A 288,358-nucleotide genomic window follows, 5' to 3' on the forward strand; every position below is an offset into this window, starting at 1 on the left:
TGTTCTGAAATGATAACAATGAACATATCCCAGTTTTTTTCCACCATAACACATCAACATGTTATCTGACAGGCACACGAGATCATTATTAGTAAGATTGTCCATTCTGATATCAACTGCAAGACACTTTTATTAACATGTTTTTTCTACAAACCATTTACAAGTTTAACCAAAGGTTTAACTTTTTCCTCAAGAGTGACACAATAACAATATTCTTTAAAAAACTGCAGTCGAGGCAAGTGAGTTGTATGGACATTCAAGTGAAAACATGATTTTATTGTTATCATCAGGGGTTTTCGTACTACAACCTTGTCCACAGTATACTACCTATGTTACACGGACAGTATGTCTTCGTAACATAGGTACACTACGACATATCAACTGATTTCCTTTGTTGTGGTGTCAGATGTTAAAACCTACACACATAGACTTTATGTATGTTCCCATGAATAACACTAATGTAACAGTTCTTTGGAATTATACCTGCTGTATACCTTTGGAACAACACCTATGTTACACAGACTTCAATTCTTTGTAACTCTGGTATGAAAGAAGGTAGACTTAATAATAATAAGAAGAATGATGTCAAGCCTTACACAATTTGACCTTATATACTCTAACACCTTCATCAACTGTCAACTCAACTATGAAAACTAATAAAGAGAAATCATACAAGTTTTCTTGTCTTCTCCATGTTCTTTGTTTGAAGTTAATTTCTGCTCTTTTCTACAATGTCCATTTTCCCTCCGTGCAGTTTTCTTTTTGTCTAGTTTGTTATGTTCGCTCTTCTTTAGTGTTGCTTTGTCAGCTTCCTCTCTCTGTTTGTGGAGTGCTGTGGCTGTGCCCTTTTCACTCTTTCACGTAGTTTAATCACGTAGCGGCGGCAGAGGAGGATCCATGGCAGATTCATCGACAAACTGGACAAAAGGTGTGAAGAGAAATAAAATGAAAGAATTAACAGAAAATGTGTGTCTGTGTACTCTTTATATTCCTGTTGATGTATCTGTGTATATGAATGGAATTAAATAATTTGGACAATTTTGCTTACCTTTCTACCTCTTGTCATACCAGTTGGCTACAGTTCCATGTGTACCATCCACCAAAAAAAAAAAAAAAAAAAAAAAAAAAAAAATGGGTTACCGGGTACGCTTAAAATGATGTACAGCAGTAATGTTAATTTTTTTTAATATTAATAATAATATAGCATGTAAAAAATCATTTTCATATTCTACGCTAATTTTTTTTCACATCTATGTAAGCTAGCAAGGCCAAGGGCAGGGCGCTGCCCCCAGTGTCATGGCTAGGGTTAGGGATAGGGTTAGGTTTACGGTTACGGTCCTATTCCAAATAGACCTCAAACAAAATACTAGGCCCCCCCCCCCCTTTTTTTTTTACGGTACTCAATCCCCATCAAATTCAAAATTTTTGCCCTCTTTTTAGGATAGGATAGACCAATATTATGCCAATTTTGATTGCGGTACACATGGAACTATTTCCTACCAATTACCTACCCAAAATGAATACGAAACTGGCATTTTAGCTTTGAGACTTTACAGTGGGTGAACGTGGAATGGAAACAGTGAACCCATGTACTGCTTCATCAGAGCACCGTAAAGCCATCTAACACTATTAACAGGTCAGTGAAATCTTGAAAGGAAAACAGTGACATTGTAAATCTGTTCAAGAGAAAGAATCTAACAGCTCTTAATTTCCAAAATATCAACAACAAAATTGGGCAAACTCTTTCTTTAGCTCAGACGCAGTCTGGACGTTTACGTATTCCAACTTCATAGTACCGTACTAACGTTCAGCACATCTACTTGGTAGATACGAATGACATAAGTAAGGTCCAAAATTCACAAGAATCGGGAGGTAAAATAATGTTATATTGCCGTGAAGATACACTGGACATACTTTTGTACGGTTTTCTAAGAGAGGAACACATGCTTCTTTTGCAGAGACGGGCATAAAAGGGGAAATTTGGCGATCACAATTACGAACATGAACAAGTAACAAATATCTCAGTATGTGGGACTACAGCGTGTTAACAGCATCATCGTCCACCGTATATTTGGCCAGTTTAGTGGTTTTAATATCGTTTTTTTCCTCCAATACAGTTTACAAAATGTGACAAAAGTTATTTACTTCGTAAAATAGCGTACAAGCTTACTGATTGACATCGGAAACATTGAAATTCCCGATCGGAAACATCGAAATTCACGTACCGATGTAACACGGACTACAGCAGAAAAACGGGTCTTGCGCCGTCCAGGTAGGTGTGAACGGGCTGTAAGTGGTCTTCCCGCCGTTGGGGAAGTACTGCCAGTGACGTAAATACGATTGCTGAAGTTAGTAGCTCTTCTTTTTGTCGCGAGCGCGACTTTCTTATCCGATGTTACACGAAGAGGCCGGACTTCGGACGGAAGTACGGTAATATGTTCTGTGTTTTCTCTTTTATTTGGAGCTTTTTGATGCTAATTTTTGGACAATAATACTCCTAAAATATGAGTCTATTTATAGAAATCAAGTTTCTGATCATATTATGATTATAAGTGTATGTAAAACCATGCAATACCGATGTTACAACAAAAATCGCCGCGGACTTCGTTTGTAACATCGGTATGAGGTTGCTTCAAGATGCTCTGGTGTTCTTATTTTGTGACACATGTTTATGTGCCTTATAGTCTTTGTAGAAGTCGCCTTGCCTCTCTTAATTATGATAGGCATAATGCTGAAAGGTTGTGTATTTCTGTATTACATTGCCATGAAAATGGCATATATTTTTGTCACAACTGGTACCACAAAAAAACCATGAGACATCAACAATGAAACAGTCACAGACAAAATAAATTTGTACACAGGCTTGTTTTTTATTCATCAAATAATTCTTCACACATCTCTCTCCAAGAATAACCACAAACCACAAGCAATTATTTGATAAAATTTTCAGAATATGACTTTTATTCCCTGCACAACATGAAAATCTAGAGCAGGCCCAACCCCATGGAATGACCCATCTATCGGTGAAATCTTCCAACTCTTCCCAGAAACTTTAAACTTAGAATTTTACAACTTAATTTTCTTTATGTATCTAAGTAATCACAATACACCCAGCATACCAACCAACCTATAATAGGCCTATGAGGAAACTTAACAAAGAAACTGAAAACAAAACTTAATAAAATAATAGTGAATACATGACATTTGACATTACAGTGAGAGCTGACAAGTATCTTTACCCTACTGTATGACAAAAAAAAAAAAATGTCGATTGTACTCAAGTGTCTTGTTTATGTGCAGCAAACTTTCATTACACTTTACAGAAATGCTTCATCCAATTCAGATTTATGATATGACAAAAGAGTCACTTTCACAAAAATATGCACATGCCATTTCAGAATTCCAAGGAATGTATCATGTTACTATTTGTCCCTGTATATTATCCTTGATACATCTCACACTACTGCACACAATGTGCCTATGAACTTTGACAAGTACCCTTAGGTGAATAATTATCATGATCATTAAGTAATTCTCATAAATTTTTACATAATGGACTGACATCAAGTATAATGTAAATTATGTCCAACATTACTACTGTTATCTAAAGGTCTATACTTTCTAATACCAAAGAATTAAGAGCTATTACACTCTTTAATTTCAATGAAACTGTTCATGCTTCCTCAGTTCATTTTATCTTATTTAACCAAGCATTGTCAAACATCAGATTTTGGGCCTTGAATTTTGACCTTCCCTTGCAACTCACACTCATTTCAGTACATCTGTATTATATGGTTAAATTGCTCCACAAAGTATGGTTGTACATTTCTGCTGCTATTACAAAGATGGCAGCACTGCTATAATTGAAAGTCAGAACAAGGATTCAATCATGCTTCTTTAACTCCTTCTTTTGTAAACCTCAAGACAGCATCCAGTCATATGGTTATGATGTCATCCCAGTAAGTTCTTCAGTCTGAGCTAGCCTTTAACATTCACATCAGAGGTTCTTTCTGCCACTATATCAAATATGCTACTCATCATCATCGTGCTATTACTTAATATATGTCTGAATTTCTGAAACTTCTACAGATGTGTAGTTTTATTTCACTTTTTTTTTTTTGGTTGCCTAAAATGACTGGCTTTTGAATAGAAGCAGCATTCCCTGATGACATGGCACTCTACCCCTGATAAAAGGTCCAAAAGAATGAGAGTACTGTGAGTACAATGCTACCATTAACATAAAAAGGGTTGATAGACAACAATTTGAGGACAATAGAGGAGAGAGCCATCTGTTGGGTGACTCACTCTATGGGGAAAGAGCAGCATGAGTGTTTGGCAGCAACATTAAAGGGTACTAGCAGTTCATCTCCCCACTTTCAGTATGAACCACAAGATCTGCTAGAGGGTCAGTACTCCTCTGACAATTCACCATCAGGAATTTTGAGAGAATGAATGTAAAATGCTACAAAATTCAATTTTACAAAATTTCGAACCTGCCCTTGCAGTAAGCTTCAGACCATTTGCTGGGGATATCAATAGACTGAAGAGCACTAACTCTCCCCCACCCCCCCCCAAAAAAAAAAAAAAAAAAATCAGAATCGATGTAATTCCCTCTTTGCTTTGTAAATGCAAAGAATTTCACAAAGGCCTGAATGTTCTGACACATGATTTACATCCTCCTCCACCTGATCCCACTGATTGTACTAAATAACCAAACCAATTGCACTGATAATTCATTCACAAATCAGTTGCTGTACCTCAGTTTGAGGCAATGGGGTAATCATTGTACAGAGTCAGTGAGAGTGGTAGCGGCCAATCCCAATTAATTCATTTCTGATCTGGCAACAGCTTATCAGAGATATCAACAGTTTCCACAGGGATTAATTGCTACATCCCAAAATCGTTCCCCTGAAACCTAACACATGGCCGTTACCCACACTCCTGTACAAACTGGGTGAAGTGTATGTACGTAACAGACATATGGAAGCTAAGGTTTCCCCTTCAACCTGCTAGTAGCTGATATACATCTTGCCAAGCCACACATTTTACACTACATGGATACTTTGGCAAAACATTTTTTCCCTTCTTTTTTCTCTTGGGCCACTGATTTCTGCTCACGAACAGTTTCGGTGAAAGGATTTCCTGCTGACTGATACTGAAAAACATCTCACTGCCATTTAAAACCAATCTATTCCAACACAATGCAACAAAATACATTGAAATTTCTCAGTCTCAAGCAGCACTAACATGAAAGCATCCCATGTTAGTTGTAATATTTCAATAGATAAATGTGAAACAGGAGTGTTATGGCCAGTAGGATTATGGTTGATTGTGATCAATCAAAAGGCATGGGATTTGGCCAAATGACAACCATTGCTCTGAACTGCAATCATAATTTCAATTACTCATTGTGTATACATACTTTCCACATTATCTTAGATTTTAAATATAATTTAGCTGGTTGAGATTTATTTAACACTTCTGTCAAAAAAAAAAGAAAGAAAATCTGCACAAATAATGATGTAGTCAAAATAAACAAATATATTAATCATCCGCATTGGCTAAAGGCCGCCACACACTATACGACTTTCTGTCGCACAACTGACCAACTTTGGAGCTGAAATAAACAAGCGTGTTTATTCTGAGGCTATTGTGGTTTATTTCAGATCCAAAGTCTGTCAGTCATGTGACTAAAGTCGCATAGTGTGCTGCGGGCTTAGGAGTCAAATGCATCGAACTCTTTACATAATAGGTTACAACTTTTAAAGGGCTGAAAATTTGCATCAAGGTTTCCTTGATCTCCAACACAACTTCAGCACCATGGATCAAAATTACGTGTGAGAACGTGTCTGTTGTGCTCTGACTTACGTAGCAGCTTGTGTAATAAATATATTCTGGTGACATAAAAATAGTTCTTCATTTAGTAGACCAGTAAACTATAATGCTTCTGGCAACAGTATCTGGCAGGGAGACATCAAAATGCTGACACACTCTGAGAGCTAAGCTAATGCTGATATGGCATGTATGTCAACTAAAGAGTTTTTGTGTTTCTATTTTAAGGGGTGTGGCTGGGTTGTTGTGTCTGACACACAAACATCCTTTTAACTGATAAAAAGAACCTGGCAATATTTGCTGGTACCATTTAAAACAGCTTATACCCAATTGATACACAAAGTCGGGCCCAGGAGTGCTCCTGAAGCACTTTGACTTTGATGCCCCTCTGAGTTGGTTAATACAGAGTTTACAGGGCTTAAGAGTGCTCCTGGAGAACTCTCAATGCCCTGTATAAGTGGGGTTCTATATTTTCATTTAAAAACTGACTGTTGTAAAAAAAAAATAATAATACATAACTAAAAAAAAAAAATCATATGCACATAGATATTTAACTTGGGCATGGTCAGTGGTAAGAATGTTTATAATATGAATAACAAACAGTCAAACAACTTATCATTCCATGGCTAAAAAAAAAAAGACAGAAAGAGGAGAAACTTCATACATCAAACTCTGTTTGCTGACTTGCTAATTTTGCAGCCCGAAGCAAGTGATTTGCTTTGATGAAGCACTTCACAAGATTACACATGTTTTGCCCTCTTCACTCCCCTTCTGTTTTAAAGGCAGCGGTAATACAGCATCCTGCTTTTGACTATGATGCCCTGAAAACTGATATTCTGTACAGGCTGAAAAGGGGTGCACAGTATTATGAAAACTGAACAGGTAACTTACAGGCCTTATGAATGCTGATACAATTTGACAAACTGCTCAGTTACATCCCAGTAAAGGTGTTTATTTGATTAACTCTCATTGAATGAGTAGGTGGCTAAAATTTCCTTAAAGCATGACCCATGTATTATAAGGTACTTATTCAATCACCTATCACTGAATGCTCGACCATAAACATGCATTTGGTACAAACATTTAAAAATGTATGTCTATTTAATTCTTACAGTAAAAACTAAGTTCACTTTGAACTGAAGATAACAAATACATATCTTCTGTGAAAGTGAAAATTTTATGATTTTGCATGAAAGACTGACAATATGTTGGGTGAATTCAACAAGTTGACATTTACACTTCCACATCCAAGTCCATTCACACATTAAGAAGAATAGACTTAGTCTGACTGGAAGAGTAGAGGGTAGAAAATCTGTGGTACCTGATCAATGTAGACCCCTTTGTGCACATCTCCAAACTGGCCTTCGCCAATTGTCTGCACAAGAGACACCAGCTCCCGTGCTATCTCGTAATCCTTAGCTGCTGGCATGGCGTAATCATCTTCATCAACGATCTCTGCATAGTCATCTGACAATCCACCTAGAGATATGGTTGACATGGCACAGATATCTTGTCATATTCCCAAATGGTTGCAGTTATAAACACAGCAGTATGTGACTGGAATGCTCACAGATTATTTAACAATGCTTACATGCTTCCAGGTTCCTGCCATTGTGACTGCAATTAGTGCAACTTTAATTGCAAATATCTTTAGGATAGGGCCTCAGTACTGACAGCATCATCAATATTTTTTCTGTAGTGCATTGTCAACATGCATATGTGAAGCCTTCGTGTCCCATAAAGAGCCAAATACCTGAAGACATACATGTACATGTATACATCCATAACTTATCCAACTTTACATTAAATGCCACTTTTAAGATTTTGCTCAGTAATGTCAATATGTGCTCAAATGATTTTGAAGGGTGTTGAAGGAATAAAGACTGCTGTTGGAAGAACCAAACTTCTCCAATAAACTATTAACATGCATGCCAACCCTAACATTCCGGAAATAGGAATAACTGGGAGATATAATGCAAACTAGACATTCTCACCTATCTCCCATACTATTATTATTAGCAGATGTTGATAAAATTAGGAACACAAGGTTGAATGAAGCCTTCTCTTTCCTAAGAAATAGGAATGTTCCTTAGCTATTAAATGGGAAAAATTGGCAGGTATCACTTTTTCCACTTTTTATCTCAAAAATATATCCTGTGTTCCACTCCCTGTAGGAAATTATGGCAAGACAAGACAAATATAACAAGAATTTCATTGGACACCTACATAAAAGTTACCTCTGACTCAGATCTCATTTCATAGGACATAAACAAATTAATGTTTTATTACTCAAACTACTTTCAGACCTCAGATTTGCAATAAGGAAATGATTCAGTAAAAAGTGGCAGGTCATTTATTTTCTCTAATTCATCCTAGACAGGAACTTATCTTCACTTAAAACCCATTTATGACTATATATATGCAAGGCTAGCTGGGTGATAACAAGAAAGGTGTCTTAGCTCTAACAAGCGATGAACACTTTTGGACTCATCATCTCAACCTGACTCCATTTTTCACAGAGGAACAAGGAAATTTCCATTTTTCTTCACAGAAAACCATTACACTGCCCCTTGTAAAAAACATGTACTATGTTTTGACAAAGAAAAAAGCATAGGAAGTTATGAATCATTTGTTGATTTTGTTATCTTTTGTTTTCATAAATATATCCCAACAAGCAAAATGCCATGCTAATGGCCAAATACAAAAATCTCTGAAGCCACAGGATCAATTCAAGTGAAAAAACATAAAACATGTACACAATGTTCCTACACTCCTCCAACCCTTTCCTCAGTTCCCGACTTACAACCAATGGCTATTCACAGCCATACAAGATTTGGCTGCCATGATAAAGTATATTAACTGACAGGGAGAAGGACAAGCAAGCCATCACAACATCAAATCATTGTATGTGGGTGTCATGATGTGCCAGGTTTACTATCAATTTACATTACATCGAAGGATGACACTACCTTTCTTACACAATGTTAAATAGAACATGAAAATGGAGAAATAAACTTTCCTATCCCATTCTTAACATATCCCTGTAATTTTTCTGACATTGCCCAGATGTGCTACATGCAATGTAGATGCTCTTATTATTTTTTTTGGCAAAATTCCCCAGGTCAAACATTAAAGGTCAAGGGTTTGCAGCTAAAATAATTTTTAGCTACAATTTTATGTATGAATGTCAAGTTGTTACATAATTTGGTAGGCAGGGTACGAATAAGTAGACATTCATTTCCATGAAATGAGTGGTAAAATGTCAAAGGTCAAGGGTCAAGGTCTAAGGTCAGGCGGAGATGTATGTCCAGTCAATACTTTAGCTGGGAATGTCTAGTGGTAATGTAAGTCGGCTCACAGGGTAGAAGCAAACTGACATTCAATAGCAATGAAGTATTATTTCTACCCCCTTAAAGAGGGTAGAAGGACAAAAGTCACTGTACTTGATTAAAATGTAATTCTCTCCCCATAACTTTAGCTGAATGTGGTAATATACCTGGTATTAAGATGGATAGAAATGAATAAACAATTAGTTACCTGAAATTAAAGGGGTGAAAAGTCATGGGTCAAGGTCAAAGATCACCTAACTATACCTTCCAGGAATCATTTTCTTTTATTCTGGCCACAAATTTCACAAGGTATATGTCACAATTACATTGATGCAAATTGGTGCAATAGAAAAAAATAATAGATTGGAAAGTACCAGGTACTTCCTTTGTGACAGAGGGCTAAAGGTCAATCCTTGGTCAGTAGTCAAGATCAATGAGCCTAGTCATGACGTAAATGAAGAGTCTAGTACTTATGGCACTTACAATTGTGTGAAAAGCCAGCATCCCAGTTGACTGTGTTGTTTTGTGGATTTTTTTTTCCTTTAGGGCCATAAAATAATAATTCTACCTAATTCAGTTGCATTCAAGGTATACAGAGTAGTTCCTATTTCACAATATTATGAAATATTCATACTACTTGTCACATTATACAGCTCAATCCCAACATGTTGTTACACTACACTTAAAGATTGGACGAAAATGGGGATTTACAAAAAGTGCAAGAAATTCAAACAAGATAAACAATTATAAATAAGGCATAATATTCTTCCATTCCTCCTTTTTAGACCTGAAAGAAATATTCATGGCACTTTCAACAAAAGTGAGATAGACTGACCTGGTTTAATGGTGGGAGTCTTCTTACGTCCACTGACTGTGACCTCATTGTTGGCTTCAGAGGAGGGCAGTCGGCTGTAGGTGAGACATTTCAAGAAGCACTCAATAAAATAATGCCACTTGTGAGGTAAACGCCCTTTCTTTTTCTTTATCCCCATGTTGTCAGCAGATGAAAGAAGTGATTACAAATCTTGTTGACAACGGACACTTTGTTTTCAATACTATGCTGGCAACAGCTCAAACCAAGCATCATGGTCCAAGAAAGTCACACATGTTGGTTACTAATGGATCACATACAATTCAAATTCAGCGGCTGTAATGTGGTAAATATCCTTCTACTTTTATGCTAGGTGTGATAAAAACAGTTCAGGTGGTTTCTCATGGAAGACTGTGCTGGGTGACAGTGAGATGAAGACCTGTGGTTATCTGGACTATGCACTCCTCACACATCCTGAAGAGAGTTCATACTTCAGTGGAGTAAATCTTGATCTCATGAAAAGAAAAAAGTTAGTAGAAATGAAGGGTTGTGGTTCACTCTCATGATCATGTGTGCAGTATCCTGGCCATATCATAATCTAGAGAGACTAACAGTCCTCAGAGTTCAGCCCTAATCCACTTTTAGCCACAGTCACTGTACAGGATCTCAGGCTAAATCAAAAAGTTGGCAGCAAGCACAGCATTATTGTCATTCATAGTGATAGAAAAAAAGAAAAAAGAAGCTACAATCTAGATTCCAATGAATTCGAACACAATAGGCACGAATGATCACCGTTTGTTCATTAGCCAGAAGTGAGAACAGAGTGAGTAAAATAAATGGACTAATTGTGCAGCTGCAACAAAAGTCCTTAGATCTCAGAACATCTTGAGTTACAGGTCCAATGACAATGGCGTCATTTGTGCAGCAGCCAGGCTGCTTACGTTGTTGACAAATTGCCTAGCTCCTGTGGGCATAGACACACTTCAGCCGCTGCCAGTGTCACTGCTCTCTTGGTTTGGCACTATCTCTCATCCAAAATGACAACCTTGGCACTGATGACGGGAATTATTGATGATTTCCACCACTATGATGGAGCAATTATTCACAAACATGGTCTTCCAAATGGAACGCTCTCATAACTATCAATTTTTAGGGCTACTGCAATTATCTGGCACAAGGATGCACACTGTGAAATGATGCCAAATTCAGATTTTAACCTGGTGCAGGTGTGGTTTGCAGCACTGGCCTTGCACAGTGATATTAATAAAACGGAAATGCCCTGTAAACCTGCAAACCTGAAAGCTCTAGAAATTCTTTACTATATCATCATCTGAAAAGTCAGTCGGTCAAAACAGCAGTCTTGTGAAAAAGGAGTTAAATTCTATACAAGGCTCCTAGTGATGGCAGATTACAGGTTATGAAATGGTTCAGAACATGCTGATTGTTGGTTCCACATGACAATCCACACTTTGTGAGCTCCTTCAAGACAACGATGTTGTCATCCCACCAGGACTACACAGAGAAGTCAAGACTCTGTGGAAAAAGATTCCCTCCTGGTCCTGAAAGGGATAGTGCTCACTGCACCTTGAGCATTGACTAGGAAGAGTGCGATGAGACGACCGAGATCACATCTGTGATAACTTGTAGTGAATAGTATACAGATGAGCAATATCACCCGCTTCCCCAAGGTGAGTCAACTAGCGGTCCAACACTTGAGACTCTGTGGGTATAGTCAAGATCATGACGTGACAGGATTTTCTTTCTGTCTTTCCTGGCCTGGGTGTTTGGCTGACACACGGTACACCATGCACAGGTCTGACTGACTTGCAGTCAAACAGGAGTCAAAGAGAGTCTGAGTCAGTTGAGAGAAGGGGGAGGGGGTGGGGGTAGTCACTGACATGAGCAAGACAAGAACACACTCTGATCTATCCTCTTTCTCTCTTATTTTTTTTTATTTTTTGTGTGTGTGGGGACTTTGAGCAGAAAACAGGAAATGTTGGAACCCTCACCGAAGTAGTGCAGTAACAGGCTGTGTGTTAAAGGGAGAGCATTCTAATCATTCATAGTGGAACTTATCGATGGGCCTGAAAAGCAATGTCATTTTGATCTGATATCTTTCCCATTAATTAACTCTATTACAAAGACAAAATTTGACTTTATTTTTGTATTTCTCCATGTACAGAATTAATTTTTAACAAACGTCCAAGAAAACTAAAATTTCTTTAGTATTTTCTCTTTGGGTACAAATATGAGGACAAGCTAGTTGAATGTAACATTATGGACATGTGACCATGGCAGCTACTCATGTATTGGTCCATCAATTGACAATCAATGTAAAGCATGTGGTGTGTTTATAAATGTCTTTCAACATATTTGCAAAATTACCAATAGTCCAAATTTACATAATAGATTGCAAAGTTCACTGACTGACTTTGGAGTTTTTTTGTTAAAAATAAAGTTAGCTCTTTTGGTCATGGGTGAATCAGTATGAAGTGTACACAAGTTTAAGTAGATACAGAATGTGGGTTTCAAATACATTCAAACCATCCTCACTGGGTTTAGACAGAGCTGTTGATTGTGTTATACCATGTCTGCAATCAATACATCTCAAAGAGCATGGCTACTTGCATGTAGTAATGAATGAATGAGATGGCATTTTTGTTCTTTTATGAGATATCCATGTTTTGTTTTTGTTTTTTGAAGTTCATGTGACATTCAGTCACAGTCTGATAGGGCCAAGATTAAAATGATTTCATGGACACACCATACACAATGCTCTTTGTGGACAGCTTCTCATCTTGCACTGCCTCCTGAAGTCTTGTGATATTTCCATTGGATACATCTCATGTGATAACACCCGATGAGGTTATCAGCTTCCTATCAACACACTACCCATGAGGGTGAAATTTCACACAAACATTGCTACTCAGCATGTGAGCACAGAGAAAGCACTGATGTGTTGTGACTATGAGAGGAATGATCATCAGGGTAGGCCCAATAACTGGCATCAGGAATGTGACATCATGTTTCACCTCAAGAAAGACAGGAAATTCCAGCAACACTAATTTAAAAAAGAGCAAAGACTTGAAAGGCTAAGTATCATATGATGGCATTTTTCTTAACACCAATAATAATAAACCTTTATGAATGCATACTTGTACAAGTACCTGTATTTTGGTGCAGGTATTTATTGTATATGTAACTACACCACTATTACCCAATTTTGTTTGCAAGCAACAGCCATTAGATGAAGACAGTGCAGATGTCAAGCCAGCTATAGGTTAATCAGCCACATTATTTCTGAAAGGTGTCAAAAATCCCATTGCCATACATAAGGCACATGTGTTTGTGGCTGATACACACAGTCAGCAACCCATGGATATCAGAAACTTCCAGCCTATCAGCATATTGTACTTCAAATCAGAGTCATGCAAAGTACATGACATGAAGTAACATACATCGCAGGACTGAGACTGCTCAGAAATGCTGGGCTACGGTCATGTGACACAGTATATAAGATACAGCCATTCATTTCAAACATGAATAAACTGGCAATACAACACAGTACAATGTTATATATACAAAATTAGATATCTGCAAAATATACTCATCCAAAAAATGATGATGGGGTCTGCATCATTACATAACAAACCTGGCCTTTAGGTGAATTAAACATGATTGATAAGAGAATGCCAAGAACAGCAAAGCCCTCAGGTCTTGTGCACACATACATGTACATGTACTGGGCATGTATGCAATTAGATACAAAGAAATATAAAGGATGTTTAACACTGAAGATCGTGACAATCGTTTGTTTTGTTTGTTTGTTTGTTCATTTTCCATCTGAGAAGATGGCTGGATAGCCCATATTCAGCTACGTGTTCTCAACATCACAATAAAAATTCCAGCATTACAATAGATATTCCAGCCTTATGAAGAATTAAGCAGGAAATATGGCAGAAATGACAAACATAGCAAAATACAAATGAGATCATACCCCAGGTCCAAACCATAAACAGTCTATACATATCCATGACATTCAAAAAGAAGACATTAACATATATATATATATAAGCAGACCTCGTAACCTCTGGAATTCAAAAACTGCATTCTTTAAATCCAAAAGTTGTATTTCACCAAAAAAAATTGTATTTTAAGAAAAGCAAATGTGAACTAATATGCAGATCAAATGAATGCTTTTCCAATCAGGCAATGCTGAAAGAGGACCATATACAATTGTAATGTACATCTGGTAATACAAACATAATCACTCTGCTTTCCTCTTTTCCAGTTGGCATATAGTTTACACACTAAGTAGAGCATCAGAAGCTGAGATCTGCATGTTGTCAGGCTGTCTTTCACAATATTGATATTCAGTCCACAAAGTTTTTGCTCTTATGTTACAACATCATAATTGTCACTGGATGGCTTTGCAAAGCAATGAAAAATTGATTCTTGCTTTTTCAAATCCTCGGAAGAACTTACAAGTGAAGTTCTTCTCTGTCTTGATATGGTGCTCTAGACAGTTGTACGCAAAGGTGTGTGTTATTTACTTTTAATATCTAGACTCTATTCACCAGACACAGCCTTGCTGCTGCCATGTTTTGCCTGGCATCTGGTTGGGCTATTGTGAAGCCTATAATGAAATCTAACCAAAACACGGTAGTACATCGCACAAAATGTTCTCCTTTAAATGATTGAATGATAAAATCCCACTTGGTTGAGTACTCTTCTTTGTAGGACTGCTTTCAAGGTTGCTTTTTGGGACTCATACTTGAACTTGCATACGGGGTATGTGTGTGCACTGCATAAACTGCCATCATGTGCTTACACTGCATATTGGTTTGTTTTGTTTTTGTTTCTCTGCCAAATCATATTCTTTTAGAGAGAAACCGTACAGTTGTATTTTCCCAAAATCATCGTACAAAATACAAACAAATCATACTAGTTTGTAGGTCTGCAGAGATGTACAACATGAACGTGTGTAGGGTAAATGCACGAAACAATGTACTATATGTTCTTCCACTAAGATAGTCCCCCCTCATCCAGCCACATGCACTGTCACACAATTCAAAGTAGAGTGCAAAGCAAACAGAACCCACAAATAAAGACATCCTTTGCCTTTGCTTGCCTTCTTATTTCAGGTAAGTATAATACATTTGCCAATTAAACATCACTTGATATAACAAAGCAAGTAAACATCCTAGATGACATTATGAGTGACATGTTTTCATTTTGACAATTTCTCCACTGAAGCACTGTAACAAACATATCATTTCCTTGATGAACAAAAATGACTTCTGTGACTTACACACTGTAGTAGGCCCGGTTGTGATCAATTAATGCATAAGGTCGATCAAACATGGCAAATCCTGACAGATAACACAGCTGAGTCTATCTGAGAAAGGCTGGTATGCTGCCCAAGATGTACTAACAAAATAAGGCTTTCCAGTTATCAAGACATGGAGACGAAGAAAGAGAGCTCATCTCACTCTAGGTACACGTCCCATCTGACAGGAATCCAGAGTGAACTTTGAAAATGATAATACTTCTCAAGTGCAGCTTGGTCATAGGAGACATTGAGCATGGTTTATTTACAGCCTCCACATGACAGGATGCCAGTGTGTTGTTATTGTTTATAGTCTGGGAATATGATTCAACCAGGAGCAGTCTAAGCCCCCCTTGCTCCTCATCAGGCTACAGTCATGTGTGCACTGCCCTCTGTACATCACAACCTCATCAAGTCCTGACAGATTCACGTGGCCAACTATACCAGGCTGGTTGGTAGTGGTCTGGTGAAACAAAATCCTGTCTTCCCATGCACTGGATCAGGAATGACTCTGGTGTAGAGCATCAGCTGCATCCCTCACTGTATATCAAGAACTTCCTTGCCCGCTGATTTAAAATGTCATGGCTCATAATCTCTGGCCCAAGCCCAATCTGAGTAGCTTGAGCTGGTAGGGAGGAAATTGCGTCTTTAGCGTGATTAGTTCAAACAGTCATCATAACAATTACCTTTGTGTCTACAGGAAGACCATTTCTCGTTGCCCATCAAAAAAACAGTAATTGCACAAGACAAGGAAAAGCAGTTTGTGTGATTATGGAATAAAGATACATACATCAGCACACTATGCTCTATGGCTCACTGTGTGGGTGTAAGTGCAAGCCACATTTATAGTGTGTGTACACTTTATTTTGACCATGCAAGTGTAAACACTTCATGACCACACATCAAACTGTTGTCTCATACATGAAGTATTTTGCTTTTTTTTTTCTCAAACCATAAACAACACAAATGCATATTAGCCTGACCAAGCATTACACCAGAGCTTTACACACTGCTGATTATCCTAATCACACCCTATACTCATTATATGGAGTATGTATATACAAAAAGATAATTGTTGAATTTCCTCACTGAATGTTCTTTGTGGTGAAACAGAACAATTTCACAGTGCTGTCTGTATACCGGTACATCAAAAAGTTTACAAGATGTAGAAGTTTCTACATGGAAGGGGAACAATACTGTCAAGGAGAAAGGACTACATGAACAGCACAAATTTGCAATAATGTGATTATAACTGGCTGAATTTCTCACAAGGGTTTAAAAGTCATATGGACACAAAGCAATTTGCACAGGTCTGGTATACAACTTCGCTACCAGATAGCTAGCCAATTACATCATAAGAGTTCAACAGAGGTAGTACTGAGATGAATTTGAGTGAATAGAAATTGCAACATCTTAAAAGAATACAAATGTGACTACAACATTTATGTAACAAGTAATTCATCTATTGTGATATCAATCAATTAATTTATGGGGTTTTTTTTCAAATATCATTCAGGTATATCAAAGTCAACCAAAGTTGTCACACTAGCATGAAGAGTTTTATAATCTAATTTACATTTTCAACCTATCATACTGTAACATAAACCTGAAAGGTTACTTTTTTTTTTCAGACATGTGAAAGATCTCTGTGATGCACGCCTTCCAAAGAAACACATATACACTTGAGGGAAAGGAAATAGAAAGTTAAAAATTCAAAAGTGAAAATGTCGCTGCTAAAATGGTAGATTTAAGAATTAGTATTTGACACCAAGGTGCCAATTTTGATTTTCTTCAGAAGGTAGGGGAGATGGCCCCTCACTTTCCAAGAAAAGTAAAAACACTCAATCATACTATTACCATGGCCTAGCCTTCAAGGAGTCTGATTGAAAATTTGACATACCAAATGTCATCACTGGATATGGAAAAATTACAGAATACTTATTAAAGGGCTACAATATATACTCAAATTGAAGCTCTTATTTGCAAAGTAATAGCAATGCAGCTCAATAGTGCAAATGAGCCTAAACTGCCATTCAAACTGACATCTAATGTGGCATACCCACAACACTTTCACTTCCTGATTAAAATGCAACATTTACTCGTTAAACAAGATTTCTATGTGGTATCAAATGGAAACTTAAAGAATATTGAATTCTACTTGTGATCTCTACACCAATGGAGAGTATGATACATAATTTTTCTCCCACAAGACAGTGATCTTTAGCAGAAATTAATTACAAACTTGGAAGATTTTTTTTTCCTCTCTCTTCTCTTTCAAATTGAGCTAGGAGCAGGGAATTTGGGTGGGTTTGTTTGTGGGGTGGGTCTGACTTATTTTTCTTCTTCTTCCTCCTCTTCTTTTTTGGCAACTGGACAGCTGAAAGTTGGCTGAAACATAGGTTGGCCAAGTTTCACTAGTTTTCAAGGATTTCCACTGTAGCCAGAGTGGTCATCCACACGGAGGCCCTCAACAAAACTCTGCCAAGCCGGCTCACTTTTTTTCATGTGATGAGTCATCATGTAAACATGTCATTTCAATTAATCACCACATCAACCTCCCACACAGCCAGTATAATGGTAGTTTACCAATCAAATATTGTTAAAGATCTCAAATTCCCATTAGTGTGCTGCTCCCTCTGATAATGCATTTCCTAACTCCCATTACATTATTCACATTTCCATGAGCGGAAGTCCTAACATTCCTTCTGACCACGAGGATCTCCCTACAAGGAAAATAAAGGTCATAATGGTTGAATAACAATACTCAAGTAATTGAGGTACAAATGGCTCCATTTTGTGACTGGAAAGAAATGGGAAATGTCAGCCAGTACACATCACCAAAACTTGGTACCTGTGAATAAAGCTACAAAAGTACAACAGCAAGTAATACTATGACATAACATTAAGCAAATGAAAACTGTGCAAGTAAAACCTTCACATGATTATTTAGATTGATGATAAGATATATACAGTTTTGAATGTAAATTGATTTGCATCAATTATTTACATGATGATTTACATTACAACTTAACATGAAACCAGGAGTTGTCGTACTGTTATGTTCAATGAAGTTTCCTGGGACCTTTTTTTTTTCATCAAAGTGGAGTAAAGGGGGTACAGATTCTTTCCAATTCATGTGTGCTAATTGCACACAGAAAGCTTAGCATAGACATAGATTGTATCTTGCTATTCAAAATTCGCTGAAGATTCTGCAAGTTATAATGAACAAATTCATTTGAAAATAATTGGCAGCAAGGAATCCATAATATTCCTGCAATCACACAGAAATATTCATAAAATCCTATCAGTACATGTACACATGTATGTGCATACAACAAATCTCATGCATACCCTCTCCCAGAGATGTGTTCATCATTTCAAAAAAAAAAAGTTCAATCCTATAATGGCCAGAGAATGACACTCTTTACCACTATCATAAACAGTTCAAGAAAATAGAAAGGAATTTCCACTAGGCAATGCATAAGATATAAAACATTGCACATACAAGAGTATGTGCTGTATTGTAATGAAGTTTGAACAATAAAAAACAAAAGACCAATCAACACACACATACTCTCACATTTCAACCTATGTTTAGTTGTGATAAAAATCATCAAATTACCACACATCTCCATTCTAATTTCATGCTTGCCCTTATATAAGACATAACACTAACAGAAATGTATGCTCATATGATAAAGGGTTTATTAAGATCCACATTAAATCTAAAGTATAGCACCTTTAACACTAATTTGCCTATTGCCAACTTCAGGTTAAAGCTAAAGCATAGTTCTCAGAAGGGCTCAAAATTTATCTTCCACCATTTGGAATTTGATTACAATTTATCAAAAGGGTCTACCAAGAAACTTGCTTGGTTGAAGAGATTTGCCAGAATAATGAGTTGCTATAAAGTATTTTGAGATCAGAGGTGTACCAAGCAATACATAGTAAACGTTAATATCAGTGTGCCTGAGTTTTCTTCATGAAGAGCCCTCCCTGTTCAGTGGTGGGAAGGGAGAACTTAAATTGATGATCAATCATGTCCTAGCACTCGTATTTCACAAACTGCACAAGATTCACTCTTGCACGGAAGATTGATGGACACTTGCTATGGCTCGATTTGATGATTATCAATAATCAATTATAAAACATTATGTAGCAAACGGTTTCTACAAGCATATGAAAACTACACTTTACCTTTAGTTTGCGACATACATCTTCAGATGAATGTTTTTTGATACACGTTTTGCAGCCTTGTAATCCAATAAATTACATATTTTAAGATCACATACATGTCCCTGCATAATCTCATTAGAGGCAGATCTCAAAGAGTATATCTAAGAGCATGTACATTCCACTCATACAAATCTGCATTGGGAATGGATATTCGTTATGCTACGTACACCTTCGATAATAATCAAGCATTTAATCACAAATATATATTTGCCCAGAATGACTGACTATGAATGACGCAGATATGTCAACAAACCTGACAGGTTTGGTAGCCAAGTCGCAGGTTTATATAGGGAGAAAAACTCAGTGAAGAACACAAATCCTAAAGGCTGGTCAGGAGGGGAGAATGAGGGATGCTAATATGCAAAAAATTCCTTGGTTTACCACTTGCAAGTTTCTTGCTGCCAAGATTTTGGTCAGAAGTTTTTTGACATTTAATCTAATTACAAATATCATGTTTGAAATATAGCTAGAGTGAACAACAAGTGGAACATGGCTATATCACAATCTTTGTACTTGTGGACAGGGAGTCGTGAGGTTACTCTAATATAGAGAAAGGGCAAGAGCAAAAAAAGAAATAAAAAAGATAAAGATAGGACATACCTGTCACCCGGCAATGACGGCAAAGCACGGTCTCCCTCTGTGCAGAGAGAAGCAGAGAGAAAGAAGAAGATTCTTGGTCAAAGGGACTGTATCACTGACAGGGGGAAAGTGGGTAACTCGTTTACATCCTGATATCAACAACATGCTTTGCAAGACAATGGTGAAATCACTGTGCAAGCAACATGCTACATACACAGAGATGTGAACATATATCAAACCACTTACCAGTTAACAGTTGAGAGCCCAAAGTGTGTGTAATAGCTCCATAAGCATTGTACAGCAGTAATGTCTTTTCAGCTTTCAGCTGACATGCTAATGAGCATTGGCACAATGGATATGCATAGAACAGTCTTGTAACATGTGAAGGAGAGCATTACTGTTATGTCAAAACCCTGATATAAAATCAAGGAAGAGTCAGATTTTCTTTCACTCTGATTTGCAATTCTGACATTTTCACAGAGCATGACCCACAGTACACTTGACACCAAGTGTTGATACCTAGTTACAAGTTATTTGCAAAGTATAAAGCATAAGTATGTGTACATGTGATGAGCATTTCACACACCACTACTACATACCATCCTTCTTGTTTGCCACATTGAATGAACATTAAATTGTAAAAATGAAGTACACATGTAGCTGAGTTACGAATGGATTAACCATAACAGTTCATCAGGATACACATTACAGATATATACATGTGCATCTGTGTGTGTGTATGCTTTCAGTCATGGCATGACTGTGTATGCATGTAACTAGAAGAGTATAAAGAAATGCAAAGTGAAGATCATTATCACAACATTGAACGGGCATTCAGTCTGTTTGAGTACAAGTGATAAAACAGGTGTATGCATCAAAACCAAAACCAAAACAAACAAATGAACAGAGAAATAATAACAGTCACGAGGTAAGGAAGAGTATACTTTATACAGATATATTTCACACGTATACTGAAAATTCATTCCATTGACAATTCATTTGAAAGAGACTGTGGAAACATGCTTCTCACAGTCTCTGCTCATCCTTCATTATAGATTAAGTAAAAATGTATTTCCAGTAATACAGCAGCATGCTATTACATAGTCTCCCATTCAAAACAAAACAAAACAAAACAAAACAAAAAAGCACTGTACACCTTTGTATGTGTATTCCAGATGCCTTCTGTCTATATTCAGAATACTAGTAACTTCGATGTTGAAAAATGAAATCTGAAAAAGCTTTGTGACTTATTTTTTCTTGAGAAAAAAAGAGTCCCTCGTTTCCCTACTGTCAAATCATGTAGTCATTCTTGTTTGAACTTTTTACACCCTGACAACGATTTCGAGTTCAGTCCTTCACAATTCTACCCAAACTAATAACTCAAACTAATTACTGTGTTTAAAAATCATTTTTGCAACATGACATGAAAAACATAAAATCTTGGGGATTTTTGAGAAATCCTCAGAATAATTTGCCCTCAGAGGCATGCGTAAATGGCACTTGATGAAAACCAAAATTTTAATCCCATAATGCAACTCGCCACAATAGGTGCACACACTTGGGTGCCTAGGGCCACATTCTTATCTTTACTGTATTTAGGTGTGCACAGTCTGGAGATTCAAAAAGTGCTTTATTTTCAGCTACATGATTTTTTTTTTCATTTTGCCATGTGTTGTGAATGAGGGCAAATTAGATTGATTTTCATATCATGATGCAAATATCTGTATTTCCTGTGTGTGAATGCAGCTACCATTTGTCATTTTACCATAAAATCTGCACAGTGCAGAGAGAGGCAAAGCTGTGAGTGCTAAGAAGATGATTGACAGAAGCTACTGCAGTGAAACTTGTTGCAAATTCGGGCATGTCAATACGCTTAGTGCTTCATGTTAAGGACAGGTGTGTTAAGCATCAGGGCTACATCACAATGAAGCCCTCAACAAGTGTCTCTACATCTCAATCATGGCAAGATATATTGCCAGCTAAAGGCAGCTGGATGATTCGGGGACAGAATGTTGAAAATATGCAATCTGTTATCTTCATGAATACAATGCCAGATTAGGAAATCCCCTGATATAGCCAGAAATGATTTCTTATCGTAGCCCTACAAAGTACTCGCACATCATACAGGGAAATGCCGTTACAGTAAGGTCGCCAGGAATGCTGAGTTTTCCTCATTACAACCAATACCTTGTTAAAGTACTAAAAAAGAGATCGGCTAAAAATATGAATGGTACAGATCTGCATATATTTTGTACATGCTATTAACAGTTTTGCCAATGATGTGGGGTACAACATGTGCCAAAATGTGAACAAATAAACAAATCAAAACTCCTAAAATTTGAAGTAGCAATAGCCCACAAACTGAAATAACACCAGAAGGCTCTAATGTGTCCTGTTTATTTTCTGTCAATATCTGGCTTCACTGTATATTATTACGTTCTGGAACTTGATTTAAAAAACTAACAAGTATAAAAATTGTGTGGAACATTTATGATTGCACACTCATGCATTTCACCTCAGCTTTGACCATGTCTTTTTCACATTTTTTTTAAAAAAGTAAATGAAAGATTGTTTTGACATTTTGATAATAAAATGACTATGATCTTTACACATGATGCCTGCAGGTGCTGCTTTTTTTGTTGTTGTTCAAAATAACAAAGGTTATAACTAAATTTATGAATTCTAAAGAAATTGTGAGTGTTGTAATGAGAGGGTAACAGTTACTGTTAGGTGGCTCTTTTGTTTTCTCATGCCATGGCCACAACCCCTAAATCAGTCTGATCAGCAGCCGGGTGATGAGTTTTTAGCCCAGTTCGCTCAAGCGATGCTTGCTCACTTTTCACTCACCACCCAGAATACCCTAGGTACCTGGGCAGTAACTGTCGAGGCATGACCTAATCAAGTGGTCGCTGTCAAGCAAATTGGGTAAAAAAAAATGAAACTGCTAAATAGATGGCTGCTGAGCAGTCGCCCCCTGGTCGCCACTTGGAGATCAGTCGGTCACCAGTCAGCAAGTTCAAAACACACCGCTGTTCGGGCAGCACCTCTCCAGCCAGAAGACATTGCTGAGCATGCCCTACAAGAGAAAACAGCTAGATTTCTGAACAAATTTACCATGAAGGTTCTATTTTTTCCAATAGTTTTCACTGAATAAAAAAGATAAAGCACAGAAGAAAACAAAGGGACAGAGAGGAGCCAAGGCCGTCTGAAAGAAGCAGGGGGACGGACAGAGGCAAGGAAACCTCCATCAGAAACAGGCAGCAGCAGCCAAGATAGCCCTCACAGAAGAGGATTTGGCTAGCAATATGGGGGACAGGGAAGACAGGGACAGCCACTTTTGGGCAGATGAGGTTACAAATGAAAATTTAGGTAACTATGTTGACATAATGTGGTTTTGCTATTTATCTATTAGATAAAGACATAATATATGAAAAGAAACAGGGATGATGAAAATATAAAATCAAACAGGAAATAGAAAATGAAATAAAAGTATATTTCACAGCAAATATATTTTGGAACATTTTATCAAAACCAAGGAGTAATCAAAGAAATTGTTCATCTTTGGTTTCTACTTCCCTTCTATTTAATTTCTTATTTTCCATTAATCATTTATCTTTGGTTTCTTTCACAACTAAGGTTGATAGTTTGAACTTTAATTCTTGAAATATTTTACTTTCAAGTTTTGTCTTTACTGTGAAACTGTATACTGCAAAGAATAAGGTACAAGGAACGTTCTGTAATAATTTGCATTATACTATCAGGCTTTATTCACTTGGCACATCATTCATGTCCTTCTCATGTGACAAATTATACAAATACAATACAGATATTCATCTCAGTTTATCTTCACAAAAGTGCTTGCTTTTAGATCTTGCTGTTGTAGTTATTGAGGTGGACTCAAGGGCATCATAGACCTGATTGACCTCTCAGATGCAAAGCTGAAACATTGTTGTTGATGGCCAAAGGGTAGTCATATACTAAAGGGAAAGCCCACATGTGGATTGAGAGACTGCAGAAATATTAGCAGAACATATTGGTGAAAGTTTGAGTAAGATCAGACAATCCATTCAAAAGTTACCGGTATTAATTTTTGAAGTTTTAGTTCCTTGATCACTGGATGTGAAGACTACAACAGCTTGTGATGTCATATGTGTAGAACAATATAAAGAAATTATAAAGAAAAATCAACATATTTTCACTTTTCTCGCATAATGACAGAGCACATGACTTGCCCCTTTCAGAAGGCAGAGAGAGTACCGGTAATGTCAGTTACAAGCTGAGGGAATGTGTACTTTTTTCATGATATGAAATTTAGTGTAATTCTCGTCATATTTTCCTTATACATGTATTGTTCTATGCTTGGGACATCATTAACTGTAGTAGTCTTCTCATTCAGCAGTGACTACACAGAGTTCATAACTTTTTCACGGATTGTCCGATTTTCCTCACACTTTCAATGTGTTCTACTTACATGGCTGCATGATCTCAATCCACATGTATATGAAGGAATATGTGTATAGGTGGGCAATTCCACGGTAACTAGGACACAGGTGCCAAAAATTCAAAATATTTGTTTCAAACACCATACATTTTCAGACAGTACTTGAGTTGAAGTTTTAAGAATCATTATGTTTTTCAATAAAAGTGGCCATTTTGATTTTCAAAATGGCTGCCAAAATATGCCTATAACTCAATGGTGAAAAGAGTGGATTGTGGCATAACTTACTCTCTGTATATCCACTTTATTAGTACTCTAAACAACAATCTTTTACGTGTATGCCGTTACCAGAGAAGTCTTTTACCACACGATAGAAAAAAAAGCTGGTTGCTTTAAAGAAATTGATAAAAACTTTTAATTACTTTGACAATGATGGATGTAACGTCAGTTACCAAAAACAAGGAATTTTTAACTTTATTCATCAAAGAAAGTGAGCTTTATGATGTAACTTGGGATTTCTAATGTATGCCCATATGCCTTCATTTCAATATCAGAAATAAGGATACTTGGCATACTGGAGAGTCAAAATGATCACTACAAAATGTGTAACGTCAGTTACCGAAACGTCATACACGAGTATGTAACGTCAGTTACCATGACAGTAATTATAACTGAGGCAAAATTTTTGACTCTTGGCCATTTCAATACATCTGGGAAGTCAACTTACAACAAAGAGCAGCAATCCCTTTCATAGGGAATGACGTCATTACCATGGTATGTCCATGAATATATTTTTTTCATTTTATTTTATTTCTAAATTTATTTATTCATTCATTTACCATGATTATCTTTTTTTTTGGGGGGGGGGGGAAGGGGTCTTGAGCTTTCGATTTTTGATTCAGCACAAGTTTAAGGCTAAATCATCTGGAAGTTTAGTTTGCCACATGCAGTATATGCACTCAAATTAGTACATTCCCAGTCCTATGGGATGATAAAGCTACCAAAGTTTGTAGGCCTAATCAGTGACATGATTGTTTTTTATAGAAAAGGTGGTTAACGTGCAAACTTGTGCACAGCTTTATACCAACAGCTACAATCTTCACCAATGTTTGCTTTTGCCAGCATTTTTCTTTTTTTTTCTGGAAACTTAGTGAAGTTTCTACCTCAAAGCAAATGCACAAACAGATATTTCTTCTCTTGCACTTAAATGTCTGGTGTAGTTAACATGGCGCATCTTGTATTATGGTACAAAGTGTACGTAAGGCATGTACTCATTACTGTTTGAAACTTGACACTGATGTTGCTCAAAGTGAGAGGGGATTCTAGGGTTTTAAAAAAAAATTGTTCATACAGTGTGTATTTGTTGATTACTTTATTCTATTCATGCAGGGATATTTTGTAATACAATACATGATAATTATGAACAGGAAGATTTTTTTTTTTTTATATTGATCTTAGAATTCTTTCGTTGCAAAGTCTGATTTCTTGGTATCTGGAATGTATTTGCAAGCCGTGATATATCAGTGTAAAGGAAAAGAAAACCAGTTCAATTACTTCAAGCAAGGAATAGTGTAAACCAATAATGCTCTTTTGACCAAAAAAGCATTTATTTTTCTTCTTCACAGAGAAATATTAAAAGTGCTACACTTTTCATTTAGATTGATGATGGAGACCTTTTTTTTTATTTATGGCCCTAACAATGCCTTGAAGGAGAAGGAGTAAAATAAAGAAAAGGAGAAGAAATATATCACAATAGATTTCATACATATTTATGCATATTTATGAGTTGATAAGTGTGTTTTCCCCATGACCTGAAATATATTTTGATTTTTTGATTTTTTTTTCAAGCAAAAAAATATCCATGTTTTGTGTAAAGGTATTATGGGTGGAGCACTCTAGATATAGAAAATTTCCTGTTCATTAAATAAATAATAAAAAAAAAACCCTTAGTCATGTCAATTATGCATGTACATTTATACTTGGAACTGCTTAATCTATTAATGGCTCTGTGTAATCATAAATGTTGAATTAGAATTCAATCTTAAGACAAATGTCAAGAAATATCCTCTTGTGCATTTACTTTATTTTTGCCCAACTGTGTTATGGCATGGGGGGGGGGGGGGGTTGCCCCCTAAGGACCCAACCCATTTGTGTCTTTAGATTTTGTTTTAATTTGTTGCTAAGTAGTTGCATGGGATTGATACTGGTATATTGCAGCAGTATAATAACCTGTTAAAGAAATTAGTTCTCTGTAAACCCCATGGCAAAGTATGTGTAACGTCAGTTGCGTAACGTCAGTTACTGACATGTTTACCTTTAAGTTTTCATAGAACACAAAGAAAATGGACTAATGTTTCATCTCATTTGTGTATTTATGACTGATGAACCAAGGTATGACTCCATATCAAACAAATCATTCTGAATGGTCAGAATTATGAAAAATCACAAAGCTATTCCCAATCATGATTTTGCATGTGTAAACCCTATGGCAAATGTAAGCGTAACGTCAGTTACGTAACGTCAGTTACCGTCATGCCTTCACTGAAACTTGCATGGTGCTAAAAGGAGACAACTAAAGTGCACATTATTTTGCACACCTGTTCCTAAGAACCTAAGTGTATTGCCATATTAAACACATAAAGGTTAAAAGTCAGGGACATGAGATATTTCCATTTAAATCTACACCATAAATTCCCATGTCCTTTTTCCGTAACGTCAGTTACCGACACATTTTCACTTGCTATGTGATAAGAAATGCAGTTTGAGAGAAAAACTTTCCACCTATTTCTTCATTCTCATGAACTCATTCATCAATGCTAATTGCAAGCCCCAGGTGCTTTCATTCACAAAACTACAAGGTAAACAATTTCATGAAAATCCTTACGCGTAACGTCAGTTACCGTGGAATTGCCCAGGTGTGAGTCAATTTTATCAGCAATTCGGAATGGGAGCAAACAAATCAGATCTGGAAATATCACACTGTTATACCTGAGCAAAAAAGTTAAAATATGCTTTCTTTTATTATCACTCATTTAAATCAACTTTGCTGTAACCAAAATCTTGTATAATCAGTCATAATAAATAAAAGGAGGGCGTTTTGCCATAAAATAATATACATAAAAAACAATGACCACCAAATTCACCTCGTTAAAAGTGGTGCCTCGTAAGCAGGATCGATCGAAATGCAGTTTCACAATACAAAACATTACAGTTGAAGGAAAAGTGGACTGTTTTCATATTGCAGCTTACAGTATTTCAGATAAAAGCAGGAAAGTCAACATTTGGCAATCCACATATGAATCTCTTCAGATACAAAAGCCAATTCTAACTGGGCCATGGTAAAAGGCTATGTGAAAAATGTTGACAATGCCAAGACTGAAACTTGTCTCCGTAACTTCAGAGTGTGTGTGTGAGTGTGTGTGTGTGTGTGTGTGTTGAGTCTAGACTAAAAAAAAAAAAAGGGATCAAGAGGAAGAGACATCCTGTGTGGTGAGTGCTGGGATGTCAGACTGGGACTGCAAGCCAGGGATTGGAACATTTTGACAGTCAACATCAAAACCTTGCTGCCAGGCCAACCCACAGGACACAGCAAAACTTCACATCATGTTCAAGTTTTCTTTCACAGCCACATAAAAGTTAAACTAACAGAATGGTGCAGGTTTCATTGAAAAAAACTTAAATATTTGAGAAAGTGATGAAATTTTTAAGTTTAACACATTTTCATGAAACAGTGGTATAAGTGCAACCACATAATTATTCAGCTTCAATGAGGTGATGATGTCATCGCCATACAAATTTTCACTTGATCTCTCTTTTTGACATGACATTAGCTGCATCAACACCTACTAACAGCGGGATTTTTAAAAACGCGATATTTTGGTTCCATCGTTTACACTTGCGCAAAAGCATGTGAAGTTTGAGCTTCACGAAACATCACAATTTTTTGGTCAGTTGTGCCTATGTGTAATTTACCGCGGTAGACGAGTGGAAGCACGGGCTATTCGTATTCTCTGCAGTGCAGTCTATTTTGCTCACAGCTAGCTAGCTGGTTGGAACATTGAGCCAGGGCTTTTTGTCAGTCCAATGCACACATAAATTTGTGTTTCTCGATAGTGTCAACTTACGGTAAAACTATATATCTTGCTATATTAGATCACATACGTAGCAGGTGTGTAAAACTTCAGCTTACCGACACTTGCTATGTACTCCTGTATTCCACAGAGTCAACGTATACCGAGAGCAGTATGGGCACTCCAAAAATAAATGCATTTCTAGGAGAACATTATTTTGTTAAGTCGTTATGGGGTGATGATACATGGTTGGAGAACTTCAGGTTTGTCACTAGTTTTCATATACAATATAGGCCTAGTTTCATTAGGGAGGAAGCAACCACGAGCCGAGGATCGGCCGTTTACCTGTACAGCATGTACCCTATACTCTGGCCAGCGGCCGACGTACTCTCTACATGTTCCACAGAGGGATTGGGAGCCCGCGTAAACGCCCGGTGCGAGACCGAAAGTGACGTGATGAAAAATCGCGATATTTCTGCAGCTTGGGTTTATGCTCGCCAAACTTCGCCTCAAACATCGTGATGTTTCAAAAAATCTCACTCCAGCTGGCAATTTTTCTGGCGATGTTTCGAGGGCGTTTGGGTATAGTTGCTTAGCAACTTGAACCAAAATGTCGCGATTTTAGAAAAATCATGATTTTTCCAAGCAAGTGTAAATGGGCCTATTGTTGAGAAAAACTTATCCTCTGCATCAAATTTCTGCTATAATGAAAGAAAGAAACAGCTTGCTATACGAAATTGTGCGAGTGAAGACATTTTGGGAGGGGGTTGTAGTTGATAAAGTAACAAACAAAAACACAATTTCGTATTCTTGGGAACAGCCAACAGGAGAGTTGTGAGTTGATGGAATTATTACCTTTTTAGCCAATTTGCATACATGGTAGTGAATACTACTGTAAAGTAGAAATTTCCGTATGACCAGAAACTATCGTAAAAACAGATGCACACAAATATTTTTGCTTATTATATGTTCCACTAATTAATGTTTTGATTCCACGGACTTCAAAATAAGCAACATTTATCTTAGCCAGCCAAACACGAAAAACTACTCGCATAAAAATATCCCACTTTCACAGTATCACTTTGGCAAAAGCATGCCAAACTTTAAAATGCCTTAACCTTATGTTACGTCTGATTTTGAAGAAACTCTAACCTAACCATTCTGACTGTGCATTTGATGGCATCCTATTTCTCAAAGCTATCAAACATAGCATGAAACACACTTTATACGTACCAATTATATACAGAGTAAAACAAAGTTGTCAAGCATAAAAATTGCATTAAAAGTTTCAAAGTCACTGAAAAGACATTAAAAAAAGTTTGAGAGAATGATAGGAGCTACAATGGGTGATTTAAAGTTTGGTACAAGAATTGGTAGTGGTATTAGCTCCCAAACAACAGCCTCAGAATGAACTTCAACACAATGGTCAGACTAATGCAAGCAATTCCAGTCATGCAAAGTGTAATTACCAATACCCAATACTCGTACTATCTTCAAACAACCACAAATTAAAGATAATATTAAGTTTTGGTACCTCAAAAGTTTCCCTGAGTTTCCTTGTGTTAGTTTGTGTTTTAGATTAAAGTACCTTTCATATAACTAACACTGTGAGACTTACTCGCCCCAAAGTGCTCTCATGTCTTAGTAATCACGCAATAATGGTTTCTTACAATACGTGTATATTGTCGCGGTACCGCGTCGAGTCAAACTAATGGCTCATTCTAATTTTTCAGAGCGCGCTCTGCTCTGGTACGAAACCATTATTGCATGATTACTAAGACATTATGAGAGCACTTTAGGGCGAGTGAGTCTCACAGTGTTAGTTATATGAAAGGTACTTTAACCTGAAACACAAACTAAGACAAGGAAACACAGCGAAACTTTTGAGGTACCAAAACTTTATATTTATCTTTAATGCAGAAATTGTGTGATGAAGAAATGATTGATGGGGGGGGGGGGGGGGGGGGGGGGAATAAGTGCATTCATGGCCATGAATATGGGTCTTGCAAAGCAAACACTAACATTGCACTCGAAATGACAAATTTGATATCTGCCTTATTCGCCAGTAATAAAGCCGCAGCGCTGTTATATAGATCTCGATTTTGGCGAAAAAAACAAAAAAACAAAAATGGTACAATTTTATTCCTAATATGACTTTCATTATATTACTTTGCTGAATTTTGATAACAAACTTCCACTGCATTTTGGCATGTTTTTGCATGTTCAAAATTGTTGCTGTTGTTGCATGAACCAAAATAACGCAAGTTCCATGCCAGAATTTTGAAAAATAGTTAAGCATATAACATGAAGAATAAATGAATGCATGTGCATGAAATGTAGATGCTTTCATTCACACATGCCATATACACGTACAATAGCTTATTCAATAGTGGATGTATTGCCCGAGATAGCACTATTGTGTGATGCATGCATGTATCCAAGACAGGTTATTGCCTTGCAGTCACTGCTATGGCTATGCAGACTTGATAGCAGAATGTAGCTTTGTTATGTAAGATTGCTAAGTTCATTGGATGTTACAGAATTGCTCATCTTGGCACATTGCATGATCCCATACGGTACATGATTATGTGTGTTGGTTAAGCAGGAGATTCACTGATGGCTTGGTTGTAGTGGCGTAATGGCTGCACACCAAATCTACTGCTTTGTTTCTGTTAAAGATAGTGTAGTCTTAATCCCAGCGAATATGGTGATCCACCGGAGCTGGTGATAGCAGTGGAGACAAATTTGTTATTCTGAAGGTTCGCTAATCCGAAAATGAAATAAGGTTCACTATTCCGAAGGTTTGTCAATCCGAAAATGAAATATGGTTTGCAATTCCGAAGGTTTGTTAAGTATGGTAACTGTTTTTCATTTTCAGATTAATGAACCTTTGGAAGAATTAACCCTATTTCATTTTCGAATTCACAAACCTTCAGAATGATAACATTATCTTATTTCATTTTCAGATGAACAAACATTTAGAATTAATGACCCTTATTTCATTTTTGGATTAATGAAACTTCAAAATCATGCCACAAATTTCAGATTAAAAAATCCATTTTATTTTTGGATTAAGGAAAATCTAGGCATATGGAGTACATGTGTTTCTGAATAATCAACACTTAAAATAACAAACCTGAATAAGTTTTTGGAACAAACCTTCAGAACAAACATCACCTGATAGTAATTACAGTAAAAGCATGTAAATCGATCGCCAACAAAAATAGTGAAGCTTGGTTCAGCTAATGACACTAAACACGCTGGGCCCAACACTAGCTACCATAACTACATCATACCTTTGAGGTAAACCTGCTCACATTGATTTGTTAACACTAGCACCAAACTTGAAATCAAACATTGTGGTCTAAGTCAACAGTACACAAAATCTATATTTCTATGTCAAAATTGGAAGTCTGAAATGTTTAAAAAAAATGATAATGATAATTGATTTAATTACATTCTCTGTTTTCCACATTTAATTTTAGCTTCCTAGTATTGTTGGCCATTTTATTCATTTCAATAAAGGTACATTGCATTTTGGATGTGTTCTTCCCACTAGAAAGGATGCACAATTCCCCACATACAATTGTATATACAATGTATTTTTGTCACATACAGTGTACGTTAGGACCCCAAATCAATAGACTGGTCAAATTCCCTTCATCTCTATCTAAATCTCTATCTCTCTCTCTGGTGGAAAGTGGTTCAAATACATCATTTTCACATACTCAACAGAGATTTCAAGTCTGCATTCTCATTGACATTAAATAAAAGTGATTATCAGTATCGTTATTACTGCAGCTATAATGTCTCAAGAATGGCATTAGATGTCTTCAAAAAGGCCAGCAATCATAAGAAAGATAATACGTACTTGAAGTTTCCATAATGTCCACACTGCCTCCCATGGATTTAGGCCCTGCTATATGCAAAACTCCACACCGGAGGCAATAATTGGGACCACAGTGCTGGAAGTAGATACATATTTCCTCATTGGCTAAATGGAGCTTCACATCCACTACAAGATCTTATGGTGAATCCACTTGAAATCTGACAACTTGTAATATAATCATGTCCATCCACTCAGCAAATTAGTCCAGTCCACATTATGGATTGATTGTATTCTAAACCACAGCACAACTCCAGAGCCCACTCTGGGGAGGATGATGAGTTTACTACACACAGTCTTGTCACATGGATCAACCATTTCCCCATATATGAGCTTGGTGAAAATTTCCAGATACCATAGATAGTATGGAAGACCATGACCTTAGGTAGGCCTACTCCAGTACTCAAAACATATAATTTGTCTTTAGCAAGGGCTAGGTGGTTTGCCATACGTAACACACTGTACACCTCAAAGCATATCCAACATCCGCCCAAAAGTCAGTGGATTTCCTTTTAATGGTCTGACAACATAACACAAGAGTATAGTATGACATCCTCTTAAGAGAACAATGATACTACCAGTACAAGTCTTTGTGGTCATTAAAACACAGTGTCAGAGTACGGTAGTCTTATAAACAGCCAATTTGGTACATGTAGATAAAAATACCTCCTGGTACCTTTCCAGGATTTAAATCATTGGTTAATAAAATATCAGAAATTGGGGAGAAATATTTTAAAATTTGCGCAGAATCCTTCCTCTCCAGATTTCATATAATTATTTTAACAGTTCAGAAAGCAATAAAAATATTGAGAATAATACACTCAAAATCAGAGATGACACTTCAAGCAGTGGTTTTGGCATATTGGTAATAAGACAGACATTCTAATGTGCATGTAACTATTACTCTATGGATAATTGTTTTAGAATTCAAAAGAGAATGAAATGACATAAATCAACAAAATTAAGGTCACAGAGTGTTCAATAAAATCACTAATCTGTCAAAATACTCTTCCTTTCATTCATAATCACAAGAAAAGGAATTTGTTACAAATCTTTGTGAACAGATGATTCTTTTGAAAAAATAACACTCTCTGAATTAAGTGGTTTTCCACAAGCCACCTCAAATGTGATAGGTAGTATAACATGCCGGCATATCTACTGCATGACACTATTAATGACAATTCCTTTCTTTTTCATTAGGCCCATTGGAAAAGTACTTAGTACTCAAACAATATCATAGCAGGAAACTGCCAGTAAATTACAATGCCTCTCCAATAGCTCTAGGCAAAGCCTCAAAGAGTCAAGCATGGCTTATGATAACAGCCAAATGTATCATAGCTCATGAAGCTCCTGCTAACAAGGATACATGTATGATACAATTGTTTTTGTTTTGTTTTGTTTGTTTGTAGTTTTGTTTTGTTTTGTTTTTCTTTTTTGTACACCAATCAAAGGCTTTAAGAGAAACATCCATAGCAACTTCATGCTTTGGATTAATTTCCAATAAGAAACACTGTCTAGGAAAAGATTCTTCCAGCAGTATATTGACAAGAGTCTTTGCAAAAAGATGACATTTTCTGCTGGTTGGAGTGCTAGCAGAATGGCTACACTTTTGGACCTTTTGCTCTTTAAAAGAGAAAAATGTACCAGTACAATAAAACAGGGTACAGCACAATTCTCAGTAAAGCTAGAAAGTGTGCATGTATGTTGTTTAATAATAATCACGTGTCACTGCTCTCAATTCATTGAAGTGATTTGCAAAATTTGGACTACTAGACTAGAATGCTTATACGCGGAGCCAAACGTGGGCAATGAAAAACATGCATCAACAGTGTGATAAGATTAAAATTCTCAAGCACAACATTCTTTAAGATGTTGCATTGGTTCTGCACAAGTCATTGTAAATTTCTATTACCATGTGAGTTTACAAGATATCTCCATATTTTGCAATTTTTATGATGCAAAAATAATATAAAATATGAGTAAAAATATGGGGGTTTTCACCATGGCACATAAAGATCTAATCCCCATATTGGGTGGTATGAATACGACAAAGCAGGGAGAGTCAGAGAGGAGAGAGAGAGAGAGAGAGAGAGAGAGAGAGAGAGAGAGTGAGAAAGACAGAGAGGGAGGCAGGAGAGAGAATGCAAGAGGGTATTCTGCCTTGTTCAGTTACTTGTCCAGGATGAGTCATGTATCTAGGCCCTCCTTCATCAGAAGTTCTGTTGCACATAAAATTTGCCAGTTGCACACCAATAATTTGGTATAATTCTTTGTTTTTTAGTACTCCATGAGATATCACACGGTTGTAGTCATCTTTGTCATCCTCTCCCATTCTTACCTCTCTTTTTTTAAAGTCTAACCTGCCATAACATTTTTATTCATGATTCTCCATACATGCTGACTGGCATGATGTTTATTCTCTAATATATCAAGTGGTAACTTTTATAGCTCATCACACCAAAGTCTATTGCATCGATCTAGGGATAGGGCAGTTTTGCTGCCAGCACTTTTGATGTATCTTGCCATATCATTGACTTAATAAGGTTGCATTGTAGTAGCCTATTTCGTGATGAAATATCAGTGGGATGTTAAATGATGATGATGATCCACAGCATTTGTATGGCCCCACATATCTGTTATAGAAGCTATTCAAAATATCTAACTCACATCAATCTGCCATCTAATTTAAGTCAAACTGGACATGCCACTTGAATCATTAGGTTTTGTTTTTCAGACCTCTGGGTTTAATATTCAATGGCTTGAAGAATATAACAAAATGTGTAAATCCTCTCATGCAAATGTCTAACTCTGCATCTAAAAGTAAGTTTTCCTCGTACATTCAGTAACAACTACAAATATTTCAACTCTTTCGCTTCTGTTGGAAAAATTGTTGAGCCAAGAACTATTCTAAATATCTAACTCACATCAATCTACCACCTAATTTAAGTCAAACTGGACATATCACTTAAATCATTACATTTTGTTTTTCAGACCTCTGGGTTTAATATTCAAGTCCCCTCAACAATAAGCTAATTTCGGGTTTCGCTTTATACATGAGCAGTTTGTGATGACCCCAATACGAAAGGCACTGTATTTATATTTGGGAGGTTGACCTGGAAGCTAAAGGGAATGGGGGCTACTGGAGAGGTCACGCTTACCTTCGAATTATGTCCACACACAGGTGGGGACCCCCGCAACTCCTGAATAAAGCGCTAACCCTGAGATAGATATCTTGTGGCTCTTATCATCGAGTTAACTTCAAGATAGCTTTAATACCTTAGGGTCTACATAGTTCTTATTTCAAGAATACCTGGTAGACACAGTCACACTACACAAAACAAACACCAACCGGTACTTATGCTTCTCAATAACTTCGAGCAGTTTGAGCACGTGGTCACACCACAAACAAAACTACACTTACAAGTTGTAGATTCACTGATGTGAAAGTACCTGTAGTTTCCGTTTCTAACACATAAGCTCAACACAGGCAAGAAACGTGTGCCCTCCTTGAAAATTAAGAATGCAAATGTGCAACAATGTGCAAAAGAATGCCCCATGATACACATGTGCCTATAAAACATGAAATGGATCTCGTCACGCGACACACTTTTCAAAATTCCAGCCATGCATGGTCAAACTATTAAAAAAAAAAAAAAATCTATGCATAGTTTCATGAGAAGTGAGAAACTTCCCAGGCAAGTGCATGCAGGAAGTTTCACCTGTAACTTCAAGAAGTTTGTGGTCACACTGCCAAAACTACATGAAGCAAAAGAATAGGTAGTGAACAATGCATAGCTTCACGTAGTGTGACTGCAGTTTTAATATAGATATTAATTACATCAATGGATAAAATGGACTAGACCTCTTAGTACTGTGAATCCATGAATATTGATACATCAGTTAACAATGGGAAAAACAAAACAAATCTTGCAAATCACATCTGATATTAGGTAAATTAGAGTAGCAATTGACAAGCTTTGATTAAGAAAGAAAAGGAAATGAAAAACAAATTGTTGCAGTACTGAAAAGAAAATAGTGAAAAGTGTGAGAAAGTGAAATGTATAAATTTAATAATGCAGACTAGGGAGATGCACTATGTTCAGTTTGAAAGGCATGGAAATGATAGTGAAGTGTTTTGTCTGTTAAAAAATATTCCTTGGAGAGTTACTTACGAATGACCTCATTAGCGTCTTTCCTCTTTTTCGATGACCGTCGTGTGACAGCATTGAAAGCTAACAAAAGAGTATGAATCAACATTGTTTACATTCGATGGCAGGTGAACGGCTGAATAATGAGGTTGTGATGATCACAAAGTACTCTGGTTATATCTCCACACACATGGACGATGTGCTGAGGTTTTTCTATTGACTACTCTCACTGGACAGACTGTGTTCCAGCAAGTGCCACATGACATATTCCCTTAGAGCCATTGTCATGGGCATCCAGAGGGTGTGCATGAAGACCGAGATGAAACACATCAACATCTACAGCAGCCAGATCATGAAGAGATGACATCCTTAAGATATCCAAAGTCGATGCGTTATAATCCCAAATTCACTGTCATCAATAACTTGCATATATTCTGCTCCAAAATGCCTTCAATCAAAACAAATAGCTGTGTCATATATGTGCTATGCTCACAAAAACATACTTCACCACCAGGAAAGTTTGTTTTTTCACAAAATCACATATAAAAAAAAAACAACCTATGACAATATGTCAGGCAGTGCCCTTGCCTAAAGCAAAGCTGCTCACCTCTAGACGTCTCTCCCTACTAATGGTGGGAAGTTAGTACCCTAGATCTGGCTGGGATCGCCCAAACTCCTTGCTTTTGGCCTTCCCTGCCCCATCCCTCTTTTTTTTGCACTCTTCCTCTTTTCTCCCCCCCTCCCTCCCTCTCTCTCTCTCTCTCTCTCTCTCTCTCCCTCTCTCTCATGTCACTCTCCAGAGCACATACAGGAAAGAAATTGGGGTGATAATAACCAGTGTGGGAGGGGCCAGGGGCAGGGAAGTGTGATAGACAAATGTACTCAATTTAATGGGTAATGGATAGTATGCACAACTACGATTGGCCAGATCCAATCACTGTCCATTTCTAACAAAATGCTAGACAAGGCTCTTGTCCTTTTTTTGTGTGTGTCCTATCCTTTTTATGTCGCCCTTTTCATGTCGTGTTTAATAACCGCATAAGCCCATCGCACCGCATGGCTTACGAATCATTGGCAAAGGTATCGCGACACCCCTCAAATTGCTACCCCACGTATTGTGGGGTTGCCTACGATCTACGAGCCCTTTCTGATATTGAGCTACAGAGGGCGGTTTACTGTTAATAATAATTGGAGAAAAAATACCGCCCGGGCAGCGGGCTAACAAAATGCCAGGTCTTAATCATAACACACTTGTTATAGCTGACTCTTTGAACAGCAATTTTGGCAGAGAACACTTGTCTCCATGACTGAATAAAAGCATAGCTATCATTACATGATTAATTTTAGGGCAGCCAATGAGGGAAAACTGCCTGACAGGAAGAAAAATATGATTATTTCCGTCATTACAGACTTATGTTTGGCAGCTGGATGGAGAATCATCCTCTGGGAATAGAAATGTGTTCTGTAAATACAGCACTAGAGTTCCATCCATTGATTGTGTGTATTATATGAAGTCCTTAAAATATTATCACACTTGAATATCAAGGTTATGAAATACTACTTTTTCTGGGGGAACAGCATGAAATTAATCATCTTTAAAACCTCAATAAGACACTGCCAAGATTAAATTATTTAAGTGCATGTAGCATAAGTACTGCTGCAGAGCAAATTCTATGTTACAATTTCTCCTACTGATCCCACTGATTATCTAATTCTGATACATGAGCTATCAGAGAGTAAAGTGTAATTAAACCACTTTTCTGGCATCTAAGATGTGTGAGGATCAGTCTCTTTCTATTTATACAAAACCTAATCTTGTAAAACCACCTTTGCTTCTGCCTTCAATTCAGAAATTGAAGCAGAAAATATGAAAAAGAACAGAAGGTGATTATGAAAAGTTGCTATACTTTGGAGACATGTTCAACAGCCTGAAGATGAAGACTAAACAATGGAGACAGGGGAAGTCCCAATCTGGAACCTTATTGGGTAATATAATAATCTCATAAACACAAAATGATTGGATAATAGGGTTCCTAGTATCACTAATTAACACATAAGTAGGCTGCAGAAGACAAGCTCTAACAAGGAAAATGAGGTGTCAGATTGATTATGAATGGAAACACATTTAGGATGCACCCAAGCAACTTGCTAAAGTGGTGTGACAATTTTCACTTCCAGTACAATAACACAACAGGAACATCATTACAGACAGTGCCATGCTCCTGCTGAATATCCAAGAGGTCTTCTTTCTTATTTTGCATACAATATAAACTTCAGTTTGCAAATGCAAGACTGAAAGTGCAAAAATCTAAATTGACTGAAAATGCCAACTACCATCAATATCGTGACTAAACTGCAAGAATTCAACTCAATGAGAGGGGAGGGGGGATATAGATGGGAGGAGAGGAAAGGAAGAGAGATAGAAAGACAGAGATTTATTCAGCTACAGGTAGGCCTACATTAATGAAAACAGATCATAAAGGGGCCTGAAACTGAAACTGCTTCTCTGTCTGTTAAAGGTCTGCTCTGTATGATTCATGTGACAGGTAGTAGTGATCACCATCCAGCGATGCGTGAGAGGAGTTTGAGATGACCTCTGTCATGGAACCATTCGTGACTCACTCATTAACGGCAATCCCAAGATTCATTCAAACAAAGTACCCTGGATGTTCACCACCACCAAGAAGGACACAGTCAGAGCAGAAATCTTGTGTCATCTATATACATCAATCAATTCAGTAAATTGGTTGAACCGAGTCAAGGAGTAAGCCATCACAGACTCAAATGCTCTGGTGCACAGTATAACAAGCATCTATCCACATAATCAGCTTACAACATGATGTTTGTTTGTTCACACAAGTGCAATGGATGGTATGACTTTTTATCTTATTCCAAGAGCCATATTTGTTGCAATGATTTCCAGCATCAAACCTCCATGACATTGAGAGATTTTGGCTTGAGAGTACAAGCCTAGATACAATGTGTACAGTGAGTATGTACCAGAGAGGGTTCATATGCATTTAGAGTGTAAGTCTTTGTGACAAAGCAGGTGAGCAATAAAAAGAAAAAAGGTCAAGCAGACTTTAAATGAGATCAGCATAATGTTGCCACAATATTTCAAGATATTCTGATCAACACAGAAAAATAACAAAATCATGTTTGAATAATTAATTCTTTATCATTCTCATCACCCATCGCCATGACAGTGTAATCATGCTTTGTCCTTATTCACACATTACTTGATTAGATTTCATATGATCGTACTGCAGATAGCCAAAATCTTTCCTGAAATGCACAAAAAAAAGGGAAAAGGGAACATGCTGGACACCAGTCTGCACTCAGGTATGGATAGGTTTCAACAGCTTGGCTAAACAGAAAAAAAAAAAAAACATTTAAAAAAAGGGGGGGCAAAGAAAAGTATTTACAACAAAGGTGATAAACTGAAATAGAATTGCACAAAATATATCAGGTAACTCACACTTGATGCAATACTCTATTCGATCCATAATTCAAAAGGGGGTTGTCATGGTTATAATTGGTGTTATCAATCAAAATCAAATAAAACTGAAGAATTATGAAGAATAAAATCAAAATTGATGTCACGCAAAGTACTTGAGGAAAGTCTGAACTGGTATCAATCACTATCAACCATGTGGTTACAAACCTGGCTGACACATCATCAGTTCAGGCACATACATTGTACATGGTATATGACACACATAGGGATTAATTACCACCTAATCGTGAAGTTGACTTTATCACATCTTGTGACTGTGAGCAGTTTATACAGAGGATAAACACATCTATACCTTTCTAGGGCTGCTGTGTAGCAATAGACAAACAAATAATCAAAGCACACCACGACATGACCACTGCACATGTACATGGAGCATGACATACACTGAATACTCCAAAATGACATGTAATGGTTTGTTGTTTTGGTTTTTCCTACAGTATCATACATTTGAAGCTGGTTTTGGTCAAAACAAGAAAGTATGATGCATGGCTGTATAATGTCCTTTCAGTTCTCACTGTATCACTTACTATAAAGCAATTTCAAATCTGTGGCCCAAAAGCCATGAGGTAAAATAAACTTGTGTCATGATCGATTTCATTCACTTCTACCCATGAATAGTCTTTGAGGTATAATAAAGTTTTGCTGTGTCAAACAAACTTCTACTACATTTTCTATTGCTATCACTGGCTATTGGAGATATACATTGTAACTCTATGAACTTGAAAAGATTACTAGTTCAATGCATGAGATAGTGGGTGAATCCTCTGAGCACACTATGGACAATTCACATCATACAATGCATATTCTCTTGAACAAGACAGTACCCAAGAATTAACCATGTGATTGTAGTGCACAAAAAGCAGTAAATTTATAGAAGAAAATGAGCAAGTGGATTGGCAAAATTCTGCAAAATTAGGTGTCTTTGAATGTTTTGAAGTCTCAGTCGGGTACCTTGAAACCATAGTCTGAATTGAGTTGGTGTCACAGTGCTTATATTTTAGTTCGTTTTGGGATAATATCACACTTTTATGAATTATGAACTGATATAATGATTTCCTCCAAGATTCAGGTATGTGTACAATTGTATATCACAAAAAGATTGTTAAACATCTTGAAACCAGGCAGGTAAACTGATTTCTCCATACAAATTAAAAATAAAAATGGCTCTATTTGCTTATCAAAAACGGAGAATTGTACACAAATGGTGTCATATTGGCCATATGGTGTGTCAATGGTCTCTACAGTACTGCATGTTAAATGACTTGACATATTTATTACAAACCCTCTTTACCAAAGAGCAAGAAAAATACACTCTGTGCAATAGTGATTTTGAAAAAATAATGCCTCCAGCAACACTTTGCAGCCCAGGCATATGTACACAACTGCTCTTACAATGTAAATGGAAACTGTATTGCTATTTTTCTCTTAAGTATGTTGTTCTAATTATAATTGGCCAAGCTGAGCAAATAATGTAAGAACAGAATCTCATATTAACAATATAGTCTATAATTTCATGTAAAAAATTCGCCTTTTTTGTGAAATGTATGCTGATGAACTGCTGAGCCTACATGTCATGATGACATCGCAGCAGAACGGAATATGTGCTCAATACAGTATGCGTGCATTTGTACGAGTAGCAAACAACAGGTACTCTCTAGTGTACTACCCAATATCATGAAGGTATGTGTAGCTAATTCACCACAAAGATGTCTACATTATGCTAATCGATATTCTGTAGCAATCATAAAAAATATCTAGAAAAATCGTTTTCTCTTGCTACTCCCAATCCACAGAAAGAAGAGAAAAGATAAGCAATATGGCTTAAAAACCTTGGAACGAAGGTATGTGTATACTGTATTATGTACCTGGTAGGCCTAGTTTGTGATGACCACTTCAATGCTAATTATACACAGGGCTGTCATGAAGGAGCAGCTGTCCTCAAACCTACTGCATTCACAGAAGACCGCCAAGTAATTTGCCTTGGCTACAAACCTCAGGAACTCCTAAAACCTGATGCTGTACTAACAATTTAAAGGGAAAATAATAAGAAGCCTAAATGTATGTACTTTTCTTTACTTTATTTGATCTTCACATGTATACATTTGTGCAGTCTTGACTAGATGCCCTGCGTAGCACGGCTGTCAATGCAAGGGACAGTGTGACTGCATTCACGATAGAATGAAAATCAGTATAGCAGCATTGACACTGCATTGCCCTGATATGAAGATCTGATCGGTAACATTATTGTTTGTGTAACTGAAATTAAAATTCAAAAAAAAAGAAAAAAGAAATAAGAATCTAAATGTGAAGTCTTAAAATGTTAGACTGCTCTATACTAATTCAAATTTCTACTCCATGGTTTATAGAATACTAGTAGCAGCAGGTCTCAGAGACTTGGATAACTGGCCTAGTATGAACGGGACCATCACTGGTATTATTGCCACTGACACTGCTGTTCCCATGGTGTATACCTGTTGGCAGATTGCCACTGGGTATAGTGCAAAATCTTATGGGATAAGGCCATTTTGCTTCCTGACAGATGGCATCCTTTTAGAAGTGCCAATCGACAAACAGAAGATTCAGATTACAATTTTTAATTTTGATTTTTTTTTTTCCTCCAGGAACTTTCGACTTAATTAAGACTTTCTGAGATTCATTGCTCTAAGAATGTAGAAACAACTCGGCTATAGCTATCAATGAAGTGTACGAGTTATATTGCATTAACTTACTCACCAGTATACAGCTTTGTACGAGAGCCAATACAGATGATCGTGCCAACTTTATTTCACAAGTAGTACAAATTTGCCTCTGATTTTCACAAAATAAATAAATTTTGAAGTGATTCATGCTTAAAATTTCTAAAACAGACAACTTCTTTATTTTTATTTTATATAAGAATTTTAGCTATGACTATTTTATTACATAACTTAATGTTAAGATTTCTTCTGTATTTGACATAATATGCTGGTTGTCTTGCTAAAGTTGGAGATGTGCTGCCTTTACGTGTACAAATTTTGTGGATTTATTCCATGGCTCGCTCATTATCAAAGTTTTCAAAATCTGTTACAAGCTTATCTTGGGTTTTACAATATTTTCTTTCAACAGGTCTTTCATAATGTAAGAATTAAAAGACTTTCTAGAAAATACCACCCATTACAGATACTATTTTCTTTTATGGAACAAATAAATCTAGTCATCATAAGGTGACACACCAAATGTGAAATGCAGTACCAAAATGCCAAATGATTGCAACACATAATAGCAAGAAAATGAAAATGCACAAATAATGCAAAAGTAATCAATGCTACTAACTGCTCATTTCTCAACTGACAATGATAACATCAAACCTCAAAAAAAAGAACAAAACACACACTATAGATGACATTTCAGTAAAAACACATTTGACACTCTCACAAAGCATAGAAGGAAAATGAAATAAGTTTCAGAAAAATCAGCACCATCAGACAGAAAAAGATATGAGTCCAAATCACCACTGCCACAAGCACTAGTTTGAAAAAGAACCCAGATAACAATAAGAAGCTGAAAATAACACTCCAACTTAAATGAAACATCTGAAGGTTCACAAGAGCAATGGTTGGCCCAGTTCAACACTTTGAAAGTAGAATGCACCAATCCTTCACTGTCATGGTACGAAGGCACTAGACTTGACTCACAATGGAAGAATTGAATGTAAAGTCCTATCAACAGTTGTAGCTTTGCCTATCTCAGACCTCTGTCAGATGTATATGTATATGTATGAAAAGAAAAATATGTTTTAACCAGAGAATTTACCTCTGGATATTGATATGATTTTCAGCTCACAGGGTCCTTGAAGTGCTGAATATTAATAGATAGGTATAGAAGAATAGATGCATGGAGAACTTCAAATTTCAGTGTGCTGCTGCGAAAGTATGATAAATCTAACTTGATTTTCATACAGTGATTTCTATATTTCTGTAAACACTCCAGGGGCCTTCACCATCACAATCATCAACCTTTTTTTGAAGTTAAACAAACTGAAGGCACACAAGCACAAATACATAACACAAGACACTGGGACCATGTTGGCTTCAAGACAGTCCCATACTCACTGGCACTGTGAGATACACAGCCTGCTTTTTCTCTTGGAACATGGACCTCTGAATATCCTTCACAGGATAGTGGATGCATGGAAGGAAAAAGTGGCGAGTGAAGGTGTACAGAAATGAATGAAAATAGGAAAAAAAGTTCTGTGTTGAATCGTTTACTTCATTATGTCATATCATCTTGCAATTATATCATTAAATAAAAAATGCATCTTTATACTATGATACTGTATGTAAAAGTTCAAGAAGTCAGTGATCTTCTACCTTTACACTGGAAAGACAAGGAGATTTCCTCCAAAGCTTCATGCGTACCCATGAAAGGTAGTTTATGACCAGCCTCTTAAAGCTGGTTCATAGTCGGAAAGAAGATGTTTAAAAAACAATTACCCATAAAATCTGAAATATAGCACTGACTCAAACCTCATCACTACCTTCAAAAGCTCTTTTTGCACTATTATTTACTGGAGTATTCTGTATTAAAGTCAGCAAAACATTTGCATACAAAAGCTCTTTAATCTGACTCCATGTCTCTCTTGAAGCTGCAGTCAGGGCATGCTGTCTTTATCATTTTGTGAGTATAATTGTCAAATAACTGATTCCTTTTCATACCCTCTGCTATGCTAGAGATGCATGTTTTCAGTGGGAATTTGGCAAGATAACTGATGTAACATAAAATCCCTCATTCAATGGGAAAGACACTCAAAGTAAGTATTATATGAATAGAGGGTATGTTAATGTATAGACAACAGGAGGTAATCCTGAAGTAGCACATTTTTGTTTCTTTGTGTTAACTTTTGGCTAGATGGTTGGACATAAAGGTGCTTTAAGAGTGCCCTCAGTCTTGTTCCACAGCAAATTGTGAGGCAGCTGTATCTTCAGTCTAACATCATTTTCTATGTACTGGTATTTGCTCTCTTATTTATAAATCTATCATTTATATTATATATATATATACATATATAACAAAGATCTTCACTTTCCCACATCCTACAGCATTACAACAGTGTTTACAGCCACAACATCAACTGAGAGTGGTCATTATGCAATTATTAAATGTAATCCATTCATTTTGAATCTATTTGCAGCAGTTAATGATTACTTCCCATGTTGTTGTTTTTTTGAGAATTAAACTGTGATTTCTAAATCAATTTTTTATGTTTATAGAAAAATCATCAGAAATGTTATATAAATACAACAGCAAATATTAGGTTTAAAGATGTATAATGTCAAATATAATCTGGACCACAATCTGATCCACAAAACATCTAGGCCTAATGTTCCTTGATGGATCTTTGCAAAGCAAAAAAAAAAAGATGAACATGATAACAAAATCTGAGAGATCCATCTTTTTTATATATAGCTTGAAATGGAAGAACGTATAGGGAGTGACAGACTGACTCGTTGCTTCTTTTTTTTTGGGGGGGGGGGGGGGGGAGGAGGGGGGTAATGAACAGAAGTGGTTCATGTTGAAGAAACCTGTCATTGAAGGATTGTAGCTATGGAGATAAATTAATGTTACAGCCAGTGCAATGAAATTTCATGCCAAAATACAGAATGTACACAGCTGATACTAGCTTGCACAGCCTCTGTCATTGATTTACACACACACTGTCGGCAATCAATAGATGGTCTCGCCTTGTTTGAGATTACAATGCATCACATTGGTCTATGACTCAGGCACGATCACCAAGAGTAGTTCCATTCTCAGATTTATGATGCAGACCATGTAACACAAATAAACATGGAAGAGTTGCACCTGCACTCAGAATATTCATGTATTCATGTATGAATCACTGTAGCAGGAAATGTCACAGCATGACAATAATCGGCAAAATATCTCCAGGATGCTTACATCTATCACATACATTCTGAAAAACATGCGTAAATTATGTTCATACTGCAGTTATTACATACAATGGAATTCACTGCATATGACAGGAGCTAGTTGGCTTCCATATGTGTGATGCCACAACACAGTACTAAACATGTTATCTGCCTGTGCACAGCTCAAAACAATGATTGAGAGATGACAACAATAAACATCCGTATAATTTATATTCCACCCCAACCTAGTGCAAAACACATTTAGTGAGAAGCAAGTTTTGTTCCGATTTTGCAGGACAATAGTATACAAAATGCTTTGGATAAAATGTAGCTTTCTAAAACAGCCACAGAACTGTTTACATCATGGGCACGTTTGTCCAGGAGAGATTGGGAAGCCTTTCTAGTCTTGGAGCTGCATAGACAAATGATTGATCTCTACTAGCTACATGTACCTTTGTATTCCAGTAGTGATGTCTCCACTTGCCTGATAACTTTGTTGGAGTACTTCATATTTTAACACTATAAAAAGGAATGCTTTAAACTGATTTTATTGGTAAGCTTCTATTACCTTAATCTTTCTGAGTGCAACTGAAGGAGTTGAATCAAATTACTTTACAGTTTTCATTAGGTTACCTTCACTGCATTATTGTAATGAAACAACTGCTGCAACTTTAATTTGCACCATGCAGGTGTGGGTTCACATCAGAAACCTGTAGGTTTGTGGTAATGTGATGTGGTCACCATCACTTCAACAAATCACCACATTTTTTTCAACTGTGAGACTTACCTGGAAGGTGAAGGTTTTTTTTTCTTCTGCCTTTTCCCTTGCTTCGTTTTCTTTTTGGACATGACAAGATGCCTCACCAGTAATAAGCCAACTTGGCAAATCATTATTGAAATCTTACACAGGAAATATAATGGAAATATGTGATAAGAGTTCAATCCCTAAGCAAAAATGACGGTAACTCTAGATTTATGGAAAACATAAACTTGGACAGTAAATTAACATACCTCTCCACTGGATAACTGAGTGATACAACTACATGTAAATTTTTCTCTACATCATTGAGTATGATTGACTTATAATTTGCTTTCTGAATGTTAGATAGGAACAACGTTCGGTACACAGCTTGACAGTTGATTTCCTAATGTCTAAAGGACATACTGCACAAGAACAATAACCTGTTCTTACAGGTACAAAGCTTTTTACCAACAGAATTATCACACTGAACACATGCAGTGTAAAGAGAAAGAACAGATCACTGAAAATACCTGAGGTAAAAATAGATAAATCATTTCACAGCATGGATTATGCAATACCAGTTCAGCAAATCGTCTCATAGTAACATCCTATTTTAATGCTGAAATTCAGCCTGTGTTGGGTGTAACAAGAAATTTTCATAATGTATTCAAATTTTATGCACAATCACAGAACAAAAGATTTTCCTTGGCAAACTGGAAAGCATGTCCTACACTGTCCTTTTTAGTAACAACTAATGAATGCAAAATGGCCTTACTTGCTTAGACACAGGTTTTCACACGCACACGCACACACAAACACAAAGTTGCAACAGGTACAAGACATGTGTATGAATTTCACATGACTTTATCCTGAAGGAAGCACTTACTTTTTGTTTAAACATTACAGAAGTCTCTTACTTCACTTTGCATAAAAGTGTTTTGTCACCAAAAATATTAACTTCTACTGAAGCCATGATGATACATGTAGGCTGAGATGTTTGATTTTATATTTTCATTTGTCATGCAATCTGACATGGTCATAAACTGTACAAAGCAGGTGATGCATACCTTGTTGGGCTCGAATGATGAGTGACTGTTCTGTATTAAGTACCAATCGGCAGTAGCCATCTATCAGGGCTGCCATGTCCTCTGCTATGGCTGGTGAGGGTGTGGTGATGTAAACTGCCTACATTGAAATGAGAATGATACATTCATCTTCATACAGCAAATACCAGGTGGAGGAAATACACATAAAACACTAAAAAACAAATACGATACAAATTTTGAATTTACCTCTCTTGCCAAGTAAAGTGTACAAAACACTCTTCATTATGATTTGAGTAATAGTCTCCATTTCACTTGAATACAGGTAACTCCCGTCATGACAAATTTCTCAGGACCAGTGGTTTTCTTTCATTATATTGAAATTCCCATATAGCCAAACTTTATACAGTAAAGTACATAAAGATATATAAATTATAATTTTGGGACCTGAATTTTTACTTGATTGTAACAAAAATTTCCTTAAAACTGTGTTTGTTATAATGGAGGTGCACTGTATCAAAGTCATTGTCACTAGGCAAGCAAACAGCACAATGTCTACTAATCTTTAATCCCAATTCACCTCAAATGCACAAACATGTTTATTACAGCACTTAAACTAGCAAAGTATTTGTTAAATTTCAGAAGTTTTATGCACAGGTTACTTTGCTTGCCTTCTATTTGTGACATAATTTGATCATCAGCTGACCGCATAACATCATCTGTATCCACAATGGCATCACATTACAGCCTATTCTATTAGAACAGGGAGGTGGTCCCACCTCCATGAATAGAACCAACAAAAAGAGTGAATTGATGAATCTTTGTTTTTTCTGTTTTCAAGAATTTTCTAATCATTATAGAAATGACTGCAATAAAACGGAATTGTGATATTTTGACCTTGAGTTTAGTGTACTTGGTTGCTTTGGCAAGTCACCACAGATCTCCTATGTTTTGCAAATGAAAGCTACCATTACTGAGGATGTACCCAAAACAGAAAATATGGAATAGAGCAAATAAATCTGTGAAGAATCATGCAAAGTTATCAAAGTTATTAGGAATAGTCATTTGCATGACACTGAGTCATCTACTCATCTAGGAATTGTCATTAATGTCCTTTACACATTCTTCAATAAACTGTAGACTCCATAATATGATTCTTTTCCAGATGAAAGTAGGACACAACATTTTACACATCAGTCAAGACAGAAGAAGCCATTTTTTTCTACTAGGACTGAAGAAAATTATTCAGTCTCATTTCTATTTCTTCTTCTTGAACTTCAGGAAAATGGTAAGTTATTGTTATATGACTCACATAGCTTTCTTCAAATAAGTACATGGTAACAATAACATGATTTTTCAACCATAAAATTTTCATCTGCTACTTTTGGGGGGATTTTCATCTGGCTACTTTTTTTCTCTTTTTTTTTTGTGGGGGATGATTCTTTACGTTGCATTTGTATCATCACCAGCAATTATACTTTTTCTTGGGGATGAAAATACATTCCCTATATAGGTGTAACATAAATATGACAGATGGTATGTGCAGAGCCAGAATTATAGGCTACAAACAAATGTAATTGTAATATATTACTCAAAACGTTAGAGATGAGGAGAAACTTGTGCAAGTGAAAACAAAAGTAGCCCCTGAGATAATTTACAATATAAGCGCGCAACAAAGGATGTTACACTGATATAAAGCACTAGGATTTACAAGCACCCTGTCATGACAGTTGTATCACATATGTTGATGGATATAATTGTTGCAAAAAAGCAGAAGCAGGATAGATTATTATTAGTTTTGCCCTCTCTTCCCTCTTAACCCTAGATGCTCTGAACCATCCCAGTCAGCCTCTTTTAAAATCACTTAGATGCACAAAGCCACCCTTGCATGTGTGCTGTGTGTGTGTGTGTGTGTGTGTGTGTGTGTGTGTGTGTGTGTGTGTGTGTGTGTGTGTGTGTGTGTGTGTGTGTGTGTGTGTGTGCAAGTATGGGTAGGGGAGTGAAGAAAAGAAAATATGTTACTTTGTTTGGTTCACATAATCCACATGTTAAACTATACTCTGCATGTTAACCTCTATCAATACACAATCAAATGGTTTAAATTCATGCAACAATGTAAATATCACTGCTTTCTTCTGTCAGTATAAGTTGACATCACAAAAAATCAAACAAGCAAATTTAGGTGCTATAAAAAGGTTAATGTGTGAGCAGTGACACCAACACTAGATACATGAAGTGCAGTAAACATACCTAGACATCATATCTACATGCAAGCTAACAAGTAGAACCATTTCAAGATCTAACTATGGCTATTCCACTCTCAGATGTTTAGTACTCCAGTACCTGTCATGTATCTCATTAGCCCTCAAAAGCAGAAGCAATCTTCTGCTGTCAAAATAACAAATAAATGAATAAATAAAAGATAGTAATGATAATACTTTCCCATAAGAGAAAAAAAAAGCTTAAATGACAGTTGCTCTCATAACCCACTTATTGCTACACCGCATGAGATTCACTAATGGTAAATGATGTGTTTTAACTACATCCTACAGTAAACTGGTAGTCCTGCAATCATTATGTCTCCTGCCAATGCTTTGTGTGTTTGGGGTATTTTTATGAAATATACTCTCAAATTTAGACGTAAGTTATCTGAACATACATGTAGATGTCCAAACAAATCTTAATTTATTGAGGTTTTCTTCTTTTGCCATGTTTTCTCTTTCTTCTTCCATCTCTCCTCCTTGTCTTGGTTTTGTTTTGTTGGACATTTTTAATTTCGTCCATGCCTGGGTGTGGTGTGTGATCTATTGAGATCACGACAGCTATGACCAAAATCAGAGCAAAACAGCAAATGTATACCATGGTCGTATACTTTTGTGTGTACATTTCATGTCTGTATCAACATATATTTTCCTAAGGCAAACATGATGATGTCACAGACTGGTATTTTCCTTATTCCCCATATAGATTTAAGTTGTGATTTGCATACACATAAACACACACACACACATACACAGTTTGAACCATGGGAACAAAGTGTACAATCTAATCCCTTGTTCCTTTTACCCATGACTAACAGATTTCTTCACTATGACAAGCCAAACATGTCTGGATTTCCCACCTCCCTGGTACAATGATATAAGGAAAGTAAAAAGAACATTTCACAAAACTTTACTTTTTGAATAAATTGCACACTTCTTCAACTTGTTACTGACATATGTTAAGGGTAATATTATTCCCCCTGCCTTCTAAAAGAGAGAAGTGGAGTGACCTTTTGTTATGCGAGAAAAGTAAAAATATGTTGAATTTTCTTTATACTTTCTTTATACTTTCTTTATATCGTTGTACACATGTGACATCACAAGCTATGTAGTCTTCTCATCCAGCCGTGACTAAGCACAGACTTTTAAAAATTCATCACTTTTGAACAGATTGTCCGATTTTCCTCAAACTCTCACTGATGTGTTCTACTAATATTGCTGCATTCACTCAACCCACATGTCTATGAAGGTGAACTTGTCCTTTGATATCATCAGCACTAACCACCTATTAAGGGCATAAACACTGTCTTCCCAAAGGCTACCATTGACGCACGCCTGTAGCTGTACCACATCTTCACAATTATTCTATATGATGCAGAATATTACAGGTAGGCCTACATTCCTGTTTCTGATGCTTTATCAGGATGCATTTCAGTATGCATGGTGCAAATATTGACTCTGAGCAATACACACAATCATACGATATACACATTACAACATGGACTATGGGCTTAAACAATCAAAGGTCCATAATATTGCATCCATGCAACAAATCCATGCATTTTTGTCTCTAGTTTGTTCTGGATGATTCTCATGGATTATGCATTGTTTGAATAGCATTCATATATGTCAAATAATATTCATTCTGAAATGCTTCAAGGCATAATGAAGACAAGGAAGAGAAAAATTATGGTGTTTAGTTTAAAGTATTAATATACTACTTTTGATGGATATTCTTTTCATTGCTGGAATTTTTTTCTTCCCATTTTGAGTGGTGTTTTCGTTATTTTACTTTTCTTGAGTTTATTCAGGGCGTTTATACCACTTGGACTTGACAGAAAAAAAAAACTTTGTTTCCAAAGTTTGTTGCTAAATATGAAAATAGTTCAATACACACAGCATCATCAGCTTTTGATTTTGCTGCAATCAGGTAATGAGACCCTGGAAAAAAAAATTGATGCATGGGTAGAGATACAAAAACATACACACCCTATGCACTGTAACACAATGTCATCAAAAGTGAGTTGGCAGGAACACCATATTTAGTTAGTATCTACCATGGTATTTACCCCACATGCGGAAATTTATAACTGAAAGAGATGCATACTCCAAACACTTAAGGAGTAGGTCACGATATATGATGTGATTTATACATGACGTCGTGCAACTGCTTCTGTGCCAACCTAAAACACCTCACTGTGTTCTTAACATCTAGATTGATTTTGTCACTTAGCCATTATATGTGAATGAAACGTTACTAGAGTATACCAGTAAACATCTTTAGTGTTATAAAATGTAAAATCATGTGTGCAACCAGTGCAGTTTATAATGAATAATAAATATGCAACAACAAAAACAAGTCTTCTTTTTTAAATACTAAAAGTACTTTAACATTCCATGATTTTAATATACTAGCAGGAATAACCCATATCACCACAGGGGGCTTCTCCTATGTTCAACTTGAGTACCCATTCATACTGAAAGCTATACAGTTTATTGATGAAATATATTTGAACAATTGATTCACAGCAAACTTCTCTTTAAACATAGACAGCAGTTTCAACTTATTAGCATCACAGTTTAAACTTGGCAATGAACTTGACTATCATTATTGAGTGAAATCAAAATTTAAATACAAAATAAAAAAAAACAAGGAAAAGTAGAAATTACGCGGTGCGTAATATATGTCCCCGCCGGAAGTAGCATTTAGTAGCAAAATGTACAATATAGGTAAAAAATCAAGGTCAAAGGTCAAAGAAGTCAAAGGTCAAAATTCTGTGTAGAAGTTTTGAAGCCCTCACCTAGTGCCATCACATAAAGCAAACAGAATCGAAATCGGGTTAGAAATGGCGAAGGAGTAGCATTTTGTAGCCAATGTACAATATAGGTAAAAAATCAAGGTCAGAGGTCAAAGAAGTCAAAGGTCAAAATTCTGTGTAGAAGTTTTGAAGCCCTCACCTAGTGCCATCACATAAAGCAAACGGAAGTGAAATTGGGTTAGAAATGGCGAAGGAGTAGCATTTTGTAGCAAAATGTACAATATAGGTCAAAAATCAAGGTCAAAGGTCAAAGAAGTCAAAGGTCAAAATTCTGTGTAGAAGTTTTGAAGCCCTCACCTAGTGCCATCACATAAAGCAAACGGAATCGAAATCGGGTTAGAAATGGCGAAGGAGTAGCATTTTGTAGCAAAATGTACAATATAGGTCAAAGGTCAAGGTCAAAGGTCACAACTGAAATTCTGTGTAGAAGTTTCAAAGCTCCCATGTAGTGCTATCATATAAAGCAAACAGAATCAAAATTGGCTCATAAATGACAGAGAAGTAGCAAATTGAACATTTTGATCACACACGGACGCACAGACGGACGGACGCACAGACGGACGCACAGACGGACGCACACACACACGTACGGAGCCTGTTTCATAGTCCCCTGCTCGAACTCGATCGGCAGGGACAAAAAGAGATATCCGTACACAGAACCTCAGCTGCTCACTGGAGTTCTTGCATAGAATTGTCTACATTAGCCATTTAAATATTAATAACTTCATCCCATTTAATAGATTTGATCTGAGCCTCAAAAGAAAAAAAGATACAAATTGTGGGGGAAAAAACTCTAATGTGATCAAAATGACACAAACAACCCCAACATCAAAATCTGTAAACTAAATCTGTTGCACCGCAATATTGCACGAGTGTGTGTTTGTGTGTTTGTCTTACATATGAAACATACAAACTTTTCCTGAACATAAGCATTCCTAACTTAATACCACAGGCTTCTACACCAGCACAAAATTGTGTTAATCAACCTAACACTGAAACTTTCATAACGTTTGCTTAAATGTTTAGTGCCAATGACAGACTTGTTCAGAAATGGCTGCAAGTAGAAGTTGTTTATATGTACAGATCTGAGAACAAACTAAAAGCAGGAGGAAAATCACCTCTAAAAAGAAAGGCCGCACACATGATTGCAAGGACTAGTGTAGCACCAGGCGCTGATAGTGAAAGACAACAGCGCCCTCTGGGATCAAATCATAGTAATGTAGTCTGGATGAGTATCTCACAGGCTCATTCATGCTGTACAAACAAGTGAAGTCACCGTGCTGCCATCTTACCAGGCACACTTTATGGGGAATAGCACACATTTTCCAGCAGAGACTGTCACAAAGATCACATGATGTCATGAGCTCCGTAAACAAATGTATGGGCAATGTGTGTGGTAAGATGGCTGTGCAGTGGCTTCAAAGCAATTGGCCGATGAGATATCCAGATACCTCCTATAAAGATCAGTGACAGCTACCAATGCTAGAAGTCATGAAGCAAGACTAGCCTTCAATATCGGCCTATCACTTAAATAATGTTAATGCAATCACCATGGTATGGGGGAAAAAAAAGGACACCGTGAATTGCAATACACAAAATTAGATGTCCCTAAAATTGTGTTACAGCTATATGACTGCAGTTTACTTTCCCAACTGCAAAGTCAAAATATATTTGGGAGGAAAATATCTATTCATAAAAAGATGCAGCATTTTAGGTCCGAGAGTCCAGTGGGACAAATATCCATATTTGTATAATGCACGTTGTACCTGGGCTTTATTAGTCATCTGAATAGAGGATTCATAGAAATCTACTTTGTATACTTTATGCGCTTCCATGTGAGTACTCAAATCAATTGAGTGGTTACTGTATGGTATAAGAACCACAGCCACAGGCATATGAAGATGATGATGATGATGATCCAAAGCACTAACATCTTGTACAGTGCCATATACAATATGTATCTGTTATACAAAACATTAAAAGGGGCAGCTCCTCCAAGAGAGTTAGCAATTGAATGCCTAGTGCAATTGAATACCGGTGCATATACAGGAGAATCCTGCTACAATGAGATTACCTGGTACAGAGAGTGGTTATCTAAAAGCAGTACTGTAAAAGTGGACATTTTCACGGTGTTGAAATTTTCGTGCATTTCGCGCAACCCAAAACTAGGGCGAAAATAAAAGCATGCAAATATTTTTGCTTGCAATATGTTCTAGGAGTTGGTGTCTTGATTCCGCGGAATTAAAAACACGCGAAACTCCTCTCCTACCGCCGAGCGCGAAAAATTAGTCGCGCGAAAAATATCCACTTTTACAGTATACTGGTTTTGACATGGTGCATGACTTTGCCGGCTGTTTGGTTTGGGACCAGAAATTTTCCTTGCTATATCCAAACAATTTTCTGTTTTTCTTTGTTTTCAGGGCCCTTACATTTATCTCACAATACAGAAAGTTTGAAATCCCATAGGTTAATAGCTAAAGCTTTAATACTTTAATTGGGACCCAACAGTTTTTGTTGTATCCAACCTCACTATAAGGGGACTCCCAGTAAGCATACCTGGTAATCAACAATGTTCACACTCACAAACCCTGCACACTAATCATAATCTAGATTCATAAACCTATAAACAAGAAACCATGAACAGAAGTATTATTACAGTGTGTATATGAAATTGGTGACTTCTGTAGGTGAATATCTGCTGGTGATCTAAAACATATGAAATGTTCTAATAGGATTGGGCTTAACACTACAAGAAAGCATAAAACAAAACGAGATATGAAACTCGTCACTGAAGACGAGTTAGGTGATATACGCTGGGGGGTCATCAGATATCGGTCATGGGTGATCGATAACGAAAATGATGTAAAATAGCGACTTGATGTTATATTGAGAAACATTCGTGAAGTCCAGTTCTTTATACAGTCCTGCATAATTCAGATCAAATTGTTTCTTGTCATGCAACCAAATGGAAATTTCATGCATGTGTCAGCGTGTGCAAGTAAGTCGATTTGACAGGCTTTGTATCTGAATATTTACCAATAGGTCTTCAAAATGAAAAAAACAAACAAACAGAAATCAAACATGGCGATAAAGTCTTTACAGAGTCACCTTCACTTTAACATTTTCATTTTAAAATATGAACTTCGACCATTATTTGCATAACCAGGAGGGCTGTCTCATCTCGTCGTCATTATATAATATGATCAGTTTAATAAACTCTATAAGCCTGCAAGATTTTGCAGCAGTCAAAGAAATGTAGCCTCTAACACAAAACAAAGGGATATTGTGAGTGTGTGTGTGTGTGTGTGTACGTATGGGTGCGTTTACATGAGAATGTGATTTCTACATGGATGAAAGTGGAATTACTCCATTGAAAAAAAAAAGTATTTAAAAAGAGGAGGTATTTTGTTTCATCATCTTGTGGGGTTCGAACCCGCACGTGTGCAACTTTACGTCTCTGGCGCCAGAGACGGTACCTTTAAAGGACAAGTTCACCTTCATATACATGTGGATTAAGTGAATGCAGCAAAATAAGTAGAACACATCAGTGAGAGTTTGGGGAAAATCGGACAATTCGTTCAATATGAAAAAGTCAAGATCGGCTTGGTTGACCCATTTCACTTATTTTCAGTCCTCGCGCAAAATCAGTGTGTGCGACTTTATGTTCGTTTTGTGGAGCACGGTCACATATGCATTATCATTTTCCTTTTCTCCTAACCTGGTCCCTACCCAACCCTTGCCCTGCAAGTCAAAAGTCAAAGGCTTTAGCTGGAAAATGTGTCCATCACATGCATTTTGCAAATTTGCAATTAGTCAGGTTGATTATTTATTACTACATCAAAGCTCAACATAAGCAGTGACCTAGTGGCCTGAGGCCACCAGAAATAGATGTTGGGCCACCATTATTCAACAAATGATAAGTTATGGTGGCCCCACCAAAAATTTGTGAGTGTGTACAGTGTTTTTAAGTGTTTTTCTCACCCAGAAAAGGGAAGAATAACTTAACCCGTTCCTTCCGCAATTCTCTGAGTGCTTTTAATGCCCCCAAACGAGATTATTTTTGCCCGTCTACAGAGAGGCAGACAGGTTGGTAATCCACCTGTGTGAAGGCAGTCAAGTGGTATATTGTATCCCCCTTTCCACGGTCAACTACATGTGCCAGTGAACAATGGAAATAACGATCGGGTGCGAGGTATGAATAGAGCGTGCACTGATGAGCTCACAGAATATTTTGTTCTACACAAAACCAGGTACTTGAATGGGGTGACTGGGGTCAGCGAACGCAGATATCTAACTGATCTCAGCCTTGATCGCTATGTACATGTTCGTACAAGTTTACATAACAAGCGAAAACTAAATCAGGGAAAAGGTACATAATACTGTGAAATACGCATTCTTCAAACGGAAGGAGAACAAATGCTGATAGAATAAACTTTGATCTTTTTATCAAACCCACTTTTCTGGGCATTTTAACACAAAGAAACATGCATTTAGGCCACTAAAGCAGGCACTCTTGTCTTCATTTTGGGAACCTGGTATACCAGGTTCCCGTAAGGAACGGGTTAATAACTGCAAGCATTTCAGCTGTAAACTGCAGCCGCCAAGGTTACCTGATTACCATTAGTCTTCACGACCAACTTAGTCTATTTTACACCCTAATTCAGCCAAACCTTTTTTTTTTTCGCAGTCAAATATAAAGGCTAAATCTTATCTACCAGGTATCTAAAAACAGATGTATGTAAACTCCTACATCAAATGTAATTTCATGAATATATGGTGTCATGGAAAAATCATGTTTACGCCTCAATTCAATAATGAATATGTTAGACTTAGTGAACTTTGTCACAACATGGTAATTGAAGCACTTAAATCATTTCATTTTATATGTTTTTCTTTACTTTTTCTTGATATCACACTTCTTTGTCGGGCCACCAAAAAATGCAATTTGATCACTTTGTGGGCCTAAATGGGCCACAAAAACAAACATATGGAGGAGAAAAAAAGAGTCTGGTGCCTTGACTACAATGTTGAATCTATATCTACATGTACATTGTAGTTATTAATCTTAGTTTTAGCTCATCAGAATTACCCAATGCTGAAGCTTGATGAAGTGTGTGTCAATCTTTTATTGTCCCAGATTAGTAGGATAGGGTCACATGTTACAGCTCAGTATCATAAACCCTTGCGACAGGGGCAGTCTCAAGCTGGTAACAAAAGGTGCAAAGCAAGATACTACGACTGGAGTTGGAAAAGAGCTCTTAACAAAACAAAACACAATAACTTCTTGCCAATTATGTCATATGTGGAAACTCCCTGAATAAGTTATGACACATTTCTGATGGAGCAGTACACACTTGAGTTCATGTATCAAAACAGAAAAGAGCACTATCGCACAAATAAACAAACAGGGAAGTGACAAGCAAATGTGTGCAGTATCCCAAATCCTCTGCAGCACAATTTCACACTCAAATCCTAACATTTCAATACACAAAGAAGAGTATAAAGCATGTTTCTCTATGTCACTGGAAGTGCAGAAAAGAGTGGTACAGTTGTACACAACTTTATACGGAATACTTATGTCATTATGGAAGCTGCTTGACTATACCTCATAATCCTTGCACTGCAAGACCCAACACCACAGACTCAGAGTTTAGATAAGTTCTTAACAAGACTGTGGAATACCAAAAGCAAAATGTACTTTCACCAAACTAACCCCCCCCCCCCAAAAAAAAAGCAACAAACAAACAAACAAACACAAAAAACACACAAAAAAATACCCATGGAAACCCATTCTAGAGCATTCAATGTTTGAAGTTTGAAGAAGTTGCAAAAATCAAAAGATAAAAAGACATGAATTGCATGACTTCAATGCATCTGAAACAGGGCTGGACTACATATTGGTAGTACCCAAAATTGCCCTGTGCAGTGGCTATGGACTAAGTAAAATTTGAGTTGATTTTATTTTGTATATAAACAAATATGGACTGCTTTTATTTCAGGTAATATCAATATCATTGCTCTTTGGATTTCAACTACATGCTTTCACTTTCGGAGCAAGATCCTCAGGTAAGAGCATGGAGGTAATATCCCTCTGGGCAATAATATGAACAATATAACAAAATAATGACTGTTTATATGAAGATAGAAATAAGATATTTTTGGAATCAAAGTATAGCTTTAAAAATATAGATGGATAGAGAGTAAATAACTACTGTACAGTGTATGAGAAAGGGATATGAGAGCAAGAGCCAAAGTGCAAAAGTGGTTGTATTGAAGAAACAAGAAACACCCAGCCACAGCAGCATTGAAAAGAAACAAAAAAATAAATGAATAAATGATTCCATAACTGAATGACTACATACTTTTCTCACAGAGTAATGATAGACAACAAAATACATGAAATACACAAGCATGTAAGGAGAGGCTTCATATGAATGCAGACAGAAATTGAAATAATACTGCAAAACAAAGTAAACTTACATCCATATCAACAGCTGTATGGCCATACACATGAAATGCATCGTCACACTGATACAACAGAATGGGAATGTTCATGGAAAAAAAAAAGTTATGCTTGGTTAAAAATCATGTTTAGCAGATTACATTCAGTAACCCTTGATTTAAAGATTTATTTTCTCACACAGCAAAGATTGCAACTGCAGTGCAAACACATGAAAACAAAGAAGCTAAAGTCCACAGTAATTCATACTTTAACCAGGGAGGTGTTAGAAAAGGAGAGACAACTCCTGCTCTCCTTTGAAGTCATGCGCGGCACCGCCGAGAAGTTATGCACTTCACTACAGGTGGAAATCAGGTGCTTTGACAAAAGAGAGCATCAATAATCGGGACTAGCGCTCCCACATCTAGAAATACCTGCCCCTACTGCATTTCGCTCTCTCTCTTTCAATGTGATGGCAACAATGAATTTATGTACCTTGAAGTGGAGCAGCGAATCAGAATGAAGTGTAAAACTGACAATTTTAACAGCAAATAGTTTAAAAGCATGCTGGTGCATGCTTTAGCGGAGTACTTTATTTGAAAGATCAAAATATCCCAGATTAAAGGATAGAAAACTAACATGCGGAAATGTGCGCATTATAGAAAAATATTAGGTTTTTAAGATGGCCTAATTTTCATTTCATTTCAATTTGCGCATTACGAAGAAACTAGAAATACATGTTTATAATATTGAATTCTTTCCTAAACTACTCTTAATCAATTTGAGTATTTCATTTAAAATTTTACTGGGAAATAAAGCTTGTAATTCAACGAAAGGTGAGATGCGTTCTTCGTCTCCGAACTTCGCCTTGCAACTAGAGCGGTGCAGTGCATGACTTCAAAGCGTATAGTGGAATGCTAGACATCCCATTGTAACGCTTTGAACCAAAACATGTGTTTGCATGAATTACAAAGAGTTGTCTCTCCTTTTCTAACACCTCCCTGCTTTAACAGTACAAAAGAAAGAGCAGAAGTATTTGTAGAAGGATAGGTAGCAGAAGTAGGTAGTAATAATAGTAGCAGGAAAAGAAGTCATTCTTGTAAAGTAGTAGTGGCAGCAGCAGAACAGCAAGGTATCAGGAAATGACATGCAACATACAACTGGCATCAGAAATATGTGAAACATCTTCTTTCTCAAATGGCAAAATTGTTCACAATGAAACATGCATAATATTTGAAATTCGATGAGAACCATTTGCTTTGGCTTTGTCATGCAGTGACATATGTAACTTAACAAATTTTGCATAAAGAGTGCACAGTATTTTTTTTTTTTTTTGTCAACGTAGTCATTCATTTTAATTCAAAAAAAGTAAAGATATGCCTAGCAGGCAAAGTTTGCAATTGTGCCATGAGTAAACAAACATCACAAAGAAATACTTGTCCCAAACCCTCTCAGCACGATACAATGAAATTGAGATTTCAAAGAAAAAGAATGGCTTGTAAAATGCAAATACCATGGTATCACGTACAGCCAGACTTTATCTAATATTATTTTTGAAAGGAAATAAGTAAACCTAAAAATGCCACCAGATAGAATTGTTTTGTCATTCTTGTTTTAGACTTTAATCAGTGACAGAAGAAACTAGAATTATCACTGAAGGTGATTAATACCCCCACCCCTAGTGTCGCTTTATTGCATGTGATGTCATGAGGGCAATGACGTTAATACCAAATTTGTGCACTTAGTTTTACATGCCATTCACACAATTAGATTGATTTACTGTGTTCAAGAATCGCGGACAATGGTTCCTTACAATGTAAAACAATTCAGATATCAACAAAACCTTACTGCTACCTTTGAAGTAAGCCACATGATATTCCTCTCTTAAATAGTTTAGCGTTAAGACTTATGAGGGAGTTATGATGACTTCTGCTTCAGAAACAAGTTTGTATTTATTTGTGCCTTTTCCCTTTTGGTGTGTGTGATAGTTGGTCTGTAAAGTGTTGTTATTCAATATAAATTCAGGATAATTTCTATCATTTGCCATATTTAATTTCCTTCTTACATGTAATCTTTCACTTAGCAGCAAACCTCTAGCCTACCCAATAAATAATGAAAGAAAGAAGCTTGCTACAGTTATCACTTTCATCCTTGCACATACCTCATTGGCGCCAGCAATCTTGAGTTGCAGCAAACCCTTCTTCTCATTGTCTGTACTGAGAGACTGTACTGATTGGACTTGCTCAAAGTCTGCCATTTTCGTGGGCTAAATGAACAGAGAATATAATACAGAAGACATATCAAAACAGTGTTTAAAAACAAAATACCCTATTTATCTACACCTGATGAGATGCTATCAGTGAAACCAGTCATCCAAACTCTGAGCAGTTCACAGTCTAGTACAAATCAAATCAGGATCTAAATGTTAAGAAGACTATGCATTCACATGTATGCAGACTGTCAACAGTCCATTCTATGTTCCCGGGTATGTACATGCACCAGGTATTCATCAGTACCAATAACATCCTAAGCATCTCATCATACCAGTGATTACATTGTCTGCAGCAGAAAAAAAAAAAAAAAAATAGAGGTACAGAAATCGCATTATGTAGAACTTGAATTATCAAAGTTACGGTTTCCACTGATGAATTGATACAAACAAGATGACACTTGCATATTTCATGGAAATGTGTTTACCATTTCTCTGTCCAATAAACACAACCACTATTTAGTTAGCAACAAAGTCACTGAAATAGATGCCCACTTGACTCAACCAATCAGAAAAGATATTACACATCCAAGAGAATGACAGAGGGGCATTCTCTCATTGGTCTCTAATCTATTGGACTTGGAGTGTTTGATGACATCTGTGTCAACTCCCCCATCTCCATGTATGTACATGACTGTTCTGGAGAACTGAATTTAACAAAATGCCCTCGACTGTTTCATGGGATGGACCTGGTTCTAAAATCTTCCCTAGTCTTACTGTGGAGGCTTTGTCTGTGAGACAGGATATGCCGTCTTCTGGACCAATGACCAGCTCTACCGATATGCTCCACCCTGTCTGCAAAGACAAAAAAAAAAACATAACACAGTCCAGCTTCATGTACAAGGTATCATGACTTCGCACCGCTAGGCCTTCTTAGGGTATGTTATCATTGACAATAAGTCTGCAAAATAGAAATAATGTGAAGAATAAAGGTCAGTCAATAACTACCATCCTAACACAATGTATTTTATCTTCGATGGGATTTATAAGTAGCAACAGAACTATAATTATCACACATGTAGGTCTGTGAAATAAAAACAAACCAGAACACCTGAAACATTTTGTCATTGAACATTTCACAGTCACACACACACTTCAAAATTTCTAAACTTGAAACCAATATTTCAACACTGCATCAGAGCCCTAGAAGAATTGAAAAATGTTTGATCACAGTCTTCAGTTCGATTGGATTGAAGATCTCTAAATTTTTTCAAGTGTTGCTGGCAGGTGCAACAAAATGAAATGAAATAAAAACAGAGTCTGGTTCAGCAGGTGGTCAGTTACTTCGCAGTCATATTCTTTGAGTGCAGTTTGATAAGTGCTGAATAGTGATGTATATCAAGTCATTTGTTTTACCAACAAGAACTTTTTATTTTGGTGCTCAAAAACAGTTCTCCCAGTTACGAAAAGCCTTAAACCTCAAAATGCATTGAGGATTTAGCGAGTTGTAGCAATATAGTTCATCCCTTGTGTTGGCTTCATTGTGAAACACAGACAAGTACCATGCAATGACCAGCATGGCAATTCTTCCATTGTAGCATCTGGCAAATAAAGAAGAGGAAAACTAAGAAAGCTATGGGCCTACATGTAGTGACATCTGCAGTTCAGTATCAAAGGCTTACAAAAACTATTTGATGTGATGAGTGTAAGGCTTTCTTTCATATGCAATTTAACATGAGCTTTGCAGGTACCTGGTATACTCTGGGAGTATTCAGTTATCCTTTCCATTTTCTAATTAGCATGCAATGTTTGCTCTGTCATAGTGTAAAATATTGTTATTAATTAGATCACATATCTACAAATCTATATGCTGAATGACAAAACTCATAGGCTATTTCGTTTGCTTTGATAGGAGCCCAGACTGCCAACTGCAGACAATAGTACACTTACTCCCAGCGCACACTTGAACTTCTCATGATCAAAGCGATGTACTGATGACAGGACTTCAAAGAATTTGAACACACACTGCTCTTCATTAAAGTTGGCAAACTGCTTGAAGTACTGTAAAATGAGTTTGCGTAGATTCTTGGGCTACAAAACATCAGAAACAGGAAGGGCAATTACAATCAATGTTTGAGGCCATGACACTACAGTAAATACAACTGGCATCCAATGACAATTTTGGCATTCACCACCTATCTTCTAAACCTCAATGATATATTCATATATGCAAAAGATTTGAGCAGTAGTAGAGCAAAGCGAAAGGAAATATATACATTTTCACTTCTATGAGATGGTCTCAAGCAAGATGTATTTTCACATTGTAGAGTATGACCACAATATAAAGATAATCACTCATGAAGGGCATTTGCAATAAGGCCATTACAAGACATTTACACCACTCATGAATGTCTATGAACCAGTAATAGGCAGCAGGGAAGGATTAGTATGGGAAAGAAATGGGTTCATTGTGGCTTTAACATATAGCGAATGTGGTGGATAGTTCAAAAAGTTATTTTTCTATGCACTGTTTTTTTCATGAATCTGAAGTTCTGCAGTTAGGCAGTTGCATAGAAAATATTAGCAATAAATATCTGAAGGGTACTTTCATTTCTCAAATGGTAGGCATTTGGTCCAATTTGAGCTACAATTTGTAACATGGCTACATACAGATTGATATCAAATGTCACCAATGAGGAAAGAGCTTCAAGACATACAAATTTAAGACTTCAACATGATACAACCACAAATTGTAGTAAACTTATAGACAAAAGTTCTCAAAGAGGAAAGCTGAGATTATGTTTCTTGTGAACATTCATGTCAACTTGAATAGTCTGTACAGTCTACCCATACATATCATATGTTTGAAAAAATACAATAAGCAGACTTTCTGCATAGATAATCCTAAAAGTACTAGTTAATCAATCAAAATGCAATTCCAGGGTATGAAGCTATAACTCATTACCTATATCCTGCAGGAAACCCCCATTTGATTTGCTTCAGTGGTCAGAGAGAAACAGGAATATTTGTAAAACATGTCAGAAGTCTCTTCCCTCCAAGTTATTGTGTTGTCCATTGTGTTCAAGCCTAACAAATACCAAGTTCACACATTCTCTCACAAAGATATCTTTTGAAAAAGTGACCGATTGTTTCTTTTCATTTTCAATTAAACAAATGGAAAAATGAAAGACATAAAAAAAGGATGTAGATTTTGAGTTTTGCAAACATTATAATAGCACGGTGTGAAAATGAATGATTAAAAAAAAAAATGAAATTATTAAGTCATTGAAAACTTGATTGAGGCCCTCCTTTTCGGCTTTTTGTTTTTTGTTTTCTTTTCCCTTTTTTCATGAAGATGATCATGACAGCAATATTTACAAATTTATTTACACACAAATTGATGTAATGGTAATACCAAAAATTGTTATGAACAAAATTTTAATTTATTTGACGGTAGCCCTGTCAGTTGTGAGCAAAATATGTGACCCGCTACAACAAAAGGGTTCTAAAGTCGCGCACGGTCGAAGCCGTGAAAATCGAGTTTGAAGTCAGAGCATCAAAATTGGTCAAAACTTACGATTTTCTGATTTTGACATATTATTGTAGTCTGACATATCTTCTATCATCTGTTGAAATTTTGAAGCAAAATGGTGAAAGGAAAGACCAAAAAATAGCGTTTTTCTGGGCCACGTTTTTTGGCTTTTCAACGAAGCAGAAACTGGTTCCATAATTTGGATTGAGCGCCACAGATAGGCTCCGCCCCTAACACCGACCAGAGTGATCTCATTGGGCAGTTTGCTGCTTGCCGCTAACTGAAGCGTGAAGCTCACACACTGCCCAGTCGACTGGTGCGTGCAGGCGGGGTGCGCTATGCCCAGCCGCTTCTCCTGGCATCCTGGTCACTGATTGGTCGGTGAGGAGACCGCCGACGCTGTGCTTGAATGAGCATTTTGGGAGTTGCTAGGGCTTGCCTTCTATTGTCCGGAGGTGAAAACTGACTTGCGTGTCCCTTGATCACGACGGCGTCGCAAGGAAAACTTTTAGGGTGCTTTTCTCGAAACAGTGATTTCCCAGACGTCTCGACATGCTCTCTTTTAAACATCGATATCTCCGCAGGCGATTATTTTTATAAGATGTGTTATATATCAATTTAAAGCAGAAAGATTAGGAAATTATGCCATGCGATTTTCAAATAATTGAACTCGCCCGACTTTAGGATCATTTTGTTGTAGCGGGTCACATATTTTCATTCATATGGATGCTCAGAGCATCCCAGAGCCAAACTTGTGAGAAATGGACAAACGACATACATTACAAAGATCCACACCACTGAACCAAGTTGACTAAGCTATTCTGCAAAATGTAAGTTAGAAGTTATAGTTTCATACCCTGAAATGGTATTTGGCTTGTTTAATTAGGCCAAAAAAAAAAAAGGGTTGTATTGGCGTAACATGAGATTTTCAAATAGGGTCGGTCAGGCGGATTTTTTTTTTTTTTTTTTTTTTGCTACCTGCATTTTACGTGTAAAACTCGTGCTCAGCTCAGTGAACAGTTACAACTACTGGGGCACACCGAATGTGCTGTGTTCATCTATTCTACAAATCATTTATGAGGCCGATATTACTGGAATTATACCCCTTCACAGAATTTAAAGATGTTGAAATCCCTATCCTGAATGTTTTCACTTCATATTCTACTATTTTGACTTAGATATTCTACTATTTTGATTTAGATAAGATAGATGCAAATTGACCCATATGTACGATCTTTTCATCGCACACGGCGATCTCTATTACAGTCCCACATATACAGATTCGTGTAAGTTCTCCACACAAGAAACCTACGGCAAAACTGTGCACAATACATCGCAGGCTGAATGCTAAGTATACACTGAATAAATCTTGTTGAGTACACGTCCGTGTTGGAAACAGATGACGTACTGATCAAGCCAGGCTTATGCACGTATGATGCGAGGCGCTAGATCTCTCCCTCGTACATCCGATATTCCCAGAGCCGTTCCCACTTCCAGGTTTGTGCGATCACGATCACAATCAACAAGATATTTGATATCGATAGCGAAAAAACTAATTAAAAAACATGGGGTCGGCGGAATTTTTAGGGTCGGGCGGGTTACGCCAATGCAACAATTTTTTTTTTTTTGCCTTATTTTGAAAGTTATCGATGTGGAATGTCCAACTGTATTTTTTTTTTTTGACATAGTGTACACACATCTAAATTTAAAAAGATGTTGCAGAACATGCCAGCAAAGTTCTCTAATGTACAAGAGAAGAATAGTGCCACACCCACCTTGGTATTATCAATGACATTCTTTGGTATGAATCTCTTTAGGCCAATCTCCTTCCTGTAAGACAAATATATAAGCAGAGTGAGAAAAAAAAAATCACAAAGAAAATAACCATTGTGAGGTGAGAGAAAAGAGGGATTCATCAATGGAAAGAGAGCAAAATATAACTAGAAATGTCCCAATGGCAATTGGTATGCCTCTGCCATAATACATGGTTCTCCTAATAGGTCTATAGTACAATGTCTTAACAATGTGCTATCATCATCCAATTTGGTCTAAATATTCTTATCCATTCTTCTTGTTTCACAACTACAGAGAATTAGGGACTCACAATTCAACAAGCATACTGCAGGTCTCATCATACTTCTCTAATATTTATACAACCTTAACCATGATTTATACATTGACCAATTACCATCTAATATGAATATCACATTTATATACATACATTTTGTTTGTTTGCAATTGACAAAGTATGATAATATGTGCTACGAGAATATGAAAATAATGTGAATTAAAAACTGAATTAAACTAAGATGAAAATGACCTTGCACAACACATACATTGTACATGACTATAAATATTTACACAAGACTAAAACTTTCTGAACATACTAATAGAGAGCTACATGTATTTGGTCACATCAAAGCAAAAATCTATCACAACACACTATATCAGGTATAAGTACAGTATATCCATGTGGTTGAAGCAGTGTATTAATGGTATGTCATCCTCTAGTTTTATCGACTTTTGTTTCTTCACACTATGGCCTAAATTCACAAAGGTGGTTTAAACCTGGTTTAAAACCCCTAGATCTACTATGAATAACCTTGAAAGTGAACTCACTAATGCATTTACTTAACAGTATTTCCAGTTTTAAACAAAAAATGAAGTACATAAATTGTCACATTTGGAAAAAAGCAATGGGCAGAGCGACAAATTCGAGAATGGTTTTCAAGAAGAAGAAGAAAATGTGTTGGTCCTTCCTGCCCATCCTTGCCATGAACAAAGTAGAAACTACAGTCAAAGATTTACTTACATTCAGCACTAACTGATCCTAGACAGAAGATTCATTCAGATTTCTTAAATTTAAGGGTGCCTTCCTACCCCCGTACACCCTTGGGACATTGTGCCCCTTGGAGCCCCCAGGTGGGGCATGGTGCCCATTTGCACAGATACATATTCTTTTACCCTGGAGATAAGCCTTGCCAAATTTGGTAAAAAAAAGCTTGACCATGTATTTTCAAGCACAGTGTAGGAGATGAAAATGTGAAGATTGGTCCCACTTTGGTCTCCCTCCAACACCCCTGGCTCATTCCCCTCGATCTGCCACAAATTTGAAACTACAGTCACTGATCTAAATTACACATACATGAGAGAAGATTTGTAAAGATTACTTAATTTGGGGTTTCATCTGTCTCCCCCCACCTTATGTACTCCAAGCCCCCAGTTGGGAATGGTGCCCATTTGTACAAATATATTCTATCACATTTTGGTCTCCCTAGAACCCCCCCCCCCCCCCCAATAATGGGATTTTCAAGAAGAAAATGAAGATGTACAATTTAGGCCTGTTGCATAAAATGATGGTAACTTTACAATTAATGGTAACTCTGTAATCAATGGTTACCATCAGTGATTTCTTGGCTTTGATTGTCTTGGAAATAGTGCGTTGCTATGGTAGTTAATGTACCACTGACTGCAAATTTACCATCGTATGGTTTTATGGAACAGCCCCTAGGTCTACACATATCCTTCAAGTTCACACACATCAAGCATTTTGTACTATCATACAAGGCAGATAATGAAGATTTAAAATTTCTATGAGATTTGAAAATGCTTTGCCTCCCATTACATCACATGTTTTCACACAGCCTCCATCTTTGAAGTCAATCATAACTTAAGTGGTATAATTTTTGTTTGAAAGCAAAAAGGGGGGGGGGGGGGGATAAGTTGATTCCAAAGACCGCTTTGGTTGTTGAGTCTGGACTCACTCCAGGTAGTCAAAGTTAGCCTTCTTGTCCAGGGCAATCTGAGGCATGTCCTTGAAGAAACGCCTCATCTCCAGACAGCCAAGCTGGAGGGAAATGTCCTGTTCTACCAGTTCTGCCACATCATTCATGTAGTCACTTCGCACCTGCACAACATCCAACAAAATTAATGTTGTTAGCTCATTTTATACTAAACTGACAGTCATATTGTGTCTTTAATAACACAATTATCTTTACACAGCACTGCATCAGGCTGTAATAACATAACAAATCTGATAAACAACCATTGCTGAGCGAATATTCCATTTCAGAATTGTATATTTCCTGACCTTGAATACAATGGTCCCATGACAAGAACCTGAGTGTTGTCTGGTCACATGAAGAGTGAAATTTTAGATTTCGACTAGGGATATAATATCCTGACTTGCATCAAATTTTGTGCACACTTGAATGAGTGACTTGCTCCAGGAGATAGTAGATTGAATTTATCCACCAGGTTTAACAAAACAATATACAAATAAACTTTGCATTGAGAATTTCTGGTTAAACTATGAGCAGACATAACTCCAATATGGCACTATTTACTGATGGATGAGGGGTGCATCCTCAAAGTGAATAGTACTTTGAGAGGCACAGAGATTCATAGTTTTAACCAGAAACTTGAAATAAGGCAGAGTATATTTGCTTTATACTTTGGGTCAAAAATGTAAATAGAAAAAGAGAAAAATAGGAAAGAAGTAATGTGGTAGATGCTATGTTGTGGAGGGATCCTGCACTGACTGTGCAAAGCAAGGCACAATGTCATATTTGCTGTATGACATTTCACATAGTAAAGTTTTAAATCCACAAAATATTTTTAGAGTTCACAGTACATATCAAGTCACTATGCGTATTCCTGAGTCTCATTGACGAATGTTATGTGTCAGCATTCCGTTCCCTCTAATAAGAGGCAAAAACACTCTGTCCCTCGGACAGGACATTAAATGGAGGTCCCGTGTGCAAGATACCCATGACTCACACACGTAAAAGATCCCACTTCATTCATTCATCGCAATGAGCAGGGTGCCAATCTGGTGAAATGGTCCCCCTACCTGGGAGGTGAGATGAAAACGTTCTTCTCACCTCCCTGCCCCTGCCCATCTAAACAAGAAAACAGGCGAATGATGCTGACCCTCAAGGTTCGCCCTAGGTGACTAGCAATAGTCAGCAAACGATATCAACCAGCCACATTGTGCCACACGCTAGAAGAAGACTATATTGTATGCTACATTGTATGCCTATGAACCTATCAATGCAGATAAAGAGGCAGCACTGCTAACCTTAACATTCTAACAACATGCACATTACGACAACACTGACTGTGACTAACACATTTTCCAGTAATCAGTAATTTGCACCTTTTTGGAGTGAAAATCAATAATCCTTAACAGTGTATTTAAATAGAATATATTACAGACAATGATTTCTAAAATCAGTAATTTGCTTGCAACCTTCAGTATTCTTCTCCAATTTCAGTAGAAATTACTGAAAATCAGTACTAGTTGGCAGCTCTGATTTTTCTCATACATAATCCATGCCTCCTTTTTCCACTGTCTGTCACACACATAAACACATACTACAGTACATGCATACTATGCACAAACAGGGAGAGAATGGGCCATAAGTGGGGAAGGTGACGTACTCTCCATATAGCACTGAAGGACTGGTATTAAAGTGTGTGAATTAGAAGCTGGTGGCACTAGATAAAGACTGCCTGCACTACATCCTACTGTGTAGCAGCAAATGTACCAGTAATAGACTGTACAATTGGCATACTAAGTAATCTATCTGGAAGTGGTTAGAAAATAACCCTTCTGGAAAGGAAAGGAAATCCCTGCAATTATTTCTTGGGATTTACTTATCATTTTTAGACATTAATGACAGACAGAGGAAGTGTTCAGGCAGAATTTGTCCCGATGAATTGAACCTGGGTTTGATAAACGGTTACGTGTAACATGTGTCTGTCTGTCTGTCTGTGTGTATACATGTGTGTAGTACAATGTACCTTGTGAGTTTGACTGCATGCTTAACAATTGTGAAAGTAGTTCACTCCACAAGATTTGAAGAAAGTATGCAGTTACCATGGCAACACATCAGGTACAAACACAAAAAGCCTCTTTCATATTACATCTACAGTGTAGATCATTATAGACCCTACATACTGAATTTGAAATAAATTGCATTAATACTGTGGTAGTAGTTCGCGACACAAGGTTTTGGGGAAATTGTGGTTACCATGGCAACGCTTTCCTCCGACAAGCACATAAAAAAACATGTCATACACATTTACACCTCAATGTCATTATGTACACCGAATTTGAATTCAATTGCTTCAAAATTGTGGAAGTAATTCAAACCAGAAGATTTTCAAGAAAATATGCCATTACCATGGCAGCGCCTTGACGGGTACAAACACAAAGTGAGTCGTGCATTTACACCTATAGGTCATTATACACACATGTACCAAATTTGAAATAAATTGCTCAAATACTGTGGAAATAGTTCCCTCCACAAGGTTTTGAGAAAATTGTAGTTACAATGGCAATGCTTTCTCCAACAAACACAAAAAACATGTCTTGCACATCTACACCTCAATGTCATCATGTAACACAAGTTTCATAAAAATTGCTTCAAAATTGTAGGAGTTCGCGACGCAAGATTTGCAATGGACTGCCCGACTGCCCGACCACCCGATTGACCACACGCTGATTCCTATATATACCCCCTTACACACGTCATGTATGCGAGGGTATAAACATGTCAACATTCAAGAATAGTTGATAATTAATCACATGAGGCTCTCTGAACCAATCAATTGAGGATAACTTTTGGATCCAAAATATTTTAGCAAACATTTCTTTAATTACTAAATTAGATGAAACATGGACATCTGGGTGCTTATCCTTAAAGGGAAGATAAACCCCAAGAACAATGTGGATTGAGTGAAAGCAGCAACATTAGTAGAACACATCAGTGAAAGTTTGAAGAAAATCGGACAATCGATGCAAAAGTTATGAATTTTTAAAGTTTTGGTGTTTGAACCGCTGGATGAGGAGACTACTAGAGGTTATGATTATGACGTATGAGTGGACAACAATACCAAGAAAATATAAAGAAAATACTACAAAAATCCATTTTTCATGAAAATTACAAATTCCATCAACTTGATATTGACATATGTTAAGGGTAGCAATTATTTCCCCTGCTTTCTGAAAGCGGTTGGCCCACTGCTCTTTCATAATTCTAGAAAAGTGAATTTTTGTTGAATTTCCTTTATATTTTCTTTGTATCGTTGTCCACTCATACGTCATTTCCTCTAGTAGTCTCCTCATCCAGCGGTTCCATCACCAAAACTTTAAAAAAGTCATAACTTTTGCATCGATTGTCCGATTTTCCTCAAACTTTCACTGATGTGTTCTACTAATGTTGCTGCTTTCACTCAATCCACATTGCTCTTTGGGTTTACCTTCCCTTTAACCTCTGGCTATGAAATTCAATGCAGTTCACCCTAACTGATGTTGGTAAATTGCAACATTTGCCATGCTAGAACCATGGGCCCTGTCTAATAAAACAAGTACATATTCTTACATTTTTAACCAAAATGACAATTTATGATTTGAGCTTGATATACAGCACCCTGAAAATATACAAAATTTTGAAGAAAAAAAAAATGTTACCACATCAAGGTAGAATCATACAGTACAGATGTATATTAAACATAATGACACAAAATATTCTTCACATAAACAGTAAGATAAAGAAAACCAAGACTGCTGACCTGTGACTCGTATTCATGCTATCTTAAAACTGAAACTTATTACCAGGTAACTAGTACATAACTTGTCATTTTTAACTTGAATACATTGTAGATAGGTCTGCCAGCTGCAGTGAGACTCAAGCATTCAAAACCAGGAAAACATATATTTATGATGCAAATTTGTCAAATGCCATTGTATATCAATTCAGTTAAACAAATCATTACGTGGCATGCGCATGTCAGTTAAAGGTTCTAGTCCCATTGTTATAATAAGCACTGCATGTTGTTGACTTGCATAGTACAAACAGTACAGCTGTCCCATACCATATGAAACTTGGAATCAAGATACCATACTACAGGAACTACATTCTATATTGTAATAGGCTGTACAATTTATAGCCTTTGGATGCTGAAATCAAAACAAACCATGTGATAACTTTAATGATTTATTAACAGACTATTGTGTGCAAAAACAAAAGAATGCCATGTGACTTCAGTACATGACAATGAAGGCCGTGTCACACTACAGCATGTCAAGCCACCAAATGCTAACATTTTCAAAATTTGGAGATACAAACTTTGTACATTTGCATTTGTTGCTAATCGCTTGTAGCACATGTGATGTACATTGTATTCATTGGCTATTTGTACAAGTTGGCTCAGTTCCAAAATTAAATACAAACTCAAATTTAGGAATTGTTTGTTTCAATTAAATCCTACTGATAGATGATTCTTTTGCCACTTTAGAAGCTTGAATGACAAATTACCTGTACTTAAAAATAGGGTGATACGTAAGTGTGCCCAGAAGTGAAAGAACCTGTGAAAATTGTTCATTAAAGTCGGTCGATCGTCATCCCTAATGGTATGTAAACTCCCAAACGACCGAAGTTTGTGCATGCAATTGTGCAATGCCAGACTCGGTGCTATATCCATAAACGTGTGGGACAATGCTACCACTGAGACATGTGTGTGTGTGTGTGTGTGTACGCATCATACACAAACATTCAGAGCTACCAAGTCTCACACATTCTGCGTGAGACTCAAGCATCTAGGGGCAATCTCACGATCTCACGCATGACACCCATTTTTCTCACGCATCGGGCCAAGTCTGCAACTTGGGCCTATAATAATTAGTATAGCTCAAAAGATTAAAGTGATAGTTGCAAATGAAGGTATATTTCCCTTTTGTCTTTAAAAATAAGTAAAAAATAGTCACTTAAGTATGCACCTGATCGCACCATTAAGAGCTAAAAATTGAAAAAGCTCCCTACCGTGGGAGGCCACAGGGGAGAAAAACCCCTCCCACACCTTCGCTCGCGCGCACATTCGCATGCCGAGATGCCGAGTCATGAAAATCTCACTCATAAAATTTTTTTGAACTTGGCATCCCTCAAACATTGTGACCGCCAGCTGCGGTGATTGGAGGAGAGAGGCCAGAAGACGTGTGGCTCTCTTGGCCTCTCTTCATGCGCATGTGCACTGAGAGTGTGCGTCCATTCGGAAGTTCTTGTGGCTCGCTTGGACAGCCATTTTGGGTCAGGAGATTTGTAGCACAGAACTCTTGTAGTCTAGAGTGTTGTTCGCCGACCCATTGAGCCAGCGCTATTCTCATTCGGGGTCACTACATTTGATACAGAATGGGGGAGGCAGCGTGTTGCGTTCGTCTCCGTACCACACAAACCACTCGCCACGATTGTAAGGCTTCAAGTCAAATTGGTGTTAAATTTCATTAATTGTTTCAGTGTCCTCTCTCTGAAATTGTCGCTTTATGAAATACTTTTGGAGACATCCAAATGTATTGAAAATCAATCCCCTTTTAATAATGCTACAAGAGAGACTTTGGTAAAGATAGGAAAATTATACGATGGAAATTGTTGAATATTTTGATTTGCAGCATAACATAGACAAGAATGTTATCGTCAAATGACTGTATTATGCTATGTATACGCTGGGTATTCACTGGTCATTCATTTCATACGCTCAGCATCTATTTAGATGGATGCTACATAAGCACTACCCTTTGTTACTTTGTATGCTTGTAATATGGTTAGCATACCCTCATCATTCATCAGGCGAACATCAGAAAACCAGATTTTGCCTGAGAATTCAAGCATACATTGTATTTGAGCATATCTGGACTTTGCCAAATTTTGCCCCCAAAATGATGTATATATGCCAGTGTAAAAGGGTTTTAAAGGTGGAAGAGAAAAGGAATATAAAATTTGGTAAATGGACTGGATGACATTGTTGTAATCTCTGCACAATAATTCATCCATTTGTACAGACAATCATCCATTTCATAACTTTTGGATAAAAATCATTTTATTTCTATCCACATGATATTTAGTGGATTTTGTGAGTTTTTATCCCCTGTACATCTCCTAAATCTTAACTTGAAACAAAAATGAGAAAACTGCCAGGGTTTGTGGAAGACAAGCCCAAGCCTAAAAATACGATGCCACTGCTGATCGATCAGTCTTCCTTGTGGGGCTATAAAGTTGCAACTCTGTCAAGATTATCAGCTCACACCCACGAGACAGACTGCATCAGCACTTTCTGGTTGTCACAGACAGACCAAGGGCAATGACATTTTCAATCCCCAGTTGAACACTCATGAGTATTTCTGCTATGATAATGGGTACAAACTGGGGAAGTACAGTGTAGAACTTCCCCTGATATCCTGTACTTTATAGAGTACATGCATTGCCTGTGAGACAAGAGGATAGATTTTTGCCTGAAGAACAAATCCCCAGGTGTACAATGACATGTAACACAGCAAAGAAGATCATGCTCTCACTTTAGGCTCATAAAATATCTTTAACAGTACACTAGGAATTATAAGGCACTATAGTACAATGCATGATCATGTTCCATAGGTATACCGGTAAATACTGAATACAGATCATATCTTCTGCAGCCACTTCAACAGTTATACAGACACAATTGCTTTGCAATACATGATTAGTCAAGCTAGTCGTCAAATGATACTCCACTCTGAATGTACTTTTATGGGTGCTCAGCCAGTGGTAGCCAATGGTTTCTATATCTTGGTCTTGCTGGTTGAATTCCTGGTTCAATTCCTGATGTTCCCACAGGTCTCATTCAGAAAGACTTGTACAATGTAGTCATGGAATTGTGCAAACACACACACACACACACACACACACACACACGAGTACAGTGGGTTAAATTGACGGCTTCACCCAGTACCTACTTTAACCTGAGTGACAGGCTTAGTTAGAAGAGAGAAATCAATTTCTGCCAGGATTGATCCTTACAGTGAAAAAAAAAAATAAACAAATAAATAAATCTCACGTCATAATGATGCATCTGCAAATAACACATACATTTTCACCCAGAGCAAAATAGCACTGTTTATAATTTTTGTTCTTTTTCTCTCATTTCCTTCTTCCCTTTCTTCTATCCTATCTCTATGACAGTCATTCTTTACCTCTATTTTTTTTTCTATGTATATATACTTACATGATGCATCAGGGCTGCAAGCAAATCAAGCTATACGCTAAGCTGTAGCCCTTCTGTATTATCTATTGTCCCACATATACACTTCTGTTATTAAACATTGTAAATCAAATGAAGACAAAATTCAACATCTGTATATATACTGTATACGCTGTTATTTTCGCACAGATATTTTCGCAAATGAGAACATAGACATTTTCGCAAGATGTTGTTTTTCGTGAATTGACGCCGATGCTAATGTACAACTTTGTAAATGCATTGCTACCCTAGCACATGGACACATTTTTGTGTGTTGTTAAATTCACAATCCAACTGTAAGTTCCAAATTTGCAAAAATTAAACCCTCCAAAAAATAAAAGCTTATACACTTCATATATAAGTGTGTGTTTGTGAGAAATATGACAAAAGAGAAAATGGTGCGTAGCTTGGAATTTCTTTTTTCTTGCTGTTCCTCCTTTTTTGGAAAAAGAGCAGGAGTTGAAAAATTGGTCTCCACAGAGAATCGAACCCGGGTTCTTCGGCATGAAACGCTCGGCCACGGACACTTCATAGCGGTTCAGGCAGACCCAAGCTCGATTACCCAGCGGACCAATTCTTCAGCCCTTTTTGTGCGTATTCCTTTTTTAGGCAGAGCCATGCCTCAGCTGGATCTACTACAGATATTCAAGTATCAGTGAACTGATTAGGGTAAAGTTTTGTGGGATAGGTCACCGGTGCATACAGCTTTCAGCTTTCTCCTGAAAATAATTGAGATATGTGAGATATGGCGAAAGAGGAAATGGTACGTAGCTTGGAATCATTATTCCTCTTACTGTTCCTCCTTTTTTGGAAAAAAACATGAGTTGAAAAAATATATATACTATCAACTATGTGTGCACGTGTACAATGACAATGCAGAAACAAATACAGTTGTATATATATCAAATCAAAATCCAATTTTGGGAAAAGGGTCATTGTGACAGGAACATCATTACATTGTGCAGTGTTTATCCCTTTCCCCAAAATGAATCATACATTCCTGATAATGCATACTTGATTACAATTAACTTTAGATTACCGGTACTACATGCAACACAAAAGACACACAATTTCATTCTCACTTGCAAATTGGGTAACCACAACACTAATATGATGTCGATAATTTACACATTCATTGAATGACAATATCTTGTAGTGTAGACCATATTGCAATGGTTCAGTAGCATCGCTTCATCACATGGATTAAAAAGAACAAAATTTGACAGCATATGTGAGCCTGCATGATTTTGTCTTTGTTCATTCAGCATACACTAAAGTTCAGCTTTAGGAATGGCTATTGGCTGAAATGTAGCCATTTGATTTAACAGGGTTGGTTTTGACTGAATAGAAATTGACCAAGAATGAAACAATTTGAAATACTGTTCTATGTGAATGGGTATCTGAATGTCCAAATGTCCACAGAACAATTCCAAAACAAACTATGATACAGAAGATAAGACATATAATTGCAGTTAACCTCTGTGTCACATTTCTGATAACTCTGATAAACTACAAGCACAAAATTGTACAAAATGAGCAGATAACTCTGCAATGGTTAACTCTTGTCAAATATATTAGGCTTTGTTTAGTGCACCAACATTCAAATGTTTACATGACAAAATCTTTGCCTAAAGCATCATACCAATGATTCCACACATTTGACTTTATACCCTCTGAATATATCATCATATCTGAATAAGGCTCGAGCAAAACCTCAAGTTGAGATCATGACACTGCAAAAATGCTGTGGACAATCCTGCATTCTGCTCAAATGCACCAAGCATGTCATAAGGGTCTTGTTACAACAAAATTTCAGAACAAGACTCCAAACAAGCAACAAACATGACCACGCTGGCTATTTTGATGTTCCTGCTGTCCCCTGCTTTCTCACTATTAAAGATCTCAGATTACACTGACATTCAAACAGTCATCATTTCATATCACTGTCAGATTTGCTACATTGCATATCTTCCCCTCTTACCTATTTCTACTTTTCAAGAATTAAACAAAATTTTTCTGACAAGACACTGCCCCTTTAAACTGCCACTAATCTTGCCTCCAGCAGTCAGGTTACACGGAAGTGTGGCTTAATATCACCTTGTTATGAAGGTATAAATTACACAAAGCAAGAGAAACACACGTAAAAGACTCTAGCTATACCTGACAGATCTGGCCTTGGAGTACATGGACCCTCAGATTCCATACAAAGCGAGCGATAAGATGTTTGACTTGATCAAACAAACAAACAAACAAAAAACAAGTTTGCTTGTTTGTTTCAATTACAACAAAATATGCAACCACCACAGCCAGAGGAAATTCACTTAAAGTTTCCATCTGCAGAATCTTGAAACAAAAATAAGGTTCAATATTTTATATAATTGATTTGTTGGGGGGGGGGGGGAGGGTCCCATAAAAGTAAGGCATATGTTTGATACACACAGAACATACCAAAAAGATGTGATAAATTGAATTTATGGAACACAACCTAAAGCTTTTTTTACATGCATACCTGCTTCTACAATAACTTGCAATAACTTGAACTACACAGGATAACTTCTGACCACATGCAAAAGGTTTAACAACTTACCTGATCATAGAAGTAGAAAAAAGAAACTTTATCTTTTTCCAGCAGCTCAGCATAGCTCTTGGGCAAGTATCGCACACGCAGCTCATATCTTGGAAAAGAAACATTTACAAGCATTTTACATTAAGAATGCTTCACATAGCTCATGATGTAATAAAGTGACTGCTTAGAATGTAGACATTACGTAATCATTCTTTCAAAATAAAATACAATATTGGATGTTATACTTTGTTGTTTGAACTATCCTTTCATACTTTTGTGGCTTTGGAGAACAAATGGATGAAAAACATAGTTGGCACACCAATTTGGTATAGTTGCTATATTGACATGATCACCTGTGGCTTGCAGCACCAGTGATCAATTAAAGTATGTATTTTAATGATAGCGTGCATACATTGTATGTCCTCCACATATCTTTACATACACAGTGGTACATCTAATATACCCTAAACTTAACAGAGTTTAAAGGACAAGTTCACCTTCATAAACATAAGGATTGAGAGAATGCAACAATATTAGTAGAACACATCAGTGAAAGTTTGAGGAAAATTGGACAATCGATGCAAAAGTTATGAATTTTTAAAATTTTTGTGTTGGAACCGCTGGATGAGGAGACTACTACAGCTTGTGAGTCATATACGTACAACAGTATAAAGAAAATGTAAAGAAAATTCAACATATTTTCACTTTTTTCGCATAATAAAAGAGCACTTGACTTGACTCTTTCTAAAGGCAGGGGGAATAATATTACCCATAACATTTGTCGGTGACGAGTCGGGGGAATGTGTACTTTTTGCAAAAGATTAAATTTTGTGAAATTCTCTTTATATTTTCCTTATATTGTTGTACGCATGTGACATCTAAGTTATTCACTCACTGCAGTAGTCTTCTCATCCAGCGGTTACTGCACAAAAACTTCAAAAATTCATAACTTTTGAACGGATTGTCCAATTTTCCTCAAACTTTCAATGATGTGTTCTACTAATATTGCTACATTCCCTCAATCCTTATGTTTATGAAGGTGAACTTGTCCTTTAAGCTTGGATTTACTCTCTTTTGAGGTGAAATATGTTTGATAAATTCAAAGAATAGCCAGCAATACAACATGTCAGCAGCATTGTCAGAGAAGAATAATGAGTTTGGGTCGCAATATGCCATAAGATTCGCCATCCAGGCAACATGGGCCCAGTACAATAATGTGACAGATTAAGGGATTAGAAATTGTCACAATAATTAAACACAAGAATGTGAACCAATATGACTTACAGTGTAGCTACTAATGTAAAAGTATGAAATATTGGCTGGCATGAAAGGGCGTGGACAGTTCTGGTTGAGGTGAGGATTTAGCTTTTAGCGTTCTGCGAGATATCCAGAAACCACTCTATGATATGTCAAAGAGCATGCAATTCTAAGGGGTATCAAAGTTTATTTGATGAAAATCGGTTTTGAAATGGCTGAGATATCCAAAAACAAGGTGAAACAAAGAGATCCTAATAAAAGGCGTGGCCTGTCACCTTTTATAATTATCACTTTTTAGGATATCTCAGCCATTTGAAAACCAATTTTCATCAAATAAACATTGAATTCTTCATAAAATCACATGCTCTTTCATATTACTTTTAAGGTTTCTCATTTTCTCACTTACGAATGTTCAAAACATGAATCCCCACCTCAACTAGTACTGTACAGTCCCTTTAATGGAGAGACCAAATACCTTGCCTGACCCAGGGCCAGGACCACTGTGCACATGTTGAGAGCATGTGTAATATCATCCTGACAAGAATTGTAATCATAATACCCAGCCAATTCATGCCATTTGTAAATCACTATCCAACACTTCATTGTTTTGATAATGCAATCCTAAAGCTGCCGGTATTTGCAATATTACAAAATAACCACACCAGTATGGTAGTGTCCCAATGCACAGTTTCTGGTCAAATTGCACAGTTTATGCAGGGAGGTGGTCTCTTCCCACCTCCCTGGTATATGAATGACATCTGAGAACTGTGGCCATCTCGACAAGTTGATTGCCTTTCCACACATGCACATGGGTCGGGACAGGATGGGACATGGGAGTAGTATGGTTTGTTGTTTTTGTGTGCAAAATGCAATCAGCATCATAATATTCTTGGCAGAATATTATGATGTGGTGTGGCTTAAAGATATTCTATCCATTTGTATTTATAAAGGGTGTTGTGCATTTTTATTCAAACACTATACAGTGTACCTCATAAAGACTGTAACATATAATAGCATTCCTAACAGAGCAATAAGGCTACAGCGTAATCTTATTCTTTGCCACTTTAGCACAAACTAGAAGACTGAAATTTGATGCGATTATTTTTTTACACTTCTTGGACGGGCATGTTATGTAAAACAAACAACCTTTAAAACATGGGATCATATACAATACATTAGAGGTGATTTTTCTACAATTCAAAAGGTGGCATTTAATTTTAAAAGGATCTCTATTACCCCCAATAAAATGATAACATAGATCAATGATTTAAGTATTTTTTTTTTCAGTGAAAAATAGTTCCTAACATAATTGTGCCAGGACTGACATAGTATTAATCGACTAGTCTAGTCTGTACAGTGGCCATTTACATGTATCACACAGGACATTTGAAGCAAGGGGTTTGTGTGCACTGAACTGCCGGTAACTTCCTGTATGAAATCGATGTGATTTTTAGAGTCTTTAGTTACTTTAAATTTGGGCACTGTTTGGTTCAACTAGACAACAGTATTGCAATTTGAAGAGAGCAGAAAGATTTTTTAGGTCATGTCACCTCTTCATACTCTCTGATACGGAGTTTGCCCCTTGGTACCACAAAAGCAACACATTACACATCTACAGATTGTACATAGGGGGTGGAATCTACAGCTTCTGTTTTTTTGCAGTAATTGGATGACTGATGGTAGTAATGTTTTAATATAACATAATTTCCAAGTCTTCACGGATTAGTCTAGTCCTTCACATCTAATGCTTACTTCCACTCGATGGCAGGATGGTAGGCTTCATATTTCTTCTTGACTTGGCCAACAGTTAGGTCACGATGCAGCCAGTAGCACTCCTCAGACAGGGTGTGTTGGAGTCGAACAGCAAATGAGCTTTCGAAGGCACGCTCCCCTCGAGCCAGCTTACTAACCATAGCATGGATCACACTCTGTAAATAGACAGTCATGAAAATAAAGCTGTAACACTGTACATTTGTGATTCTCCCCCAACCCCCCCCCCCTTCCCCCCCCCCCAAAAAAAAAATGCATTAAAACTCACTTTTTACTGTAATGGCTGGAAGGAGACATTATATTGACATGTCAAATGAATGTACCGCTCATCATTTTGTTTGCCCTCTAGTCTGTTAAATCTGAAAACTTGACTGCATTAGCATTGCCTTTCATCATATCAGCAATCAACAATGAGACATGCACATGCACCAGGTCACATAGATGTCCTCATTTGACATTTTTTTTTTTTTATTCTTGCTGGGTTTCACCTGGCTTAAATAAAACTTGAAAACTTATTTTTTTGTCAGTTATGACAGTCTGCATATTTGTGACCTTGCACCTCAAAACGAACATAAAATCGCACACACTGATTTTGCGTGAGGACTGAAAATAAGTGAAATGGGTCAACCTAGCCGAACTTGACTTTTTCATATTTTCTGAAAGAGCGGATCTTCTTTTACATTATGCTAAAATTTGGTATCATAAAACGGGCAGGAAAGTGTGTTTTTTTAGCAGTTTATCTCGAACATTTTTGGTAGAATAGTGCAACGGTGTGTTTTTAGAATCCCTTTTTCATTTCTGAACAAGGAAAAGTAGAAATTACGCGGTGCGTAATATATGTCCCCGCCGGAAGTAGCATTTAGTAGCAAAATGTACAATATAGGTAAAAAATCAAGGTCAAAGGTCAAAGAAGTCAAAGGTCAAAATTCTCTGTGGAAGTTTTGAAGCCCTCACCTAGTGCCATCACATAAAGCAAACAGAATCAAAATCGGGTTAGAAATGGCGAAGGAGTAGCATTTTGTAGCCAATGTACAATATAGGTCAAAAATCAAGGTCAAAGGTCAAAGAAGTCAAAGGTCAAAATTCTGTGTAGAAGTTTTGAAGCCCTCACCTAGTGCCATCACATAAAGCAAACGTAATCGAAATCGGGTTAGAAATGGCGGGAGTAGCATTTTGTAGCCAATGGAGGGCAAGTCCAAGATATCGCGCACCTTACGTATGGGACATTCAGAGATTTCAAACCTCTGAAAAGTAATGAAGGAGCACTTGGATTTTACTGTTTATCATCAGGATGACTGGTATCCCTGAGAAGAACATTGTGTTTAAGTTTGATGTCATTTGACCTTGGGTTAATTATTTTATTAAGAAAAATATGGCAACTTACGTATGGGACCAGAGAAAAACTGGATTTTTCAAAATAAAGTTTGAATTGAAATTTCTCTGAAAGTATCTTATTGATCAAGTTCTGTTTAGAAATGAAGAAAGGTACAATACTGAAGTATCTTTCAGCAAAGTTTCATTGCAAAAGAATAAAGCATTTTTTCATGAAGTTGGTTTAATTAACGAAAGTACACCTTACGTATGGGACATGGCTCAACTTACGTATGGGACATTTGTCTTTAGTGCACAAGTGTATTCATGGGAATGACTTTGAATTTTCCCATAGTGTCATATTCAGTTCCACAAATCATACTACAACATTTAACAAATGAACTAGACTGCTAAGTAGGTGCTTTCCGGGTTCAGGTACCTAACAAAAGCTAAAAGAAGACAAATAAAAGTAATTACCAATTTGCAATTAAATATCTTAGTTTGGATTCCGTCATGCATTAACACTGTCCTCATGATGTCTATAGATACAGATACAGTATATACTGACACTCTATTTCTAGCCCATTTGTAATCCTCTGGTCAATATTTTTATCAATTGGAAAAAAAAAAATGTGCGAATTCTAGCTTGTGACCTTGATGTAGCATACGTGCACATGTACCATGACTAATTTGTAGTCTTGATAATTTCAACTGTAAAATCAAATGTCATGTACAGTGTAAATTGCAAATACAGTTTGAAGTGGGTACTTTCAGTAGTTCTAGGCTTACCTTGCAAGTTGTCTTAGTTTTTATAGAGCTTTATAATTGTTTGAAATGCAGCACAAAACACAACAACAAGAGTAATTCATTTTGCTCTGTAATCATCATGTTTTGCCATGTGAATCTTAGCTTCTGCAAAATCAATCAAATTTTAATGAAACTTTTAGACTTTAAAAGCCGTGGTAGAACAAAGAATAGAAGAATGTATGTACCTATGCTGGCTTTTTTTCTCAAATTGCATGGCTTCAAGTCTATGAAACCAAAGACCACAAAATTTGTGTTGATACTTTGTACATACATAAATGCTTAAAAGTGTAGTGAAACAGGAAAGATTATCATTTGTATTCAAATCTTAAGAGAAAATGTAATTCTAGATTTGAAACACTTAAGTAACTCACTGATCTGAAACTTACAATTTTGATAAATTCTAATAACCTCATTTGATCATACACTGCCAGATTGCAATGTATGTTGACAATTGTGTAGATGTGGGGTACAAAGTAAGTATGATTTGATGAAGGTGTCTCAGAGCACATCTGTCTCCTCAAACACAAAATAGAAAAAAAAAATTGAATTCCCTATTTTTTGTGTAATTTGTGTTTTTAGCACTCCAACCAGAGAACCAGTATTGATATTGTGGTTCATGGTAAATGTAAACTATAGTCTTCATTTTACCGGATTTTCAGAAATCATGTTCATGACCTTGATAAAGTCATGACATATTCTGAGGGTGTGCAGTTGAAATATTAAACATCATATCAAAATAAAAAGTATTCTCGTAGGGTTTTTCCTTTGCTATCAACTCTAGTAATGATAAAGTTACCTGCTGTCACCTCAAGTGATTTTTCTATTCAGTAAGACCTGTAATGTTGTCATTGATGAGCTCCACAAGCACAATTATTTTGATTTCCCTTTTGAGGCTGTACAGCCTGTAGTACATGCTGAACAATGTACTGCACCTAAAATGACACTCAGAGAATCCCATTCTCTTGGACAAAGTCATTTTGTAGAGAGGTAAAGTTGAAAATGATTACTGAATTAAGAAAATATCCAATATCAAAATGTTAAAGGGAGGGATGCTAATTGAAGACCAGCTGCACAGCCTGTAATGAAAATAAGAAAATAAATGAATATTCTTTACTTTCCTTTCTTAATCATAGAATGACTCAATAATGCTGTTCTTACACTCTCCCTGAGGTCAGCTGAGTAGGAGAGGCAGATACATGTATATAGACATATCCTTCAGAGTAGGTGCAAAGATAACCATTAACCAAACAAATGTAAGGACATACCTGTATAGCATCCATGTCAAAAGGCGGTTTTCCCATTCACTTGGCATGTAATGTCCCATATGTAAGGCATTTGTCCCATACGTAAGCAAACTTTAATTAGTTATAAGACGAAGGACTAATTAAATTTCCACATTTAGTTTTGCTAATCTGGAGTTAAAATGAATAAATTAGAACTTCCAGAAGTATGATTGGTCAATGTTAGAAATCTTCAGAGAAAACTTAAAAAAACATACTCAAATCCTTACATATGGGATACTTCGTTCTGGGAAAGTGCATAATTTGCATAATTAATGTGCTGACCTTGTCTTACCAATTGGAAATTATACTAGCTCATACAGGGGTCATGTCAAGTCATAAAGGAACTAGGTCAAGGACAAATTCAACTGATTTTATATGAATATTTTTAATTTGTCCCATACGTAAGGTTTGTTTTTACTTTATGCAAATTAAGGTCATATTTCATGCATAAATTTGCATAATTCAATATTTTCTTTGCTGGAAATATATAATTTAACTCTTTGGCTACAACATGATATCAATAACTTTTCGATTAAATCAAGATGAATTTTGAGCATCTGAGGGGATATTATCTTGGACTTGCCCTGTACAATATAGGTCAAAAATCAAGGTCAAAGGTCAATGAAGTCAAAGGTATAAATTCTGTGTAGAAGTTTTGAAGCCCTCACCTAGTGCCATCACACTAAACATACGGAATCGAAATCGGGTTAGAAATGGCGAAGGAGTAGCATTTTGAAGCAAAATGTACAATATAGGTCAAAGGTCAAGGTTAAAGGTCACAACTGAAATTCTGTGTAGAAGTTTCAAAGCTCCCATGTAGTGCTATCATATAGAGCAAACAGAATCAAAATTGGCTCATAAATGACAGAGAAGTAGCAAATTGAACAATTTGATCACTCACAGACGCACAGACGGACGGACGGACAGACGGACGGACGGACACATGGACGACCTTACGGTGATATACTTGTGTGTCTACCCCTTTGTTCTCCCTTTTGTTAAAATAGACACACAAGCAAAAATTTTAGCCACACAAGCCTGACGGAATAAAGGCCATCTATTGTGCACTATTGTTCTCCTAGCCACTCAAGCATACTCTCGTTAGCACGGACACACACACGTACGGAGCCCGTTTCATAGTCCCCTGCTCGAACTCATTCGGCGGGGACAAAAACCTAGTCCACACTCTTCAATTTCAACTCTAATAACTTTTGAAAGGATAGTGCTAATGCTTTGAATGTTGGCATTAATTATGGACAGAATGTGTTAATGAGGCCTGCTTAATTTCAGTTTAATCTGATAATCCCTTCATTGTTGTTACTCTGGTAGTTTACTTCCTGCTTTTTGTCCCATTCATCCAACAGCCAGCCCGATTTGGTAAAGATTTTAAAGCGCTTGAATAGACACTGTACTTCAGAACCTCTTTTCTCAGTTCACACTTTTCCTGAGTTTGTGCTTTCTTTCCAATATTTAGATAGGTTAGAAGAGTCCATTTGATTCGAGTTATACATCATTTTAAAGCTTAAAATCTGCTCTTTCAGAATATGGTCGTAACTAAAAATTCATGTCTGGAGACTTTTTGTTTGTTTTGAGGTGCAGAGTCACTTTTCGTGTAATTGGCTGTTTCAACTGATAAGTGGGTACAATAGCTGATTAGTGAATAACCTTGTAACTGACAGGTGTGATCTCTGACAAAGAATGTTAAAATCAAGTGTTTCTGACAATGTTAGATGAAAAGTGCATTTCTCATGCATTACAGTGGTGCTGATTCATTTATTTGTATTGAGCCTTGAGATTTATTTTGAAGACCCACACTATCTTCTATTACTAGGTGATCTAGATGATTAAAAGTACTATTGCTATTGTCATTTCTTATTCAACCAGTGATAAAAAATATAAAAAAAAAACATACTGAACATCATTAATATAATAAAAACCTTGATGTATTACTTGTACATAGCAGCAGCCATCAAAAGAGCGAATAAGACAGAACAGAAGGGATAGAGAAAATTAGAAGAGTTTCAGTGGGCTACAGCTCACTCACAAACATAAAGTTCTTAATCATGACATGTGAGTCATATGGTCTAAGAGTGAAATAAGACAAAACTGTGATGATCTTGCCATATGATTTGGCTTACTAAATTTGAGGACATGTCAGCCAATACAATATAATAATCATTTCATTTATCAAAATAACAATAGTCCATGAGTTCAGTATTAGCTCTAAATGCCACTATTACTGCATGTACCATGACACCAGTGTTAAATGGGGATGCTGGAAGTGTGTGTAAAAGCAGGGAAATAGATTTGTGGCTGCTCCCATACAAGTTTGGACGTCAATTGTCTCCTTCCATGTAAAATCTCCCTCTTTATTCTCCCAAAGCCTCCCGCTTGTAAAACAAAGCAACCTTTCCACACTACAAATTGTATGTCTTGAATATAATTTTCTCTTGCAATCTCTTGGTTAGTACAACAGACAGTGTACAGTAGTCACGTGCTGGTGATTCATAGTTACGCTCTCTGTGATCGTTGTAGATTTGCAGAGTATGACTCAATGTATCCATTTTAATGAACACATCACTAATCCAACTCTCTGCATTCTTCACATGTCCAGCAAACCTTGCAGAGTAGCCCAATCAACATCAAACTAACTGTGTTGTTTCAAATACATCTGATTTGCAAGTCGGAGTGACTCACAACCTGTCCAGCTTCAGCTACAATTGAATGTACTGCATCCATTGTAGAGTATCAAGCATTAATGAGTTTGTTTTTATGTGAATTTCACAATTTGTGCTTACCATATCAAGCTACAAATAAAAAGGAAAAACAAATAACAAAGAATGTCAAACACCTATCTGTACAGTATCTGTAAGTTCTTTAAAATTTGGATTGACTCTCTTCCGGTTCCACTGTTGATTTCATTGTTGATGAATTCAGGAACAGGCTGGATGTTGCCTTTAAAGGGGCTGTACAGGACTGGTTGAGGTGGGGATTCATGTTTTTTGCACAAATTCCTAAGTGAGATAATGAGAAACCTCTTATGAAATATGAAAGAGCATGTGATTTTAAGAAGAATTCAATGTTTATTTGATGAAAATTGGTTTTCAAATGGCTGAGATATCCAAAACAAGGCAATCGCCAAATTGTGTCTCGCCCATTCGCGTACAAGGAATTAATATCTTTTATAACTCCCAGAAGTTAATTGACCTGCTTATGACCTTTGACCTTGTAATGATCTTCAACACCCTAAGGGACATTTACCATCCAAGTTTGGTCACAAACGGACAAAGGGATCAAAAGTAATGAGCCATAAGGCCAAAAAAAAAAATTGTTGTATTGGCGTAACCCGCCCGACCCTAAAAATTCCGCCGACCCTATGTTTTTTTATTATTTTTTTTGCTATCGATATCAAGTATCTTGTTGACTGCGATCGCGATCGCAAAAAACCCGGAAGTGGAAACGGCTCTGGGGCTATCGGATGTACGAGGGAGCTCCGGAGAGATCTCGCTAGCGCCTCGCATAGCCTCGCTTGATCAGTACGTCATCTGTTTCCAACACGGACGCGTACTCTATCAAGATTTATACAGTGTATACTTAGCATTCAGACTGCAATGTATTGTGCACAGTTTTGCCATAGGTTTCTTGTGTGGAGAACTTACACAAATCTGTATATGTGGGACTGTAATAGAGATCGCCGTGTGCGATGAAAAGATCGTACATATGGGTCAATTTGCATCTATCTTAGGCGCACCTGGTAAAGTAGGGACGGCGAGCGACGCGGTGCGACGCTTCTGCAAATTTCTTTCAATTTCCGACGTCAAAGGACACCCAGCGACGGTTAGCGACGGCGTACAATCACTAGTTTAGACTGCGTGTCGGCGGGCGCCGCCGAGCGTCGCAAAGCGTCGGCTAACTCCCAAGTATACTTGTAAAAGACGAGCCCTCACAAATGGACCGTTGCATGTACGAAAAGGAGCTTACCTGGTGGCCGTCTCGCTGCGTCCGCAAAATAAGCTCCTTCCCTCTACCCTCCCGATGCGTCCCGATGCGTCTCGAGGCGTCCCCCGTTGAATGGAGACTATTGTTTCGTAATGAATAGAAAGCTAAAGTGCTACTACTAGTGCTAAGCGGAGAAGCCATCGGCAATCCAGGATTTGGGGCCACGCACTGTTTTGACATGAAAATTACACTTCCTGATACATGTGCAAATGTATTTTAGGCTACAGAAATGAATTGTGACATGATTCAACTCCTCAGCAATGCAACTGCGAACCAAATTCGGCAATTAGTATTAAGGAAGAAATGCCATAAATATACTATTGCTTGATGCTTAAAAAAATCGCGAGTTTACCGTTTAATTCGCGCTACTCGCTTGCTACTCATGATCCGAATCCCCGATACGCGTGCGTGTACGTAGTGCAGCGTCCGAGTATACTTGGGCACACAATCTGCGCCCTGGGCTCGAGAATTTTAAGCACAGCTGTGACTTGTGAGAGCTAAAACATCAAATGCAAGTCCCCGCACCGTACGTAAATTTTCATTTAAACGCAAGGAAGTTCATTGCTAAAAGGAAGCGTGATTCCGTAGGCAAATATCGAACGCAACCTTCACTAATCAAATGGAATAGAAAGTGCTACATATTACTAGCAGACAAAGCGGAGAAGCCATCGGCAATAGGACAGGGTTTGGGGCCACGCACTGTTTCGGACCTGAAAATTACACTTACTGATTTTCTAGGTTACAGAAATGAATTCTGACATGATTCAGCTCCTCAACAGTGCAGTTTCGAACCAAATTCGGCATTAAGTATGAAGGTAGAATTGCTGCCCGATGCTTACAAAAATCGCGAATTTACCGTTTCGCGCTACTCGTTCGCTACAACTCCCGATATCGATCCGAAAATCCCCGATACGCATAAAGTATTACCGGTATGTGTTATAGCGTGTGGTATAGTGCACATAATCTAAGCACTGAGCTTGGGAAATTTCAGTAGTTGTGAGAGGTAAAGCATCAACAAATGCAAGTTCCCGCCCGAGAGCGAGCCGTACGCAAATTTGCATTTTATTGCAAGCAAGTTCATTGCTAAGCGGACGCTCGATTTTGTAAGGAAAATATCGAACGCAACCTTGACTAATCCAATGCCAATTTGCGTTTGTTTCTAATTCAACGCAAAGTTTCAGGCAAAACTGTATTACTTATTTGCAGTTGCAAGTCAAATCTCTCACAGGGCCAGCGAGCCCTGGTTCCCAACAACAGACATCCACTCGTTGGTATTCCAGAATGCGTTCGGAATACCTTTTATCTCAGTGGCATGCACTCGAGAATGCGCACATTCTATACCCATTCCGGCCGTCGCCTGGGAATGCTCAGCTTAACAGGGCCTAGAAATAAGCCGGGCATTCCGGAATGAAACTGAGAATGCATCAACAATGAGGGTGACTTTGTCTAATCTCTCTATTGTCTGTTAAAACCTAACGGTAACACTACCAACAGGATTAATTTGCCAGGGTTCACAGCCTTTGTCTTCTAGAATGCATTCGATCAGCCCCACGCTTTCACCAATAAGGTGCATTTTGTATACGTACATGCCGCTACTAGCTCACCGTTTTGCTTCCTTTGCTAACTCTCAACGATCGAACATGTGGCTCTAGCTGGCCTGGTACATTGCGAAGGTACCACGGTAGTCTTTATCCAGGCATGCTAGATTTCGAATTTTCTATCAAAGGACATTTAATTCAGTTTTCGCCTAGAAGGGATAAATCAATCCTTTTGCATGGCTACGTGAACATTTGTGATATCAGGGAGGTGAGGTCTGTTCGCTATATGCTTTTTTTTTTAGGCGAAAAGAAAGACAAAACAGTATATGACGTTTACAGGAACTCAAAAGGGGCTTTTACTCAAGACTAGTGCTAGAGACATGTCCCTGGCTCACTCCCACTCCCAGGCCAGACTGTCTAATTGATATCTACACGTGGTTTACAACACGGGTGGGGTGTGAAGGAATGCATACGCGCATTCCTTTGCTGGCAGGCAACACTACTGTAACTTATTGATTGATCCACTCTGCTTTCATGGAAATTTCCACAAGCTTGGCCTGGCTGGGGCATAGGTATCCCATTTATTCAGCTAGCACATGTTCCTTTGTTTGTTTGTCTGTTTTAGTTTTAGTTTTTATAGTTTTGTTTTTGTATTGTACCGAACTTCTTCTTTGTCGGGTGGGCTGGGGAGAGGAAAGATCAAAGTGAGCTGAGAGGGAATGAGACAGGGAGAGGGGAATCAAAAGGAGGAATCATCTGCTAAGCATGTTGTCTCCTATACTTTTGCACAGTTCCATAAATTGTCATCAAATGCCGATCATGTGAAATTAACCGGATTTGGATCAAATAGAATGGAAGTGATATAAATAATAATATGAAAATCAGTGCTGTTGCTACAATACAGACGCATTCTACGTCACTACGAATGATTACAAGTTACTGATCTTATACTGCAGGACCTATAATGTATTACAAAGCGTTTTTAAAGAGACAGGGCTGTGTATGAAATTACAGACCAGCGTGGCTAGCGAGCTACCCTCACAACCATGAAGCAAACGGACAAATTACAGATAGGAAAATTATTCGACATGTATTCTAGCATGTTCCGGAGCTGCATGTTATTGCTATTTACTTTCGAACGTAAAAGCAAACATGTGACATTTATTTTATCATCGTACGGAGTTGAATATTATCGTTATTCATTTCCGAACGTTAAAGCAAACATTCGACATTTATCTTAGCATCTTCCGGAGCCGAATGTTATTTCTATTTACTTTCGAACATAAAAGCAAACATCAGACATCTATTTTATCATCGTACGGAGTTGAATAATATCGTTATTAATTTCCGAAAGTTAAAGGAAACATTCCACATTTATTTAAGCATCTTCCGGGGCCGAATGTTATTGCTATTTACTTTCGAACATAAAAGCAAACATCCGGCATTTATTTTACCATCTGACGGAGTTGAATATCATTATTATTCATTTCCCAACGTCAAAGCAAACGTGCGATATTTATTTTAGCATTTTACACTGCCGAATGATATCCTTATTCATTTCCCAATGCAAAATCAAATACTCGACATTAATTTTAGCACCGTACGGAGCTAAATCTTACCGTTATTCATTTCCTATAGCTAATAAAGTATAAGAAAACATCCGACATTTATTCTAGTATCATACAAAGTCGAATATTACCGTTATTCATTTCCGAACGTTAAAGGAAACATTCGACATTTATTTTAGCATCTTCCCGGGGCCGAATGTTATTGCTATTTACTTTCGAACATAAAAGCAAACATCCGGCACCACTTTACCATCTTACGAAGTTGAATATCATTATTATTAATTTCCGAACGTCAAAGCAAACGTGCGATATTTATTTTAGCATCTTCCGGAGCCGAATGTTATTGCTATTTACTTTCGAACACAAAAGCAAACATCAGACATTTATTTTATCATCGTACGGAGTTGAATATTATCGTTATTCATTTCCGAACGTTAAAGCAAACATTCGACGTTTATTTTAGCACCTTCCGGAGCCGAATGTTATTGCTATTTACTTTTCCAACATAAAAGCAAACATCAGACATTTATTTTATCATCGTACGGAGTTGAATATTATCGTTATTCATTTCCGAACGTTAAAGCAAACATTCCACATTTATTTTAGCATCTTCCGGGGCCGAATGTTATTGCTACATGTATTTACTTTCGAACATAAAAGCAAACATCAGACATCTATTTTATCATCGTACGGAGTTGAATATTATCGTTACTCATTTCCGAAAGTTAAAGGAAACATTCGACATGTATTTTAGCATCTTCCGGGGCCGATTGTTACTGCTATTTACTTTCGAACATAAAATCAAACATCCGGCATTTATTTTACCATCGTACGGAGTTGAATATCATTATTATTCATTCCCCAACGTCAAAGCAAACGTGCAATATTTATTTCAGCATCTTCCACAGCCGAATGATATCCTTATTCATTTCCCAACGCAAAATCAAATACTCGACATTACTTTTAGCACCGTACGGAGCTGAATCTTACCGTTATTCATTTCCAAAAGTATAAGAAAACATCCGACATTTATTTTAGTTTCGTACAAAGTCAAATATTACCGTTATTAATTTCCCAGAATTAAAAACAAATATCCGACATCTATTTTAGCATCTTTCGGCGGTAAATGTTATTGCTACAGATTCGAACATAAAAGCAAATATCAGACATTTATTTCATCGTCGTACGGAGTTGAATATTATTGTTATTCATTTCCGAACGTCAAAGGGATCATTCGACATTCATTTTAGCATCTTCCGGAGCTGACTGTTAATTCTATTTACTTTCGAACGTAAAAGCAAACATCCGGCATTTAACTTTCATCGTATACGGAGTTGAATTTTTTTATTATTCATTTCCGAACGTCAAAGCAAACATGCGACATTTATTTCAGCATCTACCAGAGCCGAATGTTATCGTTATTCATTTCCGAACGCAAAATCAAATATCTGACATAAATTTTAGCACCTTAGGAAGCCAACTCTTACTGTATTCATTTCCAAAAGTATAAGCAAACACCCGACATTAATTTTAGTATCATACAAAGTCGAATATTACCGTTATTCATTTCTCGAAAATAAAAACAAATATCCGACATTTATTTTAGCGTCTTACGGAGTCGATTGTTAGCGCTGTTCATTTCCAAAAGTATAAAGGCAAACATCCGACTTTTCTTGGTGGCCCGATCGGTCCACCAAAATCTTCATATGATGAAATTTTGGTGCCCGACGTGCGTTTTTTGATGGCCCCGGGCCACCGCTAGTGTCGAGACCCGACGGTATACCTGGTAGGTACCTCCTAGCAACAGGGTTGGCGTCTCATTCTGGCAAGAAAAAATACGAATGTATCGAACTGCGGTACGAAACGCAACTTTAGGCGACGAGTATTATGTCGTAAAAAACAAACTAACCAACATACAGAAAAATCGAACAAAAACAAAATCTCTATGTTAGAAATCCGTTTCCAGAGACACTTTTACTCATTTTTTTTTTCACACTGAAACTGAAATACAACGTGTATAATATGGCGCGACTTTTCTTTCTCACAACGCAACAGGGCGGCGTGTCGTTCTTTTGAAGGTCAAAGACGATCGTATAGAGGTGCACGAGGCCGCTATCATTCTTCGTGAATGAATGGTTTCAGTAACGCGTCTGCATTCTCGGACGCATTCCGGACGCCCTGAATAGAGGATTTTATAATCCCCATTCTCGGAATACGACGGAATGCCTCTATTCACAAGCCTGAGGGGAGTAACAATAGGGCATTCTCAGTGCAGGCAGAATGCGTGGACCGGGAATGAAGTAGAGAATGCCTGCATGCCGGACGCATTCTGGATTACCAGCGACTGGATGTCCTTTGCCATCACATTTTATTTTGCTTTCTGCAGAATGTGCGTCATCATGCGTCCCGAGGCGTCCCTCTCTGAATGGCGACTGCTGTTTTTTAATGAATAGAAAGCGCTACTGTACTGGCAAACAAAGAAGAGAAGATTAATCATTATCTTACAATGTCTTAATGAAGTGTAAAGTTACTCTATACTACGGATTTGGAAGTAAAACGTGATTCGTTTTCTTCTCTTAAATGCGTTCTTTGGGACCTTCAGCAAATTGTGATAGTCCCTTACGTGCTACTAAGTAGGTCATAGCTCGTTATTCCGAAGGTTCGTTATTCCCGAATTTCATTTTCGGATTAACGAATCTCCGGAATAACGCCACAAATATTCGGATTAATGAACCTCATGGTATAGGGAATTTGCGTGTTTCTGATCAACGAACCTTCGGAATAACGAACCTTCGGAATAGCGAACCTTCTGAATTTTGAATTGATTTGATTTGATTTATTGCATTCTCATTTTCATTTTCATTTTTTTTTTCTTTCATTCCACAAAACATAACACAAGTAAATCTCAAATTCAATCATAAGCATATGTACATTACAAAGTATAACGATCAACTTCTGAATCGAAACTAACCGCTATGCAAAGTAGAGCACTGTCTTCTGTATGTTCACAGGTGTTCTGTTGTAAACGCGGTGCGCTAAGTCTAAGGGAATATCCAAAGGTTATGATGTCCATAGCGCTTAGTCTTTATTCAAGACGGCGAAGGGAATATCCAAAGCTTATGATACAGTGTATATCCTTTTATTTAAAAACAACAAAAAAGCAATTCCTCGTGAATTTTACCGTATTTTTCAATTATCATTTTCCGGCGAAAACACTACGGTGAAAACGCTAACACCACGCCAATGTCGCTTTATTTCCATCCAACAATAAAAGATAATGCAAAAATAATGCACTGGTACACTACAATACATTATAATGAATAATATTGTAAATGTACAGAGTGATTTTTGTTTAAAACTGATGTATTTGTTGAGAGGGTAGTATAAAAACAGTATAGATAATCCTTTTTTCGAGGAACTTTATATATGATAACGGTACATGGGTCTAGATAAAGACTAAGCGCACCGCGTGACAGCTGTGGACATCATAACCCTTTGGATATTCCCTTCACTGCCTTGAATAAAGACTTAGCGCACCGCGTTTACAACAGAACACCTGTGGACATACCAATCAAAGTCACGGGGAAAATCTCTTTGGGACATACGGAAGACAGTGTTCTTCTTTGTACAGCGGTTAGTTTCGATTCAGTAGTATAGGGATATAAAAACGAGACCAAAATGGTTAAAAAATCATTTATTATGACTAAGCTACTCATTTGGAAATGCTATCATAGCTTGATAAGCATATCTATGCCCGACAAACAAAATGACACCAAAAAGGTTTTGCCACCTCAGGCGGTACCAACAACCCATTTTTCGGGTCTTGGTCCATGGACTATTCCATCGATTTAACTTCCAGGCTATTTACACGTTGTTTACTACCAGAATTCCAGTGCGCGCATTCTTTCGTCTGGCCAGCACCTGGGGTATGGTGCATGCTTCTTTGGAAATTTCCCACAACAGGGGCTGGGGGAGGGGGGGGGGGGGGGGGGGTGTCGACCACATATAATCCGTTCGTGTTTTTCCCCTTATTTTTTTCCCTTTGCTGGTAATGAACATTTAGTTTTAACTTAACGAAGGTGAGGTGTATGTATATTTTCCATCATTCATGGGAAGAGAAGAAGAGTGAAAGAGGGAGAAATGAAATCAGACGGAGGACACGTAGCTCAACAAGCTTTTTTTTTTTTCACCAGCATCAAAACAGCGGAAATAAACAATGAGTAGGCACTCGCCGAAGTTTGCAGCACCGAACACCACGCGAAAATTACAAAAGTCAACACGTGGCAACTCGCTATGACGAGATCTTTGAGACAGACATATTTTGTTCTTTGTAATCTTTATCAGTAGACAATAAACAATACAAAACAGAAAATGAATTCGTTGGGACCGGAGAAATTAGTTTGTTATATCGGGTATTATTTGTTATATCAGGATCTCCTATGCCCATATCGAGTTTCCACGGTACACTGGCAACAAAGTTCGAACGCTTTTCACATGCACAAAATACATGCAAGAACAATTATCGCAGGAGCAAATGTGTCATCATCCAATTCATTCCCAAAATTGATTTTGTTTTTTTCAGTCACAAATTATCTTAAATTGTTGTGAAAATTGTCCCGAAACGGGAGAGTGCCACAGAACTTCTTTAGAGTTCTGTGGAGAGTGCCCCGTCACCTTCTTCTGAGTCAGAGGGAATTGCTAGTAAGCCCGACCAGACGCAGTGCAATTCTACGCAGTGACAGGGCTGGGTAGTTAGTGAATGAGTTGCCTCCTAATCCGTCTTTTGTTCGCACGAGGCATGGCGTGGACATTCTGTTTTGAAATCGGCAAGACTTAATACCATTGTCTTTGATCAAAGTTACTCTGTACAATGTACTTGAAAGTCTGTGGTGTAGGGGTCATTGAGACACCTTCCTTGCAAGACACAGTGCGATGCGTGAAAAAAAAAGAAAGAAAGATAAGTGCTTGTTCATTAATTTTCTATGCCACCACGCCAATGTGCTGAATACGCATTGTATCACGTTATGTGCACCATCTTGTTGATGAACCCTATGAATTTGTTTATCAACTCGTTGCTGACCGTAAAAGAGAGGTGGAGATTATAAGTCACGAACTGCCAGCCGCATGACAGAAATGTACCAAGCAAACAAGCAAGCACCAGTGAATGCCGTTTACAAACGCAAAAAAAAAAAACTTGAACTGTTAATAGCAAAATCGACTGAAATCGTGTTTAGACTAAGTAAGAAGCTATAGGGCCTACTCGTACATTAATATTGCAGAGATCAGTTACATGATTTCTAACAGAAAGAAAACTCGCCTTTTAAAACGCAAGGTAAAACTCGCTCCACATCACAATAGGGCAACGAATAAGTTCAGATTGTCTTTATTCACTTACTGTTGTCATATCACTACCCTGATTCAATTTTGGCTAGTCCGCAAAAAAAAAAAAAAAAAAAAAAATTGACTAAACAAACATTACGACATCTTAGTATGCCTTAGTAATAGTATCGTCCAGCTTGTGTACCAGCAGCACGATTATAAAGATTCTCGAGTACTACGTGTACTGAGCTACTGTACGCGATGTACATGTTTGTTGATTTACAGATCAGCAGTTGCGATCGTAACAAATTTAATTTGTAGAGGGAGACAAAGTGAAGAAACTCGCATCTGAACCTTCACCCCTCTGAATAATATCTTTCTTTCAATGCAAAAATTTGTTGAGTATATTCAGTTATTGTTTACTATAAAACATAGTCATGTGTTATTTTTCAGGCTTTTTCATGTTATTTATTGGATTCTAAACATCTTAACTATTCCAGTTTCTTTTCCCTGACTGATATCACAAAGTCTGCCATAACGATGCTCGCTAAACAGTTTACGTTCCAATTCCATACGAAGAAATCATGTCTTTTAAATGAGGAAAAAACAAAAACAAAACAAAAACGAACGAATGTTGATAGCCAAATAACTTCACAGTTCGTAGGTGAAGTTCCTTCAAACTTTCCAAAGTAATACGTAGTTTTGAGCGTGAAATTGTCAGGATTTTGCTGTCTAACCGGGTAGTGGCTGCATCACATACTCGTAGTGAATTTGTCTGGGCATACGAGGCCTTTCGTATATTTCTGTGAGTAATAAATCCCTTCCTATACAATTTGTAGTTCAGTAAACATTTAAAATACTCAATTAAGTACACAATAATAAACTGTTCGATATTTCTACTAACGGTCAAAAGAAAGGCTATAATTAGAATCATGATCTTTGCGATGACAAGTCATGAGCTAGTTCTTCGATCAATATTTCCAGGCTATGTACACGCGGTTTATTCCAGTGCGCGCATTCTTTCGTCTGGCACCTTGGGTCTGGCACCTGGTTTTGTGGAAATTTTCCACAAGGAGGGGAGGAGGGTGGGGTGTCAAGTTTCTCGTAATGCCAGAGACTGCATACACAATCTCTTTGCTTCAGTTACTGTTGTGTTTTTCCCCTTTGCTGGCAATGAACGTCTAGATTTAACTTTACGAAGGTTGCTAGCACGTGATTCTTTTTGTTGTGAGGTGTATGTATTTTTTTTTCATCATCCATGGGCCGGAAGGGAAAGAAGCATGTTCAGCAAGCTGTCTTTTAGACTCGCATTAGTAATAACTTATCATCACCATCACTCGGATCACTCAGCCTTTTTCTATAAACATTCAGAAACATGACCAACATCATCATCAATCAAAGATTATTCCTCTCGTCTATATTTCTTTTCTGAATTATCCTCCTCTTCTCGCTTTAATGATTAACAAAAAATCGTAACTGTTCGTTACTTTGAAAGTTTGCAATTTCCGAAGTCTCGTTATTCGAAAAAAAAAAATAAAAGCAACAACAAAATTGTGTTGCTGTTTTGAAGATTCGTCAATTCAAAAACGAAGGAAGGTTTGGTTTTCTAAATGCTGTTAATCCGAAAACAAAACAAATTTTTGACCACGTTATTCGTTTTCAGATTAACGAACCGTATTTCCCATTTTCAGATCAACGAACCTTCGGAATGTCACAAAATGTTCGGATTAACAAACCCTAGTACATTTTCAGATTACTATAGTAACAAACATGGAATTTGCGTTTTTCGGATACGGAAGAACGAACCATCGGAATATAAGTACACCTAGTATCATCATACCTGACTCTTTTTGGAATAATAACCACCACGCAAAGAAATTAACAATGTCAAACTGAGAAACTGATTTCTTGCCTCAAAATTTTCCCTGATGCCGTTTATATATTTCTTTTCTGATTTACCCTTCCCCTCCACTGCTCGACTGAAAAACAAACAAACAAAACAAAACATAAAGTTACAGTTCGTTACTTAAAGTTCGTTATTCCGACGGCTAAGATTCGGAAGAACGAACCAACGGAATAAGTACATGACTCTTTCCAGAATACAAACATCACGCAAAAAAAAAAAATACGATATCAAACTGAGAATTTCACTTGTATTTCTTGCCTCAAGATTTTCACTCCCTTCTATATTTATTTTCTGAATTACCCCCCCCCCCCCCATCCCCTAATCGACTGAAAAAAAAATAAACATAGTTACAGTCATTCCAAAGGCTCGTAAATCCCAATGACGAAGGGGGAAAATAGTTTCGTTTTTTAAAGAATCGTCGACTCGAAAACGAAACGGGGGTCGATATTCTCAACGTTGTTAATCTCAAAAGATAGATAAATAAATAAATAAATAGATAGATACATAGATACATAAATAAATAAATAAATAAATAAATAAATACATAAATAAATTTTCGTGCCGGATTAAGAGTTTTCAGACTAAGGCACCTTCGGAATAATCCCACACACTGTTAGTTAGTTAAAAGTTGATGCCTATTTAGGTAGTCAAGACTTACGTTTGAAATGAGAAAGTGGGAGCATTTGCAGACATTTAAAACATCCAACATTAACGTTTTAGCACTATAAAGAGCCGAAAGTTACCGTTATTCATTTCCGATTGTAAGAGCAATCATGCAACATTTACTGGTATTTTATAGCACCTTACGGAGCCGAATATTACCGTTAATCATTTTCAAATGTAAAAGCAAACTACCGACATTCATTTTAGCATCTTTAGGGAGCTGAATGTTATCCTTATTCATTTCCGAACGTGAAAGCAAACATCCGCTATCTATTTTAGCATCTAACTGAGCCGATTGATACCGTTAATCATTTCCAAATGTAAAAGCAACAATCTCTTATTATTTTAGCATCGTACGGAGCAGAATATTACTGGTATTCATTTCCAAATTTAAAAGCAAACATCCGACATTTATTTCATTATCATACGGAGCCGAATGTTATTTGCTGCTGTCCACTTCCGAAAGTGAAATGAATCATCTGACAATATTATTCTAGCATCGTACGGAGCCGAATAGTAGGGCCTACTGTTGTTCATTTTTAACGTCAAGGCAGATATCAGACATTTACTTTCCCATCAAACGCAGCTGAATGTTACTGTTATTCATTTCGAAATGTAAAAGCAAATATCCAACATTTATTTTAGCATCGTATGGAGCAGAATGTTACTTCTATTCACTTCCGAACGTAAAAGCAATCATCTGACATTTATTTCAGCATCTTCCGGAGCCGAATGTCATTGCTATTAACTTTCGAAAGTAAAAGCAAACATCCGACATTCATTTGATCATAGTACGGAATTGAATATTATTGTTATTCATTTCCGAACGTCAAAGGGATCATTCGACATTTATTTTAGCATCTTCCGGAGCTGAATGTTATTATTTACTTTCGAACATTAAAGCAAACATCCGGCATTTATTTCACCATCACACGGAGTTGAATATTATTGGTATTCATTTCCAAACGTCAAAGGGATCATTCAACATTTACTTTATCATCTTCCAGAGCTGAATGTTATCGCTAATTTACTTTCGAACGTTAAAGTAAACATCCGGCATTTATAGCATCTTCCGGAGCTGAATGTTATTGCTATTTACTTTCAAACATAAAAGCAAACATCAGACAGTTATTTTATCATCGTACGGAGTTGAATATAATTGAATGTTATTCATTTCCGGACGTCAAAGCAAACATCAAACATCAATTTTAATGAATCAATGTTACTGTTATTCATTTCGAAATTTAAAAAGCAGACATCCGAGAATTATTTTAGCATCGTATGGAGCAGAATATTACTGCTATTCGCTTCCGAACGTAAAAGCAATCATGTGATAGTTATTTTAGCATCTTCTGGAGCCGAATGTTGCTATTTACTTTCGAAAGTAAAAGCAAACATGCGGCGTTTATTTTATCATCGTACGGAGTTGAATATTATTGTTAATCATTTCCGAAAGTCAAAGCAAACATTCGACATTTATTTCAGCATCTTCCGGAGCCAAAATATTATCCTTATGCATTTCCGATCGCAAAATCAAATATCTGACATCAATTTTAGCACCGTATGGAGCTGAATCTTACCGTTATTCATTTCCAAAAGTATAAACAAACATCCGACGTTTATTTTAGTATCATACGAATATTACCATTATTCATTTCCAAAATTAAAATGAAACATCTGACATTAATTTTAGCATCTTGCGGAGCCGATTGTTGCCGCTGTTTATTTCCAAAAGTAAAGGCAAACATCTGACTTTTTCCTACGGGAGAAATAGGACGACTTCCTAATACACTGTATTCAGTTCTTGAGTCACTTGACAGATAAAAAAAGATCTCACCTCATGCATGCAAAATTTTACATGTATGGAGCTGCCTAATTAAGGCATACATTCGCGTATGAGTGTAGACCTACATGTGTTTTCATAAACCCTCTTCGATCGCTACTTTCAAAGTGTTCCCCGTTCAGTGAGATCACACCCCATAATTACGTTTTCTTTTCACCATCTTATAGCCAAACGAAACGCAAATCAACTCATAACCAATGTTGAGACAAAGGAAAGCGTCGGGACACGTCGCTCATCGTCGGGCTATCACGAGCATCATTTGTAATCAGGAGAGGTGCGTCTGGACACGTCGCTCGCTATTCAATTTGAGCACTGGCCGTGACCATTCAGAAATCTCGCTACATCTCAAGCGCCATGTCCCGAAACGTCGGCATTATTAAATCGAACACTTGCGTGAGCGGAGGTCACGCAACATAGAAATAATCAACAGCTTCTTTTGAGGGTGTCGGCAAGTGTCAGCAAGCGTCGGCAAGCGTCGCGGTATCATCAAAATGATGGCGCGTACTGCTTTGACCGACGCTTAGCGACGGAGTAAAAGCATACTGCGACGCACTTCATTGTTCTCGCAATAAGTCTCCGTCGCTGAGTGTCGCTCTCCGTCGCTCGCAGTCCCTAGTTTACCAGGTGCGCCTTATCTAAGTCAAAATAGTAAAATATGAAGTGAAAACATTCAGGATAGGGATTCCAACATTTTTAAATTCTGTGAAGGGGTATAATTCGAGTAATATCGGCCTCATAAATGATTTGTAGAACAGATGAACATAGCACATACGGTGCAGTAGTTGTAACTGTTTACTGAGCACGAGTTTTACACGTAAAATGCAGGTAGCAAAAAAAAAAAAAAAAAAAATCCGCCCGACCGACCCTATTTGAAAATCTCATGTTACGCCAATGCAACCTTCTTTTTTTTTTGGCCTAATCGAAACGCGCCATAAAAACTTAACATTGGGCCCTAAAAATTTGTTGACCCCTTTCTGTGACCTTTGACCTTGTGATGACCTTTAACTCCCCAAAGGACATCTACCGTCCAAGTTTGGTCACAAACAGACATAGGGATCAAAAGTTATGAGCCACAATCAAAACGCGCCCTAAAAACATAACATTGGGCCCTAAAGGTTTGTTGACCCCTGTCTGTGACCTTTGACCTTGTGACGACCTTCACCTCCCCAAGGGACATCTTCCATCCAAGTTTGGTCACAAACGGACAAAGGGATCAAAAGTTATGAGCCATAAACGAAATGCGCCCTAAGAACTTAACATTGGGCCCTAAAAGTTCGTTGACCCCTGTCTGTAACCTTTGACCTTGTGGTTACCTTCAACTTCCCAAGAGACATCTACCATCACCCAAGTTTGATTGCCATTGTAGCAACATGTGCTGAGTTACGTGTGATAAGAGAGTCTTGCAAGTAAACTTTAACGTATGACCTCAAATGACCTTTGACCTTATCATGTGACCTCTTACGGCACCATAACATGAAGGTACCCCCAGTGCATCCATCATCCAAGTCTGATTGCCATTGTAGCAACATGTGTCGAGTTACATGTGATAAGAGAGTCTTGCAAGTAAACTTTAATGTATGACCTCAAATGACCTTTGACCTTATCCTGTGACCTCCAACGGCACCATGACATGAAGGTACCCCCAGTGCATCTATGACCCAAGTTAGGTTGTAATCCAAGCAACTTATGTGAAGTTATTTGTCGAAAGAGAGTCTTGCAGGTAAACCTTAACATAGAAAAGAGTCTTGCACATACTCTTTAATATATGACCTCAAATGACCTTTGACATCATCACATGACCTCTGACAACACCATAACATGAAGATACCCCTAGTGCTTCTATCAACCAAGTGTGGCTGCCATTGCTGTAACAGCTGCCAAGTTATGCATCATAAGATAGTCTTGCAGGTAAACTTTAACATTTGTGAGGGACGACGGACGACGGACGGACGACGGACGGACGACGGACGGATGACGGACGGACACCATTTGGATCCCTTAGTCTCGCCTTCACCTCCGGTGGGGGAGACAAAAAAAAGGTGATAATAAGAAAAGGCGACAGGCCACAACTTTAAATAGGATCTCTTTGTTTCACCTTGTTTTTGGATATCTCGGCCACTTCAAAACCGATTTTTGTCACATAAACTTTTGATACCCTTTAGAATTGCATGCTCTTTGACATCTCATAGAGTGGTTGCTGAATATCTGGCAAAGTGTTAAAAGCTAAATCCTCACCTCGACCAGAACTGTACACACCCTTTAAAGGGTGTGGACAGTTCTGGTCGAGGTGAGGGTTTAGCTTTAAACGTTTTGCGAGATATTCAGAAACCACTCAATGAGATGTCAAAGAGCATGTAATTCTAAGGGGTATCAAAAGTTTATTTCATGAAAATCGGTTTTGAAATGGCCGAGATATCTAAGAACAAGGTGAAACAAAGAAATCCTAATAAAAGGCGTGGCCTGTCACCTTTTATCATTATCACTTTTTTTTAGTATCTCTGCCATTTAAAAAAAAAAAACAATTTCCATCCAATAAACGTTGAATCCTTCTTAAAATTACATACTCTTTCATATTTCATAAGAGGTTTCTCATTATCCCACTTAGGAATGTTCAAAACATGAATCCCCACCTCAGCCAGTACTGTACAATCCCTTTAATATAATGCTAATCAATGTATAAGGCAAAGAGTGTGGCTCAATAGACCAGTTCAATAACATATTCAAATCTTATGCATTATATGTTTTCATGCCCTTTGAGTACACACACTGAGTGGTAAGGGGCAATAAATACTCCCTATTCTTATTATCATCAATATCATCACGATTTCCATTATTATCATCATTTATACAATTTAGGTTGTTCCTGACAACCAAAAACATGCCCATGATAGCTAGAATGTACGGAAGGTAGATTCCAAGTATTAAAGTTTATTCCTCTTGAACAGTTTCAAGGTGAGCTTGTTACTACAGAGCCTATCTCGATGGAGAAGACTTGGCTGCTACTGGCGCGACTGATCAGCTGCTGCAACTCATGTGACTTGAAAGACACAAAATGGCTTAAAGTGAAAACATAGTTCTGGTAAGGGTTTGAGAACCCGTCTTGCACCATTTCTTATTTGCTAGCAATATATCGAAAAAGTCTACCCAGAAACTTACCTGGCTGACGCAATTTGCCGGGATGATGAGTTGTTTCGGAGTATTTTGAGATAAAAAATGAAAGTTGGTATACCAACTTTTATTTCAGAAGGATCCAGGTTAACTGGGTCTCAGGGACAGCTCGGCCCTATTTCAGAAAATTTATACGCAGTTCATGATCGCCATATTCTATACATAGGCACACGTTCTAGGCGTGCTGAAGAGGTTCTTTGATGCACGCTTTGTATCAACTCGGCCAATAACTGCGATCAGCTAGAACGTGAAGTGCTCCCATAGTACAACACTTTACAATCCAGAGGGACAACTCGGCGCTGCTATCAAAGTGAGGCCGAATTGTCCCGGAGTCCAAGTTAGCCTGACCCCGATCAGGTAAGTTCTGAGACGCAAACATTTTTGGTTTAATATTTCACATTTTTTTGGTTACCCAAAGAATATGTTGTTACTACAGCGTTATTCCACACATTTCTTAGACATATGTGTACATTTTGGAGCAAAATTTCACAATTTTACAGGCGTACCAGAACTATGTTTTGCCTTTAAGCTCTAGCCGAACAGGTGAATCCTTGGAGACGTCCCAGATTGTCTCAAAAACATGGTGACAACTTATTCTTCTGGAAGTTGGGGAGACATCACCATGACATCTCTGGCAGGTTACCAATGGGTCTCCACAAGCTGGCAGAGACATCTCGGAGACCTGGTAGGCAAAATTAGTCCCCACGACTTGGCCACGACTAAAGAGACATCGCAGAGACGTCAATAGAGACCAGCTGGAGACCAGGAAATGTCTCTGAAAAAATTGAACATGCTCAATTCTCTCCGGACTCCCTAGAGACCAGGCTAGTCTCCAGGAGACATTGCAGGAAACGTCTCTATGACCACACCTGTGACAACTGAGATTTGAGTTGAATAAAAGGTAGCCACCTAGTCTCCAAGCCAATGAGATACCCACTTCGGACCCAAGGAAACATAAAGTGACTACATATTAAGTAAATTACCTACCATACAATTCTGTGCTACCTGAGAATTCCTTGAAATGCGGTCACTGAAATAGAGGACCAAGCTACTGAAGAAATGACTAACTCCTGGTTGTTCGCAATACCAAATACTACTCATTCATGCTGTCTACACTTGTTACCAAGCACAGACTGATTTGAAACAAAATGCATTGATGCAGAATTCTGAAACATTCCTTCCCTTCTTTTTTTAGCAGGCTGCAAAGAGTAAATTTAAGTACAGGTTACATTGTCTTCTTGGATGGCTGAAAATACTGATATGATTTGAGGAGTTCAAAACACAGTCAAGGCAAGACAGTGATGACAAAACAACCTTGTTACACTGTAATCAACACATAAATGTACCTAATTACACAATTTCTTACATTGGAGTAATGACTTGCCACAAATGTATTACTAACATTTCACGTTCACCTGAATTTACGAACAGTTCCTTTTTCAATGCAGGATTCATACATGGCTCTGTATCTTTTTTTAATGTCAGAAGTACATTCATGCTTTAAATGTTCAATTTAGTTACAAAGATCACTTTTGAGGCACACCACTTCGTCTTTGTTCTACCTTATATTTGCCTTCAGTGTTCCAGCTGAAAGAATAACAATACAGAAGTGCTGCATATTTCTATATGACTCAGTTTCCATTTCATTTTTTTTTTTGCAGTCTTTGCCAAAGAGAGATATTTTTTTAAACTGATTCTCTGCAAGGGAGGACACATTATATTTTGTCTTTTTTTTTTTCGGCATCATAAAGCCTAGTGGGTATGATAGTCCTTATTTATTGCAATGTTTACCACCAAGTCAAGTCTCACACAACATGAATGACTTGAGTGGTAGCTACGACACTGGCAGGTGAAGCAGGTTGGTACTCAGGAATGCAGACATCTCTATTTGATAGCCATAGGGGTGTTTTCATCCCAGATCACAGATAGTCAGAATGACATTGCCTTGCTGGTTCATTAGTGATCAACACTTGACATGTTTTAGCAAAATATAAAAAATAAATAAAATAAAAATATTGACAAACACACAATTGATGTTTACAAGCTCTCTTCTACGAAAGATTGAAGGGGGAAAAAAAAGAAAGATACATTGTATAGTACTTAGCGTATGAATGCAAGGCAATTGGTCCATCACAGATGAAAACGTAGCACAGGTGTACAATAGTCCAATATTAACAATAATACAAGTCACAAGAGATATACAATAATACAAGGGAGCTGGATAATACCTTACCTTCATATCTGTGGTCTCCATGCACTTGACTGAGTTGAAGTTTCCATTTGGCTGATAAACTTTCAGCATCATCTTCTCACCTGCCTTGGACGCCATGACTGGATGTCTGTTGGTTGGTTGTCTCTACCCTGATGTGTCGGTCTCCTCGGTGACTGTGCTCTCAATCTAGAGAGGGCAGCGTTCTGTTACTTGGTCAGCCATTACTCTCACTACTGCAACCATCTGACGAAAACAACGGAATACAGGACTTGAATTGAGATGACGACTACTCTCTGCACATTGTTCAATGGACTTCAACTTAAATATCCTGAAGGTAATAAAGAAATTCCCATTTTCATTGTTATTTTTGTTTTGGGTGCTGTTACTTTTTAAGCCCAGTACTTGGGCTTTCTTTCTATATGACTTTCTTGGTGAAATCATATTATTAATTTTTGCCGTTCTTACTCCTTTATTCACGATCAGGGTGGTGTATTTGTGCTTTCTTTTTGTTTTTTGTTTGGTGTTTTTGTTTTTGTTTTGTTTTTTGCTCGTTGACGTTTTGTGATTTCATGCCCCACTCCATATCCTTTCTGGTGGACAATGTCAACTGTATTGCACAAACTACCTGCCTGCACAAATGCCACAGAACTGTGCAAACACTATCAAATTAATTCGCCACTATAATGAGATTCTAAATCTAGTCATGAACATACATGTAACAGGCTTTATGCTAGACTATGAAATTAATATTATGCTAGAGTATCAAATAAATACACATGTACTAAACAGCACTGTACCAACTCTAAGGCACATCTTCAAAATTAAAACAGGTACTCTGCTTCACTGACATGTACAAAGTGAATAGACAATTCTGATGCATGGTATGATTACGAGATAATCAGGTATGTATTTTGGTTAAAAACATACACATTTTCCAGACAAGCCTAATGTATCTATTTTCATTGCTTCCCGCAGAAAGTCTTTGAAATGGTTGTAAATATAAATTCATAAGAAATTGTGAGGTGCTGAGAGGCAACTGAGCGCAGTGGTTTACATTTGTGACCCTGCACCTCAAAACAAACAAAAAGTCGCCAGACATGAATTTTTAGTTAAGACAATATTCTGAAAGAGCAGACTTTAAGCTTTAAAATGATGTATAACTCAAATCAAATGGACACTCCTAACCTATCTAAATATTGGAAAGAAAACACAAACTCAGGAAAAGTGTGAACTGAGAAAAGAGGCTCTGAAGTACAGTGTCTATTCAAGCGCTTAATCTTTACCAAACCGTGCTGGCTGTGCGATGAATGGGACAAAAAACAGGAAGTAAACCACCAGAGTAACAACAATGAAGGGATTATCAGATTAAATTGCAATTCAGCATGCCTCATTAACACATTCTGTCCATAATTAATGCCAACTTTCAAAGCAGTAGCACTATCCTTTCAAAAGTTATTAGAGTTGAAAGTGAAGAGTGTGGACAAGGTTTTTCAGAAATGAAAAAGGGATTCTAAAGACACACCTAATCACACTATTTTACCAAAAATGTTCGAGATAAACTGCTAAAAAAACACACTTTCCTGCCCGTTTTATAATACCAAATTTTAGCTCAATGTAAACGAAGACCCGCTCTTTCAGAAAATATGAAAAAGTCAAGTTCGGCTATGTTGACCCATTTCACTTATTTTCTGTCCTCACGCAAAATCAGTGTGCGCGACTTTATGTTCGTTTTGAGGTGCACTGTCACATTTTAACATGAAAATGTGCAGTGAATGATCAATCTGCCGTAAAACTACACGCAAATGCATGCATGTACATACGTAAAAGTACAAACCATTACACCAGCATCACACACTCTACCCTAAATACACAACACAGTGACACACTAATCACTACATGACATGTCTAGCCAGCTCTCTCTGTCAAAAAAAAGGAAAATAAGCTGGCTCCACTGAAACTCTAGCCTTTCTTTGACAAGTTTGTTTAAAAGGTAACTTCAATTGCCATTAACGGGGACAACAGAGTTCAAAGCTGCATGCAAGTTTGCATTTACGACATCATATTGATATGACTGTTCTGACATACATTATACTTTCATAAATAGCAAGTCTGCACTCATACAAGCAACACCTCAGCATGAATTACCGACTATTGGTGTCCTTCACAGCTGGTCATCAACAAGGTCATCAACATGGGTTTGTATTTCATTTTTCTAGAAACTGTTACAAGAGAAATTGGGTACCTATTGGGTACTCTGCTTAGAATCAGGTAAGAAGTGCCCTGCCTGACACTATCCAAGGAAGCAGAGAGTACTGTATTAAGAATAATGAACAACAATACATAGGTATTACATTTTCTCTTTATAAGCAAAATGCTGTCCATCTTAAATAAAACTCAAAATCAAACACTTCACATGCAACTAAGAGAAACAGTGTAAAATACGACTGCATTCAATATTATGCAAGTTCATGTTGTACTGCAGTTTCATTTTGGGAAGGAAAAAAAAAACTGATTTGTGTTACTCTGCAAAGGCAAGGGCAGCCAAGAGTGCTTCATACAAAACTTGCAAAGAAAGAGGAATATTGTAAACAAATACATTGCACTTGCATGCACAACATTTTTCAGATTCCAGTTTGAGTTTAATCTCACGTACATTTGAAAGAGACTCTTGAAATCTGAAATTCCCAGAGAGAGCTCCCTCAGTGTTTATCCAATCAGCAGGAGATATGAACACATTCTTCACATTTTTCAAATTTGTTCATAACTATAAGGGATCAGACCTGATTTAGGAGCTGTCATGTGGAAGTAATTACCACATAACATCATTACTGTCATAACTCATAAACATCTACAATAATCCATTAAAAATTGAAGTCTGACATTAGCGTATACCTTCTCTCTTTGTAGGATAAAGTGGCCCCTCCTTGATCAGTATAAGGGTAGGGCAACAAACTTTTTTCTAGCTTAGACCGGGCCATGCTTCAGCAGTGACTGATATTGGCCTCTGCAAACATCCCATGTGAAACCCAGTATACACATAATATAAAAATTTTGATTTACACTGAAATATGTACACTTAGTTTTTAATACACATTAGTATCTACAACAACATGTACACGTGCATTTTAATACTTAACAGACAAAACAGCAGTAAAGAATGACACAGCAGATTCACAATTTGTGCAAATTCATCACCGGAACAAACCTTTATTTGTTTGCTCTGCAAAATAATCTTCAGAGTTCAATGTCTGTGACACTGCCAATTCCAAGAAATAGGCAGCGCTACTATGTAAACTAGAACATGCTTTTGTTGCACCATGCACACTATGAAACTTTGCATTTTGTTCCTTTATCTCTCTTGACACATACACACATGTCCACTAAAGTACACTACGTTTCCACTACATTCCCTCTGTTGTGTCATCTGTTGCAAACACCAGGACTAACCATATGAGCAGATCATGAAAGTTTCGTGCACTTCCTTTTCTAAAATGTCACGTTCGGATACAGGGTGGTGCGATTCAATAAAAGCTGATACGTTTTCGTGTGTTAAGATGTTATATAAGGTCATGATTTGTCAGTCTCAAGTCACCAGATGTGTCATGGTCTGGTCTCCTATTCAGATATGATCTGATAGGATTGTCCTGTTTGAGTCCATGGTTGGGTCCAAATCTGACACTATCATTACAATCGGGGTCCCCTATTTGGGACTACCCAATATGTTCCAATATGACCATTATGAACTGATGCGTTCTGTTGAGATAAAATACGTCTTTCACACTCAGGATTAAGAGCAATCACCATTTGAGTTACGATTAGACCCTGCTGGGTACATGCAATATATAGCCCCACTGGCCATGAATGTCATTGTTTCTTAAACTTCTTCAGAGTAAACATTACAATCCATAATCAATGATGATGGCAGGAGTTAAGGATGACAATGTGACATGTGCAGCACTACTGTACATTGTATGTTTACATCACCAAAGAGCAAGAAGGTGAGCAGGAGCCAGACCATTTTTTCTTGTATGAATATGTGGGGATAATTGATTAAAAGTTTTGGGTAGATGTTAACATAAAATTGCATCTTCAATCACACAAACAAAAGGCATGTTCAAACAATCAATCTCCCTTTTTAACTTAATGACCTACACGTATGTACCTGGAAAGAAGTTCACACACATAATTGAAATGAGTCAAATATTCTCTTTTCTGTTTTTATTACAAAAATAACTCTGGTAGGTATGTTCAAATCAAAATATTGCACCAATCAGAAGAGTGTAATTTGGCATCATAAAATACTCAGAATGTGGGAGTTAACACGTACGATGTAACGTTAGAATGTAAAAAAAAAAGTTACAATAACATGTAAAATGTACCGCTACAGAATACAATGTGAAATGAGGGCATACTAACTAAATGAAAGTCAGCGTGAAGTCCAAATAATAAAGGCAAGTGTTAGGCGAATTAGTGTCCACAGTCCACGGTCCATTAAACTGAGTGATTTTATCATGCCGACTGGTGAAGGTAAGCAAATCGCTGCCGTAGAAGACCAATTTGAAGAACTGGAACGGTGACAGAAAAAGGGGCTCGACGAACGGGATCCTGTGGAGCTGAGCGGACGCGAAGATGTGATGAAGAGCTCGATGCGGGGATCGTTTGGAGACTTGAAGTGATGCGACACTCTGTTGTACGGGGCTGAAGAGCCAACGGAGGTTGAAATTAATTGCAGCTCTCTACCAGCGCGGCGAGTCGGCGGGAGGCTGAAGAAAACAAGTTCGACAGGACAGTGAGTCGCCTGGAACGATGTAACAGATGTAACATCAGATCATAGATGTTCGGCCGGACAGCGAGGTCGTTCATGGCGAGAACGATGAATGGATGAGGTCACTCGACGACAACGGATGTCAATGAAACATGTCGGAGGACGAATAATGAAAGTTCTGTGCAGGAGGCAACAAAAACGGCGAAGCTCCATCCCCGAATCTCTGGTACGGTGCGCAGAGAGGACAGCTGCCGGGTAGAAACTTTAAACAGCCAGCGGGCCCATAAAAATACAGTTTAGGTGGAGGGTGACTCTACCGCAGGACAGGTGATCCGGAGGTCGTTCCTCAACGGTGGTTGAAGCATCCTTCGATGCTGCGAAGGGTCGTGTGACATCTCACACATGTGATAGGTGACGCGCGAATAGCGGTCGCGATTGGTCAAAAGTAACATTAATGATAATAATTACGCACTTAATACGCACTAAAATCTACAGTGATTGGATTAACACTATATGATGAATAATAAATCTACATAACGTGTGCTACATCATTGCGACGCGACATGACAGTGAACCGGTCTGAACCAGATTGGAAGGTCAAACAACTATGCGTGGAAATTTCCACTAGCTAGGTAAGGCTGGGGAAATCTTACTGATATTCAATAGTAAGCAGTGGCAAATTAAACTGGCCAAAACACAGGGCTGCTACACACAAAGTAATGAGCGGCTAATCGAGCCACCCTAGCAATAATACCACACAAGTTTGGTGAAACATGATGATGCACTCTCAAGGAGATAAAAAGGTGAAAATTGAATTGAAGGCATTTTCTGAAGTTCTTCACTAGAATCACTCTGCATCTGGCCTAATTGTCCAAAAGGCTATTGACTTGTCTTTGACTCCTATCAGGCTAATTACACTTTGTATCCATCAGCTCAGAAGTTTAGAGAGCCTATATGTAGGTTGAGTATTCCTCCGGTAGACCGCCTACAGCATACTTGCCAACTTAATATATTTTTGAGAGATTTCAGTAGCCTACCAATCTTTTAGAGAAATCTACTGTTTTTTTATCATCTGTCACTCAACCAAAAGATTAAGCAAATTAAGATAAAAATAATAGTTAATATACAGTGCACATGCCAAATATACAGCACCCTCATGAACAAAAGCAAGCTAGCTAGCGTATAAGCAGTAGCAGATGTTGGCTATGTATTAGGCCCCCATCACATCGCAAGAATGCTACAGACCAGTGCAGCAATGGTACAAGTACCATTTAGGCCAAGTAAAAAAAGAAAGTAGTTTCTCGTCCGGGTTTTTTGAGCAAGGCGATGAGGGCGGTCCTTACTATTTGATATCTTACTATTTTTTTGAGGATTGTCAAATGAAAGTAATATGTGTTTCTCGTCCGGTAATTCTGAGAAAGGTAACGAGAGAGGGCTTTACTATTTTCTATATCCAATTAATGAAATGAAATATCACTCTGGTAGCTGTGTTACGAGAGACCAGGTCCCAAGTGTATGTCTTGTCTGCACTCTGTGCATTTTCAAACAAATAGATATATGTACCATACTTGAAACGAAACTTCATGCATGCAGAAATACATTTGCTTTTTCTTTCCACCACAGATGTCAAGGGAAAATGACCATCTTAATACTGGTGTTTAGTGTTGTAATGGCATTTCTGATACCAGTGTACTTGCAATGCTGATGTATTGTGCTATTAATTGAAACAGGTATAAAACGTGCACGTGTCTTTCAACAAATGTACGACTGAAATTAATTCCATGATATTCAAAACACTGCTTTATTTATCATTTGTGTTTGTGACTTTTTGACTCCACACAGCTGGTATGTATCTGCATTTCTTCATAGTACAATTGTAGCACATTCAACTGGAAACTGGCTTGTACAATTGCAGATGGATGTCAAAATGATACTGATATGGCATTATAACATTAAACATTTAAAGATGTTTCTTCATGTTCTAAAAAGACATTTGATAATCACTCATCATTTGGATGATGAATGATTGTATACCAAAACTACATATGTAGTAAAACATGTACCTGTGCTGGTAAGTCACATTCTCCCTTCATTTCTCCCATGGCCATCATTACAGTGCTACCAAGAAGCAGCAGTGATATAAACAGCAAAATACAACATGTAATGACAATTTCAGTTCACGCTCATCAAAACTGCTTACTGTGTATTACTTTTCAAAGTTTTGGCAATCAACATTCGTTCGTGGGTGTATTTTGTTTGTTCGTTTGTTTTGTGTGTTTTTCCCTCGTGAAAGACGTACCAGTAATGATTTCTTCGTATCAAACGTAAACTGCATGTTTACCGTAAACAAGCCATTCAGCTCAGCTATGGGCCAATGGCGCATTCGATTCATCGAACTTGCAGTAACCTCTTATAGGCAGGAGCACATGGCGCATTCCTTTAAACTTGAAAGTGAAGCCACATGTTTGCACATCGGCGCTTCCACACACAGCGCGGCATTTTGCGATAATCGTTATAGCAGACTTTCTGATTCCAGTCAGGGGAAAAGGAATTGGAATACTTCGAAAAATACTGATGTTTAAAATCCAATAAAATGAAAAAAGCCTGAAAACAACGCATGATTATGTTTTCATAGTAAACGATAATTGGAAACACGGAACAGAGTATTGCATCCGCTCACAAAGAAGCTCTCTTGAGAAGATGAAAGCATTCCACGTCCACTGCTAGATAGTGGAAGCTTCCATAATCAGCCCAGCAAGTTTTTGGAGGTACATACTTGCACTTGTACACATTCATTGCGAGAAAGCAATCAATCAACGCTGAACATTGCGTAGTTTGGCATCTTTATCGTGCTGGTGACAAGCTCGATGCTTCGGCATGTGTGATAACCTTATGTTTAGAGCCTGTAGGCCTCATAAGTCGAAGAGTTTAATTCAAAATAGCAAAAAGAGAAGGATTGAAAAAATAAGAATTCTGGTAGAAAAATACGAATTTTAGAGCTGCTGAGTACTAATTTGTGCTTCCAAAGGTTGGCAGCTCTGGTACTGTATTTAAAGCCGTTCGCTGTGCACACGTGCGCTTGAGATCGGTTCTCTCCATCACTGCACTCCACGATTTTTTTTTCCAGCTCTAGAACGCGCGCATGCTATGCTGGCTGGTTGGTCTCCTCTATTATGTGGTTACATTGCGCAATCAATCTAGCAGCACATGAAGCGGGCAGCGAGCAAAAGCACGAGAAAAATGTACAAAAGGTGCTCAACGTCCTGTCTACATCACGACGTACCGAGTGCGCTGTAGATCACAGCCCAGGCCACGCCCGCCCGCCCGCGCCCATCCAACTACAGTTCAACTGCTTTATGGGTCATTCCTTCTTGTCGAGCTCGCAGTGTGAAATGCATGCGTTATTACATACGCACTACAGAAGCTACAGCTGTATACAGCTATAGTAGAGGACGCAAGGCGTAATTAGAAATGAGACATCACGATTGGTAGGTGAATTGTCAATTTTTTTTTTTCGGCGGCCGAAAAAATAGTAAAATATCAAAAAAAGTCGATGCGGCAACTGAAAATCGATGCGCGCGGGGAGCGGGCTGGGACGAGAATTATGAATTTCTTGGTATTTTGAGCGCCATTTTGAAAATAGTAAATAGTAAAAAAATCGATGCGGCGGCCAAAATCGATGCGCGCGAGGACGAGAAACTGGTTTCTTTTTTTACTTGGCCTTTACATGTGTGCAATGTATTCACATCAGTGTCAATGGTGCACTGCATGTAATGATTCCAGGATTAATTAAAGCATAGTAGTAGGGACAAGCTGTCTAAAGTCTGGCTATCCTGGGGTCAAGGTGTTCAACCCCCACTGGTAATACGTACATGCAATAATATTAACGTATATATTGTAATATACTGTGCATTGATATTAACTGGTAATTGCGGTATTTTGGAACCAATGTTACACTTGCAAAGCAATTTTGTAACACAAAAGTTGTCTCTTAACTTAACTTTGGGGGCATAATCAGGCTTTTGAAATGCATTTAGTTCAAACACTTCCTAACTCAGCTGGTACAATGGTGTCTCAGATGCAAATTCAAAATGCACGAAAAGATGTGTTTACAATCACTAATTCTCTAGAACACATTTTTAATGGGAAAGCATAAGGTCAATGCAAATAGCTTTCATGTTTGGTGATTCTTCTATGTGTATACCAAAACAGGGAAGCATAAATGCAAATCACATTAACAAAGTGGTAAGTGGTTAAGTCCATTGCGCTAGATTTCTGACGAGTGGTCCCCTTGCGATAATGGATTGGGTCTCTACAGTATTCGTAAGTAGACATGGACGTGCGTAAACAAGCTTAGCCAGTATGGTCTGTTCGGTAAGCCGTGAAATGTTCATATCATCATCAAGGCAAGGGATTCATTTTGGAAGGTAATATTTTCGCGTGCTCTTAATTTCGCAAATATCTCCCAACTCGCGAAAATTTGCAAAAATAAAACCCCGCGTAATATGTAGCGAATACAGTATAACCGCGATCTGTCAACAGTCCATTTACGGTCATTTGTAAAGTTTTCATTGCCAGCGAGTGCTGTGCACCTCCTTGGGCTACACAGTAAAGACACACATGTTGAACAAGATGTAACAGATTCCTCTATTTAGCTGTTTGATCGTTCTTTGATATTCATTTCTCTCACTGTTTTATAAAAGCATTTCTTTCAATTCCATCAAAAGAGTGCAGCAGATCATTAAATTTCACTCAGTTCTAAGAATGGAAAAGCCCTCCCACACCCTTCTCCTTCTGTCCATCTCCATGGACTTTATATTACTGCACAGTGAAGATGCACATGCAGAAAAAGAGGAGACAGATACCACAAATTTAGCCTTTAAAATTGTCCATGAATATGCATTTTCTTATGTTTTGATTGAAAATGTTCCTGTCCCCACCCCCCCCCAAAAAAAAAGAAAAAAAATGTGCACCAGACCATTGTATTTCAGTTCTAAAAATGCAACACAAAAAACCAACAACTATACACTCTTTTATCTCCATTCCAGTTCATACACTGTGAAGATGCAAACACAGAAAAAGAGATGAAAGAAACTACAATTCAGAAACTTGCATTGTCCTTGGATGTTCAACTTTCTTGCCTTTTTTTTGTTGAAAATTTTCCAAAAATTGCTTCCAAAAGAGCACACCAGATTGTTGACTTTTAGTTCTAAAAATGCAAAATCTCTCTCTTGCGGGAGGGGTAAATTCCCTCTCTGACACCCTCCCCCCCCCCCCCAAAAAAAAGGAATAATATTGAACATAATCATTTTCGCTCCCTGGAAGAATATTCCTGCATATTTTGACCATGTCTATGGCATATTAATTGTAACTTACCGTGGTATGTTGTCCTTCATCCTATATGTGGTCATGTTAATTCATTTTTGGTCTTACACTGTTGCAAAAATTACTGTGATGTCTTAATTATCTAGTAATCTCATCAATTGATAGTCATTAAATTAGGACCTCTAAGTACACTGAAATGCAACTATCTACTTCTAAATTTTCCTGCTTTGAGGCAAGGCCCCCTCCAAGACCCTTCCCCTGCTCAGTTGCTTCACTCCCTTGCCTTAATTCTACTGCTTTCTAAAATCAAAATGTTGGCAAGTGTGCTGCAGTGAATTTCTCTTGTGAAAATATGAAACTAAATGTATACAAGCCATGTTTAATCATGTCTGTGTGATGTCTAATATGCTGTGTATCTATTAATTTGGAAAGGGAAAATGCCAGGGAGGGAGAGAGAAAGATAGAGAGTGAATACAACAAATATATACATGTGGACAATAAGTGAAGTGAAGAAAAGTGATGAAATTTTCCAGACAAGCCTCATCTATTTTCATTGTTTCCCACAGAATGTCTTTGAAATCTGGTGTAAATATGAATTATGAAAAAATTGTGAGGTGCTGAGAGGAGTTAGAACACTATGGTTTATGCTTTAACAAGCTAAATGTGCAGTGGACAAGCAGTTCGCCTATCATGTAGGATGTAGGAGCATACATGCCGTGCAAAAACCATTATACCAGCATCACACCACTACCCTAACCACACTTACGCGCACACGCACACACACACACACACACACACACAGTGACACACTAATCACTACACATGTCTAGCCAGCTCTGGGTAAAAATGAAGAATAAGCTAGCTCCAGTGAGATTACAGCCTTTCCTCAAAATGTTCAAGAAAAAGTGAACTTGGGATCACCATTAATTGGGATGACATAATTTCATCTGCATGCAAAGATTACAATGTCAAGTTGCATTTACAGTGTCATGTTGACATGACTCTACATGAATGGCGAGAGTCTCCACTCATGCAAGCAGTACCTCAGCATGGATTAAATTATCAGTTTCCTTTGCAGTTTACTGTAAAACGAGAAATTTTCGCGTGCACTTTAATTTCGCGAATTTCGCGAGCGCCAAGATTCGCGAAATTAAAATGCATGCGAAAGTCCTTGTTTACACTATATGCATTGAATGCCAGTGGCACTTCGCGAAAATTTCATGCCACGAAAAAGGCTGTCGGCTCCAATTCGCGAAAAATTCATGCCGCGAATATATCATGTTTTACAGTAATTGGTCGTCAACAATGTACAGTAAAACTGTATAACATGATAATTCCATTGGGTTTGAATGTTGTTTTCCTTGAAACCATTACCAGTGAGTGAAATTTGGGTTTCTACAAAAGCTATAAGGCAACTTTAAACAAGCTGTGGCTGTAGTGACTCACCTTGCATGCTCTGTATGTGGTGCAGATATGTGCATAGTGTGTCGTACAATTGTAGCTGTGACTTGAAAGAAACACTCTCACTGATTAATTAATGGGATACTCCGTTCTGAAATTGGGTATAAAAAAAAAAAGAAATGCTCTGCTGGACAGTACCCGATCAAGCTGAGACTACTGTTACTAATTAACATGTCACTACCTTATTTGTCCAAATTCTGAACATTGCTAGATTTCATTAATTTCATTTGCAACAACTTCAATAATTGGGATTTTTCATAGTGAGCCTACCATAAATTTGTAACTACACTTTGTACTATGAGTAATTTGCTTCTAATTAATTACGGATGTAAAATATTGATAAGCATGCCGTATCATAGCTAAACGCTCTCATTTTCATTTTGCATACACAGTACAGTGTAGGTCTCTTGGTCAAATGGCATGTGCAGAGCTACCAAGTCTCATGCATTGTGAGTGGGACTCAAGCATTTAGGGCCTGTCCCACGATCTCACGCATGACACCCATTTTTCTCACGCATTGGGAGCATAGCTTAAAGGATTAAAGTGAGAGTTGCAATCGAAGGCATATTTCCCTTTTGTCTTTCAAAATAAGTTTAAAAAAAGTAACTTAAGTATGCACCAGCTGGCACCATTACAATCTAAAAATTGAAAAAGAGGGTGGACACCCCCCCCCTCCCACACCCTCCCTCGCTCAAGCACACGTGCGTGCGCCGAGATGCGGAGTCATGAAAATCTCACTCATACAAATTTTTTGAACTTAGCATCTATGCATGTGAATGTTGGCACCTTTAACCCTAACTAGGCCGGGGAGGGGGGGGGGGGGCCTCCAAGGCCCTTCCCTCAACGTTTCGCTCGATGTATTGTTATCGCGAGAAGCTATCGCCGCGACGTTTCATGACTTTTTTCTTTCGAGTCTCCCGCATCTTTTGACACCAAATTTGCGATGCCCGGGCGCGCGGTTCCGAAGTTGCGCATATATGCACGTGCATGTCAGACCAAAAATTGCTCAAAAACGTGAATACGTGTACAATTTTAATCAATTAAAAACATATTTCCTTGTTCAGAACAATGTCGCGGACAAATTCCATCGAAGAAACAATGAAAAACATAAAGTCAAAAACAAAGAAATACATAAGAAATTCAAAAAACAATAAGATACTTCAGAAATTTTTTCTGATCGCTCAATTTTTTTCTCTTACATTTGCTAAGGACACTAAAAAGAATATTTACACAAAAAATGTGCCTGTTTTGAGCTTTACTTAGTGATTTATACCAAATTGTCTGATTTCATGCATCATTCTGCACAAATTAGCAAAATTTAGTGGTATAAATGATAATTTTTGAAAAAATGAACTTCATGGTACTTTAGATTTATATACATCATAGGCAAAGTGTGTGCCAATTTTGGTTGCGATTGCGTGGTAGACAGCCGAGATCTAGAGGGGGTGGGAGGCCCCCCCCCCCCCCCCCCCCCCCCCCCCAGCTCTATCATCTACCTAAATAGCCCAGCCTAGTTAGGGTTAATATTTTACATTACAATGTGTTCTGCATTCTTGCCAATCCTTATTTTTCCCCCTCAACTCTCCCAAGAAACCCTGCCAACATGAGAAGTAACCTAATATGGTACTGCTACTAGTATATCTTTCACTCAACACCTCTGGGAAGGTTTGAGTGATTGACATTCAACATAACAATCACCTCTGGTTCCCACTGTATCTCATGCGTAATGCTTCCATGGCAAACTTTCATACATGTGCACTTGGCAGCACTGTGTATTTCTTCATATCATGTACATGGGTACACAAGTTTCAAGTAAACTATAAATTCCAACCATATTTTTTTTAGAATATATATCCCATCATCTGAGAATGAATTATGAAAATACACTGTAATATAACATTTTTATAATTTACTAACATATGACAAGAATTCAATAAAATTTTATTTTTCATGAAAAATACAGACTCCACCAACTTGACAAATGTAACAAATGTAAATAGTAATATCAGCCCTCCTGTTTTCTGTAAAGAGGCATAGTCCGGTAAGAACAAGGGTCCCCATGCACCCTCCAAACACATTTCTTTTTTAACTCACTTTTTTGTAACCCTAATAGAGTGTCTAGTTAATGAATTGTTTTGTTCCCAAAGCAGAAACATGTCCCATGGAGGTTATTGGCAGCCATCTTGGTGACCATCTTGGACTTTCAACGAAAATCATTCACTTTCATAACTTTTGAGCTATACAACATACAGAGACAAATAAAACATTTCTTTAGAGTAGATGTGGCATGAGGAATCAAAATATGGAGATGGTTATTAACACGATTAAAAGCATGTTTTATGCAAGAAAAGTCCAAAAATATGAAAATTTCAGTGTCATTTACACTGGAAATTGCACAAATAGTCTGTATGCATACACTGTACATGACAAACCACACACTCCACTGTTAAACCACATTGCCTCTAGATCATAGCTCGAATAAGGTGTGTTGTATCAAAAAACATTTAACAGTTCAACAGAATTTTGACATCTCATTGAAATAGAATGAAGAATGTAAGCACAATGGCAATTCATATGCAAATACCCTTAAAATATACAGTTAAAAGATCATATCAGACATGAATTATGATACAAATTTTGATAACTGCATGTGAAAGTGACTAATGGACAAAAATAAAACTTGAAATGACATTTAACACTCTTTGTGTACAACTTTGCATTCTCTTTTGTGTCATTTCATATCTAAAAAGGGTTTGAGTTGGGGGTATTTTCATGAAAACAATCACAATGACTCCTCATGCTATAAACATTACATCTGGACCTTTTTGAAAATTTGATACAATGTGAAGTACATGTACATGTTTTTGTAAATTTTGCCATCTGATACTTAAATTGTGATAGATAGAGTTTGGTATGGACATTCAAAAGGGAAAAGTAAAATTTGCAAAATCGACCAAAATTTGTACATTCCCCAATTCCTAAAGCCACTAACGATATGTATGATTTGTATTGTAACAGTCCTAATGACAAAAAAAAAAAAGGAACATCCGCGTACGATTGTATTTGATCCCATCACTTACTGCTTTTAGGCAACACCACAGATCAAATGAGCTAAAACAAGGAAAAGTAGAAATTACGCGGTGCGTAATATACAAGTGTATGTCCCCGCCGGAAGTAGCATTTAGTAGCAAAATGTACAATATAGGTAAAAAATCAAGGTCAAAGATCAAAGAAGTCAAAGGTCAAAATTCTGTGTAGAAGTTTTGAAGCCCTCACCTAGTGCCATCACATAATGCAAACGGAATCGAAATTGGGTTAGAATTTATGGCAAAGGAGTAGCATTTTGTAGCCAATGTACAATATAGGTCAAAAATAAAGGTCAAAGGTCAAAGAAGTCAAAGGTCAAAATTCTATGTAGAAGTTTTGAAGCCCTCACCTAGTGCCATCACATAAAGCAAACGGAATCGAAATCGGGTTAGAAATGGCGAAGGAGTAGCATTTTGTAGCAAAATGTATAATATAGGGGCAATTCCACGATAAAGTGGACATGACCATCAAATTTTCAAAATCGTCAAATCTCATTCATTTTGGTATCAAATGAAAGCTTAAGGACTGAATTTTTCATATTTGACCATCTTGTTAAAGAATTACATCATTAACTTTGCTAAATATGTGCATAAAATCAGCATAAGTAAATTTGACATAAATATCTGAAAAATATAATGAAGTTAAATGAATGTAGCATGAAAAAATAAACAAGGAAAAGTAGAATTTACGCGGTGCGTAATATATGTCCCCGCCGGAAGTAGCATTTCGTAGCAAAATGTACAATACAGGTCACAAATCAAGGTCAAAGGTCAAAGAAATCAAGGGTCAAAATTCTGTGTAGAAGTTTTGAAGCCCTCACCTGCTGCCATCACATAAAGCAAACGGAATCGAAATCGGGTTAGAAATGGCGAAGGAGTAGCATTTTGTAGCCATTGTACAATATAGGTCAAAAATCAAGGTCAAAGGTCAAAGAAGTCAAAGGTCAAAATTCTGTGTAGAAGTTTTGAAGCCCTCACCTAGTGCCATCACATAAAGCAAACGGAATCGAAATCGGGTTAGAAATGGCGAAGGAGTAGCATTTTGTAGCAAAATGTACAATACAGGTCAAAAATCAAGGTCAAAGGTCAAAGAAGTCAAAGGTCAAAATTCTGTGAAGAAGTTTTGAAGCCCTTACCTATTGCCATCACATAAAGCAAACAGAATCAAAATCGGGTTAGAAATGGTGAAGGAGTAGCATTTTGTAGCCAATGTACAATATAGGTCAAAAATAAAGGTCAAAGGTCAAAGAAGTCAAAGGTCAAAATTCTGTGTAGAAGTTTTGAAGCCCTCACCTAGTGCCATCGCATAAAGCAAGCAGAATCAAAATCGGGTTAGAAATGGCGAAGGAGTAGCATTTTGTAGCAAAATGTACAATACAGGTAAAAAAATCAAGGTCAAAGGTCAAAGAAGTCAAAGGTCAAAATTCTGTGTACAAGTTTTGAAGCCCTCAACTAGTGCCATCACATAAAGCAAACGGAATCGAAATCGGGTTAGAAATGGCGAAGGAGTAGCATTTTGTAACAAAATGTACAATATAGGTCAAAGGTCAAGGTCAAAGGTCACAACTGAAATTCTGTGTACAAGTTTCAAAGCTCCCACATAGTGCTATCATATAAAGCAAACAGAATCAAAATTTGCTCATAAATGACAGAGAAGTAGCAAATTGAAGATTTTGATCACACATGGACGCACACACGGACACACGGACACACGGACGGACACACGGACGGACACACGGACGGACACACACACGGACACACACACATACGGAGCCCGTTTCATAGTCCCCTGCTCGAACTCGTTCGGCGGGGACAAAAAGGAGGTAAAAACTTTGCCTTTGTTTTCAGAATTTAAGGGTTGAACATCATTACCAAATCATCAAAGTGCAAGATTTTCTATGTGTTAAGCTTCAGCGAACATCGCAAATACGATCATCAATAATGTCATGGTGTTACGGTAAAAACTGATGTTTTTAGTATTGTTTGAAAATTACAAACACGAAAGGGTTTATTTTGACAGCCCAAATCATGACCACATGTAGCTACCACATACAAGTACTAAAATGATGGTAACTCATTTTGTTAATCAATTAAAGCTGATTAAAATGTGTAACGGTGTTATAGTAACTGTAACACCATGACTATAACACCGTGACTCGCATTGCAATAACACAGGACACATACCGGATTACTCATGATAATTAACTGTTGAAGTGACTATCTGATTTCTCTGTCACATTTACTCAAAAGATAGAGGTTTTTTCAAGGATTGTTCATAACAGATGGGTCAAGCTATATCCACAAAGATTATCACTTGTACTTGTTGACAGCATCATGCAATTTTAACCCTTTCTGCGCTAAAAATCAAGAACTGTGTTTACAATGCAGTAGGGTTTGATATATGCCAATCAACACTCAGAGCACATGGTGGGTTAAAATGGAAGCAGTCCACTCACAGTGTGCCACCTACCAGATTCATAACTATCCAGAGCAAACATTTCTGAAGGTTTTGAACTTTTAATTACGGTTTGTTTTATGTTTTATTGTTTTATTTATTTTCCGTATAAAAACAACAACAAAACAATAATCGTACAGTCAACAGAATAATATTTAAAATATGGCTGGATTGCCCTACTCAGCTGTGCCTACACGACACAGCTGTTCTACCGAGGGGTAGAACGGTAAAGGCAACAGTTTCAGTTGAGTTAATACCCTTTGTTTAATTTTTTTATCATAATTGACCATTTTATTAAATGGTTTGACTCTTCTTTTGTAGACTCAAATGTGTTCCTAACATGATAAACAGTCCCAAGTTTTGCTGCAGCTTCCCTGGTATCCTAAAGAATTACTTAGGGCATACTGAAGCTAGATCGATGTGTCCACCAAAAGTTAATCTCACTGGAATACTACTTTCCTGTGCATGGTGCTGTGCACAATCTTACAAGTTTCACCATTAAAAGAGCCACACTCACTAGGATTTATGTGTATGAATGAGAATTTGCATTGTAATCATTTTTATTACATGTTCATTTTCCAGTACATCTTTGAAAAAGAATGATAATTATGGTACATTTTGTACCACACAAATTGCTTGAATGATTCTTTTTATTGCTACTGAAATTGCTATTGAAGTGGGTTCACCTGGCTTTGTGACCAAAGGTATTAAAATCAAAGTTTCAAATTTGAATGTCATCTTTGAATATACAAATTGGACTTTTAAAGAGTATTTGTCAACCCTAAAAGTTCACTCAGAAATATTTAACAAGCTTTCAATGATGATAGACTGAATTATGTCTCAAAACATATTGTATATTTTACTGAAAGAGCAGTGCTCCTGACTGTAACGTGTATAAACGTATATGACATGTCACGGCATTACAGTGCAAAGTTTTTCTTTACTTTGTTGTTTTTGTTAATCTGTTATGATTTCAATAATTTTCTGTTTTATCCGGAAGTGTTATACTGTGATGTCAAACATTCATCATAAATCATCATTTCATTCTACCTAATGGAGAAACACTATGAGCTGAAAGTAAGACAACAGGATTCTCCGTAGGTTTTCTACACACTTTTCAGAGTTCACGGTGTTACAGTCACTGTGTTACATTGCACTTATTCAAAATCTATGTCATAGTTTTCCTGTCAATTGATTCTTCAATCAAATTTTACTTCAATATTATCATTGAGTCTCTAGTACACCCAATGAACAGATCCACCTATCAAAATGTTCATTAACTTCACAGAGTTTTGTCAATAAACAAAGTGCACAAAAACCCATGTCCATCTTGCGTCACGGTGTTACAGCGGTAATTAATCGTGCATAACTCATTTACCACAGCAGTTTTTCTTCCTTTCTTTTGTTTTCAAAATTGCTTATGATGATATGCATAGATACACAATAAAAAAAATCTTCCCCAGTGTTACATTTTGATTATTATTTACATTTGATGAGTGAAATTATACTCAAAAGTGTCACGGTGTTATCGTGGAATTGCCCATAGGTCAAAAATCAAGGTCAAAGGTCAAAATTCTGTGTAGAAGTTTTGAAGCCCTCACCTAGTGCCATCACATAAAGCAAACGGAATCGAAATTGGGTTAGAAATGGCGAAAGGAGTATATTAGCATTTTGTAGCCAATGTACAATATACATGTAGGTCAAAAATCAAGGTCAAAGGTCAAAGAAGTCAAAGGTCAAAGAAGTCAAAGGTCAAAATTCTGTGTAGAAGTTCTGAAGCCCTCACCTAGCGCCATCACATAAAGAAAACGGAATCGAAATCGGGTTAGAAATGGCGAAGGAGTAGCATTTTGTAGCAAAATGTACAATACAGGTCAAAAAATAAAGGTCAAAGGTCAAAGAAGTCAAAGGTCAAAATTCTGTGTACAAGTTTTGAAGCCCTCAACTAGTGCCATCACATAAAGCAAACAGAATCGAAATCGGGTTAGAAATGGCGAAGGAGTAGCATTTTGTAGCAAAATGTACAATATAGGTCAAAGGTCAAGGTCAAAGGTCACAACTGATATTCTGTGTAGAAGTTTCAAAGCTCCCATGTAGTGCTATCATATAAAGCAAACAGAATCAAAATTGGCTCATAAATGACAGAGAAGTAGCAAATTGAAGATTTTGAGAGGCACATGTGGTCATCTTATTCATGATTTTTTAATGTAAGGTCCGATCCCGGCTTCGCAGCAGTGTGGCAGTTGATATGTTAGAACTAATTTACCTGCGCTGTTTTTTAGAACGAGTGAAAACATATTCAGCAGTAAATAGATCTGATTACATTCATTTTCATTTTACACATTTCACAAACATATATTTTCATTCCTTCAAAATGGTCTCATAATGAAGATGGGCGCAAAAAGGATCACGAAATCGGCCCTCCCATGTACCTTTCAAGAACGCATGCACAAAATGTGCCGAGAGTATCAAGAGAAAAAAAAAATTAATGAAATCATCGCAGTCCTGTTAAGTCCAGTGTATATATCAACGGAAAACACAACCAACTCCCTTAGCATTCATCAGTTTTTCCCCCATTAATCTTCAAAGTTGTGTGATTTCTATAACATTTTTTACTATAAGTTTTCATAGCCAAGAGGAAATTAGTGTAAAGTTGCAGCAAATTCATTTTCTATGTTAGGATTGAATCCCCTTGCATGTGTGGAAACCCTTTTTCTATCCACTTCTAGTTTTCCTGTAAATGCCGTAACGGACATGACACCTCATATCAGACAAGTGGCAGAAATAACACTGTGGCCCAGTGAAACAGGGTGGTGATTAGTTTCAATTGCTTGAGGATAGTAGGACATTTCTATACTTGAGTAAATAATTAAGTCTGCACATTACTCAATAAAACAAAAACAAGCAGACTTTGCTTTCTGCCACTGGAAGACTGTTGATTTTAGACGATCTTGCTACCCTGTTACACTGGTTTGATCCATTCCCACCTCTTGTAATCCTGACTGATAACCAGCAGCTGTCATTCCAAGGAGTATTTAGACAATGGACTCCTAAAGGCAAGCCAATGGAGTTTTTCCTTTAATACTTAGAATTAGCACTTTCTACACGGTATATAAGTACATTGTAGACTACATTTAACACGTGTCAACCATGGAGTTAGCACAACAGCCAGGAACACCTGTACGAATGGATCCTTGTGCATCCAATGAACATCACTGATGATACAGCAACAATGCATCCAAATGTCACCAGCATCAATGTCTTCAATGATGGTGTTGCCTCATAATTAAGAAAAAACTAGAAATGTCGCTATGGCGACTGATGCCTCCGCCATAATGCATGATTCTCCCAATAGGTGTATAGTACAATGTCTTCACAATGTGTGATGACAGTTCCACATAACTGGCAAAATATTGAAATGACAGGTTTGTAAGAAATATCTTGAATGTTCACTTTCCTTGAACTGGGTTTGCTATAATTGTCTAAGAGAGCAGGTACACATATTTAGGGAATTGAGAATTTTTACTTGACTTCTGACGGACTCTTTTATAAGTTTATGCATTGAGTAATTTCCAAGGTATGAAGAATGATAAGGGCGTTACGTTGTCACAAAACCCAGTGTTCAAGACAACTTAACGCCTTTCTCATTCTCCACAGATGATATACTAGTGCTTACACGTTGTAAACGATCGTCGCTTTTGACGGCAAAATCACATAAAATGTCTTTTATTTTGTTTATTTTAACAGTTAGATGATTTTTACCACTCACCTACATCGTATTTTGCTGATGGTTGAGTTGAATTTGGTGTTTTGTCGGTATCCAGACCTTATTGTTGAATTTTTCGGAGTAGATTGTGCGATGATTCACAAAATCAACGAACTACCACCAACACTCAACCGGAAGTACCGTGGCAACATTTTATGTAAGCCCGAGCGTTTTGTGTGTTACGCAAAGCTTATCGTCTGCTACGTACATAGTATTTCCGCGCATGCTGCTCTCATGATCTGACCTTTGCTGCGTCACTTTCGCTCCGACAAGGTCATCACTTCCGCCCCAACTAGGTCATATGAACTTTTCCGACTCGCTACGTTGCAGTATACGAGAGTGATTGCCATTCAAATAACACGCAGAAGATGAGGAGTGAAGCAGTACAGACGCTTACAGACCTGATTTTAATCACGGATTTCAGTGGGTTTTTGACATAATTTTTTTTTTTAAATCGCATACCGATTATTGAATGAATACCATAGACTATGGGGATTCCTTATATTTCAGTTTTCTACAATAAATAAAGATATTCATGAAGGAAACGTACGCCCACCCCTGCAAATGACGTCTACAAGAGGGTAGACGTGCAGCAAGCGACAGCGGCTGCGTGTAGTTAGTCGTCGGGGATATGTTCCGCAGAGACTGCATCTGGCTTCACAGATTCCCTCCACAGTTGGTATAGAGGAGAGCCAATAATGTCAAAGATTAAAAGACTTCTCCGGACAGACGGACCAGATCTTTCTGTCCAACAATAACACCACCCATACATGACCATAAATTTACATACTGACAGTCCCATCTGGTTGTGGCCATACCTAGTAGTTACTAGTACTAGTAGTGCATATATGATAGATGAGTCAAGTCTAACAATTTGCAAGTTGTACATATAGACCCTAGCTCTAGGCCTAGCTAGAGGCTAGATTGACCGTCTACTATCTAAAGAACATAATAAAGGTGTGATTTCACGGAGCACACGAACGATTTGCGAAGGACGCGAATGACAAAATCCAACATTCGGAAAAGTTTTTCCCCGAATGTGTTCCAACAATGAAGCCGAAAACTATTCTTGGGCAATTTGTGCGAAGTTTCCACGACGTATACAATGTGCGAATGTCGTGTGTATCATTGCTAAAGTACAGCATGTTATGTACACGAAGAACACGCGGCGGAAATGCGAAAAACAAAAAATGTCAATAATCATGGGAGAAAATGTACCCAAGGAGAGGTGGAAGCTGTCTTGAGTTGAATTTTTTTTTCTTTCCTGTATTTCTCCTTTAATTCTTTTTCTCTCATTTCTCTATTGTGTGCTTGCCTACATTTTTTCTAGGACCTATCTCCACTAGTAAAGCATTTGATTTTTTTTTTTTTGCAGTTCCTCCAACAAATAATCTCTATAGTTCAAATGAAATTTTACATATTTTAGAATTAATTCTAAGTGTATTCTCCGATTTTTTTTTTTTGTATATCAAACATTTCCTTCTCTTTGCTCCTAAATGCTAGTCCTTAATTTTTTTTTTTTACTATAGTTGTTAATAATTGTTTGATGTTTAGGTGTATGATACGATTTTTATTTGTAGAAAACGTATAGGACATACTTGTACATCCCCCAAACGTGCGCTAAACGTTCGTGAGAATGTCTCAAAAGGTACGCGAAAAGTTTGCAATTACGTCGTAAATTGATCGGAAAAACTTTGCAGATTTCGTGTAACATACGCAAGACATTCTCCAAAGTTTCGGAGTATGTTTGGGGTTTCACGAACATTTTGCGAACATCGCACGTGTCTTGCGAAGGTCTTGCTCATATGACGAGGCTTAACGCGGAACGGTTAGGCTGCGTTCACATAGAAGTATTCGGGGCATACTCGTGAAATAGGCCCCACCACTGCGTGTCCGTACTAATACTACGGCGGCTCGCCTATTTATACTCGTGAATTCAGCCCCACCGTGTGGCGTTCATCGGTAGGTAAGCACGGCAATGGGGCTTCCTTCCACAGTATAATACTCATGAATGCGGCCCCACCAAACGGCGTTTACGCGAAATTGATACAGCGGTGGGGCCGATTTTCACAGCATAGCAATAGCATCTTTCGTCCTTTCTTCTCGGAAGGACTCCCTAATGTCCCTCGACTAATTTAACGGCCAATTTAACCATAAATACAACCCTACCAAACCCTAAAACCCTAACCCCAGGACCTACCCTTGCTTGCTCACGCACGGGTGCACGCTCACTGCGGTGGGGCCTATTTCACGATTTTGCCGTATTCGGTATTCGCTATTCGCTATTTCACTATTCGCTATTCGGGCACCGAGTACACCATCACCCGCACCGTCAACTCACCATCCCATGCAGTGAGGATTTCTTCCTCCTACATCCCAGCAAATCTTATCAACAACTGCATCAGAATGTCAGTCTACGTGCTTATTTTTGCTTAAGGGCAAATCCAGACCAAAATTGTCATTATTTCATAAACAAGAGACGGTATACGCTGCCAGAAAATCGAACAAGCTCGATTCCCACTTTGCTATACTATTCGCAGCTATTCGGTACTTTCAAATAGTGCCCTCTTATTATGTGAACCGGTGTGAGGAAATCCTGTCGTTTGATTCAAGCTATTCGCGTGCCCTCGAAAACGAGCCCCGAATACCCGAATACTACTAATTAGGTCTAGATCTAGTACACTTCTATGTGAACGCAGCCTTAGTTACACAACAGCCCTGCTCATGTCGGGCTAATATCAGTTGTATTAAATTACTGGCAAATTACTCACATTCCCAGGTATTTCGTCACAAGCTTTGTCCATCTCAGATATCTAACAGTGAGGCCCCATCTCATTATCACGTCTAGACACACAACTTTCTAGCAGGGTTCTTGCGTTTAGTCTCCGCGATCCGGAGCCACGGTGCTAAAGGTCTGTTGTCATTCTGACTAAAATAACCGGTTTAAAACGTGAAATGTAAAAACCTTGCCAAAGTCACAACACGTCTTAGTTTCTTCGACTCCGATACTCACCTGATTGAAGCATGAAAATGCTGCATGAACTGATCCAAAAGTACGTATGTCAAACTTCACGTTATAATTGTAAACACAAGCAGTGTTCGATGTCACAATGCCCTGGCTATCGCATCACGGAGCTCTTCGACTTGTTCACATTGTTGTCATTCCTGCACAGCGTACAGTCCCATGCGTAATAAATGATGTCGGCGACAGACGGCGACTGCGTTATTATGCCCCAATCGTTACACAGTATCAGACGCGCCTTTTGTTGTTTGTTCTGTTTAATGGCATTGTAGGGAAAGCGTTGACTGGTCACCATCTGTATGGCGCGCCCCTCACCCAATAACCATCCCCACTCCGAATACACCGGTACTGAGTTTTTCAGTTGATAAACCAAGTTTAAGACTAAGTTTGTCACATTAAACTTAGTTTTTCGCTTGATGAACTAAGTTAACCACTTGATAAACTATTGATGAAATTAGTCTTTTTACCTGAAAATTTCATGGTCTAAATAGAGTTTATCAATAACCTTAAGTGTTCCATTTGATAAACTATCGTTTATGGCTTGATAAACAGACTGTTTTTTACCTGTTAAACAGAGTTGATCAGTAAGATTAGTCTTTCACTCAATAGATATGATTTATTGATAAACTTACAGTTTTTCACTTGTTAAACTGTATTTATCAAGTGAAAGCTAAGTTTCTCCATAAACTCTGTTTATTGATAATCATGGTTAAAATTAGCAAAATAAAGACTTGAAGCTCAGCATGCAGTGGCCAGAATAGCTCTTCTTTGGTCATTGTTATAACAGAATTTACTTTCAGACCATATAGGCCCTACGTACGGTATGTTATGTAATTGATGTATACAATGTACATATATATATTTTTTTAGAAAGCATATGTTTGTAAAAATTATTAATTTGAGATACTTGTGATATTTTTTTTATTCATAGCCTTAGGGGTCCTACCTGCCAACTCTACCACTTGGCGGTAGACTACCAATTGACACTTAGTGGCGGGATGGATTCTACCACTTTCTTAAATGGAAATATACATTGTATTGTATTGGTAGGTACAGTGGCGTACCGTTGGTCAAGACATTGGGGGGGGGGGCACCTCATAGAAAAGTAATTTTGAGGGTGTGTATGCTTGTGCGTGTGTACGTGTGTATGTGTGTGTGTGTGCTGTCAGTCTGCAAACTTAATGGGGAATACAATACATAACGGAATGGGCAGTCGTTGAGCAACGTTGCCACGAATAGGACTCTTCCTTTTACTGTATAGTCAGGGGCGGATCCAGGAATTCCGTAAAGGGGGGGGGGGGATCATGAGGGTGTGGGAGGGGGTATCCTCCCTCCCACGATAGGGAGATTTTTTATATTTATGTTGGTATCTTGCGATTTCATGCATACCTTTTGGTAGATATTTCAATGATTTTGTAATTCTGAATAATTCTGGAAAATGGATTGGAAATATTGTTTTACTCTCTAAAAAAAAATCGAGTGAAAATTTTCACTCTAAAAAGAGTGAATACAAAAAAGAGTGAATTTCGAGTGAAATTGGAGTGAATTTTGAGTGAAAATGCTCATTTTCACTCATTGTGGAGTGACGTCAGGGATCACTCGAAGATTTTGGAGTGATCCCTGACGTCTGAACACTTTACTAATTCTGAATTTTCGGCAAAGGGCGCGCCAGTAATGCCAAAGGACGTCCTTTCTTTCTCTGACGTAGAGGACTCTCTTTAACTTCGTGATGAAATGGAGATGTACATGAACGTATAGTAGTCAGTATCATGTTCAAGCAAGCTGTTATATGGGTCTGTAGTCATGGCCGGCAGAACCGGGGGGGGGGGGGGGAGGTGAAGGGCCCCCACCCCTCCTGCACCATACAAAGGACATAAGGTGTCAGCACATTGTCCCCCCCCCCTACACACACACACACTTTTTTACCCCCCCCCCCCTTTTTTTTTTTTTTTTTTTTTTTTTTGCTCCGCCGGCCCTGCATGGTAGATACTTACAGTTGGAAGCAACATTACCTTTGGATGTGTCCTTCATGACGAGTATATCCAACTGTCCTGCCTGTGGTCATCCAGTGGGGGAACCTTTCCTCTCTCCAGGGCAATTTGTAGTTGTTTTGCTAATTATTCTTTCGTGGACTTCCATGAAATATTTGAGCGGAATCCACGCACTGCGTCTGAACCTGGTGATTTCCAGTTCGGCATTTTGCTCAGTATGTTACTTCACTTCTTGTGTGACGATGAAGATGTTTTCTTGTTTCTTTACATGTTCGAGCTGTCGCCTGACCCCTGTTGTTTTCTACTGCCATGCAATTTTTCTTCCTTCTTCTTCTTCTTCTTAATATCATTGTTACATGTGTAATATTATCATCATTTATTGTTATCATTATTATTATCATCATCATCATTATCATTAAGTAATTCTCATCTACGCCAACGTCACTGTGCCGTCTTTATTTCCATATTTCTGATCCCTGAAAATAATGTTCTTCTGCCTCTACTGAAATAGTGTCATTAATAATAGACGTATACAACGGGCATTGCATGAATTTTTAGTGTTATTGTTATCATTACCAGGGGCGGATCCAGGAATTCCGTAAAGGGGAGGCGCCTGTAAGAAATTAAATGGGCACACGCGACCCCCCCCCCCATATTTTTTCTTTTTATTTCTTTTATTTTGATAAAAATTAGATAGATAAAGACGTGGAGGCGCGCCAGGTGCGCCCAGCTCTGGATCCGCCACTGATTACCAACAAGCAATGTAGGGCCTACAGTGTCTTGTAATCTTGAAACTAGCACACAGTAAGCAAAGCCTTTGTCACTGAAAGTTTGTCACCTGTTTACAAGGGTTTTATTCATTCCCCTAAAAGTGAGCACGAGATCGCTGACTTTCAGTTCCATGCAAAAACTCTACACCCTACCCTTTCGTCGAGCTCCATAAACTTAGTACTTGTACACAATGAAGACACACACGCGGAAAAAGAGTACACAATTTAGCCATTCGCAATGTCTTTAAATATTCGGTTTCCTTTTCTTCCTTTATGATTTAAAAATTTTCAAATATTCCCCTAATTTGTGTGCACCATGCGGAACATTGAATTTCAGTTATAAAAATGCAAAAGTTCCTTCATGTGGGAGGAGGATACTTCTTCCCTACAACCGCCCCATCTTTCCATTTCCGTAGACTATACACAATATTGAAGACGCTGACGAAATTTGAGTGACAAAATAAAAACATGTGGCATTTTAGCCATTCAAGGTGAATTGTTCATTTTTCTTTCTTTTGGACTGACAACATTCCAAATCTCTCCCCCCACCCCAGCCCCCCCCCCCCAAAAAAAAAGAAAGTGCACCAGATCGTTCAGTTCTAAGCTCTGCACATTCACCAGGCCTCCCCTTTGGTCCAATTCCAGCATAATAGTACACACGCGAATGACAGATAATAAGCCATTCGTGCCAAAGTCCTTGAATATCAATTTTTTTTTAATATTTTGATTTAAAAATTTCCAGATATCGCCCAAAGTGTGCACTAGGTGTCTTTTTTTTGTGTGCTAGAAATGCAAATCTCGGTGTTGGAGGGGGATACCCCATTCCCACCCCCCCCCCCCCCCCACCCCCGCTCGGTCTTTTCACTATACGTGGTAGCTTGAGTGTTCCCCACAAAATGATATAGTAAATAACCTTGCCCCCTGGAAACTGGACCGCCCCTTTTCCTACGTATGCCCGTGTGTGTGTGTGTGTGTGTGTGTGTGTGTGTGTGTGTGTGTGTGTGTGTGTGTGTGTATATATATATATATATATATATATATATATATATATATATATATGGATGCATGTGTGTATGTTGGTTATTTGAACAATGCCTGTATTGTGATCGCCTCTTTGGGCGGCAAATCATCACATGCCAGGTCAGCGATTACCTGTCTAAACCACTGCTGAATATTCATATTTCTCACTTTTTTACCTAAGAATTTCCTTCATATATATTTGTCAGAAAGTGGTAGGGCCCTGTCTTATAAAGACTTGTGATAGAAATCAATCACAAGTTTCTTGAGAGCTGCAATGCAAGTTGCGATTGATTTGGGGACTTGTGATTGATTTGAAGTCTTTATAAGACGGGGCCCATGTTATGGATAGATTCAAATCTAAATATTCAAAAGCTCTTTTAGTAGAGGCTACTATGTAATCCCGTGAGATTTTTGTGCCAAAATTGATTTTTTGGCACAAAATTGAAGTTTTCATGTTCTGTACAAAGAATTTGTACGGGCATTTGAAAGAATTAAAAAACAAATATCTGTCTGGGATAATATGAGAAAGGCCAGACATTCAGCTCTTGCAACTGAAATACACCGTGTAAGATTGGATAAAAAGTCATTCAGCTTAAAAGGACCACTACCTTCTTGTAACACTTCTACCGGTACAACAGTGTGATAGACCTGTCATTTTTCAGTCATTACTGCGTACACGATGCAATTATCGGAAGTTATAAGTTCTACTGTTCTAAGTAAGTCCACAATCACTCTTCATCTCACAATTTAATGGCATTCTCCTCATTCTCACTAACAAACAACAAAGGTTCATTTTTCATACCCATGCCTTAGAAACCCACAAAACTGAGCCAAATAATGAGCCTGAAAGTTGAAATACTGATCAGTCAATTCCATCTAACACAGAACGGGGGGAAAAGAAACCAAGGGTTCATCAAAGACGCCATGGGAGCTGTCACCCGTCACAGCGAGGAAGCAGATATCCTCATTCCATCGCATGTATTAGATGCTACTTGAAGAGCAACAGGGAATTTCAGATATAATGATGATTATTACGTATAGACACTGAAATTTTTATTCTCCTAGTGGACCTTTGCTTTACTTCTAATACTGCATCGCATGTTGTCTGCTCCATCACTGGACAAGGAGATGATAAAGTACAATTGACATTGTTGAGAGATTATGTTCTGCAAATTGTTGCGAAAAACAAAGCCTTTCATGGCGCAGGCAGAAGTTGAAAATCTGATGATGTCTAAAAGAGCAGATGGATCAAGAATTCTCTAAGCCTTGAATCATGCAGAATGTGTAATGACACTGTCCATGCCTTCCAGAAGTTGGAAGTGGATGACTTCAACCTGGACAATCTCCCGCTTTGCTCTCGTAGAGTCTTGATACAACACAACCAAACAAACCTCGTAAACCTTCACAGCCTAATTTGTGCCTCTACTTACAGGGAAATTAATATGGTGCATTGTAGTTATTTCAGCGAATATACATAAACTGTGCAATTAAAAGCTCTGAGCTTCCTACACCAACGGTAGCTACAGAATTCATTATCATGTTCATATGGCAAGAAATACAAAAGTCATTGATTCTGGAAGAATTTAGAATCAGTTCTCCCCTGTGTACAGCCATATACAAGTGCTGTGACTTCAAAAGCACATGCAGGGAATGAGCCTAGAAGACATTAACTAAGTAAATTTCCGTTAAATTTTCTAGTAACGGCTAATATTGTTTATTTAAACTCTACAACCAAATCGTCTAAATGGGGGCATTTAGTCACTCACACACAGTTTTTGAGATACTTTTGAAAGTCATTTGCTTTCACACAAGAATCACTTAATTTCCCATTCACAAGTTTTACCCAAATGCAATGCTCTTAAAGGAATGTTTCCCAATGCAGCCATTTTGCATTTCAACATGGCAGTGTACCTACAGGAAGCAGTCCCGCCTATGCAATAATAATATTATTTATTGAAGTGATTGACTTACACATAGGTCCTACATGAAAGTGCTCCAGCATGCTTGAGTTTGCAGGGTAAAGATCTTACAGCACCAAATATGGGTCGAAATCCATCTTGAATTTCAAGAGTGGCAGCCAATGCGAATAATCCATTATTGCAGAATGTATATAATTATGTGTGTGTGTGTGTGTTTGTAAAAGAATGTACAATGTATACCACCATAAACATACATATGCCTAAAAGTTGATTGTTATAACCACAGATATTAGCTGAAAAGCAGCCATTTTGAATGATAAAATGGCAGCCTCAAAAATGATCTGCAATTTTAGGGAGGGGATCAAAGTGTATCTGAATATTCAACATCATGAGCCCGGTTTGTGCCCTGAATGTAAACTTTCTGTATCGTTTACAACATGAAATATGGGTCAAAATGTACATTCTGATATGGCGGCCATTTTGAATTTCAAGATGGCCACATTTAATATCAACATGGACCATCATTTCAGAAAAAGATGCTTCAGAAAGTCTGATAGCATATTATTTGCATGCTCTTTGCCCGAATTTAGAACCTTACACACTGCATACGATATGAGATATAGGCCCAATTACGTTTGCTATGGTGGCCATTTTGAATTTCAAGATGGCCGCCAACCAACATGATCCATCATTTAAGACAAAAAATGTATATATTAGCATGTCTAACATCAAAAGCATGCTTTTTGCCACAAATTTATACTTTCCATAATGCTTACAACCTGAGATACAGGTAAAAATACATTCAGCTATGGCGGCCATTTTTAATTTCAAGATGGCAGCCCTCAAATTGTATTAAAGCAATCTGCAATATCAGGAAATGGTGTATCAGAATGTCTGACATCGTAAACATGCTTTTTGCATCAAATTTGAACCTTCTATGCTGCTCACATTATGAGAACTGGGTCAAAATACAGTTTGCTATGACGGCCATTTTGAAATTCAAAATGGCGGCTGAAGACGTCGTCGAAAAAATGGAACCAAAGTTTTTTTGGATTCAGCACCCCGAATTGACCAAGTTAGCTTAAAAAATCAATATTGGCACGAAAATCTCACGGGATCTAATATTTCGACATAGCAGACCGTACTATTTCTATAAAATGGAATGTGTGCTCTATGTATGTGTGATTATGTGAGTCACTTGATTCATGAAGAGTTTCCATTTCATGGACAATATATAAATAAATGAAATTAAATGAAATGGATGAAATGAAATTTAAAAAAGTGTGCACGAGAACGTTTCTTTGGTTGTTTGTTTGTTTTTATTGTTCCGTATTCCACGTTTCAGCAAATAAACCATAAACATAAGGCAAATAAACCATAAACATAAGGAAAAAAATGCACGGGTGACTTGTCAAAATTAATATAGCATTTAAGCGTATCCGGGCACTTGCCCCACTGGGCACCCACCCTCTGGATAACTACCACAAGGATAACTACCCCCAGGGTTATTTCCCCCTATAGGGCAACTACCCCCGGACAACTATCCTCCTAGGGCAATTACCTTCTAGGGTAATTACCCCCTAGGGCAACTACCCCCGGACCACTACTCTCTTAGGGCAATCACCCCCCCCCCCCCGGGCAATTTCCCCTAGGACAAGTATCCACCGGATAACTACCCACCGGATAACTACCCCCTGATAACTAGGGCCTACCACCCGGGTAACTACCACCCACATAACTACCCCCGGAAAATTACCCCCTAGATAACTGCCCCCGGATATCTACCCCCTGGATTACTACCACCCGAATAATTACCATCCAGATAACTGCCACCCGGATAACTACCACCCGGATAACTATACCCCCTGGATAACTACCACCCGGAAAATTACCACCCGTAAAACTACCCCCTGGATAATTACCCCCTAATAGATAACTACCCCCCGGATAACTACCCGCCGGATAACTACCACCCAGAAAACTACCACCTGGATAACTCCCCCCCCCCTCCTCCCGATAACTACCCCTGTATAACTACGCCTGGATAACTACCACCCGGATAACTATACCCCCCCCCCCCCGAAAATTATCCCCATCATTCGGTTCATTTCTTTTTCCCCGTATACGTACTCTATTCTCTGTTCCCAAATACATTCGACACGAAGTCTACGTTCACCATCAGATGTGCTGTTACTCCAAAAGTCCAGAGGAAAACATGGATGGGGTGATCGTGCTTTCGCCGTTATGGGACCAAAATTGTGGAATCAGCTACCTACTCAGATAGGGCAACTGTCATCTACCAAAATATTGAAATCCAAACTTAAACCTGTGAAGAAAAATAGCTGAGCGATCAAGAGATGTAAGGCTTTATCACTTTGACCCTCATTAAAAAATAAAAAAAAAAATGGTCACTTACATGTTTCCTGCCCTGTTTGACAGTATTTGAAGTACATTCATTTATCTGCTTAGGAGTTTATATTGGTCGGTTCTTTTTGCATGTCATGTGAGATCTTTGTGCAATAAGTCTTCATAATAATCATGTCCTCTTGACGAATCCTATCGTTTTTGTTTTCCATCGCCAGCTCTTGTGTATAAACCGTTCCAATGACCCACTGCTGGGTTTTTTTTTTTCAAATTAGCCAATTTTTGTTTAGAATATTTTCTTTCCATTTTATTATGAATGTTGAAAATGATTCGCTTACTGCGATCAAACCTTTAAAAAGTAATATCTTTATAAGTTAATGTCGACAATTCTGCCTTTCCCTTTTATTCATGATATCTGACTGGTCGTTTTGTGAATGAAAATGAATTGAAACAACCGGTTCTTTTTTCCCCCTTTTTGTCCCCGCCGAACGAGTTCGAGCAGGGGACTATGAAACGGGCTCCGTACGTGTGTGTGTCCGTGCGTCCGTCCGTGCGTCCGTCCGTCCGTCCGTCCGTCCGTCCGTCCGTCCGTCCGTGTGTGCGTCCGTGTGTGATCAAAATGTTCAATTTGCTACTTCTCTGTCATTTATGAGCCAATTTTGATTCTGTTTGCTTTATATGATAGCACTACATGGGAGCTTTAAAACTTCTACACAGAATTTCAGTTGTGACCTTTGACCTTGACCTTTGACCTATATTGTACATTTTGCTACAAAATGCTACTCCTTCGCCATTTCTAACCCGATTTCGATTCCGTTTGCTTTATGTGATGGCACTAGGTGAGGGCTTCAAAACTTCTACACAGAATTTTGACCTTTGACTTCTTTGACCTTTGACCTTGATTTTTTACCTATATTGTACATTTTGCTACAAAATGCTACTCCTTCGCCATTTCTAACCCGATTTCGATTCCGTTTGCTTTATATGATGGCACTAGTTGAGGGCTTCAAAACTTCTACACAGAATTTTGACCTTTGACTTCTTTGACCTTTGACCTTGATTTTTGACCTATATTGTGCATTTTGCTACAAAATGCTACTCCTTCGCCATTTCTAACCCGATTTCGATTCCGTTTGCTTTATGTGATAGCACTAGGTGAGGGCTTCAAAACTTCTACACAGAATTTTGACCTTTGTCTTCTTTGACCTTTGACCTTGATTTTTGACCTATATTGTACATTGGCTACAAAATGCTACTCCTTCGCCATTTCTAACCCAATTTCGATTCCATTTGCTTTATGTGATGGCACTAGGTGAGGGCTTCAAAACTTCTACACAGAATTTTGACCTTTGACTTGTTTGACCTTTGACCTTGATTTTTTATCTATATTGCACATTTTGTTACAAAATGCTACTTCCGGCGGGGACATATATTACGCACCGCGTAATTTCTACTTTTCCTTGTTGTATATGCATTCAAATTCGAGTTTCAGCACTTGCATAATGTATTACAGTATACGTACTCATTTTGTGTCGTTTCTTTTTTCTTGTTCGATTCTATATAATAATAATGATAATAATAATAATAGTGGCTACTTGTAGAGCGCACAGGTCCACTTTTCAGTGCTCATGAAAATTCAAAAATGAAAAGATATCATAGATTTACATGCATATACATATTCAAACATTTCAACAAAGAAGAAAATGGTAAACAAAAACAAATATATACCAAATAAAGAGTACAAAATATACCAATTAAAAATACAATATTGATCCAACATTAATGACATACAGCAATTACAGTCCTCAGTTAAAGGAACAGATAAGTTCAATATATCTATTCTATATTAATTTCTACTTACACGATTTTAAAGTACAATTGCTTTTCTTGTATTGCATTTTCTTGTTAATCGTACACATTTGCAAACATGCAAGTCGTTTCACAAGTCTAATGTTACTGACCCCATGTTGGATACTAAATGTCGTCTCATACGAACCAACATGACACGTTCAGCATGTATCGAAATCTTATATTGCTATTAAGAACATCTTGATACTTGATACTTGATACTGTAATCCCTCTCGCAGCTCAAAGAAGCTATACTCTGAGTATTAATAAGCAAACTGGTGTGATACGTACCTATATATATATGTGTGTGTGTGTATATATTATATATAGATATATGTATATATATATATATATATATATATATATATATATTATAAATATGCATTATATAATGTGTCTGTGTGTTTGTGTGTGTGTGTGCGTTTGTAAGGACTTTCAATCGGGGATACACGTATAGGTTCACACACCTTCCAACCGGGGATATTCAGGAAAGCGGGCATATCCCTGTTTTCTGAAGGTGCTTGGATGATCTTCAAATGTCGTCAGAACCATTTTTGGCCTATTCCCAGTGCTCTATTGGCCCGGTTGCGTAGTATACTGACCCGATTTGTGTGTAAGGTGGTGTGTGTCGCCCCGCGCAGTTTGTGTAAGACATTTTTTTCAGCGGCTCCCCGGTTGCATTGAGAATAACCCACGGCACGCTCGAGAGTGACATTTGAGTCCCTAGTCCTACCCTATCGTGTGTGAACACTCACATTTGTCTGGGAGCGTTGGTCATGGGTAGAAGAGAGCACAATTACACGGAGGAATGAGAAAACATTTGTTTTATTTCATCAATCAAAATATGGAAGATGAATATGAAAAAAAAAATAAGGCCCTCCTTTATCCATTTATATTTCACAATAAGAAAGATTTCACATTCAAGTTCTAAATTTCGCAAACGAAGCCATTTTGTGCGCAAGGTATTAGATCGATTTTTTTAATGAGATTTATATTTCTCTTTTGAGTTCTGGGGTTTCTATAACATGAATATTATGAAGAAACACTGAAGGGATTTATTCCGTGCCATATTACCCCCAAATTCCACACAGGATTTCCACATTTCTTTTGAACGGATGTCTCCAAAATATATTCAAACTCTGTAAAAGAGCGGCTTGGAGCACGGGAAGTCAAAGACAATGGAATGTCCATAAGCATTCAAGAATATTGTCATGCAATGAACCTACGAAAAGAAGAATTGCACAAAGTGCGAAGAGATTTCGGTCCAGGCCTATCGAGACAACGAATGCACAAAGAATTTAAAAAAAAAATGAAGATGCGTTCGCATCCGTGTGCTAATCATAATGATCACCAAGTTTGACGTTCTTTGTTGTCAGTAGCTACGTAGTTTCCCAGAGATACGCTGGAGAAAGTTTTTGTTTTGTTTTATTTTGTTTTGTTTTTTTAGCATGTTCAAAATTAAAGTCGGTTCCGGCGTATCTCTGCGAGTCCTATACAGCATAGCAGCAGCCCCGAGCTTAACATGCATTTTCATGGTCGAAAAGCTTCATTTGACTAAAGAATCATTAACCGTTTTGGCGAATGACACAAATTTAATGCTGGGATTACGCGTCATTGACATTAGCAGGGAGGTGTCAGAGAAGGAGAAAAAACGAGAATCTTTTCTTTTGCCCATGCTCCGTGCATGCCGCCGAGAAGTTATGCACTCTACCGCAGGTGCTAATAAATTGCTTTGACAAAGACAGCACTTCTGTTTAAGTATGCATCATTCCTAAAATACAACATACCTAGCCAGCAGCAATGCACTGTCCCTCCAATATTTTCCGTAGCAATTATTGTTCAATGTGCAAAGAATATAATTAGGACACACGAAGAAATGTAGTAAAAATTGCAATTTAACTGTAAAATGCTATTCATCAGGCAGAAACACAAAATCGCCAAATACTAACTTCGAAAGACTGAACAAGTGCTAAACATGGCAAACATTATCATGCACAAATCTTTATGCGATATGGTTAAATATTACCTTTTTATGAAATATCAACATTTAGTCCGGAGGTATTGATAACAAGGAGATTTGAAGAAAAAAAAAAGTATTATTCCACACGATTACCACCAAGTTGCACACAAGATTTGAAAATTCTGCTCAAATACGGTTTAAGATGCTTTTAAAAAAAAACTTTTTTTGATCCATATCAAACTCTAAGCGCCGCGGAGCATGGATCATCAAAGCCAGTGAAATGCTAAAGGTATATAGCGTTAGGGTTTATCATGCTATAGAATCCATATGCTATTCGCACAAATTGCAAAGAGACTCCACTTCTTCTCTAATATTACTTTAGACGCGGATACTATAACACAGTGACTTTGATTACGAAACTACGCTGTGTTGTAACAATACAGTACCTCTTTTTTTTTTTCTCAGTCCCCCTGACATTCATAGCGCTCCCAAATTCAGGAATTACTTGATTAACAAAAGACATTGGAATGCACCTTCACAGTATTGTTGGTATAACTTGCATGTTTACCTGCAATGCTGTTTAAGCATGGAAGCATGCCAGTTAGGCTTAGCTAGGGAAACCTACAATCCAATTTCTTTCATTAATCATTTACTACCTAATTGACTGACAAATAATGCCACTGGTAGAATCTTGGTTTTGAAGGGTGTGTTTTTTTTTTTGTTGTTGTTTTTTGTGGACGTGTAAGTAAAATAAAGAAAAACTATTATGAAACACATGACATGTATTCAGACATATTCATTCAACTTTGGTCATGCCACATACCGCCGAGTGTATCATGAATCAACGCAAAATGTACAGCATTTGCATTATAGGCCCTCTAAAGGAAAATCGAGTCTTTGTTCAACATGACTTTTGATGAGAGAAATAATTACATCAACCAAACACCTTAACGAAATTTGGAAATCAGGTTTTTTTTTTTTTTTTTAATGATTGAACAACCATAGACAAATCCTTTAAAGCTCATATTCCTCTCGTGCATAAATCTTCACTGTTTTTTTTTTTTAAATTTCTTTGTTGATATGGATAGACCGGTTCTGGAATGTATTAGGATTTCATGCATGCATAGTTCACAAAAGTTGCAAAGCTTGCCGGAGGCTTGAGCTACCTACTAACAACAACTAGTGAATTCCTGCCTATGGAACTTTAATGGGAGGTAGTCAGGTTGGTAGCATAGGGAGACAAGTGAATGAAACGTTCCGCTACCAGGTTGTAGGAAAGAAAACATCCATTATTGTAATACATTAGAGAAACAGTGGGGGGGGGGGGGGGTCATATCCTGCACTTCACTTTTTTTTTCTCTCTCTCAAGCTGTACTTTTTCAGAACTATCAGAAGTAATGACTTTGTAAAGGTGGGGGCATCCCACAAGACCGACACCCACGAGTCATACGGTCCACGAGACTGACATCAATAATAGGTCCATGAGTCATACAGCCCACGAGTTATACGGCTCAGGAGTCATACAGCCCATGAGTTCGACACTACGCACAAAAGGCTCATGAGACCGACACTAAGCAAACATAGCCCACGAGACCGACACTAAGCAATATAGGCTCAGGAGACCGACACTAAGCAAAGAAAGCCCACGAGACCGACAGTGGGCAAAAAAGGCCCACGAGACCGACAATAAGCTGAAAAGGCTCACGAGACCGACACTAAAGCGGGGTTCCCATTATCGTGCGATCCATTGCGAACGCCACGATTGCACATTCGTAACTGATCGTGGAAAATTTGTTGAACTCGTCTGAAATTTCACGTTTGGATACGAGGTTATGCGAGTCAATACGTGTTGGTACGCTTGGATGTGATATGGTCACGATTGGACTATTTCAAGCGATACGATCTGTCACGATCTGGTCTGCCGTTCAAAATGACGATCCGACAGGACTATCCTGATTGACTTCACGATTGGTACCGATCTAACATGACCATTACGATCAGGATCCCCGATCTGGTACGTGCAGCAACGTACTGATACGTTCCAATACGAATACCGCGAACCAATACGGGCTGCTGAGATAAGATACGATATCTTTTACGATCGGGATCAGAAGCGACCCCCATTTAAGGCGCGATTGGACCCGAATGGGAATATTATAGTCCGGCTGACGATGGATTTCATTGTTTCCCTGAAATTATGCAGAGTGATTAGGCCTATTAATTTTATCCACAACCATTGATGATGGCAAGGCTTGACAGGTTGACGATGATGACAACGTAACCTTTGCAGTATTGCTAATGACGATTATGTTATCAGAGAGAAAGCAGCACCTAGGCCAGCCATAACCTCAGATATTCCCTCGTCTAATATTAAACGTAAAGAAATTAATAGATTATTAAATCGACATGCTCACCCTCCCCCCTCACAAAAAAAAAAAAAAAAATGAAGTAACGAACCCAAATACATAGGATCAGATGATTACCCCTCTTCCCCAGAAAAAAAAAAACAGCAAGAAAAAATGACCTTTCTCTCCAATACATGAAGAAAATAATTATATGATGAAATGGAAGCTAAGAAAGAGGATGGGATCATTTTGAATGTTATGTCGCATAGTATTATGTGTTATATACGCTCGATATAAGATAGTTGGCCGAATGGATAGTATTGCTTATGTGTTCGATTTCATATTCGCAAAGTGTATGTATCATATGCCTTTTTATTTCAAAATGTCGTTATCTTTTGGGTTATTAAAAGTTTGGTTTATTCGGCTTGATTTAGTGTTTTACTTAACAATGTTTAACATAACTGATACACACACATAACAGAAAAGTGACTCCCTAATCACAATGATGTCACTTTTTAACAAAAAGGAGGTTTTACGCAAAATTATTTCGCAGGGGTACATTGCTACACTAGTCTTATTGAATAACTAACTGTAAAAAATAATAAGAGTGACCTTCATTGTCATAATCATACGGGTGATCTCACATCCACGACATTGGTCACTTTTACATTTGCAGTAATAATGAGAGTTGAAAATAACCATTTTCTTCTAAAATTATGCTCTACCAAGCATAAAAAAAAGACATTGAAAGGTGTCAAAATAGATGTAAAGGGTCAAACGATGGCTGATGAAACAACAACTCTTAATTACTATGTGCAATACACAAACAGCAGGATACTGCACCCCCCAAAAAAATACTCTGTAAAATCAACCATTTGCCTTTGATATGTACCCATTCAAGCACGATTCATTAAATTATTCTCATCTTTGTACTGACGTTAGTCAATGGCGTGCAAACACACAATTGCCATTCTATTTTTGCTCATTTTGTGTATTTGTTACAAAAGTTATCCCATATCCTGTTTTGTGTGTCTGTATAATGGTAATAATAACTCATTAATGAAAACATCATTAACATAATGTATGAGAACATCTAAAAATCTGTAATACAACTTTCATTTTATGAAATCATTAAAAAAATTATTTTGATAATGTACCTTAAAAATTACGACAATTAAACCTCAAACCGTCATACAATTTACCGTTTGGAAATAATAATCTAAAGATGCAGGCTACCACCTATCAGAATACAGAATAGATTAATTTATGAGTAAAATAAGGGCAAATGGGCAAAAAAAAAAAAAAATAATAATAATAATAATAATAAGCGGAATCGAAGTGAAAAAGTTGATCCCGATCAACACGATTACGAAGCACGATTAGAAAAGATTTGCTGCGTTTGGATACGATCCTAGACGATCTGATGCGATGATCACGATCAAAAACTAATCGTGTTAATCGTAGAAAATTTTTGAACCGTCCAAAATTTTCCTACGATCAACGCGATTGCCACGATTGACCTTAAGATCTGATACAATCTGATAAGACCATCACGCTTGCTGCACGATTAAGACCACGATTTCAATCGTGGCGCCAATCGTGATAGTGGGAACCCCGCTTTAGCAAAGAAAGCCCACGAGACCGACAGTAGGCAAAGAAGGCCCACGAGACCGACAGGATAAACAGCGCCATCTACATGTCAATCACCTGTACAGGGTGTTCCATGAACGGAAAAATAACATATTGGCGGGTGTAATTTCGTAACGCTATCAATTGAAAGATGGTTACATGATTATGAAGGTCATCAAATATGTATTTCTACATACTTCTGGGGAGGGGGGGGGCAAGTGTGTCAGGGAGCGACATTGTTATCAAGTAGACAAATTGAATTGTATTCTTCATGCCCCCGCTCCCCCCCCCAAAAAAAAAGAGACAAAAAACACAAATGAATTTAAGAGAGGACAATAACGATGTATGGATTAATTTAGAGCATTGATAATGCCATCGTGCTATTTTTAATAGGCTTTAACTGTTTTTAGCTAGAAAATGGACAAGATATAAATTTTACCTCTTCTCTTTCCCGATTCACTAGTTATTTATTCTATTTTAGATATTCTACCATCCTGCTTTGACGTTTTGCAGTAAGATCTATTTGTAATTTTCTCTGTAACTATGATGTATGTCGCAGAGATTCACCTCAGTTTTGTGGCTTGTGTTATTCTCTTCCGAACAGTACATTTTGTCGTGAAATACAATAGCTGTTTTCATGGATGCATCTGGTTTTTTCCGAATCCCTAACGCTACCTTAATAGACGATTACGTTATTTTTTATTTTTTATTAATACTAAATCAACACCTTCGCAGGTTTATTGTAGAAAGATCTGTTACACACTTTTACTGTACTTTGTTCATTTTTTTTTTTTACAAACACACACCCATGCAAACACAATTAAAGATCCTGATCATTTCGGGGGGAGGGGCAACTGATGGGCTAACACCCTGCCGGAGATAGCAACTCTTCTTTTCCATCTCTCATATCTTCCTATGCTATTACAGGTATCAGGACACCCTATACAATTTATTGGTCGATAGGTGGTGCTGTTCATCCTGTCGGTCTCGTGGGCCTTCTTTGCTTAGTGTCGGTCTCGTGAACCTCTTTTGCGTAATGTCGATCTCGTGAGCCTTGTATGCGTAGCGTTGGTCTCGTGGACCTTTTAAGTGTAGTGTCGGTCTCGTGGGCTTTGTTTGCTTACTGTCGGTCTCATGAGCCTTTTGTGCGTAGTGTCGGTCTCGTGAGCCGTATAACTCCTGGGCTTATTTTATTTGATGTCGAACTCGTGGGCTTTATTTACTCAGTGTCGAACTCGTGAGCTGTATAACTGGTGGGCTGTATGACTTGTGAGCTGTATGACTCGTGGGCTGTATGACTTGTGAGCTGTATAACTTGTGGGCTGTATGACTCGTGGGTGTCGGTCTCGTGACGTGCACCCGTAAAGGTAGGCCCTAAAGGAAACGGATATAAACCGCGAATACCAGTACCTACTGTGCGACCCGAGCCTGCGAGCTGGTGCGAGCTATATAAGAAATCAGTCATTTCGTAATAAAATTAATGTTATTTCGTTATGAATGGTCAACATTTCGTCGACGGAATAGGCCATGCGACACTTGGTGCTCCGTACAGCTCGCACCAGCTCGCAGGCTTAGGTTGCACAGTGGGCATTCGGCTCTACAATGTTGTTTGTGAATATGGACAGGGAGGTGTCATATTGAAAAAAAAAAAAACCAGAAAACCCACTTTTATTAAATAAGTTTTTGTTTAATGAACAAAGAAGTCAGATATCAATTGTGGCAAAGACAATGTCTTCGTCACATAATACTAATGTGCTTGTGACGGCCATTGCAGTTTTGGAAAATGCGAAGCTTTCCATCCGTTAATATCTGGATTTAACTTCCGCCAATATCTGCTTAATTGGCCTTACTGTTCTACCTAACAATACCACATTACTCGTAACAGATAGTGTGTAGCGATGTTAGCACTCGATCCCGAGAGCAAGCCGCCTCACATGGTAGGGCCTAATAGTGTATACATAAATCTGACTTCAGAGCACTGTAGCTTATGGCAGCCATAACTAGTATTGGGGTTTCCAAAGAAGAACAAACGCAGTTTCAATGGGTTATGAGTTGAGTCAGATGCGTTGCAATGTCAGTGCATCAATTATCTTGTGTTATATACTTGAAGAAGCCACTGGTTAAAAATTGCAATAAAAACAGTCTCCAAACCGAATTGGTCTATACGGGTGCCTCACATAGGCCCTACTGGCAACCGAGAATTAGTGAGCATTGATTTCGCATGATATTAAAGAATCTATTCTCCGTACAGAATCTTTTATGACATTCGACATTGCAAGAGTCTGTCTGACAGAGGGTTATACCATACATGTGCAGTTTGGGCTGAGTGATGGAAAATCTAACGGAATCGCTGATGATTTGTTAGCTCTTTGAATGAAACAAGTACCGTAATTAGTCACTTATATACTGAAACGATTTATTCCAAACTCTTACACACTGCAGTCTAAATGGACGAATAATGAAATGAACAATTAGAAATGGTGTGTTTGCTTCAAATGTTTATTGCAGACTCCTCATGTCTGGAAAAGTACCAAACATAGCATGCTTGTTAGGCATTATAGATTCAGGAAATCATGCATGCTGTTGGTATGTACATGTATAAAAAGACTGGTAGTGGTGCAGATAATTATGTAGCTGTAATGGTCGAGATGCTTGCATCGGCGGAGAATATGAAATTTTGCTTTTGGAGGTATTTTGAGGGCGCTGGTTTAAAAAATAAAAAATGCCGGATCCGAGAGGCATGACCACTGGGTCGGCCCCTATCCTGAATGCCAATATCATGGCCGCCATGAAGAAACAATTAGGGTTGAAAGATTCTTGTCTTGGCTTCTAAATGACTTGCGGTAATAATATTTCGTACACAAGGGCTTTTGGACATGCTAATTTCAAATTCATGTGACGGATGGATTTGAAATGTCTGACAAACGGGTCAAGGGCAATTACCCCTGGGCAATCACCCCGGACCCCTCCCCTGGCCCTAATCCTAATCCTAATCCTAATCCTAATCCTAATCCTGAACCTAACCCTAAACCTAACCCTAACCCTAATCTTTACTCTAACCTTACCATCAACCAGTATATTTAGCAGGGGGGGTTATTGCCCTCTGGGGGTTATTGCCCGGAAAGGCTGACGAACATATCGAATAGCCGCCATTTTGAATTTCAGTACGCCGCCTCGACCAAAAAATTGAAAATCCCTATCTTAAGTTCTAAATGACGAATGTTGCTTGCACATAGATATTATAACACGTTTGGTTAGGAAATGGAATAATATGATTTGTCTGACGAACGGTTTGCCCACCATTTTGAATTCCAATACGGCTGCTAAGACCAATATTATGGCTAATTACATGAAATGTAATAGCTTGGGGGGGGGGGGGGAACTACTAATTCAATTTGCATTGGTGAAGAAAAGGATTTTGTCATGAGGGCGGGGAGTAGGTCTACACATCTTGCTCCTTTGGTTATGTCTACAGAAGTTGGTCTCAAAGGCAACAGGCGCCGATAATTGCTTGAGTAATCATAGAATTCAAATTTTCACAGTTTGCAGGATTCATATTACAGGCCCCATGTAAAGCACAAGCTAAAGCACAAGCTGTTTTGATTGCGTAATATAGGGACCTAGTGTATGAAATCTGCTGAATCTCTGGTTGTTAGCACTGAAGACGACAAGGAATTTGTCTTGAAGGAAGAGACTTGTTTGTTTGTTTTCCTCCTTTGTAGTGCTCGACGTTGCTTGCCTCACGTAGCAACAGGCAGTCAGAGTTTGCATGCATTTGAATAAAATTCAGCTTTTGAAAGCATTCACTTAACTATAGAAAATATTATCTGCACTCAGTTTGGTGGCGCAGGCAGGTGGTTACTAGAAAAGAAGTGATATCTTAGTTCGCTCTTTTGCAAATTTATGCGTAGGCCCGACAGCATGACACTTGAAAAAGTAGCATTTCTTCTGGCTTTGGTGTTCAATGTTCCAAACCGCTCTATAATAATAATAATAATGATAATAATAATAATAATAATGATAATGATAATGATAATAATAATAATAATAATGATAACAATAATAATAATAAGGTCTTATTTAATCAGGGTAGCATCTCGAGTGTTGCCACTGCTCTCCCACAGGGCCCTGCTCCATAACGCCTCCTTGTTTTTATCCAGATAGGCTGTCGGCAGTTATGATAACCGGATCCAAGTAGGAAAGCATGTTTAAAATGTTATTGTAACGCTTTTGACAGAAACTGTAATAAACGGGTGATGAATGTCCATGGTCAAAGCAATTCAGTATAAGACCTGCGATAGAGCGTGTAACTTCTAAGCAACACGGAGCAATATGGGGTATAAAAAAGAAAGGAGAGATTGTTTGAATAATTGTGTGTGGTTTTTTGTTTTTTTTTTGGTAACACCTCTCAGGCGCCAAAAAAAAAACATTAAAGTAGGACACGCGTGTTACCTTATGTGACCCTCCATGCCCGAATAGCGTATAGCGAATAGCGAATACCGTATGCCGTATACGTCTATGGGTGCGTTTATCAACTCCTTTTCTCGGCAGGAACAGGTTATCCAAACAGCTTTCAAGGAATTGATAACGCAAAGCTGTTTCGAAAGCCCTTTCGGAAAGCCTTTTCAAAAGCCGCAAATTTGTGGCTTTCCAAAAGGTTTCGTAAACAGGTAAACTCGGGTGCACGTCACGAGACCGACACCCACGAGTCATACAGCCCACAAGTTATACAGCTCACAAGTCATACAGCCCACGAGTCATACAGCTCACAAGTCATACAGTCCACCAGTTATACAGCCCACGAGTTCGACATCAAGTAAAATAAGCCCAGGAGTTATACGGCTCACGAGACCGACATTACGCACAAAAGGCTCATGAGACCGACACTAAGCAAACAAAGCCCACGAGACCGACACTACACTTAAAAGGCCCACGAGACCGACGCTACGCATACAAGGCTCACGAGACCGACATTAAGCAAAAGAGGTTCACGAAACCGACACTAAGCAAAGAAGGCCCACGAGACCGACAGAATGAACAGCGCCACCTATAGACCAATGAATTATATAGGGTGTCCTGATAATGGCATAAGATTATGAGAGATGGAAAAGAAGAGTTGTCAGGGTGTAACCCCATCAGTTGCCCCCACCCCTGAAATGATCAGGAACTTTAATTGTGTTTGCGTGACTGTGTGTTTGTGAAAAAAATTAACAAAATTCAGTAAAATTGTGCAACAGATCTTTCCATAATAAACCTGCGAGGGTGTGGATTTAGTATTAATTATAAAATATAACGTAATCGTCTATTAAAGGACAAGTTCACCTTCATAAACATAAGGATTGAGAGAATGTAGCAATATTAGTAGAACACATCAGTGAAAGTTTGAGGAAAATCAGACAATCCGTTCAAAAGTTATGAATTTTTGAAGTTTTTGTGCAGTAACCGCTGGATGAGAAGACTACTCCAGTGTATGAATAACTTAGATGTCACATGCGTACAACAATATAAGGAAAATATAAAGAGAATTTCACAAAATTCCATCTTTTGAAAAAAGTACACATTCCCCTGACTCGTTACCGACAAATGTTATGGGTAATATTATTCCCCCTGCCTTTAGAAAGAGGCAAGTCAAGAGCTCTTTTATTATGCGAAAAAAGTGAAAATATGTTGAATTTTCTTTTACATTTTCTTTATACTGTTGTACGCATATGACTCACAAGCTGTAGTAGTCTCCTCATCCAGCGGTTCCAACACAAAAATTTTAAAAATTCATAACTTTTGCATCGATTGTCCAATTTTCCTCAAACTTTCACTGATGTGTTCTACTATTATTGTTGCATTCTCTCAATCTTTATGTTTATGAAGGTGAACTTGTCCTTTAAGGTAGTGTTAGGGATTCGAAAAAAAAAAACCCAAGATGCATCCATGAAAACAGCTTTTGTATTTCACTAAAAAAAAATGTACTGTTTGGGGGAGAATAACACAAGCCACAATCGAGGTCAATCTCTGCGATATAAAACGTTTTAATCAGTTGAATTACATTATAGTTAATTAATTACGAATTACGAATAGATTTTACTCCAAAACGTCTACGCAGTAGGGTAGGATATCTAGTCTAAGTAACTATAATGAATCGAGAAAGAGAAGAGGTAAAAAGTACATCCTGTCCATTTTCTAGCTAAAAACTGGGAAAGCATATTAGAAATATGGCAAGATGGCATTAATAAAGCTCTGAAATTAATCCATACATTGTTCTTGTCCTCCTTCATTTGTGTTTTTGTCTCTTTTTTATACCCCCGCCAAACGAAGTTTGAAGGGGGTATATAGGAATCAGCGGACGGTCGGTCGGGCGGTCGGGCGGTCGGGCGGTCGGTCGGGCGGTCGGTCCGTTGCAAATCTTGCGTCGCGAACTACTTCCTCAGTTTTTAACCGATTCCCATAAAACTTGGCACAGATGTGTGCCTTGGGTTGTAGATGTGCAAGACGTATTTTTTGACAGTACCCAAAAGTACGTTGCCATGGTAACGACATATTATGGGCAAAAATGGGTACAAATCTTGCGTCGCGAACTCCTCCCACAGTTTTTGATCAATTTTTATGAAATTAGGTGCAGATGTTCATCTGAATATGTTAATGTGCAAGACACATATTTCCGCAGTGGCAAAAAGTGCGTTGCCATGGTAACGGCATGTTATTGGTAAAATATAGGGCAAAATGCTTCATGGCAAAACTGCTTCATCAGTGTTCTTCCAATTCTCATGGAATTCATATTGAATGTTTGTCTTAGGATATAGGTCAGCATGACACATTTCTTGACAGTGACAAAAAGTATGTTGCCATGGTAACAGCTCACATAGTATGAGCCAAAATGATGGAAAATTTTGTGTTGCAAACTACTTCCTCAGTTTTTGCCCAATTTCCATGAAACTTGGTACAGATGTGTGCCTTTGGTTGTAGATGTGCAAGACGCATTTTTTGACAGTACCCGAAAGTACGTTGCCATGGTAACGGCATATTAATGGCAGAAGATCAAGGAAAGATCTTGCGGATTTAACTACTTCCTCAGTTTTTTGACCAAAGCTTATGAAATGTGGCACACACCTTGATCTTGGTGGGAAGATGTGGAAGACATATTTTTCAGATGTGTCGGAAGCTGCGTTGCCATGGTAACGGCATATAAATGGCATAAGATCAAGGAAAGATCTTGCGGATTGAACTACTTCCTCTGTATTCGACTGAGGCTCATGAAATGTGGCACACACATTGGTCTTGGTGGGAAGATGTGCAAGACATATTTTTTGGACGTGTCGGAAGCTGCGTTGCCATGGTAACAGCATATTAATGGTGGAAGATCAAGGAAAAATCTTGTGGATTGAACTACTTCCTCAGTTTTTGACAAAAGCTTATGAAATGTGGCACACACAATAGTCTTGGTGGGAAGATGTGCAAGACATATTTTTCGGACGTGTTGGAAGCTGCGTTGCCATGGTAACGGCATTTAAATGGCAGAAGATCAAGGAAAGATCGTTCCTTGGGTAAGACTATCGTCACGGGGCGGGGGTATTAATCACCTTAAGTGATATTTCTAGTTTTTTTTTTGGGGGGGGGGCATGAAGAATGCAATTCTATTTTTCTAATTGATAACAATGTCGCTCCCTGACAGACCTGCCCCCCGTAGAAGTATGTAGAAGTACATATTTGATGTTGTTCATAATATAGATCGTTACCATCTTTCACTCGATGGATAGCGTGACAAAATTGCATCCGCCAGTATGCTATTTTTCCGTTCATGGAACACCCTGTACAGGTAGTTGACCTGTAGATGGCGCTGTTTATCCTGTCGGTCTCGTGTGCCTTCTTTGCCTACTGTCCGTCTCGTGGGCTTTCTTGGCTTAATGTCGGTCTCGTGAGCCTTTTTTGCTTAGTGTCGGTCTCGTGGGCCTTCTTTGCCTACTGTCGGTCTCGTGGGCTTTCTTTGCCCAGTGTCGGTCTCGTGAGCCTTTCTTGCTTAGTGTCGGTCTTGTGGGCTGTGTTTGCTTAGTGTCGGTCTCGTGAGCCTTTTTGCTTAGTGTCGGTCTCGTGGGCCTTCTTTGCCGACTGTCGGTCTCGTGGGCTTTCTTTGCTTAGTGTCGGTCTCGTGAGCCTTTCTTGCTTAGTGTCGGTCTCGTGGGCCTTCTTTGCCTACTGTCGGTCTCGTGGGCTTTCTTTGCTTAGTGTCGGTCTCGTGAGCCTTTCTTGCTTAGTGTCGGTCTCGTGGGCTGTGTTTGCGTAGTGTCGGTCTCGTGAGCCTTTTTTGCTTAGTGTCGGTCTCGTGGGCCTTCTTTGCCGACTGTCGGTCTCGTGGGCTTTCTTTGCTTAGTGTCGGTCTCGTGAGCCTTTCTTGCTTAGTGTCGGTCTCGTGGGCTGTGTTTGCTTAGTGTCGGTCTCGTGAGCCTTTTGTGCGTAGTGTCGAACTCATGGGCTGTATGACTCCTGAGCCGTATAACTCGTGGGCTGTATGACTCATAAACCTATCTAGTTTTTTGGGGGGCATGAAGAATGCAATTCTATTTTTCTAATTGATAACAATGTCGCTCCCTGACAGACCTGCCCCCCGTAGAAGTATGTAGAAGTACATATTTGATGTTGTTCATAATATAGATCGTTACCATCTTTCACTCGATGGATAGCGTGACAAAATTGCATCCGCCAGTATGCTATTTTTCCGTTCATGGAACACCCTGTACAGGTAGTTGACCTGTAGATGGCGCTGTTTATCCTGTCGGTCTCGTGTGCCTTCTTTGCCTACTGTCCGTCTCGTGGGCTTTCTTGGCTTAATGTCGGTCTCGTGAGCCTTTTTTGCTTAGTGTCGGTCTCGTGGGCCTTCTTTGCCTACTGTCGGTCTCGTGGGCTTTCTTTGCCCAGTGTCGGTCTCGTGAGCCTTTCTTGCTTAGTGTCGGTCTTGTGGGCTGTGTTTGCTTAGTGTCGGTCTCGTGAGCCTTTTTGCTTAGTGTCGGTCTCGTGGGCCTTCTTTGCCTACTGTCGGTCTCGTGGGCTTTCTTTGCCCAGTGTCGGTCTCGTGAGCCTTTCTTGCTTAGTGTCGGTCTTGTGGGCTGTGTTTGCTTAGTGTCGGTCTCGTGAGCCTTTTTGCTTAGTGTCGGTCTCGTGGGCCTTCTTTGCCGACTGTCGGTCTCGTGGGCTTTCTTTGCTTAGTGTCGGTCTCGTGAGCCTTTCTTGCTTAGTGTCGGTCTCGTGGGCCTTCTTTGCCTACTGTCGGTCTCGTGGGCTTTCTTTGCTTAGTGTCGGTCTCGTGAGCCTTTCTTGCTTAGTGTCGGTCTCGTGGGCTGTGTTTGCGTAGTGTCGGTCTCGTGAGCCTTTTTTGCTTAGTGTCGGTCTCGTGGGCCTTCTTTGCCGACTGTCGGTCTCGTGGGCTTTCTTTGCTTAGTGTCGGTCTCGTGAGCCTTTCTTGCTTAGTGTCGGTCTCGTGGGCTGTGTTTGCTTAGTGTCGGTCTCGTGAGCCTTTTGTGCGTAGTGTCGAACTCATGGGCTGTATGACTCCTGAGCCGTATAACTCGTGGGCTGTATGACTCATGAACCTATCATTGATGTCGGTCTCGTGGACCGTATGACTCGTGGGTGTTGGTCTCGTGGGATGACCCCCTTACACTTAAGCGCCAGCTTCTCTTCTGGACACTCCGGTGCCGTAATTGTGCCCGATTCGAATTCAACGCTCCCACACGACCACAGACAGGCATCCACACACACCGCACGCACACACACACGCCCACACACACACACACACACACACACTCACACACAGAGTAAAGAAGAGCAACAACAAGAACAAAAACAGAACACAGACATTGGAGGTTTATCCCCTCGTGCTCCGGTTCGTCGCTAGCAATCCAGTGGAACTCTGGGAGCCTCGCCCGCCAGAACTCCGGGGATTAAGCTGGAAGATAACAGATAGGAGTTCGCCTCTTCGTGCACTCTGCTCCACCCCGTCGGCTTTTTAGCAGGACGTTGACCGTCTATCCCGCCGGAACTCCAGGGATTTAACGTTGCAACGTTCCATTGTTCTTTCGAGGACACTACACTTAAGCGCCAGCTTTTCTTCTGGCCTCTCCGCTTCCGTAATGGTGCCCGATATTCGACTTGATATGTGATGTGGCCTGAATCGATTTCGTCACCTTGGTCGCCTTTTCGGCACTCTTCTGTTATTTTCAAGTTTGATTGGTGGATTTGCTTGATACTTTAATAGCAAAGTAAGAATGAACAATTCACTTTAAATGAAAAAAGAAAACTATGAAATTGTCTGCTACCAACTTTGCCAGGGCTTAACTCTTTCTAGTCGCGTATAACAGTCACGGAATTCCGTTGAACAGGGAAACCTGGTATATTGTGAATTCGGTGGAATGTCAAGTTCTGATTTTGTAGCATGTTGATGAAATCATCGGTTAACAATAACTAAAATGTTTGAGATAAATTCATGAAATCCCTTCGTTATTTGAAATGAAAAAGAACATTGGTCTTACGACAAATTTAATCAGTCTGTGTAATGAGTCTCTACATACATTGTATACGAAATTATGCTATTTTCTTTAAAGCAGTTTGAATTGCCGTAACAATTAGTAGTTAAATTGTTTCAAATCATCGAATTAACAGTACTACACTTTGGTGGATTCATCAAAAGAGTTGTTTCTTTTAATAAATTTCATTGGTCAACTTGTCTCAGCTAATCTCTTGTTTCATATTACTGTAATAACGTTCATCAATTTTGTCAATGCAAAGCGTTTGTAAGCTCAAACTTCATTAAATTTGTCGAAAGACCAATGTTCTTTTTCATTTCAAATAACGAAGGGATTTCATGAACTTATCGTTAACCGATGATTTCATCAAGATGCTACGAAATCAGAAGTTGTGTGTGTGTGCGCGTGTGCATGTGGAACAGTTCCATCCCGTCGAACTCCCATCTGTTATCTTTCAGCCTCCTCCCCGGAGTTCTGGAGGGCGAGGCTAGCAGAGTTCCGCTGGCTTGCTAGCGACGAATCGGACCACGAGGAGCGAATGGTGAAGTCGAATCGGGCACCATTCCGCCACCGGAGTGGCCAGAAAAGAAACATGAATTAAAGTTCAAGGCTCCTGAAAAGACAGCGGTGTTGTACAGGAAGCTCACATAGAGTTCCGGCGGGCGAAGCACGAAGCGTTCCGCAGGAAAGCCCACGCCTTGAAACAGCCAACGAGAAGACGAAGGGAAGGCGTCGATGCTTGGCATGTCCGTGGGGTGCCCCCTAGCGATCAATTGGTCAGGTCAGGACTCGAAAAGCTTTCTTGCTGCTGAAAGAAAAAAAATTAGGGAAAATGGACGACAGGGAGAAAAATAAAAGCAAAACAACCACACACAAAAAATGTCCAGATTTGGCCGTTGGCACGGGAATAAGGGGTGGAGGTGGTTGAAGCAGGCTGCCGTCCAGTCCGGCGTGGCCAGAAACGCACTTTGGTTCGACGGCCTGCAGCTGCCGAAGTGAAGGCGGTACTCACCCCTCTGCTCCCCCGGAGTTCCTGCAGGGGCGGCTGTCGTCTGCCGCCTGCCAGGTGACTATCGCCTCCTGGTTTGATGCAGAATGATTGCGACCGTGCGGCCGGTCTCGGGACGCAAATGGCCTTCACTTGGGCTGGTGCTTTCGAGTCCCAGCGATCCAAGTCCGAATCCAAAACGGCCCTCTTTGAATTGTTTTGCCATTGGAACACGTGCTCAATAGCACTACGAGGGGAGGGGTTCTCGTAATGCCGGGCCTATTATAATATGGGAGACCGTTTCGGTGAACGATATTTGGTTTTGCATGCCGGCTGACTGGGAGATCGAGTAGCTCACTCTAGTGGAAAGTGGAAGTTCACAGCACCGAAAAGGAATCAGGAGCGCACTTCCGGTAGCAGAGAATTCTAACGCAGGTCTATGGTCAGGCCAATTATGCAAAGCGAGGCCATCCGAATCATTTTACCCTTAATTATCGGCAATGTGAGAGATTTGGAGCAGAGCTGTTCTTGCAACGCCGCGACATATATGAGGGAGTCGGTCTTGACGGAGCGGTTGTCAGACAAGATGAAGAGTGCTAGAGAAAAGACTCATCTACTCTGTGAGCATCTCTAACATATGCGAAACCAAGGCGCAAAGTCCTCGCACGGGCATGTCAGACGTCATATTAGTGACGTATTTATGACGTAAATTTTAGACGTAAATTTCACATCACTTTTTTGATGTTCATCACGTCATGTTAGCGACATATTTATGATATAAATTTCACGTCAGTTTTGTTACGTGATAATCACGTCATATAAGCGATTCATTTATAACATATATTTCACGTCAGGTTTGGGACATATTTATCACGTCATATTAGTGACGTATTTATGACGTAACTTTTACGTCAGTTTTATTACGTGTTCGTCACGTCATATTTTGCGACGTATATGACAAGAATTTCATGTTAGTTTTGCGCCGTATTTATCACGTCATATTAGTGACGTATTTATGACGTAAATTTCACGTCACTTCTGTTCCATTTTCATCACGTCATATTAGCGATGTATTCATGACGTAATTTTCACGTCAGTTATGTTACGTGTTCATCACATCTTATCAGCGACGTATTTATGACGTAAATTTCACATCACTTTTTAGATGTATTTATCACGTCATATTAGTGACATATTTATGACATAAATTTCACGTCACTTTTGCTCCGTGTTCATCACGTCATATAAGTGATGTATTTATGACATAATTTTTCCGTCAGTTTTGTTACGTGTTCATCACTTCTTACCAGCGACGTATTTATGACATAAATTTCACGTCAGATTTTTAATGTGTTCATCACATCATGTTAGCAACGAATTTATGATGTTAATTTCACGTCAGTTTTGTTTCGTCACGTCACGTCATATAAGCGATTCATTTATAACGTATTTTTCACGTCAGTTTTGCGACGTATTTATCACTTCATATTAGTGACGTATTTATGACGTAAATTTTACGTCAGTTATGTTGCGATGTATTTATGACGTGAATTTCATGTGAATTTCACGTCACTTTTGTTATGCGTTCATCGCCTCTTATCTGCGATGTATTTATGACATAAATTTCACGTCAGTTTTGTTACATGTTCCTCACGTCATATAAGCCATTCATTTATGACGTATATTTCAAGTCAGTTTTGTTATGTGGTAATAACATCATATAAGCGAATAATCTATGACATATATTTCACGTCAGTTTTTTGATGTGTTCATCACGTCAAATTAGCGATGTATTTATGACGTAATTTTCACGTCAGTCTTGTTACATGTTCATCACGTCTTATCAGCGACATATTTATGACATAAATTTCACGTCAGTTTTTTGATGTGTTCAACACGTCATATAAGTGATTCATTTATAACGTATATTTCAGGTCAGTTTGCGACGCATTATCATGTCATATTAGTGACGTATTTATGACGTAAATATTACGTCAGTTATCTTACGATGTATTTATGACGTGATCATGTGCCATGTATCGTGTGAATTTCACGTCACTTTTGTTACGCGTTCATCACGTCATATTATAGAAAAATTTATGACATAAATTTCATATCAGTTTTGTTAGGTGTTCCTCACGTCATATGAGCCATTAATTTATGACGTTTATTTCAAATCAGTTTTGTTTTGTGGTCCTCACATCATATAAGCGATTTATTTATGACGTATATTTCACGTCAGTTTTATGTGTTCATCAAGTCATAGTTGCGACGTATTTATGACATAAATTTCAAGTAAGTTTTGTTAGGTGTTCCTCACGTCATATAAGCCATTAATTTATGACGTATATTTCAAGTCAGTTTTGTTTTGTGGTCCTCACATCATATAAGCGATTCATTTATGACGTATATTTCACGTCAGTTTTATGTGTTCATCACGTCATAATTTCGACGTATTTATGACATGAATTTCACGTCAGTTTTGTGACGTGTTTATCACGTTGTGTTCGCAACGTAGCGCCTACGTATTTATGATGTAATTTTCACATCAGTTTTGTGACGTGTTCATCACGTAAGATTAGCAATAAATTTATGACGTGAATTTCACGTCAGTTTTGCGACATGTTCATCACGTCATATTTATGACGTAAATTTCACGTCACTTCTGTTCCATTTCTTATTAGCGATGTCTCTATGAGATAAATTTCACGTCAGTTTTGTTACGTGTTCCTCACTTCATATAAGCCATTCATTTTTGACGTATATTTCAAGTCAGTTTTGTTATGTGGTCCTCACATCATATAAGCGATTCATTTATGACGTATATTTCACGTCAGTCTTATTATGTGTTCATCAAGTCATAGTTACCGTTGCAACGTATTTATGACATGAATTTCACATCAGTTTTGTGACGTGTTCATCACGTTAAATTAGCAATGTATTTATGACGTGAATTTCACGTCAGTTTGAGACGTGTTCATCACGTCATATTAGTGACATATTTATGACGTGAATTTCACGTCACTTTTGTTCCATTTTCATCACGTCATATTAGCGATGCATTCATGACGTAATTTTCACATCACTCTTTTGACGTGTTCATCACGTCATGTTAGCGACGTATTTACGATGTAAATTTCACGTCAGTTTTGTTACGTGTTAAACACGTCATACAGCGATTCATTTATAACATATATGTCACGTCAGTTTTGCGACGTATTTATCACGTCATATTAGTGACGTATTTATGACGTAAATTTTACGTCAGTTCTATTACGTGTTCATCATGTCATATATATTTTGCGATGTATTTATGACGAGAATATCATGTCAGTTTTGTAACGTATTTATCACGTCATGGTTGCGACATATTTGTGAATTAAATTTCACGTAACTTTAGTTACGTGTTCATCACATCATATAAGCGATGTACATGGGCGTCACCAGGGGGGGGGGGTGCGTTGGGTGCGAACGCACCCCCCTTCAGATCCTGAAAAAAAAATAAAAATCAGTCTGCGAGCGACCTCAACGCCGGACGCTAAATAATTACTCTTTTCCATTTTTTTTTTCATATTTTGCACCAGGGACACACACACACACACACACACACACACACACACAAAATCAATTCGCACCCCTAGTTCTGGCAGCACTGATTTTATACATATCTATTAGTATTCTACAGTGTTTACTATTTATCGACCGTACTGTACATCCCTACGATACCGAGCACTTATACACGTTTGCATGTACGTGTGCTACTTACAAGTACATAGTAGGGTCTATGTACATTACTTCTGACCAATCCATATTGCCAGCCCAAGAGCAAGCCTTAGCCTCATTAAAAAAAGATGAAAAAAAAAATGGAGGGGCAAGCATATTATTTTGCCCAACCCCCCCCCCCCTCCATAATTCCAGAGACGAGAAGATTCTCTTATCTTTTTTTTTTTTGGACCGAAAAACAAAAAGTTACCCGCATAAAATATTGGAGGGGCAAGCATATTTTAATTTTGCCCCCCCCCCATAATTAATAATTCCCGAAATGAGAAATTTTCTTGCTTTTGAAATAAAACAAAAATGTTGCCCCCATAAAAATATTGGAAGGCAAGCGCACCATTTGCCCCACCCCACATGATCATAATTCCCGCGATGAAAAGATTGTCTTGCTTTTTTGTTAGAATTCAAGAAATCTGTCCAATTATTTCACCCAAAAGCAGTGGCGTAACTACGGGGGGGGGGGGGGGGTGCGCCCCCTCATAATCCGCTGGTAAAAAAAAAAAGACTTACCGAAATAGTAATTCAAGTGTTAGTAAACTGCTTTTGAATGAAAGGGTGATCAAGAAATAAGACATTTTTCTATGATTTCTTTTAACCATAATTAGATAGGTATATAGTGTGAAACATTGTTCAAAAAGCCCGGACCCGACAAAAGATTGTGATTCAGCGTGATTCCTGGTTGGCATTCTGCATATAAGCAGGATGTGCGCAGTGTACTCAGTACATCCGAATGAAGAGTCGCTACAATGTTGCGCAATGTGATGTAGAATGTACAGCACCTTTGTACCTTACGCTTCGTTATATCAAAGCTAGATCATTGCTTTTGCAGTGTTGCTTTACATACTAGTCTATGTAAAAATGTCTTGCATTGCCAATAAAAAGACTTGACCTGGGCTAATTCCTAACTTTTCCATCTACATATAATACACACACACAAACAAACACGCACAATTAGTTTAGGGGATGCTCTAAAGTGCAGATTTTGGACATCCTTTCCCCACTTGGTCACTTCGACGCCACCTCGCTGGTCATACTTCCCCCAGTCATGAACATAAACCCACACCCTTGACTACCAGTGGCGGATCCAGGGGGAGGGGCGCACCGGGCGCACCGGGCGTCCGCCCCCCCCCCCCTTTAATTTCCAAAGCGAAAAAAAAATAATAATATAGCTTCAAACGGCAGTTTTTGGACAGTAAAATGTCAACATTTTCAAGCTTGCTCGCATTTAGTCGTAATGTCATTCTCCTGAAGTTGCTGCCAGTAATTGCCGGCAGTTGCGCCTGGTGCGCCCCCCCCCCCCTTAATTTCCAAAGCGAAAAACTATAGCTACAAACGGCAATTTGGGGACTGAATGTCAAAATTTTCAAGCTCGCTCGCTCCGTTCGCTCGCATTTAATCTTTATGCCATTCTTCTGATGTTGCTATAGATACCAGTAATTGCCTGCCGTTGCGCCCGGTGCGCCCCCCTTAATTTCCAAAGCGAAAAAATATGGCTAAGAACGGCAGTTTTTGGACTGTAAAATGTAAAATTTTCAAGCTCGCTCTCTTCGCTCGCTCGCATTTAATCGTTATGCAATTCACCTGATGTTGCTGCCAGTAATTGCCAGCAGTTCCGCCCGGTGCCCTTCCCCCTTAATTTCCAAAGCGAAAAAAATATGGCTAAGAAAAGAACGGCAGTTTTTGGACTGTAAAATGTAAAATTTTCAAGCTCGTTCGTTCTGCTCGCTCGAATGTAATCATTATGCTCTCCTGATATTGCTGCCAGTATTTGCCAGCAGTTGCGCCCGATGGGCCCCCTTAAATTCTAAAGCGAAGAAATATACCTACAAACGGCAGTTTGTTTTTTACTGTAAAATGTCAAATTTTCAAGCTCGCTCGCTCGCATTTAATTGTTACCCAATTCTCCTGATGTTGCTGCCAGTAATTGCCGGCAGTTGCGCCCGGTGACCCCCCCCCCCCCCCCACCTCCTTTATTTCCAAAGCGAAAAAATATGCCTCCAAATGGCAGTTTTGGGACTGTAAAATGTCAAAATTTTCAAGCTCGCTCTCTTCGCTCGCTCGAATTTAATTGTTATGCCATTCACCAGATGTTGCTGCCAGTAATTGCCAGCAGTTGCGCCTGGTGCGCCCCTTAATTTCCAAAGCAAAAAAAAATACGGCTACAAACGGCAGTTTTGGGACTGTAAAATGTCAACATTTTTAAGCTCGCTCGCTCGCATTTAATTGTTATGCCATTCACCAGATGTTGCTGCCAGTAATTGCCAGCAGTTGCGCCTGGTGCGCCCCTTAATTTCCAAAGCAAAAAACTACGGCTACAAACGGCAGTTTTGGGACTGTAAAATGTCAAAATTTTTAAGCTCGCTCGCTCGCATTTAGTTGTTATGCAACTCCTGATGTTGCTGCCAGTAATTACCGGCAGTTGCCCCCGTTGCGCCCCCGCCCCTCCTTTATTTCCAAAGCGAAAAAATATGGCTCCAAATGGCAGTTTTGGGACTATAAAATGTCAAAATTTCCAAGCTCACTCTCTTTGCTCGCTCGCACTTAATCATTATGCCATTCACCTGATATTGCTGCCAGTAATTGCCAGCAGTTGCGCTCGGTGCGACCCCCCTTAATTTACAAAGCAAAAAATTATGGCTACAAACGGCAGTTTTTGGACTGTAAAATGTCAAAATTTTCAAGCTCGCTCGCTCGCTCGTATGTAGTCGTTATGCAATTCTCCTGATGTTGCTGCCAGTAATTACCGGCAGTTGCGCCCGTTGCGCCCCACCCCTCTTTTATTTCCAAAGCGAAAAAATATGGCTCCAAATGGCAGTTTTGGGACTGTAAAATGTCAAAATTTCCAAGCTCGCTCTCTTTGCTCGCTCGCATTTAATTATCATGCCATTCACCTGATATTGCTGCCAGTAATTGCCAGCAGTTGCGCTCGGTGCGCCCCCCTTAGTTTACAAAGCAAAAAAAATATGGCTACAAACGGCAGTTTTTTGGACTGTAAAATGTCAAAATTTCCAAGCTCGCTCGCTCCGCTCGCTCGTATGTAGTCGTTATGCCATTCCCCTGCCAGTAATTTGTCGTTTCACACCGTCATTCCATAATCCATTTATAAGGGATGCAACCCTCTCCGGCACTTCCACACCCTCCCCCCCCCCCCCCCCCCCGATGAAATCCTAGCTACCGGCGCGCCGTTGCCCTTTCCCCGCTTGGTTTCCCTCAAAAAACAGTAAAAGTCTAGGGATTGAGAGCTTCCTATATTCCAAATGTCTGTCCAAAAAAAATCTCGTAAACATTTAGTGTCAAAACGCACCCCCCTTGAAAAAAAGCTGGTGACGCCCCTGATGTATTTATAACATAATTTTTACATCAGTTTTGTTACGTGTTCATCACGTCTTATCAGCGACGTATTTTTGACGTAAATTTCACGTCAGTCTTTTTATGTGTTCATCACATCATGTTAGCAACGTATTTATAATGTAAATTTCACGTCAGTTTTGTTACGTGTTCGTCACGTCATAAAAGCGATTCATTTATATACAAGTCCAGTAATGCCAAAATCGACCACTAATTTGAAAACAACCACTTATATCATAACACGTCGACGACAAATGTCATAACGACCACAAATGTCATAACGTCCCTAATGTCATGAAAACACGTCAACCACGAATGTCAAAATCGGATTAACCATGCACAAGAGTCAAAATTTCTATTTTTAATGGAAATGTCATAACACGTGACCACAAATGTCAAAATCTGTTTAACCGCAAATGTCATAACACGTCGACCACAAAAAGTATGCCAAAATTTCCAAATTTACTGCAAATGTCATAACGCATCAGAGGGGCGGATCCAGGAATTCCGTAAAGGGGAGGCGCCTTTACAAAATCAAAGGCTTTCGCAACCCCCTCTTTTTTTTTTCCTTTCTATTATACCCCTATCCGCACATATTGTGTATGGGGGTAGGCCTATATGGGAATCACTGTGAGGTCGGGTGGCCGGGTGGTCGGTCGGTCGGTCTATTGCAAAAATTTGTTGATCGAACTACTCTCTCATTTTTTGAGCAAATGACCACAAATTTGGCATGTGAGACCGCTATCAAAGGTAGGTGTGGAAGACACCTTATTCGTTAATATCACATATTATTACCTATACGAGGTAGTTTTGCGAGGCAATTGCAGTTGGTATTTTGCAGGGTCATGGAGGTCAGCAGGCGACACTAGAGCATATCACGAGCATCCGGGTCTCGCCAATCACTTTACATGTAAACATTCCGGTCGACCACAAAGACAAGACATTCAAGGACGTCGCTATGTGTCGGTTACACGCACAGCAGAAGAACGCCGATAAATCAACTCATAAAAACTCGACCACTTCCAGCAGCACTACAGATGTACGCGTCAAACAATGACTAGTCCGTTTGTGCTCAATATCTGCACAGTGACATCAGTTATTACAAGTCTCCAAATTGAAACAGAAGCAAAAAAAAAAAAAATAAAGAGTAAAAACGTTGAGATGTTTGAAGTTCGCCTGCTACAACTAATTATGTATCTTGGATCTTGAATGAACAATTTATTAGTTAGGCCTATTCGACATGTTGGTGATGATCTACAGGTAGTCAAATGTGGCTTCCTGTACATCAGTAGTTGTAACAGGCGAACTTCAAACATCTCAACGTTTCTACTCGTTTTTATGCCTCCGCCACGAAGTGGTGCCGGAGGCATTATGTTTTCGGGTTTTCCGTCCGTCCGTATACGTCCGTACGTCTGTACGTCCGTCCGCATTCGTTTACGCGATAACTTGAGTAATATTGACTGGAATTTTACCAAACTTGGTCCACGTATAAAGTATGATGGGGCAATAAGTTTGTGGGGATATGCTAATTATGCAGAGACATCAGCAACGGAGGGGCGCCCCCATGTGGCAGGCACCTCTCTGCTTGCTGTTCACAGGTGAGTTGATGGAAATGAGAATGTCGCAAATTACACAAGAATTTCAGTGCTTAGATGTTACGGTGCTGTATTATCATTATTGGTAATTGTTATGAAGAGTTTTAGGGACCAAACAGGCATATTATGTGGAGTGAGAGTGTTTGTCATAATTTACATGAAGCCATTCCATTTGTCTCTGGTTGATGGTGGTTTTGTTCAGTGGCACTGAATGCACGGTAACATAATGTATGTACGTGCCTGTGTTAAGTCGGTCTACGGACGTGTGTTGTGCGTACGGGCGTATGTATAAGTTAATTGCGGCTGCCGTAGTCTTGTACGCACAATGTATTCGTAGTGCAGTAGTACAATGCAAGGGCTGCAGGCCTGCGTAGGTTTGTGTACGTGACCAATCACGATATTGAACAGTGTATTATGTAGTGCTGTGTAGTATGGGGCGCCTATAATGTGATAAGATGCTGAGTTGATGGGTTTTGATGGAAGCTATTTACCTATACTACATTTTGGTAATGCATTTATGGTGATAGAGTTGAGAAGGATTGAGGTTTAACCAGAGAGATGTGTAGCGTAGGCACATTATAGGCACGATGTTGCAACGTTTGTAATGCATGTATGGTGAAAGAGATGATAAGAATCAAAGTTGATCAGAAGAGATGTTCAGTGTAGTAAAGGCACAATGTTGTACAATAAGGGTTGTACAGTAATTCAGCCGAGGTTTTAATTAATAGAGGGAACCTTTGTATTGCATTCCTTAATGATTTGTGATGGCTGTGTAGGTTGCAGTTATAGTGCTACAGCATAATTTTTGTAGTAGGAGGGTCTCAGTGTAAGAAGTGATGCGAGTTAATTATCTCGTTTAATTATAGGCTACAATGAGCGGGTTAGAGGTGTGTGTACTTAGTGTCGATGGTAACATCTGAGTTATGTAGAGGCCATGGTAAAGAAGGAGTTTGATACAGGTGTCCCAGATGAGACATTCTTTCTTTTAAGGATCCCAATTGTTTTAGACGTGCATGAATATAATAATTATTGGATTAAGCCAGGGTACATTTGGATATACAGTAGTACCATAATTATATGTCTGATGTATTATATCATATAGTTCTTATGTCATGTGATAATTCTCACAATACATTGCATGCAGTTCGATCCTTAACGTGGGAGGTTATGAAAGACGAGAAGATTCAGTAGTAATGTTGGGACGTACAAGTGTATTTTAATATTGTGCCTCCTTTCTGGTACTGTATGCATATGTTCGATCAGTTTGTGTGAATCATTGATACTGAGTTATGTAAAACAGTTGTGTTTAGTGAAATAACATAATGAGTTTCTAGGTCACACTCAGCTGTTGATGGCAGATGCTTTCATTAGATATAAGATTATTGTTGATACCCCATTGTGGATTTATATAGTTACAGAGGCGCTAACTCACTTGGTATCTGTGTGTTATTATGAATGAGTTGTTTTGGTGTTAAACATGAGCGGACTTGATGATGTGCACATAGTGTTTTAAGGGATCTCCTAAAGTGCCTTTTAGGAGCTGTTAATTGTGTTATGGCTATATTATAAGTCAATAAAAGAGACCTCTCTGCTTGCTGTTCACAGGACTCCTGTCGAGTGTTTGTCTTTATTGACTGCACGACCTCCCACCCGAACCCACGTGCCGTATAACCATGTCTCCTTCATAGACACACATACCCACACACACCGTCTTCACATCAATCCTGCCTTCTCCATCTCTCTCTCTCATCATCTGCCCCCATTCGGCCACCCCCTACAAGTTGATTAGATTTTAGGTGAAATCGGCCAAAGGCCAAAGGTCAATGGTCAAGGTCAAATCATGAAATTGTATTTGTTTACGCGATAACTCAAGACTGAATCGAGCACATTTCACCAAACTTTGTCCGAGGATGATGTATGATGGGACAATTACTTGATTTTGTTTTTTAGAGAAATCGGACAGAGGTCAAAGGTCAAAGATCAAGGTCAAATCCGAAAATTTATCTGTTTACATAACTCAAAACTGGATGAAGCAGCTCTCACCAAACTTGGTCCAAGGATGATGTATGATGGGGCAATTAGTTGAGTAGATTTTAGTGACATTGGAAAGAGAACAAAGGTCAAAGGTCAAGGTCAAATCATGAAATTGTATTTGTTTATGCGATAACTCAAGACTGAATCGAGCAAATTTCACCAAACTTTGTCCGAGGATGATGTATGATGGGACAATTACTTGATTTTGTTTTTTTAGAGAAATCGGACAGAGGTCAAAGATCAAGGTCAAATCCGAAAATTTATCTGTTTACGTGATTACTCAAAACTGGATGAAGCAGCTTTCACCAAACTTGGTCCAAGGATGATGTATGACGGGGCAATTAGTTGAGTAGATTTTAGTGACATTGGATAGAGAACAAAGGTCAAAAGGTCAAGGACAAATGCTAAAAACGTTGCTATTTTCCCCATATCTACGCAATGCCCGAAGGTATTTTCTTGAAACTTAGTGTAGACATGTACTACTGCGTAAAGATTCTCCAGAGAGAGTTTCATGTCATAAGGTCAAAGGTGAAAAGGTCAAAGGTTAGGTGAAAATGTTACAATTTCACTTTTCTCGCAAATGGTTCAATGTATTTTCATGGAACTTGGTACATACGCATGTACTGACTGGCACGGATTATCTAGGGAACTTAGGGGTCATAGGTCATTGGTCAGGGGTCAAAGGTCAAGGTCAACTCTTTTTTTTTACTCTTTCCCTCATATACTAGTATATGCAATGCTTGCATTATTAGTTTTAAAATTTAATATATACATGTATTACCTAATGGAGATTCGCTGAGAAATTTCCAGCCAGGTCAAAGGTCAAAGGTTAAGGGTCAAAGGCCAGGTTTAAATGCAAAGAAAAAATCTATTTTGTACTGTAATTACACTCTTTCTTCATACCTTGAAAATTACTCATTGCATTGAATTATTAAAGGTTCGGTCAGAAGTCAAGTAAAAATCCTCAATTCCCCAAATATATGTACCTGCACTCTTAGACATTTTTAGCAAACCCAGTTTAAGGATAGTGAACATTCAAGATATTTCTGACAAACCTGTCATTTCAATATTTTGCCAGTTATGTGAAACCTGTCATCACACATTGTGAAGACATTGTACTATACACCTATTGGGAGAATCATGCATTGTGGCCGAGGTATCAGTCTCCATAGCGACATTTCTAGTTTTTTTTTTGTTTTTTTTTTTGCTTCTGTTTCAATTTGGAGAGTTGTAATAACTGATGGTCACTGTGCAGTTATTGAGCACAAATGGACTAGTGCTGCTGGAAGTGGTCGACCTTGTATGAGTTGATTCATCGGCGTTCTTCTGCGAAGCGTGTAACCGACACACAGCGACGTCCTTGAATGTCTTCTCTTTGTGGTCGACCGCAATGTTTAGGCCTACATGTAAAGAGATTGGCGAGACCCGGATGCTCGTGATATGCTCTAATGTCGACTGCTGACCTCCACGACCCTGCAAAATACCAGCTGCAATTGCCTCGCAAAACTACCTCTTTGTAATATAATATGTGATATTAACGAATAAGGTGCCTTGCACATCTACCTTTGATAGCGGTCTCACGTGCCAAATTTGTGGTCATTTGCTCAAAAAATGAGAGAGTAGCTCACATATTTTCCTAATTTACCTAGGGGACAGGTAATAACTATGATATTGACTGGCCTTGAGGGAGATACCAGATAAATATTGCCAGCACTGAAATAATATTTTCTGGTATCTCCCTCGAGGCCAGTCAATATTATATAAATGTGTTGCCATGGCAACGGCATATTTTCATTTCAAAAATGTTGATCAAACTACTCTCTCAATTTTTGAGCAATCAACCCCAAATTTGGCATGTGTGACTTCTATCAATTGAAAATCTGAAAGTCTTCTTTTTCGTTAGTTTTCAATAATGAGTTGCCTTGACAACGGCAAATTGAAAAAAAAAACTTACTAAATGTTGTGGATCGAACTACTCTCAGTTTTACAGCAATTCAGTTGAAGTTTTATATTTGTGATAAATGTAATGTATAATTGTGCAGGATGCCTTTTTTGATAAATGTAATGTATAATTGTGCAGGATGCCTTTTTTTTTTGGGGGGGGGGGGTTGTGAATAAATCTGTTGCAATAGCAACAGCAGTTTTTTATTTCGATCGTACAAAAAAAAAAACGTGGATTGACCTAACTCCGATTTTTTAGTATTTGACCTGAATCTTGGCACATGTGACCACTATATATATATATATGTGTGTGCAGAACACATCTTCTGTCGATGGTGAACAATGCGTTGCCATGGGAACTGCATTTTTCACGGAAAAGAATACAAAAATATTGTTGATTCAGGTAACTCCCTCAAGGGCTTTTTACACTTGCAAATTTTTGCTTAGTCCCCCCCCCCCCCCCCAGCCCCACCGTTGGTACCGGACTTTCCTTAGCCCACTTTCTGTTTACACTTGTTTTTGCCAAAGTGGGCTTGCCCCACCAATAATCCCGTACTATCTGGCCCTGCAAAATAGCAGGGTTAGCACCGCAATTGCGGTGCCAAGCAAGCGAGTGTAAACAGAACGAAAAAAATAATCCGGTGCTAAGCGACGGAGACGAAGTCCGACCCCCCACTGACCAATCAGAAACGAAGTAATCAAGTGCTGCCGGTGTGTTCGTGTACTTGCACAGTGCACAGCGTAATCATGGATATTCATGTAGTTTGGAAAGTACGGGACTAAGAAATACCAGTATGAAAAAGGTAAGTTTTCTCCTTAGCCCATGACGAAAGAGCTTAGTACGGAATTTATTGGCGAGTGTAAAAAGCTGAAAAAAAAAAATTGGTACGGGACTAACGATAGTCCTGGGTCAGGAAAGCGCGGGGTTAAGAAACACAAGTGTAAAAAGGGCTTCAGTCTTTGAGCATATTGCTTGGAATTTGGCACATGTGACCGATATGGTCCGTAGATGGGCAAACTTAATCTTTTGACATTGCTTGATAATACGTTGCCATGGTAACACATATTTTGAATGAAAATCATACAAAATACTGTGGATTCAGTTAACTCCCTCAGTTTTTTAACATTTGGCTTGAAATTTGGCACATGTGATCGCTAATGTATGTTGATCCGATGTGCAAACCTAATCTAGTCTAATCGATGTGCGAACTTGATTTTTCATTGTTATGACATAAGTGGTCGTTACGACATTTGTGGTCGACGTGTTATGACAATAGTGGTTGTTTTGACATTAGTGGTCGATTTTGACATTAGTGGGCTCTACAGGGATTCGATCATCGCACAAAGTCATTGTACTGCAGTATGCACATCTTCCGTCACGGTGACTGGCCACCAAGTATCATTCTGCCAATCTCTTGTTAAGGGTCCAAGGTCTCTTTCTAATAATAGTTTCCGCACTGATGAGAATAGGAGGTACTATGTCAATGTTACCCCAGTAATTCATTAATAATTAATTGCCCTCATCTCAAAGACAGGAATCTCTTCACATTATAAAAGGCAAGTGAGGTATCGGCGTACAGAAAAGTTTAAGTACATTACTGCAGAAACCAGATATCAATGAACTCCTGTTCATTAATGCTTTCTTCCGTGTCAAGTTGCCGAGGATCATAAGTATTCCAAGTGGGGAGTGTACTGACGGAGTCCACCAGAAAACAGAATAGACATGATTGGTGACATCCAAAGGTAAGCTTGATGAAGTAAAAGTGGGAATTTGATATAACAATATTTCATTCCTAATGGATTATAAAATTACATATGCGTTGCGGCTCTCTGACTATAATTTCGTTCCCGAATCATTGTCCCGCGTAATAAATAAGGAACTTTTCTTTCCAGGTCGACTACTTCGTTGTCCATTGTATCCTTGTTTTTGTCGATTGTTCTTGAAATGTTAAACCCTTTACTTGTAATAAAGGGTTCCTACGAACCGTTTCTCTACGCTTACAGATTACACAGGACTTTGGTTCCTTGTCAAATCCTTTTTTTTTTAAGTTTAATGTAACCATGAAGCACTATTGCATTCACCTTTACGTCAGGGTCACTTGTCATTAATAGTAATAAAAGCCAGTAGCAATTACGTAGATACGCTGGAGGAAACCAGTTATTACATGTTTAAGCTTTAATTTTTGTATTCTTTTGATAACATCACGATGAGAAATCGTTATGGGAAAATGTTTTGTTAGAAAGTGTCCAATTTCCCCTCAGGGTATGTATCATTCGTTTTGTATTTAAAGGTTATTTTTCACTCGTAACTACTGCGTAAGAATTAAACCGAAACCCCCTAGAAAAAAACAAAAACAGAGAAGTAACCCAAAATGCCCTGAACAGTGAAAATTTTAGGGCGCATGGAGAACGTTGTGATCGAGTGAAGTATAGATGCAATGAAAACAATTGTAACTTGTTCTGTTTATTCTTTCTTTACATTCAAGAAGTTTCATGCATGACACCCCATCATCATCAAAGTAGTGATGCACCTCCGATGCCTCAAAAAGGAACCTAATACATGATGCCATATTTAGAATGTTTGCTCTTACGAACATTTTCGTAATATTTGATTTCAGAGAAACACCTTCAGGCTGTTACTAAAGCGGTTGCTACTGGCAGGTAGATCGGCCTAAGCAGAAACCTTATGCATTTTGGCATAATTATCCTTGCTTTTGAAACACACGTTTGAGCAGAGTGCTTGACTCATCTAACGTTAACATGGACACATCACAGTCCACTTCATCCCAGAATTTGTCGGAAACAAGCTCTCGAAGTGAAGATGACGTTCGGATTTATGCCTACAATACGAGTATTTCCGCTTATTCAGTAGAAAGTGGCGGGATTATGGAGCATTCAACGAAGGGTTCGTCAAATTCCAATGGAAATGTTACCCGTGCAGGGGGGAGCACAGGACCTAAACCTCACCACAACAGTGTGTCTACCGTGTCTACAGTAGCGCATTCCCAGGAACGTGTTTCAGTCGATGTGGCGTATGCACCTGATGTATCCACCCAAAGCACAGGCCAGGACATGCACAGTAATGACAGGCCACTGCCTTACTCTCGAGAAGTGCCATTATCACAAGAACGGCACGCGGATGACCGAGAGAATGGGCATATGATACAAAGTGCAGGCCCTTTTTTAGTACCTCGTAGTGAAAGCGAAGAATCAGCAACTGCTCTGTGTCCTTCACAAAATGATACATCCACGGTGGGAACCTCGTCGGCGCCAGAACCCACGACAGGACTGTCACTGTCGGCCCAAGTAAATGCACAGCAAAACACGTGTGATGTGAGCATCTCTATTAGTGACACAGAAGGAAGCATTCCTGCCAATGTGACGTCGGTAGAGGGTAACAGACCCATTCTGCTCAAGTTACCCTCATACGACGGAGAGGAAGATTTCCCCACTGAGCCTCCTCCATCCTACGAAGAATCATTTCCGATTCCTCTTTCTCAGACTGTTGCCCCTCGTCAGCCGTCTCGACTTTCTCCCCAACCAGGATACATTCCTCCGAGTAAGTTTGCGTTCATATTTCACATGGCACTTTATTGTCCTATCGGCATCATTATTCCATATTTGAATGTTTAAGCCCATTTCTTTCATTTTGTTATATTCTAACAAAATCACCACTTAAACACATGGTTTACCTACAGGCATCCTATGTCAGACACTTCAACACTTGTCCATGTCAAACTTTGAAAGCTCTTTGAATTATTTGTGATATAATGCAGAAATAACACTGGAATGCAAAAAATAAATAAAGAAGACACAAAACAAAGAAAAAGGAAATAGAAATAAGAAACAAAACTCAACCCTTAAAGACTAATCCTACTTCCGGAGAGACTTGTGCTTCTTTTCTTGGGAATGCTGAATGAGTGTGTCATATATAGTATTCGGGTTCTGATATCGTTTGAAGTATTAAAGAAAATAAATGACGAAAGGAAAACGTTGTTAAGCTTCGTCTAGCTATACAATGATAACATGCTTGAGGAATAATGTGATATTTGAAGGTGAGATTAACATAGGGAGAGGTTTGGGGAAGGACTGTATAGAGGGAAAAGATGGGGAAGGTGAAAAGAAAGGTGTAAAGGAGGGGGGGGGGTCTCCATGTGTTGTGAATCGGTGCGATACGAAGGTGGAATGGCCATGAAGATAGTGATAAAAAGTGACTGGGTAATCTTTGATTGGACGTGACGTTTTATAAATATATATATATATATATATATATATATATTTATATATATATATATAAATATAAATATATATATATATATATATATATGTACTAGGTGTTACAAAAACATTTCCCACTTTTGATCCTGAATAGTTCAAAAACTATACATCAGATAACACTGCCATTGATATGAGCAATAGCTGAATAGTGTACAATTTTTTGGAGGCAATTTTGAAATGACAGCATATAGTCCATGGCCAAGACCCGAAAAATGGGTTATTGGTACCACCCGAGGTGGCAAAACCTTTTTGGTGTCATTTTGTTTGTCGGGCATAGATATACTTATCAAGCTATGATAGCATTTCCAAATGAGTAGCTTAGTCATAGTAAATGAATTTGTTACCAATTTGGTCTCGTTTTTATATCCTAACACTTCTCAATCGAAACTAACCGCTATACAAAGAAGAGCACTGTCTTCTGTATGTCCACTGGTGTTCTGTTGTAAACGCGGTGAGCTTAGTCTTTATTCAAAGCAGCGAAGGGAATATCCGAAGGGTAATGATGTCCACAGCTGTCACGCGGTGCGCTCAGTCTTTATCTAGAACAATGTACCGTTATCATATCCAACGTTCCTAACAAAAGGGATTATCTATACTGTTGTTATACTGCCCTCTCAACAAATAAATCAGTTTTTAACAAAATTTACTCTGTTCATTTACAATGTTATTTATTATAATGTATTGTAGTGTACCGGTACATTGTTTTTGCATTATCTTTCATTGTTGGATGGAAATAAAGCGACATTGGCGTGGTATTAGCGTTTTCACCGTAGCGTTTTCACCGGAAAACGATGAATAATAGAAAAATACGGTAAAATTCACGAGAATTGCTTTAGTAGTTGTTGCTCTTTTTGGATAAAGGGATATACACTGTATCATAAGCTTTGGATATTCCCTTCGCCGTCTGGAATAAAGACTAAGCGCTGTGGACATCATAACCTTTGAATATTCCCTTCGTTGCCTTGAATAAAGACTAAGCCCACTGCGTTTACAACAGGACACCTGTGGACATACAGAAGACAGTGCTCTTCTTTGTATAGCGGTTGGTCTCGATTCAGAAGTATAAGGATATAACAACGAGACCAAATTGGTTTAAATTTCATTTGTTATGACTAAGCTACTCATTTGGAAATTCTATCATAGCTTGATAAGCATATCTATGCCCGACAAACAAAATGACACCAAAAAGGTTTTGCCACCTCAGGTGGTACCAATATCTGGCCTGGCCCATGGACTAATAATTCAGTTCATTCAGATTTTGCTTGATTTTTAACCCTCAGTACAAAACTTGAACTTTGCACAGAAGTCAATTGGTGTGTATGGGAGTGTGTAGTTGACAACCAGACAATGGTCCTGCACAATGACCAGGATATGAATGCTCCATTAAATAATTCATGAGGATTTCCACTAGCACAGCTAGTCTTTATTCATTCTGAAATGTGGTGTATGCAAGCACATGGAAACATGTGCTTACTTTTTTCATGTGCCGGTATTTCACCCTTTGCTAGGAATCCAGACTAGCAATGCCCAGGGCAATCAATCATGAATAATTGATAAGGATTCATGTGCCTTGGAGCAGAGCTCTTAACAAGTGATATCTAGCTTCATCGTTCAGGGTCATTGTAGGTACACACTCACGTACACGTCATTAGTTCCTGTGTAAGGTTCAGGTTTTGTACGAAGGGTTCAAATTTGACCAAAATCTGGAACCTAACTTTGAAATTGATCATGGATTTCATGAAACTGGCATTGGTTTTCATATTCAAATCACCTCCAACTAAATTGTACAGTATTTAGCTGTTACTCATATCAATGACAGGTTTATTTGATATATAGTTTTTGAGCTTTACAACACCGAAAGTGGGAAATGTTTTTGTAACACCTTGTATGTTTATTAATGTTTATGACATTGACTTGACAAAGCCCTATGGGCGAAAATTCGTCGAATTTACGTCTCCAACGGAGTTTATATTGACCTACTGTTGTGAATATATATATATATATATATATATATATATACATGCATACATATATATATTGTGTACACGACTAGTATATTTCAGGTTTAATGTGTGTATTTGATATTAATATTTTTTGCGACACTTTTATTTTTCTCTGCCGTAGCAACTCGGATAGAGAGTATATTTCGTGATTCTCCTATCTACACAAGATGTTCCCGATGCAACGAAGAGGTCAGGACAGTGGTTGTTTTTACTCCAGGGGCTTTGACATATCTCATGGTATTTTTCTTCATCATGCTGGGGTAAGTTTTGTCTTCGTCATTTCAAAGGGAAAGCATAGAGAGACAAAGGAAAGAAGGTTCCTGATTCATAAAAGAAAGTTACATACAACGTTTTTGCGTCTAATTCTTTTATTGCAACTGATTGAAAAATTGCCCTACATCGATGTAAATAAGCATCAAATTGATCAGTGTTTAAGTAGTAGTCATGATAGGAAATAAACCAAACAAAGATAGTGGGTATACATACTCGGGAAGGATTCGAACCTACGGCCCCCTGATCAACGGGCAGGTGTCTTCTCCATTAGAACGCAGAGCTTCCGCCCAACAGCTTATGCAGGTTCTAATCCTTGTAGCATGCAGCAATTCGCTGAAATTTTGGTGGCCAGAAAGAAATACACCGTGACCTGAAAAAAACAAAAACAAACGTAATAATCTCCAAGACTGACAACTACCGTGGGATTTGTCTGAGCTAAGTAGTATCCAAAACATATCACAGAATGATCTTGAACCGTATCAGACCCTACATTGATCCACTGCTTAGGGACTCCCAGAATGGCTTCCGACAGGAACGATCGACCGTAGGACAGATCCTAGCACTTAGAAGAATACTTGAAGGAGTGAGAGATAGGAGCCTCCCTGCAGTGATCACATTTATCGATTTCAAGAAGGCCTTTGACAGCATCCATCGGGGGAAGCTCCTAGAGATTCTCAACGCTTATGGCATTCCTGAGAAACTAGTTCGTGCGATTGATGTCACTTACTCCAAGACGTATGCAAAGGTGTGCTCGCCTGATGAAGAGACAGAGTATTTTGAAATACTGCATGGCTGGGGTACTTCAAGGAGACACATTGGCACCCTTTCTGTTTATCCTATGTAGCCCTTGACTATGCTTTGAGGCTTGCCATCAATGACAAGGAGGAGGAGCTTGGATTTACATTGGTGCCCCGTCAAAGCCGTCGTGTTCCGCCCGTAATACTGACCTTGATTTTGCTGACGATATTGCCTTAATATCAGATACGACTAAAAAGGCAAGGGAGCTGCTATTTGCAGTGGAAAAGGTGTGCAAGAAGATTGGTCTACGGGTCAATGCGAAGAAGACAAAGGTGATGGCATTTAATATCGACGATACCACTATCACAACCTTAGACGGCGCAGTACTCGATGTGAAGAACGACTTCAAGTATCTGGGCTCCTGAATTGCCTCGACAGAACAAGACATCAGGATAAGACGTGGCCAGGCATGGAATGCTTTACACAGTATGAGGAAAGTGTGGAAATCTCAGCTTAGCGACGACATAAAACGGCGACTTTTTGTCGCGACAGTTTAGTCTGTATTACTGTATGGAGCAGAGACGTGGACACTTACAGCCAGACAAGAGAAAGCATTGGACGGAGTGTTCACACGCATGCTCAGGATAGCCCTTAATGTGTCATGGAGTGACTGCGTTAGAAATGATGACTTGTATGGTACATTGCCAAAGGTGTCTGACAAAGTGCGTGAGAGAAGGATGCGATTAGCGGGACACTGTGCGCGACACCCTGAGCTATCTGCGAATTCCCTCGTACTCTGGGAACCTAAACAGGGAACTGCAAAACGAGGAAGACGTAAGGCCACTTTAATCAGTGTCCTTAAGAAGGACGCAGGCCTTGATAGCATTAATGACCTACGGGCAGTCATGTTAGATAGAGAGGTTTGGAGGCGCAACTTTGTTTATGGAACCCGAGTTGGCATCGGCTGAAGCAAATACATGCCCTCGAAATAGTAGTAGTAGTAATAATAATCCATTTTCAATCTTAGTTGCCTGATCGGAACACCAAAAAAAAAAAAAAGAACATTTTAGGAAATGTAGTAGCCCCCGACGTAAATTTTAGTGGGTCCCGGGCAACCGGGCCACAGCTGATGTCGAGGCCTGCTTAAATTACCTCCTTTTATAGATGTCGTCGACATGGTATTTACGTAAGATGAAGAAGCTAGTCGATCGAGTCGTGAAACTAAAGCAAGAAATTCACATTCAAGGCCGGTTGGAAAGGTTACAAACTTGTGTAACAAAACTGTGTATTGTACTTTGACTGAAAGCATTGTTTACTGACGGATTTACTGACAGTTCAGAGGAAAATTCGTTTTCAGTAGGTTGAAACATTAAATTTGTCACTTTTTTTTATTATGAGCGCGTAGAGAAGGAAAAAAAAACCCAACAAAATCGTGTCTGATGTCTAGAGTGATTAGTAATTTGTTAGGCCAAACCGCGCATCAAAGAGATTAACACTTTGAATTAAAGTATCTATATAGCAAGATGGATTATCAAATATGCTACAAGAGTGAACTGAAATCATATCTTCTATAATCTTTTGTTTCAAATTGCAGATATCGAAGCTATTCACCTAGACATTATGGCTTGACCTTGGATGGAATGTGACATAATAGTTTTGGCAACATATTATCAGTTATCATAACCATCAAGTTACATTATTGCAACAAACAATCTAAAATGATAGTTACTACGTTTGAAAATAGGAAACTACCAGAGCAAGGTCTAATATTGACGCAATATTTGAGCTTTAGCACGAGAGCGGCAAACGGCCTTTGGAATTTTGTTTATTGCTCCATTTACCAAGTTACCTATTAACAGATAGTCACTGATAAGGAGCCTTGTTGAATGTATGTAAGTACGTGAAGGGGTAAACATGGTTGGTTGGGTGGTTTCATTTTCCATCTGAGAAGATGGCTGGATAGCCCATATTCAGCTGCAATAGCTGGTCTTCGGTGGGGTCCAGTTGGATGTATAAGACAGGACCACTTCATCGGGTTACTAGTAAATTGTAGACATGCTATTGATATTCTGATTGAAATGAAGAAGAAAAAACCAACAGCACAGAGGTTTAGGAAAAGCGAGCAGATTACAATAAGGTGCAGATATTTGTGTTCTTTAAAACTAAATTCCCATCGAACACAATATGTGTCTCAATCAATCTCATTTAAAAAAGCATTACAAGTACTCGACAGGGTGGTGAAACCCTGTATGGTTTGCATTATTTCGCCCCTCAGTGGATGTATCAGCCGTTGCTTGATTTCAATGAATAACACGTATCATCAGCATATTATGTGTGTATTGAAATTTTGGTATATGTGTTCAACTGTGACGGAATAGATGAACTTGTACATAGGCCGAATTCATGAAAGGAACTGTACGAACCCGACATACCATCCTGCAGGTTTTGTTGCAGAACATTAAGTTGAATGTTTATCCCAACAAGGCAAGTGACAAATTGTGTCTCGCCCACTCGCGTTTAAGAAATTAAAGTTTTTTCTACCTCCCGGAAGTTCGTTGACACCACCTATGACCTTTTACCTAGTGGTGATCTTCATCTCCTCGAGGGACATTTACCAGCCAAGTTTGGTCACAACCAGACATATTGATCAAATGTTATGAGCCATAATCGAAACACGCCGTAAAAACTTAACATTGGGCCCTAAAAAATCGTTGACCCCTGTCTGTGACCTTTGACCTTGAGATGACCTTCATGTTTGGTAAATAGTTAATGCCTAACTTTGTATTGATAATAATAATAGTAATGATAATGATAATAAAAATAATAATGGCTACTTGTAAAGCGCACAGGTCCACTTTTCAGTGCTCATGGCGCTTCAAAAATAAAAAGATATCCTATATTTACATGCGTAGATACATATTCAAACATTTCAACAAAGAAGAAAATGGTAAACAAAAACAAATATATGCCAAATAAAGAATACAACATATACCAATTAAAAATACAATATTGATCCAACTTTAATGACAAACAGCAATTACAGTCCTCAGTATGAAAGGAACAGATAAGTTTTAAGTTTGGATTTGAATGACTCTGTAGAAGACAGTTCCCTTAACTGAAGAGGTAACTAATTCCATAATTTTGGTCCCATAACGGAAAAGCACGATCACCATACTCATGTTTTACTCTGGGTGTTTGGAGTAAGAATGTAACTGATGATGAACGTAGCCTTCGTGTCGGGTTGTGTTTTTGAACAGAATTACAGGGGAAAAAGAATGAACTGAATGATGTACTAATAACAGAATCTTGAAAATAATCGTTTTTTTATATACAGGTAACCAATGTAAGGAACGGAGAACTGGTGATATGGAATCAAACTTATTAGTAAAAGTTAACAATCGGGCAGCAGAATTTTGCAACCGTTGAAATTTTGTGACATCTGTTTTTGGAAGATTACACAATGAATTCGAAAAAAAAAAATCCAACCGAGAAGAAATCAAAGCATGAATAAGTATCTCAGCTGCAGATTTAGACAAATATTTCCTTATGAAACTTAAATTACACAACTGATATCGAACATTCCGCTGAATATGAGTTACATGACTTCGAAATGACAGTTCCTGATCATTTAATATGACACCTAAATAACGGGCTGTTTTCGACGGAGTAATGCAAGTGCTACCGATGTTGACATAACATGATTGATAATCGACTTTGCTTAACATATGCTTTTGAGCCCAATAACATACAGAAACTCAGATTTATCATCATTTAGTTTAAGGCCATTGGATGTAAGCCAGATTTTCAGGTCTTGCAAACATGCTTCGAGTTTTGCAATGTCGGATGAAAATGAAGACACAGTGGGTTTAAAAGACAAATAAAGTTGTATATCATCTGCATAACAATGATAACTAATACAATGCTTGCGAAATACTTCACTAATTGGTTGCATATACAGAGAAAAAAGCAGCGGGCCTCCAACAGAACCTTAAGGTACAACAAACTTTGTCATAGTTCTACAAGAGGTAGAATCACCAATTCTGACATAATGAGGTCGATCACATAAGTAGGATATAAACCACTCTTCCCTCCAAGTTTGATTAAAATTGAAGCTCTCTGTAGAGAATTATTCAAGTTTTTGTATAGCGTTACGGACGGACGACGGACGGACAGACGCCGCAGGCGGTCCCTTAGTCTCCTCTCACCTCCGGTAGGCTCAACAATAAAACGTTTACATATAAAATCACAGTGATCAAGGGAAGAACGATGCTGTGTCTGATATGAGACACAGCATTGTGTCAAGACCTGTCCCCAGAATTTTTAGGGACTGATGACGCGACTGGGCGGGTAGAGTTTGTGATGTGCATGGCCATACGCAAGGATTTTTTTTGTCCCTCTCTCCCACGAAGGAGCTTGTGGAACTTGTTTAATTCACTGCTCAAAACATTTGAAAATCTAACATCTCATAAGCGCAGCGACGGAAAGGAGGAAATGTGTGAGGTTTTTGCATTTGCAGAATTCACCATGACAAAGTCCGGACAATCATAAAAAACCTTGTCCGTTTAAAGACCCTAGAAAACATTTTTAATCTGACATTTCCGCGAAAAAGGATTTTTTTTTTTTTTGGTCCTCCGGAGGTTGTCCAAACGATGACGGGGTATGGCCTGTTAAAACATGGCATTCGAGTGGAATCTATGGACTATTTTTAATCAAACCAGGAATACGTGAACGATGCAAACATCTAATTCAAGAGACATCAATCTGGGACATAATCATCGTGGTCATTGCTTTTACAACTATAGTTTTCTGGAGCACAAACAGGAAAGGAGTCATTTTCAATAATCCTCTGAGCTTTGGTGGATGGCTCATCTGGTCATTCTCATTACTTTATTCTACTACTTGTACATATATTAGTTCTTTGTCGAAATGAATTCACCAAAGAACGTTTGAATTTGAATTATATAAATAGTATCTGAATTTGCAGAATGACGTGTTTGATATTTTGTCTACGCTGTTTGTTTTGTCTTTTCCAGAGGGTGGTTAGGTTGCTGTCTCATCCCATTTTGCGTGGATAGTTTCAAAGACGTGCATCACCACTGTCCGAATTGTAAGCGAGTTATTGGACGCTACGACCGACTCGGAAGCTGAGATCCTCCCTTCAACCAGCGGTAACCATGGTAACTCTCAGGCAGTAGATACCTATCTTGCAGACTTGGAAACAAATTATTTACTCGGCAGCCCTGGTGGGTTTCTTTTTCCATAAATTTGAAGTGTCGCGAAATTTGTCGCATATTCTTGATATTGCTCTGGAATCTCACTGACTTTCTCCAATGCAAGTCAGTATGTGAAGAGAGTCTCCGTTGAGACCTGCCAAGAAGCATAAAAAAGCGGATAATGATAATAACAGCAATAGTGATGATAGTAGGTCTACTAATAAATAGATTAAAGTAACATCATACATAACGTGTAATAATTATAAAACATACAGTGCGAGAGATACTTCCCTTCCCAAACGTACGAGGTGCCTCATTGTGGGTAGCATATATACTGAAAGAAATTAGACTGGAGGCGGACGTTGCTCTCAATCCCCTTTCGGCCTGTCATCAGGACTTCTTCAGGATCTACCAACAGAAAAATATCATTATCTAATTGGCCTAATGTGTCATGATAATTATATAATGCAATATCATATAATGCCAATCTCCTGAAATATTACCTTAATATACACAAATCAATCATTCAATACAATTCAATTAGAGGGTATTTTTGTATGGATGAGATCTGTCAATGAAAGTGGTCAAATTATCAGGCCAGCCTGCATTTACTGCAGATTTGTGTTTAGGGTTTCTTCTAACCTTTTATGGTAACCTGCAACTTTGCCGCGTTGTTGATAACTTGGTCATCCAATAAACACTAAACTATTATCCATTTTCTCTCTTCATATTCAAGACATGGTTTGTCACTGGGAGCTATGTGTTAAATATGAACAGAGAAAATGGACTATGTGGGTTCGCCTCTGTAGGAGCGACCAAGCCATTGGACAGATAGACATGTTAAAGGTTATGGACCATAAAATGTTCGGACAAGCCCTTCACACAAACCCTAGACACAAACCTGCATTCGTACAGGCTGGCCTATTTAGCAACTGTCATTGACAGATCTCATCCATACAGTGAGACATGCAGTGTTCCTTCACAATAACACGCAAACTTGGAAAAAGTGCAATTTGTCATTGTCTTTAAAGTTCTTGTGCTCAGTCATACATGTCATTTGTCAACATAATTAGGTACTAATCGATAGCAGCCCTCCAAAATTGGATTACCTTTCTTTTACGCAATGTAGACTGACTTGTTTCTGAGTTTATTCAAGAGAAAATGAGGTATACGCAACCATGTCGAAGGGGGTCTAGGGTAATTACCCTCTGGGCAATTACCACGGTACCCTCCCCTGACCCTATCCCTAATCCTAATCCTAATCCTGAACCTAATCCTAACCCTAACCCAAACTCTGTACCTTAAAACTAACCCTATTAACCCTAATCTTTGCCCTAAACTTATCACTGACCAGTATTTAGCCGGGGGGAGGGTAGAAGGAGATATCAAACAGAAGATGTCTTTTGGACGTCCACGGGGTGTCTATTTCTTTTTTTTAAATATTCGAAGTCATACGTAGTCATGGTTATCCAGTGGGTAAGTGTAGATGAAAAGCTGGCATGTATGGCTTAAGGTTCTACTTTATTCAAATAGATGGTTATTTCACACGTCATGTTTACCCGAATCGAATTTGTCTCGAACTTGATCTGAAATGAACCACTTCCATAACCTCACAGCGCAGTTTTATTGGAACACCATTAAAACGTGTAATGAGAAAAACGAAGAGTGACGTAGCTATGCATGAATTCAAATCCTGTTTTGGTTTTTTAGAACCATGTACATGGCACCAAAATTTGATTTAATGGATATGTGTGCATGAGTGTGCATGTGTATTTTTTTTTTTGGCTGTTTTTGTTTTGTTTTGAAGTTTACATGCTAAAGTGGTGCAGCTCTCTGCCGAGTTTTGGAGGTTGTAGACGTATCCATAAATTGTAATCACATTGGTGAAACGGTCTATCTTTTATGTAAAATTATCATTTTTGTTTCGCTCAGTGGTACATATAAATATACGTATGGCATCAGTATGTATATATATATATATATATTCATATATATATATATATATATAAAGTGGGATATCACATGATCACTCTCATCCCGCCATAGACAGCCACAAGACAACCCAAGAAAAACGCAAACGTCTGCTTAGCAGGTGACTATTTAGTTTAGGTGTGAGTTTCTTCAGTTTGTCTCCCTCTACAAATTAAATTTGTTAAAAGCGCAACTGCTGATCTCTAAATTAACAAACATGTCGGAAAAAAGGAACCAGTGGGACTCGCACCTGTCATCTACGATAATGCAATAAAGTGGTACCCTAATCTATTTACAAGGATTGTTTATGCATTCCACGTGACTTTTATTTGCATGTTGATAGGCTGAGACTATATTGGTCTAGGATGAGGGTATAGGTGTGTGTGTGTGTGTGTGTGAGTGTGTGTGTAAAGGTGTAGGCTAAGAGCAGGGATGTGCTAAAGAAGGAGTGGAATCTCTTTGAAATTTTGCAAATTTATTCGTAGGTTCTATAGCATGACGATTGAATGTTTAGCATTTCACTGGCTTTGATGGTCCATGATCCAAGCCGCTCCTCCAAGGAGGGGTGAGAGGGGTCCTAATTCGGGCCTAAATTGTAGGAATACATTTTCATCTTCCGCTTGAAAACCCCATGATGAATTTATATCAAATTTGGCAGCTGTTATTCCTTGGGATACGATCTCAATTCCTTATAAAATGAGCACTCTCCCCCACCTGGGAACCCCCCAGAAGACCCAAACCCTACAAATTAAGGAATCTTTAAAAAAAAAGGAATCCTCTTCCCTAGAACCAGAAGTGATGTTCATACTATGAGATATTTATTGATGACTGTTGTTTCAAGTTTGTACTAGATTATACGTGTTTATATTCTTTTTGAAAATCCCTTGACGAAATTTTATAAAACTTGGCGGGTATATAGCATTCCTAGAGGGTTAGGATCTCAAATTGTTCAACTGGGCACCATGCTCCCCTTGGGGGCCCCTAGGGGGCCCAACTTCCAAAATTAAAGAATATTTCTCTACAATCAGAAGTGATAAAGCCAAGTTAATACCATGATTACTATAGTACATTGATGACTGTAGTTCCAAGTTTGTTCATTACAGATTCAGGGGTGCGCTACCCCCTTTTGAAGGGGGGGGGGGGGGAAGGGATCCAAATGTTGGCTTAAAATTGTACATTTTCATATTCTTCTTCTTGAAAACAATATGAATTTTCACCAAACTTGGCTGGTAGCATTCCTAGGGGGATAGGATCCCAATGTGCTCGAATGGGCCCCAGGGGCCCAAACCACACAATTAGGGAATAGTTATACCAGAAAATATTGAACAAACTTCGACTCGGGCAATATTCTTTCAGTGCGGGCAATATTTATCTGGTATCTCCCGAAAGATAGGCCAGTCAATATCATAATCATTACCTATACCCTAGGTAAATTAGGAAAATATGAATACGCCTATAAACTATGATATAGATCAAGCCACATTTGACTTACCTATAGCTCATCACCAACATGTCGAATACTAGTAGCTGCATCCAACTGACAGGATGGTTGAAACAAATGAACAGGCGAACTTTAAACATCGGAACGTATTTACAGCCGAACTTGAAACATCTGTATTATCTGCGTCTTTATTTACAGTCGAATTCATCGTCTTGAAGAGACGCAAATCTTGACAAACTGGAAGCCGCCATGTTGCACGTTCGACCATTTTGATGCAGCACGTTCGTATGCACACGGCACATTAGTGTTTGCTCAAATAGGCCGCGCCATTAGTACTGACCACCTTACGTAGGCCTACGTGCAATCATCAGTTGACATTGCACTGTGTTGCAAACATTGTTTTGTGCACGGTGTGTGTAACCGACACACAGCGACGTCCTTGCATATCTTCTTTTTGTGGTCGACCGGAATGTTTACATGCAAAGTGAATGGCGAAACCCGGAAGAAGGAAAATACCCACTAATGTTGCCCGATGACCTCCACGACCCTGCAAAATACCAACTGCAATTTCCTCTCAAAACTACCTCGTATAGGTAATAATTATATATTGACTGGCCTTGACGGAGATACCAGAGAATATTGTCCAAACTGAAAGAATATTGCCCGAGTCGAAGACGAGGACAATATCTTTTTCAGTGCAGGCAATATTCTCTGGTATCTCTCGACAAACGACTTCGTATTTGACTAGCCCAAGATCTCACCTAGCTATTTACTAGTAGTTGTCCAACGATGAGGTATATAAAAAAATATTAACTGCTCTGTATCAGGGGCTGTGGAACATTTTTCAGTGTGTGTGTGTGTTTGTGTGGGGTGTCAAGGTCAAGCCCCCCCCCCCCCTTCCGCTTAGACGTAGCGTAGCCAGGATATGATCTTGGGCGGTTACTATGCGAGGGAGCGAAGCGACCGAGCCCGATCGAGCGAAGCGAGCGAGAGGGAGAGGGTGTGGGAGGGGGGGTGTCCCCCCTCACACGTGAGAACTTTTTACATTTTGATGTTGTAGATAGTGCAGTTTGATGCATGTTTTATCGACCTTTTTGTCGACCAATTTGTGGTAGCATTTCACTTTTAACTTGTATTAATTCTTACTATGAATTTCATGAACGCTGTTTAAGCAATCAAACAGAAAAGGTATGCACACGAGGGTGTACATAAGGGATGTTTCTCCTCCCACCCGAAGGTGATTTTACATTTTCAGACCTGAAATTCAGCGATCTGGTGCAAACATTTTATGGCATATATTTGGAAAATTCAAAGTGTAGCCATAGTCTACTTGTTATATGCACAGGGCGGGGCAAACAGGGAGAAAGTGTGGAAGAGTGCTATCCCCACCCTTCCCGTACGAGAGAGCTTTTGCCTTTTAAAGTTGAAATTGAGATATCTTGTATACGCATATTTGATAGAAATTTAGGAAAAATTCGGGAAATTATTAAAAAATAATGACCGGGGAACTGAGAGAGGAAAGGGTTGATAAAAAGAGGATATTCCCCCTGTACATGAGGGAACTATTGATTTTCCCGAATGTAAGTGACAAGTCTTGTGCACTCAGAATTATTCAGAATCTTAAAAAAAGGGGGGGGGGCAACTGCCCCCCCTTTTTTTTTTGCTACGCCGGTGCTTAGACGGGAACTTTATGTAAGGGCGGAATCTTTTGAAATTGAAATTCATGGGTGTTGGCCCCTGTGTATTAGGATGGTGGTGGAAATTATCATTCCCTCTGTGCTTTTCAAACCAACCCTTCTAAAAAAAACTTCGCGCTTTGAACATTTGAATTCAATCAACATAAGAAAGTTACCACGCGTTTTACGTGTCTTTTTTTTTCACTGTGATGTATTGGTTGGTATAATTTAATTTTCGTTTCAAAGTTTCTCCATTTATTCAGTTCAGTCTATTTGTATTGTGTGTATTCTTGCCTGTCGATCTTTCTCCCCCCTTCCCTTTATCCCATTCTTACAGTATATCGTTGTAACTTAAAGGCAACCGATCGCCATCCCTTATGGTACGTAAACTCCGAACGACCTAAGTTTGTGCATGCAATTGCGCAATGCCAGACTAGGTGATATATCCATATAAACGTGTGGGACAATGCTGCCACTGAGACACGTGTGTGTGTGTGTGCGTGTGTGTGTATACGCATCATACACAAACATTGTCACCGCGAGCTGCGGTGATTGGAGGAGAGAGGCGAGAAGACGCGTGGCTCTTTTGGCCTCTCTTCATGCGCATGCGCACTGAGAGTATGCGTCCATTCGGGAGCTCTCGTGGCTCGCTCGGACAGCCATTTTGGGTTAGGAGATTTGTAGCATAGAGCTCTTGTAGGTTAGCGTGTTTTTCGCTGACCCATTGAGCCAGCGCTATTCTCATTCGGGGTCACTACATTTGATACAGAATGGGGGAGGCAGCGTGTTGCGTTCGTCTCAGTGCCGCGCAAACCACCCGCCACGATTGAGTGCCTTTAAGATAAGGGAATGACTATATCTCATAATTTTGTCCTCGTTCATATTCATTTTTGTATATGCTATTCCTACCTTCTCTCTTTCCATACATCAAGTCGTAAGTTACCACAAGCGGCTCAGCTGTAGAACAGTTTAACCCAAGGGTATTGCCAGTGACATTGTCTTGCTGGTTGTCAACGCTTCGTTCACCAATTCTGTCAGTAGGGCCTATCCGATATATTCATGTATACTCTTCTATATATACAGCAACGTTAATGTCATGTATGGACAATATGCATGTATATGTTTTAAAGGGATGGTACATGCTCTTTCATATCTAAAAAGAAGTTTCTCATTATCTCACCAAAAAAAAAAGAAGTTAGAAACCTGAAATTAGGTCTCAACCAAAACTCCATGGCAGGTCGACATGCAAATAGCAGGTAAGTGGTACGCGCCTAGCAGGTAAAACGCAAGTACGGAACTCTTTACATCTTTATCCACCCGCAGAAATTGTACTGCTTGTACTCGCGACAAGCCCGCGTAACTTGCGCGGAGGCGCAGCTGCCCGCCGGAAAGGTGTAACACGCAGCACACCGTAACACACAGACAGACACACGCACACACATCTACCCCGCCGAACTCTCCACTACTATACCCACACACACGCACTCGTCTCCGTACACGTACACATTATTTTACAAGAAGTGCACTGCTATCCGAGAGAAGTGAGTCTATGTCCTAACTACTATAATGCGCGGTCGGTCGTTATGGACCCGGTCGGTGGGTTGAACACCTACTATACTTGTCGTTTTTTCATTAAATGTGGGCGACGTTTGAAATCATTTCTACATTATAGTGGGCGTTTTCTACATTTGTGGGCAATGTTAAATTTTTACATTTGTGGTCGATTTTCTACATTTGTGAGCGATGTATTTTTACATTTCGTCGGTCGCATTACGAACCGGCGAATGTTCGAATTTGCGCGGAAACACGATTACGAGATAATCGCGTTTAAAGAATCGGGACTTCTTTAAACGTATAAAAACGTGTCTTATAACCACACATTGATGATAATATTAAGAGAGTGATGAAAGCGGAATTTTCTGCTTTGTTTGATACTAAATATTACTTTGTAGCCGCACCTGGGGCTCTGTGGTAGTGATGCAAAGTGCGTTTGCCGGTTCGTAAAACCCCCCATTTCAGAGTTTTACGTATATCGTGTACTAAAGAGTGCGCATTACGAACCGGCAAATGTAACATAAAATGGCGCGTATCATAACACATTGCACACGCTTAGGTGGTACGCGCACAGTGTAATGTATACATTCGCAACTTAGGCACACTTGTATACATTACACTTGGTTGTAATGTATACAACCAACTTACTTAGGCACACTTTTAAATCTGGCTAAATATTGCAATACCATAATGCTTCGTTTTTAATCTTCTTTAGTCATGTAATTAATCAAAATAGTTTGACTAATCATCAAGCAATTGTTTTTTGTAATACTCTGTCGTGTATATAATGTACAAAATTTTACAATTATTGTTACTTTTTGTTTTCTGTTGCTGCTGGTGCCCTGTTACGCATCATTGTTTTACTGTCAAAGTTCACCTTCAGATGTATTACACGTAATATGCCAAATAATTTCACATTATTTCTTATCTAAGGTTATATAAATTGATTTTCGATATATACATAATTTTTTCCTCTATGTGTAAATATGTTTTGAATATACTTCAGTGTAAATATGTTTCATCATATTACTGTGTAAATAAGTTTCAAACTGGATTAAGTGTAAATATGTGTAATAGTGTAAAAGTGTTTAAAAAATCTGCATCAAAGTGTAAATATGTTTCATGTTATGTTGAAATTGTGTTGAAATTATGTTGAAATTGCGTTCTCCAATACCCTAGTGGGGTGACATGAGAATAAAATTACTGTCATTACTGTCATTACTGTCATTACTGTCATTACTGCCGCTCTAGGTAGTGGGATTGTGATTCATTCCTGTTCATTCATGTTCATTCATGTTAGTTGTATCATAATCATGGATATTAGGAAAGTGTAACAAACACCACAGTTATTTTCTCAAACTATACAACCTACCTGTACCTTTACACATTAATTGTTGATGCGAGTAATGTTATCAAACTGTGCAATGGGTTTTTGATTGGATGAGTACCGTTCTAAAGTGTGCCTGGTAGTCACTGCAGGACTGCCAACTCTCACTCATTGAGAGTGAGTTGACTCACTCATTTTGGTCCTTTCTCACTCTAAAACTTTATTTCATTTGCATGCATTTCTATTGATCTCACTCATTTTGCCTCCTAAATCATAGCATTGGCCTATGGGGGTCTCACTCTCAACTAGTTTCAAATGTTGGCAGCCCTGTCACTATCTGTAAATAAAGTGTTAAATTCATTACCAGTATCAGTATTGAGAGAATATAATTACACCCATACAAACACAAACATACACAAACACACACTATACACGCACATACCAAAACCAGTAAACACACTCGAACCCACACACACAACCTACTTTCTTTACACATTAATTGTTGATGCCAGTAATGTTATCAAACTGTGCAATGGGTTTTTGATTACTGGATGAGTGCTAAAAGTGTGCCTGGCAGTCACTGTCTGTAAAAAAGTGTAAATTCATTATCAGTATTGAGAGAATATAATTATACACCCATGTAAACACAAACATACACAAACACACACTATACACGCACATACCAGTACACACACTCGAACACACACACACATACCCTCTTACAAAGCAGTCATTATCACCTCGTTCTCCCAATTCTAAGTATCTGTGTCTCTCTAACTCCTCTTTTTTCTATTCTTTTCTTTTCTTTTGTTTGTTTTCTATTCACCAGTCCCCAAGTTTGTGAAAAATTCTGCATTTTATTAATTCAAAATGGACCATATCACATGTGTGTTCATAATTACATACAGTAACTACAAAAAAAAGCATTCTCCTCAAACTTCCAGATATAACCTGTAAATTAGTGATTTTTTTTTTTGCATTTTTGACAGCTCACAATAATTACATTGTACACTATTATTACAATACATATTACAATTAATACAAAATAAATGTGACATCCTCCATGATACTTCACAATGTAATCTCACTTGGAAATCGATGAGAAGTTAGGCATTTGTTGCATTTCAGAATTGTGTTCTGACCACTATAAAAGTGGTGCAATAATACATGTACAAAATACAAAATTCTCCCAACACTTCACGAGGTAATCTGACCTGTAAATTGGTGAGAAGTTCTGCATTTCTTCGACTTCACAAATGTATTACAGTAGTATGCGTGTTAGTCACAAATGGTGCAATAACATGATCAAGTGTACCATTCTCCTCACACTTCACAAGGTAATTTTGCCCAGGGTTGAATTAATGAAAGTGATACCCAATGTGTTTATAAACACGAGTCTACAAACTTTAACAGTCTGCCAACTACTGGACTAATGGGAGGAGAGTAGTGGACGTCATTTGTCTCTTTTTGCTGTCCTTAGGATGGGGGACAACATGACAAAGTGTTAATAACATGTCTGGCTAGCCATTCTCTTTCTAGGACCAGAATTTTCAAGGCATGATAATATTGTCTGATAGACATTCTGTTATTTTCACTGAGGCAATCATAGCCGAAAGATTTATGGTTACGTGTTGAATCACATCTTTGATGGTTAAAATGTGTTCTACCATCTACAAATATTTCTGACTTTTTGTAGGCTTCCCCACTGTTCAGCTTTTCTTTCAATTCTGTTTTAGATTCCATGAATTTTTTCATGACAACTGAAGATCTATCAGGAATAGAACTGATATCAGTACCTACAGATTCTTCCACATGAAAATCTTCTGGCTTTGCACTGACATCTATCTTCCACTCCCTCAAAAGCCTGAATTGCAGTAGTTTCCAAATTTGCAATGAAGAGACAATAAATGGAATACATACTGGAACACTACACTTTATTTCTATTGTTTCTTTTATATTTGAATAAGGTCCTCCCGAAGTGATCAAAATTGGTCAATTTATGTGAAACTGTGTTGAAATTATTGAAAGCATGTAGAAAATATGTAACACTGAAGATGAAACAAAGTATTACAAACTTGATCATGCATCAAGTCTATCATTGTACAAGGCATTATGAGCAAGAAATTCACCAATAATTCCCTTTCCTTTCCTTACAAGAAACATGTAGTTTTTTTTTTTTAATTCATGAAATTCTTCCGTCGAGATGTTTTCATTGCAACTGATTGACAAATTGCCCTACATCGACGTAAATAAGCACTGAATTGATCAGTGTTTTAGTAGTAGCCATGATAAAAATTCATGGGCGTACATACTCGAGCAGGATTCGAACCTACGACCTCCTGATCACCGGACAGGCGTCATCTCCACTAGACCACCGAGCTTTCGCCCGACAGCAAGTGTTGGTTCTAATCCTTATAGAATGCAGCGGGTACTGCTTAGTTATTTAAATTCATGAAATTCTTCCGTCGAGATGTAACATGGTCCGAAAATCACAAAATGGCGCCTAGATGACGTCATAGATATGTTACTGTCATGAAAACCTTATTGTGGCTAGATATTGTCATGAGACATGTTCCGTGAAAATGTCATGTTATTCCGTGATGTCATTCTTGAGATATTGACGACACAAAATTGTCCAGAAAGAAAGAAGAATAAAAAGAAATAAAGAGAGATTTTGACAGTCACAATAGGTGATACGCTGATAGCGTATCACCTAATAATTACGTAGGCTCGACAGCAAAATGTGGAAGAAAGTGATCTTGATGCGTCTGTTTTTTATCGTTTTATTTAATTTTCTCCTGCGTGTGACTGTATATCTGTGAAAATTTTTTGCTGAAAGATATGTGTAGAAAACAGTAAAAGATATATGAAAAAATGGGAATTATCCATCATGAATATTGCACAATAAAATAGATTTTTACTACAAAACAAAATATTGGGGTTGCAATTTTTGTAAACATAATAAAACAACTGAAATGTAAAAATAAATACTATCATAAAAACAATTACTTTCTACTATAAATTGAACTTATCAATTAAAAACATATTACCATTTCAATTTCAATATTCTGTCTCTTTTTAGGTAGAATGAGCACTGTGTGAGAAGTCCACCATTGTATAACATACACTTTTTGTAAAATTATTCTCATTGATTTATTAAATTAGGTCTATAAATTATGTAGATTACTACCTTTACTAGAAACAAATCCCCTTTGAATTCAACTTCCTTCTCATCTTCTTTTCTCTCTCTTTCTCTTCCCCCTATTAGAAATAGCCTAACCTTTTTCTTCCACTTTTCCTTCAACCTCATTCTATTCCCTTCAACACTATTCAACTTAAATCATTATTATCAACTTTTGTCATGATAAAATCAATACTTGCCACAATTTTAAAGAAAGGATGTCTAAATCCTGGCATGAATAATCTGCATCAACAATTTGAATAGTGATAATCATGATAGTGGCAATGAAAACAAAGAACGATCACAATAGCTCACTTCTTGAGCCTTCGACTCAGGTGAGCTAACAATTAATAAGAAAAAAATACGAAAAAGAAAGTAGGAGCTACACATATTGCATGAATCAAGTTTGATATTGTAGTAAGCGGCTAATTAGAGACTACCAGAATTGATTGTAATCGTTAACATCGTTCTCTGCGAAATCGGTGCACTACATAGTCGGGTTCCTTATGTAATTTCGCCGGATTTTTTTGGAGAGTATCAAAATTATACATTTTTGGAAAGGTCTTTGCATAAGCAATCAGGAAAACAATGTTTCCATTTGCGCCGAAATCTATTTGGCAGCCATCTTGGATTTTTCCAAAATGGCCGCCGTAAAACATGTTTTCTTCAATAAATCGGCTTCTAAATAACCCAGAAATTTGATTTTGACAGCAAAACTATCATTTTCAAGGCCAAGAAATCCAATGGTAGCAAAATGGATAAGCTAAATTTAACAATAACCTCACATAACTGACATTTTCAATTTTATCAGTTGTTTTACAAGTGACCAGGCATAAACATTGCAATAAGTTAGTGTCCATGGCTATGGGACCTATATGCTCCTCATAAGAGAAATGGATTTAATGTCTTAGGCATCTAAGAAGAATTCCAATGGCAGAGGAAACTGCATTGAAAAAAAAAGAATCAGATTCAACTCTGAACTTGCCTGACTGTAATTTCCTATTTAATTGCCTGTATTAAGTAATCAGATATAAATGTTCCACTACTCGAAATCGGTCGAGGCGTTTTAGGCTGTGCTAAAACTGCCCCCCCCCCCCCAAATTCTTGGCCATCAGTAGCATCATTGCGAAGTAATTTGGCATGCATGACACCAGTAATCTACACGAATGTGTCATTAGATTTTTTGAAACAATAAATTTTCAGTCTTTGATTATTAATTAATTATGCAAATTAATCCCAAAAATCATACTTAGTCTAATTAGATAATTGAGAGTCCACTTTTTGGTTCGTATATTTGTTGTAGCATATTCAACAATTGTACATCATAACAAATTTCTGAAAGTCATTTCATTTCAAATGTATTTTATTATCTTTTTATTTTCTTACATAATTTATATTTTCCTTTTGCGTTTTGTTTTTCTTTTTATTGCAAATTGACACTGACCATTTTTCTAAAGTAATCAGCATAAAATTAATAATCAAGGTGATTAATTGTATCGGGTTTTATAAGTTGTGTCTAACCAAAGAAAAAGCATGATCCTCCTGACAGAATTGGTTTAATCTCTGAGGCAGCCAACGTTCTTTCCATCTCATCTCAATCATTGTCATCGTCAGTTTAATTTTTGGTCTCAATCATTATTTTGACACTCGCTGTACAGAAACAGAATGGTTTAAAAATCTTTGCTGTAGATTCAACCATAAACTGACATGTTCTATTTCATTAACTGTTCTACAAGTAATCAGACTTAAATGTCCACTTTTGTAGTTAGTGTCTATTACAAACCAATATATACCCCTAATGACAAATATAGGTTTATTCTTTGAAGCAACGACTTTCTCCTCATTAATCATAATCTCCATTATTGCCACCCTTCAGTCCATACATTAATTGTGCTTGCTTGTTCTCGTCATTGTGACACTCAGTGCCGCACCAGCAAAGACATCGAGGGGAAACAAATAATAAGCTAGAATCAATCATAAACTCTCACCTGAATTACTGTTTTCCGATTCATTGATTATTGTACAAATCCTGCGTAAATGTTCCACCGAGGAGAAAACATGCTCTTCATGATAGAAATTGTTTAAATCTTAGAGGAAACCATTTTTTTACATCAAAAAGAAATCCAATGGTAAAAGCTGATAGCCATACTGCAGAGGATCAAACTGAGGATCCTGCAGAGCAATGCTGGTGGGTCCTTTCACTCTGGATTGGATATGGACTCTTAGGATAATGATGTCTCACAGCTCCAAGGGTGGGAGGTTGCTTGTCAATTTCTCCCCTATGCTTGCAGAAGAGATGCCATCACAGTTCCGAGATAGTCCTGATGTAGATGCATTTGGGTTAGTAAGCTGCACAGACAAGGCTTGTTATAGAGAAGCCAGCAATCCAATTTCAGTCCCGTCGTCCCCTGTGAAAAGCATCTACAGAGAACTGATTACATCTCTTCTGCCTTCATATAAACTTGCAGCCAGGTTGCTATTCTTATCATATTCCAGTGTTGTCAGCACCAGTGAACGCATAGAAGATTGGCCCTATGGCTCTCCAAGGTTCTATATCCATAGCTCAGAGGACATGAATATGGACGTGTTCGACAGGATGAGCTCGAAGTTTGCTATTAATAAACACCAGTGACTATTATTGCTATGACTTTCAGGACACTAACAGTGTGCAAGAATCTTCAGTTAATTGATTGAGGCACACTTAATCAGAAGAAGATGGGAAGAAGAAGAAGAAGGAGGAGGAGGATATTCTGTGTCTGTAGAGAAGAAAACCTCTGCATTTAATGAGTTTCGCTGTGATGCTAAGACAGCATGGACGATCAACAGTGTGTCTAATTTTCATTATTCTTATCCTCGAAAATAAGTCTTTTGTTGCTCCTGGTATGCACTGAAGAAGAGACGATGACGTGTTTATGTGTTGTACTGTAGTACCCTAGAGTCGTGAAGCAAGATAGTTGGTCAGGTCATCCTTTGACTTGCTTTGTGAAAGAAATCCAGCTGCTCGTTCATCATCAATGCCAAGAGGCACCAACAGCGCATACTGTAGCATAGACAACATGAAGTTCTCCCAGTCATGGGACAACTGGGCATTTAAGGTTATGTCTGGTTGGTATGGTTCCTGCCTGTGTCAGTAGCTTGCTTTCAGACATGTTTGAATCGCTCAGCCTGGAATATTGATTGACGTTTCCTCTACTTCCATGAAGTTGCAACAATCAATCTGTAGTTCTTTCAGCTGGTAGCATTCTGAGAAGCCTTTACATCAGGTAACAATGTTGGTCTCCTCTCTTTGCAAGTTGTGGTCTTGACTTGACAAAATGTAGTATATCTACATGGTGTGGAGTGGTAGATAGACTCTAGGCTATGCCAATCGATGAGGATGGTGCAACCGGTACTCCAGTAAACTCTGCCTTCAGCATGTTCAGGCTGTTATACCATTAATCGTGCCATGGGTGGTTCCTTTCTCATCAGCCAATGTCAGCAGTGTCCTCTGACAAGTCTGTGTAATCTATGTTGTGAAGAACGCACGGCACCCTTGAAGAATGGTGGTATATACAGACCATGGAACATTCTGGTGATTTGTACAAAACCATTGGCAAAGCGCTGTTCCAATTAACAGAATACAGCGATAAGACACAAGATCTACGCAGGTGTATGTAAATCCTATTTTTTGAGGAGATCCATCAGCATTGATGTTATTATCCCTCTTGTCACACCACACCCCCTTTGGTCTGTCCCATACACGGAAGAAAACTTTTACGCAGTGATTCCTACATAACACTTTAGCGACCTATATCACAAGTTGCCCCAACATCACCATAAATTCAGCTCAGTGCTACCTGCCTACAACATCTCATGGCATTCAAATCAAAGACAAATTTAACCGTAACTAGGCCGCGACGTTTCATGACTTTTTTCTTTCAAGTCTCCCGCATCTTTTGACACCAAATTTGCGATGCCCGGGCGCGTGGTTCCGAAGTTGCGAATAAATATGTATGTGCATGTCAGACCGAAAATTGCTCAAAAACGTGAATTTGTGTACAATTTCAATGCAAAATGTGCTTTCAGGCAAATTTCATAAAAGCATGATTATTTTGGGGTTTCATTGATTAAAATCAATTAATTACATGTTTTCTTGTTCGGAACAAGTTTCATCGAAAAAACAACGAAAAACATAAAGTTGAAAAAACAAGGAAATACATAAGAAATTTAAAAAACAATAAAATACTTAAGAAATTTCTCCTGATGGCACATTTTTTTGTTTTATATTTGCTCAAGACACTAAAAAGCATATTTACACAAAAAATGTGCCCATTTTGAGCTTTATTTAGTAATTTATACCAAATTATCTGATTTCATGCACTGATATTACGTAATCTGTTCAAAATTAGTAAGTATTTGCAAAAAATGCTATAGGAAATGTCTCAACACACATGAAACTGGGATCATTGGAATCTCTGACCCTGAAAATGGTAGTTTAGCTGTCAAAATAAAAGCCCTATGTCACTTAGAAGTCGAGATATATTCACAAAAATATTGTTTATGGCGGCCATTTTGTAAAATCCAAGATGGCGGCCATAAAAAGTTCGGTGCAAATGGAAACATTGTTTTTCTGATTGCTTATACTATAACGATTCCAAAAATGTATAGTTTTCATACTCTCCACAAAAATCCGACGAAAGTTAAAATTGTAACATAAGGAACCCGACTAACAGGTGCTATCAATCATGTTCCGAGATTGTAAAGCTCGATGCGCGCGCCAAAAACTGTCTTGTACACGCATACACTGTATTTTCTTCAGTGCACTCCAGCTAGCACCGCATGTTGTACGTGTATGTGTGTGTGTGTGTATGCGCACTGATACATGCAGAAAATGTGGTGGGACGGCCGTATGTATGCATGACATCATCCGGACGTTTAGCAGGTGTGAGGCAAACGACTCGGTCCCGACCATCTCGTTATATCGAGTTTCCTCTGTACTTGGGGCTTGGTTTGTCGTGATGGATATGTTGCGAAACACATGTCACCAGAATATGCCGTTACCTTTCACAGTCATGCGCAAACGCGGTTCGCAAATCAGAGTTGAGCGCATGACTCACATCGCATCACTATAGAAATACCATTGTATCTCGTGTTTGAAACGATTCACTGGCATACCATCTCGCCACACACACACGGACGATGACATGGACATCGATGGTCCAACGCAAGCTGAACCATCCACACAGCAAAATAATGTGCCAGGTCGCTACCCACGAAGGAACTGACAGCGACCTCGCTACTTGAGGGACTATGAAACCTAGAACACTTAAACATTTGGGGGGAAAAAATGTTATCACTGCATGTAGTGTACGTCAAAGGGATCATTCGACATTTATTTTAGCATCTTCCGGAGCTGAATGCTATTGCTACATGTATTTATTTTCGAACGTGAAAACAAACATCCGGCATTTATTTATCATCGCACGGACTTGAATACTATTGTTATTCATTTCCGAACGTCAAAGCAAACATAAAACTTTAATTTCCGCTGCACCATCGAACGCATCATTTCGAAATTTAAAAGCAAACTTCCGACAGCTATTTTAGCATCGTATGGAACAGAATATTACTGTTATTCACTTCCGAACGTAAAAGCAATCATCTGACATTTATTTCAGCATCTCCAGAGCCGAATGTAATTGCTATTTACTTTCGAAAGTAAAAACAAGCATCCGACATCTATCCTATTTAATCATGGTACAAATATACGGTGTTGAATATTATTGTTATTCTCTCCGGACGTATAAGTGACCTTTCGACATTTGTTTTAGCAGCTTCCGGAGCTGAATGTTATTGCTATTTATTTTCGAACGTAAAAGCAAACATCCGGCATTTATTTTATCATCGTACAGAGTTGAATACAATTGCTATTCATTTCCGAACGTCAAAGCAAACATCAAACGTTAATTTTACCATTGAACGCACCTACATGTTACTGTTATTCATTTCAAAATTTGAAAGCAAACATCCGACAGTTGTTTTAGCATTGTATGGAGCAGAATATTACTGCTATTCATTTCCGAACGTAAAAGCAATCATCTGACATTTGAATATTTCAGCGTCTTCCGGAGCCGAATGTTATTGCTATATTTACTTTCGAAATTAAAAACAAGCATCCGACATTTATCAAATTATGGTACAAATACGGAGTTGAATATTATTGTTATTCATCTCCGAACGTCAAAGTGACCATTCGACATTTACTTTAGCATCTTCCCGAGCTGAATGTTATTGTTATTTACTTTCGAACGTAAAAGCAAACATCCGGCATTAATTCTATCATCGTACGCACTTGAATATTATTATTATTCATTTCCGAACGTCAAAGCAAACATTCGACATTCATTTCAGCATCTTCCGGAGCCGATTGTTATCCTCATTCATTTCCAAACGCAAAATCAAATATCTGACATTAATTTCAGCTTCCTACGGAGCGTAATCTTACCGTTATTCATTTCCAAAAGTATGAGCAACGATCCGACATTCATTTTAGTATCATACGGAGTCGAATATTACTGCCGTTATTCATTTCCAAAATTAAAGGCAAACATCTGACATTTATTTTAGCATCTTACGGAGCCGATTGTTACCGCTGTTCATTTCCAAAAGTAATGGCAAACATCCGACTTTTTTGCGGGCCACCAAAGTCTTCATTTCTGAAATATTGGTGGCCCCGGACCACCGTTTAATATTGTCGAGCCCTGTATAACACTGTTGGCCTGTTTGAAAACGCATTATTATTTTTAATAAAGAAAGTCCCAAAATACACTTTAGATAACTCCCAATACACGCGGAAATTACGTTTGAAACTGAAGATAATGTTGTTGTTGTTGTTGTTGTTCATTTTCCATCTGTGAAGATGGCTGGATAGCCCATATTCAGCTATACACTAAGCTGGTCTTCCATGGGGTCCAGTTGGATGTGGGGTGGGACCACTTCACCGGGTTAGACACCCTGCTCTTTGCGATGAATGAATGAAGCGGGATCTTTTACGTGCATGAGCTGTGACTCTCTCAAACACGGGACCTCCATTTTATGTCCTATCCGAGGGACAGAGTGTTTTGCCTCTTGCTAGAGGGGACGGTATGTTTACACACAACATTGCTCAGTCCAGACTCGGGTTCGAACCCGGGCCGCGTGATCGTGAGGCAGACGCGCTACCGACTGAGCCAACTCACCGCCCTGTGGGGGAACCTATAGGGGGGAAAAAAATATGCTTGTAAATTGTGGGGTAGCACTCACGGTCTGCACACACATACGAAACGGAGAAATGAAAGGGAAAGAAAGGTAAAATACAGGAAAGAGAAAATCCTCAACTCAAGACAGTTATCAATCTCCTTTATTGTGTGGTTGCATTTCCGTTGCGTGTTTTTCGTTTACGTAACTGGCTGTATTTTAGCAAAATTATACACGCGACATTTACACACAGGCCTACATCATGGGAACTTGGCATAAACTGCGCAAGAATGTGTTTTTGTTTTGTTTTGTTTTTTTTTTTTGCTTCATTTTCGGAACACATTCGGATAAAAACTTCCGAATGTTTGATTTTGCCGATTCGCGTCCTTCGCAAATCGTTCGCGTGCTCCGCAAAGTCTCACTGAGTTGCAGCTGTTTGCGAGCGTGGCGAATAGACACCTACTAGGGAATTTCAAAATTCTTCAACAGTTGCAATCAAATTCGTAAACAATTGCAGTCAAACTCGCACACTGTTTTTATTATAGGAAGCGGTTTTTGTTGTCCCAAAGACCCTCGCAAACAGAGATTGGTGGCTTGTACCGGATTGTGAGGACCTTTTCTTCTTCCTTTTTCTTCCCAAACCCTGCTGCGCTGCCCGCACATGGCTGGCCTCTACCCTGGTACATGTGATTTATGTTCTTCTCAGCTGGACATCAAGGATACAAGGGATATTAGGGTTAACTTGTATTCGACCCTTGGGAGTTTTTTATTACAAAAGTAGTGTTTTTTTCCTTCGTTTATTTATCGAAGAATGAAAGAATGCTTCACTTCCATGTTTGAATGACGTACGGGAAAAAAAAAAACACTTCGACTTGTGCGATGAAAATTACATGTATTTACACAAATCTGGACTCGAAATTATCTTCGACATAGGCGAAATTCGACTTGTAAAACTTCGACTTGTGCAAGATTATTTTAAAGGACAAGTTCACCTTCATAAACATAAGGATTGAGAGAATGTAGCAATATTAGTAGAACACATCAGTGAAAGTTTGAGGAAAATTGGACAATCCGTTCAAAAGTTATGATTTTTTGAAGTTTTTGTGCAGTAACCGCTGGATGAGAAGACTACTGCAGTGTACGATGTCACATGCGTACAACAATATAAGGAAAATATAAAGAGAATTTCACAAAATTCCATCTTTTGGAAAAAGTACACATTCCCCTGACTCGTTACCGACAAATGTTATGGGTAATATTATTCCCCCTGCCTTTAGAAAGAGGCAAGTCGAGTGCTCTTTTATTATGCGAAAAAAGTGAAAATATGTTGAATTTTCTTTTACATTTTCTTTATACTGTTGTACGCATATGACTCACAAGCTGTAGTAGTCTCCTCATCCAGCGGTTCCAACACAAAAAATTAAAAAATTCATAACTTTTGCATCGATTGTCCAATTTTCCTCAAACTTTCACTGATGTGTTCTACTAATATTGTTGCATTTTCTCAATCCTTATGTTTATGAAGGTGAACTTGTCCTTTAAGGAAATAAGTCAAGAGAAAATCGGGACTTTTCTGGAGCTTCGACTTGGCCGAGTTTTCGACTTATCCGAGATCGACTTAGGCGAGGTTGACTGTATGTTACTTGCATGATTTTGTAAGTTGACAACTTGTGTTGTAAGAGTTAACTTTTAGTTTTATGGTCATTTTTTTTTACTGTCAAAATGTGCCAGAGTGGCAAAGCTGATAATTATATGTACTAGTAGTTTGTTCAAGTATCTGAGATAGTGGAAAAAAATTTGTTCTGGCTATAGCTTCATAGGGTACATGTGAGGAAATTGCAACATGTATACTCCGTCACATGGCATGTGTTGATTTGTTTCAGTAGAAACTAACAGTTGTTGGAAATATGGTATGATGCAACATACACGTATGTTTGTAAAGTGGTTCAAAATGAACAATGTTGGTTATATGAGGTTGTTGGATGAGCTGTGCACTAAACAAATTATTAGGTAAGCTGTGACGATAGCATATAGAAATCTATTTGATGACTGTCAAAAAGGATATTGTGTAATATATTCAACACCAAATGGCAACCTACTTCAGGTAACAGTTTTGTTTGTATCTGTTTGTTATAAATTTCTTGTTTATAGGTTTCTTGTTGAAGTACATTTTGGTTCAGGATATATCAAATTTGAAAAGTCTCACATATATGTTTACATAAAAAATAGTTCTAAGTTAGTTGGATTTTGATTACAGTGGTTGTTCTACGGAAGGCCAGTAATACAGTTGTACCGAGTGAACATAGTTCTCATCATAGTCACTATAGATTTGTACCTTTAAACTCAAACATTCCGTAAACACTTCATACTATCATAGCCAATGGTACTACAGGACACATTAGGAATCGCGGTACTGAACGCATCACATAATTAGAATGATCAGCACGTATGGTCCTATCCAAGGTAGGAAGGAATGTAAAGTAGTATCCAGTACTTGGCCAATAATAATGTTGTGAATGACCTTAGCATTATTCTAACTGGGCTATTTGGGACCAAGTTTTTACGGAGGGGGGGGGGGGGGTTAATTTGACCCCCCCTTCAGATCTCGGCCGCCGATCGCGCGATCGCCGCAAAATTTTGCCTGAACATAGAGCCAGATATCAACTACAAGATTACATGGTCTTACAAAAGAAAAATTTTGATTTTCTATTTTTAGTAAATTAATTATGCAAATATACGCATGAAATCATACTTTTACCTATAACTCCATTAAGACTGAATGATTGCTAAATTTTTGTGTAAGAGTTCCTCAAGACACATTGAACAATTTTCTTGTCAAAAAATAGCAATCAAAATCAGATTCAATTTGTTTTTTATTGTTTTGTTAAGTTCTTATGTATTTCATTGTTTTTTTACCTTTCGTTTTCTATTGTTTTTTGGCCAAAATTTGTTGCAGGCACTTTTTCAAGCTTACATACATTATAATTGATTAATTTCAATGGTTAAAAGTTGAAATAATCACGATATCATGAATTTGAGCCAATTTTCAGGTTGACATGCATACACAAAACATTGCATAACTTCAGAATGGTGTACCCAGACATCGCAAATTTGGTCTTAAATATGCGGGAGACTTCAAAGAAAAAAGTCATGAAATGACGCAGCAAAATCTTAGCGCGTTGCAGAATCGCGGTGCGAAATGTCGAGGGGGGTCAAATTGACACCCCCCCCCCCCCCTCTAGTTAGAAGAGGGTTAATACTTGTACGTTATTTACATCTGGCTTTCCATAAACAGCCATGTGGCTTTCCTGCCAGCGTTCGTTTGTTTGTTTTTTTTTTAGACGGCACAGATTGGGGCATGGCGCGTACTAAACCTATGGGAAACACATTGGGTTAGGGTTAGGGTTTAGGGTTTAGGGTTTGATGGTTAGGGTTAGGGCTAGGGCTAGGTTTAGGGTTAGGGTCCCCAATCTGTGTCGTCTAAAAAAAAAAACATGCTTCCTGCCACCCAGTACAACAGATTACTGTGTATGACACACACAGAGTATGACACATGCAGAGTGTACTACGTACTGTACACACACATACAGTGTACTTTCTATACACACACACACAAGGAGTAAAGAATAAAAGCAAGAAGAACACGTGTAAGTGAAAGCATGGACTACAGTCAAGGTCTGCTAGTCTGTTTATTTATCTGTGTATCATCCTAAATATTACAACAAGTAATTTTGAAAGTAATCGATAGATAATGCTATGATAAAACCATAGTCATTATGACGACTCATGTGAAGAGTGTTCTATGCTTTGGGGGAATTTGGTAAAGGTCCAACTCGTGTAAAACCTACCATGCACACTTTCTTTCGAAGTGGATAACTAATCTCGATTATCAACATGAAACCACACGGATCGCAATGAAAACTGACTATGAAACTGTGTGTTGTTGTTTTTTCATTAATATTTTGGCCGTGATATTTGTTGACATGCCACAGAGCCTCATTAAATCAGGCGTTTACCAATAAATGAAAAAAAAAAATGAGCCCAAATATTGATTGGCAGTATATGAGATGCCATTTTGAGCAGCGGTTATAACCTTTAGCTGCCTTCCATTTTCCATTATAAATCTCGGTTACGTTAACCCTTAAAGCTAAACATTTAGCATATTACACATTGTATGTGTTTTCTGCGATTCCTGTAATCTCTAACGCATTTACCACAGTACATAATCAAAGTTGATTTCGTGTCCCTATATACATCCACCACATCTTCCTGACGACGTTGTTTTCAACGACAAATGCAATCCGTGCTATATGGTATTAACACGTTCCAGAGAGGTATTTATGACAGTACATTGTATAAGAAGACAATTATTCTATTGATGCAAAGATCGAGCCTGGCTTTTCACTATAGTGATCATCTTGTTTGTGCAGAATGGGTTATTCCATGACGGGAAAGATCTCATCAAAGTCTGGGATGAATGTCAGTATAATCTGAGAAGAGTGCCACACTTACCACGTACGGCATTGACTAAGTACAGAATCAGACAAAAGTAAGACAAGATTAATGTTGTTGTTGATGATGATTTTTTTTTTTAATACAATCAGACACGTCTTAGTGACCACCCGTCTATAGTGGCCACCTGCCAATTCCCTCCGAGAGAAAAATCATGTTAAAGAACCTGTCTATAACGGCCACCTTTCTATAACGGCCACTATTCCGTCTCCCTTGGATTACAGGTACAGACAGGTCTGACTGTATACATCGAACATATCATTTTTCCCCTTGATTATATAGGCCTTATATACGCAAAGCTTTCCCTGTTGCTGCATTGTTCATAAATCATACCTGGCATGTTCTATGCATTTGCTGTACAACTGCCTGCCCCAGGCATGTTTGCTTCATGTTTATCTCAAACCATCAATGGATTTTGTTTTCAAGGTATTTTCCAACATCCATGTCTGCGAAAAGTAATAAGAAAGAACAGTTCCATGAAGATACCTGAAAACATTAGCGAGATATGGAGGAAAAAGCGATATTTTAACATTTTCACTTAACCTTTAACCTTTAACCTCGTAACCCAAAACTCTCCCTGGAGAATCTTCATTTGGTAGTACATGTATACAAAATTTTCAAGAAAATACCTTTAGGCATTACATAGTTATGGAGAAAATAGTGAAGTTTTAAGCATATGACCTTGACCTTTGACCTTGATGAGCATGTGCACCCAAAAGTTGATAGGCAAAACTTCCCCCACTCATACAAGTACATATGTGACCGTGCACCTCAAAACGAACATAAAGTCGCACACACTGATTTTGTGTGAGGACTGAAAATAAGTGAAATGGGTCAACCTAGCCGAACTTGACTTTTTCATATTTTCTGAAAGAGCGGGTCTTCTTTGACATAATGCTAACATTTGGTATCATAAAACGGGCAGGAAAGTGTGCTGTTTTAGCAGTTTATCTCGAACATTTTTGGTAGAATAGTATGATTAGGTGTGTCTTTAGAATCCCCTTTTCATTTTTGAAAAACCGTGGTCACACTCTTCACTTTTAACTCTAATAACTTTTGGGGGGATGGTGCTACTGCTTTGAAAGTTTGCATTAATTATGGACAGAATGTGTTAATGAGGCATGCTTAATTTCAGTTTAATCTGATAATCCCTTCATTGTTGTTACTCTGGTGGTGTACTTCCTGTTTTTTATCCCATTCATCGCACAGCCAGCACGGTTTGGTAAAGATTAAGCGCTTGGATAGACTCTGTACTTCAGAGCCTATTTTCTCAGTTCACACTTTTCCTGAGTTTGTGCTTTCTTTCCAATATGTAGATAGTTTCGGAGAGTCCATTTGATTTGAGTTATACATCATTTTAAAGCTTAGAGTCTGCTCTTTCAGAATATGGTCTTAACTAAAACTTCATGTCTGGAGACTTTTTGTTTGTTTTGAGGTGCAGGGTCACATATACAAGTACATGCCAAGTTTCATTAGAATACCTCAAATAGCTGTCAGCAAAATTGATTACAGATGGAAGAATGGAGGGAAGGACGGATGGACAGACAGACAACCCAAAAACATAATGCCTCCGGCACCACTTCATGGCGGAGGCATAAAAACAACTGCATGATAAACACACAAATTTGCATCTGGGACACTCTCCCTGGGTCTTTATAGGTGCCACCCACAGTAATTTCAAAATTTTGTGCTACCGGTAACTGCTTCTAGAGACATGTTTCCAACTAAGTCTTGTACAGGAAAGGCATTCACATTGAAGAGATGAAAATGTTGGTACTTACGATTGAGCCTCACCCTACTCATTCCCTGATATATCCACTGTAATGAAGTCTTTCTCTTCAACTATAACAGTATCTAAATTTGGTACAAATCATTTGTACTTTTCTAGACTTGATGAAGAACTTCGGAACTTCCTTTTTGGGCATTTGCACCAAACCCTCAGCCTCTATACATGCACACCATCTCAACAATTTGAACAACTTTGTACCCCCTGTGAATACTCCCAGCCAAGTTTGCACTAAATCTAACTTTATGTTTTTGAGAGGAAGATGCAGTGTTAAAGACCAATGACAACAGATAACAGACAACCACTGTGCTTTAGCTGAACAAGACCGCTGACTCTCAACCATGAGGTCCCTTTATCCTCATTACCTAGTACTTTGGAAGTAATTTAAACTGTTTGTCCCATAATACTTTAATCATAAGCATAGCCTAGTGTTGCTGAGTGATATTAATCTAAAACAAACTATTGACAAAAAGGCATTGCGATAGCTCATTTGCTCACATTTTTGCATCATGCATGTATCTTAACTGGATACACGAAATCAGTGCTTCAGTAAAGTAGTTCACTTCACCAGCTCAAAGTGTTAAATGAGAAAAGAAGAAGCCATCTTTGCTGATTCTGAAAGTTTCAACAAAACTTTGCACTGAGAATCAGAATGGCTAGTAATACAAATCATAACTCAAAGGACAAGAAACATTAGCAAATAGTGGATATGTCAATAAAGACATTGGTCAGTGACTTGACATAATAGATTATCAAGATAGCTATATTGTTTAGATGGATGTCCTTAACCCTATTAAACTTACCTGGGCTATTTAGCAAGCTTGAATTCCTGGGGGGGGGGGGTATTATGCCCCCCCCCCCCCTTCAGATCTCGGCCGTTGATCGCGCGATCGCTGGAAAATTTTGCAGGAACATAAAGCCAAATGTAATCTACAAGACTGTTCAGTTAAATTTTCAAAAAAAAAATGCATTTTCTATTTTCAATTAATTAATTATGCAAATATATGCAAAAAAAAACTAATTTTCGTCTGTAATTGGCTTATAAAAGCTTATGGAATGCTGATTTTTGGGGTAAATATTCCTAGTGACATTCTGAACATAAATGCGTAAAAAAAATTCAGTATCAAAATTAATTTTTTTATGTTTTTTATTGTTTTATCAATTTTTTATGTATTTCTGTATTTTTTTGAACTTTTGCTTTTGTGGTTTTTTTCAGCAGAATTTGTCATACATTTGTAAACATTTTTTGAAGCATAATTATACTAAAATAAATTGATTTCAGCCATTGAAATTAAAAATATGAATCTTTATGTGAATTAATAGAAAAAACACAATTTCTACTGACTTTGTACACAAAATCACGTTTTTGAGCAATTTTGGGGTTGACGAACATTTTTTGAAGGGGCGTGGCTTTGGAACGGTATGCCCGGGCGTGACAAATTTGGTCTCAAAAGTTGCATGAGACTTGAAAGTATAAAGTCAGCGAGCGGTGCGGTCAAAAAAATTTGCACGCCGTAATGGTCGCGGAATTCGTCAAGGGAGGGGGGGGCCATTATGGCCCCCCCCCCCCCCGGTAAGTTAGGGTTAAAACTGCAAAGTCAGAAGTGGTAAGTTGTCTGCCAGTTTACATCACTCAAAGACAACAGAAGCGATGGCATCAAAGGGCCAGCAGGGACCTAGAACAATATTTGATGTGCAAGAGAAGCCAAGAAGAACACAAACACAAAACTGTCCTGTAAACGGTATTCCTAAAACAAGCTTGAAAACTTCAGTGTTTGATTAATGGCATCTAGTCAATGATCTTTAACTGAACGCTGCAAAATCAACCAAGTATGGTGACAACTTTGGAGCAGACAGGAATGTGATGAAAGCAAGTGTGGGGACTACAAATGGTACCTTATTATTGTCAAGTTCAATTATTCTCAAACAGAAAATTATCTTTGTGCAGCATTGCACTTTGAAAGATGCAAACATAAAGACATGACAAAGATTGTACGTGTAACTATAAGCTCCTGAAAAGTAACAAACAGGTACAAATGACCTCATCAGATGAATGTTTAATAGGTGGTGATGGTGTTGTTCTCTGTTACAAACAGCATAATATAACCAAAAACTCTATGTTTTTGAACACATACAAATTCTGTAACAGAGTTTAGGGGAGGGCATTCCTCCCATGCTCAGCATCTGAAGATACTTTTGACCCTTTTGCTATGAAATATACTCATAGCCATGGTAAACCCATCTATGTATGTGTCAAAGACACCATTTACAATGCAGGCCTGGGCTGAGCCCGGCCTCAATTGCGGTACTCCACCCCACAATTCTGTCCATTTACAGTGGAGGGCTGGGCCCGGGCTTTTAATTCAAACCTTTCAATATTTTGTTGTAGTGGCGCTCTGCTTGTAAACAAGTGATTACTGTAAAAGTGGATATTTTCGCGCGACTAATTTTTCGCGCTTGGCCAGGTCAGAAGAGTTTTGCATGTTTTTAATTCCGCGGAATCAAGACATCACGCACAGGAACATACGGCAGGCAAAACTATTCGCGCGCTTTTATTTTCGCGCTAGTTTCTGGTTGCGCGAAATGCGCGAAAATTTCAACACCACGAAAATTTTCACTTTTACAGTATTATTTGGAGTGCACCAGTCACAGTTTGGTACCACATTTGGCCCAGTTTGCATTTACAGTCTGTAGACGTAGGGCTGAAGAGATTGACCTGCAGCAGTATCAACCATCTCAGAGTGCATTGATGCTGTAGGAGGCAGGTCTGGAACTAACAGCGAGGCTCTCCACACCCTTGCTGATAAACCGCATTTTGGTGCGAAGGGGAGGCTTGAGTCCTTTGATGACCTTCTCTGCTTCAGCCTTGACCAGGTCCCCTGTGAACATGTACTTCATGTGGTAGCTGAGGGGCAAAATAATGGTTAAGGAATGCAAAATCATATTTGACAAAAATATACACGGTGTATGTTTACAATGAATTAAGGATTCCTGCACAAATATTTTTTGTCGACATCAAAAGGCAAAAAGAAAAAAGAAAACAAATATACCTGTATCACTAAAATTGCTCTTTTAGAACAAAATGGTTCATATGACACATTCATATTTCCCTAACCTCCTTTGCCCTTTTTTTCTTTGCATCTTGTGTTTGATATTTCTCCTCTCTGGTCAAATTCTATTGCCAGTTAACTGTGCATATTGTTCCCATTATGTACATACTACAAAATATCAGCTCTCACGACATAATGATAATACATTCAGTAACTCGTACAATTTTGTACAGTTCTAAATCTTATCATGTCATTTTTGTTTTTGTTACCTGAATTTCTCTATGTCATGGTTTGATGCAATAATAGACAGTTCTCTTCTTTATGCTTTTCTACATGTACTGAAAGCTAACAGGACAAAGTACCTTAACCCTAACTAGGCCGGGGGGGGGGGGGGGGGGGGGGGGGGGGGGGGGGGGGGCTCCGAGGCCCCCCTCGACGTTTCGCACATTTGCGATGTCCGGGCGCGCAGTTCCGAAGTTGCGCATAAATATGTACGTGCATGTCAGACCAAAAATTGCTCAAAAATGTGAATTCGTGTACAATTTCAATGCAAACTGTGCTTACAGGCAAATTTCATAAAAGCATGATTATTTGGGGGTTTTATTGATCAAAATCAATTCATAACATATTTTCTTGTTCAGAACAATGTCGCGGACAAGTTTCATCAAAGTCGAAAAAACAAAGAAATACATAAGAAATTCACAAAACAATAAAATACTTAAGAAATTTTTTCAGATGGCACAATTTTTTTCTCTTATATTTGCTCAGGACACTAAAAAGAATATTAACACAAAAAATGTGCCCATTTTGAGCTTTATTTAGTGATTTATACCAAATTGTCTCATTTCATGCATCATTATGCATAAATCAGCATAATTAAGCATAAATGATAATTTTTTAAAAATTTAACTTCGTAGTACTTTAGATTACGTCATAGGCAATGTGTGTGCGAATTTTCATCGCAATCGCGCGGTCGACGGCCGAGATCTGGGGGGGGGGGCCTGGGAGGCCCCCCCGGCTCTATGATCTACCTAAATAGCCCGGCCTAATAATTTAAGGTTAAACCCTGAGAACCCGTTCTATTTCAGAAATAGACTTTCTACATTAGTCTAAAAAATTAGACTGATTTTGCTAAAAATAGGTGCTCAAAAAATGGGAAAATCAGTCTACAAATGATCGAAATTTTAAATCTTAATCTGAAATTGTGGTGCAAGGTTCGGCATAAACAAAATGGAATTAACAAATCTATCCTTCATTTCTTTCAGAATTGCATCAGTCATAGCTGGATATGTCAATGTTGGTCTTCTGCCAAACCTGCTGAGCTGTCAAGGTTCGGCATTTGACGAACCTGCCAAGCTGGCAAGGTTCGGCTCTAGACGAACCTGCCAAGCTGCTAAGGTTCGGCTTTTGACGAACCTGCCAAGCTGCCAGGGTTCGGCTTTTGACGAACCTGCCGAGCTGCCCAGGTTCGGCTTTTGACAAACCTGCCGAGCTGCCAGGGTTCGGCTTTAGACGAACCTGCCGAGCTGCCCAGGATCGGCTTTTGACGAACCTGCCGAGCTGCCAAGGTTCGGCTTTTGACGAACCTGTCAATCTGTACAGGTTCGGCTTTTGACGAACCTGCCGAGCTGGCAAGGTTCGGCTTTTGACAAACCTGCCGAGCTGCCAGGGTTCGGCTTTTGAAGAACCTGCCGAGCTGCCCAGGTTCGGCTTCTGACAAACCTGCCGAGCTGCCAGGGTTCGGCTTTTGACGAACCTGCCAATCTGTACAGGTTCGGCTTTTGACGAACCTGCTGAGCTGGCAAGGTTCGGCTTTTGACGAACCTGCTGAGCTGCCAGGATTCGGCTTTTGACAAACCTGCCGAGCTGTCGAGGTTCGGCTTTTGACGAACCTGCCGAGCTGGCAAGGTTCAGCTTTTGATGAACCTGCCGAGCTGCCATGGTTCGGCTTTTGATGCACCTGCCGAGCTGCCAAGGTTCGGCTTTTGACGAACCTGCCGAGCTGCACAGGTTCGGCTTTTGACGAACCTGCTGAGCTGGCAAGGTTCGGCTTTTGACGAACCTGCCGAGCTGCCATGGTTCGGCTTTTGACGAACCTGCCAGCGGCTGCACAGGTTCGGCTTTTGACGAACCTGCCGAGTTGCACAGCTTTTGACGAACCTGCCGAGCTGCCAGGGTTCGGCTTTTGACGAACCTGCTGAGCTGCCAAGGTTCGGCTTTTGACGAACCTGCCGAGCTGCCCAGGTTCGGCTTTTGACGAACCTGCCGAGCTGCCCAGGTTCGGCTTTTGACGAACCTGCCGAGCTGCCCAGGTTCGGCTTTTGACGAACCTGCCAAGCTCCCATGGTTCGTCTTTTGATGAACCTGCCCAGCTGCCCCGGGTTTAGCTTTTGATAAATGTGCTGAGCTGCTCAGGTTTGGCTTTTGACAAACTTACCTAGATGCACAGGTTTGGATTTTGCTGAACCTTCCCAGCTTTGTGTGAGAGGTGTCGTCAGAAAATGAAACAAAAATTGTTGCGAAGAATTGTAACGTATAGTTTGCATAAAAATAGTAATAGGTGTTCAGACATATTAACGTGGGATATGCTACACTTTTAATTGTTTGAAAGGAATCCTATTCCAATATAGAAAAATATATGAAATTGCATGTAATTTAATAGTTTTCAAATCAGAGAACAGCCATGCCTGTGATACATATACTATACTCACTTCATTTGTATGAACCAATTTGTATGATCAATTGTATAAAAGACTACTCAATTCAGCAAGAAATAGGCCAACTACATGCTCTATATTTTGATGTCTTTCAGAAATGGTCTTAATTAATTGCTGAAAAAAATGATATTGATGGAGACATAAGGGCTCATAATATTGTCTTTCACACACAGACGCAGTCTACATGGATGCATTAAGCATGCAGTGTAACTGAAGCTTCTAATATGTGGAGCAACATACACTAAATAAATAGACTTTTCAAATTTACCGTGTCAAGCGATAGGCACACTTCAATTGATTTCCAGTACAAAAAGAGTACTGAGAAAATTGAATCCATGATTGTTAAGAAAAGAAGAGTCTTGAACTGTATTTTTTTTTTTAGTTTGTTTAAAGTGGCCTCAGAAAATGGTGAAGTTATTCTCTGTGGATAGCATTACTCAACACTGAAATAGAAAAAGGTACTCAAAAGTTTTTAACCAAGTTAGGATAATTAACTCTTGCTTGCAGGTCCATATGCAGTATGTAGGGTCAAAAATTAACTGTGGCCCATTAGCCTGGTTTTAGGTTGATTAATTGTGGACCATCAATTTAAAAGAAAAAAGTTATCTGTTGTCCCCAAAGCAAGCAACTATCATAGAAAATAGATTGTTTTGTTGGTCTTATTTTGGGCCAGTACTCATGTCCTTTTTTGGCCACCAAAATTTCAGGCTAAACCATCTTAGACACCTGTTACACACAAACACACACACACACAGTCACACACACACAAACAAAAACACAAACAACAACAAAGAACACACAAAACAATGTGATATTAATTTTGGGCTGCCCCCCCCCCCAAAAAAAAAAACACACAAACAAACAAACAAACAAACAAAAACAAAAACAAAACAAAACAAATATTATTGAATACATACATCTAGTTCAAATGTATTTAGAGCACCATTTCAACCCCCCCCCCCAAAAAAAAAGGGGGGGCAGAAGAAATATACAAAAGGATACTTCTCTCCCTGGTACAGCTTGGCAGGCCAGTAAAATGTATTTATACACATATGAAAATATGGGGCTGAGTGCAGTAATTTAGGCAAGCCTTGAGCTGATGTGATTCTACTTACAGAGTATCTAGCTTCCAAAACATATTATGTGACAAACAGTTTATTTACAAGCCAAGGAAATTTGAATCCCACACTGTTAACTTTTGTCTGTTAGCACTTTTTGTCCGTACTTCATGTATAGCTTCCATGATCATTTGACACAAATAATGTCCACATCACATTGAGCCATTTCTACTAATGTTCCTGAGGAGCAGTGGTACTGCTGCTGCTAGCCGTAAGCACATTCATCTATGGCAATAGCAGAAGCATTCTCATCCAGTGCACACAGGAGTACATTACTAATTGTAATAGTATGTATCCATATGCCTATTTATGTTGAATTTCACGGAGATAAATGCCATTCTGAATCCTGCAGAGTGCTGTTGAAGTCTTAGTGCTGTTGTTACTTCTGTCTGGTGACATGACCCTATAAGGAAGAATATAAACAAAAATATGCAATTTAAAAACTTAAACACAAACTCTTGGGACAGTATAACACACAGATAGTAAGGTGTTTCCTGTTTAGCTGCAGCACAGAGGTGTTTGTTTTCTTAAGCTTTGTTTGACTTTCCAAATCTCCTGTTTGGTGACCACACATGTACTTTTTAAACTGCCTACATTGTCCACACCTCTTTAGAGGGCCAAGTTTATGCAGAATTAGGATTAAATGCCTCTTGACTATTATATGGGGAGTATACGTGCTGTGATTGCATAGGAAGCACACCAGTAGTGTGAACTGTCTGACCTCACACTGGATTGTAAAAGGCTCATTATTACAGTCATGTAGTATAGCACTTATTTCATCCGATTGTATTGTCGATAGGGTACTTGAGCTAGCGATGATAGTATAAAATGCCAAGTATATTTTCAAATAATTGAGGATGAACCATTCCTGTCATCCCTAGCATGTACATTGTATGAACTATTCAGACAAATTTTCATAATAAATCTGTACTCTCATTTTCGAGGATGTAAAGATAGATTTTCACATACTTCAACACCTTTATCTTTCTCCTCTCTTGAGTTATCTTCTTTGTTGCTCATATGAGGCCTCTTCGAATTTTACCTTCTTTCTGGAATCTTTATCAATGTACATTGTACTCGGTCATGTATCATTTTCTATCTCTAAACTGCAGTGTGATTACTACATGATGATCAGGGCCTATCTGTAAACGTTACCCTTCAAAGTACATTTAAAGACCCGTCAAGTCTTCTACTACATTTTTTTTTTCTTTAAATGTTGTGTAAGTTTCAATGTACCTACAACTGTATATATCTTTTTACTTTATACTGTATAACAATGAATTGGGATATTTCATTTTCACACACCAGTCCATTGCTCTTTCTTATTGCCTTATTGAATTTAACATTGTTACATTTTGGAAGAAACAATACACATATTTTTCAGGATCAATATTGTCATTGTCTGCCTAAATTTTGCTCGACAACAATTTTGGTTCCTTTGATCTCAACAGAATAGAATTGCATCACATTTCTTGAATTGGAGGCAGGAAGTGCACATACATAAAGGTTTGCATATGACAAAGGGATGTCAAATGAGCTGACTGATTATTATTCCTTCCAAAATTGAACAGTATTATAATATTTTGAAATTGCTTTGTGTTTATTGCCAGATATTATAACCATGACAGTAATTGGTTATCTGTTGTTAAAAGGAATCTATACATTGTGATGTAGGCAATCAGCCATCGTATGGAGACAGGGATTAAATGCATTTCCTTTCAACATAGACTTATTTTTTAAAATAGTTGAAAGTACTTGCTGAATGTGATTACTACTAAAAACTACAAAGAATGGAACTGTCCGAGTGCAAGACCTCTTTTAAGACCAGTATGCATCATGCGGAATAGCAGTAATTACTTTACTAATGCCTACTTTTTGCTTTGATGCAAATGAAAAACTTACCTTTGACACCTAGGAATACTTTCAGCAGGATATTGATGGTAAGATTTGAATCATAGCTGTGTTGTCCAATATCTAAAAGTCAAATTCTTTTGTTGTTCATGAAGGATAACACCAGTCACATGTGTCTTGAGGAGTTCTGTATCATTGATACCCTGTAAAAAAAAAGAAGACACATAGAAGGGAAAATATTCATTTCGTTTTTCATGCAAGAAACATTTTCTCAATTTGTGAACTAATTCTTGATATACCATGTATATGTCAGCAAATTTGGTTAACTAATTATTATAATAAAGTTGTTTGACACTTATAACAATCATGCATGTCATGAATATCAAGAAATGAACTTGGTTTAAAAAGTTTGTATGAATCAAAAGCTTGTATGAAGCAAAAGTTGAGAGTTTGTTGACAAGGCTGGTGACAGACTTTCTCAAAATGCTTCTTGTAGCTACATGTATTTTACATAGATGTGACTGCTGAGTACTGTTTTTTAGGGCATTTAATCCTTATCATCATATGTGACCCGCGACAACGGTTTCAGGCAAAAGTCGCAAGAGCAAATTCCCTCCTAGGCGGGGTACAAAGATTTTGACCATTATTTTTGTCGATTTAGGTTTTTTGCAGAAATCGAATCTTTGATATGTTTTCTACATCTACACTAAATTTCATAGCATAAGACTAAGTTTTTCCTATCGAAAATGGAATTTTAAGCACCCTTTGTTGGATCGCACTCGTCAGTTTCGAGCTTCTTTCGAACGCCGCGCCAATATCCTCAGCGTTGCGACGGCGCAGGGTCTCCCATGCAATTGGCTGGTGCGTCGCATACATTTACATAATTCGGCTTTCGGAAAAGCCAGTTGCAGCTTTTGGCGAATGCTTTGTCCACGCGTGCACGATTACATGCTCCATTGTTCTTGCTTTAGTGGTTTATATACGCTCGCTCTGTAGTGCGTGGTCTTCGTTTGGCTTTCTATCCAAACTATTCTACCGCAATGTTCGACAACGGAAGTGAATCAAAGATCATGTAGCATGACGTAATCGTGTGAAAAGAAAACTAAATATTCTCAAATTTGTCTACTTGTACATGTAGTAAAAATTATGACAGCAGCAGACTGACTCAATGGAAGATAGATGAGAGGAAAGGAGCGGTCACATGTGACCAATTATATTCAAATAATACACATCAAGATCGCACCAAACTAACGAGTCGTGTTTGTTTGTTTGTTTGTTTGTTTTAATTTAATGAGCACCACCGAACAAAGCAACATATTATGCATGTCTTGTAAAGGCAAAACAATCAGGAAGCGTGACCCTTGCCAGCACTAGCAATTTTCTGCTTTCAAAAGGCACCACAATAAAAACGCGATTTGTAAATGTGTGGATTCGCCACCGCTCCTGTTACATGCACACGGCCATGGCATGTGGATGCCATTGCGTAATGCGTGCACAATACACATGTACATTGTACATGTACACCATACGTGCAATTATCGTATTCGCCATCTTGAAAGCGTACTGGTAAACAAACCCGAGCGAAATGCATTGTTTATCGGCTCCATACGCTGAGCTCCGAGGAAGGTGCCCGGGAAATTTGACTCTCTCAGTGAGCCAATCAGAAGGCGATGTGGTTGCTAGAGGCGGAGCTTAACATCGATTGGCACCATCGCACGGATGGGTGATTCTCCCCTCGCATCGCCGCTCGGACATTGTCTTTGAGAAAGAGGTGAATCTTCAAAGCCTGTTTTCTCGCAATTTTGTCAGGCTAACAACTTAAAAAGTGCATTTTTTTTCTCTTTCTATGCCCACTTATGGTGCCGAAGAATACAAGTGTTTTATATCAATGCAAAGCTTAGGAAATGGGCAATGAGATTCAGTGAAAAAATGAATTTTCAAAATTCCCGACTTTTGCCTGAAACCGTTGTCGCCGGTCACATATATCTGTTGGGTGATCAGCTTGCAGATTTTATTTACAGAAGTGTTGTCGGCCCACTTTTATCAGCATAAATGGGTGTCTTTCCATCCTAAATGTGTGTCATGCAGTCACAATCCATGTTTAGCTGTATGAACATTCAAAACTTGTTTTAAGTCTGGTTGAAATACAGTGTATATCACATTAGGACCTTTATCAATAACATTGTTATAAAGAACAATGACATGTCCAGCTCTAGCTAGCTGATAGTCAAGTTCAGTGTCCTGTTATCAACAACTGGCTAAGCAGTCCAATATACACTGAGAAGTATAAAAGCCTCAACCTGTTAAAGAACAAGTTCGGATCACCTTCATAGACATGTGGGTTGAGTGAATGCAGCAATATTAGTAGAAATTGAACAGTTCTATGAGAGTTTGAGGAAAGTCTAACAATCCGTTCAAAAGTTATCAATTTTTGAAGTTACTGCTTAGTCATATGGATGAAAAGACTACTTTAGCTTGTGATGTCACATGTGTACGATATAAAGAAAGTACATGTATAAAGAAAATTCAACATATTTTTACTTTTCTTGCATAACAAAAGAACACTTCACTTTTCTCTTTCAGAAGGCAGGGGGAATAATATTACCCTTATATCGGTGACAAGTCAAAGAAATGTGCACTCTATTCAAAAAGTAAAGTTTTGTGAAATTCTCTATTCATTTTGCTTATAGTATCATTCTACACATATGACATTATACACTATAGTAGTCTTCTCATCCAGCAGTGATTTTGAACGGAGTGTTGGATTTTCCCCAAACTTTCACTTAATGTGTTCTACTAATATTGTTGCAATCACTCAATCCACATGTATTAAAGGTTGACTTGTCTGTTAGGATCAAAGACACAAGCTGCAAGCTGCCTATCTGGTGTGATACCAACTCTTCTGGCCACTACATTGTAGCTTCCCAGAAAATACAGTGGTTGGAGTTACCTGCTCAATCTTGTTTATGTACACACTGATCAGGGAGGTGGAAAATGCTCTCATGCCCTTCACTGGTGGTCAATGGAATGTGGCACAGGGAGGCAAGCAAACAAACAACAACCACCACAGGGCTGTGAACTCACTGGCTCCCTGGCCACAATCATACTTTCATGATATCCCCACTGTATGGTCTTCCAATACACTGAATATCAACTGCATGCAAAGATGCCAGCGTTCTTACTGCATGGCTCTGAGTGAATTCTCCTACCAAGGTTGAACTGCAGTAGGAGGGGTGAGGAAGGGCCATAAGGCAGGAGTTTGCTCCCCAACGATACAGGTTAGGGAGCTTTTTACTTTAGGATTACAAATTGACAAATTGTGCCGTTAAAAGTAAAGGAGCTGGCTGATATGGTGTTTGAATTCGCATTTGGTGTTTTATTTTGCAACACGCGATGCTCTCGCCGCGACATTTTGTGACTCTTTTCTTTCAAATATCGCGCAACTTTTGAGACCAAATTTGTCACTCCCGGCCATACCGTTTTGAAGCCATGCCCCTTTTGAAAAAAATTTGTCGACCCAAAAATTGCTCAAAAACATGATTTTATGTACAAATCCAATGTAAATTGTGTTTTTGCAATTAATTCATTATATATAAAAATAGATATTTTTACTTTCAGTGGCTGATGATGATTCATTTTAGCTTGATTATGCTTTAAAAAGTTTCTGCGACAAATTTTGACAACAAAAAACAACTAAAACAAAAAGTAAAAAAACAAAAAATACAAAAGAAATTCTATGAACAATAAAATACATAAGAAAAATTACGAAGCTGAATTTTTTCTTCAATATTATTGTTGAGGATAATGAAAAAATATGTTTACCAAAAATTAGAAGTTTTGGAGCTTTATTTTTGGATTTATAGGCAAAAAATTATTTTTGCTTAAATAAGCATTAAGTTAGAGTAAAATACATAAATTAAAATTTGAAAAATGTAACTATACAATCTTTTAGATTATTGGCCTCTACCTTAGTGCAAATTTTCGCGAGGATCGCGCGATCCACGACCGAGATCTGAAGGGGGGGGGGGGGGGGGGGGGGGGGGGGGAGGCCAAAAAAGTTTGTCCCTCAAATAACCCAGTGGGATAAGGGTTAAACCCTAATCCTAGACACCAAGTGCATACTTTGAATGTACTTTTTATATGCAATCACCCACTGACACAAAGCACTGCATCCTTTAATTGCACAAACTGCTTCTTAGAAGGTTAGGAGGTAGATAAAGTATTAAAGATGATTGAAGGCTTCTTCAACTCAAAGAGATATATTACCTCCTTGTTCTGCTACAAAGACCACATAAAACACAGAAAGGCGATTGGCCTTGACCACTGTCTTATCCCCAGTAGATAACCAGCCAGTAGGTATATTCATCACATCAGTATCTTTTCTCTGTAACTGCCATTTCATCTACTTTTTCCCCTTATCATTCTGAGATACTTAGTTATTCTAAAGTCAAAGACAATCATTTGCAGGAAGATGTTAGACCCCAAATTGTGTACTTCTCCCCACTCCTCACTTCCCTCCTATACTTAATGTCCTTGCACTACCCTATGACCCACTGGTTTATTTGGAAAGCACTCAGTCCCCACTGACCTGTTCTACCCACTTCTACGTGCCCCTTTGTTTCAGGCTACTGACCAGCACATTCCATTGTGTTGACAACCACTACAGCAGAGCAGAGAGTTCATTGATAAAATCTCATGACCATATCAATTTAATTCCATTTCAATTTTTCTTATAGAAAATCACACATAGTCAAAGTGTGATTTGTAATGAATGACATAAAGCAAATGAATATGAGCCCCCATGAAACAGAGCTTATGACCATGGTGCTGTAAGGATATTGTAGGAAGGGAGTGAGGAGTGGGGGAAAAATACACAAGTTTTAATGCATAGATGTAATCTAATCAACTTAATTAGAATTGCTCTGTTATGGATATCTCAGCCATTTCAAAACCAATTTTCATCAAATGAATGTTGAATTCCTCATGGAATTACATGCTCTTTCATATAATCATAAGAGGTTTCTTATTATTTCACCAAAACATGTTAGACCCTGAAATTAGGTCTCAACCAAAACTATACGATCCCTTTAATATGCATGTGAATTGAGAGAAAGTAGCAATATTATAAGTACAATACATCAATGCACGTTTGATGAAAGTCTGACTACTGTATCTGTTCAAAAGTTATGAGTTTGTGAAGTTTCAATGCTTCCATGGCAGGATAAGAAGACTAAAACATCTTGTGATGTCACGTATGTGTACAACAAAATAAAGAAAATATAAAGAAAAATCAGCATACAATTGTATTTTTCACTTTGCAGCATTATGTAAATGACAAGAACAATTGACTTGTCTCATTCAGAAGATCGGGGAATAATATTACTCTAAACATACATCAGTACCAGTTAAGGGAATCCTTTGTACTTTCTTCTCAAAATGAAATTTTGTGGAATTCTCTTAATAGAAATGTTTTCTCTTTACATATCATTCTATACATGTGACATCACAGACTGTATAATTTTCATCAGGCAGTGACTGTACAGAAATTTTTAAAAATTGCTAACAAATTGAACAGATTGTATGATTTTCCTCAAAACTATTATTGATTTTCCTCAAACTGTCAATGTGCTCTTCTGATAGCGCTCTATTTTCTCACATACTCCACTTGTCACATGAAGATGGACTTGTTCTTTTATCTGATTTCAGACGTTTTACTCTAAACAAAACACTGTTCTTCAGATTTTGAATGCATTGATATTTTTGCGGTACTAACATTATTTTTCTGCATTTTGGATTATTTGAATTTGTCCCACAAATGCTTTCACACCCCTTTTGGTACACATTATGCAGACTGTGCTACAAAAAGGGAAACCCAAACTGCAAGTTAATTCTCTGTGGAAAGGAAAAAAATTCATGAAATATGATGTTGCACATCAATATAAATTTCATATTATATTTGGGAAATAACATGGCATGGTATAAAAAGATGTAAACATCATGATGATGGAAGATGATGGACATAGACCTTGAGGGATTGTGATTATGTGACAGTTTTACCATCAAGCAGTAGACCGAGTTACCATTTACTGGTACACAGATGAAATGTATAATAGTTTCCTGAAATTCACTTACATTTGGCTTTCATTGTGCATCATCATTGCATTCTCAAGCTCTTTCCTTTTTGGTCTGGTTCATTTCCTTGTCTAGTGTCTTCTCCAGGACAATACATTTCTGGCATTTTGAAGAAATCTCCAGTCTGCATGAAATGAAAACTGATGAAGTTAGAATATCAATTACACCAAACTCTAAATCTGAAATTTTTTATGCATGATCAAATCACCACTCCCCCATAAAAGTACTGCAGTGCACAAAATTACATGCATTAGAATATAGGGATATTAAAAAGCAAGTGTGCATAGGTTAACCAGAACACACATTCAAATCCCACCAGTAATTGAATGACAGCTACATGTACACTGTAGATGTTTCCAAATGTACCCCTTGATTAAGAAATTGAAAATTATATGTTTGAAAGACAAAATAAAATGACTTCAAAGGTCTACAAAAACTTTCTGAAGCACTCTCAATTTATTTTATTATATTTTCAAGTGTCACTTAGAATATACAACCGAAATGCCTCACAACAGTCACAATTGTGTGGATGCCTGAATCATCAATTGTGATGTCATTAATTCATATAGCACCATATCTGAAAATAAGAAAGAATCCAATTGAACATTACATTTTCAATGATTTTATAGAGCTGCGATTAGCTAATACGAGGTAATGAGATATATCTGCATTTTTAATTGTGACACTATAAAGAATATGGATAGGCTTTCTATGTATCATGTATTCCCAAATAATTCATTAGCACTTGTTGAAAAATAAACATGTTGAGCCTTCTCTGTTGGTGCAAAAACTCCCCATGATTGGCAAGTATGTTTGCATAAAACTTACCTTTTTCACTCTCACTTGCCAGAAGAACTTTGACGATGATTTGTAGAATTCAGCTCGGCCAAGAGTAGGATCCAGTATTTCTGCCTTGCCACGAAGATACTGACTGTTATGTCTCTCTTGGTGCATATTCCATGAGGCAAGCAAATTTCATCTTTATGTGGCATGCAAACTCCTCTGTAGGAGTTGATCTTTCAGCATCATGTCTAATATGAGCTCATCAAAGCTCAGGTGAGATAAATCCATAATGTCAGAAGCTCCATTGGTATTTGTTCTTGTTGATAATTTTGAGGACAATATGTTAGCACCATCTCCATCATCATCAATACTGAGCTGAGATATCAAGTTCATTGATATTTCCATCATTCGTCTCCATTGTAAGAAAATTAGAATCATAGTTGTCCAGAGGAACATCTGCAGCTGACGAATGTGCTATCTAACCAGAGTACACAGCTGGTATGGATGGAGCATCAGTTCACTTTCTCAATGAAGGCTGAGAGGAATGCCAAGGAGCTTTGAGTTTCAACCACAGACTGCCCAAACATTGTTTGCTGACTGTGGTTAATTGGCAGACCACAAAGCACTTCTGTGAGAAACAAACCATAGGGCTTGGCACTTCCCCACACCAGCAGAGCATTAGGGCTATACATTGTATCTCTTCCCCCTCCCTGGCTATATCAACAATCTGATCTTGGAGGCGCACAAGAGAGCTAGTTTTCATTGTCTCTGATAAGGAGATAATTTATTAGGATTGCCTGCTCAGTGTAGCTTATTGGCAAGGGCCTATTTTATAAAAGTATACAGGTATAACCTCATTGCATGGACTAGCCAGCCAAAGCCTTATACGAATTGCCCACCCTGACTCATATTATCTTGCACAAGGAGAAAAGGAGGTTAGTGTAGTGCACATGTTCCTATACCACAAGTGGAAGATACCATACATCAAGAATCATCAGTCATCTTCTCCATCAAACAGGTATAATGCATCTTAACTCTCTGTGATTCAATGGCCTACTACTTTATGATCTTGTATTACTTTTACATGGGCTGTGTTTATGCTCAATTTGCTATGTAATAGAATCAGTGTTTCGAAATACACTGTACTGATTCAAAATGCCATTCACAGGATTGAGTACCGATGTGCTCAGTCTTCTTGAGCTCCAGAAAGAGACGATACTGCAAATATGCTATGCTTATTGTTGAAATACTTTGAACTGTACTCTACTGAACTATTTAGCTTGTATACCGTATGTGTTTTTCATATGTTTCATATGTTATAGTGCTGGAGCATAACATTCCTGAAGCTGAATATTAACTCTTTATGTGCCATGGTGGAAACCCCCTGTATGCCACGTTATTCTGGGACACGAAGGTAGACATGCTTTGAGAAAGAATTCTGTTTTTCCAATTTGTGTAACTTCTACAAATTTCAGCTGTTGAGCTTTGACATAATAGTGAGCAAAGTTTAGAGGAATGCCAAACTTTGCTTAGATATAAATTGTATGACAAATCTATTTTCAATTTTCTTTTGAATGACCAGTTTGCTACATTACTGTGAAGGCATGACTTTTGCACATGAAACCGTGACAGAAACTTAGAATGTACACACAAATCTATAGTTGGGAACACCGCTTGACAGTCAATCACCACATAGAATGCAAGCCGTATGTGAGAGGAACAAAAGCGCTAGAAACGCTTTCATTGTACCGCGGGACTAGCCATTTATCGATCGGTTTTGGCGGCTTTGTGTGTTGAGCAGAATATGCGAAGTTGGCACGCCGTCGACTGAGTCGGACGTGCGAACGTGGCACATAAAGAGTTAATAATGAAAACATTGTTTAGTCAAATGAACAATTAATGTTCCTCAAATTTTTATCTTACCCTTTGTGGAATATTCTCCTTTTTTCTGCAGCATATTTTGTGACTCTGGCAATTGAAAATGTCACAATTAAGCTAGTGAATAAAAATTGTTTCATTTTCATGTTTGAATATCACGTTTTCACTGCAGTTTGGTCCCCAAATTGGTACGCATGAACCATGTAGCTTCTTGTGGTTATCAGCGTACTGGATAATCAAAACAACACAAGAATGAACCTTTCAATGTGGCATGATAGAAGTGCATGTTTTTGGATTTCAACAGTGAAAAAGCATTTCGCTGAAAACTGATTAAACTGAACTGCATTTAAGATGTATTTCTGCCTATTATTCACTGCAACTAACTGTTTCTAATCCCTATTTTTGTGATCTTCGCAAAGGGACATTGCAACAGATGAAAAATTTGGAGCCTGACAGGATCATTAACCCTAACTAGGCTGGGGGGGCCTCCGAGGCCCCCCCCTCGACATTTCACGTGATGTAAAAAACAATAAAATACTTAAGAAATTTTTTCCGATGGCACAATTTTTTTCTCTTATATTTGCTCAGGACACTAAAAAGAATATTTACACAAAAAATGTGCCCATTTTTAGCTTTGTTTAGTGATTTATACCAAATTGTCTGATTTCATGCATCATTTTGTATGCATAAATTAGCATAATTAAGCATAAATGGTAATTTTTTAAAAATTTAACTTCATGGTACTTTAGATTACATCATAGGCAACGTGTGTGCGAATTTTCGTCGCGATCATGCAGTCAACGGCCGAGGTCTGGAGGCCCCCCCCCCCGGCTCTATGATCTACCTAAATAGCCCGGCCTAGTTCGGGTTAAGGGGTGATATGCAGCTTAGAAGATTTTGCCAAAGATGAACATTGACATCATGACAGGTTCATCAAAGAAGAACATTGGCAGCCTGGCAGGTTTGTCCCAGTCTGAACCTGAGCAGCTCAGCACATTCATCAAAAGCTGAACCCGGGGCAGCTCGGCAGGTTCGTCAAAGGCCGAACCTTGCCAGCTGGGCAGGTTCGTCAAAAGCCGAACTTGGGCAGCTGGACAGGTTCGTCAAAAGCCGAACCTTGGGAGCTCGGTAGGTTCGTCAAAAGCCGAACCTTGGCAGCCCAGCAGGTTCGTCAAAAGCCGAACCTGGGCAGCTCGGCAGGTTCGTCAAAAGCCGAACCTTGACAGCTTGGCAGGTTCGTCAAAAGCCGAACCTGGGCAGCTCGGCAGGTTCGTCAAAAGCCGAACCTTGCTACCTCCGCAAGTACGTCAAAAGCCGAACCTGGGCAGCTCGGCAGGTTTGTCAAAAGCCGAACCTGGGCAGCTCGGCAGGTTCATCAAAAGCCGAACCTTGCCAGCTCGGCAGGTTTGTCAAAAGCCGAACCTGGGCAGCTGGGCAGGTTCGTCAAGAGCCGAACCTTGGCAGCTCGGCAGGTTCGTCAAGAGCCGAACCTTGCTTCCTCCGCAAGTACGTCAAAAGCTGAACCTGGGCAGCTCGGCAGGTTTGTCAAAAGCCGAAACTGGGCAGCTCGGCAGGTTCGTCAAAAGCCGAACCTTGGCAGCTCGGCAGGTTCATCAAAAGCCGAACCTTGCCAGCTCGGCAGGTTTGTCAAAAGCCGAACCCGGGCAGCTGGGCAGGTTCGTCAAGAGCCGAACCTTGGCAGCTCGGCAGGTTCGTCAAGAGCCGAACCTTGGCAGCTCGGCAGGTTTGTCAAAAGCCGAACCTTTGGAGCTCGGTAGGTTCGTCAAAAGTCGAACCTTGGCAGCCCAGCAGGTTCGTCAAAAGCCGAACCTGGGCAGCTGGGCAAGTTCGTCAAAAGCCGAACATGGGCAGCCTGGCAGGTTCGTCAAAAGCCGAACCTTGCCAGCTTGGCAGGTTCGTCAAAAGCCGAACCTTGCCACCTCGGCAGGTTCGTCAAAAGCCGAACCTTGGGAGCTCGGCAGGTTCGTCAAAAGCCGAACCTTGCCACCTCGGCAGGTTCGTCAAAAGCCGAACCTGGGCAGCTCGGCAGGTTCGTCAAAAGCCAAACCTTGGCAGCCCGGCAGGTTCGTCAAAAGCCGAACCTTGGCAGCCCGGCAGGTTCGTCAAAAGCCGAACCTTGGCAGCTGGGCAGGTTCGTCAAAAGCCGAACCTTGGCAGCCCGGCAGGTTCGTCAAAAGCCGAACCTGGGCAGCTGGGCAGGTTCGTCAAAAGCCGAACCTGGGCAGCCCGGCAGGTTCGTCAAAAGCCAAACCTTGCCAGCTCGGCAGGTTCGTCAAAAGCCGAACCTGGGCAGCTCGGCAGGTTCGTCAAAAGCCGAACTTTGGCAGCTCGGCAGGTTCGTCAAAAGCCGAACCTTGCCAGCTTGGCAGGTTCGTCAAAAGCCGAACCTGGACAGCTCGGCAGGTTCGTCAAAAGCCGAACCTTGGCAGCTCGACAGGTTCGTCAAAAGCCGAACCTGGGCAGCTCGGCAGGTTCGTCAAAAGCCGAACCTTGCCAGCTCAGTAGGTTTGGCAGAAGACCAACATTGACATATCCAGCTATGACTGATGCAATTCTGAAAAGAATGAAGGACAGGTTTGTTAATTCCATTTTGTTTATGCCAAACCTTGCACCACAATTTCAGATTGACATTTAAAATTTTGATCATTTGTAGACTGTTTTCCCCATTTTTTGAGCACCTGTTTTTAGCAAAATCAGTCTAATTTTTTAGACTAATGTAGAAAGTCTATTTCTTGAATAGAACGGGTTTGAGCCAATTTACAGCTAGAAGGTGTCTCATCATGTGATTTCAGTACTACATGGCATTGTCTACTTCAGTGCCTGCAGTCATTATGGCTACACATGGTACTTACAGCCTGTCACTCATACATGCAGGACACCTACTATGTACATTGTAAATGTCTTGATGTTGAGTGCTAAAATACTCTACCTCTTGCAAACATCACATCAGTAAATCTACATATTCCTGGTCCAGGTCCTTCATGTTTTTAATAATGACAACAAAGGATACAAGAAGTCACAAATTGTGTCAGCATGGTTGATCTGTTGGCTGTGCCTGTCCACACTCTGCAACATCTCATACAACTCCACAGCAATCTTCACAATATGGTAACATGAAAGAAAGCACATTTTAAGGTGATGCTATTGTCTTATATACAACATAAAAATGTAGCAAAAGAATAATAAAACACACAGATACTGTAGACTCTCAAGAAGGATCTCTTTCACGCAGTTATACAATATATGCTCACACTTGTGTAAGAAGTGCAAAATACTTAGGATGTAGTAAAAATTTCAGTACTCATAAATGCACTTATCAGATTCTTTTAACATTCCAATTAATCTTTTGCTGCCTTTTTATCTACTTGCTTTTGCCTGCATCCAGTATATCACATTCCTACATGTATCTGCAAACTAAATAAAGATGGGTAAATTTTATGTCGTGTTCATGCTGTAAATCATCATCTTCAACACTATACTGCAATTCAAAATCAGATATGGACATATATGGAGATAGGACAGTGACAAATGCGCCCTGCCATGCAATGCAAATATACACTCAGAGGAAGACACATTTTATGGTGTCTATAGTCGTAACGATGTGGGTGCTGTCACAAAATATGATAGAGGGCTACATTTCCAATGATCCACCTTCACAGCAAGTGTGGATAAGTGCACAAATGAATAGCAATGTTGGTCTCACAATTGTGAATAATTTTCTAGAGACACACTTGTTTAAAAACCAAGAGACTCGGGGGGTTTCATGTTCACACGAATATCGCAAGTTCATCTTTCACGCATTCTTGCAGATTTCTACCCGAGAACATGGTGTCCATGTGTATAATCCATCACACTAGAAAAAAAAAACCTGCCAAGTACACTGTATTTAGAAAATCTGACTATGAAGTTACAAAAAAACAGAAACAAAACTTCAACGTAAACACTGCTCTCCCATTCGATCCCTGCCAAACTGGATCTCTTTATCTACTATGGATAACCTCGAAAGGGAAGTCATTAATTTACTCCAAGTATTTCCAAATTTTTAACAATATTCATTTGCTGATTTCTTTCTTCTTTTTTTTTTTTTTAATAGGGGGTCTTGGGGTCATTGTGTAAAGTACATAAATTGCCACCTTTGTGATAACACACTGGGTTTGGTCACAAATTTGACCGTGGGTTTCCGAGAAAAAGAAAAAAATGTGTTGGTCCCCCCCAATTTGAACCCCCTAGAACTACAGCCATCAATGTATCAACTTATAATATTCTACTCATATTCTCAGTCTTGGTAATCAAAACAAAGAATGCCGACGGTACATATGCACTTACTCATAACGTTGGTGCCATTTTCTTGGTGTATGACCAAAATCTAGAGCTAATTTTCATTGAAGCAATCCTTCGACATCAGATGTTGTATTTTGTTGCTATATTCCTTTACCTGACTTTCCTTTATTGGACAATAAACACTTCATTTTCAAGGGGTATATGGTTTCTAGAGGAGAAAAATCTCTGTTAAATCGGCTTTTTTTTACTACAGTGAAACCCAGTTATAACGAGGTCCGTGGGACCGGTGATATTACCTCGTTATAACCGGTACCTCGTTATAACCGAACGTGTCAAAAACAAAGAAAAACATAAGCACGACGTCATACCCGTAAATCAAACTTAAGAACATCCTTTGCATTGTAATTACACAATTATGGATTGTTATCATAGAGACAATAAAGGGAAATTATTTGTGAATTGATACATAAAAAAGACGGAAAAAAGTAGGGGTTGAAATGCGTTAAATTTTTTATTTTTCTTCCAAAAATCTCTTCGCATAATAATTGCATATTACGTTCTTGAGAAGTAGGCCTACTCGGCAAGATCATATTCGTGATTCTTTCTACATCTTTCTCTTCCTCTTGTATCGAACCATTCCACAAGAATGTTTTTTCGTTTGTGAAATAAAGTGTACAGTGTAAAATGACAATGAACAAAGTCTGACTGTATAAAATGTGTTTGTTAAGTTTTTCTAAACACCAGGGCAAATAGAGTAACATACATGCGTTGTTTATCGTAACTTGCGAGGTATGTTACGCTGTTGGTGCCCAGCGGGAATGCGATGATTTCATGAATCGTTTTGGCTGTAATCCTATACAATATTTTTGATCGTTGCTCCCGAAGGAATTAAAAATGCGTTCTTTATTTTCTTCCGAAAATCTCTTCGCGTTTTGTACACCCGTTCTTGGAAAATATGCGACAGTGTTGAATTTGGAATATTGTGATCCTTTTTCTGCAAATCTGTACCTCATAGACCATTCTGACAGAAAGAAAAATCTTCATTGTGAAATGCAGTGTTAATGATAATGAACAAACCCAGATCTATTCAAACTGTAAAATGCATTTGTTGAGAACTTTTTCTGAACACCAACTCAATAGATGAACATGCGCTATTCAACTATTTTTACGCTACTGTCACCCGGCGGGATCGCTATGATTTCATCAATTATTTCAGCATTAATCATACACACTCATATTCATATTGTCATTTGTTACATGATAATGAACAATCCCAGATCTATTCAAACTGTTAAATGCATTTGTTTCTTTTTCTAAACACCAACTCAAGTGAATTACTATGCGTTATTCAACTATTTTTACGCTACTGTCACCCGGCGGGATCGCTACGAATTCTTTAATTATTTCGGCTTTAATCATATACACTCATAGTTACTAGCCAGCAAAACAACTGGAAGTAGGAACTAATAAATGGAAAGGATATAATGATCACTTGCACACGCATTCCAATATTATTGTCCATTTTGGCCGTACGAGTGTCGCTACATGATAAGTTTTTGAATGCGGCATACTTTTTTTTTTTCTGTCTCGTTGCGCTGTGGTCTGACCTAATATCATGCACGCGTGTCTCCTGGAAAAACAAAATCAAATGATTTTATTCAATAACTTAGCAGGAACATCAGAAGGCATTTCTGTTAGTCTGGTAGGAATGGGGGGTCCCCATGCACCCCCCGAACACATTTTTTTAACTTACTTTTTTGTAACCCTTAGGGTGTCTAGTTAATGAATTTTTTTGTTCCCAAGAAAAAATCGTGTCCCATGGGGGTCATTGGCGGCCATCTTGGCAGCCATCTTGGATTTTCAGGGAAAATCATTATCTTCCATAACTTTTGAACTACACAGCATATAATTATAAATAAAGCATTTCTGCAGGGTAAACATGACACGAGGAATCGATTGCAATGGTTATTTACATGATTAAAGCAAGTCTGAAACAAGAAAAGCCTAAAAACATGCAAATTTCGGTGTCATTTTCACCGAAAACTACCCAATTAGTTTAACTTTTGAATTACACAACATACAGGGACAAATAAAACAGTAATTCAGAGTTAATACGGCATGAGGAATCGTTTGAGAGAGTTATTTACATGATTAAAGCAAGCTACATACAAGAAAAGTCCAAACATGCGAGGAAAACCAGTGTTGTTTACTCTAGAAATATTCCCAAGTAGTCTATATACATATATACATGACAATCTCATACCTCCTAAGAGTAAACTTACCTCTTTTTCTTAACAGTCTGGTAGGAAAGGGGGGGGGGGGGTCCCGTGCACCCTCATTTTTGTATCCCTTAGGGTGTCTATTTGATTTTTTTTGTCTCCAAGTGAAAATCGTGTCACATGGGGGTCATTGGCAGCCATCTTGGATTTGCGAGGAAAATCATTAGTTTCTATAACTTTTGAAGTTTCCAACATGCAAGGAAAAATAAAACATTCTTTCAGGGTATATGTGACATGAGAAATCGATTGAGATGGTTATTTACATGATTAAAAAATGCTCGATACAAGAAAAGTCCCAAATATAATAAATTCTGTATCGGTTACACTGAAAAGTACCCAAATAGTTCAACTTTTGAACTATACACAACATACAGGGACAAATAAAACATTTGTTCAGACGAAACACAGCATGAGGAATCAATTGAGATTGTCACTTACATAATGAAAGCAAATTTGACACAAGAAATGTCCCAAAACTGAAAAATTAAGTGCTGTTACTCTGGAAATGGCCCAAATATTTCATGCTACATACATGACAAATTGCATACCTCACAAAAGTGACTAACAACTCTGTCTTTAGATCATTGCCCAAATAGGCCTTTTTTTGTTTTGTATCAAAAACATTAAATAGAATCTGAAGAGAAAATTAATTTCAAGCATTGTCACCCCTCACTTTGTGAAATAGAATAAGAATGTAAGCACTGTGGTAATTCATATGCAAATACCCCTAAAAAGAGGTGACACATGAGAATAATGTTGATCACAACACTTAAAAGTGACTAATTGACAAAGATAAAACTTGAACTGAAATTTAACACTCTTTGTGCACGTTCAATTTCGTTTCATTTTATATTTAAAACGAGTTTGAGTTGGGATATATTCAAGGAAACAATCACTGTGTCAAAATGTCGAGCCGATTAAAAAATTTTAGATGCCAAAATGGTTTCATTTATTCTCAAGTTAAAAAAGCAGTTCATTCAAATGTATTTGCTTAAAGTTTATTGTCCGAAAACAAAAAGAGAAACATTTCATTTGACAGCCGGAAATCTAGCCTGTGAATAGGGACTGTATATCAATGTGGATTGCTGCTACTTTAATTTAGAAATATTTGCATGTGAATCGCTTTTGTGCTTACATCCTGTATGCATTCAATTCAAGTTCACATTGATTGGAATTAAGTTTCCTTTCGAATTCTGTTACAAGTTGTCTGATATAAGACGCAATATTCAAGCTATTATCAAAAGACATAATGATATTTTGAAAGGGTTAGTCACATACCGATTAGTGATTGGCTGAACACAGTCACGTGATGGAAGTACATTCGTTATGTTGGCCCATGGGCGAACATTCTTGTAATGTTCTCCCATGGGAAAACATTTCCACGTGACAAATGACAGAATTAAGGCCTAGGACCGCAGCGCACTTATAACCTCCCTCAATAGCATTTCAAACCCTTCGGGTGGAACATTGGGTATGTTCCCTCCACCGCCAGTCATCATCTATATATTTCAACGTTTGTGACATGTGTATATGCTTTTCATGAAGTATGGAATTAACGTATATTGAAAAAATATAAAGTAACACAATATGACTTCACTTTTCTTAAAAAGTATTCTGAATGCTCACCCTGTGTAACTGTACAAACCACAGAAGCGGTTATGCAATATATCAGGTTTTCATTTCACACTTCTTTAATTTCTATACCGGTAGCCATCATCAAAACGATCATTGTAATCAATGTCTGGGTCCTCTTCTTCATCCTCCTTCATTTCCTCAGTAATTTTCTGAAGCAAGTCAATGAGGGAAGTCGGAAAGATAGGGCCACTTGACCACACTGGCTCCATCATAACAAAGGCTACCTTCTGCCATCCTTGTCCAGAATCAAAGGAGTCATATACAGAGCACCAGAAGATTGGTTGGTCAGCTCTCTTTAAGATGGCAAGGCGATGGGTCACACATTTAATGTGTGGGATAAGGTTGTCACTGCAAGGTGTATATGAGCATGAAGAAATCCACATTGGAGTTTGTAGTCATTTGTTCGCCCTCTCCCATCATCTGCTTTGGATGATGCTGCTGTAAATAGACTTCTCCACCTCTTGTGGTCATACATTAGGCATGTGAATGCTCCAATGTCTTCTGTCACCTCTTATTGGCTCTACAGACCACCCATCTCCAAGGTTTAAGTGGGGGACAAAAAACATTGGCACATTTCAAAGTCATGTTGTAAGATTTCTGCAGTGTTCATTATAATGTAATATTGAACAATTTACCACATTTCAGTAAAATATTGCAGAGATTATAATGTCATACTACTCTCTCCTGAATGCTGTATGGTACATGGGGTGGCTTTGTAGATTCTTTAGGGGGTCCGACTTCGCCCCTACTCTTGAAGGCACTTGTTACATCTTCCCCTGTAAACACATGTCGTCCAAGTATTGTGGTACAGTAGCCCGCTCCCTTTGATTCAGTATGCCAGTTCAACGACATTCACAATCTGGCAATGCTCGACAGTCCATTTATCAAGGAGGATAGTGAGGGTGACGGAGTGAGCATGGTGCAAGAAGATCCAGAAAATGTCTCTGTCTGGTATCCTTACCACAGCTGCTTTGTACCCAAGCTTAATAGTGGAATACTCGAGGTAGAGCGCTACCCTGGTGTCCTTCTCCTGGTTAGATGGCAGCTCATGGATAGAGCTTAATTGTCTCCTGGGATGAATAATTAGGTGAACAAAAAGAATGTAACAGGAATCACTTAAGCTTCAGAGAATGTGATTTCTGTTACATTCCTTTTGTTTACACAATGATATGTTCCAAGAGACAATGGCGCGATATCCATGAGTGACTGTCTAACCAGTATAAGAAGACGGACACCAGGGTCGTGCTCTACCTCAAGTGCGCTGCTAAACTTAGGTACAAGGTAGCTTTGGTGAGGGATCCAGACACACATTTCCTTGATCCCCTTGGTCCTTGCTTAATCCATTCTACAATGTAGTATCTTTCTTAATAAACGGACTGTCACGTATTGCCAGGTTGTCAATGTCAATTAACTTGCATTTATATAGAATCAACGGGAGCTCATAATTATACTGTATACCAAAATACCTGGACTACCGGGGAAGATGTAACAATTAAAGTGCCTTAATGGGTTGGGAAAAGTTGGACCCCTAAAGAATCAACAAAAGCCACCCCATATACCACATAGCATTCAGGTGAGAGTTGTTTGATTTCGTGATTTCAGAAGTATTTTACTGAAATCTAATAAGTTGCTCAGTATTATATCATAATAAACACTACTAAAATATTAGAATATGACTTTACAATATGCCAAGTTGAGTGTTTTTTCCTCACAATTCTTGGTGATGGGTGGTCTGTGGAGCCAGAGGTGACAGATGACATTGAAGCATTCACATGCCTAAAATGTATAGCGAGGTCCGGGAGAAGTCTATCATTTATGGCGTTCGCAGCATCATGCTGAAACAGATGGTGGGAGAGGGCGAGCAACTGATGACCAAATCCAAGGTGGATTTCTCCTTGCTCCCACCTGGCAGAGGCAACCTTATTTCACACTTTCAATGTGTGAACCATGGGTACCACCTTGCCATCTTCAAGCGATCTGACTAGCCAATCTTCTGGTGCGCTACCGCTTTAATCCTGGACAAAGGTGGCATAAGACAGCCTTCGGTATCATGGATCCGGTGTGGTCAAGTGGCCCTATCCTTCCCACTTCCCTCATTGACTTGCTTCAGAAAGTTACTCCGTAGACAGAGGAGGATGAAGAGGAGGAGCCAGACATTGATTACAATGATCGTTTTGATGATGACTGTAAATTACCAGAAGTGTAAAACCCAAAGCTAACATATTATCGCTTACCGAATCTGTGGTTTGTATAATTGCATAGGATGAGAATTAAGAATATGTTAGACAAATTAAAGTCATAGAGAGAGAGTGGATTTCTGACTGTCAAGTGATTTTCATATGTTTATTTTCAGACAGGAAGGCTTTAAACAAATACGTTTGAATGAACCATTTTTAACTTAATCTTAAATAAGTTTAATGATAACAATATGACACCTAAATTGGTGAAACCGACAGAGCATTTTGGTACAGTGATTTCCTTTATGAAATTACACTTACTCAAACTCTTCAAATACAAAATTATATGAAATAGAAGATGCACTCAAAAAGTGTTCGATTACATTTTAGGTTTGAATTTTGTCGATTAGTCACTTTCACATGTGGTCAAAATTTGTATGTTGACCTCTTTCGATCTGCTTTTTTAGGGGTATCTGCATATCAATTGCCATCGTGCTTACATTTTTCATTTGATTTCAACAAGTGAGACGTCAAAATGCTTGGAGTTGCATGTTGCATATTTTTTTATAAACAAAACACCATATTTGAGCTATGATCTAAAGACAAAGTGCCAAGTCACTTTTGTGAAGTAGTTTGTCATGTATGTATACGGATTTTGGGTACTCTACGGTGTAGGCCTAAATGACACCAAATTTTTCGTATTTTGGACTTTTTGTATCAAACTTGCTTTAATCATAAAAATAACCATCTCAATCGATTCCTTATGACACAGTTACCCTGAAATTACAGAATTTACTGATTTTCCTCTCAAATCAAAAATGGCCGCCAATGACTCCCCCCCCCCCCCCCCTCCGACACGATTATTACTTGGAAAAAAAAATCATCATCTAATAGACACCTTGAACAAAAATTTAGGGTGCATGAGGATCCCCCATTCCTAGACTTTAGTGGTTAGTCAATCATATGAGGTATATAATTGTCATGTATGTATATGGACTATTTGGGCAGAGCAAACAACACTGTTGTTTTATTCGCATGTTTGGATTTTTCATGTATCATAATTGTTTTAATTATGTAGATAACAATGTCAATCGATTCCTCATGCCAAATTTACCCTGGAGAAATTATTTATTTGTCCTTGTATGTTGGAAACTTATAGAAAGTTATAGAAATTAATGATTTTCCTCGCAAATCCAAGATGGCTGCCAATGACCCCCCATGTGACACGATTTTCACTTGGAGACAAAAAGAATCAAATAGACACCCTAAGGGATACAAAAAGGAGGGTGCATGGGACCCCCACCCCCCATTCCTACCAGACTGTTAAGAAAAAGAGGTTAGTTTACTCTTAGGAGATATGAGATTGTATTCACTTGGGAATATTTCTAGGGTAAACGACACTGGTTTTCCTCGCATGTTTGGACTTTTCTTGTATGTAACTTGCTTTAATCATGTAAATAACTCTCTCAAACGATTCCTCATGCCATATTAACTCTGAATTACTGTTTTATTTGTCCCTGTATGTTGTGTAATTCAAAAGTTAAACTATTTAGGTATTTTTCGGTGAAAATGACACCGAAATTTGCATATTTTTAGGCTTTTCTTGTTTCAGACTTGCTTTAATCACATAAATAACCATTGCAATCGATTCCTCGTGTCACGTTTACCCTGAAGAAATGCTTTATTTATAATTTTATGCTGTGTAGTTCAAAAGTTATGGAAGATAATGATTTTCCCTGAAAATCCAAGATGGCTGCCAAGATGGCCGCCAATGACCCCCATGGGACACAATTTTTTCTTGGGAACAAAAAAAATCATTAACTAGACACCCTAAGGGTTACAAAAAAGTAAGTTAAAAAAATGTGTTCGGGGGGTGCATGGGAACCCCCCATTCCTACCAGACTATGTGTCTTATCGCATGGTTTAGAAGAAAATATGAACTACTCTGCAAAACCGGAAAGAGACATGGATAGCGTGAATTTGGTTTTCAATGAATGTTCCGTTTGCGCGTGTTTGAAAGCGGCATGTCAAGAAATGGAACCTCGCAAAAAAGAAAATGGAATGATTATGATTATGTTATGTGGTTTAGAAGAAACATGGAAGGAACGGTACTCAGTTATTCGTCACACTGATAATGGGCGGTAAAGAAGGATAACGGCTGGACTGAAACACGTTTGTTATAGTCTTCCTGCTTCAGTTAATAAATGTAGAGATCGAGACGGGACGCGCACTTGTGCAGTGTGTTACTGCGTTCTACACAGACTATGTAAAACGGAGATAGCGTGAATTCGCTTTTCAATGTTTCGTTCGTCGCGTGTTTGAAAGTGGCAGGTCAAGAAATGGAACCTTGTTGTTTCCGATTAAATTGCTTATGTTTTTCTTTATCATGATGCACCGAAAATGTCCTCGTTATAACTGGAATCTCGTTATAACCGAACTCGTTATAACCGATTCGTTCTGCCATAGGTTTACACGCAAAGGAAAAACGGGACCATTGCGATCACCTCGTTATAAGCGGTTCCTTGTTATAACCGAACTCGTTATAACGGGGTTTCACTATATTGACATGATTGCCAAGGGGATAGTGCGAGCCCTTTGGGGACCCCTGCAGCTGCAGAGATAGCTACGCCGATTCGTCGGTGCAAGGCAAAGCCAAGCCCGGTGATGTGGGGAACACTGTAAAGAAGACCATGGTGGCAGTAAAGAGTGGGAAGGCAAAGCCAACTCCCCAACTCAAAATCGCATTGTCAGGCGAATCTAAGACAAGTTTGACGGTAGTGCCAAACCCAGTTTCTGAGATGAGATCAACCTTGAAAAAAAATCTAGAACATCTGGACCATCTGGCAAAGTCTGGTCTCGACAAGCTGGAGCAAATGTTCACCAAATGGATGGAGTCTATGAAAGCCGGTCCCCGGGTAAGCAAACTTCAGTGCCTACAGTGCTGAGGTTACCATGCAAGAGCAGGTGTCAGAGCTTTTTGTTGACTCTCGATCTGATTCGCAAGATCCTTCTGAAGGAGCTGTGGATTATGAGGACTTGTGTGCACCCTCAGAGAGGGAACCAAAATACGGGATCCCATTCATCACAGCAAAAGTTTCTACTCTGGGGGTGGGTGATCCAGTGTAGGTGATGACACTGCAGAAACTATCAATTTCATGATGGGACAGAAGCTAGATGAGAAAGCCATGAGACATTAGATAAATATCCATGCCCCCAAAAATGTGGTGCGAGTCTGAAAGTACCAAAAGTGAACTCCATGATTTGGGAAAACATCTCCACGCCAGTATGCTCCCGTGATTTGAGAGTGCAGTCCATTCAGAAATCCCTTGTAAAGGGAATTAGTGCCCTTGCTCAGACACTTGACTCAAACATGTCAGAAGTCCACCAGGATGCACATTTGTATGTGACACACATTTTTCCTTCAACTTTTTCTGCAAGGAGTACATCAAGCCAGACATGATTTCAAAAAATCACTACCTTTGCAAAACAACCAACAAAGTCACATTCTTCTTGTTTGGTGATGACCTTGGCCACCAGGTAAACAATGTGTAGATTTTCGGAAGAGTGACTGCATGCTCAAAGCAGTAGGAAGTTTAATACTGGAAAATAAATTACATGTAATCTGATCTCTCTATAGAGATCTCTTTAGATCTCTATAGAGGCCTGTCTTCTTCTACCTTTACCTTTACACCTCTATGCAAAGTTGAAAACAACTAACCCATGAATGTTTTTATTCACACTTTCATCCTGTGATTTTTTTTTTTTACAATGAAGTGAAATTTCATGAAATTGCAGTCTGTGAAAGCATTTGTTCAGACATACATTTTGTAGTAAGGAAACTACTCTTACTATAAGCATATGAAGAGTTTGTTCGCAAAAACTGATAAGTCCACTTTTCATGAAAATGAATAGATATACATGTATACTGTGATGGAATTGTGGTACCACTTCTCGATTTGTTGCAAAAGCCATAAGTCTACATTAACCATTCAATCAGTATGCCATATATGTGTCAGGTGATTTCATTGATTACGCTGTGTTACGCACACTGTACAGTAATTATGTAGGACTACATACACGCATGATACAGACTTCGCTATATGCATGCAGGCTGCAGCGCCAGTGTCGTGGCTACTGCGTGCTCATCTAAATAATCGAAAAGCCAGTCTGTGAAAAGGACTCGCCAGTGAATGAGACAAAGATTAGCTGAACGCAAGGGTATGCAGTGCAAGGAAAAGAATTGGTCATGGTCCTCTTGACGGAGAGCGAGTTCCGTCATGCCACGGTTCAATTTTTGCCTCATCATCCAAACTCGAAATCGCATCTGCGAAATGGTTTGGTAACTTGATCCCTGGGTTGGCATGGGGCACATGTGAAAAGAGTCCTTTAGCGAGGGAAGAAGCGGAAGCCTTCCTTCCCTCCAACTGAATCGGGTCTCCCTCAAATGTATTTATGCAAAATTCCCCTGACCGCTTTATTAATGTCTTCTGAGGGAAGTGCATCTTCTGTGGAATAATCAGTGTCAGAATTGGAAGCAAGAGATTGCTGATCCGAAAAATTATCCGCGGCTTGATCCGGATAAAAAGATTCCGAAGGCGCAACTGAGGGTTGAGAGGGGCAAAAAGGCACATAAAGGGAGGCTCCCTCCTTGATTATCCAAAGAGGGAGTCACCGTGGGAACTCTCTCCAAACCGGAAATGCCCCCAGAGAGAGGAACCCTGAGACCTGTCTCCCCCCCCCCCCACTCCTATATCGGGCAATTGGCGGGAAAGCCGAAGAGGGAACAAGCTCAGGCATCCAGCCTGAGACCGACTGCTGCACAGCAGGGAAGGCCCGTGAAGCTGCAGGATTTGTTGCGTACACTAAAGGGTCAGAGGGGGCTAAGACCAGGCGTCCACTAGGGCGCGGACAAGACGCGGACAAGCCCCGGAATGCAAATTTGGTATTCCGCACTCCTTCGGGAACCTATCCGCACGTTCCTGAACGTGTCCGCTCACTGTCCTAAACATGTCCGGGCGTTTCCGCACCTTCGGGAGAGAGAAAAATTTCCGCGTCCAAATTTTGATCGAGACCAAAATTTGGACGCGGAAATGAACTTCCTGACACCTTCGGCGACTTGTCCTGACGATGTCCTGAGGATGTCCCGTGCGGAACCCTTCCGCTCCTTCCGCACACGCTTCCGGAAAGAATCCCGCGGTGTGGGGAAGCTTCCTGAATGAAAGCGGAAGACACCAGGAATGTTTTAGGACAGCGCGGAGCCGATGCGGATCTATATATGCCGGAACCTATGCAGAAATTTTGTGATCCAGACATGAAAATGTCGACACTTTCCGCGAGCGTCATGCCAATGAAACGCAAAATGAGCAAGAAGGGAGGCGAGGCCCCCATGCAAATATCTCCATCACAGGCACACCTTTCGTCTAGTGATGAAGAACAGGTAAATCTAAGGAATTTCCGGTCCCAGAAGGCAAAGAAGAAGGTAGTAGAGACTGTGCCAAAAGCAACCAGAAAGAAGTGAAATCAGCCCCCTAACTTCCTAGTAAGTTTGTTTTGATTTGATCTTTTCAGAAATTATTTTTCATCTGAGTGACTTTCCTTGTTCCTATTACTTACTATAGTACATTTTCCTTTATGTTGTTTTCGTATTTTATTTGCAAACAAACTATGTTGTCCCATGTGACAGTCCAGCTGAAAAATCACAAAAGTAGGTGGAAGTACACTCAGAAAAAAAAAAGCATAGAATTTTTGGCTAAATGTTAATGTATTATAATTATAAACATGAACAAGTTGTTATTCATACGTAAATGCTTTCTAATGATACAACATATTAGAACAAAAGACAAATTCATCACACTAAAAAGCATGAATTCAATTGCAAAGACATACCTGTGGTCTCATTACAATGTAATATCTTTGAAGCCCAAAATAACAATGAAAGCTAAAGATGATGGAGGAAAATGAAGAATTTTCTGTCACTTCAAAATTCAAGTGAAATGAGAGAAAAAGCAATAAATCATGAACTCGAAAAAGTGTTAAATTTCTGTCTTTCTTTTGTTTTGTTTTTTTGCTGAGTGTTAAAAGTACACATTAAGCATCACAAATCATTTCAGAAATATTCTTTACCTAAATGATTTTCGTAGTTGTTATTACCTAATAATTTTTTCTTCTCTTTTTGTTTTAGTTGCAAATAAACTCGATTGTCCAATTTGACAGCCCAGCTGAACCCCCTCCCCCCCCAAAAAAAAAGTAAATTAAAGTAAGTTAAAAATATTTCCCCATTTTTACACTTCATTGACAATAGGCTAGTAAGCTCTAAGCATGAAAAAAAAATCTCAGACTTGAAAATGTTCAAAAGTGATCAAAATAAGAGAGGGTTAGAGATGCACAAGGGTAAAAATCAGAGAAAGAACAACAAATTTAATGATTAGGATCATTTTGGCATGCTCTACAGAAGTATCAGACAAAACATGTATATACTTTACGATGGATAAAGCACAGGTCTAAAAAAGGGAATAAAGAATATATATATATACCTATATATATATATATATATATATATATAACAAAACTGCAACAAAGTTCATGCTGTATTCACCAACGGTTTATTTCTTGTGAAGAAATCAACGGTTTATTTCTTGTGAAGAAATAAACCGTTGGTGAATACAGCATGAACTTTGTTGCAGTTTTGTTACTTATCTTTTTATCTTGCCCAAACGTGGACTACCTTATCAACGTGATTATATATACATATATATATGTATATACATTTACATTTTTATGTATATCATATATATATATATATATATATATATGGTTCAAAAAGTTTGCGAATATCATCCATGTGACTGTAGGCAGAGAAAAAATTGTTCTCCCAGATGAGACAAATCAAAAAAAAAAAAAAAATGAGTCGTCAGCCGACATGCAGACAATCCTATTCTTCGACTTTTGGTGGTCACATTCTATCATCAAATAATATTGACCAATCATATTAATACAATATCAGCCGCTACCGCGGAAGCACAACAAGGAGCATCAATGACGGCTAGCAGTCAAATGAGGAAAAGTCAAAGTCAGCGCCAAATTTATACCTTTCCATTTTCCTGGTATTGTCCGCAGTTTGTCCGCATGCCTAACTTGTGTTGTCCGGAAGGCATCTTGATTGTCCGCGTTCATTCCTGGTGTAATCCTAGATGTTTCCGCGCTGCCCGGCTACGATTAGCATATTCCGAGGTATTTCGCGCTCTTCCGGAGTGATTCCTAGGTTTGTCCGCAGTCTGTCCGCGGACAGTCCGCGGACAGTCCTAGGAATGTCCCAGGACAAGCCGATTCACAAAGTTATTCCGCGTCTGTCGCGGACAGGATGCCGAAATAACAAAATTTGCTTCCGCAACCCTTCCGGGGCTTGTCCGCGCCCAAGTGGACGTCCGCCCTTAAGCGTATATCAGCACAGAGGTATCCGCAATATTGTATGTACAGTAGAAGAATGAGCCGTACACGCACTGCGATGATCTAGGAAAGTAACTAGAAATGTCGCTAAGGCGACTGGTATGCCTCCGCCATAAAGCATGATTCTCCTAATAGGTCTATAGTACATGTAGACAGTGTGTGATTACATTTTCACAAAATTGGCAAAATATTAAAATGACAATTTTGTCACAAATGTGTTGAATGTTCACCTTCCTTGACTTAGGTTTAATTGGATGAATAGGAGAGCATGTATTTGGGGATCTAAGGACTTTAACTTGACTTTGACCCATTCATAAGTTTATGCATTGAGAAATTTTCAAGGTATGGAGAAAAAGTGCAATTTCTGTATTGAAAAGTTCATTGTTACCATTTTCATCTGGCCTTTGACCCTAAAATTCATAGAATAATCACTGTCAGGCACAACATGCATAAATATGTAGTAAGCTTCAAGATAACTTGAGCCACTTCTGAGATATGGAGGAAAAAGTTAGTTCAGCACTTTCTCTTGATCTTTGACCTTTTAGGCAAAAAAAAAGAAAAGAAGAAAAAAGAAAGCTTCCAGAAAATCTCTATTAGGTTATACACGCATACACCAAGTGTAAAAAAAAAATAATCCCGCTGGCATTGCATAAATATGAGGGAAATAGTAAAATTTTGAAGTGTTGCCCTGACCTTTGACTCCTGACCTTTGACCCATGAACCCTAAATTCTCTGGATAATCACTGCCAGTCAGTACATGTATATATAGTATGTTCCATGAAGATATCTTGAACAATTTCCAAGATACGGAGAAAAAAGTGAAGTTTTGATATTTTTACTTGACCTTTTGACCTTTGACCTTTGACCTCATGACCCCAAACGTTCACCAGAGAATCTTAATTGGGTAATACATGTAAACACTAAGTTTCAAGAAAATATCTTCAGGCATTGCATAGATATGGTGGAAATAGTGAAATTTTACGTATTTGACCTTGACCTTTTGACCTTTGACCTTGAGCATGTGCACCAAAAAGTTGATAGGCACAACTTCACCCCCTAATACACATACATGCCAAGTTTCATTAGGATACCTCAAACGGCTTTTTAGTTACGCTGTCCACAAAATTCATTACGGACGGACAACCCGAAAACATAATGCCTCCGGCACCACTTCGTGGCTGAGGCATAAAAAAATCTTGAAATAGCCCCAAACAATTGAGAAACTGAACCTTTGGAGCAGAGGCCTAACCGGAGGGACTCCCCGGCAGGAGTATCGTGGTCTCGGCAGAAGAGGTACTAGGTGCCACAGGCATACTGGCTGTATCATCCGATACACGCCTGCCTGCACTTGTTTCCACAATGCTTGCATTGGGGGGTGGGGTAAAGAACGTAGCGGGAGCCGCTGAGGTTTTACTAGAGCGAGGCATGGTAGCTAAATATTATTCTGCAAAAGAGTAAAGAAATATTATTCTGCAAAAGAGTAAAGAAATTACATTCAACACAGTCCACCAACTCTCAAAAGAGAAAATAAGGAAACACATACAAAACACTTAGCCATACGAGGTGCACACCAGTCTACAAAGTCGGAAAAATAAATCAGTGTATAAACACAATGGGTGCGAGATCGAACAAAAGGGATCCACCTGTGTGTACAGGAAGACTTCTCCCTGCAGTGACACAGAGAGGTGTCGGGGGGACTCCTAACCAAACGAGTCCCCAAAGTACCGGTATTAATGAAACCGTGCAAGCCAATACATAACATGGGGTAAGAAGGAATTCAGTGGGGAAACTTTTGATCACCCCAAAAAGACTTTTCTTACTTTTAAACAGGGCCAAAAAACCTATCAAAGGTGTCAACAGAAATTACACATACAAGGAAAAGTAGAAATTACGCGGTGCGTAATATATTAGACAGGGCAGAGCCAGGCAAAAACTGCCTTTTTTTCCAGTCAAGGTTTTCTCACTTAATTCTGGTACTTTAGACCATATTTAACAAAATAAGCTTCTGCGCCATCTTGAAATCTGTCCCAAATCCAAGATGGCCGCCAAAAATCCAAAATGGCCACCAGAGGACCTAAAACGTGCCTTCTGTGGTTAAGATTTGTCTGGGGATGGGTTTTTTTTTACTCTATTTGATGATAAATGGTAAGAGAAATAAGATTCAGTGGATTAAAATTAGAATCAGTTTCTTTTTTATTGCAAAAATCCAACATGGCCGCCAGACGCAGCTCCCGAAATTAATAAATGTCATAATAACCGGAGGGCCAAACCCTAAAAACTCGCTTACTTAACGAGTGAGTTCCACTCTCTCTACAAACTAAGTAGACCATGCCTATTTTCAAATTTCTATTGTAACAAACAACATACCACTGGTCTACCTCAAAAAATTTGTTGCGAAAGCCTCCAAATCCAAAATGGCATCCAAGATGGCCGCCATATCTACTGAATTTGCTATTTGAAATATAGAATTTGATAGAAACATCAGATTTCAACAAATGTGATGTCATATGAAAGAGAATAAAATTTCCTACAAGTTGATACCATTTTTGTGGGAGATTGCTATAACTGGATTGAGATTTTAAGGAAAAATACTCATTTTTTGATATTTTTCTGAAAAAAAGGAAAATCATGAAAATGCTTGATTCAGCATAAATCAGAAAAAGACTGAAGGATTATCTTGAAACGTTTTAAGAATTTTGTTTAACATATAATTAATATTTGGAGAAAATTAGGGGTCAGTACCATATGCGGTTCAGGAGTTATAATGTCTCAAACTTGAAAACTCACTATGTAAAAATTTCCACTTTAGCTGTGACAAGACCTTGTTGGTCGTAAAGAGCATCTGCACGCGCCAAGACTACTACACGCACCACTGGCACTGACGCTTGTAGCAGTGCCAGTGGTGCGTGTAGTAGTCTTGGTGCGCGCAGACTTTTTTTGACAAACAAGAGTTTGTGCCTGCAAACTAACTTTTCATACCAAGTGGTAGCTCAGGTGACGCCGATCGCTATCATTTCAAAGTAGATTGTTCTGGAGCAGATGAGATGAAGCAAAAAATGTCTTTCAAATAGAGGTACAAGCTTGAAACAACCATGCTATAGAAAGTTTAAAACAAAATTTGGATCAATCACTCAAAAACTTCAAGATTGCAGGCCATCTAAGCTGACATAGTTTATTGCGCCAAATTAAATGTATTCTTTTAATTTTGGTACAATTTTGTCTGTTGTGCTATCTATTTATAGTTTTTATATATTTTGAACATTGTAGTGCTATTTCAAACCGTCATGGGTTTTTATGGAGATATTTTTAAAACCAGTGATATTCTACTCCGAAAAAGAAAAAAAATTGAGTGGAAGTTTCATTTTTGAAGGAGTTAGTAATGGAAATCTGTAAATTTAAAGTAAAATTGGAGTGAATTTTGAGTGAAAATTCTCATTTTCACTGATTTTAGAGTGACCTTAGGGATCACTCGTCACTCTTTGAGTGATCCCTGAGATCACTCTAAAAGGAATGAAAATGAACAAATAGAGGGACATGACCATAAAATTTCAATTTGGTTTTTTCCTTGATTTTTGTGTTTGACTTCAGAAAGAATACATTGATAATTCAGGAAAAACTTTTTTTTCAGGGTATCTTGATAGTTTTAGGTATTGAATTAAACCAATTTTGAACAAGTAAACTTTCAGATTGAATTTCATCAGCAAAATCTCTATAATGGCAAAGAAGATAGCTAGTCAAGTTAAATGCCATTTTCTAGCCAGAAATATTGAATTCATAGAGGCAATGCAGTGCTTTCATGGATAAATTAAGTAAAATCAACTTACATGTCTTCAAAATGCAAACATGTGTGCATTTCCCCAACCATCGAACAGTCATGTAACGTTACTAACCAAAAGGTGAAATTATTTACCTCCAGAGAGTATAAAGTGTCTATGAATGATAATATTTCAATTTTTCCTGCTGTGTCCAATGACTAACATAAATATAAAAATAAGTATTACTAATCATTATAGAAGCTAGAAATAACAGCAGTCAAAATGTGTAACGTTACTAACCACAGTCTGTGTGTATTGTAACGTTACTAACCATGAAATAAGTGAATAAGACTCCAATGGACAGGTCCTGGTCTGGTAAAATTTTGCCTGATGATAGAGCCAGATGTCAACTACAAGATTATGTGGTCATACAGTAAAAAGATATTGGCTTCTTTTTTTAGTAAATTAATTATGCAAATTTACGCATGAAATCATATTTTCACCTATAACTCCATAAAAAAGACTGAAGGATTGCTAAATTTTTGTGTAAGAGTTCCTCAAGACACATCAAACAATTTTCTTGCAAAAAAAATAGCAAAATCAAAATTAGTTTCTTTTGTCTTTTATTGTTTTGTTAATTTCTTATGTATTTTAATTTTTTTTACCTTTTGTTTTCTATTTTTTTTATTGCCAAAATTTGTTGCAGGCACTTTTTCAAGCTTATCTACATTACAATTGATTAATTTCACTGGTCAAAGGTTGAAACAATCTAATTAATATCAAATTAACGAAAAAACACAATTTGCATTGGATTTGCACACGATGTCATGAATTTGAGCTGTTTTCAGGTCGACATGCATTTATGCAAAACATTACATAATTGTAGAACGGTGTACCCGGACATCGCAAATTTGCTCTCAAAATATGGGGGAGACTTCATTGAAAAAAGTCATGAGACGATGCGGCAAAATCTTTGCGCGTTGCGGAATCATGGCGGGAAATGTTGGGGGGGGGGGGGTCTACAGCATTTGCATCACTAAAGAAGGCTCACAAGGTGCACATTGAGCGATTTTTTTTTTAAACCACTTCCCATGGGAAGAGGCAATTGATGGAATCTGTGGGCCAGCAGAGCATTTTGTGTGGAAAGTAGTGTTAAAAACAATTGAGGCCGTCAATTCAAATTTTCTGTCCCAATTTGAAATTATCATACAATAGTTTGTCGGGGTTAATTATGCTTCAGGTACAGCGAACAGACTTTTGTTTTCAGAACAATGCAGAGATTTGACATTCAAACTGGTCTAAAAGAAAATAAAAACACATGTCTCTAGACTTGAATAAACATGAATTCAACTAATACACTGTATTATTTGAGTTAATGTCATATGACTTAAACTACTTTCACAATAATACACAACATTGCATTATGCTGGATTCCTATTGTGCAATGACTACGCACACCACAATTGGCCATACACTGTACATACTACATACAGGTACATTAGTTTTTGCTCTTTGATTTCTTTCCCCTTTGTTAAAGGTACTGTTGATAAGGGACACATTAACTGTTTTGCTCAATAAAACAGGCTGTTTTTGTGAATTACTGTGAGTCATGATGAACAGTGATTGGCAAAGTTATGAAACTGTGGATATCACTTGACCTAGTCTTTAAAAGTGGTACTTTTTTTTTAAAGTTTGTAATTTATGAAAACTTTTTTCTAGTCTTTTTTAACATGTACAAGTACAATGGTACTATACTGCATGAGTTTGATGATTGAAATAAGAGTTTCATGTCTTATCTGATGTTTCTTAGCTTTAACTTTGCATTCTCATGAGGAAACATGTAATGATTTGAGTTAACACACAATTCTGTAAAAACTGGACAAGCCGTAACGTTACTAACCGTAACGTTACTAACCACGATTTTTGTACTTAATTTTCAAACAAAGTTATAATGAGAAAGGATATTTGGGGCAGATATTGCCCTTAAAGCTAGAAATGAAAAATAAGTGTTGATATATTTCAAGCTATACCAGTTTTAGCAAACTTTTTGTTCAAAGATGCTCATCAATTTTTTATGTCCTTTTTTTGTAACGTTACTAACCGGCATTAAAAGCAGACCTTTCTTCTAAAATAATTCATGAAATGATTTCATTCTTTGCTCTGTTCTAGGTCTACACTAGAATGATCTCTGGTGACATTAATGAGACTTCACATCCACAGATAGAGAAATGAGTCTAATCTAAATCATGAGAATGTCCCTATAATGTAACGTTACTGACCACGGAATTGCCCATTTCCACTCTCGAGTGATCCTGATATCTAAAATGTGAACACATCTACCAATGGCATTTAGTTCAATTCAATTTTGACACTATAACCCACATGAAATCAGCCTAAAACGATTTAAGAAAAATCTATTCACAGTGAATACACTTTCAGCATGCTTATTTGTAAATTCAATTCAATTCAATTCAATTCAATTCAATTCAATTCGATGTTTTATTTCATTTTTCGACAAGAACATATAAACATCACTTCTTCTTTTTTGGTAACAGAAAATCAGGTGCTCAAAACTATGTAGGATGAAAAGAATACAATAATTGTAGCACCTTACAATCATTACAGATTATCATAAAATTCGAGTGATTTGAAGTAAGTAAACATTGTGGATAATTCGAAAAATGGAAGGACCCACTAAAAAGACAAGTCTTGTAGAATGTGGGCCCCTCAGAAATGTGAATATACAGCATGAATAATCATTTTGGACAGTGTTATTTGAACAACATACTGAAAAGTAATTTCGCACAACACATTTAAAAGCAACTTTGAGAAATTGCCGCCATGTGGGATTTTTCCGGGGGGGGGGGGGGGTGCTCGGATCAGAAGGGCTTTCAACGACATGTACGGATCAGATATTATTACACATATGCCATCATCATTCACGTTTCTACAACTGCAGAGTAACATACAAGTACAAAAGCATATCTTTGATACAGAAGCATTTCTTTTTTAAATCAAAGATCGGGCCTTACCCAAACACTAAAAGGAGCTCCACCCCCCTCCCCCCCCCCAAAAAAAAAAAAAACCCTCAATATGGTTTAAACAAGGACAATATATACATGTATGATAGACAGCAATACAAGAAATTCTAAAAATCTGACGCAACACACTAAAGGTATCCTTTACCGTTGGAAGAGATATCACATTCGATTTATATGTGCAGGTTAGTTGTATCAAAAAACATTCTACCATGTAAAAAAAAAAAAAAAAAAAAAAAAAAAAAAAAAAAATATATATATATATATAATGAAGCCTAAAACATACGAAAATATCACCATTTCTTTTCAAGAAACCGTAACATTGATAACTGTTGACAGCTTAGTACAAAAAACTAGAAATGTCGCTACGGCGACTGGTATGCCTCCGCCATAATGCATGGTTCTCCTAGTAGGTCTATAGTACAATGTCTTGGCAATGTGTGATGACAGTTTCACACAATTGGCAAAATATTTAAATGACAGGTTTGCCACAAATGTGCTGAATGTTCACTTTCCTGGAACTAGGTTCAATTGGATGAATGATTAAAACGTCAGAGTGCAGGTATTTGGGGAACTGATGATTTTTACTTGACTTTTGACCCTTTCATTAGTTTATGCATTGAGTAATTTTCAGGGTATTGAGAAAAAGTATAATTTCAGTATCAAATGGTAAAATAGCATTATCTAAACCTTGCCTTTGACCTTTAACCTCACAGTTCCAAAGAGAATCACTGTCAGGTAGAACATGCATAAATACGTAAGTTTCATGATGATACCTTGAGTTACTTTCGAGATATGGAGGAAAAAGTGCAATAAAGCACTTTCACTTGACCTTTGATCTTTTGACTTTTGACCTTTTGGCAAAAACTTCCCACAGAATATATATTTGGTAATACATGCATACATCAAGTTAAAAAAACAAACCTTCAGGCATTGCATAAATATAAGTAGTGATATTTTGAGGAGTTGAACTTGACCTTTGACCCCCACCTGACCTTTGACCCATGACCCCCAACTTTCCTAGATAATCACTGCCCATCGGTACAAGCATATATATACTAAGTTCCATGAAGATACCTTTAGCCATTTGCGAGATATGGAGAAAAACATGAAATTTCAACCTTTTTTCACAAAATAACCTGTGGTCTTTGACCTTTGACCCCATTACCCTAAAATCCAAACAAAGTATTATCCCCCAGGATATACCCTCATACCAAGTTTGATGTAAAACCACCACACGGTTCTTGAGATATCGACAAAAACAAAACGGGACGGACATCCGGACGTACAGATGACCCGAAAACATAATGCCTTCGGCCACTTCGTTGGCGGAGGCATAAAAACATATCAGAATGATCTACAGCTGTACTTTGAAATAATAACGATCAGCGTCACCTGAGCTACCACTTGGTATGAAAAGTTAGTTTGCAGGCACAAACTCTTTGTTTGTCAAAAAAAGTCTGCGCGCACCAAGACTACTACACGCACCACTGGCACTGCTGCAAGCGTCAGTGCCAGTGGTGCGTGTAGTACTCTTGGCGTGTGCAGACTCTCTTTACGACCAACAGGGTCTTGTCACAGCTAAAGTGGAAATTTTTACATAGTGAGTTTTCAAGTTTGAAACATTATAACTCCTGAACCGCAAATGGTACTGACCCCTAATTTTCTCCAAATATTAATTATATGTTAAGCAAAATTCTTGAAAACGTTTCAAGATAATCCTTCAGTCTTTTTTCTGATTTATGCTGAATCAAGAATTTTCATGATTTTCCTTTTTTCAGAAAAATATCAAAAAATGAGTGTTTTTCCTTTATATCACAATTCAGTTATCACAATCGCCCACAAAAATGGTATCAACTTGTAGGAAATTTTATTCTCTTTCATATGACATCACATTTGTTGAAATCTGATGTTTCTATCAAATTCTATCTTTCAAATAGCAAATTCAGTAAATATGGCGGCCATCTTGGACGCCATTTTGGATTTGGAGGCTTTCGTAACAAATTTTTTGAGGTAGACCAGTGGAATGTTGTTTGTTACAATAAAAATTTGAAAATAGGCATGGTCTACTTAGTTTGTAGAGAGAGTGGAACTCACTTGTGAAGTAAGCAAGTTTTTAGGGTTTGGCCCTCCGGTTATTATGACATTTATTAATTTCGGGAGCTGCGTCTGGCGGCTATGTTGGATTTTCGCAATAAAAAAGAAACTGATTTTAATCTTAATTCACTGAATCTTATTCCTCTTACCATTTATCATCAAATAGAGTAAAAAAAAACCCATTTCCAGACAAATCTTAACCACAGAAGGCACTTTTTAGGTCCTCTGGCGGCCATTTTGGATTTTTGGCGGCCATCTTGGATTTGGGACAGATTTCAAGATGGCGCAGAAGCTTATTTTGTTAAGTATGGTCTAAATTACCAGAATCAAGCGAGAAAACCTTGACTGGAAAAAAAGGCAGTTTTTGCCTGGCTCTGCCCTGTCTATAGGCTGTATAGACATAAAGGATTGTAACCAGTGGCGGCGGATCGGGGTGGGGGGGGGGGGGGGGTGGGGGGAGGGGGATGGGATAGTGGGTGCTTGCCCCCCCCCCTCTCTCTCTCTCTCTCTCTCCATATGAGATTAAAACCTAAAATGGCATTAAAACGCTTTATCCTGGCGAGGAAATTAAGCGCATGTTTAGAAACAAGACACCAAACAGGTTAGTCATCGCATTCTTCATCAGCGACCAGGATGCGATGTGATGTTAGATTAAAAATCCGTTTCTGAAGCAGAACATACATATATATATATATATATATATATATATATATGGAGAGCACTGAAAAGTGGACCTGTGCGCTATACAAGTAGCCACTATAGTAATGATAATGATACATATATAAATATTATATATAGTAGACCAGCCAAACCTCAAAAAAGGCTCTAGATAAGGATTCGACGGCATTTTTTGTTAATGCTCCGTTCTCATACTGAAAGTCTTGCAAAAATACTAAGGAATAGCGTACGGCCGGATGTCACGCGCGTTTTTGCCGAAAAATGTCATTTTTAGCACAAAATTCAGAAGCATATCAAAAATCACAATTTTTATTTTTTGCTTGCATTCAATTGATATTTGAAAGATCATGAGTTTCAATTGTCCCTTTTAATGAAATTGCAATTTAAATGTGTTTCCTTAGCATTTTAAAAAGTCATTTTGTACAGCCATATATGGGGCTCTCAAATGTTTGGGTGTTGTTTTCTCGAAATAATATTCACAGATTACTTAACGTTCTGCAAAGTTTGCTTTTCCAAGCTAATTAGATGATCTTCCAAAAGTACTTTAATGTTTTATAAAACTACAAGTGCTTCTTTAATTGAATATGTCAATATTATTTCTAGTTTTCTTGAAGAAATCTTTACTTTTAATCAAAACTCTGAACTTGCAGGAACTCAGAAAATGCATTTTCCGAGCATTTTCCAGTAGCCCCGCGCAGCTTGTGTGCGCGCGAATACTTAATACGTGTGCGTACGTCTACCACGCACTACCCCCCACGATCTAGCTAGCTACATATAACAGGTAAAATCTCTCGCGCGAGAGCTGCATGTTTCGGTCGTTGAGTTGGAAACGTGGTGACTGGAAAAGGGACTATTTCCTTCGAATGTAAGTAACTTAGTAAATAAATACATAGTTCCTTATTGCACTGCATAACGGAACTTAAAAATCTGTTTTGATCTATTAGTTAGATATACAACTTTGATCTGAGACTTGGTTAATATCAAGGTTCAAGCGCTAGTACTACGTTAGGCCGATGTCTTTAATTACTGTATTTCGCACCGATCCCATGGGCGCGGGCATGCCTACCAACCCCCGGGCCGCCACACGACCGTGCCGGCGGTGTTTGTTAGTGGAACAGCGACTATTCCGTAAAGCACGTCTTGACACGGTGCGAAAAGAGGCCTAACAAACATTAGGTCTACGTCTAGATTTAGGTGTCTTGTTAGTTCGATCTAGGTTTGTAATTTATGGCCTCATCACATGCAGTTGGACTGAATCCTCGTCTACTGTTAGGTCTAATCTATCTAACGGTAATACACTCTCTCTAACTGTTAATACTAACGTTAGTGTTAGACATTCTAGCTAGTAGGGGTAGTGTTACTCTAACGACGAATGTTAGTGTTAGTGCTAGAATGTACGGCTACGCCTGTTATTATGCCAAAACAATTCAATCGGGGTAGGCCCTATGACACTAGTAGTATAATCACAATGAACTTAACACCTAACGGTAGCACATTAGCAGTTGTATAACGTGGACAGTACAGGTCCACTACTACTAACGTTACTGCGCTGGTTAGATGTATTTCTATTTGTAGGGCTAGAGCCAGGTCCAGGGCAAGGGGCTGTAGACTATACAGAAGATGTAGATGTAGATCTACCAACGTTTAGAGTCTAATAGTAATATACTAGACCTACAATATAAAATCTAGGGCCGGGGTCTGAAGCATAAATAGCTGGCATCTGGAATTAGGATCTAGGTCTAACCTTAGTCAAGATCTGGGCCACTGATTCTACCTAACGTTAGAGGTTTCTAGTAATCTACTACTCATATCTAGGCAGTTTTGTTGTAAAGATCCAGCTTACTAGGCCTAGCTAGACCTAAGTTTAGGCATCTAGAGGTTCTAAAATCTATGCATAATAATTATACTATATATGTAGGCTAACTTTGATCAAAAAGTTCATGTTAGATCTAACATTAGAAGATCCTAACATTAGCTCTAACGTGAATTATCTAGGCTAATATTAGTCTCTAGAGCAGAGGTCTAAGGTTGATTCCACTCTTTCTGGTATTTGTAGACCTGTGGGTTCAGAAAAAGTCTAGGATTTAGGCCTAGGTGTTTTATATAAAAGCGAGTCTACAACCAAGTGATCTTGCCATTCGAATATGCCTGAAAGAGAGAGAGAGAGAGAGAGAGAGAGAAAGTGTTCAGTCCTGACTGCCAACCTCTCCTAATCTGTGAATCATTTACATGTACTCTTCTAGTTTACAAATAGATCTAGTCAAAGAGAAACTATTTAGAAATGTCTTTACTCATAAGTACCAAGTTCTTATGTTAATGTCTCAAAGAATAAAGGTTCATTTGAAAAAAATGTAAATATTACATTTTTAATGGATCATTTATACCGACTCACTGAAACCTAAATATCTTCTTCTTTTTTAACTTTTTAAAAAGCTAAAAAAAAAATATATCATCTTAATGAAAGAGATATATTTTTAGTTATAATTGATTTGCATGGGAAACAAAGAAAATTATGTCAATGTCAAGATGCCTTTTCAAAACAATTAAATTTCAAATTGATTTTATTTTTTGTTCACTATTAGCTTATAATGCTCTGCTTTAAAGATGAAAAAAAAATTATTTGAGTCATGTTGATTTCTGTTTTCAGCTAGATGTACCAACAAGTGGACAGACTGAGTCTTGTCTTCAAACTTCACCAAAGAGAGAGACATATGCCTATTCTGACTTGCCAAAATCTAATTGTAAAGACTGAGCTCTTTCTACCTGCAACAAATTGCAGAACAACCAGAAGGTAAGAAACGGTAAATGTCTTAAATAGCGGTCTAATTTGAAATATCTTTTAAATACTAACTTACTAAGTGTTTGATTATCAAATGTATCACTTCAGTGCCCAGTTGAAAATAATGCCAAATCTAAATACATTGAATATCAAATATTCCTATTCCATTTGAATAAATTGTAACAAGCATGTTTTCGCTTTGACAGTTGCATTACAATGCAGTGTACAAATACTTTGCAAACAAAGAGAGGAGAATAATCTTATACACGTGTATCTCCATTTATATAATAAGGGGAGCAAATCTATGATCGGATGTGTATTGTTTTCTTGTAAATTCATTGCATGTTCTATTGTAGAGGATCATATGAAAGAACGGTATTCTATCTACTGAAGATGAGATCATATAAAAATCAAACATAAATGTAATCAAGTAAGATATTATATGTAATGAAATATTTCTCAACCATGTCAATTGGCACAAGTGTTTAATGTGTGCACAAATGAAAATACGTCTGTAGTCACAGATCAATTAACTTTCCATTGTTATTATGTTGCGTTAAGTATGACGTAAGGGTGATATGCTGTGATGTATTGTTCTTTATTTTTATCAAGGTGTCAGCAACAAATGGACATGCTGAGTTTGAGATCACATCCACTAGAGTGAGGGGGAGATAGAAAGATGTCTTGACTGCGATGTGAATGCCCTTTCCAGCTCAGAAGTAAGTGTCATCGATTTGAAATTAGGAATATCATCTCATGAATACAAATCGATTTATGCAAGGAAATCATATCCTAATCCACATACAAATGAGAGCATGATACAATCAAATATTTGTGTACAGGAATTACAGGTGTCAAGATGACTTCCATCCTACATAATTCATTTTCAGTAAGATATGGCTTTAGAGCATCAAAGATGATAATAACAATGACATGATTAATGTATTACATGTAAGACAAATTAATGTTGACAGTGACCTGAAGATCCAAAATCTCATACTAAGGGATTCATGAGATCGTGATGATTAATTCTAATTCATGATGAATGTGTTTGTTTATGTTGCAGTATGATTATCCTGTTTCACTCATAAAAATGATAACTTATTTAAGTTTTTGTTAATTGTATTTTCGACCAGAATTAGCACAAAGTGGACAAAATGGACCCTGCAAACCACAGCCAACTACGGACAAGAGAGAGAGAGAGAAAAAAGAAAGAGAGAGATGTCCTGACTACCAACCTCTAATCTGTGCATCCTGCACTCTATTTCGAAAGGAAATGTGGGAGGTAAGCAATAATACATGTACATGTAAAATGTAAACCCCAAATATGTTGGAATATTTTGTCAAGCCTTTGACAGCTTGACCAAATTTTTGACTGTCGATCGTTCATTGGGCAGAAAATTAACGCATGTTTTGCTAAATGAATGCAGTACTGCATATGCATGTAGTCAATCACTCCAACAACGAAGATTTACATGAATTAACGCTGATTATTATTTTTTTTTTAGCCTCTGTCAAAGATGGTTGCAGGAGTTTTTATGTTGTTGCAGTCATCATTCACACGCACATCTGTCCTATTCTCATCTTGCAATAACTTAACATTTACTCAGCAGATCATCTTCAACTTTGGTTTTATACAGAAGAGATGATTACCTGCTGAGCCTTGTACAAGTAGCATTTTAGTTATTGTTGTGATTTTGCTGCTGATTGTAAATTACAGGGAAACCCTGATTTTTATTGACTGTAGAGCATTGCTACCATGACATTATATTTACCTTCGGATGGCAAAGTTACCATAACCTCTAAGCAATTTGACTTTGATTAGTTATGAGGGTATTGATGTGAAAGGTCACAGGGACATTATATGCACGAAAGTGTTGAATGTATCCAGTTGCAGTATCAGGCAAGCACTACCTTGAAATTCTTCTGAATGGAATAAAAAGCTTAATGGAAAGAATTGGATATTTGGATCATGAAAGTTTCCTACATTTTATATTTCATCGTGTACTCACGGTTAAATTGCTACAATTAGGATCTACTGTATAAAATAATATACTTTACAGTTTCAAGGAAACACTACATATAGAGGAAATCAAGTAACCGTATGTCTTTATTAGCCTATATGTCACTGTGTCTTCACCAAAGATTAAAATGCCCATGTCACTTTCCTCATCAAGTAAAGACAAATACACCATTCTTTCTCTCTCTCTCTCTCTCTCTCTCTCTCTGTCTCTCTCCAGAAACAACCCTGCCAGGCTATCCGGTCCGCATCCAGATTCCGTATGAAGGATGTCATCAGAACCTGAACTTACATGTGGAATGCATCCATCTAAACTTCTCAAATATAATCACAATGTGCTTTCAGAACTATTATAGAAGTTGAATATATAAAAGACATGTGTATATATTAGACATTTCTACTAATCCAGATTAAATGCTTCTTTTCTAATCTTTTTTTTTCTTTTTTTCCCTTAGTGATGAAGTAAAACAAGACCTGATATCAAAATGTGCACAACACTACTTGGCAAAGAGCATTTACAATATGATTTGATGTAGATCTACTTCCAATTCTGATGGCAGCATTAAAGGGATGAGGGATGGCCTACTTTTGGTTGAGATGGGGGCTGATATGGAGATTTTGTAAAATAATGAGAACCCTGTTACGAAATATTAAAGAGTAAACAATACCAAGAGGAATTCCAAATTTATTTGTTAAAAATTGGTTTTGAAAAGGCTGAGATGTACAAAAACAAAGAGGTCCTAATAAAGGTGGCACCCACTTCTAATTATTATCATTCTGTGTCACTTTTTAAAAAAAATTCTCGGCCGTTTCAAAACCAAGAACTTTAATCAAACAAACTTCAAATTACTCTAAGAATTTGATGCTCTTTCATATTTCATAAGTTGTTTTTATTTGCTTGCAAAAAGTTAAAGTCTGAATCTCCATCTCAACCAAAACTATACCATGCCTTTGAGACTCACAGTTACAAGCCGCATACTAGTAGTTCATGGAAATTGATCCTGTTATTTCCTTTGAAGCCCAAACGCCAACATTTTAATCCTGTCAGATTGGAATGTCTTTTGTTTTTGTTTTTATGGGGGGGGCAGCAAAAGGGAAGTGAACTTTGCCTTTCTTCATCAGATGGAGGAAAATATGTGACATGTTAGTCAGAAAAAAAAAACTGCACGTTGAAGTGCTTAAAAAGAGAAAATTTCACAAAGTAACAGTTGGTGAATCTGAAGGGAAATAGCATAGAGCATGTTTTTTCTTTTCTAGTTTAAGATATAAAAGAATAGTATGTAGCTTAAAGGAACGAACATAAGTAAAATGTTTCAATCCAAACGCCAAGTACAAGAAGTAGTGAAAAGAAAATGTACTGGTCAAGATGTATGTTTTGCCAGGTTTTCTTTCACATGTGCCATAATTGTCATGATGTTGGTAATACTGTAATATAGGTTAGCTATTCAGGGCCCCAGCAATGTATTCTGGTACTTGGAATGAGGGAAAGTATTGAGGGAAATACCGGTACCATGCATTTTGGAGAGGTGATTTTTTTTTCTTCATTGAGAGACGAGTATTCAGTACAGATACCTTATCACACTGGTCTGCAGAACACAAAAATAATATCAGACTAAAAGTAGATTTTTAAAAATTTGGCAGTCACCATTCTAATTTAGTTGTACATTGACGAAAGTTCAATGCAACAGCGTACAGTCATAATTAGGTAGGATATGTAACCACAAATTTTTAAAAAGATAGAGATATTGAAATATTGCTTAAAGAGAACATTTTGTTTTTCTAACTGGTGTAACGTTTGTGATGCTGGACACATTATAGTATATGTCACATTAAAAAAAAATTGAGGCTGTCAATGCAGTTAATGTAGTCAGCGCAATTTGTATTGTTTTTCAAACTCTTTTGATGTATATCACAGAGATTTGTTCATGAAAGACATTTTCACTGAGGACTCATTCTTTTCTAAAGCTTTTAATCATTTAAGAAGATTGCTTTCAGATGGATTTTTTTGTTTGTTTTTAGATGTCCACAAATGGAGACTGAGGTTCTTTACCTTTCAAAACGAAATACTGTTGAAGAGAAATAATTATATATATTTTGCAGGATTCAAGCATGTTCTTACTGTGTATGGTATTCTAATCAGCATTTTGGTAACCAGCAACATAGATGTCAAGTGCTGCTATTCTAGTAAATGTACGCTAATGGCAAATCATTGCTTTAAAAAAGAGAAATTGCCTCGTTTACTGTTTACTGTATTTCATTCGTGAACGCTGTTTGAGACGGTGGTTGGGGGCGTGTGCACATTGTGTAGTACGTTTTGTTGGTTGACTGGGAATTTAGAGTGTTGGTGATAACTGAAATGATTTTTTTTTTCACAAATTTGTGATAATATAGAAAAAAAATCGAATTGCAAACAAACAAGTTGTTACATGTCTGCTCCAAGGACATAGAACTTGGCCAAGGATTAATATAATCTGGAATATAGACTCGATGATATAACCGACTTAATGATGGGAAGGGGAAATAAAGCTGTTATTGCATTGTACGCATTTCACTTCTACTTCCTTTTCGCTTCTTATTTTCTCTTTTGAGGGTGATGTTTGCCTTACTTTTTCACACAAATCCGGGATACATAATAACATTTTTATGTCGCCGACTAAGTGTGCGTTCCAAACAACGTTCATGTCAACAATCAACCATCATAAAAGAAACATTTAGTATAAGTCTTCTGCGGGAGAATAAATCAAAATAAAATGCAAACACCTCGCCTTAGAACATTACAAAAGTAAAAGCGATTTCGTGCCTATCCCTTGCAGGGCTCCGTTTCAGGGCCTGAGAATGCAAACTATATAGCATTACGAATTCCAAAGCATTCTCGGGGGAAGGGGTGAGTATGCAGGATGGGAGATTTGGTATCGTAATTTTTCCCAGTAACATGTGATTTGTTATCACGGTTTCCATGACAACCATTTCCGAACATAGTAAACAATTTTATATAACTCTTAGGTTTCATTGTTAAACATAGATTAGTTAGATTGACACATTTTTCACACACACACAAAATGTTTCAACACTTTCGTACGTTTTACAATTATGAATATTTGAAATTTTCAGGGAGTGACCTAATGATGATCAGTTGCCATGGTAACAACACTACTGATTTTATTTTTTTTTGGGGGGGGGTGGGGAAGAAGCACATTTCAGTCATATCAAGGTGCCACAAAGGGTTTTGCAGTCAGCTATCCAACCTGTCCATTGACTTCGCCAATTATGTAAGATAAATACCTACACGCACTATACCATGTACAATATATATGGGCTTACGCTATACATTCGATTTTTCATTCAAAATGCGCGTCCTGTAAAAATACATCGTCCCATTTAGGATAACATAAAACGAGTTATCTTTCGCCTTATCTTGTAATTTCTTTGCTGCATAAGATATCAGAATATATATTATATTTCGGAATAATAAAAACTTTTGAATAGATTGATTTAGGTAGTTTAAAAAAACTTTGAAATATTGGTAGATTTTACAAAGTACAATTTTGAGTAAATCAAGTTTTTATGTTTCATTGCGCCATATATGTGCGTGTAAAAATTCTACATTCAAATGCATATTAGTCAGGTTCTAAACTTGAAATGGAAGATAACACATTTCTAGTTTGAAAGGTACTTATCAACCATTACTTATTTCGGTAAAAAAATAAAAATCGTGATTTTTTACATTCTTTCAAATTTTGTGCTAAAAAAGACATTTTTCGGCAAAAACGCGCTTGACATCCGGCCGTACGCTAAACTTGAGTATTTTTGCAAGACTTTCAGCTGGAAAACTTAGCATTAACAAATTTTGCCGTCCAAAGTAAAAAAAATCGTCTTGGCTGGCCTACTACTGTAATATATATATTGTAACGCGAGAGTGTCCTTTGTCTAAAATTCTGTTTGCTGCCACCACATGGTTTTAGGAGTCATGACCTCCGTGGTCAGTTGACTTGGTGTCAAGCGACCCTAACAGTGGAGTGAAAGGCTGTCTTAGTACGGCTGTGAGCAGGAATAGTTATGTCAGACGCTAGGCATGTGATTGGTTGTAACTTGATCTTAGAAAACAGCGTGTGTGTCTAACTGTCATGTTGTGTGCACATACACTTAACATTCACTACTGCGCATCCAACAGTCCATAATCAGCACACGCGCGCAATATGCAAACCACATCTAAGCACCTCGTGGTCTCACACCACACGTGCAGCCAGTGTCAAAGTTCCACGCTACAGGCAGCCTCACATTGCCACTCCACTACACTAACACTGTCACAAACACCACACTTAGTCTCGCGAGTAGCATGGTAACATTCAATTGCTTCAGAGCGGGGTTATAATTCGATGGAGAAAGGCGTCCGCATCAAGCAGACTTATTGTGATAATTTTACCTACATGTACTTAAACTTCAAACTACAACTGACTTGTTCCTAAGGAGAACATACAGGCTACAATTCACACTACGATACGACTACAGGATACTGGTACTTCACATCAACACTCACTGGACACTAATCGTGACGCACAGGCAACCAGGTATGTACAAGAACAGTAGTGACAGTAAGAAATTGTAATTTACAACGTTAGGTTCTGATGTAATAACCTTGATCACTTGTTATTACAGAACTATTTACAAGGCATTTGGTCTTCGGAAACCATAGTACAATGCAATTCAAACAAACTCTTTTACACTTAGTACATTGTAATTGTAGAGCCCCCTATGTGTATCTCAGTCCATTTAACGTAGAGTTCTAACTTCATCCGTTCTACAATATGTAGATATACTACTGGTGGTACTCCTATGGCTCTGTATTGACTGTAACAAAAGAGAAAAGAAAAGCTAAGTGCAGACATTTTGTTTAAGAATTGGAAAGGTTACCGTGGGACTAAGTATCTTCACATAAAACTAAGTATGTAGTAAACCCATACACACAATTCTGTTGCCTACTATTATAAATGTTAGAGTTTATTTTAACAGTAGCTATCCTATCGTTTAGAGCAATGCTTAGATTCTATATTTGTGACATTTAACAACCGTTCTTTCCATTCTTCATTACGTTCTTGTCCACAACCATAACCTTGCTCCGAGCAGGCCCCTTATGTACTCTCTCGGTCTTCCAAACCTCCTACCTAGTTAATATGACAGTGTCTCTACCTCAGATCCCCAAACGTCCTCCATGTCCTCATGCCAGCAATCAAACATTAACCATCCTTCAGTATAAAAACATTCTTCTTCCCAATCCATTCCTCTGCACCCTACGGCGGGCTTTCATGGCCTTTTCCGCCCCAATTACTATTCCCTAACATGGTCACTGGTTTGGTGCCACACAGTGCCACTTAGAAGACATAGCAATTTACACACGTTCACTTATAGTTACTGGCCTCAAGATTCTATCTCCCGGCAACTATGACAGGTAGATTCTTCTCATAAAAACAACTGTCTGTGTTTTCCAACCTGTTCCATAACTATCAAGAACATTTATAAGTAACTATGAGAATTTATATTTTCAAGTCAACATTGGCATCTAGTACAATCCTCACATAAAAATGTGAACCATCACTACAAAAGTGAACCACTCTCCTTAATGCCAAGTGAAGTCTATCACTCATTCTATCGGGGGGGGGGGGGGGGGGGGGATGGGGAACAACGGCAGGCAAAAGGTCCAAATTCTCCAACTGACATGGTGACTGGAACCCAGGTTGGTTCAGATCCTCTTGCTTGCCAGACTCCAGCCTAGATGCAGGAATGATACTAAGATCACATTCACATGTGGATGAAAAATACAAGTTATGCCTATTCGGCAAGTAAACACCAGGCTCTGTATTGTTAACGCCATGTACCATCTTCCGACTGTGCTTATTCAGCGTGAAAACTGTTATCCTTGTGCAGGATTTCCACTCCAGATGGGTTGACAATACTCAGGAGTCAGAGTTGAAAGGGGGGGGGGGTACATACATGTACCTGTACTTGCACAAGCATCAATACTGCTGAACCGTGCTAACTTATATCAAGGGAAGATGCATTGTAATGCATCCATACATGCTATACTTGCATGTATACACATCCTTATACAATCCTTATTTATGCCTAGTTGTAACATACTGACTTCTGCTATAGATTCCTATAACACACATTCGTTCCATAGTAATCTTGCCACAATACCTGGACTTATACTTCATAACCTGTCTATACCAATGTACTGTATGGTAACCATGCCAAAGAATACCAACGTACCCAGTACAGTCGATTCAATTGTACATCACTTGTTTCCTATTGAGGTACGCTTTACCACTTTGAACTAAGTTCTTAATGTATGGCAAAGTTTCTGTTGGTTGGTATTACATAATAAATGGATGATTTACCAAAACCACAAAAAAATGTTTCTTTTCTGCATTCCAATTCAAAAGTATCAAAATTCACATCTACTGAAGATGAGCCATGTTATGCTCTGAAAGATTATTATATTGTTTTAAAAATCCGTAGTCATAGAGAGAGTCCAAATAGCCAAGAATATTCTAAATCTATCCATGTTCCCCTATCGTGGGATTCCCGGATCCCAAATTTGCACCTCTCTTTGCCCTCTTCTATTGTCTCTCCTCGGTCTCATCTAATATAAACAGTAAATGAATTGAATCATGAGACAATAAAGCATACAACTGAATACCGTATCTCCATCTTGGTCTATATCTTCTATCTGTCTAAGTTGTTACACTTTGGTCACTTTACTATTGAACTCCTTCTATACCATCATTGCCAACAATCATTCTTAATTATCAACAACATTTAATATCATTAAACCAGATACATCAGTCACTGACATATATCATAGCTCTATGAGGCATAAAAGAAAGCAAGTGAGACTTACAGTGATGGAGGTTGAGGACGATTGATGAGAGAACTGGTGTGACTAAAGAAGTGATGCTGATAAGAGTGCTCGCAGAAGTGAATTTCCCGAAAAGTGACGAATTTTAAAAAGCTTCCCGCCGGCTTTATATACGGCGATTCTGGCCGCTCATTGGCTAAAAGTCCCGTAATTAAGCTCTTTGTTATACTACGCCCCCTACGTTTGCGTTCAATATCACCAAGACAACTAACGGGTTGCTCATCTAATACACAGGGGAACCCGCGAACTACAAATGGGACAGTCGGGGTTCGGAGTATAAATCAAGCTTAATTATTCCGGATACTCGTCAGAAACAATAAATTATGGTAATTTAGAAGTATGAATACCTCACAGCTTGACCAGCTACGGAAACAGGTATTGTATGCACCTTAAATTCATGTGACAAGTTAGGGTTCGCTAAACATTCGCAACTTAGTCCCGCATACTATAATCTATGGTGTTATCGGTACCTCCTGCCTACAATGTGTAAAATGAATGTGTAGTTTATCACGATCGTGATTCTGCATAAAATCTAAAGTCTGCACTTAGAAAAAGATTTTGGGAAAAATGTACTGGGGGGGGGGTATTCACCACACTGCCCTCCCCTCTCCAAGTCGCTGTCCCAGCGACTGCTGATTAAATTCACTTAGTATTTACCATATATTCTGTACACATATTTAATACACATATAATACAAATGTTATACAGAGTTCTGTAAACTACCAGGGCAGTCCATCTTACTCAAAATAATTATAACACACATGAAATTTACACAGCTGCCTTGTTCTGTTTCCTTCACAGATACATGTGCTACTCCTCCACCTCGGCGTTCGGATAGAACTTCGAGGTTTTCCTCTCCTGGAGGAAGGTCTTGTCCCCAATGGTGATAAATGTTTCGGTCTCAACAGTCACACAGGTGAGCCTTGTTGTGCCGATAGTTGGTTGTGTAAGAAAACAGGTGACACTCATCTCCTGTGGCTCCTCGGATCTTGTAATTTCGATTCGCCGTGTCGTGGAAGGGTGCACGTTCTCTTCTGTCTCGCTAGCGCTTCCTTCCTCGCTTGCACTTCCTTCACTTTCGCTTCCGCTGTCATCAGATTCACTCTCTAACTCAGTCTGCGGCTCTCCCAGGCTCACGGCGTCCTCCTCACTTGGCTTCTCTTCGTCCTCTTTTTCCCGTCTCTCCTTCTCCAGCTTCTCCTTCTCTCGCTTGTCTTTCTCCAGCTTCTCTTTCTCCTTCTGTCTTTCCTTCTCCTGCTTCTCCTTCTCCTGTCTCTCCTTCTCCAGCTTCTCTTTCTCCTGCTTGTCTTTCTCCAGCTTCTCCTTCTCCTGCCTTTCCTTTCTATCCCTGCCAATCTGCTGCGAGATCTCCCGAGCTCTTAGGCGTCTTGCTCTCTGCTCCTCCCTCAGCACATAGCGTCTCGATGCTGGCGTGAAGCGCACATATTCGGATTCACTTCGGCGATGGGGATGCTGTCGGGCATAATGCCGGTTTAAGCGGCTCCGTTGATCAGTCTCATAGTCGCAAGCTCGACACGACAAAGTCAAGGTCGACTGGTGTTCTCGTGCCATATGCGTCTTCAGATCTTCGTAAGTGTCCTGCTTTTTGTGGCAGATCCGGCATGAGAACATCTGTATGCATAGACAATTGGAAAGAAGGGAATAGAAGAAAGGATAGTTAAGTGCACATACCGTCATACCGTTTCGGCATGGTTCTAACTCGTCGTGGATTTCTCCTAACTGTTGGTTGTAGCCAATTTCTCATTGGGGGACCTGTATACTCCTTCAACCTGTCTAAGTGTACCACTTTAGGTTTACTTCTACTTGACTCTTGGATCCTGTAGATAACGTCAGATAGCTTAGTAGTTACAAGGTACGGGCCTGACCATTTGTACATGAGTTTTGGGCACACTCCCCTCTTTCTTTGAATGCCACTTAACCAGACCCAGTCTCCCTTGCTATAACTTCTCAGTTTTGTATTTCGGTCATACAGCTTGGCTTGTCGTTGTGCTGAGGATTTCATCTTTTCCCTTGCTACCTCATGCACCTCCTGTAGGGTGTGTCTTAGGATTTGGGCATAATCTGATTTCTCTCTTTCTTCTGTTTCAGATGCAGGGGTGGAGAACATCAGATCGACTGGCAATGTCACCTCTCGACCAAGCATCATCATCACTGGTGTCTCCCCAGTAGACTCTTGTACTGCTGACCGGTAGGCTAACATCGCATAAGGGATCCTTTCATCCCAGTCTTGCTGGTTTCGTTCAGGGTCCAGGCTGGAAGCAATCATACTCACCAAGGTACGGTTAAATCGCTCTACAAATCCATCACCTCGGGGATGAAAAGGACAAGTTCTAGTCTTCTTGATATTGAGCAATTTGCACACTTCAGCCATCACATTTGATTCAAAGTTACGGCCCTGGTCACTATGTAACTCCTTAGGTACACCAAATCTGCATATGAACTCTTCAACTAGGACTCTGGCTACAGTAGTAGCTTCTTGGTCAGAGAGGGGATATGCTTCTACCCATTTGGTAAAATAGTCACCAACCACCAACACATATTTGTTGCCACGGTCTGTTTCCGGCAATGTTCCCAATACATCCATTGCCACTCTCTCTAGCGGGGCACCGACTCGGTACTGCTGAAGAGGAGCTCTTTGTCGCTTTGGGGGGTTTTTCAGTCTTGCACAAACCACACATTGTCTAACTGTTGACCTCACATCAGCAGGCAATCCAACCCAATAATAACGCTGCTGTACTTTGTGCAAAAGTTTATTCATTCCAAGATGACACGCCGTCGTAGAGTGGTGTAGTTGTGTGAGGACTCTCTCACGCATCGAACGAGGAAGGACTACTTTCCAACTTGTTTCTCTGCCGTCGTCAGATTCCCACTTCCTTGTTAGGACTTCATCCTTCACTTCCAGTAGTTTCCAGTTAATCCAGTATGTTTTAACAGCTGCAGACAGACTTGACACCTCCTTCCATTCAGGCCTGTTTGCATTCTCCTCTTTCCATCGAAGTATGTACTTGATATCAGGATCTCGTAACTGTGCTTGCCTGATGTCAGCATTTGTAATCCCTGGATTCAAACTAATTGCTTGAATTCCTACAGTCAATTCTGCCTCCACATCCATACTTGTCACTCATGTAGATCAAACATCAGCATCAGTACTCCTATAAACGAATAACACCATGCATTACTTACATCAATATGTCAACATTAATCTAACCACACTTTCTACTGCTTATTACTACACAGGTCTTCCAGTCGACCGCACTGTTGGCAGGGGCGCCGTGACAAACCATCAGCGTTCTGATGAGCTCGTCCTGCTCGATACACTAAGGTGAGTCTGTACTGGCTAACAACTTCTAACCATCTAGCTAGCTGTCCTTCTGGGTTCTTAAAGTTCAGTAACCATCGGAGCGCTCCATGGTCTGTGCGTACCATGACATCTTGACCATACAAATAGGGTCTGAAATGTTTCAAGAAGGCAACTATGGCCAACAGCTCTCTTCGTGTGACGCAATAGTTCTGTTCCGCACGACTCAATGTTCGACTAGCATATGCAATGACTTCTTCTCGGCCATCATTATCCTGAGACAAGACTGCTCCAATTGCAAACTTGCTGGCGTCTGTGTCGAGTATGAATCCAACTCCCATTCTTGGATAAGCAAGGATTGGTGCTGTCGTCAGTTTGTGTTTTAACACCTTGAATGCAGTCTCACATTGTTCTGTCCAAGCAAATGGATGATCTTTCTGTGTCAGTTCTGTAAGTGGTTTGGCGATATCAGAAAACTGGTAGATGAACCGGCGATAATATGAAGCTAAGCCGAGGAAACTCCGAACATCAGTGGGGTTAGTCGGTGTCGGCCAGGCAACAACAGCTTCTATCTTGGCAGGATCGGTACTGACTCCCTTTTCTGACACAACATGTCCCAGATACAGCACATCTGTCTGGAAAAGATGACACTTCTTGGGTTTGAGCTTCAGTTTCGCGTCACGCAGTCTTGTGAAGACGACTTCAAGTCTTTCCACTACTTCATCAACTGTGGATCCGAAGACGATCACATCATCGAGATAGACTAAGAGGATTTTCCATTGCAGTCCAGCAAACACAGTTTCCATCAGTCTCTCAAATGTTGAGGGGGCATTACACAGTCCGAAGGGCATTACTTGAAATTGAAATAATCCACCCGGCACCACAAAGGCAGACTTGAGTTTGGCATCATCGTCGAGGGGAACCTGCCAATATCCAGCAGCCAGATCTAATGTACAGAAGTATTTCGCACCAGCTAAGTAATCTATGGATTCATCTATTCTTGGAAGAGGAAATGAGTCTTTTACTGTGTGCTTATTCAGCATTCTGTAGTCGACACAAAACCTCTTGGTTCCGTCTTTCTTCCCTACTAAGACTACTGGTGAGGACCATGGACTAGAAGAGGGTGTTATTATGCCTCTGTCGAGCATGTCTTGAACTTGTCTCTCAATCTCCTCTCTCTGTCCCATTGGGGGTCGTCTTGGGCGTTGTCGTATTGGTGCTTCACATGTAGTGTGTATGGAGTGTGTAATTCTGTCAGTTCTACCCAGGTCATGATCACCCTTGCTAAACACATCTTGGTAGACAGACAACAACTTATTCAGTTGTGGGTAATGCGATGTCTCTATGTTGGATTGTGATCTCTCCAGTAGGTCATGTAGAAACTCGGGGACCATTTCACCGTCAGCTGTATTGATCTGTCTTGTGTGAAACATGTCATCACCTGAGCTGATACATGTTATAATGTCATGGTTACATCTTAGTTCACATCTACTGCAGTCAATCAGACACTCTGTCTGTGTTAGCACATCCATACCTAAAATGCCTTCGTTACTAATGTCAGCTACTACAACTTGAACATCTAGACAAGTCTGCCCAATTTGCATTTGCATGGTGGTTGTTCCATACAGTGTGATTTCTGCACCATTAGCCTGCTGAAGTTTGACGTGACAGTGCTGCATTTCCCGTTTACTGTCTGTTGTGATCCTGTCATGTACTCTGTTACTAATAATTGTGATCATTGCCCCAGTATCAATCAGGAAATTGACTCCTTCTCCTTCAACTTTGACATTAACAAACATACCATTGCTTGCTTCATTCACTGTACATACAATAGTAGATGAAATGGTAGATTGTGTTTCATTCAACTTTACATCCGTGGGCCCTGTTGTGGATGTGGCCGTCCCATGGCCCATGGGGATGGCCTGGAGTCGTTTCCCTGTGTTTTGCCTCGATTTGGACACTCCCTGCTCATGTGACCTCGTTCACGACACTGAAAGCACACAAGCTTGGATTTGTCAAATTTAGTCGTCACTGCCAGTTCCTCAATCATAGCTGTGAGCTGCTGAAGACTTGTCTTTAATTCTTGCATCTCCTTTCTTGTTTTCTCATCCACAGGTGCTGGTTCAACACTACTGTTCACAGCTCTGATCTGACGGGGTGGCTTGTATCGATCCCTCGCCTTTTCGGACTTCATGAACGATTCAGTCGCAAGTGCTGCTTGAATGGCATCGTCCAGTGTAGTGGCGTGAGCACGAAAGATCCCAGCGCGAATTTCTTGCTCCTCTATGGCCTCAGAAAAATGTCCTCTGGCAAGTCTCTCTCGCGCATTACTCTCGAGCTCTGGATATGCCAGACTTGTGAGATCCCGAATGGCTTGGCCTAATTCCTGTAGAGATTCATCCTTGTGACGACGCCTCATGCGGAGTTCTACCAAAAAGTTCTCGACATTCTCGCCGGGTCCAAATCGTCTTTCAAGATGAGCGGCAAGTCTACTGTACGTAATTGGCACTCCTGCTGGGAAGTTGCAGAGCACTTTAAGTGCAGAGCCTTGCAGTCTGGTGGCAAGATACTGTCCAGCCTCCACATCACTCCATCTGTTGAGCTGCCTACAAACTTCGAAGTGGCGCCGATAATCCAGCCACGGCGTCCTGCCTCCGAATTTTTCCGGTAGTACATCCTTGCGGGTTGGTGCACATGGTGAGCGCTGGCTCATCACTTCTGTTGCCTCATGACTGCCGACGTACTGGGAGTTAGCACGAAACCCTTGCGACGTATACACCTGTCCTCGTTCATCTGGGATTGCATCACCGAAGTCAGCAGCATTTGCAGCAACTTCTGGATCAGCGGAGTCGACTGCCCACTGTTTTTGACTATAATCTTGGCGGTCACCACCCGCTCCCAGATTTAACAGTGCACCTGCCGCGGCACTTTGACTATCCAGGTCCATTTTGACCTGATTTAAGAAATTTATAACTCTCTCTTTCAATTATCTGTTTCGTATCTTAACTTTGTTTCAAATTTGTTTGGTAAGCGTACCTCTTACAATGTAAAAAGGAGTAGATCTCCTTTCTAGGATATATCTACTGTACTGTTCAACTAGCATTATAATTAGAAATACAATGCATGTAGTACTTCTTGTACAATACTCTTTGCCTGGTAAAGACAACTTTAGTGGACTGAATCTGCACATGACATTTACCGACTGTCCTGTAAATACAGCACTCTCTTTGACTGCAATACACGACTTCACTATACTCCAGCCAAACAGACTCTAACTGCTTGCTGAAAACTAGTACAACCGTCAAATCAGACTTCACGACCACTTCCTCAGTATTTACCAAAACAACACTTTAACTGTACATTACTAAGTGACTGCATGTACTGTCGTCACCTCTAACACATCAAATTTTTACTACCACATCAGTTTACTGCATTTAGTAAATGCACCATGCATGTATACATTACTAACTGCCAAATTATTACTGACTACTGCCAATATCCAAAACCATTTATCATATCACCAACATTCTTTTTTTTTTTACCTATAACAGTTTCAACCAATCCTACCCAAATATTCCTGCTTTACCTCTAAAATTGAATCTAATCCCACTGCTGTATTCTTTTCTTCTTTTTTTTTTTTTTTTTACCTCTAAAATTTTGAATCAATCCCACCGCTATATTCCTTCTTGACTTCTTCAAATTTTTAATCAATCCCACCGCTGCCACCAAAAAGAAAATGTAACGCGAGAGTGTCCTTTGTCTAAAATTCTGTTTGCTGCCACCACATGGTTTTAGGAGTCATGACCTCCGTGGTCAGTTGACTTGGTGTCAAGCGACCCTAACAGTGGAGTGAAAGGCTGTCTTAGTACGGCTGTGAGCAGGAATAGTTATGTCAGACACTAGGCATGTGATTGGTTGTAACTTGATCTTAGAAAACAGCGTGTGTGTCTAACTGTCATGTTGTGTGCACATACACTTAACATTCACTACTGCGCATCCAACAGTCCATAATCAGCACACGCGCGCAATATGCAAACCACATCTAAGCACCTCGTGGTCTCACACCACACGTGCAGCCAGTGTCAAAGTTCCACGCTACAGGCAGCCTCACATTGCCACTCCACTACACTAACACTGTCACAAACACCACACTTAGTCTCGCGAGTAGCATGGTAACATTCAATTGCTTCCGAGCGGGGTTATAATTCGATGGAGAAAGGCGTCCGCATCAAGCAGACTTATTGTGATAATTTTACCTACATGTACTTAAACTTCAAACTACAACTGACTTGTTCCTAAGGAGAACATACAGGCTACAATTCACACTACGATACGACTACAGGATACTGGTACTTCACATCAACACTCACTGGACACTAATCGTGACGCACAGGCAACCAGGTATGTACAAGAACAGTAGTGACAGTAAGAAATTGTAATTTACAACGTTAGGTTCTGATGTAATAACCTTGATCACTTGTTATTACAGAACTATTTACAAGGCATTTGGTCTTCGGAAACCATAGTACAATGCAATTCAAACAAACTCTTTTACACTTTGTACATTGTAATTGTATGTGTATCTCAGTCCATTTAACGTAGAGTTCTAACTTCATCCGTTCTACAATATGTAGATATACTACTGGTGGTACTCCTATGGCTCTGTATTGACTGTAACAAAAGAGAAAAGAAAAGCTAAGTGCAGACATTTTGTTTAAGAATTGGAAAGGTTACCGTGGGACTAAGTATCTTCACATAAAACTAAGTATGTAGTAAACCCATACACACAATTCTGTTGCCTACTATTATAAATGTTAGAGTTTATTTTAACAGTAGCTATCCTATCGTTTAGAGCAATGCTTAGATTCTATATTTGTGACATTTAACAACCGTTCTTTCCATTCTTCATTACGTTCTTGTCCACAACCATAACCTTGCTCCGAGCAGGCCCCTTATGTACTCTCTCGGTCTTCCAAACCTCCTACCTAGTTAATATGACAGTGTCTCTACCTCAGATCCCCAAACGTCCTCCATGTCCTCATGCCAGCAATCAAACATTAACCATCCTTCAGTATAAAAACATTCTTCTTCCCAATCCATTCCTCTGCACCCTACGGCGGGCTTTCATGGCCTTTTCCGCCCCAATTACTATTCCCTAACATGGTCACTGGTTTGGTGCCACACAGTGCCACTTAGAAGACATAGCAATTTACACACGTTCGCTTATAGTTACTGGCCTCAAGATTCTATCTCCCGGCAACTATGACAGGTAGATTCTTCTCATAAAAACAACTGTCTGTGTTTTCCAACCTGTTCCATAACTATCAAGAACATTTATAAGTAACTATGAGAATTTATATTTTCAAGTCAACATTGGCATCTAGTACAATCCTCACATAAAAATGTGAACCATCACTACAAAAGTGAACCACTCTCCTTAATGCCAAGTGAAGTCTATCACTCATTCTATCGGGGGGGGGGGGGGGGGGAATGGGGAACAACGGCAGGCAAAAGGTCCAAATTCTCCAACTGACATGGTGACTGGAACCCAGGTTGGTTCAGATCCTCTTGCTTGCCAGACTCCAGCCTAGATGCAGGAATGATACTAAGATCACATTCACATGTGGATGAAAAATACAAGTTATGCCTATTCGGCAAGTAAACACCAGGCTCTGTATTGTTAACGCCATGTACCATCTTCCGACTGTGCTTATTCAGCATGAAAACTGTTATCCTTGTGCAGGATTTCCACTCCAGATGGGTTGACAATACTCAGGAGTCAGAGTTGAAAGGGGGGGGGTACATACATGTACCTGTACTTGCACAAGCATCAATACTGCTGAACCGTGCTAACTTATATCAAGGGAAGATGCATTGTAATGCATCCATACATGCTATACTTGCATGTATACACATCCTTATACAATCCTTATTTATGCCTAGTTGTAACATACTGACTTCTGCTATAGATTCCTATAACACACATTCGTTCCATAGTAATCTTGCCACAATACCTGGACTTATACTTCATAACCTGTCTATACCAATGTACTGTATGGTAACCATGCCAAAGAATACCAACGTACCCAGTACAGTAGATTCAATTGTACATCACTTGTTTCCTATTGAGGTACGCTTTACCACTTTGAACTAAGTTCTTAATGTATGGCAAAGTTTCTGTTGGTTGGTATTACATAATAAATGGATGATTTACCAAAACCACAAAAAAATGTTTCTTTTCTGCATTCCAATTCAAAAGTATCAAAATTCACATCTACTGAAGATGAGCCATGTTATGCTCTGAAAGATTATTATATTGTTTTAAAAATCCGTAGTCATAGAGAGAGTCCAAATAGCCAAGAATATTCTAAATCTATCCATGTTCCCCTATCGTGGGATCCCCGGATCCCAAATTTGCACCTCTCTTTGCCCTCTTCTATTGTCTCTCCTCGGTCTCATCTAATATAAACAGTAAATGAATTGAATCATGAGACAATAAAGCATACAACTGAATACCGTATCTCCATCTTGGTCTATATCTTCTATCTGTCTAAGTTGTTACACTTTGGTCACTTTACTATTGAACTCCTTCTATACCATCATTGCCAACAATCATTCTTAATTATCAACAACATTTAATATCATTAAACCAGATACATCAGTCACTGACATATATCATAGCTCTATGAGGCATAAAAGAAAGCAAGTGAGACTTACAGTGATGGAGGTTGAGGACGATTGATGAGAGAACTGGTGTGACTAAAGAAGTGATGCTGATAAGAGTGCTCGCAGAAGTGAATTTCCCGAAAAGTGACGAATTAAGCTTCCCGCCGGCTTTATATACGGCGATTCTGGCCGCTCATTGGCTAAAAGTCCCGTAATTAAGCTCTTTGTTATACTACGCCCCCTACGTTTGCGTTCAATATCACCAAGACAACTAACGGGTTGCTCATCTAATACACAGGGGAACCCGCGAACTACAAATGGGACAGTCGGGGTTCGGAGTATAAATCAAGCTTAATTATTCCGGATACTCATCAGAAACAATAAATTATGGTAATTTAGAAGTATGAATACCTCACAGCTTGACCAGCTACGGAAACAGGTATTGTATGCACCTTAAATTCATGTGACAAGTTAGGGTTCGCTAAACATTCGCAACTTAGTCCCGCATACTATAATCTATGGTGTTATCGGTACCTCCTGCCTACAATGTGTAAAATGAATGTGTAGTTTATCACGATCGTGATTCTGCATAAAATCTAAAGTCTGCACTTAGAAAAAGATTTTTGGGAAAAATGTACTGGGGGGGGGTATTCACCACAATATATATATATATATATATATATATATATATATATATATATATATAGTTGAGACAATGTAGATAACAGAAGATGTCGCATGAAACCGGCAGAGTTGTGAAGCTTTCGACCGTGGTCTTCCTCAGCTTTAATGTCTGTTTGTGAAACGAAATATATGTTTTTGAGCATAACAAATCTGAATTCATAAACACAATATATTAAATATAAGTTGAGCATGAGTTAATAGTTACATGACATACTTGGCAATATTTTTTGGCACTTTGCAACACATTCAACAATGTATAACTGTAAATGAGTGTATAGTGAGTATATATAGCATACAAACATATCATACAATAAAAATTATCAAACATATATCATAAATAAACTAAATAATATAATTACCTGCTAAGCAGACGTTTGCGTTGCCTGGATGTCTTGTGGCTGTCTTGTGGCGGGATGTGAGTGATCATGTGATATTGGGGGAAGGTTTGCTTTATCTAAGACATGACCTCTACAGGGTGTCTCGAAAAAAAAAACTATACACTTTTGAAATAGCTGCCAAATAAGAAATATATGATTTTTTGGGGAAAGGTTTATATGTATGGATAGCTTATGGACTCAATATTCATATGACACCAAAAAGTCTCAAAATAATTCATGCTTGAATGAGTACTGCTCACTTTTGTAAAGGGTATGAAAATTAGGCTGCGCAGAAATTAGCCTTTTAAATTTGCGACATGTGAGTCCGTTGGAGCTTACAAAGCTGAAGTTGATATGATAAATTCATGATCAATCAGATTGGGTTTGCTGTGCAAATTTCATGGTTTATTAAACCAAACTTTTATGCATGAGTAAACCCCTGTTGCATTTATTTTACAGTAGCATTGCAAATTTCCCTGGTATATGGTGTGCTCATATGAGTCAGGTTGAGGTGATGGTATAACATGTTGCAATTTTCTTGTTACACACTCTTATTTTTTACATCTGTGACTTGAATGAAAACCTTCGCCCCACATTGCAGTTATTAACAGCTACTGGCTACTTATTATTGAGGGTACCCAATGACCTAAAGAATAATAACTGACATCTTTGACATTCTTTTTCATTTGGACAATCCATAATTGAATATTCAATGTTACATGATCCTTACCTGGGTATTAAATAAATCAATGAGATGTTTAATGTGGGGTGGAGGTTTTCATTCAAAGTCACTGACAGTGACTGATGTTAAAAAAATCTAACAGTGTATAACAGTGTGTCACTTGATCATGATAATACATTAAGAATGAATTAAGAGCTGTAAGTTGTTACTCAGCCCTCATTTATTTTTCAATCTTGGACTGACAACCAAAGATGGAGAGGTCTCAGTTCACACCGCAGCAGCGTTCTTTTATGGTAACAGAATACCACTTGGTGTCATGTGAAAGATGAAACAATTTTACATGTATTAAGGGCCGTTCACATTGGAGCGGTTTTGCGGCAGCGGCAGCGGCGGCGGTTTGCCGCTAAACTCTGCCGCAGCGGCACGCTGTGCACACTGGAGCGGTTTGCCGCGCGTAATATGCAAATTAGATTGTTGCCCTTGGGCACCTGCAGTTTACTAGTAATCAATTACATAATTATCATGCCCATGTATACCGTGAATACATTCCCCATGGATCTGAGAATTTACAAAATCACTTTTCCAAAACGAAACAAACAATAAAGGAAACCAAGGATGCGTAACATGCAAGAAGACTATTGGACAATCAGTACTGGAATCTCAGCTTTTCAACTTTTTGCTTTAAAAAAAAATCCCACTTTCAACACAGACTGTTCAATGAAACTGCAAAATATTCCTTGTGTTACTGATATTTGTTTGGTATGCCACCAGAAATGATTGCATCGGATCACTGCCATATATACCGAGAAGGCGGTACATAAAATGTGTACATCCACTACCTGAATATCTCAAATATGATCTGCGAATGTCACTTTTTCCTTGTTTTTGTTTTATTGGTTTTTTTTTTTGTTGTTGTCGTTGTTTTTACAAAATTAGTCAGCATCCAAAGTAATGATATCTTATCTTGTTTCATTTTAACGAGAAAATGACTATTTTTTTTTTCTGGTGTCGGCAAAGTAGTCAACTGTATGAAAGATGAGCTCTTTAAAAAAAAAGAAAAACCAGCAACATACTTCTTTACTTGTCATTCCAATCTTTTACCATAGAATAGTATACCGGTATTATGATATATATACATATATTTTTTAGATCATCATGATTGTGTCATTCATTTTCATGTGCATGTTTGTGTAATGATTATTGTACTTCATAACTCACTTTTCCTACTGCGCCTTGGGCACGTTAGTCATGCGGAATTGGCACATTAAATGTATACTGTAACATTATTGTCATTATTACCGATGAACTCTATACGGATGAAATGTTAATGTTTGATTTGATTTCTGTCACAGTTCATGCTCTTTCTGGAAGTGTAGTTACAAAGGTGAGGGGATGTTTTAGGGAATATGCCTACCATTCACTCTCCTACTCAAACCTACTAGATCTACGTATGTAGAGTATAATGTAATCCACAAACGGCCCATCATAAACTCACCCACATACTGTACTCCCAGCCATGGAAAAACAAGAGTAGCATTTTCACTCTCCACAACATGTGTTTTATATTATGCATGGGGAAGAAATTAATGGCAGATTTGCATCCTCTTAGAAAAAACAAACAAACAAACAAACAGAAACAAAAACTACACACACACACACACACACAAACAATCTCAGTTTGGATTTCAAATTCATACACCTGTATTACACCATCAAATCTACGCTTTCAGAAATCTGGATAGCATTTTAACAGACAGTCGATTTAAAAGTGAACCACACAACTGTTGGGTAAAGTGATCACCAAAAGCCAACTGAGGTCGGTTTTTATCTTAAGCAAGTTTTGTGGAATTGCACTAGATCTTTTCTTCGAAATTTAATCACCGAATGAAAACATTAGTTAACAGGAATTTTAACCAACTTATGTCGGTAAATGACAAACATCACTCGAAATACACATCGAACAATGTACATACACTAATACAAACCACACATGTCAAATTTAGCACTTGAGACACTAATTCAAGACAATTGTTGCAACATACAATCTCATTTGATGTGATCTAATATGGCAGTCTGTTGCAGAAATAAAGTACAGTGTATACATATACTGTTAACATTTGCGAAGAGAAGTAATATAGCACATTCACATGTAAAATGAAAATTCACAAGATCTGACACTGTATAAGCAACTTTGTAAATCTGAATGGATAGACATAAGTTGTCAAAACAATACAGTAATGGTAGTATGGTACTGGATTTTATGAATGATTGAAGTACATGTATGATAATTAACACCAATGCAATTTGTATCTTGGACCAATTTTCTATAAGCATATTATTCTCATCTCCTACATCTGAAAAAAAAAGAATTAATTCAGTGCAAATTCCTAGCAGAAATGCATACTTTACGACATAAAACAAATCAGTCATTTACATTTCACTTTCAAACCTCATAAGGACCAATCTTTCTAAGTAATAAGAAACAAAAAGTACTTGTATCACATGTACATGGGTCTAGGGCAATTACCCCCTGGGCAATTACCCTGGACCCTTCCCCTGGTTCTAATCCTAATCCTGAAACTAATCCTAACCCTAATCCAAACTCCTAACCCTTGACCTAATCCTAACCCTAATCTTTACTCTTACCTTACCACTAACCAGTATTTAGCCAGGGGGTAATTGCTCTCTGGGGCAATTGCTCGGATACGCATGTACATACATGTAGGACAGGAAAAATATAGGAGAGAATAGGATTGAGAGAAAAGAGCAGTACAGAGTTCATCAAATGAAGTGAGCAAGAAAGAGCCGATACATAGGGGTGGATGAGGCTTGAGATTTACAATGATATGGACATGTATTGAAGTTACAAACACAAACACAAGAAAATCAGGATAAGCAAAGGAATAAAACAAAAATGGGCACCTAGGTGCTTACATGGTTCAATTTAGCTAGTCAGATAACAAAATCAAGTAGCAAACAGAATAGCAACATATTATGCATATCCAATGCAATGACCTGTTATGAGTTATCTGACATCAAATACTAATTTAATGCAAGGAAAATACAAACTGAGTATTCAAGATTATACATGTAATGAAAATAACATTCAATGCCATGTCAACATTTATAGATTTGGGTTTCAAGATAAACTTGAAGCTTTCAAAAATCTGTAGTAACATGCTTCAGGTACACTACAAAGTGCTTGGTCTACTGCTAATTATTTTACTCATTGCCATGCAGCATAATACAATATTGCATCCATACTCCAAAGTCAAATACACACATGTGACAGGTACTATGTAGGTACATAGTGAAAAGGTGGAATTTCATCACATTTTTGAATACTAGTAGTATGTTGGCTACTGGCCTACCTGGGAGCAATGCAAAGAATTCTTGTGTTGTGGACCTGTACATGTATTATGCTATCACATTTCTCCTGAGTCGAGTTCTAACTGCGAAGTGATACACAATAGCCTGCCTTGTATGATAATCATGAAGAACTTGATCACTTCTTACGAACATAGATGAAATTGCTTGGGGTACATCTTCACTACTCAAGAGATACATGAAGGATGCCAGTTGAAGACAATTATATCTTGTGTTTTCAAATTACCATTCACATTATAAAGACTGAAAGTAGTTTGATCCACAATATCTTGGTTAAATTTTCTATAGATTTTTTTTCATTACCATGGCAAAACATTAATAACATACCACATTTACCTGTAATAGTGGCTACATATGCCAAGTTCTAGGTCAACTCCTAAAAAAAGCAAGAGAGTTGTTGTAACTTGGGTTGGAACCAGGTGCAAGCATGGTTAGCAACAATACTGTTGACAGATATTTAGGCCAGGTGAGGTCATTTCGAACTAGTCTCAATGGCAATGTCACAGTTTGGTGCTCTATACATCCCTTGTCAACTTGTACACACTATGTGTGGGCATGGTGTGTAATAATGGAATTAGCAGCTTTTCACATATTCGATACTTGTCTACATTATCATAAGTAAAACTAACTCCTTGAAAAGTGAATACATGTTTCAAAGAAGCATTGACCACTAATAGTATCAATATAAAGGTACCTTATCATTCATACATGGTACAGGTGTATAGTCAAAATACAACAATATCCAAATGGCAAATGGCTTGTGAAATAACATGGTCACGGTTATGAGGAGATCACAATTAATGGGTCCGTGCCTATTTCCCTATAACATTGTATGTACTTCTCAAGCAAATGCTGTTTTATTATGCAGACTTGATACGGGAAGGGTGGAGATGATAAATAAATGGTTGCATTATGGCTGACTCGGCAAATTTAGAAAATAAGGGATGGATGCCAAAGTTTCAAATCCTCCTTGTTTGTACAGGAGTCCCTTTTAAAATGGTCTCACCGCCATGCAATGTGGCCAGTAGTTGCGATTTAGAACAAAGATCAACTTGAAGACAAGATCAGCTGCACCCACAATGCCTTGAGGACTGTGCCCTGTGCTCCACAACTGCAGATACATGTACCTGAAGAGGGTATAATTTGCTTTCTCCAATAAAGAAGAATGAAGGGCTGTGACTGCGGATGTTCTGTGTTGACAACATATGAGTAGTTAAAACAGTCCTTCCTGGAAGAACAAAAAAGGCAGGCATATATGGAAACAGTGTAAACATTTTGAAGACATGATGAGCACTATTTTCTTATGCCTTTATACACATGATATTTCCAGTAAGTTTGTATCATATATTTACTAGCAACTCCAGCAAACTAGGAGCAAGAGTGACCAAGATCAGAAGGTCATTCTTTAAAGCTGAAGATCTACTATGCACATGCAGGAGTGAGTCAAACATAGCTGGAAACAGGGGGCAAAATTGTTTTCAGAAGGGAATGGGGAGGTAGTAAAGGCCTGTAAGAAAGCTACAGATCACAACAGAACAATTCACACAATTCTGGCCTTCATGGTGCGATTCGTTTGTTTGTTTGTTTTTTCCCATGTCTAGCTTAATTACTAACCAGAACTACCTTTGCAATGAAGTGTAACTTTGTCTTAAGTCAATTTTTTTTCGGACCACCCCCCCCCCCAAAAAAAAAAATAATAAAATAAAAGTGACGGACAATTTTACATTCAAAGTTATATTTGACTTGCACTTTCATGTCCTCCGAAACTGATTAAATTGGTATGGGCCAATTACTAGACCAGCTAGGCACCTATGGTACACTATAATATACACTGTTAAAATGATTGATTGACCCACGCTGCATATTGTAATACCTGTCAAATGTATGGGATGTTGCCATATACATTATAAAGAAAGAGAAGAATCTACATACATGTGCATTTCCTTGAATGAAGGGGCAGGGTAAAGATTAAAAGATGTGCCTTCACAGAAATTTCACTCTTAAGTTAGTTCTTTAGTTCTAGGTGACATACAAAATAATGTACCTGTGTTGTCATTAGAATTATCAGGTACGGTACAATACATGTACCATCACTTCCAAAATAAAGTTGTTGTTTTTTCCTCCCACAGGAGTAAGGTCAAGTTTTGAACAATGGTTTACCATGGTAAAAATGTACCTAGAATGTCAATCTTTAGAATAATGCACTTTCAGTAAATCCTGAAAGCTGAAACTCACAGCTTTCCAGTCAGTGAGTGAGCTTGCATCAAAGCCTGGTCAGGGATGCAACCTCCTTTGCATGGTCTTTCCGCATTCGCTGAATAGGAGGGAAGCAGATTCAATCACTGTTTACCTGAGGGTTAATAATATTCATACAAGTGAGGTGTTATACAAATGATGTGTTATACATGTACAATGCATTATAACGTTATTTCCTTGTATGAATAGGGGGAACTTTTTACTCAGCACAAAGAAAATGTAATATAAACAGGTATCTTTTAAAAAGCACCTTAGCCCTTCACTCCCATAAATAACCAACACCACATGCAGGAATTGATTGCCTGAACTTTTGCTATCTGATTTTTGCTCTTAAATTGCTCATTTTGCAGTACAGTGTAAATGCTACTAAAAGTTTGTATATCAATGAAACTATTCATGAAAATATACATTTGGTATTGCTACCAACATGAATTAATGCACTGAATTACCTGCAGAACACAATACAGAGGGTCATCTTTCCTACCGAGGAACACAAAGGACTGGCACAGCCTCCCAGAAGAAGTAGTGGCTGCTTCAACCCTTGATACAATATGCCAACGGTCAGCAATTAACCAACCACTGCATCACTGGCATTTAAATTGTATGAATGAGGGTACCACCTATCGGCACCCTATGAATTTGCAGCTCGTTTACTCCAAAAGTATAAAACAAAATCACCTAAGTTCTTCCTCAAATAAGCTGTAAATACTGCAGTTTCAAATCTTGTGACCGTTCTGTTGATTCCGAATCTCTGTTGTAAAATTATGCAATTTTAGTGCGTGCGATGCATTTTCTTCGCGTGGCTGAAAAAGGGTACCTCACGATATGCACCCCTTCCCTCCGTAGGTAATACATGTGAATTTCATAGTCATGCGTCGTTACTGTGTGGATGTGTAATTGAAACGTGTTTAGTTTGTTTTGTTGGCTTGATTTTTCGATTCTTTGTTACTGTTTTCATAGCTATAAAATGGCACTTAATCCCACGCGTACCTTTTTGTTCTATACGCAAACAGCCATGATACGCAGGGTGTCGATGTACCCTGCCGATAGCTGGTACCCTTACCATACATTGAAGAAACCGTCCAAGTCTATTGATTGTGGGAAATATGGGCATCTTTGGAAAGGCTAGACAAGATAATGCACACGTATGCTTACCAGCTACAGTACAGTTACAGTTAAAGTGATTTTAAAACATTACCCTTAACTTGGTCAGACTCAGCCTGAGAGGATTTGATTCACTTTCTAACAAGACAAATCAGTCCTACTTCACTGCCTGTCTGATGATGCGAGACTGAACGCGAGTAAATTCAAGTAGAATCTAGATTGTCTTTGTCATGCCAATGCCAACGGACAAAGTTGTGGTTACGTGTATGCATTTATACCAGTGCGGTGGCAGTATGGCAGTACAAAAACACCTACGTAGTACAGGGGTACGTGACCTAGATCTAGGCCTGTATAGAGGCAGAGTCAATACCCAGAACATACCTCTTTTAGGGCCTAATGCACATTAGGTCTAGAAACTTTAACGTTAGACATAGTTCTAGACTCTAGTCTAAAGTCTTTAGACTAGAGTCTAGAACTATGTCTAACGTTAACAAAAACAGTACTATCAGAGTATCAGGCCTAGAGGCTAGGTGTTTCTGTTGTTGTTTTTATTTGAATTTATTTGCCGTTTATTGACCATTTCTTCCCCGTATTAGCTCTAATTAACGCCAAATTTTTACTTATGAATTACTTTCTAATTTCAAAAAAAAAATTCCCTAGGCAGGACCTACATTAATATTTTAATTTTATTAGAAATAATTCAAAAATACTCTTTCTCATATCAAATATATCTCACGTTAGAGTGTCTAGTCTACTAAGAAGCATATTGTAACGTTTAATATGTTGTATACGCTTGCGGCCTACGTAACCTTTTTTTTTTTTTCCTTCTTCTTTTTTTTTTTAAATGAGGATGTTACGGCCAGGCCCTACCGCCTGCCTACCGGTATACAATCGACCATATTGTGGTCCATTTATCATATGAGATTAATCTTGAGAAGCCCTTCCCATCTATGCATGGACCCATACGTTACTGGTCATTAGTAGGTGTGGGACTAGTCGGATAGTATAGTGCTCCTACTGGACGGCTAGTAGTTCTAGATCTACTCTAGACTTCAAGGCTTCAGTACCACGTTGGCAGAATACTATATCAGACATAGATAGGCGTATATGGGACTGTGATATTGATAGACTGCTTTCGTTCGCTGGCGAGTCTGCGTCTATGGCAAAATACGTGGAAAGTTACAATCTGCAATGTAGCCTCTGCACGAGAGTGACCGCTGTCAAGGGTCGAAACAAATGGCGAAACCTTGAGAAAACCAAACGAGCAACTTACCATTTAGCCCGATTTCATCACCAATGGTCTCCAATTCGACATTTTCCTCAGGAGTGTTTTTGTGAACATAATTGAGTTTATTGTACAAAAGTTGTCTTTTCTGGACGTCTTCGTTCCGCTCTTCGATCGACGTGTTGTACCTTCGCGAGACTCTTTTTCAAGCTAAAGTTTATGACCCCACCCACATAATAACGTCACGAACAATACTCTATCATGATTGGTCAATAGCAACCTCGCCGCAGCGGCAGACTAGAAAAATCGCTCAGCGGAGCGATTCGAGAAAACCGCTTGCGGTTGCCGCTCTAAAAAGTCACCGCTACCGCTCCAGTGTGAACGGTTGTACATGAACAACACGCGAGGGATTTTTGCGGCACGCCGCTGCCGCTGCCGCTGCCGCAAAACCGCTCCAGTGTGAACGGCCCTTACTATCCTTATAAGGATACAAATGAATCTTTTCCCACATATTGCAATTGATCATGAATTCATCATATCATGGACCTACGTATAGGTCCATGATCATATCAACTATAAGCTCCAACGTACTCACATCTCGCAAAATTTGAAGGCTAATTCCTGCGCAGCCTAATTTTCATTCCCCTTACAAAAGTGAGCAGTGCTCATCTAAGCATGAAAATATTTTCAGACTTTTTGGTGTCATATGAAAGTTGAATCCATAAGATATCCACCCATATAAACCTTTCCGTCAGAGTTGTATATTTCTTGTATTCGGCGGGCATTTCAAAAGTGTATAGTTGGGGGTTTTTTTAGAGACACACGGTATATCAGATGTAATGCCAGTTTCTATCACTTACAATTCATCAGTCACTCTTCTCAGTTGATTATAAATGCTGATTTCTGATATTCAAAGTAAATGCAAAATAAGAGAAGATATGTTTCATTTTACGGTATAGCAAATAAGGTAAGGGTCGCTGTGGCATAGTGGATATGACTTCCGACTCCCGATTGGAGGACCCGAGTTCGAATCCCGCCAAGTGCTTAAGTCCTTGGACAAGATGTTTTTACCCACTGTGTCCCTCTCGATCCAGGTGTATAAATGGGTACCTGGCAACGCTATAGGGTAATAATAAAAACAGGGCCCTTTGGTAGAGCAGTGGCAACACTGAAGAGGCTACCCTGGATAAATAAGACCTTAGTATTATTATTATTATCTGCTTGTTTCCGAACGTTTAAGAAACATCACACTTGAGAGTGTTGTTCCTGGTGGTCACATATAATAATCTTTAGTTCCCTGTTATGACTAAAATAGCAATAACTCAATTTCTAGTGGTCTTTTCCATTTACATTGCTCCTATATCCCGCAACGATACACAACGATTTCTGTTGTTTCAAGTTCATCCGACAGTCCACATAATCCGACTATAGGCTAACCATGGCACGATCTGGGTACACAAATTTTCTAATGAATTTAGAGAGAGTCAAAATTTGACGCTTACCACTTATCAAAGCCAGGAAATTGGACTGTTATGAAACATACATATCACATAATTGATTTCACATTCTGCCATTTGCACACAATACCATGGTCATTGGTAGCATTTACGTATGAATAACAGCTTGTTCATGTTTATATAATACATTAACATTTAGCCAAAAATTCTATGCTTTTTTTTCCGAGTGTACTTCCACCTACTTTTGTGATTTTTCAGCTGGGCTGTCACATAGAACAACCTAGTTTGTTTGCAAATAAGATACGAAAACAACATAAAGGAAAATGTACTATACGTGTAGTAAGTAGGAATCAGGAAAGTCACTCAGATGAAAAATAATTTCTGAAAAGATCAAATCAAAACAAACTTACTAGGAAATTAGGGGGCTGATTTCACTACTTTCTGGTTGCTTTTGGCACAGTCTCTACTATCTTCTTCTTTGCCTTCTGGGACCGGGAACTCCTTAGATTTACCTGTTCTTCATCAATAGACGAAAGGTGTGCCTGTGATGGGGATATTTGCATGGGGGCCTCGCCTCCCTTCTTGCTCATTTTGCGTTTCATTGGCATGACGCTCGCGGAAAGTGTCGACATTTCCGTGTCTGGATCAATTTCCGCATCGGTTCTGCATGGACACTTGCATATATAGATCCGCATCGGCTCCGCGCTGTCCTAATGCCCCAGTCACACAGTGCTTTACGATGGATTACGTCCGCCGCAGATAGATACGAATGAGTGGACGCAGGGGGACGCAGCGTGGACGCAGGCATCCGCAGGGATGTATGTAGACGAAATTGCCCGTAACTCATCCGTAAAGAAACGCAAAATGACGTCGCCGAACCTGCGAAATTTTGAAATGTTCAAAATTTCGCAGAGGGACGCCATGGACGCAAACTTACGCAAGTAACCGTAACCAAACGTAACTATCCGTAACTGAACGTATCTACCCGTGGCTTGGACGCAGACCATCCGCAAAAAAAAAAAAAAATTACCTCCCGTCCGTTTGCGTTCGCTTACGTCCACCGTAAGTATCCGAAATTAACCGCAAGTTAACGTATCACAACAGTTTCGTCCGCTTACGGATATTTACGGACAGCTACGGATGTTGCGGACATCCTAGTTTTGTTGACATCGCAGACCGTTATAATCTCGTCTCGTATCTTTAATCATGGCTAATTTTTCTAATGTTCCATTTTATTCTGTATCGAATGATGACTTTTTTGAATTGTTTAGGAACACTAGCTTTGACTCTGACCCAGTTAATGGGCCAACCAATACAGGAACCACCCCTTATGATGATTTTGTTACCGATTGTCTAAATACAGGAGCAAATGAATTGCCTCATGATTTTTGTAATGATTTCACTCAAAATTCATTATGCAATTATATTACAGTAAATCAATACAAAGATATGATTTATAACTTCTCTGAGGATACGTTTTCTTTATTACACTTAAATATAAGGAGTTTGAATAAACATTTTGATGATTTAAAGTATTTATTAGAATCTGATGAAAGCCAGTCGTTATCGGTTATCGGATTAAGTGAAACATGGTTAAATTCCAATGCAGAAAACTCTTTTGCAATTGATGGTTACAATTTATTTTTTAATAATAGACCTGATAAGAATGGTGAGGGTGTTGCACTGTACATATCTTGTTCCTTTGAAACTATTGTCCATCAAGATATTTCTAAAATGGACGATACGGTTGAATCCTTGTTTATAGAAATTCTCATTCCAGAATGTAGAAATCTTGTGTTAGGTATTGTATACAGACCTCCTAATCCAAACGCTAATGATTTTTTAACCTATTATTCAGATTTGGCTAATTCACACGTTTTCCGAAATAAGGATTGTTTTTTACTCGAGGACTTCAATATTGATTTGCTGAAGTCTGAGCATGATAATATCTTTAGTGATTTTCTTCACACTCTTCTATCCTCATCCTTTCTCCCGCTCATTTCCAAACCCACACGTATTACAGATCGTTCTGCCACCCTCATTGATAACTTTTTTTTTTAATATTTTACCC

The 288,358-nt window shown here is 38.4% G+C and overlaps 2 protein-coding genes and 2 long non-coding RNA genes across 6 annotated transcripts; 1 reads left to right on the plus strand and 3 right to left on the minus strand.

Moving 5' to 3' along the window:
• Positions 1–6,563: 6,563 nt before the first annotated feature.
• LOC139713305 (focal adhesion kinase 1-like) lies at positions 6,564–131,367 on the minus strand. 3 transcript variants are annotated; one of them, XM_071625049.1, is made up of 14 exons: positions 131,266–131,367; positions 107,416–107,637; positions 81,760–81,935; positions 78,772–78,859; positions 68,894–69,036; positions 66,905–66,959; positions 63,548–63,688; positions 62,375–62,452; positions 61,550–61,654; positions 47,894–48,011; positions 44,267–44,323; positions 20,138–20,174; positions 9,997–10,070; positions 6,564–7,311 (listed from the first exon to the last, which is right to left on the minus strand). In XM_071625049.1, the coding sequence occupies exons 2-14, from the start codon at positions 107,509–107,511 to the stop codon at positions 7,112–7,114; spliced, it is 1,368 nt and encodes a 455-aa protein (XP_071481150.1). In that variant the 5' UTR covers positions 107,512–107,637; positions 131,266–131,367; the 3' UTR covers positions 6,564–7,111. The 3 variants fall into 3 exon arrangements, with proteins under 3 accessions (XP_071481150.1, XP_071481149.1, XP_071481151.1); XM_071625048.1 differs by lacking the exon at positions 44,267–44,323 and adding an exon at positions 36,683–36,742 and having other exon boundaries at positions 6,565–7,311; XM_071625050.1 differs by lacking the exon at positions 44,267–44,323 and having other exon boundaries at positions 6,565–7,311.
• Positions 131,368–216,938: 85,571 nt separating this feature from the next.
• Positions 216,939–224,302, minus strand: LOC139713304 (uncharacterized). The gene is made up of 3 exons (XR_011709631.1): positions 224,176–224,302; positions 223,348–223,471; positions 216,939–217,418 (listed from the first exon to the last, which is right to left on the minus strand). It is a non-coding gene; the product is annotated as an uncharacterized lncRNA (long non-coding RNA).
• Positions 224,303–256,813: 32,511 nt separating this feature from the next.
• LOC139713303 (uncharacterized) lies at positions 256,814–258,617 on the plus strand. Its single transcript, XR_011709630.1, has 3 exons — positions 256,814–256,913; positions 257,331–257,479; positions 258,435–258,617. It is a non-coding gene; the product is annotated as an uncharacterized lncRNA (long non-coding RNA).
• An 8,191-nt stretch (positions 258,618–266,808) lies between these two features.
• LOC139713306 (uncharacterized) lies at positions 266,809–267,417 on the minus strand. Its single transcript, XM_071625051.1, has one exon. It carries the CDS (start codon positions 267,415–267,417, stop codon positions 266,809–266,811), a length of 609 nt encoding a protein of 202 aa, XP_071481152.1.
• Between the last annotated feature and the right edge of the window lie 20,941 nt (positions 267,418–288,358).

Source organism: Diadema antillarum, unplaced genomic scaffold, assembly GCF_040938485.1.
Source record: "Diadema antillarum isolate AM-2024a unplaced genomic scaffold, OU_Dant_1.0 seq00001946_RagTag, whole genome shotgun sequence".
Lineage (NCBI taxonomy): Eukaryota > Metazoa > Echinodermata > Echinoidea > Diadematoida > Diadematidae > Diadema > Diadema antillarum.

What these genes read in the sequence shown, in the direction of transcription:
- LOC139713305 (XM_071625048.1), bottom strand. Translation starts at nt 107,511, where the DNA reads ATGGCGTCCAAGGCAGGTGAGAAGATGATGCTGAAAGTTTATCAGCCA. An exon ending in GCTAACTTTGACTACCTGGA is followed by an intron (nt 66,960 to 68,893) that starts GTGAGTCCAGAC and finishes TTTGTCTTACAG; the next exon opens with GAAGGAGATTGGCCTAAAGA. An exon ending in AGACGCTAATGAGGTCATTC is followed by an intron (nt 20,175 to 36,682) that starts GTAAGTAACTCT and finishes CTCTCTGCACAG; the next exon opens with AGGGAGACCGTGCTTTGCCG.
- LOC139713306 (XM_071625051.1), bottom strand. Translation starts at nt 267,417, where the DNA reads ATGATTGCTTCCAGCCTGGACCCTGAACGAAACCAGCAAGACTGGGAT.